General features: G+C 36.7%; 1 protein-coding gene across 2 annotated transcripts; it reads right to left on the bottom strand.

Moving 5' to 3' along the window:
- Positions 1-55,098: 55,098 nt before the first annotated feature.
- On the bottom strand, positions 55,099-234,706 carry SEMA3C (semaphorin 3C). Of its 2 annotated transcripts, XM_055283418.2 has the most exons (18): positions 234,386-234,706; positions 232,254-232,394; positions 142,731-142,891; positions 141,577-141,639; positions 132,465-132,584; positions 124,831-124,921; positions 119,859-119,978; positions 118,331-118,473; positions 116,885-116,999; positions 114,970-115,039; positions 112,328-112,472; positions 103,762-103,984; positions 78,263-78,351; positions 74,736-74,777; positions 71,456-71,613; positions 63,797-63,864; positions 61,470-61,600; positions 55,099-57,850 (listed from the first exon to the last, which is right to left on the bottom strand). In XM_055283418.2, the coding sequence occupies exons 2-18, from the start codon at positions 232,354-232,356 to the stop codon at positions 57,437-57,439; spliced, it is 2,256 nt and encodes a 751-aa protein (XP_055139393.1). In that variant the 5' UTR covers positions 232,357-232,394; positions 234,386-234,706; the 3' UTR covers positions 55,099-57,436. The 2 variants fall into 2 exon arrangements, with proteins under 2 accessions (XP_055139393.1, XP_055139394.1); XM_055283419.1 differs by lacking the exon at positions 234,386-234,706 and having other exon boundaries at positions 232,254-232,401.
- Positions 234,707-269,736: the final 35,030 nt, after the last annotated feature.

The following is a 269,736-nucleotide window of genomic DNA, read 5'->3' as shown; positions in this document are numbered from 1 at the left end:
GGCCAGGTGTACTTTCCCCTGTGTCTCTCCAATATAACAAGAATTAATTTTGACACCAGTCTCCTTCTGTATTTTGGACTCCCTTGCTTATAATACAAATCTGGTTTTAGTAACCTCACCATTAAAAGAGAAAGTTGATGCAACAGAGAGACAGAACATATGAATATTGTGTACTTCAGGATTCATATATAGTGGGACTTCTACCCTCCTTGGTACTCTGTCCTAAACTTGTAAATCTATGTTTTCTCTTTGCCCTAGCTTCTCACTGTGTATTTGAAGTTGATCAATAAATTGTGATATTTAATAATCTTGAGTTGTTCTACAGTTTTATTGTTCCTTTAGGACAGAGCTCTCAGATAGTGCCTGGTAGCGTACTTGGAGGCTAACATTCCCTCTAAGTAATTAATTTACAATGCAACACGATGGTTTTCATGTTGGGTTTAAATACAAAAAGTTTGTTTATAATAATTCAGCATGCAAAATATGAAGTTCAGCAGGCTTGCTAATTAAATAATGAATTATACATATCATATGCAGTCTAAGGCCTGAGTGGCAAATACATTTCTTTTACCAATCATTTGATAATTGCTTGAAATCATTTAGTTGAAAAAGTCTTGAATTGGTTAAGAATTATGCATAGACAGGTCTAAGATCTGTGTGGACAAAAGGCCAAAAGAGTTAGCAAGGTCTATCTTGGGAAATGTAATAGAGAAAATCTGTAGTCCTTACGGGAAGGGAAGTCTCTAAAGGTAATTATGAAATGGGCGAGTTGATGTGAGGGTTTAAACATTGATACCATTAAATGAGTTAAACTTTTATAGTCAACTATTATAATTCATTGCCAGACTGTAGAACTATCTACTAACAAAAACTCTCTAAGTTCAGTATGTATTAATAGTAGGGTTCCAAGATTGCGCCACTGCACTCCAGCCTGGATGACAGAGCAAGACTCCATCTCAAAAAAATAAAAATAAAAATAAAAAATAAAAAATAAAAAAATAATAGTAGGGTTCACTTCTAAACATTAAAGCTACATTTGACTCAGTTTAATATACATGTTGAATAAAATATTTATCTGATAAAATTGTAACTAAGCAAGAAAACAGCTATTGGCAAATTTTCCGTAAAGGACCAAATAGAAAATATTTTAGGCTGTATAGGCCATACAGGCTCTGTGACAACTACTTGGCACTGTCGTTGTAGCACAAAAAAAATAGCCACGGACAATATGTAACAAATGGTCATGGCTGTGTTCCAATAAATCTTTATATATATATGTGTGTGTGTGTGTGTGTGTGTGTGTGTGTATATATATGTGTGTATATATATGTATACATATATATACACATATATGTGTATACATACACACATATATATATGATAAGCTGTATTTGGCACACAAGCCACAGTTTGTTGGTTCCTAGACCAGAAAGTGCTGGAACTTTGTAGATTTTGATACGATGGATAATTATTTGAGTGACTTGATTAGTCTGAAAGTTTCCTATTGTATTAGCCAATCATAGCTATATAAAGGATATGCCATGCAGAATTGGGGTTACTAAAAAACAGATGTTCTTTAGTTGATTGAATTTCCTTGCCATGCCAGAAATGGAACTCTTCACTTTTGGGGATTAAAGCCCAGGTTACCATCCAAATGAAGCTATTCTGCTTAATATTATCTCAATGATTAAGAACTGTTTAAGTCATGAAGCCCTTGCCCATGCCTATGTCCTGAATGGAATTGCCAAGCTTTTCTTCTGGGGTTTTTATGGTTTTAGGTCTAATATTTAAGTCTTTAATCCATCTTGAATTAATTTTTGTACAAGGTGTAAGGAAGGGATCCTTTCAGCTTTCTACATAAGCCTAGCCAGTTTTCCCAGCACCATTTATTAAATAGGGAATCCTTTCCCCATTTCTTGTTTTCGTCAGGTTTGTCAAAGATCAGATGGTTGTAGATGTGTGGTATTATTTCTGAGGGTTCTGTTCTGTTCCATTGGTCTATATATCTGTTTTGGTACCAGTACCACACTGTTTTGGTTACTGTAGACTTGTAGTATAGTTTGAAGTCAGGTAGCGTGATGCCTCCAGCTTTGTTCTCTTGGCTTAGGATTGTCTTGGCAATGTGGGCTCTTTTTTGGTTCCATATGAAATTTAAAGTAGTTTTTTCCAATTCTGTGAAGAAAGTCATTGGTAGCTTGATGGGGATGGCATTGAATCTATAAATTACCCTGGGCAGTATTGTCATTTTCACGATATTGATTCTTCCTATTCATGAGCATGGAATGTTATTCCATTTGTTTGTGTCCTCTTTTATTTCGTTGAGCAGTGGTTTGTAGTTCTCCTTGAAGAGGTCCTTCACATCCCTTGTAAGTTGGATTCCTAGATATTTTATTCTCTTTGAAGCAATTGTGAATGGGAAGTCCCTCATGATTTGGCTCTTTGTCTGTTATTGGTGTACAGAAATGCTTGTGATTTTTGCACATTGATTTTGTATCCTGAGACATTGCTGAAGTTGTTTATCAGCTTAAGGAGAGTTTGGGCTGAGACGATGCAGTTTTCTAAGTATACAATAATGTCATCTGCAAACAGGGACAACTTGACTTCCTCTTTTCCTAATTGAATACCCTTTATTTCCTTCTCCTGCCTGATTGCTCTGGTCAGAACTTCCAACACTATGTTGAATAGGAGTGGTGAGAGAGGGCATCCCTGTCTTGTACCAGTTTTCAAGGGGAATGCTTCCAGTTTTTGCCCATTCAGTATGATATTGGTTGTGGGCTTGTCATAAATAGCTCTTACTATTTTGAAGTACATCCCATCAATATCTAGTTTATTGAGAGTTTTTAGCATGCAGGGCTGAAGAATTAAAACACCAAAAGTGGTGGCAACAAAAGCCAAAATAGAAACATGAGATCTAATTAAACTAAAGAGCTTCTGCACAGCAAAAGAAACTACCATCAGAGTGAAGAGGCAACCTACAGAATGGGAGAAAATTTTTGCAATCTACCCATCTGACAAAGGGCTAATATCCAGAATCTACAAAGAACTTAAACAAATTTACAAGAAAAAATCAAACAACCCCACCAAAAAGTGGGCAGAGGATATGAACAGACACTTCTCAAAAGAAGATATTTATGTAGCCAATAGACACATGAAAAAATGCTCATCATCACTGGTCATCAGAGAAATGCAAATCAAAACCACAATGAGATACCATCTCACACCAGTTAGAATGGAGATCATTAAAAAGTCAGGAAACAACAGGTGCTGGAGAGGATGTGGAGAAATAGGAACACTTTTACACTGTTGGTGGGACTGTAAACTAGTTCAACCATTGTGGAATAGAGTGTGGCGGATCCTCAAGGATCTAGAACTAGAAATACCATTTGACCCAGCCATCCCATTACTGGGTATATACTCAAAGGATTATAAATCATGCTGCTATAAAGATACATCCACACGTATGTTTATTATGGCACTATTCACAATAGCAAAGACCTGGAACCAACCCAAATGTCCATCAATTATAGACTGGATTAAGAAAATGTGGCACATGTACACCATGGAATACTATGCAGCCATAAAAAAGGATGAGTTCATGTCCTTTGTAGGGACATGGATGAAACTGGAAACCATTATTCTAAGCAAACTATTGCAAGGACAGAAAACCAAACACCGCATGTTCTCACTCATAGGTGGGAATTGAATAATGAGAACACTTGGACACAGTGTAGGGAACATCACACAGTGGGACCTGTCATGGGGTGGGGAGATGGGGGAGGGATAACATTAGGAGAAATACCTAATGTAAATGATGAGTTAATGGGTGCAGCACACCAACATGGCACATGGATACATATGTAACAAACATGCACACTGTGCACATGTACCCCAGAACTGAAAGTATAATAGTAATAATAATAAAAAGCACTGTTTAAATCTTGAATTGGCAGGGCACTGCCCTCTCCTCAGATATTCTTTATACTTGTTGGACACTTAAAATTTTGATTTACTTTTTATAGGAAGACATTTGCAAATTTAGGTTTTTGTATTTTAAAAAATATTTCCTCAATTAGGTCTTTTATTATTACATCTATTATAATTGTTCTGGTTTCTACATTGACTAAATATAAAATCCCTAGGTTGCATTTCTTTTTTCTTAGTGTGATGGATACAAATATATTTCTTGTGGCTGGGCTTGAATTCCAGGCCCACACCTCACTATGTACTTTTGAGAAAGTTAACCCCTCTGGTGTCTTAGTTTCTTCCTCTGTAAAATGAAGATACTAGCACATTCATTACAGAGTGGCTTTGAGGATTAAATTAGTTAATGCATTTAAAGTGCTTCTAACAGTGAATGAAATAGAGTAAGCACTCAAATGTTAAGACCATGCAACTCTGATGAACCATAGCGACTATGAATTGATTGCTTAGTAACTCACATTTCTCCTTTCCCCAAATCAGTAGCCCTAGAAAAATTGCTCAAGGTGCTCAATCTTCAGGAAAGTGCTGAATGTTGAATACCACCATGTTGTGATGACAATGGATGTCCTGCATTTGAATTTACCCTACTAATAAGTTAGTCTGTACTATGTCATGGATGTTAGCAGAATACACATGATAATCCCGGGACAAAAACGGAAGACTTTGTTATTTACAGCACAGTGAAAACATGAGCATCAGTGTCTTTTCCATCAGTTGCCCCCATTTTAAGTCTTACAGGGGCCACGCAACAGGGCCCAGGTGGATGCTCCACACCTTGTGGGTTTGTATCACAGCTGAGGAACACTGAGGTTCCAAAATCCATCACTTTGAGAAAAAGCAGTAAGCTTTTGTTTAAGAGTAGGGCAAAGACATTGCTTCATCCCTCCTAGTTTGTCACTAGAAACATATACCTAAGAATAGGCCCACGCAAGGAGAAATTAGGACCTTCCTTTCTGGGCATACCCAGCAAGACATGTAGGAAAATAAGCCCAAGGACAACTGTCTTCTCCAACAGTATTCCAGGCGTAATATTTCATTAAAGGTTAATTATTTTGCCCTTTCTAGCTTTATGAAAAAAGTTTGGTAAATTCAGTTAACAACATTAAATTGATGTCTTCTTAGAAGGCTTCTCAGAGCCTTTACTGTACTATAAATATCTAAGAGGAAAAGTTAGTGTTCAGTGTTTAGTAAAGTTTTATGTCCATGGATTCCTTTTCCTTAAGAATAATTGCTTAGGAAGTCAGGGTACATTTTTTAAAAGAACGGTCTTGGCTGTTACTATTTGGCTTGCTTCTCATTTATTTCCTGACTTCTCTTTTTAATCACTGTAAGATAGCCATACATTTATTCAATGCATGATTATAAAGTACCTATGCCAATAAGGGTACATATAAAATACCCAATATTTGAAATGCTGATGGTGTTCCCTATTCTATGGCTTTCACTGACATGCTTACCTTAATCATCTGACCATAGTATTGAATGCATTGTTTTATCTTTGTGTACCACATGATACATTTCTGGACTACACAGATACTCTTTGTAAACAGAACACCAAACATTCCTTTAATTGTCTGCTGTACTATTCTAACATTCTTCTCTCACTCTTACATGTCAGATGTCTTACAATTTAACCTTTCTTTATATTCAATACTTCATTCTCTGGCAAATTTTATTCAACATCTTAAAATGTTGGTGTTAATCTATCATTACTTACAGGAGTCATCTGTTAATGCCATGAAAACTTTGCTCATAAAGAGAATTTAAGTAGCACTGTTAGCTGTTGCAGAGACAGCGGTGGTCCTTAAACATCTTTTCTGCCCCCTGCATATTTCAGACCCCGACAATTAAAAGGAATAATGCAATAAATTCTGGCCAGTTGTCTGTGGATGGAAGTATCAGGCAATGAACATCAGGAGCATTGAAGAGCTTTCACATCTTTGTCAACTGTTGCAATAACTGACAGTACAGAAGAGATCGCAGATGGCCATCAGCTTGGCTTCTTGAGTGACTGTGTAGAGGGCACCGCCAGGTCACAAATTTGAGACATCAGATACGAGAAGAAAGATTTTCTTCAGTTACGTTATTGCAGAAAGTGTATTGGTTTTACCATATTTTAAATAATAAAAGATCCTCCCCCAAACTGAAAGGTTTTCAGATTGTCTTTGGAGCTACTAATAACCTTTGTAAAACCTGTGTTAATAAATTTTGAAACTTTGTGTATCCTGATATTTGAGAATTTAAAATATGCTCTAGCAATGTTTACTAAATGGTATCCTTTAGAACACTAATTTTGGGATATGATAACAGACACTTTATGGAAAATTTGGTCCACTAGTGAAATATTTGGGTAGGTTGCTACATATATAAACCTGATAAATGTTCCAATACATCATTATTCTTTTACGCCAATGCTTCTAAACTTAAGGATAGAACATATATTTTTTCTATTAGATCTTTGAAGGGTTGACTTACAGGATTTGGGAAATGCCAAAATAGAGAAAAGTTTACTACTTCTCAGAAGAGTTGCCATGTGATAGAAGGATTCTGCATATTCCATATAGGTTAAGAATTCTAGGAAATATGGGTACAATACAAAGAAGATAAACCTGAACCTTAAATTCTGAATCATGGCAAAAAATTCTGTTACACATAAAATTTTGAAGCAGCAAAAGGGAGAGAAATACAAAACACATTATATATACATGCACATATATACATTCACATGCATACATATGTACACACATATACATATATATGCTCATGTATCTGGAGATGAAAGTCTTACTCTACAGAAGCCACTCTTGAAAGTCTGGAAGAGATGACTGCACCACCAAATGTGCAGACATTAATAAAAAGACACACAAAAATGAAAAAAGCAGGAAACATGACACCACCTAAGGAACACATTAATTCTTCAGTAACTGACCCAAAAGAAATGGAAATTTATGAATTGCCTGAGAAGGCATTCAAAACAATAATCTTAAGGAAATTCAGCAAGATGTAAGACAATATATAGTCAAGGAAATCAGAAAACAATTCATGATCTAAATGAGAAATTCAACAAAAAGATAGATGACATAAAAAGGAAGCAAACAGAAATATTGGAGATGAAGAATTCAATCAATGGAAGAGAGACAATTAATAGCTTCAACAGCAGACTGGATCAATCCTTAAAAAAAGAATCTGAATTTGAAGATACACCTTTTGAAGTGAGTCAGAAAAAAGGAAAAAATGAAAAAGAGTAAAGACATCTTTGGGAATTACAGAACACCATTAAGCAAACACATATTCATATTACAGGATTTCAAGAAGCAGAATAGTTAAAGAAAGGGACAGTCAGATTATTTAATGAAATAATTGCTGAAAACTTTCCATCTTAGGAGAGATAGAGCAACCAGATCCATGAAACTCAAAGGTGCTTGAATAGATTCAACACAAAGCTGTCCTGAGACGCATTATAATCAAACTGTCAACAGTGAATTACAAAGAGAATTCTAAAAGCAGCAATAGAAAAGTATCAAATCGGGCACTTTGGCAAGATAGCTGAGTAGGAACAGCTCTGGTCCGCGGCTCTCAGAGAGATCAATGCAGAAGGTGAGTAATTTCTGCATTCCAACTGAGGTAACTGGCTAATCTCATTGGGACTGGTTAGACAGTGGGTGCAGCCCACAGAAGGTGAACCAAAGCAGGGGGGGCATTGTCTCATCCAGGAAGCACAAGGGGTCAGGGAACTCCCTCCCCTAGCCAAAGGAAGTCATGAGGGACTGTGCCATGAGGAACGGTGCACTCCAGCCCAATACTATGCTTTTCCCATGGCCTTCATAACCCAAAAACCAGGAGATTCCTTCAGGTGCCTACACCACCAGGGCCCTGGGTTTCAAGCACAAAACTGGGCGGCCATTTGGGCAGACACTGAGCTAGCTGCAGGAGTCTTTTTTCATACCCCAGTGGTGCCTGGAACACCAGCAAGACAGAACTGTTCACTCCACTGGAAAGGGGGCTGAAACCAGGGAGCCAAGTGGTCTAGCTGGGCAGATCCTATCCCCATGAATCTCAGCAAGCTAAGATCCACTGGCTTGAAATTCTTGCTGCCAGCATAGCAATCTGAAGTCGACCTGGGATGCTGGTACTTGGTGGGAGGAGGGGTGTCCGCCATTATTGAGGCTTCAATAGGCGGTTTTCCCCTTACAGTATAAACAAAGATGCCTGGAAGTTCAAATGGGGTGGAGCCCACCACAGCTTGGCAAAGCCACTGTAGCCAGAGTGCCTCTCCAGATTCCTCCTCTCTGGGCAGGGCATCTTTGAAAAAAAGGCAGCAGCCCCACTCAGGAGCTTATAGATCTCCCTGGAACAGAGCACCTGGGGAAAGGGGCAGCTATGGGCACAGCTTCAGCAGACTTAAATGTCCCTGTGTGCCAGCACTGAAGAGAGCAGCAGATCTCCCAGCACAGCATTCAAGCTCTGCTAAGGGACAGACTGCCTCCTCAAGTGGTTCCCTGACCCCTGTGTATCCTGACTGGGAGACGGCTCCCAGCAGGGGTCGACAGACATCTCAAAAAGGAGAGCTCCGGCTGGCATCTGGAGGGTGCCCCTCTGGGATGAAGCTTCCAGAGGAAGGAACAAGCAGCAATCTTTGCTATTCTGCAGCCTCTGCTGGTGACACCCAGGCAAACAGGGTCTGGAGTGGGCCTCCAGCAAACTCCAGCAGACCTGCAGCAGAAGGGCCTGTTACATGGAAAACTAACAAACAGAAAGGAGTAGCATCAACATCAACAAAAAGGATACCCACTCAGAAACCCAATTCGAAGGTCACCAACATCAAAGACCAAAGGTAGATAAATCCACAAAGATGAGGAAAAACCAGCACAAAAAGGCAAAAATTCCAAAAACCAGAATGCCTCTTCTCCTCCAAAGGATCACATCTCCTCATCAGCAAGGGAACAAAACTGGACGAAGAATGAGTTTAATGAAGGGACAGAAGTAGGCTTCAGAAGGTGGTTAATAACAAACTCCTCTGAGCTAAAGGAGCATGTTCTAACCCAATGCAAGGATGCTAAGAACCATGAAAACAGGTTAGAGGAATTGCTAACTAGAATAACCAGTTTAGAGAAGAACATAAATGACCTGATGGAGCTGAAAAACACAGCACAAGAACATCGTGAAGCATACAGAAGTATCAATAGCCAAATCAATCAAGTGGAAGAAAGATATCAGAGATGGAAGACCAACTTAATGAAATAAAGTGTGAAGACAAGATTAGAGAAAAAAGAATGAAAAGGAATGAACAAAGCCTCCAAGAAACGTGGGACTATGTGAAAAGACCAAACCTATGTTTGATTGGTGTACCTGAAAGTGACAGGGAGAATGGAATCAAGTTGGAAAACACTCTTCAGGGTATTATCCAGGAGAACTTCCCCAACCTACCAAGACAGGCCAACATTCAAATTCAGGAAATACAGAGAATACCACAAAGATACTCCTCGAGAAAAGCAACCCCAAGACACATAATCATCAGATTCACCAAGGTTGAAATGAAGGAGAAAATGTTAAAGGCAGCAAGAGAGAAAGGTTGGGTTACCCACAAAGGGAAGCCCATGAGACTAACAGTGGATCTCTCTGCAGAAACCCTACAAGCCAGAAGAGAGTGGGGGCCAATATTCTACATTCTTAAAGAATTTTCAACCCAGAATTTCATATACAGCCAAATTAAGTTTCATAAGTGAAGGTGAAATAAAATCCTTGACAGATAAACAAATACTGAGAGATCTTGTCACCACCAGGCCTGCCTTACAAAAGCTCCTGAAGGAAGCAGTAAACATGGAAAGGAAAAACCGGTACCAGCCACTGCAAAAACATGCCAAATTGTAAATACCATCAACACTATGAAGAAACTGCATCAACTAATGGACAAAATAACCAGCTAGCATCATAATGACAGGATCAAATTCACACATAACAATATTAACCTTAAAGGTAAATGGTATAAATGCCCCAATTAAGACACAGACTGGCAAACTGGATAAACAGTCAAGACCCATCAGTGTGCTGTATTCAGGAGACCCATCTTATGTGCAAAGACACATGTAGGGTCAAAATAAAAGGATGGAGGAATATTTACCAAGCAAATGGAAAGCAAAGAAAAAGCAGGGGTTGCAATCCTAGTCTCTGATAAAACAGACTGTAAGCCAACAAAGATCAAAAGAGACAAAGAAGGCCATTACATAATGGTAAAGGGAACAATGCAACAAGAAGAGCTAACTATACTAAATATATATGCACCCAATACAGGAGCACCCAGAATCACAAATCAAGTTCTTAGAGACCTACATTAGACTCCCACACAATAATAGGGAGACTTTAACACCCTACTGTCAATATTAGACAGATCAACAAGACAGAAAATTGACAAGGATATTCAGGACTTGAACTCAGCTCTGGACCAAGAGGACCTGATAGACATCTACGAAACTCTCCACCCAAAATCAACAGAATATACATTCTCCTCAGCACCACATTCCATTTATTCTAAAATTGACCACATAATTGGAAGTAAAACACTCCTCAGCAAATGCAAAAGAACAGAAATCATAACAGTCTCTCAGACCACAGTGCAATCAAATTAGAACTCAGGATTTAAAAAGTCACTCAAAAATCGCACAACTACATGGAACCTGAACAACCTACTCCTTAATGACTACTGGGTAAATAACAAAATTAAGGCAGATATAGATAAGTTCTTTGAAACCAATGAGAACAAAGACACAACTTACCAGAATCTCTGGGACACAGCTAAAGCAGTGTTTGGAGGGAAATTTATAGCACTAAATGCCCACAGGAGAAAGTGGGAAAGATCTAAAATTGACACCCTAATATCACAATTAAAAGAACTAGAGAAGCAAGAGCAAACAAATTCAAAAGCTAGCAGAAGACAAGAAATAACTAAGATCAGAGCAGAACTGAAGGAGATAGAGACACGAAAAGTGCTTTTAAAAAAAGCAGTGAATCTAGAAGCTAGTTTTTTTAAAAGATTAACAAATAGATAGACTGCTAGCCAGACTAACGAAGAAAAGAGAGAAGAATCAAATAGGCACAGTAAAAAAATGACAAAGGGGGTATCACCACTGATCCCACAGAAATACAAACTACCATCAGAGAATACTATAACCACCTCTATGCAAATAAACTAGAAAATCTAGAAGAAATGGATAAATTCCTGAACACATACACCCTCCGAAGTCTAAACCAGGAAGAAGTTGAATCCCTAAATAGAACAATAACAAGTTCGGAAATTGAGGCAATAATTAATAGCCTACCAACCAAAAAAAGTCCAGAACCAGATGGATTCACAGCCAAATTCTACTAGAGCTACAAAGAGGAGCTGGTACCATTCCTTCTAAAACCATTCCAAACAATAGAAAAAGAGGGGCTCCTCCCCAGCTCATTTTATGAGGCCAGCATCATCCTGATACCAAAACCTGGCAGAGACACAACAAAAAAAATAAAATTTCAGGCCAATATCCCTGATGAACATTGCTGTGAAAATCCTCAATAAAATACTAGCAAACCAAATCCAGCAGAACATCAAAAAGCTTATCCACCATGTTCAAGTCAGCTTCATCCCTGGGATGCAAGGCTGGTTCAACATATGCAAATAAATAAATGTAATCCATCACATAAACAGAATCAATGACAAAAACCACATGATTATCTCAATAGATGCAGAAAAGGCCTTCAACAAAATTCAACACCCCTTCATGCTAAAAACTCTCAATAAACTAGGTATTGATGAAATGTATCTCAAAATAATAAGAGCTATTTATGACAAACCCACAGCCAATATCATACTGAATGGGCAAAAACTGGAAGCATTCCCTTTGAAAACTGGCACAAGACAGGGATGCCCTCTCTCACCACTCCTATTCAACATAGTGTTGGAAGTTCTGGCCAGAGCCAGGCAAGAGAAATAAAGGGCCTTCAAATAGGAAAACAGGAAGTCAGATTGTCTCTGTTTGCAGATGACATGATTGTATATTTAGAAAACCCCATCATCTCAGCCCAAAATCTCCTTAAGCTGATAAGCAATTTCAGCAAAGTCGCAGGATACAAAATCAATGTGCAAAAATCACAAGCATTCCTATACACCAATAATAGACAGAGCGCCAAATCATGAGTGAACTCCCATTCAAAATTGCTACAAAGAGAATAAAATACCTAGGAATAAAACTTACAGGGGATGTGAAGGACCTCTTCAAGGAGAACTACAAACCGCTGCACAAGGAAATAAGAGAGGACACAAACAAATGGTAAAACATTCCATGCTCATGGATAGGAAGGATCAATATCATGAAAATGGCCATACTGCCCAAAGTAATTTATAGATTCAATGATATCCCCATCAAGCTACCACTGACTTCCTTCACAGAATTAGAAAAAACTACTTTAAATTTCATATGAAACCAAGAAAGAGCCAGTATAGCCAAGGTAATCCTAAGCAAAATGAACAAAGCTGGAGGCATCACACTACCTCACTTCAAACTAGACTACAAGGCTACAGTAACCAAAACAGCATGGTACTGGTACCAAAACAGTTATATAGACAGATGGAACAGAAGAGAGGCTTCAGAAATAACACCACACATCTACAACGATCTGATCTTTGACAAACCTGACAAAAACAAGCAATGGGGAAAGGATTCCCTATTTAATAAATGGTGTTGGGAAATCTGGCTAGCCACATGCAGAAAACTGAAACTGTACCCCTTCCTTACAACTTATACAAAAATTAACTCAAGATGAAATCAAGACTTAAACGTAAGACCTAAAACCATAGAAACCCTAGAAGAAAGCCTAGACAATACCATTCAGGACATAGGCATGTCCAAAGACTTCATGACTAAAACACCAAAAGCAATGGCAACAAAAGCCAACATTGACAAATGGGATCTAATTAAACTAAAGAGCTTCTACACAGCTAAAGAAACTATTATCAGAGTGAACAGGCAACCTACAGAATGGGAAAAAATTTCTGCAATCTACTCATCTGACAAAGGGCTAATATGCAGAATCTACAAAGAACTTAAATTTACAATAAAAAATCCCATCAAAAGGTGGGCAAAGGATATGAACAGACACTTCTCAAAAGAAGACATTTATGCAGCCAACAAACACATGAATAAACACTCATCATCACTGGTAATTAGAGAAATGCAAATCAAAACCACAACGAGATACCATCTCATGCCAGTTAGAATGGTGATCATTAAAAAGTCAGGAAACAACAGATGCTGGAGAGGATGTAGAGAAATAGGAACACTTTTACACTGTTAGTTGGAGTGTAAATTAGTTCAGCCATTGTGGAAGATAGTGTGGCGATTCCACAAGGATCTAGAACCAGAAATACCATTTGCCCCAGCAATCCTATTACTGGGTATATACCCAAAGGATTATAAATCATTCTACTATAAAGACTTATGAACATGTCTGTTTATTGCAGCACTGTTCACAATACCAAAGACTTGGAACCAACCCAAATGCCCATCAATGATAAACTGGATAAAGAAAATGTGGCACATATACACCATGGAACACTCTGCAGCCATAAAAAAGGATGAGTTCATGTCCTTTGCAGGGACATGGATGAAGCTGGAAACCATCACTCTCGGCAAACTAACACAAGAACAGAAAACCAAACACCACATTTCTCATTCATAAGTGGGAGTTGAACAATTAGAACAATGGACTCAGGGTGGGAAACATCACCCACCGGGACCTGTCAGGGGGTGGTGGGGTAGGGGATGGATAGCATTAGGAGAAATACCTAATGTAGATGCTGGGTTGAGGGGTGGGGTAAACCACCATGGCACGTGTATACCTATGTAACAAACCTGCACATTCTGCACATGTATCCCAGAACTTAAATTAAAAAAAGGTATCAAATCAAATATAATGAAGTCTGCATTAGACTATCAGTAAATTTCTCAGCAGAAACCTTGCAGACCAGGAGAAAGTTGGATGACATATTCAAAGTTATAAAAGAAAAAAAAACCTTTCACCTAAGAATACTATACTCAACACAGCTGTTAGTAGATGAGAACAAACCGAAGGACTCATTACCAGTAGAACTACTTTACAAGAAATGCTTAAGGGAGTTCTTAAAGTGAAAACAAAAGGACAATAATTACTGTAACGAATACATATGAAAGTATAAAGCTCACTGGTAGAGGTAAATACATAATCGAATCAAGAATATTTCAATACCAGAATGGTGTATAAATTACACATTTCTGTAATATAAAGATGAAAAGTCAAAGTGGTCAAAAATAACTAAGACTATCATAAGTTGTTATTAAATACACAATGTAAAAAGATGTAAATTTTGACGTTAAAAACAAATTGTGGTGATGGGAGGGACAAAAGCCTAGAGCTTTTATGCTCAACAGAAATTAAGATGTTATCTGCTTTAAAAAGTAGATTATGAGGACGGGCATTGTGGCTCACACCTGTAATCTGAGCACTTTGGGAGGCTGACACAGGCAGATCACCTGAGGTCAGGAGTTCAAGACCAGCCTGCCCAACATGGTAAAACCCCATCTCTACTAAAAATAAAGTTAGCTGGGTGTCGTGGCATGCACCTGTAATCCCAGCTACTTGGGAGGCTGAGGCACAAGAATCACTTGAACCCTGAAGGCGGAGGTTGCAGTAAGCCGAGATCATGCCATTGCACTCCAGCCTGGGTAACAAGAGCGAGACTCAGTCTCAAAAAAAAAAAAAAAGCAGATTATAACTACAAGATTTTATACATAAGCCTACTGGTATCCATAAAACAAAACCAAAAAAAGATAGCAGATATACAAATGATAACTAGAAAAATCAAAGCTTAACACTTCAGAAAATAATCAAATCAGAAATCACGAGAAAGGAACAAAAAAATCTATAAAACCAAATCAAATTTTAAAATGTCAGTAAGCCTTTACCTATTAATAATAACATTGACTGTAAATGGATTAAATTCTCTAATCAATAGAGTGGATAAATAAATTTTAAAATGATCCAATTATATGTTGTCTACAAGATATCCACTTAAGATTTAAGAACACACATAGCCTGAAAGTAAAAGGATGGAAGAAAATATTTCGTGAACATGATAATCAAAAGAAAGCAAGTGTGGCTGTATTTACATCTGAGAAAAAAAAACTTCAAGTAAAACACTTTTGCAAGAGACAAAGATGGTTATGATTTAATGATAAAGGGTCAATTCATCTAGAAGACACTCTCAGTGTACGTACACGCCACATTTAAGCACCTACAGACATAAAGCCAGTATTAATGGACATGAAGGTAGAAACAGATAGCAATACCATAATAGTGGGGGAATTTATTATCTCACTTTCATCAATGGATATATAAACAAGACAGAAACTTAAAGAAATACTGGACTTAAACTGTACTTTTGATTAAATAGACCTCACAGGCATACAGAGCTTTCCATCCAACAGCAGCAGAATATCCACTTTTCTCCAGTGCACATGGATCATCCTCCAGTCCAGATCACACAGCCCACAAGACAAGTCTTAACAAATTTAAGAAGATTTAAATTATATCTAGCATCATTTCAGACCACAATGGTAAGGAACTAAAAATCAGTAACATGAAGAATCTTGGAAAACTCAAAAATATGTAGAAATTAAACAACATACTCCTGAACAATCAATGGATCAAAGAAGAAATCGAAAAGGAAATTTATAAATATCTTGAGACAAACAATAGAAATACAATATACAAAAATCGATGGGATACTAGCAAAAGTAGTTTTAAAAGGGAAGTTTATAGTAATATATGCTTACATTAAAAAAAATTCCAAATAAATAGCCTAGCCTTACACTTCAAGGAACTAGAAAAATAACTAAACCCCAAATTTGCAGAATAAAGAAAATTTTTAAAATCAGAATAAAAATAAATAGAGAATGGAAAAACCATAGAAAGAATTGATAAAACTAGAAGTTTATTTTTTGAAAACAAATTGACAACCATTAGCTAGTGGAGAAAAAAATAGAGAGAGAGACAGAAAACAAAACGGTGGTTACTTCCACTGCAAGGGGTGAATAAAAAGAAGGAAATAAGGAGATGTAGGTTAGCAGATACAAAGTAGCAGATACTTAGGATGAACAAATCTGGAGAACTAATGGACAACATGAAGACAACAGGAAATAAAGTTGTACTGTGTTTAAGGGATTCATGCTAAATGAGATTTTTATCATTCTTGCCAAAAAACAAAAACGGGTAACTGTGAAACGAAGAATGTTAATTTACTTTACTGTAATAACACTTTTACTATGTATATGTATCCCATAAGATCATGTTATATAACTTAAATATATAAAATAAACTTTACTTTAAAAAATAGCAGAAGGGGACATCAGAGAGGAAGTGAGAACATTTTATGCTTGGTTAACTAAGGTAAAGAGTTAAAATGATTCCTTTATGACAGTACCTGTCATTTATTATGAGAATGTGCTGAGAATCTCCATGAAGGAGCTATGTTATGCAATATTTTTCAAACATTTTTGCAGAGCAACTTGCAGGACTGGCGTTCTGCAGGGCAGACTTTGGGAAATGGTAATCCAGACAAATTATAGTCTATATGCCACATGTAAGGGGGGAAGTGCTATTAAAGAGCACAAGACCAACAGACAGGAGCTTCAAATTTAGTCCTAACTGTCGATAATTTTCTTATTGGACTTTATTGCTTCATCTATAAATTGAAGGAACTGAGCTAAACAAAGTGTTTTGATCTTGAAAATTCTTAAATATTTTTAAAAGCTTGGGCTAGTTATAATATACTGTCATAGAAAGTTTTCCTTAAACAAAGAAAACTGTATTGTTGCTCTGGAAACGCACTGATTATATTTTCAAGTCTGAAATTATTCAAGACATTTTAAAATTTCGCATATAAGATTTATTTTGAAATTTGTCCTCTCACTTGAGATGTTTTGCCCTATTTAAGCTTTTGTTCAGATTAAAATTGAAACTCTCCTCCAATATTACATGACTGGCTTTTGATATCCTGGGCTCTACCGATGCTTCTCAAACTTTAATGGACATCATATCACCTGCGTATGTGGGCAGAATGCAGATTCTGATTCCGTAGGTCTAGAATACGGTCAGATTCTGCACTGGCCACAAACTCCCAGGTTATCATGCTGCTGCGGGTCTGCAGGCAGTAACACCATAACATCAACCTGAGTTTTAATTCATTTTCTACAACTGCTTGTCACTGTGAGATTGATCAAGTCAATAAATATTTCTGTGCCTGTGTTTACTTATTGTCAAATAGTGATAGCACACTTGCTTTAATGGCCTCACAGAGCTATTGTGAAGAGAAATGAGATTTTATGTGATGATCTACTAAAATTTATAAACATATCCACATTGTTCTTTTTTTTTAACACAAATTCAATGGTTCACTCAATGGGCATTGTCAAATCTTCTTTCTCATGACATATGTGATATATGTCATCATTTTCTGATTTTTTAACATAATTATGTCACCCTAATAACTCACTAATCCATAGGAATGCTCTAATTAGGGGTTTGGAATAGTTAGGTGTCGGGAATAAAGGGAAAATATAGATGTTTAAAAATCATAGTAATTTTTACTGTATTAAATACTATATTTTACTATACTATAAATACTTTACTATAATAAAGGTAGAGTCAAAAATTTCATTGCTGAAAGTGACTTCATTTGTGCTATCCCATATTTAAATGACCAGTGTGTGACAGAGAAAACAAAGTTTTTAAAAGATAATTTTCCTAGGAAAGATAATTGTCCTAGGTCACACAGCATGTTAGTCAAGAACAAGGTTGTACCAAAATTCAGGATGACAGAAAACTTACTAATTTTTGAGAAAAGAAAACATCTGCCACATATACATGCTTAAATAAGGTGAAGATGAAGGCTTTGATTATATTTCAGAAACATTGGACAACCTGATGCAGGGAATACGATTTTAATATGTAATTTGTGAAAATTCCACTAGATGGCAGATGAAATCCAATGTTAAATATAGGAGCGTGACAATAAGGAAAAATGGAAACAGGCAATTTCTTTATTGAAAGACTGGGCTCTGACTTTGGCACATTTATTCAGTGTATTAATATAGTGCCTATCACTGATTTAACATATAGAGATATGCTTCATATAAAACATTTCCTACACATTTTTTAAATTGAACTAATGGCATGGCTACATACGCATGTTACTAAATGGGAAATTATTCAATATAGTGAGAAAGCATGAAAAAAGACTTGAGTCCTGGTCATAGTTTTGACACTAAATAAAGAAGTGACCTTGAGTAAGTTATCTCACTTGTCTGAATCTCATCTTCTCACCCATAAAATGTAGACAATAAATAATAATGCACTACTAATTTGTAGGGCAGTTGAGGTTGAATGGAAATTGGCTTTATAAACTACAAAGCACAACACAAGTGTTGGTTACTGTTATTTCAAAGCCCCTTTTCCCTTTCTTGACTGAGGTGGTGGGACTGTGAGCCTCAAATCAGGTAAGCCCTCCTTCACCAACCTTCCACTCTACTAAGCCCTCTCAGTGCCCTCAAGCTCCGGGAATCAACATCTTTCATTCTGGCTAGTGTTTATTTTGGCTCCTATATGCCTTTGGACTTCTGCAAGTTTCTCTGCTCTGGTTAAAACAGTCTGCTGTTCTATTACTGTGTGTCACAAGGACTTTTGTTCCCTCTGTGGGTTAAAGTGTCACTTGGTGCTCATGGGAGAAAAATTAGGAAACTTCTTCATTTTGCTGTAGTCACTTTATCTTCAAATCTATGTGACAGAAGCCACATAGTGTCCTACTTGTTCCGTCACACTTCCTCTGCCCTTCTATGATTTTTAACAGCACGTTTATGCCTCTCTGCTGGTACAGTCTAAATTCCAGTAATTCAAAGACTCAGCAACAGTCCAAACTCTTTATATCTCCATGAATAACATTGCAAACCACATCCCAGCAATAACGTTTAGTTTAAGATTCAAATTAATGACTACAGTCTGAGACTACATAGAATATCTATTGCAGGCAACACTTGAAGAAAATTTGTACTATCCCATATTTAAGAGGGGATAGCATGTGACTTGTCAGATCTGTAGCTGCTTAGCAGAATCGCTGTAGAATATTTCCCAACGAAGGTTGTATCCAAGCCTTATTATTGGGGGAGAATTGGTCACATCCATTAATCAGAGGTTGATCTAGAAACATCATGCATGCAGAAATAGTGGGAGTCTTGGATGATCTATGTAAAAACATATCTGCCACTTACAGGCTGTTAGAAAGTTGTGTTCTATTGTGGAAACTTTTCCCCCGTCCTTTTGCTAAGAATTGTTCACAATGCAACTTAAGATCCTCAACTGTGAACATTATTATAAACACATACTTGCCCCCATTTTTGAGGTGGTGAAGTTGATTCACTGTGATTTCTCTCTGGTAGCGTGCCATTCCCAATTTTCCAGGACTGACCCTGTATTTGAGCTTTCCACTTTTTCCTGGCCATCAAATTCTATCTCCTGAACTTGAATTTACACTGAAGCATAAATACCTGATAATTTCAGAGTGAATTAATTACTTCTACCAAAGCTTTTCACATTTCAAAGCAATCAGAACAGGAAAAGGCAGGAAGAAAGGTAGAGATTTTAACTGGCCTATAAGGCCCCTAAAATTCCTGCTGCCCTCCCTCCCTCCTTCCCCAGTCCTGCCCCACCACACACAGAAGACTGAGGTTTCCTAGCATCTTCTAGTCATCTATATAAATACATTAAATTTATTTTTGTTACTAAATGGTGACAAATAATTAGACAGAGTTGCAAAAAACCAAACAATTATGTTTGGAATGATTCAATCTGAAACATAGGCCATGCATGTACACTTAACTTTAATGGCTTCAGGAACACATCAAGGATATAAGTAGCCAGCCTTCAGAGCAGAGGCAATTGGGCTACAAATAAAGGCCCATATGATTTTCAGCTGCACACAGTGCTCCATAAAAGTTAGGACAGTGCGGCCGGGCGCGGTGGCTCACGCCTGTAATCCCAGCACTTTGGGAGGCCGAGGTGGGCGGATCACAAGGTCAGGAGAACAAGGCCATCCTGGCTGACAAGGTGAAACCCTGTCTCTACTAAAAATGCAAAATATTAGCCGGCATGGTGGCGGGCGCCTGTAGTCCCAGCTACTCGGGAGGCTGAGGCAGGAAAATTGTTTGAACCCGGGAGGTGGAGGTTGCAGTGAGCAGAGATCGTGCCACTGCACTCCAGCCCGGGCAACAGTATGAGACTCCATCTCAACAAAAAAAAAAAAAAAAAAAAAGTTAGGGCACTCCATATAACAAACTGTGCTTTTAATTGAAAACTCTGAAGTTGAAAGTGGTAAGAACAGATCATCTAAAATGCAAGGGCTAATATGTTATTAAACAGCTTTTCACTTGAGCAACCCTAGAATGAATGGCAGCAGAATTATTTACATAGACTGAGCAGTAGAGAAGAGGCTAGGTCTTGAATATATGTGGTTATAGATTAATAACCTTGTCTATTACAATACTACTTTCAAGCTCAAGTTAGAGAAATACTTTGGGAATACTCGTAAGTTTAGCAGGGTCTAAAGCAATACAGAATGGGGCTTCTAATAAGTTGAGAGAGAACCTTGGCATATTCTGCTCACCCCTCTTAACCTCATTGGTTGGAGACTGAAGGACAGCTGTCATCCTGTCAGGACATACCCAAAGAGCCCACAAGTTTCACCCTCTAACTCACAGAGCAAACAGGCTACCCTGTCAGCAATTTATCAGATTGCTTTTCATCCACCAACAGGCTTATTTTCATGTATTGCCATCTAAATCTCTCCAATTTTGTGTCAGTGCAGAAAGTATTATCCTTTTTATCTAAGGTTAATTCTTCCACCTAAGCAAATGAGTGTGCTAAAATATTTTGTATCTTTAAACTAAAAGAAAAATCCCTCTGCTACTAGAATTCTAGGCAAGTGGCCATAACCACCATTATCATTCTTATGTGGAAAGGATGTTTCTATCTTGCCACCCTCCTCACCCCCTACACCACAGTCTATTCGCAACCCAGCAGTGAGTGTCCCTGTTAAAATATTGTTCCATGTCACTCCTCTGCCTAAAACCCTAACTCAGGGTATAAGCCAAAGTTCACAAAATGTCCTAAAAGATCACAGGTAATTGGTCCACCTTCCACCTTTAACTCTGATCTTACTTTCTATTCCTTTCGCTGTCCATCACTCACTTCCAGATTCCCTGATCAATTTGTCCAGTCTTGCATATGCCAGGCACACTCCCACTGTGTGGTCTTTGTGTTAGCTTTACCCCCTGCCCAAAGAGAAGATCTACATTCCTATATATACTCATGGCTTTCTTCTTCATCCTAGTCAACTTTTTGGCTTAAAACTAACCTTCCCAGACTGGACGCAGTGGCTCATGCCTGTAATCCCAACACTTCGGGAGGCTGAGGCGAGCGGATCACCTGAGGTCGGGAGTTTGAGACCAGCCTGACCAACATGGAGAAACCCTGTCTCTGTTAAAAATACAAAATTAGCCAGGCGTGGTGGTGCATGCCTGTAATCCCAGCTACTCGGGAGGCTGAGGTAGGAGAATCGCTTGAACCTGGGAGGTGAGTTTGCAGTGAGCTGAGATCTTGCCATTTCACTCCAGCCTGGGCAACAAGAGAAAAACTCTGTCTCAAAAATAAATAAATAAATAAATAAATAAATAAATAACCTTCCCACGAGGTCATCCCTAATCACTATTAAATTTGCATTCTACCTCAAGTCCACCCTTTCCACTTTTTTCTCCTGTGCTTATCTCCCAACAAGGTGTGTGCTCACACTCTCTCTCTCTCTCCCTCAATAGATACATAGATAGATAGATAGATAGATAGATAGATAGATAGATAGATAGAAGTTTGCATGCAATTAAGAATTGTGTTTATGTGCTTGCATATGCAGAAAGAGAGAGAGGAAGAACAAGAGAACAGACATTTTAGTCTATTTGTATATAAGATCCAGCTCCTATAACAGTGATAGGCTCATAGTAGGTACTCAGGAAATATGTGCTGAATGAAAGGAATAGTGCTATTGGCATAGAGTAAGAGAGCTGACATTGGAGATGGAGAGGACTGGATAGATTTGAGCAATATGAAGGAGACAGAAATGTCAGGATTTGTTGAGTAACTGGCTATGGTATGTTAGAGGGTGATGAGCTGGAAAGGAGACTGAGAGGAGACAGAAAACCCGGGAGAGGAGTGATGTAGTGGGAGTCAAAGGATGGACTCCTCCTGGGGTTTACGGTAATGGTTAGTAGTAATAGTATCAAAGTGAGATAAGGACTGAAAAAGCATTTCATTGGATCTGGTGGCTTGAATAACACTGTGAGAATAAGTTTGATATAACTCAAATGTTCTATGATCACTCTCCCACCATGCTGCTTCTTACCTAGTAAGCCTCCTTTTTCCTCCTCTCTCTGACCAGCACCCATATAAATGCAGGCAGATACTTCTATTAGTATGCGGCAGAAGTGATGTTGCATGACTGCCTAGCCAGGTCATAAAAGGTGATGCAGCTTCTGCCTGGCTTTGTCTTTCTATTCAGACTATCCCTTTGGAGCACTGGCCATCATGTAATCAGCCCGGCTATCTTGAAACCACCATGCTAGACAGGCCATATAGAGGTAGAGAAATGCCTGCAGAACCCTGTGTCTGGTCTCCAACTATATGAATCTTCTCAACCCACTTCAACATGTGAGTGAGGAAGCTTTTGAGTTGACTTCATCTGCAATCACCATCCCATTATAACAACAAACACCTGTGCTAGTCAGCTCAGCTTCCATAACAAAATATTATAGACTGGGTGGCTTCAACAATATATTTATTTTCACAGAGTTCTGGAGGCTGAAAGTCTAACATCAGGGCACCACCATGATTGGGCTCTGCGGAGGGCTCTCTTCCTGGCTTGCAGACAGCTGCCTTCTCCCTGTGTCCTCACATGGTAGAGTGAGACAGCTAGCCCTGGTGTCTCTTCTTATAGACAGTACTAATCCCGTTGGACCAGGGTCTCACCCGTATAACTTCATCTAACCCTAATTACCTCCGAGAGGCCCCATCTCCAAATACCTTACATTTGGGGGGTAGAGTTTCAATTATGAATTTGGGGGTGAGGGATGGACACAAATATTCAGTTCTTAAAGAGAAACTCCCATCTGGAATACCTGAGTCCAGTCCACACCAGAACCATGAGAGATAATAATGTCATAAAGGATCATTGTGGTTTTATGCACTAAATTGAGGATGCTTTGATATACAGTAGGAAACCAGAACTCTGGCCAGGCACGGCAGCTCACACCTGTAATCCCAGCACTTTGGGAGGCCAAAAGGAGAGTACTGCCTGAGCCCGGGAGCTCAAGACCAGCCTGGCCAACATGGTGAAACCCCATCTCTACAAAAATACAAAAATTAGCAAGGCGAGGTGGCACATGCTTGTAATCCCAGCGACTTGGGAGGCTGAGGTGGGAGGATTACTTGAATCCAGAAGGCAGTGAGTCAAGATCATACCACTGCACTCCACTGTCTCAAAAAAGAAAAAAGAAAAAGAAAAACCAGAACTCTCATTCATCTTTCAGACTTCTGCCAGCTATTTCTGCAGAGAAGAACTTTCTGCCCTTCCCCACTTCTTTCACCCAGGTATAAGGTAACTATACATCCTTTGTGTTCCCCCAAACATTTTATTTTGCTTTAAGATGGAGGTTTCACAAATGAGAACAATTGTCTGTATTTCCTACAAGAATTGCTGGAGGCAGAAGATATAGAAGTCATAAAAAATGTTGAAAAGATAAATAAGCATTTAAAACCTACACACATCATGTCTGAAGAATAGACTTGTGGGTCTATTGCATCAGATGTGGAAGGGGCAACAGGGGCAATATTTTTTACCTAAAGAAAATCTACATCAGTTTTACCCTTCACCTTCAGCCAGCCCATTAAGTGTGTATGAGAGAGAGAGAGCGTGCACGTGCATGTGTGTACAGGGTTGCCCCACCTAAGAGAGAGAGAGAGAGAAAAAGAGAGAGTGTCTTTACAGGGTTGCCCCACCAGAGAGAGAGAGAGAGAGAGAGAGTGTGTGTGTGTGTGTGTGTGTGTGTGTGTGTGTGTGTGTGTGTGTACAGGGTTGCCCCACCTAAACTGACCGACAAGTCTAGGTGAATTTTAATGAGGCACAGACCTAAAGGAGAGCATCATCAGAGTAGTGTGCTTGCTTTTCATATTATATAATGATTTAATGGAACCACAGATGGTGATTAACACCGCAAACATTAAACAGAAGAAAGATTCCAAATGTATTAACTTAATCAAAGCATATTTATTGAATATCTGCTATGTGTCTGGAACTATCCTATTTGTTTTAGGAGAAATGAGAGATGTATAAATAAGGAAGTCTTCAAGGAAGTAATTTTCTAGTTAGTGAGATAAGACAAACACGAAAGAAACTTAATAGAGGAGATAAATGGCTTGCTTGAGCATATTAAGATATAATACAACCCAGCAGGAAATAATACATGTAAATAGTTTCCAAGGCTACGTTCAGAAATATTTTCTCAATGTAATTACCAGGGGTGGGGGAAGGCAGGGGTAGGCAATGGGGAGATGTAAGTTAGAGGATACAGAGTAGCAGACATTAGGGTGAACAAGTCTAGCAATCTAATGCAGATGACGTTTAGAGTTAATATATTGGCCAGGTGCACTGGCTCACACCTGTAACCCCAGCACTTTGGGAGGCCAAGGCAGGCAGATCACCTGAGGTCAGGAGTTCGAGACCAGCCTAGCCAACATGGTGAAACCCCATCTTTACCCAAAACACAAAAATTAGCTAGGCATAGTGGCGCACGCCTGTGCTGGAGGCTGAGGCAGGAGAATCGCTTGAACCCAGGAGGCAGAGGTTGCAGTGAGCTGACATTGGGCCACTACACTCCAGCCTGGGTGACAGAGTGAGACTCCATCTCAAATAATAGTAATAGTAATAGTAGTAATAATATATTGTATTCAGAAATTGTGCTAAATAAGTAGATGTTAGCTGCACTTCCCACACACACTGAAAAAAGGCTAACTATGTGAGATGATGGATATGTTAATTTGCTTCACTCTAGTAACCATTTCACTATCTCTATGTATCCCATATCATGTTATGTACCTTAAATATAGACAATAAAATTTATTAAAACATTTTTTTCAAACTTGGGCATTTAAGACTTAGTAATATGAGTGATACCAAGCTGAAACACAAAAGGGATTGCTGTATTTACACATTTTTAAAATATCACAATTACAAAAACAAAGATATTCCAAAATAAGAACTGTCTTGAATTTTCTAATTTAGAGAAACAGCAGTGTTCTCCTATGGGCTCTAACAACACATCTGCATACTGATTTTCCTTTTTCAGCTTTTTTATTTAAAGGACATGTATCGGCTTCTCCTTGGTGTTTTTAAGGCCCCAACACTTTCAAAAGTTGTATGTGATCTATGGGGAAATATGATTGATATCAAATTTTATTCAGGCCATCAAGTAAAATCTCAACATTTCTTACTGTTCCTTCTGAAATTCATAATTCCTATTCCAAACAGTTATTCTTTTTTAGGCTTTGAGGCCCAACTTAATAACTTCACTCAATAAAAACTGTGCTGTTTTTAGTTTTCCATAAAAAGTTAATATAAAAGTAGAAGCATAAAAAATATGCTGGAAGTATAATGGAGTATAGAAATGTGTAAAATGAATTACCTTTCTTTATCCTGTTCTTTTTATTCTTTATATTAGTGGATGGCTCCTTCCCTTACCCAGCTGTCAATAAGATCAACTTAAGTTGCTTTCAATTTAGATACAAACAAGCAAGTAGGAAATTGTGATACATAGTTACAATCAGGGAAGGGCAAGAAGCCTGCGGAAATATCAGACTGAGAAAATCGAAAAAAAAAACAGGAAACATCAGAAAAATTAGTTGTTAATGAAACCAAAGCAGAGGGAATTCTAAGCAGAATTAACATCGTATGAAAAGACCTAGAGAGGAGTGAGATTCACTGGAGGAGCAAAAACAAGTTTCATATGGCTGTTAGGGACTGGCAAGTTAGGGACTGGCAAGAATGGAGCTGAGAAGATGAACAGTGGGGAGAACAAGGAAGGATTCTGTAAATCAGGCTAAAAATCACTGAACTTGTTGAGGGTAAGGTGTAAACATTGGGGGTTTTAGGTAGGAGGATGACACAACCAGATAATATTTAGAAGATCATTCTGGCTAGTGTGTAACACATTTACTGAAGGATGTTATAACAAGTTCCATAAAATATATTAGTGATCGTAATTAAGGTAGTAGAAGTTCACAGTGAAAGTGGACAGTAATCAAGAAACATTGAGGGAGTTGAACTGACAGGACTTGTTGATCGATTTGTGGGATATAAGAGGATTTTTATTTAGATAGATTAGATATTTAGATAGATTAGATAGTTGGGTAACTTGACATAGGCAACAAAGAAGTAGACATGGTTTTGGCTGGGTGAAGTGATGTGTTCAGCTTTAGAAGTACTGCTAGGTGCATATAGAATGTAGAAGTATAACTCAAGAGAGAAAGACAGAACTGGATAAAGACATAACTGAAGCCATGGACATGAATGAAATCTCGCAGGGGAAGAATATAGAGTTAAAAATAAATAAATAAAAAATAAAACAGTCTAAACAAAGTCCCAAGGAGCATTAACTTTAAAGATGGGGCTGGAAGAAGTAGCATTTCCAAAGGACTTAGAAAGAATGCCAGGAAGAGGAAGAGGAGAACAGCCACAAAAGGTAAGAGAAGAGTGTGCTTTAGGGAGAAGCACTGGTGACAAGCAGCCCCCATCCGTGTGAGAGACTGTGGAGGGAAGCAATTGCAGTAGAGTCATGGTCAAGGAAACCAGATTGCTAAAGAGTGAGTCAAGTGTTAAGTATTTAAAACATATATGAAACTCTTTCAAGAGGTATGGCCACAAAAGGGAAGTCATCAACTAATTTTCATCATATATGTAAATTAAAACACTAAAAGATGGTATCCAGGATATTGTGACATGGAGAAAGTCTCCTAACTGTTCCTCTTTAAGGGCAACCTAAGTGAGCACACTTTATCTTAGCTGCCAGCAGACTATCTTGATGAGCATTAGAAAGCCTAAAAACCCAACTTAGCACTAACATACAGGGGTATGCTCCCACACTGTGTCCGTCTCACCCTTACCCAAGTGAAGTTGCCCTTTCTAATCCCTTTGTTTTTCCTTTCCATTCATAATCAATGTAAAATTGGATCCTCCATTGTGACTGGGGTGAGGTAGTATGTAAAAAGAGATCACCCAACCTGGGGGTTGGTAAGAGTCCCTCCTTTTCTTTCTTGTGGCACCAGATAGGAGGAATTTGGACTTGAAGAACTTCTAGAGATCTCAGGGCAGTCACCAGAAATAGACAACGTGGCCAGTGCTTCATGGCATTTCAGTATTTTGAAAGCTGCAGTCAAGAAGAGCGGTGATCTCTTGATGAATTTCAAGGTTCATTTGCTGATTAGGTTGAGTAGTCTCTTTTATGGACACAACTATATCTATTCCAGTAGCTTCCTCAATTGAGTGTCCTACCTATATTTTCTTCTGGATGTTATGAAGGTGATATGATTAGGTTTTTGTCCCCATCCAAATCTTATCTTGAATTGTCTCCATAATCCCCATGCGTCATAGGAGAGACCTGGTGGGAGATGACTGGATCGTGGAGGCAGTGTCCCCATGCTGTTCTCGTGATACTGAGTTCTCACGAGACCTGATGGTTTTATAAGTGTCTGACAGTTCTTCCTATACACACTATCTCTCCTGCCACCATGCGAAGAAGGTCTTTGCTTCCTCTTCACCTTCCTCCGTGATTGCAAGTTTCGTGAAGCCTCCCAAGCCATGTGGAACTGTGAGTCAATTAAACTGCTTTCCTTTATAAATTACCCAGTCTTGGGTGTTTCTTTATAGCAGTGTAAGAATGGACTAAAACAGAAGGCAAAGCTACTTTGAAATCATAATGGATTCTGATACTATAATCACTCAGGATAAACTATCACTGAGACAAACGTGTGCAGTGACCCCGTCTTTTCTGAGATGAGTTCACCTTAATCATTTTGATTGAAATGACTAACTACAGTGGCATTTTACCAGGTGGGAAAAAAAACTATTCAGTATTGTTAATCTCCTTACAGATAACAGAAGTTTGATATCTCAAGGACATAGAAAATGAGCCTAATTTGAGGTTCAATCACAATATCTCAATTTATTTAAAAACCAGTCAAGTTTCAGTTCTTTTGTGATAAACACTCTGTGTGATCTGATATACTGCTATGCTTGTGTGAATGTCCCTTCTCAACTTAAAAGCTTTTCTGGCCTGGCATAGGTCACCAAAATAGATGAATTTACCAGAATTAGCATCTTTTTCATATCTTTGACCAACATCAGAATATTTCTATTGAGAACATACAGTCATTATTGAATCTTTATCTTATAACATACACACACACACACACACACAATCAACTCGAAATGGATTGAAGACTCAAACATCAGACATGAAACCATAAAAATCCTAGAAGAAAACATAGGCTAAAAGCTTCTTGACCTTGGTCTGGGCAATGATATTTGGGATATCCTACGAAAAGCTCAGGGCACAAAAGTAACAATAAAGTGGGACTCCACCAAACTAAAAATCTTCTACACAAAAAGGAAACAAGTACCAAAATGGAAAGACAGTCAAGAGATTGAAAGAAAATATTGCAAGCCATGTATCTGATAAAGATTTAACATCCCCAACATATAAAAAGCCTACACAATTCAGTAGCCAAAAAAAAAAAAAAAAAAAGAAAAGCAATCTAATTAAAAAGTAGAAAATGAACAAAGGACCTGAATAGACATTTTTTCACAGGAGATAAAAATGGCCAACAAGTGTATGTAAAGGTTCTCAACATCACTAATCATGGGGGCAATGCACAGCAAAACCACAGTGAGCTATCACCTCACACCTGTTAGGATGGCTGTTAACAAAAAGATAACAGATAACAAGTGCTGGCAAGGGTGTGGAGAAAAGGGAACTTTAGCATGCTCTTATGGGAATACAACTATGGGAAAAAGAATGTAGATTCATCAAACATAAAAAATTAACAATTAATAGGACTACCATATGATCCAGCAAGCCCCCATCTGGGCATATACCAGAGGAAATGAACTCAGTACCTCAGAGTGATATTCTGCACTCCCATGTTCATTGTGGTATTATTCATAATAGGCAAAACAAGAAAACAACCTAAGTTTTGTAGACAGGTGAATGGATGACAAAATTACAGTATGTAATGAATATATATAAAACTTATATAAGTTTAAGGCTACATAATACCTCATCGTGTGTGTGTGTGTATATATATATATATATATATAAAACAGATTATATATAACTTATATATAACATATGTAACTTATATAACATACACACACACACACACACAAAATGAGGTATTATGCAGCCTTAAGAAAGGAAATTCTGCTACTTACAACAACACAGATGAACCTGGAGGACATTATGCAAAATTAATAAACCAGACACATGGACATTTTCTAAGAGAACATTTCAGGTGCTCTCATGACAACAACAATAAAGTAAGTGAGGAAATGAATATGTTAATTTGCTTATTTTATTCCATATATGTATCAAAACATCATGTTGTACATATTAAATATGTGGTTTTTACAAAAAATAAATATGTGTTGAGCAAAGTGAATTATTTCAGAACCTCAATTGGCTTACATCATAATCGAATTGCACTACATTGAGGATAAACTCCTGGAGGGCAGAGTTCTTTCCACATGGTTATCTCCCGTTTATTGTCTGGCATGTTTGCTTGTACACAGTAATTTCTCAATAAAGTTTTATGGATTTCAAATTGCTCCATAAGAACAAATGCCTAGAAAATATTGGAGAATTAGAACAACGGAATTTTCTAGCTGTGTGCCAAAGAAGATAATATTGTCTTCTTAATATCTTAATATTATCTTATTATTATTAATATGAGAGGTATCACAAGAATACAACTTTAATAACTGTACCATATAATTCTGATAATTTCTGGTCAGAGCTGTACTTTTCATGTTAACAGCAAGCATTTTCAAATGCTGAAAGTATAATAAGTGCTGCAGTCTTGTCTGTTGTAAATGCATGTTTGTTATTACCAAGCAGCTCTAGTATACAAATGAATTCTTACAGTGATCTAACTTCTTATATGCACAATTAACTCTGCTTGGCTCCTCAAAATCCCTGGGGCACCCGTTGGCTCTCTGCTCACACTTGGTCCTCCTGTGGTGTAGTCATCACATCACACACCTCATTGTCAGGCACACCCACCTGAACCCTTTCTTCCCCTGAATCACATGCAATACTGCCAACCTCTGTGTCATCTTCTTGAGTCGCTACTCCCTAGTGGTCTTGCATCTGGCAGAGGAACTTGGAGAATCAGGAGTCAGGCCCAGAATCCCTGGATATCTCTTGTTGCCAACTGGGATTCACATTTGGGTTGGACTAATCATGTTTTTGCCATCCCTGAACTAAGTGCAGTGGACCTAAGTGTATCCTGCCAACTAAATCTTAAATCCCCAAGCCTCCTGCCGTACACAGCCAAAATTTACAATTCCTAATTTTTATTCCTTATTCCATTGTACTAGGTCACTCCCATTTTCTTTATTTTAACCATTATTCAATAGGGATAATAATACTAAATGTAACTCAAAGAGCTTTATCTTGTCAGAGGATTGAAAAGTCAGGTAAAAGAATTTTAAGGCAATAAAGAAGCTTTATTTTTTATTTTTATTATTATACTTTAAGTTATAGGGTACATGTGCACAACATGCAGGTTTGTTACATATGTATACATGTGCCATGTTGGTGTGCTGCACCCATTAAATCGTCATTTAAGTTAGGTATATCTCCTAATGCTGTCCCTGCCCCCTCCTCCCACCCCACAACAGGCCCTGGTGTGTGATGTTCCCCACCCTGTGTCCAAGTGTTCTCATTGTTCACTTCCCACCTATGAGTGAGAACATTCGGTGTTTGGTTTTCTATCCTTGCAATAGTTTGCTGAGAATGATGGTTTCCAGCTTCATCCATGTCCCTACAAAGGACATGAAGAATTCATCCTTTTTAATGGCTGCATAGTATTCCATGGTGTATATGTGCCACATTTTCTTAATCCAGTCTATTGTTTTTGGACATTTGGGTTGGTTCCAGGTCTTTGCTATTGTGAATAGTGCCACAATAAACATATGTGTGCATGTGTCTTTATAGCAGCATGATTTATAATCTTTTGGGTATATACCCAGTAATAGGATGGCTGGGTCAAATGGTATTTCTAGTTCTAGACCCTTGAAGAATCGCCACACTGTCTTCCACAATGGTTGAACTAGTTTACAGTCCCACCAACAGTGTAAAAGTGTTCCTATTTCTCCACATCCTCTCTAGCACCTGTTGTTTCCTGATTTTAATGATCTCCATTCTAACTGGTGTGAGACGGTATCTCACTGTGGTTTTGATTTGCATTTCTCTGATGACCAGTGACGATGAGCATTTTTTCATGTGTCTGTTGGCTATATAAATGTCTTCTTTTGAGAAGTGTCTGTTCATATCCTTTGCCCACTTTTTGATGGGGCTGTTGGCTTTTTTTCTTCCTTTCTAACTTTGCAAGGCCAATTTTACTTTGGATGTGACTGAATTTTAAATTGTCAAAAGCAGTTAAATTGTCAAAAGCAGTCAACACATGATCTTGGAATATAATTTTCAAAGCATGTTAATAGTATTTACTCAAAGAAATTAAAAATTTCAACAAGGAGCTAAGTGGGCTGTGAGAATAACTGAGCAAAGCTGGATGGAATACACAAAATTAAATCAGTTGCTTTACTGCAGAATTCTGTAGCCATTAGTAAACAACAACACAACGTGCATACTTAAGAAGACAGGAATGCGATGTGCAGCATTTCTTGCCTGAGCTTAGTGGGGTGAGATGGGGGTTAGTGTTTCACAGAACATGGTTAGAAGAAATATCTTTCTGAGGGCATCACTACTGACAGGCTCACGTAAGTCATGCATATACATGAGCTATCCAGTTGCTGATCATTTTAATTTGCTTTAGCTCCAAGACTGGGGAAGACTATCATATGCATTATTCTCTGGTGCCTTTATGGACTCTAGTACAATAGAATACTAAGTAGTTAATTGGCTAAAATAGGTCTTGGGTCAATCAGTTAACATGTTAAGATCAATGTCAATTGGCAAGTTCTATCCAGATTGAAATGTAAAGCATTTCTATGGCGGGTTAACTAATAATCTTTTTGGTTCTACCTAGCACTTTAGCTAGTTAGCATTATCATTCAAGTAATCCATGTAAATAGGAAACAATAAGGAATATGTATCTATATGCCTAAGCAAGTGTAATTTTCTTTAAAAATTAAAAGGTTTGTTTGTTTGTTGTTGTTGTTTTTGAGACAGAGTCTGGCTCTGTCACCCAGGCTGCAGTGCAGTGGTGCGATTTTGGCTCACTGCAACCTCCGCCTCTGGGGTTCAAGCAATTCTCCTGCCTCAGCCTCCGGGGTGGGATTACAGGCATGTGCCACCATGCCTGGCTAATTTTCTTGTAATTTTAGTACAAAAGGGGTTTCACCACATGGGCCAGGCTGGTCTCAAACTCCTGGCCTAAAGCGATCCACCTGCCTCGACCTCACAAGGTGCTGTGATTACAGGCTGGGATTACAGGCATAAGCCACCACACCCAGACTAAAAATTAAAAGTTTATACTGTATTGTACACATTGTGGTGCAACTTTCCATATGTATTTCCAGAATCAACTATGTATCAAGGAATGTTGAAAGCATAAAATGAGATCATGGTGAATTCTCTCCCATTGTCATTCTTGTGGTAAGGGAATGAATGGTGGGGAGACAAGCTAAGAGGAGAATTTGCTCTGTCTCAGTGTTGTATTGCCTCCTGAAACAGAATATCAAGTTTTCTTATCTACATGTGAAAAGGCTTTCAATACTTATGAATAAGGGTATCACGCTAGTTCTAAAAGATGATTTTGAGTGTTCTGCTCATCTCCCATGTTTGAGGAACAGCATTATCTCTGGTTCTGTGAGCACTACTAATTCAGGACCAAGTGTCCTGGTACTAATGAGTTGCCACACTCTGAGCAGTGGTGATATTTAACAGAGTGTGCCTTAAAACAGCATCTATGTCTACAAATTGATGAGGGCATCAATCATTCCTGAAAGCCTAGTAAGCAAGGAGTCCAATTTTCTCCTTCCAAATTTAGGGAGTATAATATCAAAGATATGGGAAGTGAAAACTTTCAGACTCAGCAATCACTGAGGATGGTTTCATCTAGACAATTCGTTGAAGCCAGAAAGTGAGGACTAGGAGTTGTAGTATTATGTAAAATATTTACCGATTTTGACAGAAGTCTTATATAATATATCTATATCGTACATTTATAACTTACAAAATTCTAGTGTACTCCTTATAATATTTATAATAGAAAATATTAAATATGTACTTAGAAGAAAAGTAAATTGTAAACATAACTTTGGATACAAATTTTAGAAAATAAAGTTAGTTAACATAAGGTTAATATAACATGGACCTTTAATGAATCATAAATAATGAAAATAAAATACTATTTGATCATTGTGAAGTTCAACCTCATATATGTATATAAATTATCCATAAAACTAAAAAGTAGAAACAACTCAAATGTCCATCAACTGATAAGTGGATAAACTTAAGGTGACACATCCATATAATAGAAAATTAGGCAATTACAAAAATGAAATACTCATATGTGCTACAACATGTATGAACATTGAAAACATTATGCTAAGTGAAAGCAACTAGTCACAAGTGACTATATATTGTGTAATTCCATATATCTGAAATGTCTAGAATGAGAAAACCCACAATGACAGAACATAAGCTAGTGGCTGCCTGGAGTGGAAGAAGGGGAAGAGGATTAAAACTGACTGCTACACAGTACAGGATTTCTTTTTGAGGTGATAAAAATATACTAGATTATGGTGGTAGTTGCACAATTTACATACATCTAAATGGGTGAATTGAATGGTATATAAATTATATCTCAAAAAACTATATATATACACCCAACTAGTGTGCCTTTGAGTCATAATATTTTTATGCAATTTTTAATATGCTAATTAAAAGCAATTTATGCCTTTATACCAGTTGAAAGAAGAATGCTGAGGTATTTTAAACTAACTCCAACTATTTCCTTCTACATTTTTATTCTTCAAATAATCCCAACTCTCCTTTGATAACTTCGGATAGACAATTTTTTTTAAACAAGGATAACAATTTTCTATTGGCAAGAGTTGTATTCTGTTTCAAAGTACACTTTCCAGTTTGTTTTCGTCTTTCTTGGTTCATGCACAGTCAGATGCAAAAGTACCAAAAACAGTTTGTCATGTTGAAATGCTGTTGATTTGGAAAATCTAATGTCTAAATTAGAGAACTTTTCTTTCTTTCCTTACACTGCAAGTTACTCAATGTGACGGTACGGTATGACTCATAGAAGCACAGATCTGCCTACGACTGCAGGCTGTGGGTGGATTGGAGTCAAGGAAGAAAAAAATGGAGTAAGAGATTCATATGCTTTGAATTCAAGGCATAAGGCTGAGATTTCCAAATGTCAAAATAACCTGGCATCACAACAAAATTGTATGTAGTTTGCGATATAAAAATGTTTTAAAATAATTTTAAAATAATTTAACAAGGACAATTTTCAGAATACCAGCCTGGCAGTCATCACTGTTACTGCAACTGCACAGGAATCTGGGTGCTACTCTGGTCAGGTTCACTGTGGATGACCTTGTTTTCTAAGCCAGGAGGATTCTTCAAATAAGCCTCTTCTGTCAATCACATGTCTAGTACAGCCAGGGTCTTTGACTGTCTCAAAGCCCCATCACCTTCTTAATGTCTGCTCCTCACTGAGAAGCCAGAGAGATTCCCCGCTGCTCTAGGACCAGAAGACTTTCTTCCTTTCCTAGCCTCTAAGAGTCTCCTCCCTCTTTCTTCCTCCCAGTTATTGCTCTCTTCAGATTCCCCAGCATGGTCCCCTCAAATAATTCAGGCACTAGAAAACTAAAGCCCAGAGGCAATTTTTTCAAAGCAATTTAATTTTTAATCAAGCTATGCAAAAATCTCAAGGGGCAAGGGAGTACTATGGCCTGGGAGGAGAGAAAACAGAGTGAGAGCAAAGTAAATTATCTCTAATTTAACCTGCCATACTAGGACTTAATCTCTAACAGTTCACTCCAAATACTTCTTAGTTATATAGAATAAACCGTGTCATCCAATTTGCTGCTGAATGACCTTTCACCATCCTGGGCTGATATTAGTCAGAAGTGGTGATTGCTTAAGGCTCAGCTAAAGGAGCTCAGTTTGCTCCTTTGCTGTGTCTTTCAGTCATTCCATCAGCATGAGCCACTGCACTTTGTGCCAGTGTACTCTGTGCCCCTTCCCACTGGGCTCTGCATTACGCTTTCATCTCTTCCCAACCACTGGGGCTTCTGTTAGTCAAACTTGCATTCCACATGACACATTTCCCCATCTGTGTCTTACTGTGAATATTTTCTGCTGCTCTCTCATAAAATCTTTCACTATCCTGGATTACTCTCATCTCCTTCATTTGTGGACTCCATTACGGTTAATGATTAGGATTATAATACATTTCTGTAATGTTAACATGGTATCTCCAACAATCATTGTTTTGTGGCTACAATAACACATTCTGGATATATAAGACTGAAGATTAATTCACTTTTATTTAAATAGGCTTATTTCTTTTGGACATTTGCAGTCCAGCTGTAGAGTATGAGTATGTGTATATGTGTGTGTGTGTAATGATAACAAATAATGGGGGAAATATTTGAGTCAATTGCTCACTTGGGAAGGGAAGTTAAATCCACAATTGTCAGATAGATTCCTTAAAACCTTAAAAAGCTCAAATACCTGGATTAGTTCACCTTGGTGTAAAATGGGACATTCAAATTCCTGTCTCATTCAAGCCACATCAGTTACATCTGCATTTTAGAGGTGTTGTTTTCTCTTCCTGAGCTAGTTGTAAGTAATCCTTTAATCAACTGAACACACTTTTTTTTTTTTTTTTTTGAGACAGAGTCTCATCCTGTTGCCCAGGCTGGAGTGCAGTATCCAGATCTCAACTCACTGCCACCTCCGCCTCCCGGGTTCAAGCGGTTCTCTTGTCTCAGCCTCCCGAGTAGCTGGGATTGCAGGCATGCCACCACACCCAGCTAATTTTTTGTATTTTTAGTAGAGATGAGGTTTCACCATGTTGCCCAGGCTGGTCTCAAACTCCTGACCTCATGATTTACCCATCTCAGCCTCCCAAAGTGCTGGGATTACAGGCATGAGCCACCATGCTTGGCCGAGAGATGTTTTTAAAAAGAGTAATGGCAAAAAAAGAGTAGGAGAACAGGAGTAAATGCAGGAAACAGGAAGGGAATGAAGCAGAACTGAAAGGGAGAGAATAAATGCAATGAAGCAAGAGAGAACCTCACCAATAAGTATCATGCTGTGAAGTTACACCTGTGCCACATAGCCCTGGTTACCCTCTGGAATGAGAAGGAACATGGCAGCTTGGATGGAAATCCAGTTTATTTGAGTGCATCACTTAACTTAGTTTCATTTTGCTTTTCTGTAAAGAAACGGACAGAATGACCCCAAGGTTCACCAAGATTTCTTTTTGATTTAAAATTTGAGAATTCTATGAAAGGTCACTCTGTAAGCCAGGTAGCAGCTGGGCAATTCAGTCAGGCATGTGTTTACATTCCAAACATATTCCAGAAGCACCCTGTAGAGTTTGAAAAGGCCTCTGAATTTGTCCTTAAAAAAAAAAAAAAAAAATCTTCAACATGAGCTGCTCTTTGGACTTTGTTAAAGTGTTCTTTTCTTCTTTTGTAAGAGACCTCTGTCTGCAAAATCCATCTGGGAAATATTCACCACAAGTTTTCTTGTAGGATGGAAACACTGCTGCACGCTAGCTGCCTAGAATGAGTACAAATCTATCCAATGGTCACTAACTGCCCTCAAAGCCCTAAATCACTTTCAGCTTTGAGGAGACATATGTGTTGGGATGGGTCCCATTCAATTAGTCTTTTCCAGTCAAACTCCAGAGTGAATCAGGGTTTTAGCCAACTCTTAATAAATATACCAGATTTTAGCATCTGGAAGGAAGCCGATCCAAAACAAATTATATGATCCACATAGTATGTAGTTCTGGTGTAGTCATTTGATTCCTGAGTGGTGACCATACCCTGGATGTGTAGGACGAACTTTTAACCCAACAAATGACAATTTAGCAAACAACAGCTGCATAGCCCTTTCACCAGTGGAATGCTAGAAACTCGTATTAAATGAGTTGTATTTACAGTGATATTAGCACTTCAGAAATGGCTTTTTGGTCAGCGAAAACATAAGAAGGCCTACAGCAATTACAGGACTAAGCTCCTCTACAGGATATAAGTCATGCCCCAGAAAGGCAGATAAAATTAATGTCTCTTCTTCTGCTCAGTTGAATATTTGCTTTTGTTTTTACCTCTATTTCGAATCTTTGCTAAGGAACGGAAGACTTTGTCTTGGATGGTTTAGTTAACAACATGGCTTATGTTATGTTTTATGACTAATTAAAATGGAACTGAAACTTGCAGGATGGTGTTACAAATTAGCATGCTCCCATTTGGACCTCTCGTCTTAACTCAGCAGGTTGTGTCTTAATCCTGGAGCTCTAGGCACTTTCAGGTGGTTATTGATTGAATCCACAGATTCAGTTTCATACAGCAAATGACACTAAGTAGTCAGCCTCTTAATTACTTAATGCAGTATCTGTGTGTCATGACAATATGCACATTAAAACAAGTAGTGTAAATATAGCTGAAATGAGCCTGGCTGAGGCAATTTTTATAAAAGCTACTCTATGTGAATGGAAGGTGTCTCAAATTCAGTTAGGCAAAGTGTTTCAGTGAAAACGATGCATTATCTTAAAAGCCATTTGGATGATGTAATCTCTTATGACAAAGAGATTACAAATGACAAAATGAAAAAATAACTAATCCATAAATTGTAGGTTGGGGTCTGTATGAGCAAGACAGTACTTTGCTTTGCAGCAAGTCTCCTTTTTAAACTAGAATGGGAATAATCATGATGTCTAATTACTAAGCAGAGTTTAGTGGGTTCTTATTAAGAACTCTCAACATGTCCTAAACATTGAAGCACATCTAAATGCTAGATAAAGAAAATGAGCAGAATAACCCACAATGTAGGAAACCAACTACGTAATCTGTCAGTTTCCTGTGATAGATTTAATCTTTCATTATTCTATAAAATAATTCACTTTTTAAAATTCATTTTGATTGGAGCTGATTGACTAATTTTTAACCTTTTCCCTTTCCTCCTTTCATCTACTTTTCTCCTTCCTCCTTTCCTCTTTTCCTTCTGTTCTGTCCAAAAACATTTTAAGGAGCCAAGGGTGAAGATTTTTGAAAAACTCCTAAGCTCAGGCAGTCAATGGGTGGGAGTGGTCTTCAGTTCTTAGGATTCTAAGATTTTTAAAGCATTCCATGAGTAATTGAAAGTTGTGCATATTTTCTTTTTGATTGATCATTTTATACATATGTTACTATTAGAACTTACATGTATTTTCATTAGGGCTTTTGTCAACTAATGGGTCTTAATTTTTTTTGAACTATTAAGAATTAAAACACAGTGCTATGTCTTTCAATATCCTACCCATTCCTAGTTTTTATGTAAAAAAAGTACGAAACTGCAAAAAAAATCCAGATTGTTTTATTAAAGGTTAGTTATTCCCAGAATATATAATTGCTTTTATAGTCTCATTAATCCAGCACTTGAAAGTATAATACACTCTTTTGTCATAGTTCTATTTCACATTGATTCAATGGTATGTGACAGAGGTAAAAGAAAGGGATGTGTCTACCAGCAAGAGTAAGGTAATTACCTCTGCAGGAAACTAACCCAGTTCGTAAGAATGAAAAAAATATACTAAAGGAACTAGTTTTTGATAAGGAATTTATTCATGGTACAGACATAGCTCGCATGACTTTTCAGGCTTGACTTTTGAGTCAAAGACAAGTTTTGAAATGCCTACTCTGTTGCTAAAGTCTAGCAGCTATGCTCTCTTTGCCATGTATTCAGCAGTCGCATGAACTCTGAGATCATGAGACTATAACATTTCTTTAAAAATAAGGGAACTTAAAGAATTCTCTTGTGGCATATGCAAATAATTCTCTTGTGGCATGTACAACTCCTGTGCCAGTTGAATTATACTGTTGACTAGTTTCATCTTCAATAGCAGTGACGGACAAGTTCCTCTTCACTGACCCCCCTGCCATCTGTCATCCTGGATTCCACCTACAGTGCATTGTATGAGCTACACTGAACAGGTTTCACCCTGGTCAAGGTCACTGCCCAGCCAATCAGAATTGATGGGGTCACTGCAAATATCCAAATTACTTCCAAATGGAGGTGCTGACAGACACTGTTAATGAGTACTGTTTTGTCAGACTTGTTGATGACCTTTGACAACATCCTTCTTCCAGACTGCCGAGATTAGTCTTTTTTTCCCTCCTTCTGACATTTAGGTGGTATCCGATACTTAAATGCACATTTGAGGGTAATCTGAATCTCTGTCAGAAGATGAATTTGCAGAAGTGATAAAACTGATGGTGTTATCAATCCATTAAGGAAATATTTTATTTGCTTATCTTAAGAAAGATCTAAGCCTGCACCTTTGGGTAACTGCTATGGAGAACCGGATGTGAGATGCACAAATCTGTATTATCATACAATTGCGATAGCAGAGCAAATGATCCTACTTCTAAATAGTATCAGGTACCTTACTTTTCCACTTGTGTCCCATGCTGGCCAATGAGGTGCAGAATATGAAAGAGAACAGATCACTCATAGTTGTACATTGTCATTCTAAAATAATAATATCTGCTTACACTGGTTGGGTATTAGGACAAAATTATCAGGTATATTATCAGAGAGACTCTTGAGATCATTGTCTTGCTTTTTTATATTTCTGGTTGTCCTCTGTGATGAATCAACCAAATCCCAACACCCTCAAGAAGCTACTTAAAATGATGAGGTATTAGTGTGTGTGGGGGACTGTGAAGGTAGAAACCCTATGAACAGGTAGCCCAATGAGAAGTCTATAGTTCAATAAGGGTAGAAAAGTTTAATACATCACTTTGTTCTTTAAAAATTCTTCTATCCAGCAGCTATTTCTGTTCTATATTTTCAGGTACTAGCACCCAAGGGTGTTTTTGTTAAATGCTACTTTGTTCAGCACTTCTCCGTTACAGCAACTGGATTCTTTAATTGTTCACAAACTTAAATTATGTGAAGAGAAATCCTATCCCTTTAGCTCTATTTCCTTAGCCCCTAAGGAAATTTTTGTGATATTCGTTTTCTCTGCTTCATGGATTAGATTTAATTTCCGTTCGTAAGCAGACCCTTACTATCTGTGGTCTCCCTCAGGATTCTATTGTTCACCTTTCTTCCAACCTAAATCTCGAAGGCTGCCTTACAACTAATTTACAACTTCCAGTAAAAGTACTTTAGAAATACAGGAATTTGCTCAGAATATCCGTAAGTTACAAAACATTGCCTTTATTAAAAAAACTACAGGTGGTCATCATAGAGATTTACTCTATTAGTATTCTTATTTTTAATTAACAAGACACACATATGCTGTCTTTTTTCCTTCAAGAATCATTTTAATGGAGTCAATCTTTATGCTCCCCTCCATTTGCAATTCAACACCTATTTAAAATATTTTACTGCAAATAAAAAGGATCAAAGATATTTAGAACAGTCTTATAATCTAATGTCTGGGAAACAAGTCCGAAATTAAGTATGAGACAAAGATAAATGAAATAGGAGCCTTAATATATATTCAGTGTTCTAGAAGATGATAGAATCCTCAACATACTTTCTCTGTAATTTTTCTTGGATTATGTCATCTTTCATGTAGTTTCAACTATCTCTTGTGGAGAGTCTCTCAGTGGTTCGTCTGAAGGCCAATTGTGTGAATCTTTTCCTAGTTTTGTATTCAGTGACCTCTTGTTGGGTAACTTGAACTTGGCCATGATGGTACTTTTGTATTTATACCATAAAAATGGGCAGATGCTACACATCAAGGCTTCTTTGCCCTTCACCCTTCTCCCGGAAAGCCAGTGGTTAAAGTATTACCAATTCACCACCAGTCTTGACCCTATCCTAATTCAATTCAGGTTAAATCTCACTAAAAATAATTTTATTTTGTTTTCCCTTTGTCTTTAAAATAAGCATACCAAAAAAAGTCATTTTAATTTAGTGAGTAATTGCTATTAAAAGCAAACAAAATTAGGTCTCCTGGATAATTCCTGTCCATATATCACTCTACAAAAGATATGTAATTGTACACCAAGGCAAATTATATATTCTTAGAGTTTGCCTCACCTGTCCCAGTTGAAGAGTGTTTCTGTTTGCACAGAAAGGAAATACTCGTTTCACTGTGAAGGATGAGGAGAAAAGAAGAAAGAAATTATTTCTCTCTTCTCTCTCCCCAAAATCTACCTTCATCCTCTCTATCATAAATTATACAAGTAAAATAGAGACTTGTCACTCAAAATGTGGCCTGAAGACCAGCAGTCTGGGCATCTCCTAAGAGACTGTTAAAAAATGCAGATCTCCAAATCAACCTCAGACCTCCGGAATGAGAATCTACCTTTTAACAAGGCTCACAGATGATTCAAGGACACATGCAAGTTTGAGAAGCTCTGGATTCGAGGAGAAAAAGGCAAGGGGCGACTAGGAGAAAGAAGGGATTTGGGAGGAGAGTAGAAGATGTTGGGTTAGGGCAGAGGTACATCCATTCAGTTATCAGGCCCCAATACGCTTGCTTCTCTACAAAGAAGAGGCGCAACGGAGGACACACTTCACCCCTTTAAATGAGTTTTATATGACTTTTCTATCCTTTTCACCTGTGGCTGGTTGTCTCCTAGCACCTGTTACAAAAGACGTTGATACTGACATGATAATTCTAAACTACTGCTAAGAAATTTGGAGAAAATTATCATTATGATCCTGAGGATGAAGCTCTTCATTTCTTTACCAAGTTGAAAATGTGGCTTGAGGAAAAATATTTCTGCTTTCACTTTGGCCTTGTTTGCCCTGAGGCCATGTGTAGCTGAGCACAGCCAAATGAGACTGACCGAAAAAAATCTGGTATAGACAATGCAGTTGAACAACAGCCAGGCCATGAAATGGAGTCCCAGAAATTCAAGCTCTTACTTAGTTGATGCTGACAGCTGAAAAGAATAGTTTTTTTGGTCTCGCATGCACTTTTCTGCACTATATAAACCATATCTTTAGGTCACTTCTGTTGACCTGGCTTTGTTACAAAATGCGTGACCTCTTTAAGTGTCTCAGTTTTGTTGGTAAAATGGTGGTGTATGACAGCTCTTGGGACCACCCTGGTCTTTCCACCTGTCCTCACACCTTTCACCCCAGAATATTCTGCCCTGTAAGAGCTATCTAATTAAAACACTTTGTTCTCTGCCTCCAGCTGTTTCAGAGAATCCTGGCAATATGCTGCACTCATTTTTCTGAACTCTTAAGTCCTACACTTATTAAATTTGTCAGAATGATTTTCTCAACTCTGTGCAGACATAGTGAATGTGTGTACACATGGGTGGTATTTTTAACCTAGTCTTAACCACTAATTTTTCTTGTGATAAAAGTGATGTCCTGAGACATTTCAATTGTTGTAGTATCATGCTATTTAATAAATACTCGGATATCATACGACAAAATTATAGTATCTGCAATGGCAAACATCTATAGATAGCAAGATGATGCTGGAAGTCCTCATTTACACGTTATGCTAATATTTTCTACCAAAAATTATCACTGACATTAAAGATCACTTGAATCTCAGAGCATTTATGGATGGCACTTCATAATTTCAGCATCATAACTTAGAATACTCTATTCTTTAATTAATTTCAAATTTCTTAATATTATTCATCAGTTTCATCATCTGTAAAAGGCAGATAATAATAGTACCTATTCCTAGGTTTGAACATGAAATTTAAATTAAACAAGGTAATGCATAAAATCACAGTTCCTGGCAATTAGTAAGCATCCCATTAATGTTAGCTTTATTGTCATGATATTTTTACTTATTCTTTTATAAAGTCTTCAAACCACAATGTTGACAATGTTCAAATGCATTCAATAATTGTTAACATCTAAACATCAGTGAAGTTGCTTCTATGTGTTTTAACACATACAGCCTAGTCTCAGCATGACAGCTGAATTACTAAGAAAAGATAAACTCTCTTTATTGTTGTGATTTCTATTGTTATAGCTTATTTCTAACTTGGTCTTGAGGCCTCTCTCTTAAAAGTGGCCATAACCAAGATAACTACTCTTTAGGAAAGCTCTGACTAGAGAAGAGTTAGGCTCAGATTGAGATGTGTTGGTCAGGCAAGACAGAATGAGAAAGTAAAACCAAATGCATGGAACATAAGAAATGTATTACTTACAGGTCTCAGGGAGGTTGGGGTGCCAACGGGAGGCTGACGGAAGTCTGGAGGTGGTAGGGAACTCAACCAACGAGCGAGGAGTTAGAGGGTGAGAAAGAGCCAGGGAAAGGATCCGTGGAACTGTGAGTTTGTAAGGTCCACGGGCACAATCCTTTAGGCTTTCCTGCGGAGGTTGTGGATTGGCTAGTTTAAAAACAAATGTTTGCAAAGGGGGATCTTATTTACATGATTCTGGTGTTAACCATTAGGTTCTATCATGGGCAGCAGCTGTAGGGTATGTTTTTTTTTTTTTTTTTTTTTCAGTGATTAAAATGAGGAACAAGTGGCTATTTGCAAGCACTCACACAGGGAGAGGATTTTTTTACCACACTGAAGGTGATAGGGTACAGTTGCATTTCAAACAACTTAAGTCAGGCCTAAAAATGGATGTCAAGGCAGAAATTACATTAAACAATTTTATGACAATTATTGTTCCACTGCTTTAACCTTATTGACCCCTAATTGTATTTCTCACTTCAGATTCCTTTGGGAAGCAGCCAGGGCATCAATCAACTAATCAATCAAGTAAATACTTGCTTCTAGTCTCCTTCTTCTTAAATATATCTAAATTCTCAAGACATCTACATTGACCAACTCATCTCAAGAACTAATAGCAGGTGTTTATTTCATTATTTACTGCACTCATATCTGCCTCGATCTCTGCTATTCCCAAACTTCAACTCTTGGAATCAATCTGTGGATTCTTTTTTGGATATTATTCATATGTTTCCACCCCCAAACCTATAGAAAAGTCCTTCTTCTACCACACTAACCTTTCAGAATTCTATACTACACAGTCCATTCTAGGCTTCTTCTAGAGCAGAAGCCTCCCCTGATTACTACACTGAAGTCTCCATTCTCTAAAGTTCTGACGACTTAGGTAGCATAGGACAAAAAGCAGACGTGTTTTTTCTTCAGTCCTAAACAAGCTTCTTGCTAGCTGCAGAAACTCTGAGCTTATTTTCCCATCTGTAAAATTCATAGCAAAGTCTACCAAATATCACTGTGGGAAATAGATGTGATAATGAATGAATAGGACTGAAATAGCATCTTAATAGAACAAGGTAGATTTTTCATCATGTTCTCTTGTGGCCATTGTGATACAGACCAAATTTTTAAACTGTTGTTGAAGTGTCATCTTGTATTATTAAGTATTTTATATTTGCCTTAGCTTCCTTTTGGAGAGTACATATGATGTTATTCATTTCTTATATGGGAGTACATGGTATAATTTTATTTGCTTGCCTGATAAATTTTAGTGAGTGTTCTACTTAATGGAAATTCTATAGGTATTCAAAGCAATAAGTGTGCATTTTCTAAAATCTGTATTAGAGTATTTAACAGATGATGCCCTATTCATTAGATATTAGTGTCTGTAAAGATTCATTAGATACTATCAAAAAGGGAAGGCCCCAAACCAATTCCACACAGGCTTATTAAGCAATTAAGCACCTGTTTGGGGGCTGGCACTGTTCTAGATATAAGGCATAAAAAAGCTATTCAGATAAGAAGTTTACACTCTACCTGTGCTTTTTTTTCTTTTTTAATGAAAATATTTCAAGGCAGCCCAAAAAGGGCTTTTATGGTTTCTTTGGCTGATTGAAAATGAAAAACAAGTGCTGACAATCTCAGAACCCATTAAGCACGCCCCCTGCTGTTCATTGGCTACAAATATTTTTGTCTCCACCCACCATAGCCACCATCATGTTTTTGGTGGTGGCTATGGTAGCGACAGTGGAGTTTAACACTCTTTAATAAGGAGAGGTAAAGACATCAATCATCCCTTTCCTCGTTTTTCCTCTTCATCAAATTCATCTTCCATAGGTATTTTTATCCAAAAATATCCATACTTACTCCATTCCTGAGAAGGAAACTCAATGTGCCACCATTTTCAAAGCCTCAATGCCAGCTTTTGATGAAGCCATCTCAGGAGAGTTCAGAAATCCCCTTTGTAGTAAAAGTCTTCCTTATTTTACCTGGCAGAGGAAAGCAGTTATCTGCGGTGTAGGGGATTCCATCGTGAGGAGCTGGAACAGCCCTGGAATCACTGCTTTAATGCTGACCCCATTGCCACAGTTAAAGATTAAGTTCCCACATAAACTGAATCTTGATTTTCACTCTTCTGAAAAAGGATATTTTACCACAAACTCCATTCTGTAAGCTTTCCTCATTCACTTAGACAGCTTGTTTCTAAATGCAGGATAAAAGTGCCATCATTTCTGCAATAAATAAAATCAGGATTAAGTAATAGAGTCATTAAGGCAGCTGGTCTTTGCAAATTGTTGGTCTTAATCAGGTGGCATTGTATCTTTAGTAAGGTTATTTACTGTGGACTCTCATCCATAAAAGCAGTTTGCATCCTCAGTTGTTTAGAGTCGCTGTCCTTATGACCCAGCCTGACTTAATCTAAAGCATCCATGCTGCAGGGTCTTTAATCACTCTTTGATTTTCATCCATGATTGTTTTAGTTCTCAATATTGAAACCTATGCTATTTCTTCTTCTGGACATTACTGGGTAATAAATCCCTTGTTCTGAGTTTCTGCATATTGTATCATAGCTCCAGCACCACCTCTAATGCTCTCTTCCAGCCTCTATTTGACCTCATTTAGTGTTCTTTTTTCCTTCTGGACCATACTACTCCCCCAATCCGTTCTTGCCATAAGGGGATGAATACTGCCTTATAACAATCCTTCCCCTTATTTCAGAAATGCACTCCAGGAGGGAGCTCTTGCTTATATTTCTGTGTGAATGAAAGTCAATACTGAAGTCTACTAGACTTTAAGTCTAAAAGAAAGTCTACACTTTTAAAAAAATATGTTTTGGACTGCTAGTTGATCTTCCTATTTTCTTTATTTCCATTCTTCCTCTCGAAAGGCCTCTAAAATACAGACAGAAATATGTTATGTTGAATGCAAATCGCTCATGTCACATCATTGGCCTCCAGTAGTTTTTATAACCCTTAGAATCAAATCTGAACTTCTCAACACGGTCATCAGGGGCCAAGGGACTTGGTTTCTCCACCTTCTGAATCCCATCTCCTCTGTCCTTTGCATTCTCACTTAGATCCAGCCACACATGTTTTCTTTTCTTTTCTTTTCCTCACATCTGCCAGAATTGTTTTTACCCTGGAGCCTTTTACTGGCTTGTCCCTCTGTCTGGAATTCTCTCTTTCCTAATTTTTGCATGATTCCCTTACCTTTCTTTAATTTTCTTCATAGCACTTTTCTGAACCTAACCGATTACATAATTATTTATTTGATTCGGTTAACTTAAAGAAAAAATACAATTTATAACTTTAGGTAAGCAGAAGGGGATACTTTATTTCTCACCAAGGGTTGCAGCCTGCAGGTGTCCATTCTGAAAGGGTGGGAAACATAGCCTCCAGCCAGAAGCCAGATTCAGATACTTCCATGGAGGGGCAGAGGGAACAGGAGTTTATGCCAAGTAGCTAATTTAAGAAGACTGGCTACTGGACCCTTACTTTTTACCACATACAAAAATGAACTCAAGATGGATTAAAGACTTCAATGTAAAACCTAAAACTACAAAGATCCTGGGAGAAAATCTAGGAAATAACATTCTGGACATTGGCTCAGGCAAGACTTCATGATGAAGACTCTAAAAGCAACTGCAACAAAAACAAAAATTGACAAGTGGAACTTAATTAAACTAAAGAGCTTCTGCACAGCAAAAGAAACTACCAGCACTGTAAACAGACAATCTACAGAATGGGAGAAAATATTTGCAAACTATGCATCTAACATAGGTCTAATATCCATAATCTATAAAGAACCCAAACAATTCAACAAGCAAATACCAAACAACCCCATTTAAAAATGGGCAAAGGACATGAACAGACACTTCTCCAAAGAAGACATACATGTGGCCAAGAAGGATATACAAAAAATGCTCAATATCACTAATCATTAGGGAAATGCTAATCAAAACCACAATGAGATACCATCTCATACCAGTCAGAATGGCTATTATTAAAAATTCAAAAAAAAAAACAGATGCTGGGGAGGTTATGGAGAAAAGGGAATGCTTATACACTGTTGGTGGAAATGTAACTTAGTTCACCCCTTGTGAAAGCAGTTTGGAGATATTGGGAATAATGCTCAAAATCCTAAGGAAATTGAACACTCAAACAAAGGATTCTTAGCACAGCAATTATACTTCTACGCAGAGGGGTGCTTCTCCTTGGCCAGTTGCCATGAGGGCACACCTGAACCAAGGGGCATGAGAGCCTTTATTCCTGACGCAAGTCCTGCCCCAGTACCCTTTCCCCATTGGCCGGGGTCGGGCCGTACAATCTAAACTAATTCCGGTTGGCTAAACATTTGAACTTTTTTTTAGATAAGGTGGGCACGTAAGGGAGAGAGGGGAAAAGGGGACGGGGTGTCTACAATGAGCTAGAGAGCTAGTCTTCTTTCCAAATAAGGAAAGGAATGTGAGCCAGTATTGATAATACCTGGTACTGTGGCATGTCTGGGCATGTAGCAGAGGCAGAAGGGAAGAAGAAGGAGAAAAAGGAAAAAGGGGTTGGGGGTAGTATGAATTAAAGAATAAAGGATTGACCAGGCTATTTGAAGAGAAACCTCATCATATCCCACAGGAGATTTCTCAAAGAACCTACAACAGAACTACCGTTTGACCCAGCAATCCCTTACTGGTTTTATACCCAAAGGAAAATAAACCATTCGACCAAAAAGACACATGCACTTATATATGTTCATCGCAGCTCTATTCACAATAGCAAAGAAATGGAATCAACCTAGATACTTATCAATGGTGGACTGGATAAAGAAAATGTGTTACATAACACCACAGAATACAATGCAGCTGTAGAAAAAGAGATCATGGCTTTTGTAGCAACATGGATGGAGCTGGAGGTCATTATCCTAAGCGAATTAACGCGGGAACAGAAAATCGAATCATGTTATCACTTATAAGTGGGAGCTAAACACTGAGTAAACATAGACACAAATAAGGGAACAATAGACACTGGGGTCTATTTGAGAGTGGAAGGTGGAATGAGGGTGAGGATTGAAAAACGACCTATAGAGTACTATGCTGATTACTTGGGTATCAAAATTATCTGTACACCAAATCTCCACAGCACACAATTTAGCCACGTAGCAAACCAGCACATGTACCCCTTGAACATACATGAAAGTTGGAAAGACAAAAAGAAATTTATGCCAAGTAAGGTGGCCAAATATACATATTCAATAAGCTATGGAAGGAGTCACGAATACATGAAAGGAGAAAGGTGCACATGTGCAGTTGAGCTTCCTGCTTCTCCATGTTCATAAATTGGTGACGTAAGGGTGGAATTTTCGACCCTCTCACATCCAAAGATGAAGCAGAGGACACAAAATCCCTTACTGTGCAAGCTCTGTTGACTCACCAGAACCACTCCATGACTGTGGTCTCTTAATCAGGCAAAACAAAAGAGAGGCAGCATCAGGTAGCTGGTTGATATCAATGGTGGAGTCACTTAAAAGGGTTGGTTCCTGTTTAGCCCTTAGGGAAGAAAGGCTAATCGTAGTGAGTGAGGGAGGGGCCTAACACCCTCATCCCATCAAGACTGAGAATTTCATTTTCAAGGTTACTCTGGGGTCCCCTTGGTTAAGAGATCGTCTGTTTAGTCAGTTGTAGGGTTTAGGATTTTATCTTTATTTCTCATTTCTTTATTTTCTTCTCTTCTAGAAAGGAGGCTTTACAACAGCAGGGACTTCACTTTGTTCCCTGTTGTGACCTCAGTGACTGAAATACTGCCAGGCGCATAGGAAATGCTAAATGACTATTTGATGAAATCATGAATAAATGATATTTCCAAAATCAGAGGCATGGTAATAAAAACAGCCAACATTTATCTGATACTCATATTATGTCAGATAAGTTCTAAGCACTTTAGATGGATTATCTCAGTTAATCTTGACAGTAGTCCCATGAGATTGATATTATGATAATGATCTCAGACGTGCAAAACTAGGAAGTACTAAGAAAGCAAGCTAAAGCAAGGTGTTCTGACTTCACAGCCTGAGCTACATGCTACCTAGAGTCCTAGAAATCCTATTTGAAAGGCTGCTGTATATAGAATCTGTCCAAATGATCTGGCTTTCCTAATAGATGTTCCTGAGGAGGACTCTTGATAATGAAGTGTAGAAGATGCATAAAATTTGTAGCCAGACTCGTTGTTTTTCACATTTTTTGGCCTGTAGGAAGTTATTAAACTCAGGCAAAGTCTCCAAATGCTTCCAACCCTCATTTGTAACATAGATTAATGGCATGTACTTCAGAAGATCCTGTGAAAGAAGATATTATGTATAGTAATGCTCACTAAATAGCTATCTTTATGAGGAGGATGATGGTGGAATTTGTGGTGGTGCCATGACTGCTGCACATGAGAGGTGCATAGCACAGTGGTTAGCATCTCTGCCAGATTGACTTCGACATGCTTGACCGTGCCTGAGGACTGGCCAGGATAGAACTGACAGGAGGCTATGGTATGGGGTATCGAGGAGTCTTAGGAAAAGCCAAGCTCCTCATGTGGAGGATAACAGCTGACATCCAGGATGAATAAATCTAAGCTCCAGGGAAGTCACCTCAAGGTTTCTGGGCAGATGGAGAAGGAATTCAGCTTGAGGAAGGAGTCAAGAGCCTTATCTTGGTTTGGAAAAAAAAAACAAAAAAAAACAAGTAAGACCCACAAGGTTCATGTCCTGATAATGATTATCAGATCATCTGCCTGCCAGGACCAGGGGGATAAGGAAATAGGAGCAATAATAAAGATAGCAAAACAGTCAGTGGAACTTCTGGATGAGCTGAGGGGCTTTGTAAAGCATGTAATAATAGCACCAGTTAAACTAATAATATCTTAATCATGTGGCAGGAATGTGATTTTATCCTCACAACGACCATATGAAGGGAATAATATTATTATCCCAATTTTTCAGATGAGGACCCCAACAGGCACAGAGAAGTTAAGTAACTTTCCCAACATAACTCAGTTAGCAAATGGCTGCTGGGAGTCTGTCTAAGTAGAAGAAACAGAGGATTATCCTGGGAAAACCAAGGAGATGGCCTCATTGCCCCAGAGAGCCCAACAAAGGCACAAATGAAAATATTGGTGCAAGTATTGAGAAGAATGATGATTTTCAAATCTTTCCTTTGAATACAATTGTAAGAGAAACGAATCACATTGTCAGCTCATTAATTAAAATAACATTTGATGATAATGCTGTGAGATACAGCCTTCAAAAGATACTTAAGTATTTGGACAACAGCTTTATAATGAAACTCCCATCTCCATTTAATTATGTAAGTACAGTTGCTTACTGTTTTCATATCTACAAAAACTAGAAATAGCATTTTCATTGAATTTAGTTTCATTCTCTCAAGTAAACTTCATCCACAAATAATTTAATTAACAGACAAAGAAAGAAGCTCCATTTATCTTATTAAATAAATGTATTTTCATTTGAGATTTTTACTTTTTAATGATTTTCAAAATTTGGAATATATTTATGTCCTTTGGTCAAATTGTGATGATTTATAATTTTAATTCAAAAAAAATATTAATACTTAGAGGTTTTTTTTTCTTTATTCTTTTTTTTTTTTGAGAACAAGTCTCACTCTGTTGCCCAGGTTGGAATGAAGTGATGCAATCTCGGCTCACTGTAATCTCTGCTTCCCAGGTTCAAGTGATTCTCCTGCCTCAGCCTCCCGAGTAGCTGGGACTACAGGCATGGACCACTACACCTGCCTAATTTTTGTATTTTTAGTAGAGACAGGGATTCACCGTGTTGGCCAGACTGGTCTTGAACTCCTGACCTCCGGTGATCCACTTGCCTCAGCCTCCCAAAGTGCTGGGAGTACAGGCCTGAGCCACTGTGCCTGGCCTACATTCTTAAATAAGAATTAAATATATGTATTTTTGTTGTACATATGTGTGATAGTAATCAATAAAAGACCTTAAAATATAAGACTTGCTGTATCAGGATTAAAAATTTTTGAAGCAAGTAGAATAGAAATGTGAATAAGAATAATGAGAAACAATATAAAATTTCTGCCTGTTAAAAAATTGTTAAAATTGGATTTTTTTTATTATTTTAAAATATGATATTGAGTACCAAATTCCTATATTTTGATTTCATTGTGGTCATTTAAAAAGAGATGTAACTATGTTATTTTAAAAGTTTGAAATTGATATTTTACTGAAAGTTATATTCTTTGCAACTACTGACACATATAATAAGACAGTTTTTAACTTAAAAATGATTTAGTGGCTATATAACTTTTCAAAATTCTCTTTGAAGTACTTGAATGACAAAGGTTGAAATCTTCTCAAGCTCATGAGTGATATTCAATGGATAATCCTTGCTCCAGAGAACCAAGGCAATGAAGAGTGAGTTGGTGGAGGTGGATGGTAAACATATAGGGATTTGTGGGTTCTTTTTCTACCTCACTTCTGGGTTTGTGTCCTGGGAAGGTACAAGATCTCCGACGGGCAAACAACACAGACGTATCTTGGTGGTTTTAGGCCGGAGAGGCTCAAATTGTCTCCCAGAATGGTGCAGGAATAGCAGAAAAATTCCTATTCCTCTAAAGCGTGTTTGGACATAGTGGAAAGCTCACTTGCTCTGAACAGGCTTTGCATTAGGAACAAGAGACAGCAGAAGACCTTCATGAACTGGTGACAAAGTTAAATAGAAAAACTGATGTCATCATAGATGCCAATATGAATAAATGACATGAAATATCAACTGAACTATGTAGATGCAATCGGGTGAAAAAGAGAAAAATGCTCAAATGAAAAAATGATTTTGCCCTCCTGATTGAAAAATAATAGCATATGCTGGAAGAACTCCATATATATTATTTTATTCTCACAACACAACTACTACGTGGGATAGATACTATTATATTTCCAATTTTAGAGAAAGTGACAATTCATCAAGAGAGATTAAATAACTTTTCCAGTTTATATCATTTATAAGTAGAGAAGCTGGAATGGGAACCTGAAGCAGAAATTGGGGCTCATTTTGGAATAATGAATATACTGAATATAACTGGTTTGTGAATTTGCGGGTATGTAATCTGTATATACACATACACATACATATGTGTACATAAAAACATCACTGGGATTCCGCTGAATGTGCCAGGCTGGTGTGGCTTGGGTAGCAGCTCCTTCATTTTATTGTTTTCTGTGGTCTGCTTTTCCTATACATGAGACAAGCTGCCAGTACAGAACCACAGCTTACAACACTTCCAGTTCACATCAACTCAAAAGAAGGTAATTTATAGGTCTAATTTCTCTGTTTGACTATTCATGATTTGACAGAGAGGTAAAGATGATTAACCCCAGAATCAGTAATAAAGGAAAAAATTAAAACATATAACTTCTTTTTCTTCAGAAAGTGAGAAATTCCTTTTATCTCATGAGCCAAAGATAATTTGTATATTGAAAAATACCCAGAGAAACAATAGGAATGACCTTTTTCATAATTCTATCATATATTCATTTTGCCCTGCAGAAATAATTTTGTGATCTCATAAAATCTTTGGGTGACTTTCTTTTCTGTGCATAATTCAGAGGAAAAAAAAAAAAACACTGAAGGAATAGAAAACTTCACCCTGCTTTTGTACTTGGTGGTTGAGAGGTAACCTCACATAGTTTTAATGTGTTTGTTATAATGTCATTCTTTAATAGCACTTTATGTAAGTAACACTCACTCATGGCAACATAATAGCCCTGAGAAATACACAATTTAAACTATGTTGAAAGTAGTATTTTATGAGGTGAATAGACAAATACATTAGAGTCACTAGAGTGAAGACGGCATTTTTTTTTTTTTTTTTAATCCTGGAGCTAGTTCTTCCAACTCTCAATACCTGTGTACTATGAAGGTAACACTGTTATGAAACCATAAAAATTAAAATGTATACCAGAGGTCCCTTAAGAAAATCAACTTATTGACAATGAATTTCACTACTGGCATGCATGCCAGTAGAATTTGTTGTGGTTTTAATTTTGCAGAGGGGCCTGCATTCCTGTGCAAAAGGTGCTTGGCTAAAAGGATACTAGGATAAACTCTTAAGAAAAAAAAATTCCACAGTAATCTGCAGCTTTGTCATCACACATGGAATTCAATAAAATTCTCAATGTCTCTGGTTAAATAAACATTTTTTCTTACTTAGTCTGATTATTTTTTTGTCTAGACTAAAGCTTTTTAACAGGCTGCAAAACAAGCTGAATGTTTCTCTTGACTTTAGCTAGCAGAATACGTGTAGGAAACTGTTACCATTTTCTTAAAAAATTTTTCACTTAGGTAAGACATAAATCAGCAGTACATTAAAATTATAAGAAACACATCAAATATTTTAAAACTCAGGTTAAGGTGAAATATAAGCAAAGGAGACACTGAGAAATAATGAAGCAATTAGGGAGTAGTGCAGAATTGTTAAGTTGGAAGACCTGTTAAGACAACTTTTAATTTTTGTGGTTTCTTTTTTCTTCACTGACATTATTAAATATTGAAAGCCCAGAGGTAGCAGAAAGCTGTAATAGGTCTGCCATTCAAATGTGTTAACTGAATTTTGAATTAATCTGTGGTTTCTTTCCTCTAATTTATTAAAGGCTCATTTTACATAAGGTGTTACCTGACCCAATGACTGCAGTTTCCCCACCTAGATCATTGGCATTTAACTTGCCATAGAACACAACTGAAACATTCCTTCTTGTTCTAGCAAAATGATGCCTTCTAAGTAAGGCAATGTTAAGACATTTATTGAATACTTACCATGTAAAATGTTCTGTCCTAATGCTTTACTGGTATGAACTTGTATAGGAAAGGAGGGCAGAGAGAATTGTAAAACTTTCCCAGAATGAGTTAGCTTGGATTCAAATTCAAGCAATCTGGCTCCAAAGACCATGCATTCCTAAACTGTGTATTTTTTCCAATGTAGACACAACATACTCTGAATAAGTGTCTATAGATGTGAATGGATGTACAATATTAGGGAGAAAACAAATACGTATTTGTTTGGAAGTATACACAGAAAACGGATGACATGGATGTCTTTTCGGTTGGGACTCAAATGAGGGCTATTGGTACTGGGAGAGCTTTATGTGTGCATTTTTCTGCAATTTAAATTTTGAAATAGTAGATGTATTACCTTCACAAAAATGGATAAAGGAATCTTTAAAAATCATATGAATTCAGTAGATTCTATCATGCTAACAAGTAAGTTAACCCTATGTTAAAAATAAAAGCTAGAAACATAATTGGGGAATTCAACGTGTTTTATTTTGCCAGGCCAATGATTTCACCAATATCCAATTAAATTTTAGTGTGACAACTACATTTAGTTTGTTTTCTTACACAGATTGAACATTAACCATTATGACAGTTTCATCATGCTAAAATCTATTCACAAACTTACACTTTGGAAAAAAGTGTATTTCTAGAAAATTTTATGTACAATACAAATGGAATAGATATTAAGTCACTGAATTGTCAAGCTACACAAAATAAAACCAATCAATCACCAGTAGTATACATTAACAGCATTTTTGAAAAAAAAATTTCTTTTACATTCAGCAGTTACGTTCACGAAGAATTTCTACATTTTTAAAAGTAATGAAAGTATACACAATTTAATAATTGTGAAAATAGAAAGAATTAAATAGCACAAATATAGTATAAAACTAAACACCGTTACTGTCTATCAGTTTGGGCTTATGTGAAACAAAGGGAACTGTGACTCTAAAACAATTTTACTTTTAACTTTGAGAATAGATTGGCCATAAACACAGAAGATGGTTTTGGCTTTACACATAGAAATGTGTCAATGTAGAAGAGAAAAGAAGTTTAATTACACCTTTTAAGCAGGCAAACCATTATAATAAACTGCTTTAGAAATCACACACATTTGGAACAACAGGTTCTTCAAAAAATGAAGTTTGGTGTTATGTCATGCATTTTAACTATTTTTGCTATACCGAGGCCTCCTCATATATTATCATAATTTATCATAACTTAAATAATCATATTCTGATATTCTGATTAGTAATCATATTCATTTTGACAATGATTTTAGTTTTTGAAGCTTTAGACTGCAATACTTAAAAAGGCCATAATTACTTTAATTACCTTCATCATAGATTATTAACTGTAAATAAAATGTTTATACGATATTTGGATTAGGTACATGGTACAATATCTGTTTCTACCTGGAAGCATGAAAATGTCTTAAAAAGTAAATAAAAAAGCAAAAGTAGTGTTTTTAAAATATATATGAGAACATGAATGATTTTTTTCACATTTTTCCATCTAATTTTTATTTGGAGAAAATAATTTCAGTATGAAATTATTCTAATAAAATTATTCAAACATACAAGTAGGAGATAATTATTTTATTCATCACAAAACTTACTACATTTACACTTAGAGACCAGTGAACATACGTACCATTACCTTTTGAAAGAAAGAATGTCTCCTCATATTGTTTTCTTACTTTCTAGACATAACAAACACCTTGCCATCACACTGAAAAGATCATAAAATACATAGTGTTAACTTAAAAATCAGTATGATATCTGAGACTGGTTTTAATAAAAGGGAGAGTCATTGAATTTGAGTACTGAAGTTGAAAACTAGCCACATTTGTTATAAATTCCTCTTAAAAAATTAGTAGTTTCTACTTTGATTTTTCTTTTTGATGATTTCACCCCTTATTTAGAAGTCTAATACTTCAAATTTTTTTCCTTCTTATATTATTTACTTTGCCATACAGACTAGGAAAGAAGAGAACAAACAGTAATAACTGAATAGTGCAAGATTATGTTCTTTGAGTCTAAAATAAATTAAATAACTTCCAAAAAAAGTAAGTGCTTTTGTTTGGAAGGTGATAACATGAGAATATAAACCGAACTGCTTCACTGATACAACTCCCACCAAATATCTTCATGGGGTAGGTTACTGATTTTTATCTTCCTGAATAAGGAAACAAAGGTCAGTGACAGATACCAGTAACTGATTATTTTTACAATCTTAAAAAAAACCAACATATTTCATTGGAACCATAAAAACTCATCATTTTCTCTTTATGAATAACTCATGTTTTTATACAACTTTAAATGCCTTCTTCCTTTTCTATTTCTTTTGATAACCATTCTGTCATATGAATTTATGACTTTTACTATGTAAGAGCAGTGGATTTGGAACTTGTTTTCATATATAAAATCACTGACAATTAGAATTCTAAAGCTCCAAAGCAGGAAAGGAATACCACAGGGATATGGCCCTCATTCAATTGAGGGATGCAACAATTCTAGTTTTGTAGCCACCATATCGAGTTTGAAGAAAAGGTGAATAAAGATATAAATAAAATCTGGGTTAAGTTAAATATTTATATGCACCATGAGGACCATGACATGTCTAGTGCTAGTCACTATCGTACAAGAAAATGCATGCTCACTTCAGTTCGTGTGAAACTCACTTTAGGAGTCATCACCTTTTTCAGTAATTCCCCTTGGTAAAGCACAAGTTTCTTTGCTCAAAATTCGATGATTGAAGACAGAGCATTTGTTAATGGAAGCATAAGACCCACATAAGAAAATATTATGACTCTGGCAACTGATTCCTCCTGTTTCTACTTTTCCGGCTATTGATGAGGGCCTTTAACTTGCCATAGTCCCCTCTCATTTTCTGTGATTCATCTCCTTGCTGATGTTGCTGCCGAGTGTCTTTGCAGTATTGGTTAATCATCTGCATTTCTGAGTGGCTGAATGCCCCCATGATGTCCTTCGGGTGGAAGGGTAAAGCCCTCACAGAGCTGGCCCAGGTCCATGGGGACCATTTGTCTGTCACAACAGCCACCATTTCTGAATCTAAAACTTTGAAGTTGATCTTGGCTATGGTCTGCTTGAAACTATTCTCTGTAGCAATGCAGTGATAAAGTCCTTGGTCAGAACCCTGAACAGAGCGGATCAGGAGTCCTTGTGAAGTGGCTATGATTCGTTCATTCAGCTTAACCTAAAAGAGAGACACATTAAAGTTACTGAAACTGAACATTATATTTCCTTAGATTATGACCAACATATACAGAATAGTTTCAACTTTCACAGATTTGAGAAAAAAGTATTGAGTACTACTTAGCATCCTTCTCAGTGGACATGAAATTTTGGTCAGTTCCATTGCCTTTTTCTTTTTTTTTAAACATGGGAGATCTTGTCACACTGTCACAGGGGTATTGAGTCTAATAGAGGGTGAAGATATTATCCATATCGGCAAAAATAGCTTAAAGTGCTTTCCCCTGGATAGAAGTTTCTCCATATATAAGCACAAAATTGTGGTTGCCTTTGAAATTGGAATCACAGTCAATATATGTAAATGAAACTCATAGATACTTTAAAATATCTATTCCATCCTGGTGTTCTAGTCTTTTATATTTATACAAAATACTCGCTAGTGAAAACATGAAGCCACAATTAAAGGGTGAATTTTATCATTTTGTTTCAATGAATGAATGTTCTCCTAAATAAAAAATACATAAGCAGAGGCAGAACTTTGAACATTATCAAGGGCCTTTTTCAATTATCCCCAAATAAACAATGTCTAAAAATTAGCTGGAATGTCATCATCTTCTAAGTCCTCTAAGTGGTTTTACTTTACAAGGAAAGGTAATAAAAAGCTATGAATTAATATGTAATTACTTTATAGGTTTTACTGGAAAAAATGATTGTTTACTGGGTATCAGTAAATGCTTGAAACCTTCCTTACAGTTCCACCTGTAGTATTGCCAATGAATAGATAAAAACCTAAGTGGTAAGAGGTTCTTTGACATGTATACTCTAGAATACTCTTTCATTGAAGAAAAAAGAAATTTGACCAAAATCAAAATTAGATAATGCATGTTAAATGTTTTCCTAAATGGTAAAGTTCTGTGCAAATGGACAAGATATTACTAATAATATCTAAATCAAAGATCAATTGGTTTGTGCACCAAAAAAGCACAAAAAGGCAAGTATAGTATTAAAAGATAATAGAACAGAACTAGAAAAGAGAGAATCGCTTGGAGGAAGAAAACAAAATTTTGACATTAATTAATTTTACTAAGTTTAAATGTTCCTCAAAAACAAATTGTGTATAAACACATTCAGAAATTAAAGAAAAAAGAAATTTTATCCTATTTGTGCAAAATTGGGAAAATATTTTGAGTCCAACATGGTAAATCCATTAAACATGTATATAATATTTGGCACAATTACATTTTAGGAATTTATCTAGAATATATACTCTCACATGTGTGCAGGTATTTTCGGTAAGAGGAAAACAAGAAATTGCCTAACCAATAGATGGCTTTGAAAAAGAAACTTAAGGTATATTCATAAGATGGAGTATTATGCAGCCAGGAAATATGAGCTGGAATCACATGTACTGATATTGAAGTGGGGGGTGTGTGTGTGTGTGTGTGTGTGGAGGGGAGGAAAGCTATAGAACATATTTAGAGAAATATATAACTCTTGGGAACCTTACTCTGGGCAGTGGGAATAAAAACTGAGTACGCATTATTCCATAAGTATTAGTATTATTCAATAAGTATTCGTATTATTCAATAGATATTAAATGTGAGAATAAGTATTGAAGTGGAGGAGGGCTTTCAGTCTTCACTTTATGCTACTTAGTATGAACTATTTGCCTTTGATCTGTGAGCTTTTATCATTTGTCTTACTTAAAAAAATGATTAATGTTTACACAGTAATATGAGTGAGAAGCACGTTTTCTTAAAATAGAAAGGATCAGAATAAGTTGAGTAAAATATTAATAGTTTAAAAATAAGTAAAATTGTGCTCTGCTTAAATTCTGAACAAAACAGACTTTCATACTTGTGTTAGAGCTAATGTTATTGCAATATTAAATTATTACATTCTTATGTTTTTGAGATTGGAAAAAAAGTCAAAATAGTAATATTTGAGTCTCCATATTCCTGAGCATTCTGAAACAGAACTTTGGAAATATTATTAGAGAGAATAAATCCTTAACACATTCCATTTTAAACTTTACTATTAATTTATATGGCAGATATTCAAACATATATATATTTATTTTAAATCATAGATGTTATATTCACTTATATATTATTCTATTGAACTTTCTACTGAATAAAAGAAAATTACTTTTTAGTTGATCCTTGTTTGAGTATTACTTACCCAATTCACATATATACATATAGGCTTCTTCTGGAAGAATTGTTCATGTCCTTGTGTTCCTGCCCTGGCCTAACAACTCACTTGTGTATAGTAATCATCATCACACATTATGTCTTCTAACCCAGGTTACTCTGCAAGGTAATTATTATAATCCATATCCATTCAAAATAATTGAAAATTAATTTGACTCTAGAAATGTCAAGACTTCTTTGATAACAGATTTTACAGCAAAGAAAAGAGATCTCAAATAAATAATAAATTTCATTATTAAAATCTTTCTAAAAGTATTGTTAGCATCTTAGGTTTTAGAAGAATGATGGGGCTCTGATGTCCATCTAGCTCATCTTTCCTCCAAATAATTCAATTTCCTCCTGCAAGTAGTCATCTGCTTATGGTTTAATATTCCAGTAATGAGGGACACACAATTTCCTAAACAGCTCCTAAGATCTTTGGGTAGACAAGTCTGAGAGTCGGAAAGTATTTTTGCATATGAAACCAACATTTGTTTCAGTAACGCTGATGCAGTATCTGTGTTCTACAGCTTAGGGTGGTACTCAGTCTACACACGCTTAATTAACTTAATATGTAGTAAACAAATTGCCCACAACAGAAGAATACACATAAATGCGGAAGGCTCCACTTCCCCCTTGGCTCCATCAGACTTTCTGCTGCACAAATGGTGGGACATTTTAGACTTCCCTAAGGCTTTATATATACATATATATTTTTATCTTCTCATGTGTCAGGACAACATGACATCAATATTATGAAATTCATTATTTACAATATATCACCCTATGTCATTTTACAATGTCTCCCTTATTTCAAAAAACCCAGCTCTTTCTAATCCAAGAAAGTTTCAGTAAGTGTCTTTTTATTTGAAAATCTAAAGACTTTTTCCACATCACTAAATAAAGACAATGGTCCCATAAACAATGATTCCATATATTACCTAACCAAAGCACAAGAGTTATGAATAATAAAGCAATGGAAACAGATTACCACACAGCGGAAAAACGCTCTTTGTCGTGAAGGTTATAGTTCAGTGTAATTTCTTGCTGAGGAAAATTGAACTTTTTTTAAAAGCCTCCTTTTATCTTGTGAATCACACAAAGGTGCTGTTGTGTGAAAACTTGGCTTCTGGATTTGCACACATCTTGTTTCTTTTACGAACGTTTCCTCACATCAATACCACCGTCTTAGCGCCCAAGCTCTTGTTTCAATCACCATGTTACGGAGGTGAGCAGGCAGAGAGAATTTCTAATTAATCCATCAATTCTTAAGGACAAAGGATTTTAAGAAAAGTGGCACTTGTCATCCCAAAGACATAAAAGATGATCATATGCCTTTCCTTTTTCCTTTGATCTGAGCCTCACAGAGGGATGGTGATTTAATGTTCTCTCCGAAGCCCTGATGGATTGCTGCTGTGCTGCTTTACTCACCTCTTTCCTCCTGTCTTTGTCTTTCTGTAACAGCCACTTGATAGATGCCTGCGGAGACTTGGGAGCACACTCCAGAAAAGTGGTGTTATTTTTTACTCCATACTGGACAATTTCAGCTGCATTTCTGTATGCTAGCAGGCAAAAATAAAAGGCGAGAAAGAGAGAAAGAAAGAACACAACTGAATTTAGAGCACATTCTCCTGTAAAGATGCTATATACATGTTTATTTTTATACAAAATTGTGAACAACTATCGCAGCCAGCAAAAAGCAGTGGTAATCACTTAACAAGCAAAATAGGATACGTTGTTTACCCGTTTTGTTTGTGTAAAGGGAAGGAAAGACTGTGAATTAAGGCAATGTTGATAAGAAAATCATGTTTATTCAAGAATTACTCTACACCAACGATTGTTCTTAATATTACTTTGTTAACTTAATTATTACAATACTCCTGCCACATTTTCTCAGCTTTTCACAGCTGAGCAAACTGAGGCTGTGAGTTATGAGGAAATACACTTTAGTGAATGTGTCAGGCAATACCGAAGCCAAGTTTATCCCATTCCTAAAGTCCATACTCAATGTTATATAGAGGAAATAGCTAAGCACTGGGAAAGGGCAGAAAGTAAGCTGTGGCCTTGGTGGAATGTAGTGGTTGAGAACACTGTCCTTGGAATCAAAGGAACGTAGGGCAAAATCCTGACCTTACCACTACTGGCTGTGTAACCTTAGACAAGTTACTTGATGTCTCTGTGCTTCAGTTTTACTCATCTCTAAAACATGGATTATAGCATTTTTACATAGGTTTCTCAATGAAAGTATTAAATTAGGCAAAACATGTAGTATTGCCAGGTAGTAGCGTGGACATGGACAGAATCCTCACTAATAAAGCAGGAATAATAAGACTCTAGTATGGTTTCTTGAGCATTGAGTGAAATAATCATAAAAAAGCACTTAGCTCAGGTTCTGACACACAGTCAGCATCAATATTTCTTTGATGTTACCTCCACTGCCATTATTCTTACCACTATGACAACTACTACTATTAATGGGAACTGATACACTTTTATAAAATAGCAAATGGAGAAATGGTAACTTGAATTTATTCCCTCAACTAGATGTATGGAACAAGTAAGCAAAATCTGTCTTAATTTGCTCTTTGCAGTTAGAATAGTTAGTAAAAAGAATGCCATTTTTTACTAAAGGAAAGCGCAGACTCAAAAGGATTAGAAATAGGAGTCTCACTGTTAATTTTTGAAACAGCACATCTGTAGCACCTTGGTGAGCCACAAGGAAGGTCTGCTTGGAAATACTTTTACTTGGTGGGACTGCGGCAGGAAAAGTATTGTAACATGGTAACTCCATGTCAGAATGGGAAGGAAGGAATTAGTTTAATTGAAGGACACAAGGCAGGATTGTCAACTGGCACCATAGCACACCCATGTTCATAGCAGGATTCTCACTATATCCAAAAGATGGAAGCAAACCAAGTGTCCAGTGATGGATGAATGGATAAACAAATGTGGCTTACCTACATACATACGTACATATATATACACACACACACACACACACAATTATATATATGCACACATGACAAAATATAATTCAGCCTTAAACATGAAGAAAACTGTAATATATTTTACAATATAAATGGACCTTGAAGACTTTAGGCTAAGGGAAATGAGCCAGTCACAAAAGGACAAATATTGTATAATTCCACCCATATGAGGCATCTAGAGTAGTTGAATTCATAAGAAATTCATAAAGAAGTAGAATGGTGGTTTCTAAGGGCTGGAGGGAAGAGGTAATGGTTAGGTGGTATTTAATGGGTCTAGTTTCAGTTGGGGAAGATGAAGAATATCCAGATGTGGCTGGCAGTATGTTGCACAACAATGTAAATATGCTTAATGCCACAGAAAACTTTAAAATGGTTAAAATAGTAAATTTTATGTTATGTATATTTACTGCAGTTAAAAAAAAAAAAAACGCTGTTCTAAGGTTCTTCAGTAGTAAATCTTAAAATGGAAAATAGGTTTTCTTCAGAAAGAAAACAGTAGCTAAGAAAATCTGTAATTACAATCTGCGTGAAAGACCTACCGGCTAACATACTTGAAGTATATGTGTTCCCGGATATTTGTTTTACATGATTCTCAGTATACATACAAAAAGCCTTTAAGTTTTAATTACCCTATATAAATACCCAGAAATGTTATAATAAATATTTTTGAAAGTGAAATGCCTGAATCTATGACAATGTTTCCCCTTACTGAAATGTGATACAAAGCATTGCTACTGTTCACTGAGATTGGCCATTGCTCATTTTTAATACCTTTTAGATTAAATCCTCTGCATTGAGTCAGTGGGTTTCCATGTCTCACATCTTGTCTTCGGCTCCTCCTGTAAGTGCAGAAATACATAAAAGTGACTGAGAATTATCACTGCCAATTACACCACTCTTAAAACACTGTAATTTTAAACTTTGCATCCTTTTAACTGCTAAGCTTTCATAAAACTTTTTTTAAAAGAGTTCTGATTGATCTAGCTATCTCACATTTCTTATACAATTTATCAATAATGGGGGGTACTTCTCTTTGCTTTTCAATCTGAGTAAGTTTTCCCATCTACCATTCATGATGGAATGGCTATGAATCTCCTGCTGCATGCATATCCTGAGTAAATGCTACCTTCTCTAATTAATAGTGTAAATTTTTAGTTTAGAGCAATTCAGTCTCAATTTTCTAAAACAATAACATCCAAAGTATAAACTCCCTGGCATTTTCCTTTTTATAATAGTTTGTCTTAAATGAACATACTTGATTCTTACAAAAGTCAATGTTTTCTGTTTCTAGATATATTAAAACTTTTCTGAAACAAGCAACAGAGATAAAAATAGGGACATTTAATAAAAAGTTAATTTCATTTACTAGAATAAGCATGTTGTCTCCAACTTTTTATTTTGAAAATTTCAGGTCTACAGAAAAGTAGAGAGATGAGTAAAATGAATACTGGTATACCTAGATTCACAAATTGTTATATTTTGCCGAATTAATTTCTTTCTCTCTCACATGCAAGTGTGTATCATGTATATACTGTGGATCCACACCTATGAAAGCCTTTAGAAGATAAGTTACAGATACAATAATGCTTCACCCGTAAGTGCTTTAGCATGTATTTTTCAACGACAAGTAATCTTTCAACATAACAATATAATTATCTAAATATATTGATATTTAACAACATAATCTAATGCAAATTCTACATTAAAATTTCTCTAGTTGTTCCCAAAATATCTCTTATGGATTTCTTTTAAGTTAACCAGCTTCCAGTCAAGGTTCATCCTTTGCGTTTAGTTGTTATGTATTACTAGCTTAAGTATTTCAAAAATTTAGTTACATTGGGCCAGGTGTGGTGGCTCACGCCTCTAATCCCAGCACTTTGGGAGGCTGAAGTGGGCAGATCATGAGGTCAGGAGTTTGAGATCAGCCTGGCCAACACAGTGAAACCCCGTCTCTACTAAAAATACAAAAATTAGCCGGGCGTGGTGGTGCGTGCCTGTAGTCCCAGCCACTTGGGATGCTGAGACAGGAGAATCGCTTGAACCCAGGAGGTGGAGGTTGTGGTGAGCTGAGATCATGCCACTGCACTCCAGCCCGGGCCACAGGGAGAGACTCCATCTCAAAAAAAACCAAAAAACAAAAAACAAAAAACAAAACCATATTTGCAAACTGGTCATTATTTAAATATGTTCTAAGTTGTATTCAAATTATTTAATTTGGTGAGTCTTAGATTCACTAAGTAACTCACTTTCAGTGGTATTATGTAGTCTAAGAGTCGAAGTAGAGCAGCTGCAATCCCCTGAGCATGGCATCACACATTGTTAAAAGTCAGAAGAAGGTGACTCTTTAAATATTGCGAATACCAGCCTAAATTGATTGCTTACTATCAACACCAAAAAGTATACATGAGTGAGCATATCACTTAATTGGGTTAAATGCTGTCTTTCTTCATAATTTAAAGATAAATAAAAATATTCAGCGAGAACAGAAATATTAAAAGCACACAGTGGTTATTAAACTTACAAAGAAAAATTAATCGCAAAGTCATTGATAGTGAAAAAAAGCTCATTTTCTAGCTAAAGAAAACACTACTTCATGTACACAATGGACTGTATAAATCTACTTATGGTAGAATAGGTGTAAAATTTTGTACCACCTAAATATTCCTTTTCCAAAGTCACATGACCCTTACCGATTGTGTATTTCTGTACACACACAAACACAAAACAGTGAAAGTGTTAGCCACTTTTATCTCAGGAAATATGATTAATATGGTACTGTATTCTAGAATAGCTCCCATATCAAGTTTTTACTGCATAACATATGCTATAGTTTGAAGTCCAGCATTATTTTACTACAGCCAACTTCTGAGTATATATTAAATGAGCATCATGAGAGCGTTTTCAGCAATCTAGGCAAGCAATATCATTCACAATGGCTAAATTTATTGTCCTGTGATCAACACTATGTAATGGTTTACTCGTGTATACAAACTCTCAAGCTGGGCAATCTCAATTTACAGTATCACATAGCTTCTAGACATTCAAATACAGAAAAAAACATTGTTATGGCTTGGCTTAAATCATGAGATCAGCAAGGCAGCCATCTGAGCATTTTTATGTGTAGATTCCCTCCACGGCACTCACATAGCATCAAAAAAACATGCTGGTAGGCAGAGTAATATTGTATTGCATGTAGGATTTGGAATTGGTTCAAGTTTCCCATGTTTCATCCACAACAGTAAATTCTTTTGGATAAACAATGAAATCTTTTTTTATAGAAAAGATATTTATTTGAAAATTGGTCTGATTATCTTGTCTTAAAATAAAGTTTCTAACTACTTGTCTGAATCCAGAACAAATAATGTTAGAGACTATACTGCAATATTTGATACAAATCCACAAATATTTAAGATACTTGAGAGTGAAAACGGAAAAAAATATGCTTTTATTGTTTACTATAGTTTTTGTTGTTGTTGTTTTTTGTTTTTTTGGGACAGAGTTTCACTCTTATTGCCCAGGCTGGAGTGCAGTGGTGCTATCTCGGCTCGCCGAACCTCCGCCTCCGGGGTTCAAGCAACTCTCCTGCCTCAGCCTCCTGAGTAGTTGGGATTACAGGCATGCACCACCACGCCCAGCTAATTTTGTATTTCTAGTAGAGATGGGGTTTCATCATGTTGGTCAGGCTGCTCTCCAACTCCTGACTTCAGGCAATCCGTCTGCCTCCGCCTCCCAAAGTGCTGGGATTACAGGTGTGGGCCACCACGCCCAGCATGCTTACTATAGTTTTTTAAAGAAGGGAGACTATTGAGCCAATGATATTTAACAACTTCATTACGTCAAAGTATGGATTCCACCAATTTCCAAGTATAACTGTATTTCTCTGTTTGTATACAAAGAAAATAGTTTATTATTATTATTATACTTTAAGTTTTAGGGTACATGTGCACAATACGCAGGTTTGTTACATATGTATCCATGTGCCATGTTGGTGTGCTGCACGCATTAACTCGTCATTTAGCATTAGGTATATCTCCTAATGCTGTCCCTCCCCCCTCCCCCCACCCCCACCACAGTCCCCGGAGTGTGATGTTCCCCTTCCTGTATCCATGAGTTCTCATTGTTCAGTTCCCACCTATGAGTGAGAACATGCGGTGTTTGGTTTTTTGTCCTTGCGATAGTTTACTGAGAATGATGGTTTCCAGTTTCATCCATGTCCCTACAAAGGACATGAACTCATCATTTTTTATGGCTGCATAGTATTCCATGGTGTATATGTGCCACGTTTTCTTAATCCAGTCTATCGTTGTTGGACATTTGGGTTGGTTCCAAGTCTTTGCTATTGTGAATAGTGCCACAATAAACATACGTGTGCATGTGTCTTTATAGCAGCATGATTTATAGTCCTTTGGGTATACACCCAGTAATGGGATGGCTGGGTCAAATGGTATTTCTAGTTCTAGATGAAATCCTCTAAGTGATCTTTGTGTTTTGCTTAGAGAGTGGCATCAGCACAAAACTAGGTAAATTAACACTATTAAAGAAAATAAATGTGGAAAAATCCTCTAAATCCATTATCTTCAAAGGAAAATGAAAAATTCATATAGGAATTTACGAAATAGTTAATTCACTCACCCACATGTTTTGTATTTACTATAAGTACCTGCTTAACTAAGTTAGGACATAATTTGGAAAATGTAAATACTGTAGATATTTTTAGTGAAACTTCCAATATGCTAGTCAAAGATAAATACAGGTAGGCTCAGGCATATGTTTTATATATGTAGCATTTTCTGGCTTTTCATGATAGAATTAAGGCACTGCTGGAGATAATCAAGATAGTTGTTTTTTTTGTTTTTTTTTTTTTTTTTTTTTTTAGACGGAGTCTCACTCTGTCATCCCAGGCTGGAGTGCAGTGGTGCAATCTCAGCTCACTGCAATCTCCGCCTCCCAGGTTCAAGTGATTCTCCTGCCTCAGCCTCCCAAGTATCTGGGATTACAGATGCCTGCCACCATGCCCGGCTAATTATTTTTTTTATTTTTATTTTTTGTATTTTTAGTAGAGATGGGGTTTTGCCATGTTGGCTAGGCTGGTCTCGAACTCCTGACCTCAAGTGATCTGCCTGCCTTGGCCTCTCAAAGTGCTGGGACTATAGGCATGAGCCACTGCACCCAGCCAAGATAACTCTTCAAATAGCTACTACTTTCCTTCTCAACCCATTCATTACTCATAGTTTAATGTCAGGCATGATATTGTAAATGCAAAGAACTGCATGATAGACTCATTTCTTTGTTTATTAAAAAAGTATGATTAAAATTATAATTTGCGGTGGTAGAATGACAATGTAGAATCTATATTTAAGCACACATCTTAGAAAGGATACCTGGGGTTGTAATAGGTGGGAAAATATGCAAACAAATGAGCTAGCCCATATTGAGCAGAAACTTCTAAAATGTAAAAAAGTGTATCTAGTATGCAATGACAGTCTATATACAGTACGGAATTTTACTTGAGAAATATTATTTGTTACATAAAAATGCTTGTTGGTCAAAACCAGTCTTTACAGAGAAGGAGTACTGATGTCCACTTCCCTTACATTATATAATAACTGGTATAGCTATACAACTATGGTAAAAGTCCATTTATAGTCCCCATATCCCTTTCTTCCTTGGAAGGTATAGTGCTTCAGCTTCCTTCAGCACTAAATCTGCTTAATAGATTGAAGATTATATTGCAGGTGTCAGAGAGGCAAATTTTTACAGCATCTTACCAAGTACATAGTATCGCCTTACTAAGAGCTATGGTAATTTAACATCGCTACTATCATATTTGGCAGTGAAAACCAAATATGGTTGAAAAATACCAACAGTGGCCACAAAAATCACTTCTTACGTGAGATTACATTTGACATTTGCCTCCCTCACACTGCCTGTCCAGGTTAGGCCTCCAGCCTCAAATTAACAAGATAGATCACAGAGTAATGATGTCTAGAAATTCTAGACAGACATCAAAAGAAGTCAGGGACCTCCTCACTAGCACCTAAATTAACATTGGAGGAACACAGAGTCTTGGAACGCATCTACGAGACTCCCGGTTTAAAGAGTGGGAGTTCTCTTCCTATCTCATGCCATTAAGACTCTCAAATGATCCAGCCCAGGCCACTCCTCTCTACTGCAGATTCGTATTTCTAACTGCCTACTCAATATCCCTGTGTGAACATCTTATAGATACCATTAATGTAACATCCTCTTTTTCCTCACAAACCTGCTCCTTTCACAGTCTCTTCTTTCTCAGGAAGTGACATCTACATAAATCCTCATGCTCAGTTCTGAGAACTTGGATCATTTTTGACTCCTCTATTTCTCTAACCTCCCACATCCAAATACATCAATAGATTCTGTGAGCTCTGTCAAGCATCAGACCATTTTTTTTTTTGCCACCTCTACCTTTATTATCCCTCTACAAGCCACCATTATATCTCACCTGGATGACAACGGTAGCCTCCTGTCATGCAGCTTCTGCCACCCCTTCCCCTCCGCCTCCAACCTCTTGCTACCCTAGGGCTTCAAATCCAACCAGTGATCTTTTGAAACCAAAGCCAAACAGTATCATTCACACATTCAAAACTCCTCAGCTGTTTTCCATTTCACTTTAAATAAAAGCTTTTCAATTACTTACAAAGTCTGACATCATGTGGCATTCTGACCTCATTTCTTCCTATCGTTCCTTTTCTCATTTCAGGGAAGCCTCACTAGCTTTAGAGCTGTTTCTTGAACAATCCTGACATACTCCAGTATTAGAGATTTCTGGTCCCTCTTCATGGAATGTTATTCTCCTAGATAACATCTTGGTGCCATTCCACACCAAGTCCTTGCTCACACAGTATGTCCGCAGTAATGCCCTTTTTGACACCCATTTAACATCACAACCTCCTGCTTACCATATATTGTACCTACCTTCTCTGCCCTTTTTAAATTCACAGATCGCGTTATTATTTGATATACCAGAGGTTTTCCTTATTTATTATCGATCTTTTCTCTTTAGAATGCATTATTCCTGAAGACAGAGATTTTTGTCTTTTTTCCTGTTATATGCCTAGCTTCTAAAACAATGCCTGGAAAATTTCCAGTGAAAATGTTTGTTGAACTAACGAATAAGAGGATCAGAATACTTTTAATACACAAAAGCACTAGGGTTGTTACAATCTGTCAAGGTCCTCAAAGGAATGTAGAAAATAAAAACCATAAAGCACCATCACCCCAGTGCTTTACTGGAAAGATCACTGGTGCTCATGGCTGCTATTTGCTTCCTCTGCTAACCCTAATTTTCAAAGGTCTTAGCCTTGTCACCATCATGACCCATGTCACTGTATGACTGAAAATAGTTATGACCTTGGTTGACTCTGAATTCTGCATATTCCTTTTCAATTTCTCTACTCATGGTTCCTTCCAACTTGGTACAAGTTGATGCAGTTTCCCACCTAGATTTCTACTTGGATAAAAAGTACCCTGCCTCAGACTGATTTTCTTTCTTAACCTAACCAGTAATCACGTACTCACCACTCCAAGGATAAAGCATGGTCATGAAGGTTTTGAAAGCAAATCAAGGTATCCATGCTGAAATAATACTCTTGTAGCTTGAACTAGAACCAGCATTACAAGATAATTATATTGTATCCTTGTTTACAAGATAATTAAGCAATGTAGAGAAATCCTTGGAAGGTGGGTTTTAAGGCTACACTAAAGCATATAAAATAACAAAGACGGCCGGGAGCAGTGGCTCACACCTGTAATCCCAGCACTTTGGGAGGCCAAGGCTGGTGGATTACAAGGTCAGGAGTTCAAGGCCAGCCTGGCCAAGATGGTGAAACACCGTCTCTACTAAAAATACAAAAATTAGCTGGGCATGGTGGTGGGCACCTGTAATCCCAGCTACTCGGGAGGCTGAGGCAGAGAACTGCTTTAACCCAAATGCTTGGTTGCAGTGAGCCAAGATCACACCATTCCACTCCAGCCTGGGTGACAGAGCGAGACCCCATCTCAAAAATAAATAAATAAATAAATAAATAAATAAATAAATAAATAAACAATAAAATTAAAAAGGCATAAATTAGGTGATGCAAGAAATGAAAAAAGCTAAATGCTACTTGAAATATTTGACGAGTCCTAGGGGAGTAGGTGTTACAGAGGAGCTTTGAAGGGAGAAAGGACTTTTTCCAAAGTACTGTACTCTGGATTTACTGCATCTGTGAGAATCTCAAGTTATAACACATTACCATTTTCTTCATTCAAAGACTGTGTGGTGCTAAACATAGCTTCTACTTTTAATGTCATTTAAAGAAACAGCAATAGAACTAATTCTAAAGATGTGAAACACTTCTGTATTGTCTGGTGTCCTATATTTGGATGTTGAGCTGAGTGTTTAGTGCTCACCGTTTCCCAGTTGGGTAGAATCTGGAACAGGAATGGCCATCCCAGGCGCAATACGGGTCCCGCGCCAGGCAGCAGTCAGCACAGGCTGTACCATAGATGTGGCAGCGGTGCAGAGACACTTGGGAAATCCCTTCATTGGAACTCACATACAACTGTTGCTATTAAAGGAATGATGATGATTTATTTCAGATGTGGAAGTTAAAAGAAGACTTTCAGCAGGAACACATTATAATATATGCCCACAAACCCTTGGATTCATTTTGGAACCGACCAAAAACGTGAAGCAAAGCACAGAAGGGTATAAAGCCAAAATAAATAGAATTTTCCTACGTTAATCTGCCTATAACATTACCACTTTCCTGTTAAAAAAGAAAAGCTCAAAGCACCATATAGAATTGTAATGTGTTTTAGACATTGGGATTCATTGTTCTCTCAGATTTGAGCTAATATATTACAGATTTAAGTTATGATTTTTTTTTCTTTGAATGCTATATCTTGGCAAAGCACAAGGAAGCATTCTTATTTTTCAAGTGTGGAAACACATTACTTTGTAAATTTGAGAAAATCTGGTTTAAAATAAAGGGCATTTTAAGTTTAGAAGGAAAAAATGGTAAATAGTAAGTACTGGATGAAATAAAAAAGAACATTTTGGTCACATGCCTTTGAAAGTTGCATGTTACTCATTAAAACTACTTAAAAATAATTATTTAGAATAATATCGGTATTTATATTTAAACATGCCTTAAAATTCTGCTTGATCCAGTGATCTTCATCGTCCTAAAAACCTCATGAATGAAGATTTCATCCTCCTTCAATTATAGGATGTCTACTGCTTCTAAGATAATGGTTTGATTCCTTTAGCTGTGCATAATATGGTTCTCAGGAGTTGAAGGAATGAGTCTCTAATTGACACTCCTTACTTTCCAAAGGACTGATATAACTCAAGTTAGCACAGAATCCGTAAGCTGAAACTTGAATAGATGCAGATGTATGGGTGTGTGTGTACTCCTCCACGTACACATACATAAACATGCACATACATATACATTTAAAAATTAAATCTCTGGAGACACCATGGGTCCGCCAGGCTCTGAAGCTCTGGAACCAGACTTCCTAGATTCAAATCTCAGCTCAGCTACAAATTTGCTATGTAACTTTTCTAAATCACAGCCTCCTCACTAGTAAAATTAGGATAACATAGCACTTACCATATGGAGTTTTTGTAAGAAATAAATGTTGTAAGGGTTTCCTCCACATAAAATGCTTGGAATAGTTTCTGGCTCATAAGTTGCTCAATGAATGTTAATTAACGATAAAAAGTATAGTAAAATATCAGTTAAACTATCAATATATGTTTTCAATTCTAATCAGTTATTTGAATCACATCTCACTCTACAATAATTTTATTCACATCAATTGACCTTTCAGAAATTGTGCTGAAATTGACTGATCTCCAGTTGAAACATTCAAACTACAAGAAAACAACTGCATGTTTCGACAATAACCATTTGTCCAGGCACATTTGAAATAAATGTTTATCAAGTAAATTGTTAAGTAATACAGCAAATTTATCAGCTTCATTAAAATACTTTAAGGATACTAGTATACTTGAGTGTAGGACACAGGTAGTTTCATTCTAGATAATATTTTTATTAATTGTACTATTTTCTGTTATATGGAGTAAAAGAACAAATTAAAAAATGAGAGCATAAAATGGATAATAAAATGGGAAACACTGAGAAAGATATTTAAATACACATAAGATGTCACTAACAATTTGTAGTCCTCTTGCACTGAAAAAATGATGCAGTATGTAGTTGTACAAATGATTTCCAAAAAGTCAAATAATTATCTTTGCCTTGAATCTCACTGTTTTAATGAGACATTTTAAATTACCTACAATTTAAGATGTTGAAGACAGATGTAATACATAACTAAATAGAGTTAAAACTTGCATACAGGATTACTATGCCACACAAATGGCTTTGTGTCCATTTTGAATCCTGCTCTGCTACTTTCTCTTTCCATTAACTACTGTAAACAAAGGGCTTCCCTGCTGACTTCAAAGACAATTCTGACTTGAGATCCGCTCCCTAGGACATTAGACCAAAATGACGAATGGCTTCTCGTTACTTGGGAAAATGTTTGTTATGCACCATACAAACATTTTTACAGATGAGATCGTTAGCTCCATTGTACCTTATTTATTTTCCCTCATAAAACTCAGTGATGTCAAAAGAGTGTAAGACTGACTATAAAATACTACTTCATCTGTAACAAACCAAATATGGTGAAGAGCTCCAGAATCATGTAATGGGGTTGTGCTAACACATAAAACCTTTATTGTGTATTCCAAGAAAAATAGGTCTCAGGCTTTTACAGACAGCATTTACTGAGGATCCACTTTATTCTAGGTAATTTATATAAATTAACTTGTTTGTGAGAAAAGCATTACCTTACAAATGTAGAAACTTAGGTCAGTGAAGTTACATGATTTGTTCGTACATTATGGTCAGATTGGGATGCAAATGCATGCCAAGCCTATTTGGAAGCCTACTCCATTCTCACTATATTACTCTGTACCTTAAAAATTTTTTTTTAAATAATACCTTTTGGGAATGGAGAGATACATGGTTTGCTCATGTATATATTGGAATTGTACTTTTTATTTCAATGATCATTGTATATTTACATGTGTAGGGACAGATCAGACAATTAATTTGAGGATTTCAATTACAGTCAAATACTTCTTTTCCAATTCCTGAACCCTTAAATTTGAGACTTTCCTTTTTTTTTTTGACATGTTTAAATCCTAGGAAATAATATCTCCTTAAAAATAAGCATAAAAGAATGCACTGCGCATTTCAAATATGTGACAACAGCAGGAACTTAGGATTGATTACTCATTCCAAGCCTCTAACAATGTTGTGATGTTATAGAGTAGCCCAAACTTTAGGCTACATTCTTCCCAGAAAGATTATTTTTATTTCAGTTGGCTTCACACACCGTAATATTTGAGAAAATCAGATACACAAAATGTTGGAATATCTTGCTGTATATATGTTCTGCTCTGACAAACTTTTATATAAAAATAAACCTATTCGGTCTTTCACTAATAGCTTGTAAGATCTACATCAAAATTAAAGGTGACTTTGTGGTATACTTTAAGCAGTATTCTTTATTTTGTTAGTACGAGAACTAATTATTCAGAAGTTATAAAATTTAATTTTTCATAATAACAAAACATTTCAATAAGCAAAGGACATAAAATAGTTTTTACCTTTTTAGATGAAATTTTCATTGTTGTTATAGGAGCATGATTCTAAAGTATTAGAAAACAACATGTTAGTTGCTCAAATATTCCTTAAAAGGATTTTACATTCAGATTTTTTTTCTATTAAACCTCAAGAAGAAATCATTTTTCTTTATATATACATCTACTTTAAAATTACTTGTCATATAAAATACATTTGCATATACTTGTCTATAAAGTACACTTCCTCTTTGGAAACTAAGGATAGAGTTGTTACATAGATATATACCTAAAGTTTGAGACCAGCCTGGCCAACATGGTGAAACCCCAGCTCTACTAAAAATACAAAAATTAGCCGGGCATGGTGGTAGGCACCTGTAATCCCAGCTACTCAGGAGGCTGAGGCAGGAGAATTGCTTGAACCTGGGAGGCGGAGGTTGCAGTGAGCCAAGATTGCGCCATTGCACTCCAACCTGGGCAACAAGAGCAAAACTCTGTCTCAAAAAAAAAAAAGAAAAAGAGTGGTAATTAAAACACACGTATCAATATAGGCATTAGAACAAAAAATGAAAATCTGAGAAGGAAATTTTTGGAATATTCAATCCAACAAATAATTCAGAATTGGATCCATGGACTCAGGTGGAGGAAGATGTGGAATGGTACACCATCTAATTCCTCCACAACATAAGCACTCTGCATAAGACACTATTGTTCACCTGCTAGTGCTGTTTTGGAAAGACATATATTAGGCTGAACCATACTAGTTAATACTCATTGTTGCAAACAAAAAATATTGTTAAAAAAGGTTATCTTTTGATAAAATGTGAATGAATGAAAGAACCCAAGAATTTTCTGGAATAGTAATATGCTTGCAAATTATTCATAACTTCACTTCTTAAAAATTATTAGTTACTTTTAATGATTAAAAATTAGACTTCTTAGCAGTGGCTCACGCCTGTAATCCCAGCACTTTGGGAGGCTGAGGCGGGCAGATCACCTGAGGTCAGGAGTTCGAGACCAGCCTGGCCAAAATAGTGAAACCTTGTCTCTACTACAAAATTAGCTGAGCGTGGTGGCACATGCCTGTAATCCCACCTACTTAGGAGGCTAAGGCAGCAGAATTGCTTGAAGCCGGGAGGCGGAGGTTGCAGTGAGCCAAGACTGTGCCACGGCACTCCAGCCTGGGTAACAAGAGTAAAACCCATTTCAAAAAAAAAAAAATTAGACTTCTGGTAAAGTGATTAAGATCCATGAGCTTTATTTGAATAACTCCAGTGGGAACAAGCTCTCAAAATCAAATGTACCTCAGTTATTTTGCTTTCTGGAGCTGCACGTATTTACCAACATTTTAAAAGGGAAAACAGTGATATCTTTAATTCTCCATTGCAACAATTTTTGATCATCCCTTATAAATATGCACACACACATGCACACACACATACAAATGCCGCAACCTATAATCAGTTAGGCAGCTACTAGTAGTTATACTTCTAATTCTAGTTAAACTCAGAGGAACTAGACTTATTGTCAGAAAATGTGGAACAGAGGACTAAAAGAAGAGATTATGGTCCTGCACTGTATAAAAACAAAGCTCCTGGTTATTCAAAGTCACATTGAATTTTCTGCAGTACATCAGTGTGACACTTAGCTAAGAAAACTTTTCAATTTAAATGCATTATTTCCTCACATGCTCATCACAGTGTGTCATACACACCCAATTATTTTTACCTCAACTCAGAAATGTGACACAAACACCATGCTGAAGACAGTAACTGTATTCAGTAACTGTGTCTCCTGACTTGGCCATATCAATCACTGGCACACACATCAGTAAGAAAACTCAGACTCTTTTTGGTGTCTCTTGGGCTGATGTCCCCCACATGCATTCTGACTGACTCTATTTTTCCACTGAGAGTTTATTATTCAAGATGATAACACCAGCATAACTCATACGACAGACCATAAGTAGTTAGCACGTGATCAGAATAACTCATGTTTCTTTCCATAACATGTATGTTTAGGTTTATGTCATGCTCACTTAATTAACATTTCCTGATAATCAAAAGGAGATATTTCAGTATTAAAAATGAAGTGCTGTTATATGACATTTTTGCTATCTTCAAGAATACTCCAGAATAAGGCACTTCATATTATTTTAGCAAGCCAAGTTCTCCCTACTGAGTTGAATGAGAAAAAAAATATGTTCTATGTAATGTGATTCTGGTTAATCTAGTGAAATAATCAATTTCTTTATAAAACAAGGCATGAAAAAGCACTTGTCTGAATATCATTAACGTCATTTTATGAGCCCGATTTTAACACACCAATCACAAAGAACCTGTGCCAAAGTTAGTCTAGCATTAAAAATTAAAAATTTAATAATGTAGTAGGAAACTTGCCAGAGTTCCTCAATTTTTTTATTTGATTCTATTTTAAATTTCTTTACACTTAAAATGTATTACCTAAATCTAACAGCACTGCACCCTACCCACTTATGTGCTTATAAAGTCAGTATTTTTGGTGACCGTGGGAATGCCTACTAATGAGTGAATACATTCTAAGTCTACACAACTAAGCAAAGCAACTTGCTGGACTAGCAAGAGTCTGCTACTGGGAGTTCTCGAGTGCTACTTTTACTCAGTCATAGGCTGACTCTGGTCTTTTGTTGTGTCTGGGCCATTGTTTCTTAATTGGTTTAGTTGGAAATAGTGTTGTGCAGCAGGACTGATTCCATGCCAAACTTCCTTTGCAATTCTAATAGCTCCTCTGCTGCGCTTTACCTATCTTTCCAAATGCAGATAAAAAGCACCACTTGAACTACAGTGACTAACACTGTGAGCAGAGAAGGGCACGGCAGGACACCACAAATCCCCTCTCCTGGCTCACAGATACATAAAGAACAGGCACTCTGCCCTGACCAGGTGAGATCTTACAGTACTGAACTTCCCTTGTGTATGGGTTTTTTTTTTTTTTTCTGTCCTTTTTCTTTTTTTATCCCAAATTCAAGGACAAGGAGAATAATACAATGAAATCTCAAGTTCTGAGTGGTAAAGAGACAACATTTGTTTTATTTAACTGAAGTGACATTTGAATTAAAGGCAATAAAATGAGAGAAAACAAAGTCGTTTTTCTTGAAATCACTGGCTAAAAAAATATGAGAAAGCTTATCTAACAATCAATAATGTGAAAGTATTTGGGTTTCAGTGGCTTGTGAAGCAAATGATAAAAGCCCTTTCATGGCAAAATCTTCCAGACCTTGACAACTAGAACTCATTTTTTAAAAATAATGATGACCACAATTCTTCAAGTTGTGATGATAGCTTAAAAACAGAAAGAATCCTTTTATGTTAAGATAACTTGAAATGTAGGAAAATACTTTGCAAAAATATTTGTTCTGTATTTCTTATTTTATCTGGTGTTTTCCTACCCTCAAAAATTCATAACATTCATTTATTTGATCTTTTATCAAATATAGTTTCCTCCCAAGTGTCTGTAAGATTAAAGAATTCCACTCATCATGCATGTTCTGAGATTAATAGAAGAGATGTTCAAACCTTAAAGACTTCCAGCTCCTCCAGAATGAGCTCGCCACTGACAGAGCTGTTAGTAGGAAGAACAACCACTTTTTGCACAGTACCCCGATCTAAATTTAAAAAAGAAGCAATGAGATGTTACAATGCTTTTTAAAAGAAAGCTATTTAGACATAGGACTACTGACTTGGAACATTATTTATATAAGTATTTAGTAATCAAAAAACATTGTATATATTAAGGCATTGCCATGTGCTGAATGTATTCCAAATCTCATAAAAATTGAAACACATGCAATTCAAGGGGAACTAATATGATTATCTTATATTTTGCACATATTGGGTGTAGCTACAACTATGAGAGAAGGAAAGAATGTTAAGTCAAAAGTTCGGAACCAAATGTGTATTCTTATAATACAATACCTAAGTTTTTTTTGTTTGTTTTTGTGTTTTGTTTTTTTGAGACAGTGTCTTGCTCTCTGGCCCAGGCTGGAGTACAGTGGCGTGATCTTGGCTCACTGCAACCTCCACCCTTCGGGTTCAAGCGATTCTTCTGCTGCAGCCTCCCAGGTATTTGAGATTACAGGTGCCCCACCACTACGCCTGGCTAATTTTTTGCATTTTTAGTAGAGACGGGGTTTCACCATGTTAGCTAGGATGGTCTCGATCTCCTGATCTCATGATCCACCCGCCTTGGCCTCCCAAAGTGCTGGGATTACAGGCGTGGTGAGCCAATGTAACCAGCCAATACATGAGTTTAAGTCTGATCATGAATATTACTTCCTCCTCCATACCAACATTATAAAGTGACAATCTCATTTTGTTAACATTAAAATGATGATTTCATTATCTGAAGAAAGATGACTACAAATGAATTTTTATAATAACTGTGTAAGTCACTAGGATTGGAAAATTCACATTTTGGTCTGTAACTATAATGGACTTTCGACATGGTAAAATGTTTCACTCACCATTCAAAATCATCTTCAAAAAAGAAACACAATTGATTTTATTTCAGGTGTGGACACCTATTCATAGAAAAGTTCTACTATTTATACAATTTTATTTGTCAGTTTGTTACAGTACATAGCTAGTCAGACATGAATAGGTGAGCAGAATCCCCCACTCCCAAACAGTAATGTCAGGCGACCAACAGGTGATGGTCAGGCAGTTATCACATGTCATGTCTCTCTAAAATAATAACTGGTTGCAGCTGGTGCTGAGGCCGGAAAACAGGGTATGGAGGTAGGGAACATAAAGCCGATTCAAACTTCAGCTTTGACAGGAAATATCCTCTCTGCAGGGCATACGCCGGGTAAATGACTTTGTAACTTCTCTTCATCCTCTTCCTTTACATAGGGTATACCCCAAATAGAGGGTATTTAAACTCCAAAAAATTCTGTAACGGGGTCTTTGAGACCCTATGCTCAGGCCTGCTCCCACACTGTGGAGTGTACTTTCATTTTCAATAAAACCCTTCATTCCTTCCTTGCTTTGTTTGTGTGTTTTGTCCAATTCTTTGCTCAAGACGCCAAGAACCTGGACACCCTCCACCGTTAACAGTGCCAGGGAAACACAGTCTCCCAGTAGATGGAAACACCTGAAACTGGTGATCAGCAGCTTCCCAGTAAGATCTCAGGAGCTGGGTGAGTGAGCTCAAGCATGTGCATTAACAGGCAAAATGGGAGAGTTTTACTGGTATATGACCTTCCTTTAGACTGGTAAGGGAAAAACGCCTCAAGTGAGCATGGGCACAACTCCAGTAAACACACTGCGCATGCTCTCCTCCCACGTGCTGGCAGGCCACCATGCCTGCGGACAGCCCACCCCAAGGCGGGAATCAGGAGAGAAGCAGCCCAAGACCCCAGAAGTATGAGAACCTGTAACACCCTGAGTCAAGGGTCAAAACTGCAAACTTGATCTCTCAAGTCGCACAATTGTATTTTTCTTCCTTTAATTCCTGCTCTAAAGCTTTTTAATAAGCTTTTACTCCTGCTCTAAAACTTCCGTTGGTCTCTCACTCTGCCTTAGGCCCCTTAGTCAAGTTCTTTCCTCTGAGGAGGCAGGAACTTAGGTTGCTGCAGACCCACACAGATTTGCTGCCAGTAACAAGTTGGCAACATGTTTCTTTGGATATCTCAAAATGTAGAGGAAATTTTGAATTAGATGATCCAAATAAGCTAAATCAAATCAGAAATTTACTCATATGTCCCAATTACAGATAGCCAAAAATTGAGATGCCACAATACATATAACAATACAGGAAATCATATTTATGTCAAGATTTATAAATGGTTTCACAAGTCATGTAAACATTATGCATATAATCATGCCACTCTACCAATCACATAAATTTTAGGTTTAAAAGACACTAGTTTAGATTTAGCAATGTGGGGGTTAAAGCAAATTTGTGAGTAATCTGGCAAAGTAAAAATATATTTACTTAAAATGTTTCTATTAACTAGTGAGTTGGATCATAACAATCAAGTTATTCCTCTTTTAAATTATACCTGTAAATTTATAATTTGTAAATATGCATTATCATCAACATAATGCACATTTTTAAATTCTATTGAAAATGTCATAAGAAGAATTAACTTGAACTGAATTGTACAGGACTTTACAACCAGAAATCATTTAGTGAGTAATACTATAAATTTCAAATCTCACATCTCAAGTTGGCTTCTATTCCACAGGCACGAGTTACTCTGACATAAAAGATTTTATCTCACGTTTATAGTTTGTGTTTTATGAATCCAATTGAAAGAGTCAAAGTAACTCTTAATAAAAAATAAACTCAACTTTAAAACACTGCAAACTAAAAAACAAAAATCCACTAAATTAAAAATAATGTTTATACAAAAGAGCAAGACAGAGTTTGCCAGAATAATGCCTGAAATCTGTAAGGATACGAAGTATAAGCACATAATCTTAGAAGTTGCAAAGCATACTCTGTAATTTAAAATTCACTTCTTAAGCCACACTCAAAACAAGTGAAAATAATAATAATCCCAAAGATTTGCAGGCTCTAGTTTTAATTAAAAAGCTCTGAAATATCTGTTTTGCAGCTGCTTCCTTAGAATTACCCCTGATAGCTGGGTTCGGTGGCTCATGCCTGTAATCCCAGCACTTTGGGAGGCCGAGGCGGGCAGATCACGAGGTCAGGAGATCGAGACCATCCTGGCTAACACAGTGAAACCCCGTATCTACTAAAAAATACAAAAAATTAGCCAGGCGTGGTGGCGGGCGCCTGTAGTCCTAGCTATGCGGGAGGCTAAGGCAGGGGAATGGTGTGAACCCGGGAGGCGGAGCTTGCAGTGAGCCGAGATAGCACCACTGCACTCCAGCCTGGGCGACAGAGCAAGACTCCGTCTCAAAAAAAAAAAAAAAAAAAAAAAAAAAAAAAGAGAATTACCCCTGATAACAACTTAGATGATTTTCTTGGAAGATAAATAATACAAGTAAAAATTAGAAGTGAAAAAACATTTGGGGATGGGGATGCTGTGCAGAGACCTGTCACAACTGAAAATGGATGCATGTGGTTGGAGGTGTTCCTTAATTTCTATTAACAACCTATTAGAATTAGCAGTGGAAACTTCTAGGGAAATACAACATACCAAAACACTTGATCTGAAAGCCATGAAACTGTGATAGCTAGGGCAAGATTTGTGTGTGTGCGTGTGTAAATGACCACAGGCATGTGTGTGCATATACGTTCCTGTTGAATATTTGTTGAATTAATTTGTAGGCATGAAGGATGAGAGAAAACTCAGAAGAATTCAGATGTAAAATCTTTGTTATATGAGCATGTTATCATAAAAAGCATGGTTTTTTTTTTTTTAACAAGTCTTAACAGTTTTATGGTTCCCTGCTGCAGTCTGTAAGAATCACTACCATTCTATGTGACAGCATAATCTACATTCTTCTTTGTTCACAGCTCTTTAAATTTTTTTATCTTTAATCATTATGGATATATAATAGTTGTACTATTTATGAGGTACATGTGGTATTTTGATATAGATATACAACGTGTAATGATCAAATCAAGGTAACTGGGGTACTCATTATCTTAGGCATTTATCATTTCTTTGTGTTAGTTAACATTCCAATTCCACTCTTTTAGTTATTTTTTTTTTTTATTTTTTTTTATTATACTTTAGGGTTTTAGGGTACATGTGCACAATGTGCAGGTTTGTTACATATGTATCCATGTGCCATGTTGATTTCCTGCACCCATTAACTCGTCATTTAGCATTAGGTGTATCTCCTAATGCTGTCCCTCCCCCCTCCCCCCACCCCACAACAGTCCCCGGAGTGTGATGTTCCCCTTCCTGTGTCCATGAGTTCTCATTGTTCAATTCCCACCTATGAGTGAGAACATGCGGTGTTTGGTTTTTTGTCCTTGCGATAGTTTACTGAGAATGATGTTTTCCAGTTTCATCCATGTCCCTACAAAGGACACGAACTCATCATTTTTTATGGCTGCATAGTATTCCATGGTGTATATGTGCCACATTTTCTTAATCCAGTCTATCGTTGTTGGACATTTGGGTTGGTTCCAACTCTTTGCTATTGTGAATAGTGCCGCAATAAACATACGTGTGCATGTGTCTTTATATCAGCATGATTTATAGTCCTTTGGGTATATACCCAGTAATGGGATGGCTGGGTCAAATGGTATTTCTAGTTCTAGATCCCTGAGGAATCGCCACACTGACTTCCACAGTGGCTGAACTAGTTTACAGTCCCACCAACAGTGTAAAAGTGTTCCTATTTCTCCACATCCTCTCCAGCACCTGTTGTTTCCAGATTTTTTAATGATGGCCATTCTAACTGGTGTGAGATGGTATCTCACTGTGGTTTTGATTTGCATTTCTCTGATGGCCAGTGATGATGAGCATTTCTCAGTTATTTTAAAATATACAATAAATTACTCTTAACTACAGTTGCCTTATGAAAAGAGACTGAGTAGAGGCTGTGTATAACACAGCTCCAAAGAAAACCGCATAACAACAGGTTTTGGTTAGAAACGTTCTGATAGATAAAACTATCAGCTCTGAAAAGAATTAAGTACTCTCAAATGAGACAACTGACTCCATATTCTCCAGTGTTTTCACTTACTATGAGAGCAAAATTTTACAGAAATCCCCATTTTCTTCTGACAAGGCCCACAACAAACATACTTTATGCATACCATTTTAAAAATATTACACAAAGAAGGGCTATAAAGCGAGCCAATAAAAAGATAATGCAGGCCGGGCACAGTGGCTCACGCCTGTAATCCCGGCACTTTGGGGGGCCAAGGTAGGCAGATCACCTGAGGTCAGGAGTTAGAGACTGGCCCGGCCAACATGGCGAAACCCAGTCTCTACTAAAAATACAAAAAATTAGCTGAGCATGGGGGCAGGCGCCTGTAAATCCAGCTACTGAGGAGGCGGAGGCATGAGAATCGCTTGAACCTGGGAGGCGGAGGTTTCAGTAAGCTGAGATAGTGTCACTGCACTCCAGCCTGGGGGATAGATCAAGACTCTATCTCCAAAAAAAAAATCCATAATGCAAAACCTGCTTTTTATCCACTTGCAATAGAGGTTACAATACCACTTTTAGTCATTTCTCTTTTCTTTTGTTATTTTTGGTCTTGATGGTAATGAGTTCCCTGTATGAGGAATACTTCTGAGGTATCCTTGGGCTGTATCAGTTACTAATAAGTAAGTAGTCTTAAGTTGCGTTCTATCCATTTTCACTCATTGATTCAGCAAGAAAGTACTGAGTGAGTTGGGCAGTATGGATGCAAACATACATAGGCATAGGACTCAAGAGTTCAGAATCTAGAATTTATGGTTTTCTGAGCAGTAAGTGTGTTCCCATTAAAATGTTAGTCATTGAGAGATAGGCATTCCAGAATGGCCATAAAACTCCCAATTACTTATGTCCACATAAAGCCATCTCCGTGCTCTTTCGTTTGAAGATGATAATATACTTATCAAATGTCTTCCTTCTGGGGGTGGTGAGAATGGTATTCCCTGAATGTATTCACAACTATAAATCCTTTTTAGTGTTCTGCAGAATTGGATTATTGCTTTTATATCCTTGGGGAAAGCACCATGTCTATGACAGTTACAGCGAAGCTGTCACTTCTTTTTTTCTTTAAACCTAACTTTGCTATTGTGTAAAACGTAAATGATAACCATGCTTTTCATAATGGCTATCTAAAAATCCATTAAGCTAAGGCTAAAGCCTAGCCAGAATCACTTCCCTTCTTTTGGCACTAACACCCTGACACATCTTTCGGAAACACCGCCTACCTCATTTTCAGTCTACCTGGTTAAGGAATGGTTTACCTCTCTTCCAGCTCCAGGGCGGCCCACATGATGTAGGCCTGGCCAATAAGAGCATACTCTTGCCCCTGTGATTCACACAGCAACTGGTCTAGAAAAGAGTGAGGGCCCTGCCCTTCCTGGGAATGAGGTAAGTGAGCTGCTTCTTCTTTCTGAAATCAGGAGCATTAAAGCTTGTAAATCTGGAGGTGCTGGAGCCATTCTTGCTACCACATGCAGACTTCATTTGAGAACAAGCAAAGCAGAGGAAAGTAGAACTGAAAGGTTATGAAGTAAGTTCCTGACCACATCATCTTAGCACAAATTCAGCTATGTTTGAGGCTGTGTTCTCGATTTCTCAGTTAAACAAAGAAAACAGTTATTTTGTTTTAAGTAGTGTGAGTAAGGTGTGTGGTCACTTTCAGTTGAAAGAGCTCTAATAAAAATTAAACAAGTAAGACATGGAAATTGCTTAGCATGGTGTCCGGCACATCAATAACGTTCTCAGTAAGTGGAAGTTATGTTTTAATTTTAGCTCCATCACTGAGTACACTTTTGACACAATTGTAGTCACTTTCTTTGACTGGACCTTAATTTTCTCTTCTGTGAGGTATAGATAATAGAGATACTCTAAATACATTAAAGCATTGTGGGAATAAGCAAGACAAATCTGCAAAGTGATTTGCATAATGCAACTCTATGCACAAAGATAACACAGCAGACTCATCAATCCATATGAGGTATTTTTATTTTCTTTTGTTTTATTAAATCATTAAAGAAAATTTCCTAGACAAGCTTCCTTCCTGCCTTATTTTATACTATCTATTTTTTTTCTAATATAAGGGAGCACAGCACTTATCCTTAAACCTTTCCACTGTCTCTAGCCAAGAAATCGGCTTGCATTTGTAAGTACAGTAAGTGTTGGCTGTCTCAGGCAAGTGATCAAACACAGCTCACTACTAAGCAGGTCATTGGAATAGTCATTTGTATATCTATCTCCTGAGTCTTATGTAAACAGTCCTAAGGGGGTTTCCCTGGAAACTCATGTGCCAAACTGTCTGCTTTCCCCTGCGCTTCTGGTTGCCTAGGGATTTGGGGGAACACTGCCTCCTTAATGAGATCTGGCCAGTCCCTTCCTCCTGGTTGCTAACCTATAAATGTATTCTAGTCAGGGCCAGCTTCATGGGTGTGTCACCCACAGTCACACAAGTTCCTGTGCTCTTCGTGCTCCTAGGTGTCAGCCTAGGCAGCCCTGTACATGATATTAGGGGTAAATTATTGCAAAATGGTTAGTTCTAGTATTAATTTAAAGTAGTATTATAAAAGATAAAACCACCATATTTACTAAAAGGCATCTCTTCCTTTTTAATAATTTTCTGAGACAACTTGCTTATTAAAATAAGGAAACATACTTTGAAAGCCCAAAAAAGAACTGCAAAATCTTCGCTTGGCAAATGAATGCTTAATAGAGATGAGGGAGGTATGAATAGACACGTCAATTATTAATTTCTATAATTATGTACTGATAATTGGCTGCCTTATTTTATGTTAAAATACCCATTCCTAATACATTTATTTTCCTGTTAGGTAATCAAACTGCTGCTACAATCTTTTAATAGTGAGTTTTAACATTTCAGAATAAAACTGAATCATGAGTTTATAAAATCTTTATTAGTTCACTGAATCTACTTTTAAAAGGTAGCATTCTGTGCATGTGTATGCCTTGTTACAGAAAATATAAAGTATTTCTAAACTGAGTTATTTAGCACAATTTCTCACATTTAGCAGGGTTTCTCACATGGTAAGCTTTGAATTGGTAATTGGAAAGCTGTAATGTTGACACCTTCAGCCTCAGCCCTGGGGCTATTAGAGCCCCAGTAGGTCATCAAGGGCATCTCAAGTGTCTGTATTTGAGGGCAGGCCTTTAGAAAGGCTGTCTCAACAAAAGCCATCTAATCATCTTCCCTAGTGTGTTGATGCTAAAGAGTTTATAGGGTCATATAAATTTGGAAGTACTGGGTTAAACTAGGTTAAACATGTTTTTTTTCTTTGTTTTACTTTTTTTCCTGCAGAGCCTTTCAGAAAAGTTAAAATACTTTGTTGTATTATGAGGAAAATAGTGTACTCAGTGCCTTTCAAGTTTATTTGCTGATACCATTAATTTCACTTGGCTCCTTAGCACCTAGAGTCATGTTCAATTATACAAACAGTTTCTCAAAGTCTGGCTTTCAGATTACCTCACTCAAAGTCACCTTGGGAGTTTACTAAAAATACAGATGCTGGTTCCCACATCACACCATAGACATAATTATTGGAGGTGCTGTATATTAAGTAAGATTTAGAGAAGAAACATGTGTTTGCTCAAACATTAAAGAATCATGAGAGACATACAGTATAATTTTTAAACCTATTTCATTTCTTGGTAGTTGTCTGCATTTAATCAAAGAGAAAGCTACCAGATTAGTTTTTAAAATATAAATATGTTACAATTTTTTTTCTATTTTTAGCTAAAATAACACATCTTCTACCACTATATTAAATTATGGACTTATTTGCAATATATTAAAATATTCGAGGGAAGTCTTCAAGCAGAATTATAATAAAGAATTTTCATATGTTTTGAAAATTAAAGTATATATATGATTTATGAAATTGTAAAAACAATGATCTTCAATAAAATGAATGATAAAGCCTAGAGTTGGCATAGAAATAAGGAAATAGAAATTTTCAAATGCTTTTGGTAGACATGTAATCAGGAAAATCTTTCTGGAGGGCAATATGACCATTAACCATGATGGAGTAATTGATACTAGAGTACTTTCCTGCAGTAAGCAAATAAAAAAAGTGGACAAAATGTATGAGGCCATTCTTTTTAGGTAACAGATAACAGGCAGTGCAAGACTAGAAGAAAGGATACTCACAAGCTAATCTTCATGATCATCCCCCACTTTCTGTCTGGGAACAATCCCGAAAGAGGTTCAGAGAGCTTGTCAAGCAGAGCATGGTGGTCCCACTAAGATGAGGAGGCAGACATGAAAATGTGGGGCAGCAGAAAGAAATCAATTCTGTGGTACAGAGTGTCAGAGAGAGGGAGGTGTCCAGAAAGTGGGTTTCAGAAACCCACATGGAAACACTGTGAGTCTGTGGTTGAGTCCTGGGCTACATATGCAGGATGAGAGCACCAGAGGTTTACCAGATTGCAGTTGCTACTTGAGAAAACTGTTCAGATAAATTACAGGTTTGGCAATTCTGGAAGAGAAAAGCTGGATGAAGTTGTTCTTGCCTCAGTCAGATCTCATTAACACCTTGTTAAAAACCCTGACATCCAGCTGACACAAGAAAGGCTGAGATTTTAAAAGTGTCATATTCTAGAGGAAGACCTAATTTAGGCCTGCCCTAACAAAACCCATAACCTAATCTGGTAAGACGTGGAAGGGAGAGATTTTGGAGTTTGAGTCCTGTGAAATTGGAGTGACATGCTTTAAGCATATGCATTCGAACAAAGAGTAGTACAAGTCCAAACAAGTGCAAAGTGATCAGCTAATAATAAAGTGCTTGCTATAATAAGAATGAACACCATTCAGAGGAAGAAAACAGAACTCAAGCTCAGGGCATTATCCATAATTTCCAGGATTCAACAACATAATTCATTATGTATAAAAAAGAGAGAAAACAGGACCAAGAGTCAAGAAGAACAAAGCTGAGATAAACCAGATGCTGGACTTAGCAAATAACAGCTTTAAAGCAGTTATTATAATTAGTATAAAAACATTCAAATAATAAAACAAATATATTCAAAAACTAAAGGAAGACATGGTTTCAACAAATTAACAGACAGGAAAATTCATTAAAGAAATAAAGACTATCAGCCAAACAAAATGGAAATTTTAGAACTAAAAGTATAATAACAGAAATAAAATATTAACTCCATGGGTTTAATAGCAGATTAAAGTATTGGAGTTGAAAGAGAAAACAGTCAATGAACTTGAAGACAGATCATAGAATTTATGCAATTGGAAGAACAGAGGGAAAAAAGATTGAAGAAGGTGAACAGATCCTCTTGGCCTGTGTGTTATCAAATGGTCCAACATATATGTGACTAGAGTTTCACAAGAAGAATAGAGAGTTTGGGGAAGAAAAATACTCGAAAAAATAATGGCCATACACTTCCCAAATTTGATGAAAAACATTACATTAGATATAAGGATTCATTAATAACCAAGTTGAAGAAATGTTTTGTTTGTTTTTTTTTTTTGAGATGGAGTCTCGCTCTTTGTTTTTTGAGACGGGCGCGATCTCGGCTCACTGCAAGCTCCACCTCCTGGGTTCACGCCATTCTCCTGCCTCAGCCTCTCCGAGTAGCTGGGACTACAGGTGCCCGCCACCACGCCCGGCTAATTTTTTTTGTATTTTTAGTAGAGACGGGGTTTCACCGTGGTCTCGATCTCCTGACCTCGTGATCCGCCCGCCTCGGCCTCCCAAAGTGCTGGGATTACAAGCGTGAGCCACCGCGCCCGGCCGAAGAAATGTTAAAGGAGTCAAACCCTGCCATATTTTATGTAAACTGCTGAAAACAAACCACAGAGAAAAATCCCTGAAAGGAACGAGAGAAAAAATACATTGTCATGGGAACAAGGAACATAATTATTGGTAAGTTTTTATGAGAAACAAGGGAAGCCAAGAAGATAATGGAATGGCATTTTTTAAATACTGAAAGAAAAGACAAAGTGAATCCACAATTCTATATCCACAAAAATACTCTTCTAAAAAAAGTGAAAACAATCAATAAAAGCGTGGAAAGTTTGTTGCCTGCAGACCTCCTGCATTTGGAGAAATTCTAAAGGATGCCTTTTAGTCTGAAGGGAATTGGTACAAAATGGAAACTCCAAAAGGAATGAGAATCCGATATGATTCTCTTTTTGTTAGTGCTAACTGGTTTGCAGGTAGAAGTTTTGGAACTGCTACAGATATTTGAGAACATGATAAAAGCTGAAATAAGAACAAAGCTGACCCATTTCTGAAAATCTTAGTGACAGAAAAATAAAACTATTTACTCTAAAAAATAAATAAAAAAGCCAAACAGACCTATATGTGGTATCTAACAGAGTATTAAAAAATCAGTATTGATAGTCTAATCCCTGTATTAAGCAGGGAATTATATTCTATTTTTAATGCAGGCCCATTATCTTTTATCTTCAAATCTAAAACTCTCAAGTTTGTTTTCTTTTTTCTTAAATTTCTTTGGTGGCAAAATCTGTCCTGACTTGAACTAATTTGGTCATAAAACCTGACCTGCACTGACTCAGGCTATTTATGGTGGTGGTTTTTTTTTTACACAGGGTTTGAAGATTTCTGTTTCACTGCGGAAATAGTACTGTGCATTATTATAGGGTGTGGTCCAAGGTTCTGCAAGTCATTTTACCTAATATATATGAATACATTACCTTTTCCTATTCAAATACTTCTGAATTCTGAGGCACATTTGGTTTCAAATAAGTGAATATAAACTGTAATTGCTTTTCTTCCTTTTTTTAAAAAAATTATTTTCTAGATTCTTTTTACAGTGAGACAGAGTTAAGTGAAGCTATAGACTGAAATGTATGTTCCTGTTTTTACTAAAATGATGGAGTGTACATCCTCAAAAGCAGATCTACAGAAGATTACTTTACTAAATCAGGATACCACTTTGATGTCTGCCCAACAGCAGTTATGTTAGAAGGAATACAACTAACTTGTATTGTTCCCTCACATGCTGAACACCGTATATGTACAAGACCGTGCTCTACGAAGGTTCTCTTTTTGCAGTTATTAATAGCCCTCGGGAGTAGATAACAATTGCTCATTAACAGACCAGTTAATGGCAGTCCCTACAATACTGCCAAGTAAATTACAAAAAAAAAAAAAAAAAAAAAAAGAAAAGAAAATACACCACCTTCTCTAGAATCTGCAATAATGTCCTCTATTTCTATTTTATTCATTCTCATTTCTCGTTTTGCACTTGCAAACAGTATAAACTAGAGTAAAACCTGCCAGCTGTAATCCTTTTTGTTTCTTTATAAAATGTGAATATAGTATTTGCCCTACACACCTGACAAGGCTGTTCAAGATCAAAGAAAAGAGCCTACGTGAACCTTTCTTGTAAATTCTACAGATTATAACTAATTTTACTCCCTGTAGTCTGAAACTGCCTTTCCTCTTATTTGTCTCTTCACCTGTTACATACATTATTTATACACTTTTGTTATACACCAGTGCTTTACTTTTATCTACAAATTCCAAACGAAAGAAATGCCACCAACATATTATCAACGGATTCATCTATGATGTTACTGAAGTTTTAAAAATATATTTTCTTTTTTTTGCTTTCAGCTTTTCCTAATATGGTGGGTACTCAAATGTAGGTGATGCTGGAAAATAATTGCATGCATATTATTCATTACCATTTGTATTGCTTACAAGTATCTGAGCTCTGTGAAAGGAGATGCTTTTTTTGTTTTGTTTTGTTCACTGCTTATTTCTAGTGAATAGAACAGTATTGGACACGTGACAAACATTCCAAATACTTATTAAATGCATAGCTATATACTAATATATATGATATATATCATAGATATGTGTGATTGATTTCAATAACAGATATTATATAGGTACATGTGTGTATGTCTCTATTGAATGCTTACTAATTGCTAGGTTGTACACTCAGGCTTATACATATTTTATCTCATTTGGTCTTTAAAGTAAATCTATAAAGTCTACTTTAAAGTTCTCCTATAAGAAAACTGGGCTTAGAGATGTTATATAATTTCCTCAACATAATACAACTGATAAGTGATAGATGGCAGGATTTAAACTTGAATGTTAAAATATATTCCCTAATCTTTCATCCAGGAATGACGTTAAAAACCATTCTAATAAATTATTTTTTACTTGGGTTTGTTGTTTTTTTTTTGTTTTTTTTTGTTTTTTAGACGGAGTCTGGCTCTGTCACCCAGGCTGGAGTACAGTGGCACAATCTCGGCTCACTGCAACCTCCACCGCCCGGGTTCAAGCAATTCCCCTGTGTCAGCCTCCCGAGTAGCTGGGATTACAGGTGCGCGCCACCACGCCTGGCTAATTTTTGTATTTTTAGTAGAGACGGGCTTTTGCCATGTTGGCCAGGCTGGTCTCAAACTTCTGACCTCAGGTGATCCACCCGCCTCGGCCTCCCAAAGTGCTGGGAGTACAGGCATGAGCCACTGCACCCAACCTTGTATTTGGTTTTATACAAGGTTTTGGAGAAGTCACAACCAAAATTAGAAATGGTGACTATGGGAACATCTCTTGATCTACATACCACACTGCCATATGTTGATATAGAATTTTACAGGTGCACACACATGCTTGCATCCATCATGGCTGTAGAAAGTTTCAGAGTTAAACCTTTAGGCAGGTTAATTGAAAAACAGACTTCTGGGACAAAGCTGAAAGAGAAATCTTAAGGCCAGTGGTTTTACTAAACTAGAAATTATATAATGAGTGACTAAGTTATGTTTTGATTTAACTGAAGCATACCAAAATATCAGAAAACAACAAAATGTTCCCTTTTAAGATTTGACTTCATACTTTATTTATTCAACTAAGGTGTCTGTCCTCATAAAAATATCTGCTATATCTAATGTGTCAAAAAGTGTTTAATATTAAAGTTTGTATATTCTGGTTCTAGAAGCAAATTTTCTCTGTGAGGGTAAAAAAAACCCCATAATACAGTATTGGCTCAAGTGATAATCCATCAAAAAATGAATTACTACCATTATTTCCTGTGATATAGCTAAAGAATATTCACATAGGGCCTCAGCAATCACTAAAATTAATATTTTAGGACTTTGTAAATTACTAAAAATTACATATCACATTTTAGTATTCCCGTTTCATTACATTAAGAATTGTTTCTATGTATATTTTAATTTCAGATAAACTGATACACCTTCAATAATGCAGGTTTATTATGTAAGTTTTTACTGATCCTACAAAGGATGCAACAATTACATTTCCAAAGATGTAAATTCGGGGCTAACCTTCTCTATTTAATCCTTTATTGTTTGGGGAGAAGAATTACTCACCTGGGATTCATGAATTGTATGGTCACTCAACCTGTTTTCTTGCACCACTTTTTATCATAAGATAGGTTCTTCTGTGTTAGTTTTCAAAGTTTAAACCACATACATAAACTGGCCTTGAATATCTATCTGCATTTCTAGGTGGCTGGGTAAGGAAAACATCTTTCCTCTCAGAATGTGGTCATCAAACAACCCATTTACTTGCATTGTTAATCTCTTCCTACTTCTTTCTGTTCATGTCTCAGGTCTTTCCATCTGGAATGGTTATTCTCCTGGCAAATGTTACTAGTGTGTAAGAAGATAGGATGAGGAAAATAACCTACTACCAGGGCACTCAGCTATAACTGTGCCACGTCTGATGATCTTGACCACCGCATCTTCCTTCCTTTTAGTGTTTGTTCTCAAGGCCACCACAATATCACATTCTTTTATTCTCCTGTTACTTGTATGATCACTCTCCATTTTCTCAGTAAATATTCTTTATCTTCCCACCCCTTAAATGAGCTCCAAGAGTTAAATTCCTTATCTGCATAGTCTCCTAGGGTGACTTTAAGCATTTTCGTGGATTCAGCAATCACCCACATTGCTAATGACTCCCAGATCTCCAGCTCCAGCACAGTGCTCTCTATAACACCTTCTTTGACTTATCTGTCTGAATAGTCCACCAGATCTTCAACTTGATGTGAGACGGAACTGAGCTTGAATTTAATTACTGTTTCTACTGCTTTGCCATCCTAAGCAAGCATTTAATGCCTCAAAGCCTCAGTTTACACCACTGTAAAATGGGGATAATGATTCTCATTGGGTTGCTGTGTGGTTTTAATGAAATAATGTATTTTAAGTGATCAATTTAGACTCATGCATAGTATGTCAAAAGAGGAGATAAGTGTGCCGTTTATTTAAAAGAAAGGAACTCGTTACTCTCCAAATCTGATTGCTGATTCTCTCCTACCTTGATCAGTCAATGGTATTTCTTTCCACCATTTGCCAAGTCATAAATCTATGAGTCAAGCCACAAATCAATTTTTATCATCAGGTCCTTTCTTTCTCCCAAATACCTTTTTAGATCGGATAATGTCATTTCTAACCCCTGTCTTAATTTATAGGCTCTCATCATTTCTTACCTATAACAGAAAAAAAGTCTTATTTTCTTTTCTCTGTCTTTAATGTATCCTCTACATCATCGTGAAAATGATCTACCTAAAAATGTATATGGGTCATGGCTGACACACTCTTAGGTGACCCTTAATGAGTCATGCTCTTGTATAACTCCTCCTCTTGAGTGCAGGTGGAACATGTGGCTTGCTTTTAAGCAACAGAAAAATATAAAAGTGATGGTATGTCAATACCAAGATTATGATTATATGAGACCCCATCTCAGCAGATTGAAGTGAGAGACTCTGCTAGCCTTGAAGAAGCAAACAACCACATTTTAAAGAGTCAATGAGGAGATCTATGTGCAAAAACCTGTGGGTGGCCTCCAGGAGCTAAGGACCTTACTTCTGCAAAAGCAAGGAACTGAATTTTGCCAAAAACCAGGTGGGTTTGGATGAGGACCTTGAACTTTAAAAAACAATGCAGCCTGGCTAAATTTTGATTACAACCTTGTGAGACCCTGATCAGAGAGCCTAGCTAAGCAATCATCCTTGGGAGCTGTAAGATAATAAATGTATGTAGTCTTAAGCCACAAATTTTGTGGCAATTTGTTATACAGCAATAGAAAACTATCTCAAATGTGTATCAGGCAGCCACTCCCATGCGAAATAAATATTCATTGAATTGCATTAAATTGTAATTGTAAATTGTAATTAAATTGTAATTGTAAATTGTAAAATAAATTGTAAAATAAATTGTAAATAAATTGTAAATTGTAAAAAAATTGTAAATAAATTGTAAAATAAATTGTAAATTGTAAAGTAAATTGTAAAATATTCATTGAATTGCATTAAATTGACCCAATTCCATTGGGTCAAGAGATTCTTAAAGGAAAGTGATGTTGCCATTTTTCTTTATATATCGTAAGTCCTGGAGTGCAATAAGCTCAATAAATTCTAATGACTGAATAAATGACATCTTTGTGATATATTACTATGTTATTCTATACTGGTTGAGAAAGAGCTCTAGAACATAACATGTTACCTTTTTGCATAAATCAGTAAGGACATTTCCAGAGTTTTAAACATCAGAATTGATTGATCTTTGTTTTAAACATTATTAAAAGAAGCATAGATTAAGCTATAACTCAAAAGCTAGTTGTATTAAGTTTCTATTGCTGTCATGAACAAATTATTACCAATTTAGTGTCTTAAAAACACACATTAAAGGCCAGGTGCAGTGGCTCATGCCTATAATCCTAGCACTTTGGGAGGCTGAGGTGGGCAGATGGCTTGAGCCCAGGAGTTCAAGATCAGCCTGGGCAACATGGAGAAACCCCATCTCTACTAAAAATAGAAAAATTAGCCAGGCGCGGTGGTGTGCGCCTGTAGTACCAGATACTCGGGAGGTTGAGATGGGAGGATCACCTGAGCCCAGGATGCAGAGATTGCAGTGAGCTGAGATCACACCACTGCACTCTGGCCTGGGCCACAAAGCAAGACCCCGTCTCAATAAACAACACAAATTCATTATCTTAGAGTTCTGTAAACTAGAACTCCATCACAGGTCTCACTGCACTAAAAAAAGATTTTGAGAGCGTTCCTTTCTGGATGCTTTAGGGAGAATGAATATACATCCTTGCATTTTCCAGCTTCTAGAGACCACCTGCTTTCCTTGGCATATGGTCTCATTCCTCCATCTCCAAAGCCAGCTAAGTCACATTTCTCTGACACTTCTTCCACTATCACATCTCTAACGAAGGCCAGGAAAGCTCTGCTTTTTAAGAACTCATGTGATTAGACTGGGCACACCCAAGCAATTCAGGAAAATCTCCCCATCTCAAAGTCTGTAACATTAAACATATCTGCAAGTTCCTTTTCACAAGTAAGATAACATGTCCCCAGTTCCAGAGATTAGGACATAGAGATCTTTTGGGACAGAGGCATTATTCTGCCCACCCCATTAGTGGAAGAGAAGAATAAGAATGCAACTCATTGTAACACATACGACTCTAATACCACAGACTTCCTCAGAAACTCCGTTTTCAGATCTTTTCATTCCAACTTAAACTATATTTCGCATTCTATAATGAAACATTTCCTTCTATTTTCTAGAATTTGAACTTTCCCAAGTTCAATAAAAAATGTTAAAAGCCAGCTTTCTGCAAAAACCGCCACCACAACTGGCAACTATAGCCTTCCTATGGATACTCACATAGGGAAGGCCTGGCCTGGCTGAGCAGCAGGCTGTGAATTCTTCTCCTCGGGACAAAGCCTGCCAAGTCTGCCTCAGGGAAACTTGGCAGCACATCAAGAACAAAAACTTAGTGTGGCTGTTTATTCTTGACACACAGACAATAGACTGCATCATTTAATGTCTTCAGGCTAGAAAACTTTTCTTACAGTCCTATCACTACAGGATTAAATAGGGGCAACACCCAGGGATGAGGTCTGACTGTAATTGTTTTCAAGTCATCTAGAGAAACATCAGGGATTCAGTAGTAAATGCGCCAGTGGTGCAAAGTGAATCATTGCCCCCTATCCTCCTGCTGAGAGCCACTAGGCCCTTGCATGATATTCCAAACTCTCCAAATATATGCAGAATCCATTTTAATTAAGAAAAAAAAAACATGCCAAAGAGTTTGATGGGTGTTTTGGTGAGCGTGCAAGGCATTTTGAATATAGATATGAGTCCCATTTTAAAACAAATTTTAAATGGGCAAAAATTTAGTGATACATCAAAAATGAAGGTAAAGTTCTACTCCCTTTCCACATCTTCCCCTCTCGCCCCCAATTTTTATCTCCTTTCTTCCTAGGCATAATGTAACTGACATAAAGATATCAAATTCACAGGTTAAATTCAAGCCCGTAAGTTAATTCACACACAAAAATTCAGTCTGTTCCAAGGTGCAGTTCGTCCAAGTCTTCTCTGTCACCTTGTAAGATGAATCTTGTTCACATATAAGACTTGGTAGTAACATATGGATGGGTAAAAATGAGTGCTATCACTCAAACAAAGCAATGCCAATGCTAATGTTGAATGTCAACACATCAGGGATATCATCATGATATATGTGGATGAAACATTTAATTCACAGTAAAATGAGAAACTATAAATGAAATGAACTTCATTTACGGAAAAAATGTAAAGTAGTTATGGTAAATGAGGTAAAAATGTGAAGAGAATAAATGCTCAATATATGAACTCCAGACAGCATGGATTTATATTCTGGTTGTATTATATATTAACTGCTATCTCTATGATCTTATCTGTGATTCTGCCCGAAAACAATGACAAATAATAAATGCAACTTATTCATTCAAATAATATCTATTGAGTGGCTACTCTGAGTGATGCACTAGTCTAGGTACTAAGGATACAGTAATAAATCAATCAAACCCATATCCCTGCCCTCCATAGCACCTACATTCTTACAGTTCTTCATATGATATTTATAAGGGTTGGATGAGATAATTTATTTAGCATTCCTAGAAAAAGATAAGCACTGCAGATAAATTTAATTAGCATCATTATAATAGTAATAAAATATTTTAGAAATCTGTAAATATATATTTATTTGCCTAAGCCAGAATACTACATAGTAAATGGGTAATTTGAGCAGACTAGAACCAATTATCATACATGTTAACATATATATAACACATTATATGTCTATATTCTTTATACAATCATTACATGAGATTTTACGCTGTCCTTAAAATAACAGGTCTCTGAAGAGCAGCTTAAAGAAAAATAATGCTGCTTTTTGAAACAAATTTTTTCAGCAACGAGCCATATTTTTATTTTTAATAAGTTCTCTTTTTAAAGTAAAATGTAAATGACAACATTTGCCTCTAGATTTGCATTCACTCAGGGCTATGTTCCTTTCTTTCCCTCTCTCTTCACATACCCCTTGGCTACTCTTCTACATGATCAAGTAGTCATGACACCGTGACTATCATCTATCTCCCATCAATTCAGCCATCGTTCCACTCTGTTCCACTAGTATTTCCTGCTGTGAAAATCCCTTTAGAATCTATGGTAAACTCTCAGAAGTTTCCACATTCTGCTTTGGAAAGCAGTGACCCACAATGTTATTAAAAATCAGTAACTTACAAAGGGTATTTTCCTTATGCCAAAGGAAAGGAGATGTCTAGACATCCTCAGAGTGACGTTCACACACAACTTCCAGCTGACAGTCATCGTTTCTGAACTCACATGCACTGCTCCAGCTATCAAATTTTACATGGGGTACTTTAAGGAGTTCTTTAAAAATCAAAATTCCTGGCTCTGCAGTTCATTACGTGTGCCATTCCAAGAGATGCAACTGCCAGAACTGGTTAGTTACTATGAAGGCAGTTATCCTCTAATGCTACAAGGCAAGCATTTTAAAGCTTTATTCACATATGTGACACACACTTCAAAACTGCACACTTTCAGCGGACTTCCTGGAACCAATGTTCCAACTTAGTACTCCTCCAGTTAAACGGAAGCTAATAAGAGGCATGAAACAGTATACACTATATAAGAATGTTAGCAGAACACCACATGTATTGACCCTACATTAAAAAATCATAATAGCATTAAATCATCCTAAACCTCTAACACCCATTCATAAGAATACTCTCACTCTTTCATAAAAACCGCATGTCATTCTGATTCATGTATGGTGCTAAAAATATAAATTTTATAGAATGTCTCTGAACCTGACCCAGACACTTAAATATTTTCATAACTCCAGAAGCAAAAGGAAAACCGGCAAAAATCTCTTGACTGTGTAACACAGTCTGCTTTGAACAAACAACCTGGATGTAAGCAGTAGGTGGCAAAGTTAAAATAGAAATGTTAATCCTATGAGAACCCTTGCCTGCTGTTTTATAGCCCTTCCTCAAGATTTAAAAAAAAAAAGGAGAGAGAGAAAGAACATAAAAACACCTACAGCCCTAATACTACAGAATAAAACAAAGTGCTGATTTTAAAATACATTTTTTCAACCTGTGATTTTTTTTTTTATAGACAGTACTATCAGGAATGGGTGGGAAAATAAATAAATGTAGTTTCCAGCTTAAATTTTAACAAAGTAGCAGCATTTTTTTACTCAACATAAAAGAAGAAATATTAATTTTGGACAATATTATGAATTACTGTATTATATCTACATATTAGAGAATAGCTTCTTGAAGAAGTATTAATTTTTAAAAAAATTTCCAATTATCAACCAAAACAGTGACAAGCAAACTTTTTCTGTAAAAGGCCAAAATATATATATTTCTGGCTTGGCTGGCTAAAAGGTCTCTGTGGCAACTAATGAACTCTGCTGCTGTAGTACAAAGGCAGCCACAGATGACATGTAAATGAATGGGTGTGGCTATATTTCAATAAAACTTTCTCTATGGACACTGAAATCTAAAAATCATATAATCTACACTGCTCATGAGACATTCTGCTTTTTATTTTTTCAACCATTTAAAAATGCAAAACATTATGAGTGTATGTACCATACAGAACATAGAGTGGGCTAGATTTGGGCCATAGGTTATATTATTAGTTTGCCAACCCATAGACTAGATACCAATAATGAAAACCATAAGAAATAAAAGGTCAGAGGACAACACTCACTTTTCCTTCCTTACTTCCTCTTTCCCTTCCTCCCTCCATTTTTCCCTTTTCTTTTTAAATTAATTAATAATTAATTTTGCTTGATATCTGGCAACACAAAAAATAATCTGATGCAGTTTGATGGGAGTAGAAGGTCAGTATCTCAAATTCAGCCAGAGTTGTACACGATAATGGTATTGGGCTAACTGTAACAGTTACCAGGCATGGAGCCCACACAACTACCATGCAGATTCTGTAAGCTACAAAATCATTCATAATATTCAAAGTGAGTATCATTAAATGAAATCCTATTTGCATTCCAATGAACTGTCACATAAGTTTCCCCTATGTCATCTTCTTTGACAAATAATATCTTCATTGAGTTCCCCTGAATTTTCCATGATGATACAGAAGAAAAGCCAAAAGAGAAACTTGCTTCATTGTGCCAATAACTGGAACATCATCATTCGTTTATAACAGCTGAAGGGCTGTCTGACAGTAGGGGACCTGGAAACACCCAAGAAATGTTCTCTCCTTCCCAAGACAGTTAGATGTATAACGCTAGGAAATCCTGGGACAATGACCTGTGATTATCCCCTAAAAAGGCTATTTTGCCCCTTTTAGTAACAAACAGGAAGAGAAAACTCTCTTACGGAGAAATTTCGCCAGCAAACCAAGAACTACTTGAGCAGTAGTTTTGGTTTTTTTTTGTTTTGTTTTTGTTTTTGTTTTTTAAGACAGAGTTTCACTCTTGTTGCCCAGGCTGGAGTGCAATGGCACAATCTTTGCTCACCACAACCTCCACCTCTCGGGTTCAAGCCTCAGCCTCCCGAGTAGCTGGGATTACAGGCATGCGCCACCATGCTGGGATAATTTTGTATTTTTAGTAGAGATGGGGTTTCTCCATGCTGGTCAGGCTGGTCTCGAACTCCCGACCTCAGGTGATCTGCTGGCCTTGGCCTCCCAAAGTGCTGGGATTACAGGCGTGAGCCACTGTGCCCAGCTGCAGTAAATATTTTATTCCAATATACTGGTTGTTAGAGACTCAGGTAAATTGAAATCATTGTTTAAAAATTATAATGCAGCCTGTTATGACAATAAGGTCCAGTGGCTAAGCGCGTTACCATCTCTTCAGTAAGATGCTGTTGGCAGGGGCATTGTCACAGCACACACTTTCCTATTAGGATGGGATCCTCAAGAGACTCCTGTGGCTTTGTAAGCAATCATCAGTGCAGCTTCCACTACAATTAGAAACATATGCCTAAATATTGTTTTTGAAAATGACACAAGTGTTTAAATACCAAAATAAAAATTCTATGAAATGGTGCCAGAAACTTATGTGGTAAGAAAAGCCAAAGAATTTGTGCAAAAGTATGCTTCTTACTGTCTTCTATGAATAAATACTGCTGAACAGTTCATAATAGCTTAAAATTCCACTCATGAACTCTACATCTTTTATGGAGAAAATACACATATTTCATGTAGATTTTCATGAAAAAAAAAAAAAAAAAAAAACAACCAACTTGGCTGTGGCATCAAAGTCCACCTTTAAGACAGGCTTCACAAGAAAAAAAGAGAAAACAGTCATCTTTTCTGGGTAATAGGAGACATTGTGGAGGGGTAATATTCTAAATTAACACATAGCCTCAGGAAAAAGAAAACTGTTTCTCTAACACAAACTCTAAGTTGAATGATCTGAGCTAAGGCTAAAAGCAGATCTTTGTAGTCACTTACATGGAGGCTGTATCTGTAGAGAACAAAGCTTATACGCAAATGAAGATTAGCTTTTACAGTCACATTTATGAATTTATATTACATGAGTAACAATGGACATAGTTACGATTTTCAATTTATCTTGACAAATATTTATTGAGCTTATCAGGTACTGTGATATGCCTAGAGAGAAATTATATAGCAAAGAGAGATAGAACTTTGAGAGAAATGTGCAGTAACGAATACAAATATGGGAGATTTGATTAACTGCTGGGTGGAGAGTTTTCAAAGAGGATAAACTGAGTTTGAAGCATGATGTTTGAAATGTTAATGGGTTATACAATGTGTGTTATCCAACAGTCAACTGTACATGAAAACACTGAGCATAGGAAATGGTAAGGAATAACAATATACACTTGGGGTTTGTTTGCACAGAATGGATAATTAAAACCAAGTGAATGAATGAGATGGACATGGAGTATCTTAAAAAAGGGGACCATAAGGCCAGGCGCGGTGGTTCAGGCCTGTAATCCCAGCACTTTGGGAGGCCAAGGTGGGTGGATCACGAGGTCAAGAGATGGAGACCATCCTGGCCAACATGGTGAAACCCCGTCTCTATTAAAAATACAAAAATTAGCTGGGCATGGTGGCACGAGCTTGTAATCCCAGCAACTTGGGAGGCTGAGGCAGGAGAATATCTTGAACCCGGGAGGCAGAGGTTGCAGTGAGCCGAGATCGCACCACTGCACTCCAGACTGGGTGATAGAGCAAGACTCCGTTTTGCAAAAAAAAAAAAAAAAAAAAAAAAAAGGCGGGGGGACCATAGACAGAACCTCAGGGAACACCCACATTCATGGGCAGGAGGAAGACAGCTAGGAGGGAACCACTAGGAAGAGAGGAGAATCCTCTGACACATGACTGAAGCAATAGGTGAAGTGAGATTCTCCAACGCCAACTGATGCAAATAGGAGAGAGAGGTATTTCAGTGGTTAAAAGCCTATATTTTTATCATGAGACCATGCAAGACCTTGACAAAATCTGCAATACAGCAGAGGTGGCAGTGGGTGAAGACGGATATTTAGTTTCATAACCTGGCAAGGCTTCTAGTTTGAGGATTCAGTGGAGGATGAAATGGAAGAATCAAGTGAGTAAGAATATAATTGATAACAAAAGTCCTGGCGATGGTAGGATGAGATACAAATTGAGAGCAGAGTGAGGAACAGTTATTCTGGGAAGGAAGGATTATTCCTCAGATGTCAGGCAAGCAAAGAGAGGACTAGTGAAAACTCAGATATGTCCAGCTGTGGGAAAGGATGCCAACCTAGGATGCCAAAAAGGATAACAAATGTAGTAGCATATTTTAGAAGATTCTCAGTCTCAGACCATAAAGCTGAAATTATATGAAAATGAAACATTCAGATATGGGGTTTTTAAGAATAAAAAAAGGATAAAATAAAAACCTTATCTTGGCACACTTTGGAAATTTTATTTAGCCAAGAAAAAGTACCCACATCTTAAACTGATTGAAGTACGAGTGCAATTTATCCCTTAATCCAGAACACATATTCCACCACTGCTATATCTTATAATGACTTCTACAGATGTGTTGTCTCTTTCCTAATAAACTACCTAATTAAATAAAGTATTTCTAAGATTACAACAAGACGTTATTGTAAAGAGTGTTATTGTAAGTGAAGAGATTTCATCAGTTCCTATAAGGTAGTTAGGGATGTTTGAAAATATATTTTAAATTACTGCCCGACCGACAAGCCAGGGTGTGAAAGATGTGAGTAGTGGTTCCTAACTTTAGTGTGCATCAGAATTACTTAGAGGGCTTGCGAAAACACAGATGAGTCGGTTTCATCCCTAGAATTTTGGAAGAAGCACCTCAGAATTTGTATTTCCAACAAGTTCTCAGTAATACTGATATTGCTGGTCCAGGGACCACACTTTGAGAACCACTGCTCTATAACATACAATGCTAGTTATTCCGTATCATGTGGGTCTATAAACAAGTACATTTTCATTCAACTTCTATCAAAGTAAACTGATAGAATTTGTAGATGTATTAAAAGAGTGCCATCAATATTTTCAAAAAACCTGTCTATATTTGAGTCACATTCACTTCCAAATGTTATATTATGTTATCTGTCATTATCATTATCCTTAGAAAATGGCTTCATGTATTGATTAAGAAGTCAGAGTCTGTTTCAGTTGAAAGGAACACTTACCTACATGGCTTATTAAATAAGGGCTAAACCAGCTTCGGTTATATCTGGATGCAATTCTAGTACTTAATCATTGCTTTTTTCTTTTTCCACTGAGACAAGTAGAAGTTTTTCACAAAGCTGGTTCATTTCCAGTTTGGATGGAAAGTGCAGCAGAAAAATCATACAAATATCTTGTAATGACAAATTGCCAAGAAAATCACATAGCCCTACCTACATATATTTTATAATATATATATTATATAATGTATATATCTCTATATATATTCCTCACAAGAACTCTATAATTTACTTTATTAGCTTCATTTTACAGATATAAAAACTGAGGCAAAAAGAGATTAAATATCTCACTAAGGACTAGACAGAAGTAATTATTGGAGTTTTTCTAGTTTCAATATCATGGCCCTTACCTACTACCTATATTTCATACATTCGTTTACTACACATTAAAGCATATCTTGGGCTCAAATATTTACCTGTTCCGAGAAACAGGACGTGGTATCTCCCATCAGCAGCGTTCACTCGATCCACAGCTATCTTTGTATACTTGTAGTCAGTACCAATACGAACAATCAAAGGCCTTTTGTGGATTGGGTAGATGGAATTGTACATGAGAGGATGGTTCCGAATGAAAGTGACAACATCATCTGGGAACTCCTTGGTGGTTCGCATGTTGGGTGTAAATGCTCCTCCTGGACACTAGAAAGAAAGTTTTAAAGAACCAAGTTAATAAAATAGTTGCCTTGTTCTAGGAATAATCAAAAACTCTCTACTTTTGAAATCACTTAGAAGCTCCAGTTGTTTTAAGTATATCCGCTACCTATGGAGGTGAAAAGAAATAGCAATGATTATGCTTTACTATCTGTAGGTGATTAATACAGTGTGTACTAATTTTGAATTAGGCTAAGTCTTTGAATGTTATTCTGTTTTCAGAGAAGAGCTGATGCCATCTTGTATATGAGATAACTCTTCACCCTTCTCACTCACCACTTTTCTATTTCTTATTTTGTCCCAGACACCATTTTGTTAGGAAAACAAAAACTAGTGGACACAATCTAATGCTGCTACTTGTTAAAACAAATTATATTATTATCATTAAATTCAGTCAGACTCTGACATGTAAAAGTTTTATTTCATCTGATCTGCCCTCCCAAAAGACAGAGCTTGGAAATTGTAGCTTAGGGGCTTAGGTGGCTCATGCCTGTAATCCTAGCACTTTGGGAGGCCGAGATGAGAGGATGTTGAAGCCAGGGGTTCAAGACCAGCCTGGGCAACATAGCAAAATTCCATCTCTGGGAAAAAAGTTAAAAATTAGCTAGGTGTGGTTGTGCATGCCTGTGATCCCAACTCCTTGGGAAACTGAGGCAGGAGGATCTCTTGAGCCCAGGAATTTGAGGCTGCTGTGAACTGTGATGAAACCACTGCATTCTATCCTGGGCAACAGAGTGAAACCCCATCTCTATAAAAAAAGGAAGAAGAAGAAAAAAAAGAAGGAGTAGGAGGACGAGGAGGAGGAAAGGAGGAGGAGGAGAAGGGGAGGAGAGAAGAGGATAGCTTAGATTGGATGTGGTAAATTAAATCTGGTAATTCCTCTCTATCAAAGATCCCATTCATTATCCTTAGAATAAAATACCAACAGCTTAGAATGGTGTACAAGACTCTGCATGATCTGGCCTGAGCCTGCCCCTCCTACTGTAGGTCTTGCTGCTCCTGAGCCTCAAGCATACTTCCCCTCCAGGATCTTGGCACCTGCTGTTCCCCGTCCAGCATACTCCTCTCCAGAACACCCCATGCCTTTTTCTGTTACCTCATTCAGTTCTCAGTTCAAAAGTTGCTTCTTGAAAGTGATGACATATAAAAGTAGCTCCCCTTCTCCGTCTCTACTTTCTGTCTCCTTGGCCTGCTATTTTTCTTCACAGCCCTATTTACCTAACAGTATATTATGTATCAGTTGCTTGCGTCCTTATTGCCTGTTTCTCCCTCTAGAGTGTAAGCTTGTGCTGACTGTAACTGGATCTATTTTGTTATTGTTTTGCCATCAGACTTATAACAGAGCTGGTTAGTAGATAATCACCAAAGAGTAGTTGAATGAATGCATTAGATCATTCATTGTATCTGGCCTGCAATTTTGGTGCCGGGTCTGTACGAAACAGGGGCCTCAATTCTGGCCAGGAGGGAAAAGTTTCAGAACATTAAGTCCAAAGGGGCAGGCAGAAAACAAGAATGAGATCTGGAGAAAGGACTGCTGAACAGCGTCAGCAGTTCTGGAAAGGGAACCTGACAAGGGCTTCTGAGGAGAAGATTCCATTCATAGGGCACCTAAGGCCAAACTTAAGGGTAGGCTGGGAACTGCTGAAGCCAGAACTCAAACTCACTCACTAATTGGATCTGAGTGTTAAGTTATATGAGAAAAACCATTGGGTATAATATTTTAATACATACAAACATTATTACTATTAATAATGTTATAAAATACCTTTCAATATTAAATTCCTGTCGATATCTCTACTTCCAGAAACAAAAACACTATATTTTTCTTGAAACACACAGCACTATTGTGTTGATTTTCATTTATCCTCTTTAGAGAGGTATGTGGTAAAAGGAAAGTAACAAAGCAAGCTGCCTGTTTCATAGCAATAGGCACAGCATCGGTCATAAATAGCAGGATGCAATGGGGACTGTGACAAACTGGGGAGTTATGTGTTATCCAAAGATGGCAATGAACACTTATCCAGCTGACTGCTTCTAAGCAGGAATAAAACCCTCATGCTTCCAGACCTCAGCAGAAGATAGAATGTGGAATTTTATGTAAAATCTGCCAAGTGTTTAATGTTGACTCAGTAAAAAAAGAACAGCAATGTGGGGGGCCAAACAAAATATGACAATCTCCAGGTTAAATCCCTGCAACAGCTGTCCAACAGTATTAGTGCCTTTGGGCCAACGTTGTCAGGCAGGCCTCCACGTGCGGCTAGATCTCAGCAGATTACTAATATCACCTCACTCATTTAGGCTGCATCATCATGAGTGCAGTATTTAGACTTACTTTGACCACTTAACATTACCAGACTACAACTTTTTACAGATCTGATAAATATAGTTCCCTTTTTGTAAAAAGGCACAAGGAGCAATTAAATGACTTAAAAGAGTAGCAGTAATGAGACAAGTAATAAAACGAAACCTCTCATTCTTTATTCCATTAACTAGACTTTCATCTGGAGTTCATATGTTTTTATTTTTTAAAAAGTATTATATTTAAATACACGTTTATAAAGTGCTCACAACGAAGACGAAAATGAGGACAAGAAATTTAATTTGAGGTTGTTCTAAGCTGATGAACGTGTTCCATACTTCTGCAAAATATAGAATTATGGGTGTTTTCTAGCCTCAATCTTCACACAAAGTGGAAAAAGGGAAATACATTGCTCACTGCATGAAAACACGGAAAGAGCAATGCATGGGTAATTTAAGTAGTTCCAGAACTTCATAAAACACCACTAATGATGGCTTGCTAAACTGAAATGTCTCCTTAAGTATTTGCAAGCATTCTCGTTTCTAAGTTCTGGAAAAATCAAAGTTAGCATATACTACTAAACAATTTACATAATTTCCAGTTAGTACAGTTTGAAGTGAGATAAGCTTATTGAATGATCAGTGCCTAGTCTCTGGCTTTTACTTAATGGTAAATGAAATCCAGGTTAACAATTATGTCAAGATTGCTCAAAACCATAGTTATTAAATAGGTAATCTGAACAAATCAAATCAAATAAGTTACTTTGCATTCATTAAAATATTCTCCACAAGACTTTTTTTTAATACTCCCATGAATTTATCACCTAGAAACAAGTGTCTCCTAGTATATGTTCAAACTTACCAAATAATTCTTTTTGATAATAATTATTCTGTTGATTCATGGCATCAACTCTGCTGATAAGACAGACAATGAGTGCTAATAATGTAACACAAACAAAAATTGATTGCCTTTTGTAGACTCTATCTGCAGTACTGAGTTTGCTCAATGTCATACTGCCAAGAATAAATCAGATGTGATTAACTTTTCTCTCACCTTGCAATATAATAAAGCATGTTTATCGAAACTTCAAGATAACATCTATGTGCTAACGTAAAATATTTGTCCACTAACTAGGCTAGTGTTTCATTCTTTGGAATGTTAATTTTACTCTGCAAATAGTCATTAAGCAATTTTGGTTAAACTTCTCTTTTAAGTGTTTTTCCTCAGTTCTTCTAGCTATTTGTTTATCAAGCAGTGATAAGCCCTCCTTTTATGAGTAAAGACATTTCAAGTGCTCTGATTACTAAAGTGTGATATGAAATGCTAGGAACAACAAGAATGCCATGTTAGGAAAGTAACAGCAATTGTCCTTACCAAACTTCTTTCCTATACTCAGGTATTCATAAATATCTGCTGCCTTCCGAAGTTTCTAAATGTTCCCTTCATCTTCATGTCTATTGGGTCAGTTTTCAGAATATACTTATATATTAATATACATATCCATTACTTGGACATATTTTATCCAAAAAGCACTTTGATGTGCCCAGTAGGGGACATAATAATAAAAAATTACTGTTATCTTCTAGACACAGGTATTCTAGTAAGAAAGATAGACATATTCAAACCAAAATAACAATATTATGACAAAAAGTAATAATTTGAAACAAACGTAAGATAAACAATCAATTTTGGTTTAGGATCAATTTCCCTACATACTCAAGAGCCAATATTTTTAAACCAAGTTTATAACAGTAGAGAACTTACAGCTGCCAAGGTCAGTGAAGAGGTTTAGAGATGAGAAAACAAAATTTAGAGTATTTAGAGAACTGTAATTCCTAGAGCATGGCTGGATCATGGAGCCCAAAGTGAAGGAAAGAGGTAGGAGGTGAGGCTGAAGACAGATGGCAGAAAATAAATGCAAAACTTGGCAGAGAAAGAGTGACTAGCATGGTCGAGGGGATCTTAACCTAACACGTGGGGGATAAGTGGTACATAGATAAATAAAGGGTCTTGGTGGCACTCTAGAATCTATGCTTATTTCTAGTACTGGTCTATGAAATTTGTATACTGAAAAAAACTCATTTTATGTTTCAACCTTGGGAATCCAAGCCCTTTGTTTGAAGCCCAAAAAATTACATAGTTGAAGACTTGTACTTACATATTAGCTGACCCTCATCTTCCTTATATTTGCCCTCCCCTACATATAAAAGCCCACCGTTCCAGTCCTACTAACCCACACAGAGCTTTGAAAACTCACTTATTCATTTCCATCTGTGTCTTGTAGTGTATGCTGTATCCTTCATCTGAAAACCCCTTCCTTCCTTACTCAATTTATCCACATCCAATCACCCTAGGGCAAGCTCAATCTCACATTTTTTTAGTCCCTTTTCAAATCAGGCTGTTTTACTACAATCTCTCTCTCCTCTAAACTTTAATAATATTTATTTTTAAAATTTTATTCACATGTTTTTAATAATGATGTGAGACGATGTAATTAATTTTTCATGTCTATATGTCTTATGCATTCAATTTTCTTAGAAACATTCCCAACTGAATGTTTCCAAACATCTAAGAGAAATAGAAATACTCTAATGTAAGCACAACCAGAAGACGTATGTAATCAACAAAACTGCCAGCAATGAACTTCTCGTATCCTTGCCACTACTGACTATGTGGCTCATCAATTTTCTGTGATCCTTTGCATGTACCCGAGCTGTCCAAAGCATGATGATGGAAGCACATGATTCTGTTATACTTATAAAGATATGTTAAAGTTGAACACTTTCATTAAGTTCTGCTTTAACAGGATATACAACATATACAAACAATCTCCTGCAGAAGCTTTATACACGTTGCAGCAGAATAATGTAATGTTTGCTCGGCCACAGAGTTTTATTCTTTGGCTGCCCTTTGCAACATACCAAAAGTGTCTTGTTTCTTCCACAAACTTGAATTACTTATGGAAAAATATTATGACACAATTGGCAGGCTTCTTCCTACTGACTTGGGCTTGCTGGTGGGGTCGTTTGCTAACAGAGCTACCAACTGTGCTTTAAAAGAAGCACCTACAGGGAACATTAGAACGAGGGTATGAGATTTCTGCCAGTTCCATTTCTTTAAGAACACAGCCATATATTTATGGGGTTGACTGGGCAACCATACTACTGTATGGGGAAATAAAGTAGGACAATCACAGCTGATCCTTCATTGCGAGGACTTCAGAAGCAACATTCTTAACCTTAGAGAAGAGAGAATACTTTGGATTACTTGGCCGCAGGTCGTTTGGCTACATGAGACAATATTAAACCCTGGAAGTGCAAGGAAGAGACAGACACTGCCACTCTGAGTCAGAGAGCTGACTTCATGGTGTTTTGCTGGTTGAAGGGTGGAGGGACAGAATCTTCAGGGAGGTACGCTTTTCCAGGAGGAGTTCCAGAGGTCACTCCTCTACCCTGCCTCTTTTATTCTCTAAGGATCACTCATCTGACAATTTTTTGATTTAAAGGAGCTGCTCTGGTCTCAACACCAGATGTAAGAAACCACATTATAGAAATATTTCTCAAATCCTGACTACTCCCTTTTTTCACGGAGTCTGCTGCAGATGTGTGTTGTTAACCCTGGCTTACTCTACACTGCTTTGGAACAGGAAACAAATGGTCATTCTTGAGAGCTAAAAAACAGTGAAAAGTGGGACTGTTAGCAGAATTTTCTAATTTAGCATTGGTTTATTCTGTTTTACTAAAAAGGGTTTAGTATTCCTACATTTTATGTAGAACAATTGCTGCCTGACATGAATGGTTTTATCACAGTGATGCTCTGAGTTCTATACACCTGTTAAGGTGCCTTTTAAGTTGTCATGTGGGTGAAGAGCCTGATGAGAGGTAAGGTCAGAGGTCACTTTTCTTGAGGAAAAAAAAAAAACCTCCCTGATTTGTAGCAGTTGCCAGTTTCCATGGTGTAGATAGTTCCATGATGGCTGATTTCAAGTTACCACTCTAATGTTCTTAATTGAGAAGAGGTGCACATTATCTGCTCTTGTAAGCTGGGTCCATGCTGGCTCCAGCACAGACTGCATGAGGCTCTGAGGCTTCAAACCCTGATTCAAGCAGCATGGATCTCTTTTATCTTTTTAATATCTTTATTTGAAGGGTTTCTCTTAAGTTTTTTTTGGGGGGGGAACAGAATTGTTGAGTTTGCAAATCAACTGCTCCTGTACTAACCCCATTTATATGCTGTTCAAAAGAATCACTGATGAAAGCACATGTAATCACAACCACCTCTTAATTTTCCATATTAAGATGAGTCTATGACTAGGTCAATTTCAAATAGCAAGTCACTCTCAAAAGTATATTTTTCTCTGAAAATGCATAAATATGTTGAGTAAAATAGTAACAGCCTTTGATATATAACGGAATTTGAAAGTTGTTCAGCCTCCCCTTCCTTTTCTCTTAAATAATCTCTGCTTCTTATCCAGCACTCCCCAATCTTAAAATGGCTGTATCTGCTGATGCTTTTCCCTGTTTCATACAAAATTAATGTGTTGTCCATCTTCTTTAGAGCTGTGAACACCAAAGAGAGATCATCTTAAAGGATAATATAAATTCTGTAACAGGACTTTGTTGTCACTTATAATTAAGTATGACGTAAAAATTTAATCTTTTTATGAATAAGTAGCAATTCTCGTATTTTTCCAAAGTTAATTAAAGATCAATTGTTCTACACAAAATACATATAAATGATTAAACTTTGAGCTTCTTAGCCAGGAATGAAACCTAAGTTTTAAAAATTTTGGAATAAAATATGCTCTTTAAAGGCTTAGCAAACTATATCTTCAATTTTCAGAAAACTAACATTGGTATAACTTAAGAAGAAAATAAAGGAGCAAATGATATTGCAAATAAACTCTAATAACAAAAATAAAATGAATCAACAATTAGTAAAAATTACATGGGATAATTATTTGGAAGAATATTAGCAAAGATAATTTCAAATTCAAGAAAAAAGGAACACCTTGTTTACATAAATGTTAGTCTATCTTTTGATTTTTAAAATGAATTCATTGTTCATATTTATCCATTTTATAATTATAGCCCTATTTTATTAAATACAGAGATATAAGATTATATTTATCTTAATGTTCAATTATATAACATCTCTCAGTGTACTGTCTGACATTTTAGAAACAAAAACTAATCAACATTCTAGAAGGCAGCATTATTATAGGACAGATGAGAAAGACAGAGTAGGACTGTTATCAGTGGACCCTTAGAAAAATTCCGGTTCTAATATTCCAGTGCACTGTCTGTATTTCAGCTGGAAAACTGAGTTTTCAATGTATCCCTAATACTACTAATATTGCACGATATGGATATATCTACCTGCTTTAATAACAGTACTTCTAGTTCAGACCATTCCTAATTAGAAAGCTGCCTGTAGTTAAATAGTTCTAATCTGTGTTACTTTATAGTTATAAATACTTTATTTGAAAAATTACATCTCATTTGTTGTAATTATTTGCTTACACATACATTTTCTTTCTTTGAGATATAGGTAACACAATTTCAATCTAAATAGATTCCTAGAAATGGAACTATCTCTATATGAAGTACCTCTAAATTATTTCTCACATGGTTATTCCTTAAGTAAAACAGATATTCAGGCCGGGAGCGGTGGCTCACGCCTGTCAAATCCCAGCACTTTGGGAGGCCAAGGCGGGCAGATCACAAGGTCAGGAGTTCGAGACCAGCCTGAGCAACATGGTGAAACCCTGTCTCTACTAAAAACACAAAAATTAGCCAGGCATGGTGGTGCGTGCTTGTAATCCCAGCTACTTAGGAGGCTGAGGCAGGAGAATCGCTTGAACCCGGGAGGAAGAGGGTGAGGTGAGCCGAGATTGCACCACTACGTTCCACCCTGGGTAACAGAGTGAGACTCCGTCCCAAAAAAAACCCAAAAAACCCCACAGATATTCATTACTTATTAAATGAATTTTTATAAAGCATCATAACAAAGAATTTTTCCTGGATACTTACAGTTCCAGGGCGAGGATATGGAATTCTGCCCTGATAGGAAATCAGCTGATGATTGGGCCCTTCTTTGTGGGCAAAAGGCCCATTAAACACAGTCTGTATATCAGATAAATGATACACACACACTGCTGATCCTTTGAAAACTGAGCTAAAAAAGAAAACAGAAAAAGGAATTTTCAAATTTTTAAAATTAAAATACAATTTTAAAATATATGGTAAAATTTAAGATAAAGTTAATATAATTCACCATAGAAAAGTTAAATGTTATCGAACACATGTGAAAAGTTTAAAAACTTTGAAAAAAGGTATCGATACATAAAGCATTACAATATTCAATTCATCCATGGAGTTAGTAGACAATTAACTCACAGTAAAGTCCTTTTCAATGTTTCCAAAATATAGGGCAACTCAAAAAAGTTTCTAACTAGTTTATCTTAGCAGCAAGAAAGTATACTGATGATTTTATTTAAAAATATGAATTTGAATTCCAAATCACCATCAATATAACCTATCACAACTTAACTCAAAGAACTTGAATCTCATTAATAATTGAACACCGTTATCTTTTTGTGTTATGATTATTTTAATATGAGAGTGTTCTCACATGGTATCCTCAGTACTAGTTGGAGAAGTCTATGTTGTCATGGTTTAGGTACTTCCCCTGTTGGTCACAGAATAAAAAATAGGGGCCCAAAAAAGATTCATTAAACCATCTTTAGTCAATGACACCTCATAAAATTTGTTTGAATCTTTAGTAAGAAATATTTCCATTGTCCTATGGCAGGTTGGCTGAAATCAGAATTTCTCTGACTCACATATTTATTTCAAATTAGATGTCTAATGAAAAAAGGTGCATTCTCATAAAAATAAGATACATTGTTAATCATTAGCATTAATAGGCAGAATGATGATTTTGAATTTTTTGATATTAATTACAGGTATTGGAAAAAACAAAACGAGAAAAATAGTTTTATTGAAAACAACATTTTCTTAAGAATTTGATTTTTTTTCTTTGTTCAATTCTTTGTGAGTTAAATCAAGACTACTTTGAACAGGAGTTAAACACATCCTTAAAGACATCTTTTTAGACATCTTGTGGGGCAACCGCAAATATTTAAAAACAGCTTCCTTGTAAATTTCTTTTACTTTGAATAGCTCATTGCAGTTTACAATTATACTATGTTTTTTCCCATTAAAGAAAAAAACAGCTAAAACCTTTAGATTTTTGCTTTGTAGTTGATTGTCTAATCAAAGGGACTAATCTTCTACACTGGCTGAGTTACAGCTTAACTCTAAGGAATATGCCTAGTATAAAATTAATAAAGAAAAATATGAGCAGGAAAATATGAAAATATGATTTTTTATCTTGAAATATATACTTTAATTAGCTTGGGCATCCCAGAGAAGTGAGAAAAAATTAAACTAATTTTCAAATACATAAAATAATCTCATATAGAATAAGAAAACTGGCCAGGCACAGTAGCTTATGCCTGTAATCCCAGCACTTTGGGAGGCCCAAATCAGGCGGATCATGAGATCAGGAGTTTGAGACCAGCCTGACCAACATGGTGAAACCCTGTCTCTACTAAAAATAAATAAATAAATACAAAAATTAGCTGGGTCTGGTGGCATATGCCTGTAATCCCAGCTACTTAGGAGACCGAGGCAGAAGAACTGTTTGAATCCAGGAGGTGGAGGTTGCAGTGAGCTGAGATCATGCCAATGCACTCCAGCCTGGGCAGCAGAGTGAGACCCCGTCTTAAACAAAAAAATGGTTGGGTGCAGTGGCTCACACCTGTAATCCTAACACTTTGGGAGGCTGAGGTGGGCAGATCACGAGGTCAGGAGATCAAGACAATCCTGCCTTGAACATGGTGTAACCCCACCTCTACTAAAAATACAAAAAATTAGCCAGGTGTGGTGGCGGGTGCCTGTAGTCCCAGCTACTTGGGAGGCTGAGGCAGGAGAATGGCATGAACCCCAGAGGCGGAGCTTGCAGTGAGCCGAGATCGCACCACTGCACTCCAGGCTGGATGACAGAGTAAGACTCTGTCTCAAAAAAAAACAGAAAAAGAAAATTGGTTCAGTGTTTTGTCAGGTTCTAAATAGTCATCACTTTACTTCAGAAGTAAAAAGTATTTTTATAGAAATGCCTAGTTGTTTCCAGCTTTCCTAAGGTATAACTGGTATACAAAAATACAGTATACAACTAATTAATATAAACAATGTGGTAAGTTTAGACATATGTATACACTTGTGTTACTATCACTACAATCCAGGTGATAAACATTTATTACCTCTGATAACAGCAACCAAAAAATGCCAAAAGTTTTATTTACTTACGACTGCTCAAATTATTTTACTGAAAAAATCATGCATTTTTTCCTACATTATAATTAATATTTTGATTTGCTTGATAAAAATATCATGCAATCATTACAAATACTCTCTACAAAAGTATTTGGAAAGCATTAGTTTAGCTCCAATATATTTTGGTAATCAGGCAAAAGTAAATAAAATGGAAGGGTTACATCCCAAATGACATGTAAAATTAAAAGTTGCAGAGAAGAATGCTTTTATAATAATTACTGTTACTCCATGAAGTCTATTGTTTAACTCATAAAATGTAACTGTTGAATAATTACCTTGATGTTGTAAAAATGCCATACACTAGTGTTGTCCTCGGGTTATCAGTTTCCAGCAGAAACACATCCTCTATAAAAAGGAAAATATTCTTTTAAAGTTTCTAAATATTAACTTCTTTGTTTTGAAAAATTTACCCTAAGAAAATAATTTAAACTATGAAAAGTACTCTGCAAAAAGATATTCCTGTACTATTATGGTAATTTGGAAACAAGTAATGATAGAAACACTAAATTAAATTAAATTAATACAGATACTAATGGAATTTATGAAAATTTTGTATCCTTGTGAAAACCATGCTAGTAAAATAATATTATGGGGAAAAAGTACAATGATATATTATATAATATGGACTAGAACCATATTAACCTTAAAAATATCCATCAGAATATAAGAAAAAGATTAACAGTGAGTGTTACAAGAGGCAAGGCTGTAGAAATTTTCTGGTGCTTCTTTCTAAATATCCTTTAATGTTAATATATTACTGTTTTAATTTTAAAAAATTACAAATCTCAATTTCTTTTTGATCTAATCTTAGGAGTTGGAAGATGGAATAAAACTTTTTCACAGTAACTTATCTTACTATCAAATAGAAATTTTTGTGGCATATGGTCAAAATTGCTAGTGATACTTTTATTTAATGATAGCTCCTCTAACAAAAAGATGTTTAAAGTATATTAAGGCAAAGACAAAAGTATGCACAGTGAAGTGATAAATAACAGAATATGAAAGTAGATTTCTGATAGAAAACACCAATTAATAATCAATTGCCATGATTATATGAAAGGCCCAGACATAGTGACAATCTTGCTAAGAGAATTATTACTGAGAAACACAAAGAAATATGTATTTATTTTAAATTAACGATGAATTTAAATGACCTCATAAGAAATAAATTTATAACCACTCAAACAACAAATTAACAACCACTAGTCCTTCCATATGTGAATAAAGGCTGACAATGTCTACCTCTCCCTAAAAAAAAGAAAGACTGAAACATAAAATAAATTCCCAAATATTCAGGGGAATAGAATGAGCAAGTAGCCTATTTCACAAAATGATACTTAGAACTTTTCTCTAGAAAAGCTTATCTAGAAACTTTTGTTCCATAATCAACATAATGGTTTTTGAGCAGAAGAACGATATAGTTCATAACTATTAGAAATGGTAAATTTTTTCCATATGGTAATACAGATTTATAACTTATATTATCACCTGTCTCAAAATCTGAGAATGACCATTATTTTACATTCTAATGAATTAAGGTGAAAGAAAAGTCATTTATAAATGACATTTAGTAAATATGATGTGCCCTGGGATATTCAGATTAAAAAAATAAAAAAAAAACTGTTCCTTGGCAGAGGGAATTAGACTGTCAGTCCTTATTTGACCTGGAAAGTATAAGCCTCCTCATGTCACATTGAGAATATTTAATCTCAGAGTCACCAAGCAGAACTAAGAAGGGAACACGAGTCTCCAAATTTCTACTCTGACACTTTTTTCCATCCAAACTCTATCCTGTCCGTTAGCTACAATAGTAAAAATATATAGCTGTATTTTCACACAAAATCAGAATATTAGATATTCTAATACACATGAAATCAATATTCATTTATAAAAACACAAACATATCATTACCTATACACAAATTATACAAGTTACACCCCCAAACACATACATTCATTCATATATTATGGTGAATTCAATGAGCTAAATGTTTCAGCAGTGCACTCATGGGCGTAACAGATTAAAAAATACTTAAGAAAATTTATGAACAGCATCTAGATAATTATTTTAAATTAGCATATTATTTATGTTGAAAATATGGAAAGTACATCTTCTTCTGAGACCTTATTTAAATATATAAACTTTACAAGCCTTCTTTCAGAAGCATTTTTCAATCTCATACGTATGTACCTAATTCATCAAAGTGTGTTTCTGGTCCGTCTTCATCTGTTACCGAGCACACCAGCCTCGCCTTTAAGAAAGTGGTCCACTTGTTGACAAGGCTACGCAGTCCACCAGTGTCATTCTAAAACCATTTTGTAAACATAATTCAGATTGTTTAAGTAAATATTGAAGCACATTAAAAATTCGACTTGTACTCTAGTTGCTTGGAGGATGAAAATCTGAAGAATGGATATGTTAACCCCTTCTGCACATCAATAGTTAAAGAAGAATATTTATGACATAGCATTTTATACAACAGTTATACTATTATTCTCTTATCGCATGATGTCAGCTGAAAATACATTTATTTGATAAATATATGACATAATTATTTCTAATTTTAACAATGTATAATGGAAGTATTTATATAATGTTATAGAAAATAGATCATTTAATCTGCCTTTCCTTGATAACTTACTGTTTTCTATTTGAACATAAATTATTATACACAGTGAGTCTTGCAGATTGTGGTCAGGAGAGTGATTATATCTTTACACCAAATGGTCCCCAACAGTTTTACATTCACTCCTTCATTTATCCAAATTATCACATAATTTTCAGTATTTCTAATCTGATGCCTAATTATACATTATAAGGAGAAATGGCATTTGGATCATTCACAAATAGTCTCCACTGAAGACATTTTTTTCCTCTGTGTCCAAAGGCCTTTTACCCCTTCTGCTGACTTTGCTGCCTTGTTGCAAATGACTGAGAAACAGTTGAGCTCCATGATCAGTGGAATATTATAATATATAAACTATTTTAAACACTAAGTACTTTAAGACACATTTTTTCACAAAGGATGCTAATCATAAATAAGTCAGGATAAGTCTGTAAAACTCTATTATAAATAAGACATCACAAATTTTCTTGTGTTGCTATGTATACCTACTGTTTCTTCACAAGAACATTTTGGTTACTGTTTTTAATTAGAATTTTATTTTATTAAAGCTTTTCTTGATTTTCACTATTTATAAATGGTTCCTTAATAATCATCTCTTACTGAGGTATTTACTGTATTTTATTGACAAAAATCAGTTTCTTTAGGTAATATGCAATTTGGCAATTTGTTTGAATACCAATGCATTAAATGGATATGCGAAAATTTGTCAAAAGTGTTTATTTGTTCAAGAACACAAACAAAATATTTTCTTGAATTAAAATTTTTACTAAAATAGGGTATGTTTATCTCATATAACTTATTGAGGGTTAGAATTTGGGTTGGGGTTATTAACACTATTTTCAATATAAAATGATGAATATTAAATATAATAATGATGATGAATAAATGTTACATTAAATGCTTCCCTCAATATTTTATTTATTTGTAATAGTTGATAATAAAAGCATGGAGATAAACCATAATTTGAATTTCTTGGTCTTTCTTCAAATCGGAACAGCACTAATACTTACAGGACATATTCGAGCAATCATGGAATGAATCTGTTTTGTGCTCCTGTTATTGTCAGTCAGTTTTTCTTTGAAGAAGAAGTACACCTTAGCATCATTTGGATCAGTACCATCTGGGATGACATGTGCATCTACAAACATAGGTTCTAGAAAAATATATAAAAGACTAGGTATATATTCATGATGAAAATCCATGTTCTGTCATCCAAGTAGACCACAGGCAGATGCCTTCCCCATCTTTGGTAGAAAAAAACAATTCAATGTTTACAGGCACATTTCTAAAAGCAGTAATTGCATTCACTCACCATGCCACATTTGGAACGTCAAGTACCACAGGAAGTGCAGGAAATGTGAAAATTATTTGTGCACCCATGAGTTTCAAAAAATTGAAAAACTTTTCTACCAGTTATTTCCTAAGGAATCTGATGTCTGTTTTATTGAAAAAAAAATTTATTTTTCAAAGTGTGTTTTTCAACCTAGCGCATATAAACTCAAATTCGTTGAAGCAGATGAGGAGTTGGAAGTCCAAGCTCTGAAAAACATGATTTTTCTTAAAATGCAACATACGAAATGAAGGGGAAACTTTTCAAGGAAAAACAGAGTCATTAGTCATTTGGGGACATACAGGGTTTCCTTATTTCAAGAACAAACAACTTTTAGAATATTCAATTTCCAGATGTACTGGAGGAATAATCTGAAGAAGTAAATGAACAATCAATGCTTTCTTGTGCTGGCCTATCAGCGAAATAGGATGCTTCACTGTGGTGATTCACACTTAACTCCGCAATGTTAAATGAATTGCCACATTTGGGGTCAGCTAAAAATTTTCTCCAGGGTGAAATGACAAGAATCTTCATTTTTTGTTTTTTGTTTTTTTTTTATTGCTCTAAACAACAGCAGTTGATTGGAATAATACGGTAAAACCAAATGAGCACCTTTTTTGATGTGAATTCCATATGACTCCAAGAGCTGGAGGCAACTGAATGTGGATAATCATAGTTATCATTCCTATGATTTCTACTGAATATTAGTCCATTTATGAGAAAATACATACCAGTTTCGTAATTTTAGAATCTAAGTTTAAAACAAAAAAAGAGGAGGCCCCGGCTATACTCTATTCATTGCATCTAAATGTCATACATTTGGGATAATATTTAGATTTGGTATTGTTAAAACATACAAGCAGATTAAATGAAGTAAAAAGCATATTTAATTGCAATATGTTACAATTAAACAACTGGAGAAGATGCTTGGGTACTGAAATATAAATTGTCACTGTCACTTTTATTTATTCATATTCATATGATAACTGTAGGATGATTAATAGAAATAAAGAATTGAAATATGGACTAGGAGATAGTCAATTGTTTATTTTCCCCGAATATTTTAAATCATAGAGTACAGAATTACCATTATTCATGTAATAGCCTGATATTTTAGTTTTTAACCATTTTCCCTAGTTGTTAAGATAGAATTAAATAAGTTAGTTTAACATGATACCAAAAAATAAATGCATCAAATGCTTTCTTACCACTTAGCCATTTGGAATTATGTTGATCAGTTCTCACTGCATTCCTCTTGGTTAAACTTCGAAAAATAGCAGCATCTGTCCCCATGAAATCTATATACATTCCAGAGAAAAGCTCCTCATCTGTGAAAAAGAAAATATCAATGAAATGTAAATCTTTAAAGCTATTTTGAAATTCTAGGTGAGTTTATTTATTAGATCACCACAGGTATTACAGTGTTATGATAATTGGTTATAACCAAATATTAATTGGTTTGCATTGTCCAGCAAATCAATAAATTTTATAAATTTTAATCTTTTCTCATTATTGTCTGAATGATAATTACTATGTTTTTTAAAAAATCAAACCTCAAAACAACTTTATTCTATGTCAAAGTGAAAGTTCCTCTACCTGCACTTAATTAGATTATATATTAATTTTTATATAGAGTCTATCAGAAATGGCAGACATATAATAGATAACAAAATAGCTTAACTGTTTACCTATAATACATTTAAAAGAAAAACACTGTAAGAGTCAGAAAATATGGTTTCTAACTTTGATAATCCCTCACAAGCTGGGAATTAGTGCTAAGCTATTGAACATCTGGAGTCTCAACCTTCTAATCTATAATGTATGGGAATTAGATTATGATCTTAAAAGTTCTTAACACATATTAAAATTTCTAATATCTTCCTAAATGGATTGAATATAATAGTTTTAAAAATTATTATTATGACATGACAAGGAGGCCACACTATAACTGTCAAAACATTATCAGTGATTAAAAAATGTAATCACTAAAAGTATATATTTTGATCTTTAGTGCTAGAAGGTTCCTGGTAAGGTAAACAAAGTGCTACTTTTTCAACTGCAACTCAGCCATAAAAATAGAATACGATAAGAAAGAAAAGATATTTAAAATTAAATAAATTTTCACTATTAACAGAATCAGATGTATTTATATATACATAACATTCAACATTTACTTTATTGTTTGAAGATCCATATTACTTTTCATCTTGTAAGGAGCAGTAAGCATTGAATTGGTAACAAATGTGACCCCTGAGTATAAAACAGTAACTAAACATCTATTATAAAAAGCATGAAATTTATCAGCCTGGCCCACTGAACTGCCATGCAGCTGCGTTCCTTGACTGTTGTTCTAGGATTACTCCCTGGGCTACCTTCAGACTGGTCATTTTGGCAGGATTGGAACGTTTCAAAGTACTCTAAGCTCACTGTTTAGTAATAAGCAGTACCAGTCGGCCCAGCATTGAATGGAGAATGGAATGTATCTAATATGTGCTCGCCAGGTTATGAACTGGACCCCTACCAGTTAGCAAGCTGGTGTGGCGGGCATTTTGTTGCTCAGCTCTGCTTCCTAGTAGGGGTTCTAGGCCCATGGAAACAGATTATAGGGAGATAACAAAAATGTGCATGAAGGCTTTTTTTTTTCTTTACCATTTTAGCTTCTTTAAAATTCTAAGAACATTTGTGAGGCTTATATACACACACATCTAGCTAATAAATTGTGGCAACTTTGTAAATAACTATTTCACATTTTTGTATATTCGATTAACCACTAAACTGTGGATTATACATTCCTGCTGTTCAACAGATTGATTGGCACAGCTATCAACTGTCATATCTGTTTTTAAGCAGAAAAAGAAAAAAGATACTGAGAAGTTTGTGTACGGCAGAGAGGGCTAATTCTAATCCTACTTCATCCACCTTACTAGTTATGTCTCAAACATTACATAAGCCTGCACATCTAATTGGCTTCATTTCCTATCTTAAATTCGCAGTAATTTTAACAGCAAGTTAGAACTTTCTGCTTCATTTTATATCAGTAAGAAATTTTTGATTAATGTCACTTTGGTAACAATCTTGAGAGGACTTTTTGCATGACTTTATGCAGAAATAAACGTGTGCCTTTTAACTTTATTTCAAAACCATTTTGCTTTCCAATTGTATTTCTACTGACTAAAAAAACTTCATAAAGTTTATGTAGGCTCTTTAAAAGATAACATCTGACTTCGTTGTTGCCTACAGCAGTGACTGAAAATAGCAAAAGCACACTGAAATTGCACAACTATATTATGAAATTTGGAATTCTAATTCTTCAGGTTTCTGGTCATTTAATAGATATAAATATCTTAACCAATCTGTGCTTTTATTAGCACACTGCGCTTGAATGGAAATGATAAAGTACTATTACATAGTTAAGGGAGATGATCACACAAATCACAGGAGATAATTTGAGAGGGATAATCAATTGGATGAATAAAATGATAACTACAATCTTATAAAGCTTTTTGTTCTTTTTACTGTCAGTTTTTAAGGTAAGCAAACTGTTTAGTGACTTTCATTTGATTACAAAATGTAAAGTTACTCCAATGTTAAAAGTAGTATAGGAACATGAGCATAGGAATTCAACTCTCAGGTCCTTGAAAAACAAAGAAGGCCAATGCCTAACTCCTATTTTGGAAACAAATCCAATTCTCTAAGGGCAAGACTACTAAATGACTTAAGACAATTTAGCAAGAAAATTTATAATGCCTTGTTCTAATCCTTATCATTCTAAAGAATATTCAATGAGATAAAACTCCAGTAGCAGCTATGTGAACAGATCCTTGAGGTTTATTTTTGTAGCATTTAAAAGGAAACAAATGAAAACTATATATATATATATTTACTTACTATCAAACACACCACATGGTTTCTGAAGGTGAATAAAATTTCCTTCCTAATGGAGAAAAGAATTTCCAAAACACTGCTTCTATTAATTAATATTTGGAAACATGCCTTGCATAGGTCATAATTGGATAACTTTGTAGTTTCAAAGCTAACTTTATGTCCTAAATGATATACTTTTGGCTCCTCCCTGTCTGACTTGAATGCCGATATTCAAGCAATTCACTGAATAACTTCCAAGGTTTACCTGTCTTAACGTAATTTCCAGATATGAGAAAGAAAGATGAGTTATCTATTTAAATGAATCAAAGCAAGCATTTTGAACACAATAATTATTTTTTACCTGTTCTATGGTTGAAAGATGAAATTTTAATGCTGGCAATACATTAAAAAAAGCAAAGAGGAAAAGACATCTACTATATGTATGACATACTAAAATCCAACATTTGTTACTTGGTCAACACATGACAACTCAGAGACAGAGTTTCACTCTTGTTGCCCAGGCTGGAGTGTAATGTCGCAATCTCGGCTCACCACAACCTCTGCCTCCCAGGTTCAAGTGATTCTCCTGCCTCAGCCTCCCGAGTAGCTGGGATTACAGGTGCACGCCACCACGCCCGGCTAATTTTTTGTACTTTTAGTAGAGACAGAGTTTCTCCATGTTGGTCAGGCTGGTCTCGAACTTCCAACCTTAGGTGATTCACCCACCTCGGCCTCCCAAAGTGCTGGGATTACAGGCATGAACCACTGTGACCGGCAACTCAGACATATTTTTAAAGTGTCTCAATCAAAAGAGAATGTCTTTTAAGTGAGTCACGGAAAGGTATTCAATGACTGAGGTTTAAAAATTGACTTGGCAATGTGTAGCCCATTAAGCAATTAGGACTGTTGCTTAACTGATATTTTGTGTAAAGTGAAAAAATGAAAAAATAGCTTTATTACCATCTCCTTTTTGGCATAGCAATTTTTAGACAATCCACAGAGAATGTACTTGGCTAACACGTGCACTTTGTTCATCTTTCCTTTGAAAAAACACCCCTTTAACCATTTCTAAAAGATTACTAAAACACAGGAGTGCAGACATCTCTTTGACATATTGGTTTCAATTCCTTTGGATACATACCCAGAGAGGAAATGCTGGATCATATGGTGATTCTATTTTTAGTTTTTGGGGGAATGTTCATACCATTTCCCAAAATGGCTGTACTAATTTACATTCCCACCAACAATGTACATAATTTCCTCTTCTCCGTATCCTTCCCAACACTTGTTATCATTTGTATTTTTGATAATAGCCATTCAAACAGGTGTGAGGTGATATTTCATTGTCTATACTCCCATGTTCATTTCAGCATTATTCACAAAAGCTAAGACATGGAAGCAACCTAAGTGTTCATCAACATATGAATGGATTTTTAAAAATGTGGTACATATATACATGATGGAATACTATACAGCCTTAAAAATGAATGAAATTTTGTCACTTATGACAACATGGATGGAACTGGAGGACATTACACTAAAGGAAATAAGCCAGGCACAGAAAGACAAATAATGTATGATCTCACTTATATGTGGAATCTAAAAAAGTTGACTATGTCATAGAAACAGAGGGTAGAAAGGTAATCAAGGGCTGGAGGACAGAGGGAGGGGCAAAAAAAAGATGTTTATCCAAGGAATAAGTTTTAGTGATCTACTATACTGCACAGTGACCATGGTGACAGTAAATAAAATTTATTGCATATTTCCAAATTGCTTAAAAATAGATTTTTAACATTCTCACCACAAAAAAATACGTTGGTGAGGTAATGGATATGTCAATTGGCTTGACTGAATTTTTCCATTATGTATACATAGATCAAAACACCATATTGTATCCTATAAATATATACAATTATTGTCAACTAAAAACAAATAAAAAATAATGAAAGGTAACGAAAAAAATACTAAAACATGAGAAAAAGTGGGTGTAGTTAATACTACAAACAATTACAGAAAATATTGAAAACTACTTTATGATAATCTATAAGTATACATATACACACTTTTAAAAAATGCTTGGCCTACTCTGGGAATGACAAAACTGTCATTTATAGATGAAAAGTTACATGCTTATTATTTAATCATAAACATTCTTACAAATGAGAAACTGAACTCTCTTTCTCAGCTCATAACTTTCTTTGTATTATTTTACTCATATCCTATCATCCATACAACCATCAAGAACAGGCATGCCATGTCAAGCTAATTTTCCATGTTATTTTATGTTGAATCCTCCCTCTTTCATTGTCTACTTACTGATCATAACAGACACCGTGTTCACGTTGGGGTTGAAAGAGCAGCGTCCTTTTCCAGATTCACACTTGGAGTCAATCATGAAAACTTGGTCCTTAATTGTAGATAAAATTTAAAATGTGGCAACGATAACTTATTTAGTGAAGACAATTTTCATTAGTAAAACAAAGCATCGTTAAAATCAATATGCTTTCTAGTTGGTTGCTTATTATGCCTTCCAATTTACTGTATTAAGATTTACTCAAACTATGAGAAGAATCAATCTGTAATTACAAGGTAACCTCAGCAGGGCTAGCTCTCATTCTATTACACTCCCCAGAGAGCTGATCCATGAAGTCGTTCTCCTCAGATCAACATCAGCAAAAATCACTTGAAAACCAAATATTATTATAAATCTCAACTAGATGTGTTGAACATCAGCCAAAAGAAGAAAACTGTCCACAGAGGAACAATCTATGTAAGGACTACAATATTTTCAAAATAATTAAGATTTTTTTAAAAATAGAATTTTATATTACTGTTTAATTTTATCATATAAAGCATTATACAAGATTTAACAAAATAATTCATAATTCATATTTAAAATGTGTCATTTACTCGTGACTTTATTTAACAAAAATTTACCGAGCATCTGCCATGTACCAGAAACTGACTAAACACTGGGGATATTGTAAACAAAATACACTAAAATCTTTGTCATCAAGTAATTTATAACCTAGTGAGAAAGATAATAAATAATTAAAATATGGAATATGTTAGATAGTGCTTGCTACTGAGAAGGAAAGTTAAGCAGGAAAAGGGAAGAGAGAAGACTATAGATTGGGGGCAATAGATTCAATGGTTTTAGCCTCACCAAGAAGGAATATCTTGTCAGTATAAATATGTACCCTTTCCTTATATAAAGTTAGTACAAGCCCCCTACTAAAATTCAAAGTAAAAAAAAAAAATGACCTTTTTAATAGGTCAAACAAGATGACAAGAAATCTTAATTATCAAGCTAAGGTTTTTGAAAGTTATCCTGAAAGAAATATGAACTCAATAATATTTTTGAGTGTGGAAATGGAAAGATCAAAACCTTGCTCTAGAAAGTTGGACTTTATCTTGAGCTTTAGGAAGATTAGAAATGAAATGTATAAAAACAGACACTGCATTCAGGAAAATTGGTTAATTTCCTATTACAAGAGTCCAGGAATTAGGAGGTAATAATCTGACATGGCATGTTTTCACTGGTCAAGGTAAGAGCAGCACAGATGTAAGAAAATTGATACAGTAGCAATCAACAGAGGTTGGCATCAGTTATAATTTGGTGGTTCTAATTTCATTGTACTTGTTGTCCTTTTCACATTGCCTCCACACCCTGAAAGGATACATCTATTACATTCTCCATACATGCCTCCAAACTACTGTTTTGTAAAAGGTAACCTAAAAAGGTAAATCCAAACAACTATAGATTTGTGACAATCAATCACAACCAATTTCTAATTGATCATATTCAGGAAAACAAAGATGATTCTAAAGTTTTGACTCCTTGAAAAAATAAAGCTAGTACATAGTTGTTTGAGTTTCTATACTACTGCAGGACCTCCCTAAACATAATAGAGAATAATGGAGCCTAAAAAGAATCACAGTCCTCTAGCCTAAAAAGGTTCTTTCTGAGCATCCTAAGATCTTCATCAATGAAGTCACTCTACAGGTGACGAAAAAATATGACTTGTCCAGAAGACCATGTAGCTAAAGGATGATAATAGCACAGTTTGAATTCAGTCTCCTGACTCCTAGTGAATCCGATTTCCAAAGGATCTTCATTCATGTAACAACTAAACTAAATAATCATAAACCAGAAGAAAAACAAACAACAAAAAAATAGTAAGCCTTGTTGCAGTTCTAGAGCTGGAGACTGATTTGACCAAATAAGTGAGAGTTCGTCTTGCAGGAATTGATGAGGTTGTTTAGGTACCATTTGCTCTCAACTGACCTACTCCTACATTGCACAGCACTCTAGATCTAGATGTTGTCACCACCAGGAGCAGATGTGGTCTACCCTAATAACTATCTCAAGTACCCTGAAGTAATTCTTAAAACTTGTCTCCTAAGAACTCTTCTCTACTTCTCCCCAGTTTGTTAGGCTTTTCTCTTTTTGACTTTGTTAGCAGGTTAGATTCCATGTCTTTTTTGTTGTTGTTGTTTGTTTGTTTTTTAAAGACAGGGTCTAGCTCTATCACCTGGGCTGAAGTGCAGTGGTGCAATCTCGGCTTACGGCAACCTCCACATCCCAGGTTCAAGCGATTCTCATGCCTCAGGCTCTGGAGTAGCTAGGGCTACAGGGAAGCACCACCACGCCTGGCTATTTTTTTGTTTTTTTGTTTGTTTTTTTTTTGTTTTTTTTTATAGAGACGGGGCTTTCGCCATGTTCCCTGGGCTGGTCTAAAACTCCTGGGCTCAAGTGATCTGCCTGCCTTGGCCTCCCAAAGTGCTGGGATTACAGACATAAGCCACTGTGCCTGGCCAGATTCCATTTTTAATTTCAATAAGTTTTTTAATTTCAATAAATTTTGACACAACATTCGATTCCTTGAATGCATAACTGTTTTCATTGCATCCACACCCTAAAGGAATACATCTATCTACATTCTCCATACTTGCCTCCAAACTACTAAACATTTTGTAGAAGGCAACCTAAAAAAGTAAATTAAATACATTACAGATTTGTGATCACCAACCACAAGTGGATCCCCTACAATGTACAGTGGCCTTTCAAAGATTCTGTTATCACAACTGGTTCTGTGATCAAAAATTTCAAGCCTTTGCCACTATAGTCAAATCCTGATTTTTCTGATCCCCTAACTTATTCCCAACTCATATTATTGCTACTTTGCAGAGAAAGCAAAGCCCTTAAATGACATATCTTCAACTCCTCACTACTAAACACACAAATATCATATTATATTTAGTAATGTAATATTATATTGATATATCCACTAATACATGAGACTAGTTCTCTTACTTTGAGGCCAATTCTTTGGATTTCATTGCTTTGGATTTCATCTTATCTCGTTTTTTAGGCACCTTATATTTCCATTATTCCTTGTGTTTCTTTGATACATACTTTCATCTTATTAATTGGAGCCTTTATGCCATTATTTAAACAACCCCTTCAGCTTCCATACACCACTCTCCTTATAAACCACACTTCTCAGGGAATTACATACATCCTCATCACCATTTTCTGACTTGTCATTTTATTTTCAATCCACTTTAATTCAGCGTCTAACGTCAATTATTGCATTGAAACACTTATTGATAAGATCTTTAACGACAATCATGGTACACAACTCAATGCTTATTTTTTAGATCTCATCTTACTTGGATTCTCAATGGCACTTGGAATTGTTGAAAACTTTTATGTTTTTACAACGACTTATTTTTATTTCCCAGAACCAACATACTCTTTTTTTTCCCACCCCCCTTTCTCTGTCTGTTCCTTTTTTTTTTTTTCTTTAAGACAGAGTCTCTCTCTGTCACCCAGGCTGGAGTGCCGTGGCTGCAATCTTGGCTCACTGCAAGCTCCATCTCCCGGGTTCACGCCATTCTCCTGCCTCAGCCTCCCAAGTAGCTGGGACTACAGGTGCTTGCCACCTCGCCTGGCTAATTTTTTGTATTTTTAGTAGAGATGGGGTTTCACCGGGTTAGCCAGAATGGTCTCGATCTCCTGACCTCGTGATCCATCCGCCTCAGCCTCCCCGAGTGCTGCAATTACAGGCGTGAGCCACCGTGCCCAGCCCTGTCTGTTCTTTTTAGGCTTGTTTGTAAGTTCATTTCCCTCCAATTGGCCATTAAAGTTAGGAGAGCCTCAAGTCTCAATTATAGTCATTCTTTTCTTTTTACTCTATACTTTATCTCCCTCTCTGCACAATTAAATCCACACTTTTCTTGGGCTCCAGTTACTCTTATAAAACAATGACTCACACATGTATATACTCAGTCTTATATTTGACGGCCTACTTGATATCACTAGTTGGATCTTTCCATGGGATTTCTCATTCAACAGACCAAACTCAGGCTTATAATCTTTACCCTATACATGGTCTCTTCATTTTCATCTCAGTTCATGGCAACTACACAATTAAAGAGGCTGAAAATAACAAACAAACAAGAAAAGTGTCAACATTTATATCATTTCCTTTTCCTTATCCAAATCCATCAACATCATCTATACTATTTTATACTTTATGCCATTTTATACTCTCTGTCACCATCGCTATCACCTGAGTACAACAATCTCTTTTGTGGTCTTCTATGTCAACTCTCAAACTAATCTCCTACAACTTTTCCACCCCCCACTCCCCATGCCACAAATCATCTGTTACCTAACACACAAGTGACAACACAATTCTGTTCCTGCCATTTTCTGCTGAAGATTGTTCCAATTTACTTCTCTGTTGATATATATAAGTAGCCTTTAAAGCTTTTAACGTCTTTAAAGCTTTAAAGTAGCTTCAACATGATTTTGATTCTGCTTTTTTTCTCATTAAATGAGTATTTCTGGATTGAACAATGGGAGAAAATAATAGAGAGTAGCTGGTGAAAAATTAAAAAGTAGGCATAGCAAAGTGTCCTATGGTCACAGATGTCAATAAAGGCAATGAAAAATACAGAGCATGAATGGCGGAATTTAATGTCACAGATCGTTCTAGGAGAAGGGATACAAATTGAGGGAGCCAATTTGGTCACTGAGGAATCTGCCATTAATCAAACAGTTTTAGTTAATGTGTAGGAGTGAAATATTAGAAAGGATAAATAAATACACGGAGAATAGGAGCATAAAGGCTGGAAATTCAGCCTCCTACTCTGAAAAGCTTAGTAATGAAGTAAAAGGGAAAGCAGAAAATTAGAAAAAAGAAGTCACAGAACCAAAAAAAGGATTTTAAGGGAAAGAAACCCAATCCTTTCTTTAAATGCGTAAAAAAAATGTAAATGTAGAGGAAAGGGAATGAAGATATAAAACAGAGTGATAAAGGTTATTTATCAAAGAACTTAATACAGAAAATGTATAATTTTTCTTCTGAAACAGAAAAAATCCTACAAAAAGATACTGAAACAGACTAGATTGGTGTCAAATTTCATTCAAAAAGCATAGAGGATAATTTGGATACCTATGACATTCTTGGTCACCTGTGATATTCTTGGTCAGTCTAAGGTAAAGTTACCTGCTTGATAAGGGTCAGGGTCAGGGGAGCTTAATTGGTATTCCGGTGTTGAAACAGATGTTATGAAAACATCTGATGAAATCAAAGATAAGATGTGGTAATATTCCAAGAATTTGCTGCAAAATTAACCAATCACCATTTTTGCTTGATGTTTTATTCATTCATTTAAAGTCATGAGTCACTTGTATTGCTTTATCTTTTTCCAGGAACAGAAGACAAGGAGTAAAGATAGTAGACACAGGAGAAGAACTGTGGTTAAGTCTTCATGTAGCAAGGATTCTAGGCTCTTTAGGTGGGTACTGTTGAAATCTCAGAAAGCTCTTAATCAGTCTTGCAAATAATAGAAGAGAAATGGGGTATAACAAAAGCATGTGATGCTCCAAACACGAAGTAGGCTCATCAAATATTCCCCTAGAACCAATGAATATCTATGAAGACAGACCAATGAAAGATGGTAGGTAATGTCCCAGATATAAAACTGAATAATTAAAGTAACTCTGCCAACCTAACTAGGTTCACCTTCAAATTAGGTTTGAATAGATGAAAAATGTCATCTCTTAATAATAATACAAGAGGGTCAGCAGTAAGTATCACCCTTGGTCATTACAAAATACAATCTTAGTGATAGAGAAGAATTCTCTCAAAATAAAACTTTCTGCATCACGTGGTCATTTTATGCTAGATCTTTTATCCTAAACTAAAAGAAAACAAATCCATTGTAAGTTTGATTAAACTGTGTAGTTCTATATTTACAATATGGCTTTCATACTACAACTATATAAAAGTGATGTTATGGTGAAACTCTCCAACTAGAGTGAACTATCAAGGACTACATTTTATAAAGCTTAAAAATCATAACGCTGTTCATACCTAAATTGGCTCTTAAGATGTTCATGTATTATTTCAGAGATTCATTAATGAAACTGCTTCTCCTTTGAAACGTATCTTTTGAAGTGAGACTAAAGTAGTTCATATTTAGCAAAGTGATTAAAATGTATTCCATGCTGGTTTTCCAAAGGAGATTATTTTTTTGGACAGAATTTCCAATTAAGCTTTGAAGTGCATAGTGGGCAATTCGTACGTGGGAAAATAATTTTATTTGAAATCTGTGCTCTGAAAATGGCTATGCTATTGTTGGCCTGTACAGTGACTGCGCAGACTTCAGGGAAGTGTCTGACAGATTGCAGCTGTCTGAGGCAGTAGTTTATTTAATCAATTGATCACAGGCATGTGGTTTTAATGACAAGCTCAATGCAGCCAACTGTATTCTTCCAAAAAGCGTAACTTTACTTTTCCTGTAAGAATTTTAATATTTCATAGCATCTTGAACCACATGAAAAAAATGTCTCATTTTGGGGTCAAATTATAATTAGTTATTTTTAAATGACTTTTTATTCATTAAAAGATACTTATGTATCGATTACATGTCTGAAAAACAACTTAAAAAAATCATTGTTCAGTCATATTAGTACTAAAATAGATTAATCCTTGTTAAAGGAAAATAAGCTTTAGATCAGTAGACATATTTATTTTTTCGAAATTCTAATCTCTAAAATCGAATTAAAATATTATTTAAAAACTGGACTTTCTATATTTAAGTTGCATAATAAGGCCAAACCAAGTTTGAAAATTCAGTTTTTAAAATAATTATGCTAAGTAAAACAACATGTTTGACTAAAAGAATGAGTAGCAACTCTCTTGGTGTAATGTACTTTCCTTAGTCAACAGCTGTGTACTGGGATAACAAAGACAGGCTTAAGTAGCACAGGTGAAGTTCAACCAGCCTCATATTTGACTATACATTAGCTATATATTTGGCTAGTGTTTAGCAAACATCATACCATAATGCCCCATATCACTTTAACTAATTTAAGAATAAGGCTGGAATAGCCTAATGTAGGATGATGTTGGTCTAAGATAAAAGTGTGATTTGTTAATTACATCAAGTCCTTTTCAGCAGACACTTGGCATCCCACTGTATACATCTTTTACAGATATACGTTTATAAAATTTTATTGAGTTTCAAAGACAAGAAATTACACTAGATTTGAGAAGGTTAAGTTTATGCTACAATATTTCTATAATTTGGAGCAAATATTATTACTGTATTACATTCAAGTAATCTTGAAATTATAACATTTTTCTTTCATCTTTTACAGCTTTACAAATAAAATACAAATATACTAAAAATATATACATATACACTAAAACTATATAGTTGCCTCCAAATATATATACATTTTTAGCTGAAGGCAAAAGGTGATACTTCAAGTAACTTGGCAGACAGGAAAAAATGTAATATACTTTGTGTTTAAAGGGCATAAAAATATTTTATGAATATTGATATGTCCCAGTTTTTACTCTACAATACAGTTTCAAAAATCCTTGACACTAATATCCAAACTAAGAATGTTAAATAGTTATACTTACCTCTGACCTCCTCCCTCTGTTCAAGTAAGTACAGACAGGACTGAAAGCGCCACTCCCACAGACATACAAATGTGTGCGATTGAAAGTCTGAATGACACGGACAAAGTTCCCACAGCCGTGCTAAAAGAATCAGTAAATAAGCAGTTAGTAACTCAATGACTTTCATTGTTATTTCAGTTAGCTATGTTAACCTGAGATCTTGTATGATAAGTAACAATGAGGTGACATTAACTTTTGAAGTATTAGTCCAGAGGTGTTCAATCTTTTGGCTTCCCTAGACCACACTGGAAGAAGAATTGTCTTGGGCCACACATAAAATACGCTCACACTAACAATAGCTGATGAGCTAAAAAAAAAAAAAAAAAAAAAAAAAAAATCATGTTTTTAAAAAGTTTACAAATTTGTGCTGGGCCACATTCAAAGCTGTCCTGGGTCGAATGAGGCCCTTGGGCAACAGGTTGGACAAGTTTGTATTAGGCCATTATCTTTGGGGAACTATTAATATATTTGCACCTCTTAAAGGTAATTTGAGAATACTTATCTAACTTGTAGAAGTACCAAATCAAACATTAAGATTTGGTGCAACTGCAGAAAAACAGTGGCTCAGGAATAGTCAAAACACTATTACAGAAACAGTCACTCAACAAACATTTACTGATTACCTACTATTTGTCAGGGTATAGACAAATTCTCCGGGCATCCTTACTGAGAAAAACACAAAACTCTCTACCCTTGTAGAATGCAATTGAACAGAGTTGTCATACACGCCCTGCTTTTTGTATTTCTGTTTTAATCTGGACTAATTCTAATACTTCGTTTGAAAATGCTCTCAAATTTATACATATCAATGCAAATATTATTTGGCAATACTTTGCTATACATTTTCCTTTCTGCTCCATTTTTTTATTGTTAAAAGATGTGTTTCCGGAAATATTAAAATAACAACATGGCTTATTCCACTGATTTATTTCAAGAGAAATATAGTCCACCGCAGATAGTAAGTAAAATGCTGTATTTCGTTATTCTCGTATTACAACACTGTCTAAATTTTTACCTCCTGAAACTTTAAAAACGTATTCTTTACCTGAGAACGTTTACAAATTAACACACAGAAGTTATTTTTTCTTAAGTTTTCCTTAAAACATTAAACACACACACATTATACAAACATGTTCTGAATGCACCTGTGCCTATACAAGTTCCATATTACCATTAGTACACAATGGCAAGCACTATTCACCTTAAGAATTGGCAAATAAAACTAATCTCCAACAAAATGCCAGCATAATGATTGCCTTCTATGAGGAATGACATAATCATTCTCTTTGCCCTGGATCCCCTAAAATATTCCCTTCTTCTCTTGTAGAAACTCCTTGCTCACTTGCTCCCAGTTCAAGTAAAGGCAAGGCTGTCATTTATTCACCCAATGAAGCAAAATAATTATTGTAATTCTCAATTGACTGTGACCTTGCAGGAGCACAGAAACACAGTCAGCCCTAGATGCAGATCTGTGTGACCAAATTAACCACTGAATGTTCCACTATCCTTTGCTGACTATAATTCAATCAAGCCTGAGATTGAATGACTTCATGAAGTCATTCTCTCAAAGAACATTAATCAAATGATTGTATATTAGAGACAGTATTTTTATAAAAAACTATAAAGAAACATATCAAAAGTTAACAGTAATTTTTCCCTGGGTGGTCAGAAAATATATGTTGCTTTTCCCCCTGCTAGGTACCATGTATGCTCCTTTTTTTTTTTTTTTTTTTTAAGAGACAGAGTCTTGCTCTGTTGCCCAGGCTGGAGTGCAGTGGCGTGATCTCAGCTCACTGCAACCTCTGCCTCCTGGGTTCAAGGGATTCTCCTGCCTCAGCCTCCCAAGTAGCTGGGATTATAGGCACGTGCCACCATGCCCAGCTAATTTTTTTTTTGTATTTTTAGTAGAGACAGGGTTTCACTGTGTTAGCCAGGATGGTCTTGATCTCCTGACCTCATGAACCACCCGCCTCGGCCTCCCAAAGTGCTGGGATTACAGGTGTGAGCCACCATGCCTGGCCTCTCCTATTTTTTATAAACCATATCTATTATTTATGTTATTTAAAAACTAAAACAAAATAAATGTTGCTAAAATAGAAGTTAAAATTAAAGTCAATATTATTTTACATTTTCCATCATTTTTTCCTTTTATATTCATTATTACTTGCCAGCAAATATATACTTTTTTTCTTATGCAGTAATTTTATACAGATGTTTCTATGATAGATTTTTTTATTATTAAATAATCAATCATTAACTCTAGTCAAAGAAATTAACCCTTATAGACCAGACCATACACTTTATTTTTAAGACATTAAGGATTTTTGTTAAATACACAGTGTCATTTTATCTTGACACCTGTTTATAGAGGTACCTGGAAATTTATTACATAACTACAGATGATAACATGTTTCTGAAGAAAACGCAGATGAGATATGGTGTGTTTATAATATGTCTATGTAAAGGGAATCTATGAGGAATGAGACACATGCGTATTTTTTTCACATTCAAGTTTAGTCATTCTGGGATTCTGTATACAATATTTCCCCATAAGATATAAATAATTCAATCCAATTCCTTTAATAACAGGTTATGTCTCTCTCATCTTGGGGCTTATGGATGTCAATGTACTTTCGTGAATTACTGGTATTGGTAAAATGAAAGAAGTCAATGACATCTCTTTTATATTTCAAATGCCAACTATACTCATTTCATGTATATATCTATCTGCTTATTATGACTAATATTTATTTAGGGTTTATTACATCCTAGACTGTGAAATAATCATATTGTATATTTTACCTTTTATTTTTACCTCCAGAAAGTTTGATTTTTACCTTTATAGCTGACATTTATTTAACACTTACTGTATGCTACTTAGGCACTTTACACATATTCATTCAGGCTTTTACCATAACTCAGTCCCTTTTAGAAAATTAAACTTTAGAGTTTTTTTAAAAAATAACCTGTTTGAGATCATACAGGTAGTAACTAAAGCAGATTTACAAACACATACGTCTCTAACATTGAATCCTGTACTTTTAGCTGCTTTATAATTTGTCATTGGATGAGAAGTCCACAGTTGTTTTTTTTTGGGGGGGTGGGAGACGGAGTGTCGCTCTGCGGCCCAGGCTGGAGTGCAGTGGTGCGATCTCGGCTCACTGCAACCTCTGCTTCCTGGGTTCAAGCAATTCTCCTGCCTCAGCCTCCCGAGTAGCTGGGACTACAGGCATGTGCCACCACGCCTGGCTAATTTTTTGTATTTTTAGTAGAGACGGGGTTTCATCGTGTTAGCCAGGATGCATAGTTGTTTTTATAAGTTAATACTGATATAACTTTTTAGTTTTTGTAACATTTATTAATATTCAGAGCTCTTAATCCTTTGATGTCGATTGTTTAATTCTCATAACAATGCTCCAATTTATTAATACTCCATTTTAGTGATGAGGAAATTGAGTCCCAGAGAGGTTAAATAAAGAGTTCTAGTTTTAATAAGTCACTAAACTGGGACTTGAACCACGGCCACTCTCCACTGTGCAGCTTTTCTATAGGATTCTGATTAGCAATGAGCAGATTCCCACACTATCTGTTGCTCAATGTGCTCCCTGCCCCTCCCCACACACAAGACCACAAAAGGAAAAACAATTCAGTTGAGTTAACTATTGAAAATGATTATCTAGTTCCTTTCCATTTCCATTGTGCTGCCTTCGTTTCTGACCTAGACTACTGCAATAGTGTCAATTCCATCCTGCAAATATGTGCTGAAGTCATTCTGTGCAAGGCACTGTATATGGTACTAGCAACAGTGGAATGAATAGACTCAATCAATGCCTGCTTTTAAAGAAAGGAGAGCATAATGTATCAGACTGTGGTAGATACTGCAATAGGACTGTATTTTTAAATGTACCGTAGAAAGAAAGAAAGCCATTAAGTAATGCTGATCTAGGGGTAAAGATTTGAGTAGAGGTGACATTTGAGCTGAGTCTTGCAGAATAATTTAGAGATTTTCACAGGCAAAAGCATAAGGAAAGAACATCTCAGCAAAAAAAAAAACAAAATAAAAAACAAAACCAGCATGAACAGAAAACACAGACATGAGAGTGCAAGATTTACTTGGGGACTAGTGCCTAGAAGGGTTAGAGGATAACTGTGTGATGAAATCAGAGAGGTAATTACAGTTGGTCTGCCATCCCACTATAGTCTTCAGATAGGCAATATAGAATATTGCAGAGAAGACAGAGTAGATTTAAGTATGCAGATCTCAGAGCCAGATGACCTAGGTTTAAACCTTGGCTTCATCTTTTACTAGCTTTCAGAACTGAACACAGTTACTTGGCCCCTGGATGCTTCAATCTTTGTATTTCTAAAATGGCAATGGTAATACTTGTGGACAATATATTAATAAAGCAGTAGAAATCATATCTGGAAAATAATAAACACATCCAACTGTCTAATATTAGATTAATTTTATTTGCATTTTAAAATGTACATTGTCTATAAACCCGGTGAAATGGTCAGGGCATCTGTCCTGCATAGAGCTTAGCGCAGGTCCTGACCACAGTAAAAATCCACAAAAGTTTGGAGTATGAATGAAGCCTTAGAGACTTCAGTGGAAATAAATATCATGGATGCTTTCTTTTCATTGTTTAATTCTCTTTCAAAATGATTTCCTGGCACAATGTTAGTGAAATATAAAGCTGCTAACATTATACAGCATATAATAAAATTCTATTTTTATACACATGTATGTCTATATAACAAAATCCTGGAAGAATATACCCTAAATTGTTAAGAGTGATTAGGTTTCAGTAGTGCAATTTACTTTCTTTAACAGCGATATAGCATTAACTGTGTACTATGCACTGCTCTAAGCTCTCTGCAAATATTAACTCATCAATCCTCTTAACAACCCAGTAAGGTTAAGTGTTACAGATTAGCACATTTCACAGATAAGAAAACCAAGACGCACATAAAGTTTAAGTCTCCAAGGTCGAAGAGCTAATAAGAGATGGTTTATTTTCTGTTGCTTTCTATGTACTTTTCTAGGTCTTCAAAGATTGTTGTATTGAAAATATATTACTTTTATAATATAAAAATAGATGTTTAAAAAATATACCCTGGAGCACAGGTGAATAGGCCTTTAAAAATATTGACTCATCATGGTCCGTAATCTGCAATGACACAAAAGTACTTCATACTTTCTTCTTCTTGGTCTATACCTCCTTGGTCTAGGGAAATTAATCAAGGTATTTTGAAAAAGAAAATATATTTTTTAGGAGCTTAGGATTGTATGGTCACAGAAATAGGGAAACTGATATTCTACAATTAATAAATCAAGTTTGACACCATGTGCACGTAATGTATATACATCTAAATATATATAATCCTACTTAATTTTTCACCCGTCTCCTATAGTATTTACATAGTACATTCATTAAGCCCTATCTCACGGATATGTTTGACAGCATGTGCTATTGTTTAAGCTCAATTTATTTAGAGTATGAATAAAATATTAACATTTAGAAATAAATGGAGCATGTAGGAATGTGAGGACATAGGGGCAGAGAGAGAAATGGGAAGTAGGTTATATTCTTTTTAGCCAAGGCAGAAAATTAGCTATATTCCCACCATGAAAATTTATTTTCTTTAAAAACGTTAGTTTATTACAGAATTATGCTATATTACTACCTAAGACCAAATTTTAAATCACATCAAATTTTCTTCTTATAATTATTATCTTGTTACAATGTCAATTAAAATTTGATACAACCAAAAAATCTGAAGGATTAAGGGATGCTTAACTCTGTTTTATTTTTGCTTTCAGTTATTATAGCAGTATGGATTTTAATTGCTACCACTTTATGTTTTGCTTAGATGATTAACAGAGCTAAAAGCAGAAAGTTTTAGCTTAATGAAAATATAATTCTAAAATATATGCATAATAAATGTGCTACAAATGTAATTAATCTAAAAGCATTAATAAACTCATCATCTACTGTGTCCTACCCACAAGCCCTGACAATCAGTTGGAATGAGTTCCCATGCCTGTATGCACTGTGACCTGAAGGGGTGAGTAGATGTTTCCCAGGCTGAACACATGGGAAGATAACTGAAGGAAAAGAGAATCAATTGCATGTAGCACACACCAAAGGCTGGAAGAGAGACAGGGTACAACTTGTTCGAATTTCAGTATCATTGAAATAAAAGGTTAACAGAAGTTCTAATATGATTACCACAAAATCTATCAAACCTTTCTTAAATAACCCAGCTGTGCTTTGTGTGTATCCCTTAGCATTTATCACTTTCTCTCTGGAGGGGTAGCATGTTTTAGTGGCTAAGGGTACAGAATCCAGAGCTGTATGTGACTTAATCAGACAAAGACCATCCCACTTCACAGCAGCACAGCTTAAGTTTCTCACTTTCTTAGTAAAACAGTTATTTTATCTTAAAAATACAGGTGGTGACAATAATGTCCACCTTGCAGTATTGTTATGAGGATTAAAATAAAGCACTTAGAACAGGACCTGGCCTGTTCCATTAAATGTTGGGTATTTTTTCGAATATCAGTGTATATATGTCTCATCATATCTAGTACATTGTAAAGACTTAAATGTAAGGACTCCATCTAATTCACCTCCAGTTTCTTCACAACAACTAAATAATTTGTGCAAATTAAAATAATTCCTATATTTTAAAAATATTAGGTTATTAAATAATAGTTATTCCAAGTTTTAAGAGGTTCTTAAGTATGTGGTTTCATTGAGAAATGTAAGAAGGATAGGTTGTTCTGTACAACTTCCAAAGATCTATTTCACATTATTTTTCTGCCACAGGCCTTTTTTTCCCCACAGCCTAAGTAAAGGACACTTCTGTAAGTACTTCACATGTATGAAATGGGATGGATTTGTCAGACATTCTTTTCTTGCATAGACCAAACATGTATTTTTTGATTAGTATTTCCCAGCACTCGACAATGCTGTATGGACAAACAAAACCTGTCCAGCCGAGTCCTAAAAATACCTAGGAAAGGGCACTCCATTAGATATTTCCCTTGTGTATAACAACTGGCCATATAGTAGAATTTAAAATATCAACAAATTACAGCACGACAAAACTATGGGAAAATGTCAGCATGTATTGAAGATTTTTATCTAATAACTTTTAATTGTCAGAAAGCAAAACAAAAACCCCAGAGGGTTTCTACTTTGACCAAGGAAGCAAGAAACAAAATGACTTGTCTAAGATTCTTCAGAAACTCACTGCAATTTTTGGAAATAGAATGTACAAAGGTACCTAAATTCTGCACATTCTGCCTGTGGCAGTTCATATGAATGAGAAATGCAAATCCTTTTGAACAAAGGACAATGCAATTCAGTATAGCCACGGGATATTACTGTGGCAAAAGGCAAGGCATGATCAGACACACATCAATGGGAACAAATCTCATCAGAGAATAAAAGAAAATAGTTTAATTCATCCACAATTATTAAAATAATAGCCTCGGGACAAAACATCATTATCTGCAACATTATACTTCATTCTACCATTGGTTTCCTGGAACGTCATTGTAATGTATTTAAGTGTTTCTTCTACATTTTTCTGGATTTTTCCCCCAAGATTGTGGTCTAACAGATCCCTTGGATAGCAAATATGCCCCTGTAAATTTCTCCTGCCCACTTTTAAATTTTTCTTATTGGATAAATCACTCCAAGAACCCTCTAGTAAGGCCAGAGATCCTACCCTCCAGAGTCTTCCATGGCCCTGCCTTGAGCCAAAAACTTTTGCAACTTTACACCTGGGGCTGTTAGGAGTCAATGAAAATAAACGTTTCATTTCCTCAATCCCATATTTCTACTTTCCACAGGATTAGTATTTTTCCCATGTTTGGTCTTGTCTGATCCATCTCTACTTCCAAGACTCAGGGCATAGTCTTCACTCCTGAAATTAGCATCTCTTGACCCTACCACAAAATAAATGCTTAGACAACATTTTTTAACACTAAGGTGGTCTATTATTTGTTACGACCTGAGACCTGATTGTATGTGTACATATTGACTCGTCTGTCCATCCAATTACCATATTTCCAGCTTATTTCTAAATCAGTTAGTATTTCCATGCTCATTTGATTATGGCAGACTTTTCTAACACGATAATAAAGTTGACTGGAGTCAGAACTGTTTCTGTCTTTGCACCAATTATGTCTTTGGCAACTAGCTCTATGCTAGATATATAACAGGTACTGAATCAGTATTTATTGAGCAAATAATGGAAGGAATGAATGAAGAAAGGAAACTCTTTACTGAACTATTTTTGAAAGAGAGGGTGATTTTGATGCTTGGCTCTATTACATTTTCATTATTTGAGGCAAAATGGTGAGATGACATATATGCTCCATTATAAACATTAAATGATGTGTACACATTAAATATCTGCTCCACGTATTTGTTTTAGAATATTCAAGAATGACAATGTATTACTTTTAGCAAGTCATTTCTAGAAATCAATATAGATTTCTTCCTTTATTATTTTGAATCTCACCTAGAGGAATACAATTTGCACAGGTATTGTATACTGAACATATATTGATACTTATATCTGCCTCTATTGCTGTTTCTGTGGCTATTTTTAATTAACAAAGGTACCATTTATCACTGGTGATTTGTATTTATGGAATCTGCTGGCTAACCACTACCCTTTCGCCAAGAATCTTTGTTTGGAAAAGCCCACAGGGTATCTGGGAGCTGCTCCAGACACTTGCATTATCATCGTTTCAGGAGCCTGCTGAGAATTCTGCAGGTTGGATCCACTAGGAACAGTGGTTATTACTGAAATCCATCATGAAATGTACCTGAATGAAATAATGAAAGCAAGGCAAGCAATTTTTACCCAGTTAGGAATTCTGAAGTTACAGAGAGCCCAAGAGTTCCAGTCTCCTCAATGTTTAGGTTTTTAGCCTGTGTCCAGCAAAAATTTAAAACACCACCATCCTCTGTCTCATTTTTGGCTTCCCTCAAAGTACATGGATTCGAAAACCAAATATTTAAGTTAGTGTTTTTTTTTTTTAAACACTTACTGTGGGATCTTTGCCAGCCATTTTGCATTCCTCAACTTTGATTGTAGATGCTGGCCAGAAAACCTGCTCAGAAAGAAAAATAAAGGTTGCATAATCTCACTTGGACATACGACAGCTCAGTACTCTTCATTTACTTTTTGTTAACAGATTTATTTAAGGTGATCCTATACTAAGACTTTAAAATTCTTTCTTTTTTATCGATTAATTAATAAAGATTTTATTATTTTAACAATTACAATTACTTTTTATTTCTTCCAACAGTGTTTCCTTTCACAAATGCTTTTCAATAACATATGTTCATTTACTGATTGTATATTAAAATAAGATCATTATTAACATAAATGTGAACAATATAATTTTTTACTCCCTTTGACATAGTACACTTTTCCCAACTGCTTATATGACAATAAATTTACACTTACATATCTTTCTCAGTTAGTATTATTTTTGGTAAATCACACAACCAGGCTAGTAGATTTACATAAGATGGGCCCCCGGGTACTTCAATAGCCAAAATAACTTGGATGAAATCCAAGAGATTCCCTCTCGCTGAAATACTGTGCTAGTACTCTAAGTTGTTGCAGCCTTGGGTCCAGTCTGGCAATAATCATTCATTTTTTTAGTTGTCAGTCCATTGCCTGTGTTAACACTTCTGCAAATGCAGTAGTCTCCTTGTTGTAATAAATTTATAATTAATCTAGATGTATTTCTTTACTCCAGTGAAGCTCAATTTTATTTCCTTGTGAAATGGAATGATAAATATAGGCCATACTGGATCAAGTAACAGCGTATTTAATAGCTGTTTTCCCTTCAGGCCCTTCACTGGTTACACAGAGATGACAAAGTAGATCTTCCTTTTCTCTGACCATTTCCTTCATGCACTACCCTACACTCCCTTTTCTCTTTATATATTTATACACAGGTAGTATTTTTTCAGTTAGCTCCAGGTTTTGAATTGTTAAAAACCATGGAACTAGACGAGGAGAACTGAACTTAATATCTTTTCAGTCCATGAAATAAGTACTAACTTTCACAGTAACATGGGACCAGTATTTTCTATTGTTCTAATAAAATGCATATTTTTTTTACTTTTATTTTTTTAAAAAGAGACACTCAAAAGGTGGACACTGTCCTCGTGAAAATGATAAACTTACACTCAAAGGTTCTTGACTTATATTGTTAATATTCAGGGAAAGAATGTGATCTTTGCTTCCCACATATATCCGGTCCTGATCTTCATCCATTAATAAAATCCTGTAGTCTAAAGGATGGTGGGAAAGGCTGAAGTATTCAGAGGTCTTGGTTTCTCGAAGTTCTGAAAGAGTGAACAGCACAAGTGTAGATACAGTATCCTGGTTCTATAATTCTATTATTTTAATAAAAACTATTACGCAAATATTCCAAAAAATGTCAAGGTACGTTTCCTTCTACAGTAAGAAATTAATTTTAAAATAGAGTTATGGGCTAGTTCCCTGTAATCTGAGCACTTTGGGAGGCAAAGGTATGATGCTCACCTGAAGCCAGGGGTTCAAGGCCAGCCTGAGCAACATAGTGAGACCTTGTCTCAACAAAAATTGTTTTAAAAAATTAACTGGGCATGGTGTGTGCCTTTAGTCCCAGATACTTTTGGAGGCTGAGGTGGGAGGATCTCTTGAGCCTAGGAAATTGAGGTTACAGTGAGCTATGATCATGCTACTGCATGCCAGCTCTGGCAACAGAACGAGACCCTGCCTCAAAAAAAAAAAGTTATATTAATGGGCATTTTAATTTATATTTATGCTGAAGTAAAACATAAATCACTAAGTGCAATGTTAAAGTTTATGGTAATAGTATGTGATTACAAAATCAGTCATGTTTGCAATAATCTCAACTCTGTTTTATTACTGGACATCACCAGCTCAAAACAAGTTAAAATAAATAAACCAAAAAAAAAAAATACAGTGAGCAGATTGAACAGAAAACAAAACCAATAGCAGTGTGATTGTCTTCTTATCCTCTATTAATGTTTTATTTTTGGACCCTATTTATTCATCATTTTAGGATTGTTATTTCCTACTACAAATATTTGCCTTGCTTCCCAACATAATTCTAATTAGTCCAACTTATTTTTCTATAAATTACTTGAAAGTAGATGTACTTTCAGGAGGCAATGTTATTTTTAGCAGCATAACTATGCATATATCTAAGGAAAATATATGAATTTTCAGGTATCTAAATGTTCATATTTTCAGGATCCTCAGAGGTTAGTGACTCACGCTCATTTAACTTCTTTCACATTGCCTAAGTGCCTGTATGGCTGGCCTTTGAAGACAATCAATGTATCGTGATATTCATGATACATTCCCTGGTCAAAATGCTCCTCTCAAGGAGCATAACTTCAGACTTTTCTATTCAAATGGCTCAGGATTTCTTTGTTCCTTTGATTATAATCTGAAGAATGGCAATCTCTAAGAAACAGACTGCTTTCTGGGATGACTGCTTCCATGATGAACTGTTTCTAGATTTTTAGGCATTGAATCAAAAACACATTTCTAAAAATTCTGATAGAGCTGTAGTTTGACTTAAACCGAAATCAAAATGATACAAATTCTTATAGGAAGTCATGGACTATATTCCATGTATACTTGGGCCATAGCCCATAAGATACAGAAGTCACAAATTTAACCTATTTTCTGGGCACATTTGTTCAGAATGTCTGCCATAATATCCTGCAAGTAGTTTCAGCCAATAATCTGAAAATGCCCTGGAAGAAGCAGAGTGATAATGAAACCAGGTTCTGTTGCCAAACTTCCCGTGAAACTGAACAAGTTACTTAACCTCTCTGTGCTTTAATTTCCTCATTTGTTAAATGCAACAATAATAGTAACTTCTGCCAAGAGTTCCCATGGAAATCAATTTAATTGACACATATAAACACGTGAAATGAGTGACAAGAGACAGTATTCAATAAATTCTAATTACTGTTATTAAGTTTGGATCATGATTTTTAAGAAAAACATGAATTTAGATAAAATAGATGTATGTTTTCCTACTTTTTAAAATTTAGGGAGCTAAATCCCTAAAATTATTAAGACATAATCTTATAGTCTCAAATTTACTGTTCATACAACAATAGTAAAATACAGGATTTTTTTATCTTGGAAAAAACAATCAAGAGGTTAGAAAAGTATTTCAGAAGAATCTTAAAATGTAAGATCATGACAGCATACAGGAACAAAAGACAGGTCATTAATAACAAGGGCCTGGGTGAAAGGTCTTTGGAAACAGGGGGCTTGGGTGCTGAGCATGGTGCAGCCTGATTACCTTCCAGTTACTGGGCTCCCTAGGAATCACAGACAGAGAGGTGACACGGCTGGCAGATGGTGCCACAGCCCAAAAACTGAAACAGCTTCCTTCATGAGGAGAGCAAGTAAGGGCAGAGGGAAGTCCTTCAGGAAAAAATCAGCCCATGCCAGACTAGAGGTTAGGGCTAACAGAAAAAAATCCAAGAGCTGAGAACATGGGAGAGAATACAGAATCAAAGCAAGTATCACTCAGAGGTTGGAGAGGACACAGACTGCCTTGATTCTGTCTAAAATCCAGGTGTTTTATAACGCTTACTTTTATCTCAGGGCTATGATTCATGGTTGTGTAAGTCTTTTGTAAAACACCAGGGGTAAGATATTGCTTGGGCTGCTGGAATACACATTCAACGAATACCTCTTAATAAATAATTGTGGAGTGACATACACAGACTAACGCAGTAAAATATAACTGAGTTCATGGCCTCTGGGGCTCAACCACTGCAGTCTGGATTCTGGCTCTACCATTTCTAGATGTACTTGGCAAGGGCCTTTATGTCTCTGAACTCCAGTGTCCTTATCTGTAAAATCAGGATAATAATATTATCTACATCATTGGGTTGTTGTGAAGTTTAAACTGTTGTCAAGTTTAATATACATAAAGTTTTTAAAAGAGTCCCTGAGCTATACTGATGCTGTTTACATGGGTTACCTACTATTATAACTTGGGGTAAGACGTCAATCTTCAGCAAGCAAAGTCAGAACAATTTCTTATGCAGGGAGGAAAAAAATGACTAGAATGCCTGATTTAGAGTTAATATTAATATATTCAATTTTTTGCAAGTAGAATCTACTCAAATTAATCAGGAGAACACAATAATAAAATAAGGCATTTTTAAGGAAAGTAATTTGAGTATGCAGGGTAATTTTTAAAGTATATAAGCTGAAAAGACTAAAAGACATTGTTCTAGTAGTTGAGATATTATATTGATGAACACCTGATATGCTCAAATGGAAAAGAAAAATTGATGTGAGGAATGCCTAAAACAAAGAATTTAGAATGATTTTATGTAAGTTTTGGCTAGGGGTAGAGGAAAGATCGGGGTAAATTCCCCTTAACATTGTAAGCTAAGTATAGGAGAAACGAATATGCCCTTACTACTTTTGGGAGATCTGAAAAGGAGATATATTTGGTAGAGGAAGTACCTAGGTATGGACAGATTAAATTACACTCAAATCAAAGCAGAAATGTTCCACAAGAATGTAGAATCAGATAATTAATTTAATTTTGTCATTAGAAATAGCAAATCTTCAAGTAGAGATGTTCAGTTATTCTCATGGATGATTATATGGAATTCTGAGAGTAGATACACTCTCTGGGGAACAGTATATCTAAAAAGCAAAGCAAAGCATAGAGATGACTTGATTGTTAGATACAAAAAGGGAGCCGGAAGGTCATTCAAGATGTATAGGAAACAGTTTGACATTGTGAAGAGAGTACTCAATTGGTATCACAGTTCTGAGTTGAATTTCAGTTTCATCACTTACTAAGTATATTATTTTGGGAAAACTAGCTCATTTCTGTTTTAATTTCCTCATCTATACATTGGCAATAATAATACCGAACTCAAAGTATGTTCCACCAGCCCACAGTAGAGGATCAATATATGCTCCTTTCATCAGGAGACACTGTAGATTATCTATCTAATAGATACTATTCTTTTCTTCCACCTTGACAGGGCTGTTCAATGACAACCATACTGGCCCCATTCTTCTAGCCAGTGAGTGTTTTAAATACGGCCATGTGAACAACTTTAGCCAGTGAACTCTGGAGGGAGGCCTTCTGCACGGCTACTGAAAAAGGCTTATTGAGTCTTAAAAACTGGCACACACAAAAGAAGAGGTGATCTCTTTTTCCGCCTCTGGACATTGGTATGTGAGCACATGATGCTTGCAGCAATTGCATCTACCAAGAAAGTCGCTTGCTGAGAATGGCAAGCAAAATGTAGAAAAAAATTTGGATCTTTTAAGAAATCATTGAGTCACTGAATTAACCAGAACTCCATTATTACTGGAATATTCTGTTATATTAAATAAAAAGAAATCCTTGCAGTTTTTAGGCACTTTGAATTGAGGTTTTCTTTTTCTGTTGCAGAAATAAACACTAACTGATATATCTTTTGAGGGTCCACAATCCCCCACCACCACTTTCTCACACTTTCTATCATGCAGAAAGTTTAGTTTTGATGTTTTTTCTAAAACATTATTTTTTCTTTTCCCCTTCTTTTTCTAATCTGTACTGAAATAAAACCAAGAGTGTGATCTTGGCTGGGAAAATAGGCTCAACTAAATTTTATTTGCAAGTAACAAGCAAACAATTGCAGTTCTCCTTTTTGCCTGTTTCATTAGAAAACTGTCAATCCAGGCCGGGCACGGTGGCTCACGCCTGTAATCCCAGCACTTTGGGAGGCCGAGGCGGGCGGATCACGAGGTCAGGAGATTGAGAGACTACACTGACCAACATGGTGAAACCCTGTCTGTACTAAAAACACAAAAATTAGCCGGGCATGGTGGCAGACGCATGTAATCCCAGCTACTCAGGAGGCTGAGGCAGGACAGCCTCAATTCTCCTGCTGAGGCAAGAGAATCACTTGAACCTGGGAGCCGGAGGTTGCAGTGAGCCGAGATCACACCACTGCACTCCAGCCTGGGGTGACAGAGTGAGACTCCGTCTAAAAAAAAGAAAAAAGAAAAAAAAGAAAAGAAAATCGTCAACCTAGCGCATTAATTCAAATACCGCAGGGAGCAATAGCTACATCAACTTAAGACCTTTCTGGTCCAGGGATTTTTATCTAGTTTTCCGAGCCATAAAGCATCTTCAAATTTAATTATCTATAGCTTACTGATAGTTGACAGCTGTTAAGCAGGGAGATTTACTTCAGAAGTGCCCTTGTTGTAATAAAAGCCTAAGCTATTTTGTTAAAATGCTATTTAAATTGCTGTTATATATGACTTGGGGAGAGAAACAACTTTTTTTTTTTTTTTTAGAACATAGAGATGAGCTCAAAGCAATGAGAATTTTATTTATAAAAAGAATGACCCAAGAATCTATCATTTGGTTTCACATAGATCCAATTTAAGTAAATGAATGATCCAGTGAATTGGCCACAGTTATAGAAAGTGACTGATGTAATGATTTGGCTACAGTGAGAGAAAAACATTACAATTACTAGTCCATCATCTAAACAAGGCAAAGAATGGCATTGTCATTCCTTTAACCTCATAATGATGTCATCCTTTTTGAAGCATACGAGGTACAGCTATTTGTGTTGTTTCTCAGGACATGCTCAATTAATGAATAAGGGACTCTGGCTGAGAGTATGTAGTATCAGAAAACGCAGTGGCTCCACAAAGGGCAGCATAGGTCTCCTGGCCCCTGGGAAAATCTCCCAGGAAACAGCATTAAAAAAAAAAAAAAAAATTATGCATGTTTGTTTCCTGTAATCTACATTATTGTAGAGCTCCATGATGGAAAATTACTGTAATGTCTTCTACGCCAGTGTTCCCTGGGGTAAAATTTGCTGCACAATATGCTTACCTAAAATTCATGTATCTACATGAACTTTTCTTTATAATAGAAACGACTGTGAAGCTTGAGAATTTAACCAAAGCTGGAAGAAAAATAGGTTTCCCCAAAATCTAAGCCCTGGCAACAGAAGCTTCTGGAGCTACCTAAGTATAGTCAATATATTGTTACAGCAATTATAACATAGTTCAAAATACAGTAATACATTATGTCCGTCAATAACACTCTATTACTATTCATATAAGAACAAACGTTTGTTCTCTGTCAAGCCAGTCAGTGATCTTAATATTTTTGAGTTAACTAAGTCATGAAGAATCTCAATCATGCACTCAAAAATGTGAACTTGATAAAGGAAGGTAGAGAGTTTAGGGTTTTATTTTATGATTTATTTTATAGTTGTCCCTTGGCATCTGTGGAAGACTGGTTCCAGGATACCCTACAGCTAGCAAAATCCAGGATGCTCCAATCTCTGCTTCAAAAGGGCAGAGTATTTGCATATAACCTACCCACATCCTCCCTATACTTTAAATCATCTCCAGATTACATAAAATACCCAATACAATGTTAATGCTATGTAAATAGTTGTTATACTGTATTTGCTTTTAAAATGTGTATTATTTTTATTGTAGTATTGTTATTTTTTTTTCTGAGTATTTCTGATCAGTGGTTGGCTGAATCCACGGATGTGATACCTACAATTCAGAGTGCCAATTGTATACCTGTCAAACTACACAGTAGGGTAACTTATTCACTCAGAATACTACATTGTCATCAGCCTTTTATAAAATTCAAAAATAGGTAAAAGATTCCTTGATTGAAAATCAATTCCCAGGAGTCCCTGGATTAGAAACATATGCAGTAACTACTCATTAATTTAAAATTCATGATGTGTTATTAATTTGTTCAATATATATTTATTGAGCCTTTATCCCAGCAGGCTAGACACTGCTGAAATAAGAGGATAGAAATAATGAAGATACCATGTCCTAATGACTATATCATTGCTTACCTAACATTCTGTTATTCTGTTTGGCTAGTCCATCAAAACATTCTTCTCATCATAAACCTCAGATCTGCCTAACGCAGAATGCACATCTACAGATTTCAAAGTAAATCCTTAGGATGTCTTTTACTTCAGAGATATTGCTACTGACAGGATAATTTCCTCTTTTGAATGTCTTATCTCAGAAGAATTTTAAGTAGAGTGGCCTCAAGTGACCCATCCTCTCCCTGAGCCTTACTGTTTTGAAACTGGGTTAGAAAGTGAACTTCACCTGTTTAGAAAAAAAAATAAAGACAAGAGCAGTGAAACTTCAGAGGACTGAAACTACAGCTACTAATTCCTAATGTGAACAAAGACAACAGAGACCAGAGGGCATGTTGTTAAAACCATATTTGCTCAAAAATAATAGCCCCAAATAGCAGCCACCTGTCGGCTTACCAGTAGCAGCAAGTGTTCTAGGTGCTTTATAAACTTAGTTCACACAATTTCCATTTGAAGTCGTTGCATTCGGTCCTAATATTACTCTAGTCCCATACACAAAGGAATTAAAATTGAGCAAATTTGAGCAATCTACCCAAGATCACACAGTAAAGACTAAAACAGGCAAGATTTCAGGATTCAAAGCAAGGCCAGTCCTTAATCTGTGAACTCAATCAGATGACCTCTTGCTTTTCTAATCAGACTGACAACTTTGACAGTTATTATTTGGGTTTCTTTCATTTTCTTCCTCTGGACATGGGTCTGCATAGTATCAAATGTAGTATAAGAAATGCCTCAGCTTCCCAAATTCTCTTTGCCAGTCAGGGACGAGTAGATACCATACTCTAAACAACTCAAGAACTATCAACATCTCAGTGATGCTCTTCTTGCTAAAGCATTAAAGGAGGTGTGAGAGGCAGCATGAAAACGGGATCAGACATAGCTTCATCACGGGAACAGACATAGCTTCATGCAGAAGACAGCAGGTTCCCCTTTTCTTTGCTTTTTGACAGGCATGATGGGATAAATGGAAGCAAATCGCCAAACGGATGAAAGAAGGAATGAGGAAACAACTATACGCAGGGAACCCAGCTAAAGAATGACAGCAGTGCTGGGTGTGGTGGCTCACGCCTGTAATCCCAGCACTTTGGGAGGCCGAGACAGGTGGATCACCTGAGGTCAGGAGTTTGAGACAAGCCTGGCCAACATGGTGAAACCCCATCTCTACTAAAAATACAAAAATTAGCCGGGCATGGTGGCAGGTGTCTGTAATCCCAGCTACTCAGGAGGCTGAGGCAGGAGAATCGCTTGAACCCGTGAGGCGGAGATGGCAGAGGGCAGAGATCACGCCACTGCATTCCAACCTGAGCGACAGAGGGAGACTCCGTATCAAAAAAAAAAACAAACAAACAAACAAACAAACAAACAAACAAAAAAAACAGACAGCAGTGAACACAGAATGTATCTCCCAGGCATTGCATCAGAGGGAAGATTTGCAAATGCACAGGTGCCTTGAAACAATCACCCTGGTTTGCCCCAGACAGCCCCAGATTATGCCCATTTCCCCAGCATAATTATCACTAGTGCCCTCTTTCATTCTCAAAAGATTCATGTTTTGGATGTTAAATTATATGGCTGCTATGCTTTTAAAGCAACCTCTTAGTTATCTTGAATGGTTTTCTATTAGTTTTAGTAAAAATTTCAAAATTTTAACCCTTTCCCATTTAGAAGAAAAAGTGGAGCATGCTGTCAGTGCTCATTTAATTTTACATGAACGCGCTGTTTGAGGCTGAAGCAAATCTGACTGATTTTCACTGTGAAATAAAAAACTGTTCTTGCAGTTATTTCTAAACAGAACTAGCATCAGAATCATCTGAATCTTCAGAATCATCTGAATCTTCAGAATCATCTATTTCGCAAACGCTGGATTAATCAAATGGATCTTCAGCCAACAACTGTTCAAGAAGATGTTAACATCACACATAGGAATGCTACGTTTTCTGGGATTTGACATTTTCAGGAATCGAGAATTACCATATTTTGTGAATTGAAATACCACTACTAAAAACAGAATACTATAAATAGAATAAGTCTTTTGTTTCCTAAGTCGATATACTAGAGTGACGCGAAAATAATAATAAAAGCGAGATATTTTGTGGCAAAGTTACCTTGGGGTAAATGCTGCAGCTGCAAGTATTCTCGGGGCAAACGGGAAAGGGTTAACATGGCCCTCCAGGCCTCCTATGATCTAGTTCCAGATTACCTCACCAGAAATCTTAATCATCACTGTTGGCCTATTCTTTGTTCTTGCTCTGCTGGCCTTCTTTTTACATCTTCAAACTTGCCTTGCTCCTTTTTTGCCTCAGGACCTTTGTACATGTTGTTCCTGTTGCTTATAAAATTCTTCCTGCCTTTTAATTCCTACTTATAATGTGACGAATAGTTTTGATGTAATTTAAACAGGGCTGTTCATAAAAGCTTTCTCGATCCTTTAGACAAAGTCAGGTCTCAGGTTCGCTGATAAATTTGCTCCTTTCCCTCCTTGGTTTTCTTTTCTCTTGAAGGCTGCCTGGAAGGTCATCTGAAATGGTCTACAATGTCCTGGATTGCGGGGAGGGGAACTACACTATGACTTGCTGAAACCTACCTTGTTTCTGTACAGTTTTCAAGTGGAAATTGACTCTAAACATGAAACAGAGGTCTTTGTTCATTCACATTCTACCTTTTGTTTGCTATATTGATTTTTATTATTTTTAATCATGGTGAATTAAAAATACGAGCATAAACCAATCAAATGGAAAAAATGCCATCAAATTTCAGAAAATCATGGTTTGTATGAAATATTAATACTTTATCACTATTAAAATGTAGGGTGTGTATGGCTGGGGAAGGTGAAAGGCTTGGCTTTGAATATAGTTGACCAAGGCTAAAGTTTTAGTTTCACCTTTTGCTGGTACAGGGTTTCCCCCAACACCACCCTCCAGAGCACTCCCCTTAGGTCCTGCATCTACAATATAAAAAAAGAATGAGAATATTTTGGAACCAGAATAATCTCTCATGTTCTGTATAGCAACAAAATGTCTATAAAAATAATTCCTTTTTCACTGTTTGCACATATTATCTATTGTTGTGGGATATCTGTAAAGCTAATGTAATCCTTCATATTACTATACATCCTGCAGGAAAAAGGGGTCTATGTAAAACCAATCTTAGAAGTATAGCCACAGTAATACAACTGTGTATTTTCTAGAAAAATGAAGCTAAACCAAAAGCAAGGCTATCTTGTTCCCCTACTATATTAGTCCATTTTCACACTGCTACAAAGATACTACTTGAGACTGGGCAATTCATATACAAAAGAGGTTTAATTGTCTCACAGTTTCACATGGCTGTGGAGGCCTCAGGAAACTTACAATCATGGTGAATGGCAAAGGGAAAGCAAAGCTCCTCTTATATGGTGGCAAGAGAAAAAGTAAGAAAGTGCAACACTTAAAACCATCAGCTTTCCTGAGAACTCCCTCACTGAGAATAGCATGAGCAAAACCGCCCCCATGATCCAATTACCTTGCACCAGGTCTCTCCCTTGACACGTGATGATTACAACTGAGATGAGACTTCAGTGGAGATACACAGCCAAACCTTATCACCTACCAAAAACATATTTCACTTGTGTTGTGTAATCCAGTTAAATAAAGAATTCTAAACTCTGACTTCCCTTTCTCTAAGCTCACTTGGAAGACATGGCCAATCTTTTGTTCCTTGTATGGTAAGTACTGTCTGGATTCTATCTCAGGGTAGGAAGAATACACAATTAGGGAATATCTCAGATGTCTTGAGAGACTGTCAACTGGCAGTAACTTACTTCTAAAAAGTAGAATAAAATCTGAACCTATCACTAATCTATATAAGGACAACACAGATGAGCTATCAGTATCAATGATATTTATACCGCTAGTAAGGCCTCAGTTTCACAGTGTCCACTTGAGATATAAACAAGGCAGATAAACTTGTAGAGGGGGAAACACTTCATCTGACACCTGCTTTCTAGACCTCTTGGCACTTCTGAAAAAGCTTTACTTTGAGGCAAGAACAGTGGTTCCAGGATGGTTAACAAAACAAAAGCAGATACCTAACAACAGACAGAGAAAAAAGTGAGCACAGAAGAGAAATGTGGTATCAGCTGGAGCTCGGTGTAAATAAGTGTACCTCTGCTAAATAAACTATTACACTGTCATTACAAATTTTTTTGTGTAAAAACGTTAAGATACGGAAAACATTTTCTCATGTGCTAAAGTCATAAAAGCAGGCTATATTCAATATGAAAACAAGTGTTAAAGGTCATTCACAAAAAATAAGACTTGTAGGGATATATTTTAAAACATTTACAGCAAAGTCCTTGGATGGTGGGACAGAAATGTAAGGACAGTCAATATTTCAGACCAATGTGTGTGCACTGGGGAAGGATGATGAGCTGACATGGTGTATCATGTCAGCAAAACCCCAGAACACCGAGAATCTAATGGACTCCATTCCCCAGGCACATCCCTTAAGTGACCACACTGGAACCACATATGGAAAGAGTCTTACAGCAACATTTAACACTTGTCTTTCACAAAATTTATACTATTTGCTGGATTTGTACGCTTTCAATAAAACTCCCTTGACCATATTGTGGGCTTCCAGTGGGTACTTTTAGTCAGCACACTTAATTATAGCAAGAATAGGAGATTCTATGTGCTAAGTGAAGTCTCTTGTCCCTCTCACCCTCATAAAGTTCTGAACACAGCCCACAGCTCTCTATAACACAATGCTTGTGTTTATACATAACACAGCCCACAGCTCTCTATGACATACTGCTTGTGTTTATACATAACACGGCAGGCTGTACACAAAATAGAAATAGTCTTTGAGACATATATTTATTCATTCATTCAATAGATGGTAAAAAGGCCAGGTGTGGTAGCTCATGCTTGTAATCCGAACATTAGGGGAGGCAACAGCGGGTGAATCACTTGACCCCAGGAATTTGAGACTAGCCTGGGCAACATGGCAAGACCATGTCTCTACAAAAAATACAAAAATCTGCAGACTTGGTGGCATGCACCTGTAGTCCCAGCTACTCAGGAGACTGAGGTAGGAGGATCACTTGAGCATCGGAGATAAAGGCTGCAGCAAGCTGTGATTGCACCACTGCACTCCAGCCTAGGTGATAGAGCACCTGTCTCCAGGAAAAAAGAGAGAGAGAGAGAGAGAGACAGAGAGAGAGAGAGAGATGGTAAATGCCAGGAGCTAGGTAAAAATATGAAAAAATTTGGACTGTCTCTCAAACAGGATAGTCTAAAGTGGAGGTACACAAGCAACTGCAGTATAAAAAGATGACTCCAGAAATTGAGGAGCATTAAAGAATGACGAATTAAGTCTTCCTGGAAATAACAGAAAAATATTAGACAGAAGGAAGTACTTGATCTTGTTTCTCCATTCAATAAATATTAACTAAGTCACTCAATATTATACTAAAATCACAGTAATAAATGCACAAAGTATAGTAAAAGGGAGAGTAGTGTTTAAGACAAGGGCTTTACATTGTGGCTGTGGAAACGTCATGTAAACTTTGACCTGAAGGATAAAGTTGAGCTAATAAAGAAATGAGCATTTTCCAGGGAGTAGAAAAAGTTTGCATAGAAACCCTCAGGTGGGAGATTCAAAGGATGATCAGAAGTCTGGAGGTTGATCAAGAAGAGGACTGGAGTGGGGTTTTCTCAGCAGAAACAAGGAGCCAACCAACACAGAAAGATCTAAACTTCTTGACTGTCAGACCACAGGGGTTGAATTTTTCCCAAGTCACTTCAGATGCCAATGAAACAAATCTGAGCAAGTACCCGCCATGATCACATACAAGTTTGCTAGAAAGATAATTCTGCTTAATGAAGAGTTGAGAGCAAGACTGCTTCATGATACAATATTAAGTGAGTAAAGCAGAATAAAAATATTTTGTATTCTTAAACTACTGTGTTCCTGCATAGTAATAAATAAATGTTGAAAAAATCTTGACAAAAATGCAGCTTATAAATATTCTCATAATCCTGGGGGCTCATTTCAATGCCCTGTCAGTTAAAAGGACTGTAATTACTCTTTGATCAAGAATCAGGCTATGCAAACTTTCCTTACACACCACACTGTAATTTACATATATTCTTATACAGGAGTCTAGTTGCACGGCACCTAATAAAATGCTGAACTAGGCAATGACAGAAACATCAGTATCTAACTGGAAAACAGCTATATGTTGGCAAAAAATCCCCATCTCTAGATTCCTTCAGAATTATGGAGGACCACCCACAGCTTTCAGTAAGACAAACCGTTTGAAATTTAAAAACTCAGCTCCCCCCATCAGCAGAAATTCTTGAACTATGCTTTCACTTGATGCATTCTTAAACTCATTTTCTTTTGAACACAGGAAAAATATTATAAACTATATACCATAAAACCTCAAATTTAAAGACCCAGACTTTATGAACAAAGAGACGGAGAGACGTTTTCCTAAAAAGCTACTTTATCTAAATATTATTTATTTCAATGTGACTCATTGTTTAGCCAAGTTACTACATTTGGCTTCAAAACAAAAAACAAGTCTGCAGAACTGCAGAGGACAGTGGAGACATGTTCATTTAACTTTAAACACATTTGTCAGTCATTCTACGCAGAAGCTCCCTTTTTTCCTTTTTTCTTGTCTCTCTCCCCCCTGACACTGTCTAAAATACAAGGTCAGTGACTCTGCAGTGCTCAGCGACTGGAGCAGAGATTTAAACAGTCCTTGGGAGTGGGCTTCTACATAGTAATAGAGCCACCCTTTAATTCTTTTCAAGAGAAGCACAAAGGATGCAACCATGTTTCCTGCAGCTTTGAAAGCCCAAGACTCATCATATACACAATGGCTTTTCAATGTATATCCAAGACATTTCTTTTTCCTTTGTGCTAAGACTGGGAAACCATTTGTTTCCAAATTTCACGTGATGGTATTTTGAGATGGCATCACTCAAGCTTTCAAAAGAGATCAGTGTTGCACTTTGCTGTTTTTGCTCTGGAAACATAATATTTATCATTCTTGCATGTACTTCAAGAAGAATAGCAGAATATGAGACTCAAAGTTTATTTATTTTACGAAATGCTGCCACCCCATTGAGACAAACATTAGCCATGACTTTCTTTTTAATTTTCAGTAAAATCTTCTGGTGGAAATAAGGTGCACTTAAAAGAGGAAATGACAAACCATGAGAAATCCAGTCTGACCTAAGTATTAACAGCTCATGGTCACCTTTTTAATGCAGAGGGAAGTTTCACTTCACTGACTTACAGACATTTTTATACCTGAATCTCAAAAAGCAACACATTTTACTAGGCAAAATGACAGTTATAGATAGCTGGGGTGTGTTATTTGAGGGACTGAACATTAAACAATTTAAATAACTTTACAAGATTAAGTCAAACAAGCCACATTATGCCATACAATCAGAAGAGCAAATAAACAGGGTTCTAGTGCAGTAACTGTCTTTTGTTTCTTTTCATCACAGACATATAAATCGTATTCCCTAATTTTAAAACTTTGCAAGCTTTGTTACTTCATCGACAATGAATATGAAAAGGACAAAATTATCTTTTCACATCCAGGTGTAAAATTAATTCAAGTTAGTACATTTCCAGTCCAAAAATCAATTTAGCCTAAAACATAAAATTAGAGGCTGGGAGGGGTTTGTGGGTGGGGGTGCGGATAAAGAGAAGTTGGTTAATGGATACAAACATAGAGTTAGATAGAAGTAATAAGTTCTAATGCTCTATAGAAGAGTAGGATGACTATAGTTAACAACAATGTATTACATATTTCACAGTAGCTAGAAGAGAGGACCTGAATTGTTTCCAACACATAGAAATAAGTACTCAAGATGACGGATATTCCAAATAACCTGACTTTATCATTACACATTCTATGCATGTGACAAAATATCACATGTACTCTATATATTACCTATCAATTAAAACACAAATTAAAAATTAAAATGATACTCTTTTTGTGTTTTTTTTTTTTAGCTTAATGCATTTTCCTGGAACAAAGTCTGGCTTTTGAAGACAAATCTATTCTCGGATCTTGGCACTGCATATGACTAGCTGTGTGGCTTTAGGCAACTTACTTAAATTATTCGTGCCTAAGTGTTCCCACCTGCATGAAGAAAAAAATACCTATCTCATGGGACCATTGTGCTTATTGAATGAGAAAGTAAGTGTGAAACACCTGGAGCATAATAGCTATCACTCACAACTGGTAGTCTAGCCATGCAAAGATAAGTGTTTCAATTTTAAACAGGATAATTGTACACTAGCTTCAGGGCATTACTCCAGAGTTGTTTTCTAAGTTAATCCTGCTAAATAAAAATCTATTGAATTAATATTAATTTGTATTGAAATGTAATGAGTGCACCAATAAAAACCATTATGATATCTCAAGATTCTAAGAAAAATAATTTTGATTACAACACAAAAGTAAATGAGAGGAAAAGTTTTCTTACTCTGTACCCAGTCTGCCTAATTTAAGTTACCACACACACTACCTAATTCCTACTGAGAACATACAAAGTACCTATAAAGTGTCTAAGAAGAGTTTACAAGCACGACCTCATTTACTCTCTACAAAAATGTTATCAACTAAGTTTTATTATTTTCTCCATTAAATATATAAGAATACTGCAGATGAATCATGGGTACCTTTCCCACATTTTGAATGTAAGTGCCGGTGCCCACACTCTCCTGTCCCCATGGAGGATGAGAATATGCTCAGCTGAGGCACTTGGTCTCCATCACTTTTCATGAGTATAGCTGTAGTCTTCAAATTTTAATGCACATACGAAATATGTAAGTTGCTCATTAAAAATAAACATATTGGACAGTGCCAGTTTTATGCTATAAACTGAGATCCAACAGTTCTCCCAGCAAAACCTATCTGACCAATTGTCATATTAATATTACTAATGATTATATTGAATCAAATATTTGTCCAATAATATTTTCTAAGATTTTACATAAATTAACATTTATCCTCATTACAATCCTACCTGGTATACAGTGGTTCACGGTGTGGGCCCTGAGCTTGACACTCACTTGTTTCATCATCTGGCAAAGTTACTTAATTCCTTGGAACCTCAGTTTACTTACTTGTAAAATGGGGGTAATGATATTATCTATCTCATGGGTTCCTAATTAAGATAAAGTAAATTAATAAATTAAAGCAGAGCAGTTCCAGGTACATTACATTGCTCAGAAAATATTGACTGTGATCATTATTCTCATATTTAAGGACTAATAATAATATTCCTCAGAGAGGTCAGATCTATCTTTCTCAAGGTCACACAATTAAAAATGGCCGGTGGGAGAAAATTAAAATGATGTGTTTCTGGCTCTAGAACTACTGCCCTTTCCAACACAACACATCACCTTTCTACTCTGTCAGTGCAAACTCGACCATCAATGAACCACGTCTTTTTGAGCAAATGCAAGAAATGTGCTAAGGAGTTAGCACCTTGCTGCAGTAGTTTTCAAGGTGTGTAACACAAGCACCATGAAAGTGTCCTTCTAAATCTTTGTATCTTCGTGAAACGTCTTTCCTTTGTCAGAGGGTTCACGATCTTGCTGCTTGAGGAGAATTTTCCAAATGAAAGCAGAATCCAGAAGTGTGAACTAATCAGTGAGAAACCACTCTTGTCGAATCTCCAGCAGGGCCTCCCCAACCCTGTTGGTACAACCTCTCCCCCACCACTGTTTACAAAGGGTAGCCACATGGCTCAGCTTTTTACTCAGTCTAAGAAAAGTTCCCAGAACCCTACTGTTCCCTCATGTAGACTGAAAACTATTGTGAGGCTAAAACTGACAGGAAATTTGGAAATGGGAGACAAAAGGTAAACATTTCTGTTGGTACTGGGAAGTTGACCACACCCTCTGTGTCATCATTCACTTTTTTGAAACCTGCATTTCCTGAGTACTTCTTAAGTGGACATCAGTAAGCCAGCTGCTATGGAGGGTATTAACACTTTTTAAAAATAAAACCATCTTCAAAGAGAGAGATAGCATACTCACAACACTAGAATACAAGGCAGTATATGATAAATGCCTGTAAAGACAAGCAGTGAATGGCACCAGCATCCATATTCAACCGACAAACAATAAAATCATGCTCCATTCCTCCCTCCCAGCCTATCAATCAGCTGCTGAGCCTTGCTGATTTTACCTCTAAAATGTCTCTCATAACTGTCATTTTCTCTCCATTTCTATTATCACTCAATTCTAGACACATATCAATTCTAGTCATCTCTGATGGAAAATGGCATGAGCCTTCTACTTGCTCTTCCTGTCTTTAGTTTCCTTCTTTGTTCAAATATTTATTGAATGGTGGAAAACCATGGGCACTAGAGGCAGTCTGTGTGCTGGTAATACAATGACTAGGACCCTACCCTACAAGGCATGTGGAATTCTCACATCAGCTTCGTGCTTCTATCTGAATTAATTTACCACCCAAACACTAAACATGACCATGCTTTCACACATTTTCACTCTGTCCCATTTGAAATCTATTCAATGACTTCTTGTTTTTTAACCAATAGTTCTGAGAAGTCATGCCTACCTTAAGAAAGTAGCAAATGCAATGGCCTTTTTCTCAAAAATTTCATATAGGTCATAGTCATAAAATATTTCATGCAAATTCAAGGTGTCACTGATACTCTGAAATTCATTCAAGTATCCCATAAGGGTAGTCTATGTGCCTAGGAGATAAATGTCTCATCTAAAGGGAAAATTTCATGCCTACAAATATGTTAAACAAGGCCCTTCATGACCTGACCCTTGCTACCTCCTCAGCCTAATGCCTGGTATTTCCTCCTTGATCTTTATGCATCTACAATAGAGCTATCTGTATTGTTTGGAAAACATCATGCTATCTCATGCTTCTCAGCCATATTCATACTAGTCTGCTGTGCCTTTTTTGCTTTACTAACTTTTCGTTGTTTGTGTGTTTGTTTGTTTTTGAGACAAGGTCTCACTCTGTCACCCAGGCTGGAATGCAGTCGCACAATCATAGTTCACTGTAACCTCTAACTCCTGGGCTCAGGGGATCATCCCGCCTCAGCCTTCTGAGTACCTACGACTACAGGCACACAACACCGTGCCCGGCTAATTTTTGTTTATTTGCTCAGCTGGTCTAGAGCTCTTGGCCTCAAGTAATCCTTCCATCTCAGGCTCCCAAAGTGAGAGATTACAGGTGTGAACCACGGTGCCCAGCCCCTTTTCCATGTTTTTAAGGCTTAATTTGTACTACTATCTGTATAAAGACTTTCCTGATTCTCCTGTGAGAAATGATGAAAATGGCTCACCTTTATTTAATAATACACTATTTTACTGGTGCCAAGATAACTAATTGTAATTACATACATTTAAACTTTGCAACAGCACTATGATGTGCATACACTGTATTTCATATCTTATACATAAGGAAACTACACTTAAGAGGAGTTAAGTATGTGTTGATCAATTATAGCTGAAGAGCAGCAGAGCCAGGATTAGAACTCCAGAAAGCTGAACTCTAAAGTTCTTTCCATTGTAACACCTCCCTCTAGTACTCCTTTTGTATACTGAGTACATGTCCATTCTTACACACTTTAGATACAACCTCAGACTAATTTACCCCACAAGTCTAAGTGTGCCAGACAAGTTTTATTATTTATTTCAGGAAACTTCAGAATAGTTTAGAGAGACTGGAAGCCTGTGCCTGTTCAAAGAAAACTGTTTCGGTTGACCTGGCTAAGACCTTCAATTTTCTACCTGGTTTGGATGAGGGAGACAGAAACAAGGAGAGAAAGGATTATTCATCTCAGCATTTAGTGCTGCCATATTTTGGGTATTTGTCATTCACCACAGAGCAAATTTGATGAAACAATGGTATAGATCACTCTCGAATGCTCAGTGGTGAAGAAGGGTTTCTGTGTCTTTGTTTTGTTTCTGTAGTATACAATAAGAGTAAATTTCTAGGTAAAATAAACATTAATTCAGCCATGCAAATACAAGCCCAAATTTCTTAACATTAGATTTGGTAGATACTACTTTGTCAAACTGCTATACATGTCCTAAAGATACACTATCATTTTCCACATTTATTGTATTATGGATTGGTAATAACTGTTGGCACTCTCTGCCAGCTACAGAGGAACATACTTAAACAACGTTGGCATTGAGTAGGATTTTTTTTTTCCCTTTCCAAAAGTAACAAACTCGCTTGGCATCCTCATTTTGCTTTTGAAGTATTTAGGACAGACAATGAATCCACAATATAATTTGTCAGCAAATCTTCCAGTAATAAGAAATCTATATAGGGCTGACTGTGGCAACTGGCGTTAAGAGCCACTGGGGCTACAAACAAGCACGGTGTCATTGTATAAAGCATACACTAGACAGAGAGGGGGCACAACAACAACTTTGTTCATACAATCAGCTTTTTACTCTGAGGCAGATCATCTCATTCAGCCTCAAATTTAGCATCTGTAAATGAAGGGGTTGAACTAAATAATCAGTAAGATCGTTACCAGCATTGGTCTTTTCTGATTTCAAGATTTTCTAAAACTACCTCTAACGCCTACCCCAACATAAACTTTGAATGCTTTCAGATTTTATGTATAATATGCTGCTCCTTCTTTCCTGATATTTCCTTTGCTATACATGCAACTAATTCTAGTGTCTCAGAGGTAGTTACACAATTTCTGAATAATGGTTAAACATGGAAACTTAACTACATCTGAATTTGAGTATGTCTAGTTTGCTATAATTAGATATTCAGAATAAAAATCAGCACCAATAACTAAAGTTCAGGACAATAAAGAGAAAACTATTCCAAGTGATGTCTCCCTTGAGATTGTGACTGGGACTATGCTCCCTCCTTTTAGTCTCATAACTGAACTGCAAGCTCTAATTTTTGACCTTAGGAAAGTCACATACTCTCTTGATTATAGTCCTCCACCTACAAAAATAGTGCAATAGTAAATAATTGCCTCCTCTATCTAGTACACAATAGTGAATAAAATCTGGCAATGGAAAAAATACTATTTACTAGATGATAACTTGACCACCTTCATGCCTACATATGCTGGACATTGAATAACACTGAAGGTCACGTCATGGTGCACCATGTTCCACCCTGCTAAACATTTCTTCTCCTAGCAACATTTGAAAAAATAAAGTTAGCTTTCTTTTTAAAAGGATAAAACAATTCTTAGTCCCATCCCTCTTACAGTTTTTGATGTTTTTATTCTTCAAAGGATTTATACTCTCTGTTTCTCCAGCAAGTATTTTTAGAAAACACAAGCAAAATAGTCCAGTCCAAAATTTTCTTGAGAGCATTCTTTCTCTCCATTCTTTTATCTCATTTTAATTTAGTGTTTCTTTCCTATATATTATTTATGCAAACTATGTATTTTATAGAAGCTAGTCTTCTCAGTCTATGTTTTCATTTTATTTTTCGATTTACAGTGGTTCTATTCATGGTGATTTTGTTATAAAATTTAGATAGAAAAATTCTTTTTCTCACTTTGGATGCCCTCTTTCAAATCAAATGCAGTCTCTAACATGGAGAGATGATAAGATCTCCTATAAACCCACTTCAACACCCTTTCCCTCTTCGTGTTTCACAGCAACACGTTTCTTAACGCAAGAGATTTTACTGCCTTTTAATCCAGCTTTTGAATGTCATACAAAACATCATTTTGCAGCTAAGTTTCTAAAATTAGCCTTAAGTATGTCTACCTAATTCTACCATGAGTGGATAATTGCTTAATCTTCTACAGTAATCTTCTTTACTGTTCTACATAAAAAGAATACAAGAATATATAATTTGACTTCAGTTTATATAATTTACACACAGCTTTCCACCTACAATTTCAAACCAATAAGTAGCAACACTAAGTTTTAGCAACAGTGGCCATTAGTAAACTCCAATGCTTTTGCTGAGTAGACAGCTACATAAAAAGAAAATCACCATTGCTGACAAAATACTTTTCGTTAATTGTAAATCCTTAATATTTTGTTTTTAAACTGATGAACTATAAGTTTCTTTTATCATTATCTCTATTTCACGCATACAAATGCATATGCATAAAAATACATGTTCTTAAAGACGGGCATTAATGAATATATTAGATAATGATGTACCTTTTCATAACTGAAGGATCAAAGAGAAAGAAAATAAACACTATAAGTGAGGGTACAGAGTAACAGATATTCTCAGTTGGTGCAAATATAAATTGGCATATTGTTTCTGGAAGGCAAGTCTATCAGAAGTTTAAGTATAAAGTTATACAGCAAAACTCTTGGAGAATTAAATAGGAGACAATCTTTGTGGTCTTGTGATAGCCAAATGTTTCTTAAATAGGGCAAAGAAGCATAAATCATAAAGAAAAGAATGATTTGTTAGAATACATTACAATTTAGAATTTTCATTTATATAACACTACCATTATGTGTTGAAAAAGTAATGCAAATAATGGGAAAAGATTTCTAAGCACATATAATCTATAAAGGGCTCATACCAAGAATGTGTAACAAACTCCTAGAAACCAATTAAAAAAAATACAAACTAAAATAAAATGGGCAATGACTTCAAATAAATGTCTTACAAGATATTTAAATGACTAACAAACTGAAAACTGCTCAAATGTAATCCAGAGAATATAAACGAAAACTATAATGATACACTACTCTATAGTTACCTGACTGGCTGAAACTTTGTTTTTAAATAATGGTAAAAAAGAAAGCTGTTTATTTCCAAGATTTATCAAACACACAGAATAACTAGAATTATCATATACTTTTGGAAGGAATATAAATTTCTATAACCATTTTGGAAAATGGTTTGGCTTTACCTACTCCATTTGAATGTATATATACCTGCGACCCCACAATTCAATTTCTAGTTATATACCAAAATATGTGTGTAAAATGTTCATAGCAGTCTTATTCATGATAGTTCTAAAACGGAAATGGTATGAATGTCCATCAACAGGGGACTGGGTAAATAAATTGTTGCATTTTTCTTACAATGCAATAAAAAAGAATTAATTATTTCTACATATAAAAATGCCAGTGAATCTCTGAAGACATTAAGCAAAATAAGTCATACACAAAATAAAACATACTATGCAATTCCATTTACATAAAGTTCAAAAAAAGGCAAAAGTAATCTGTGGTCATAGAAGTAATCCTGGTGGTTATATTCAGGGAGAAGGGAGGCGATAGTCATTGGAGTGACAAAAGGGGTCTAGATATAGTTTTCAACCTGCATGGTAGTTAGATAAGTATGGTATCTTTTGCTAACTAGTGTGGTATGTCATATATACTGAAGATTTTTGTACTTTTTCTGTATCTATGCTCGATTTGTTGATAATTGTATTTTCTAAAAGAAAGAGTATTAAATCGATACATGCATAATCTCTGAATCAGTGTATATTAGTTTTCTGTGGTTGTTGTAACTAATTACTACAAGCATGGTGACTTAAAACACAAAATTTTTTCTCTCACACTTCTAGAGACCAGGAGTATAAAAATCAGTTAACACTGAAGTTGAAGTGGGCTGCAGTCCCCCTGGAGGCTTTGGGGATCTGTTTCTTGCCTCTTCCAGCTTCTATTGATTTCTTGGCTTGAGGCCACCTCCCTCCGATCTCTCCCTCTGTGGTCATGTTGTCTTTTCCTCCTCTTCTGTGTCGGTTTCTCAGCCTGTCTCTTGATAAGTACACTTGTGATTCCATTTAGGGCTCACCCAGATAATCCAGGATAATTCTCCCATCTCAAGAGCTTAAATTTATTCACATCTGCAAAGTTAATTTTGCCACGTAAGATGACATTCGGCCGGGCACAGTGTCTCATGCCTGTAAACTCAGCACTTTGGGAGGCCGTGGTGGGTGGATCACAAGGTCAGGAGACTGAGACCAGCCTGACCAACATGGTGAAACCCGATCTCTACTAAAAATATGAAAAATTAGCCAGGCGTGGTGGCAGGCACCTATAATCCCAGCTACTCAGGAGGCTGAGGAAGAATTGCTTGAACCCGGGAAGCGGAGGTTGCAGTGAGCTGAGGTCATGCCACTGCACTCCAGCCTGGGTGACAGAGCAAGACACTAGTTTAAAAAAAAAAAAAAAAAAGACATTCACAGGTTCTAAAGATTAGGATGAGCACATCATTCATGGGGCCATTACTTAGCCTACCACAGAGTATGACTGACAATACAAACTATGGTTTCAAAGGAGCAAGACCTAACTGAGTGCCAGAATCAGCTGAGAGGGCATCATTAAGCAAGAGGGGAAAAACTGCTTTTATGGATAATGGTATCATAACACGTAGACAGCGACAGGCAGTCACAGCACAAAATGGCCACAAATGACGTCAAGTGATAAAGAAAAAAAAAGTTGAATATAATCCACTGTTAGTAAAAACAAATTGACATATATCTGCCTAAAATGTGGTACATTTTCGTGAAAGAAGACAATGTTAATTTTAGTTGTATTTACATTAGAAACTATAACAGTAAAGATATTAATTTTAATATGATAAAATATGATGGAAGGAGAATATCATGAACAACGTTTGTTTTGGTTTGTTTTTCCACACTTCTGAAACCCTTGATCCTCTCGAAATGCCTGAGCTTGTTACTCTTATATAGAGTTACTCAGGCTGCTGATGCAAACACAATGACACAGTGTTGCCATAGATGAGGCATTTCATCACCACTCTGGATCTAGAAGACTCTTGGACACATTTGGTTGGAAGCAGACGAACCCCTTTATTATATCCCCTCAGTAGGTATCTGAGAGAAGTCCCTATGGAGAGTCAGGGCACTCTCTCATACACTGCTTTTCACATTACTGCTACTCGTGGCAGCTTCAACGCTGACCTTACTCATGTTACTAGTTTGATGCATGTTTATCCCCTTGATACAGTAGCCGGTGTCACTTGTTATTCACTTGTCTCTTCAAAAGAAAAGAGTCAAACTATGAAACTACTAAAATAAAACATTAGGGAAACTCTCCAGGACACTGGTCTGGGCAAGGATTTTTTGAACAGTACCCCACAAGCACTAAGCAAAAACGGGATCATCTCAAGTTGAAAAGTTTCTGCACACAAAGGAAACAATCAACAAAGTGAAGAGAAAACCCACAGAATGGGAGACAATAGTTGCAGACTATACACATGATAAAGGATTCATTACCAGAATATATAAGGAGCTCAAACAACTCAATAGGAAAATACCTAATAATCCAATTTTAAAACGAGCAAAGCTGAAGAGACATTTTTCTTTTCTTTTCTTTTCTTTTCTTTTTTTTTGAGACGGAGTCTTACACTGTTGCCCAGGCTGGAGTGCAGTGGTGCAATCTTGGCTCACTGCAAGCTCTGCCTCCTGGGTTCACGCCATTCTCCTGCCTCAACCTCCTGAGTAGCTGGGACTACAGGCGCCCACCACCATGCCTGGCTAATTTTTTGTACTTTTAGTAGAGACGGGGTTTCACCATGTTAGCCAGGATGGTCTCGATCTCCTGACCTCATGATCCGCCCACCTCGGCCTCCCAAAGTGCTGAGATCACAGGCGTGAGCCACGGTGCCCGGCCTGAATAGACATTTTTCAAAAGAAGACAAACAAATGGTAAACAGATATACATAAAGGTGTTCAACATCACTGACCATCAAAACTACAATAAGGTATTATCTCACCCCAGTTAAAATGGCTTTTATCCAAAAAACAGACACTAAATAATGCTGGCGAGGATGTGGAGAAGGAATCTTTCCGTACTATTGATGGGAATGTAAATTAGTACAGCCACTATGGAGAACAGTTTGGAGGCTCCTCAAAAAATTGCAATAGAAGTACTGTAAGATTCAGCAATCCCATTGCTGGGTATATATGCAAAAGAAAGGAAATCAGTATGTTAAAGAGACGTCTGCACTCCCATGTATACAGGAGCATTATTCACATAAGCCAAGATTTGAAAGGAATCCAAGTGTCCATCCACAGACAAACAGATAAAGAAAATGTGGTACATATACACAATGGAGAACTATTCAGCCATTAAAAAGAATGTGATCCTGTCATTTGCACAACATGGTTGAAACTGGAGGATATTATGTCAACTTAAATTAACCAGGCACAGAAACACAAACTTATGTGTTCTCACTCATTTATGGGAGCTAAAAATAAAAGCAATTGAACTCAGGGAGCTAGACAATAGAATGATGGTCACCAGAAGCTGGGAGGGTAGTGGCAGGAGGGGTGGGAGAGGAAGTGGAGATGGTTGATGTGCAGAAAAATACCGTTAGAATAAATAGGATGGAGTATAGCACAACAGGCTAACTACAGTCAACAATAATTTATTGTACATTTAAAAATAACTAAAAGAGACTAATTGGACAATTAACAAAAAGGATTAATCCTTGAGATAATGGATACCCCATTTATCCTGATGTGATTACTACACATTGTATACCTGTATCAAAATATCTTATGTACCATATATATATATATATACACACACACACACATATATACGTGTGTGTATATATATATACATCTGCTATGTACCCACGAATATTAAAAATAAAACAATTTAAAAATGAGATTCATTTTGGACATCATTTCACAGAAAAAAATGAAATAAAGTTATCGTTATAAGCTCCATAAATAAAACTCAGGTCATTGAGAAATGTAAAAATTATTTTGCTCTAATTAATATAGTATGTTTATAAGTGAGACATCACAATGACCCCGAAAAATACATTCTGTGTTTTAGGTAAGGTTATTGATAAAAATACTCTCATAAATCTGGAAGACTCTATGTACCCCAACAAGATGCTCTCAAAGAAAATGACAAAAAGCATTTTCAAGGATCTCCATTTGTCCTTCTTTGGCCAAGGAGACATTCAGATCAGACTCCATATGAACTTGCACTAAATGGCAGCTCATGAAGGTACAGGGAAAGGGGAGGCTCGCTGTTCCTTTAACTGAGCATGCTTTGGAAAGCAACAATTCCTCCTTGCCATCCAAGTGGAGGTTGTTAACAGCATAAGTAAACAGCATAGGGATACCTCCCATTAGAAAGATGACAGTCTTAAACTAGAATGCAGTTCTGGGGCCTCGCTACTGGGCCAGAAATGAACTTCTTAGTTGTTAGATACTGGGTGAGACCAAGGTTCTTGGGTAGGGCTGAGGTAATTGTGGTGAGGAAGAGTCACCTGGGGTTTTCCAATATTTTAATATTAGTACAGGTATACCGGTGCCTATCAGTTGGGTACAAGACCTGCATCCATTATATTAATGAGTGGCCATCTGTGCTCTTTAACATCTTTATGGAGAGGGTATTTATCCAACAATGAAATCCAGTTAGCTTATGACTTATACCTAACTTACTGTTCACCTAAAATATTTGCCTGAAAGACCAAGAATAACTTTTATACCTATTTCTACCAATAACATTGTTTTCTATGTTTGCATTTCATTACTGTAGTGGTTTGAAACTTTTGGAATGTGGATCCACTAATGGAACAACATTGTTTCTGTATTTAGATATTAGATAAGATGTAACCAGATTTTTTGCCAACAGACATTTTGAAGCTATCTTGGAAGGCCACACTATTTAAAGCATGCATGCTCTTTGGATTTTCCTTGTCAATTCTTTTATTGATATTAGAATAATATACAAGCAATATAATAATCTTATATTCATAAGCAATACTTCTCTAAGCCCCTTCCATGATTATGGATCATCTCATTTAACATTCACAATAGCTATATAAATGAAAAGACTGTAAGTTATTATCCAAAATGGAACATTTTTTAATGTGAAAGGAGAAAGCTAGCAGTAATTACTTCAGGACAATTGGCATAAACAGGGACTGTTCTTGCGAAACTATAATGGATGGTCATTCCACATATGAAAAGTATTATTATTGTCATTTTATTACTATTGAGACAGTGTCTCATTCTGCTTCCCATGCTGGAGTGCAGTGACATGATCATAGCTCACTGCAGTCTTGAACTCCCAATTCAGCCTCTGGAGTAGCTAGGACTACAGGTGAACACCACCATTCCTGGGTAATTTTTAAATTTTTCATAGAGATGGGTCTCGCTATGTTGCCCAGGCTGGTCTAGAACTCTTGAATTCAAGCAATCCTCCTGCCTTGGCCTCCCATAGCATTGGGATTACAAGGTAAACCACTACGTCTGGCCCCATGAAAATTATTTTATCCTAATCTGAGGAAACTGGGGCAGAAATGTTTCAATAATGTGCCCACATTCACGGCAGAATCAGGGCTGGCTCCCTGGCAGTCTGACTTCAGAATCTCTCCTCTGAATCTCAAGGCTGGATGACTCTAGTGGAGTCAACATGATGCAAAACGCAACGCAACTAATAGTGACAATAAAAGGAGATGACAATTTTAATAATTTGCCTTCTTTGAAATATTCACTCCTAACACTAGTTTGAGCTGGGGAGTTAACTTTTTTTGCTTGTGTTTAGATTTCACTTCAACACGAAGCTCTTTAAAAAAATAACCTCCCTCAATCATTCATGTTACGTTTTAACTAGACTCGGCAACGAGTTAGCAGTCTCAGAATCATGAATTTATGAAAAAGACGAGCTTTTGTGAATTTATTTCTTGCTTCCTAAAAAAAGGTCGCATCTATTAAATATAAGGAGATAACATCATTTTTAATAGTATTTCACACATTAGCAAAGGAATTTTTTATTAAACATAGTTATCAAATTTTTTGGAGTATTTTAAAATTTTTATTATTTTTTTGAAGGGCTCACCATAAATATGCAGGTAAAAATTCACTGTTCTTCCAATTCTGTAAAGATATCAGGATAACGATGGATTTGACAAATTATCTGAATTTTTTTTAAATGACCCCTTTGAGGATACATTTTAGAACATTTGATGTTTTCTGTTCATTCTCTTCTACATATAGCAGGCAAACCATGTCCACTTCTTATATATAATAATACATCCACATTTGAACAAAAAAGCAACATGAATATGAAATAACTGTGAACTAACAAAATGATAACCTGGTAGGAATGAAGATTAGCACAAGCAGAGAGGCTGGCACTGCCATGCTGCACAGCATTCAATATCATGGTGACAGCCCAGCCAGAGATTTTCAAAGTGTACACAATTCTGCATTGGTTAAGAAAAAAAAAAAACTAGGTTGGAATAGGAATTTATGCTGAAAAAAAAAATTCTTACACCTCAGGCTTGGAGTTTAAAGGATTAATAAACAAATAAGCATTGCAAATATAAAATCTTTTCTAGAAAAAAATGTTATAAACATTATTTCATTATCTTACCAAACTTCTGCTCCTAGATAAAACTCATCCACTATAAACATCTCTGCTGCTGATGAGCTAGACTGAAAAGAAACTGGACCTAATCCTAAATCTGGGCCTAAAGGTCCTGACTTGGGAGAACAAGGGGAGATTCTGCCCCCTGTGCCACCAAGTATGGCTGAAATTCAAGGTGCTATCATCCTAAATGGACATTCCATTTGCCTCCCCCATGATTTGGAATGAAAATTACAGTTCTCAGGATTAACCTTGAAGTGAAAATCAACATTATCCCCATCCTCCCCTTCCTCCCTTCTTCCTCCCTCTTATTTCATTCTAACAACCACATGCCACTGCATAATGGGAGGACCAGTCACTATGGTCCTAACCTCACAAATTTCATCATCAGTATCTATTTTTTCAAAGTGTCTCATGACCTCCACCTTTGCCTTTCATTAATTCCCGAATTAAATGTGTTTTATTTGCCTTGTTATATGTGTGTATGTGTTCCTTAATAGGGTCAAATTCTTGATTTGCACAATTTTCCGAAGAAGAGCACATAAACACTCTCATGCAGGTTTTGGCATCAGTGACACAGGCCCTTTAATAAAGGAAATTTGAATTTTCAGGATGTGCTCATGTGCCACATATTCTTAAACCTCCCCAAATTAATACTGCATATTTAGCAGTTAAAATAAAGTTTTAAAAAGGCAAGAAATTACGAAAACAAGAGAAAAAACAAAATCCAGTGTATAAATTATATGATTCATTGCTAATTCAGCCAGGACATCTCAGAATTGCTTATCATTAGACAAAATATTTGCTTCATATATGTTAATTTTTGAAAATTGCTTATCAGGATTTTGTTTTAATTAGTAGCTATAAACTGCTACAAAGGGTTCTCTCCCCATTCAAAAATACTTTGTAAAAAATTAATAGAGTATCTTTATAAGCATTTAAATCGATCAAAACTTATTTTCTAGGTAGCACAGTCAGCTATTTCATTTCTCTAGACCCCTGATAAACGGACAGTAATATTGAGGAAAATAGTTTGATCATATTAGTTTACAAGTTAGAATTGGTATGAAGAATTTGTAAAAGAGCTAAATATTCTTTGCTAACTAAACAAACCAAGAATTTTTACTGGCTCAAAATTTTGCTAAAAAGACTTACAGTGTCTTAGTTGCATGTCATGCTTGTTAATGTTTTGTTATTGTACGTGATGTTTCTAAATATAGGCAAATATACTCTATGTTCATAAAGTGGAAAACTCATTCAAATAGACCTTTTTTTTCCATACCAAAACTTCTATAATATTCAGATATCAGATTATACTATGGGGAATCCTGTTATGTTATGATATGGCTTAAAATTTACCTTAATATTTTTATGTGTCTAAAAGACTCAATCACACTTCTAGCATTGACATATTGAAAATAAATATTAGGTATTTGCTATCCAAGATGGCTTATACTCCTAGTTATTTGTATAAGGAGGAAGGCTTTCAGGTGAGTCTTACAAGGACAGGTACTCTGTAAACTACTAGATCACAGTTTCTTTGGGTGCGGCTCAAAATGCATACTTTAAAAAATCTTCCGTATGATACTGAGGTTCAAGCAGGTTTGAGAAGCACTGATATACATCATGATAGACCAAATACGTTTGCCTGTACGGCTTCCATTTGGTTTAACTGATGACCAGATACCAGATCCCAGAGGAAAATGTTTAGTCATACAGCTGTCCAGATATATTCCAAACTGAAAAAAACTGTGAATAATTTACCACAAGCTAGAGTACTGCTCTTGAGATAGTTTGAGATTAGAGTTTTAGGTTGTAAATTTGTAAAACCACAGACATTTTGAGGAGGAATTCCAGTTCCTATTTTTAAAGATGAAGAAATTATTAAATTAATAGGCATTAGTTTTGTCTGTTTACAAATCACACATGCTCAAATGAGAGCGCACAAAATGAAAAGGCTATTTTCAAAATACCTAAGATAAACAGAAACAAAAAGCTTGAGTTATACCAGGTTGAGTCATTCAGATTCATGCATATTAGAGGCCATACTTTTCACGTCCTCCTTTGTGACCTTGGAGTGTTTAATTACAGCAAATGTACTTCAGCCCAGACTAGTTCCCACTTTAAATAGAGCAAGTATGAATTCGAGGTAATTCTCCATATGAATAACTGAACCCAAGATGTGTAGAACAGAATGGTATCTTAAAAAGGATAAAGTTTGGGCCCCTCGGTTAGAAGTGCATCATCTGTCCTCTTTATTATAACACTCAGACTTTACAAGAGTTTTCAACTTTTCAGGCTTTTCTTTTTCTTTCCTTGATCTTTTCCTATCATTTGAAACCTTTGAAACTCCCTTGTGAAACAGGCATTCATCATACCTTAGTTCTTAGACCATAAATCCAAGAAAAATAAAGCAGTGAAAACTCAAGAAAAAAAAGAACAGTGTGTGTGTGTATGTGTATGTATGTGTGTGTGTGTGTGTAGGTGCAAAGAAGTATATTTATTTTTCCTATAGAGATGAGCCATTGTAATGGTTTATCCTAGTTATATGTTTATACATACATACATATTTATATAACTTTTTGTTTTCCTTAATGCCTTTAGATTTAGAAATCATTTCCTTCTGTTTAGAACAAGTATATTACCAAGTTTTGTTATGCCTGTCTTACAGTTTGTGGTTGTATTGAAAAAGTACCCAGATGGCTCCCTAGAGAGGATACCTGTTCTGCTCTATCATTTTCAAGTTCATCAGGTGATCCAGTAAGCTCACAAATGCTCAGAACAGCCTCTCTAAGTCAGGACAGCAACTAGTTCTCTTAATCACTTTGAGACAACTGCATGAACTGAATTCCATATGCTGAAAACAAAAAGAAAAGATTTAAGTCAAACGCAAAGCTTAGCTGATTTCTGTATGTGTATTCTGTATTAACAATAGTTTGGGGGCACACATTTTCAAACTTAGCACCCTCCTGTTGCCACAGTCTGCTGACAGCCTCCATTTAGCTGTCTTTTGAGTCCACTGCATGGTAAGCTCCTCTCTGAGGCAAGCCACGAGGCCTTATTTGGTGATGACAGCTCAGTGGCTGGCTGGCTGGCTGGCACAGAAAATGTTTCTGAACTGAACTGAAATTTAGCAATCTCTAACACCTTTCACGTGTGTTTTGGCTTAGGAGTCCCTTTGTAAGTCTGCTAGACACTATTTGTTTTTTTTAAATAATCGGGTTTCAAAAATGTCTCATCTGTGGGCTATAAACTCATTTAAACTTGGGAAACAATATTCTAATTAATAATAGGCATAAAATATAAAAGACTATAGAACAACCACTTAGCTTTTATTCAAATATCTTAATTCTTCTAAAATAATCCTTTTAGTAATAATATGTATGCTTAGCAAATATGTATAGACTAGTGTTTTTATCCTACTTATTCAGCAATAATACTATTTCCAAGAATAAATGAACTATTGGTTAGTTTTTATGATTAAACTATGACGATGACTATAAGTAAACTATGACCATGGTTTAGTGGTATAAATTTATAATCATAAAAATATTTTTAATAAAAGATTATAAACCACCTCCTAATGGCCAACTTTTTGAATTTCTGCCTTAAAATTTTGATGAACACTTTAATTTCTTCCTCAAGACACATTACCATGTCTATTATGTCTCCTTTCAGAGTGCAGCACCATCATATTTCTGTTAACATGTGGCTCTGGACATACAATAGATCCAACTGCACCCCTTAAAACACAGCTACAATGTGGTAGAGAAAACTGACTTAACATAGTAAAAACTATAGCCTGAGCTCTGCTCACCAAGCTGAGTATTACAGAGACATTATCCTGTTTCCATTTGATAGAGTTAAAGTTATCTCAATCAGAGAGCAAGATCTAAGCTTAATGGTAAAAATGCAGAGTTGAGGTTTGAGATCCCAAACTGCCGAGGTCAAGGGCCCATGGTCATTACTCTTCTAGCAGTGACAGAAACAGAACGGGTAAGTGCATTCAATCAAAAGGTATGAACAGCGAAGACGAGGCCACCCACACAAACATCTGTTTGCTTACGAGGTCCTTTTCATAGGATACCATAAAGACAGGTGTGGGGTTTGAAAAATTCTGTTTGGGGAGACCTACTGCTAGATGAGTGCTTTTCTTCTGTAGTTACCTTCGAAGCATACTTTCAACAATTCTTCTTTAACTCATGTTTGTTTATGGAGTGTCAGTAATGTTGACATAGTTTATGTGTGACTTTAAATCAAAAGCATACTGAAAGAAAAAATATGGATTTTCACTTAATTAACAAAGGCCTTTATCCAGTTGACCAAACATGAGAAAATGAGAACACACCAATATGAACATTCCTTTGCCATCCTGTTCCCTCACAACAGAACCACAGGGCAGATTTTGAGTATAAAACACATGAAAAAAATGTTGCTTTCTCCCCTGTTCAGAAAAACTTTTGATTATTAATCCATCAATTATTCCTAAAGCATCAGTTTATCTATTATTGAAAAGAAATATATATTTTTTATACATATAAAGTATTTTCACAGGGCAACAGCTTCTAGATCAATTAGTTCTGAAAACTTTATATATTAGAAAATGATTCAGTTATTTATAAAACATAATATGTTTCAGTTAAATTTGCCACTTAATAGCATGATATTACATATTTGCTTGCAATGATTTTCAATATTCTAGACCTTCCTTTAAATAGTCTATAAAATGTCCAAATTTTAGAAGTTACTTCATTGTCTATCTAAATCACATCTAATAAGAGGTTATTTGTGGCAATATGTCAAGTCAAACATATAACAAGGTAGATTAAAACAAAACCAAGCACTGTTCACACAAATTAAACAGCTATGAATTTAAACATTTAAAGCCTTTAGAACACTGATCTCAAAGGTTATAGAATGCAACTATTATTTAAATTGCAACATTTGTTATTTCAAAGAATATTTTTGAGTAAGTATTCTTCACCAACCATTGTACTAGGCCCTAAGAATACAATGTTGAATTAAACAATGTATCTCAGATGATTTAACACACGCAAGTCTGGTTTAACATATGCAAGTCAATAAATGTGATACATCACATAAACAGATTTTAAAACCAAAATCACATGATCATCTCAACAGATGCAGAAAAACATTTGACAAAATCCAGCATCCCTTTATGATTATAACTCTCAGCAAAATCGACATACAAGGTATCTACCTCAATATAATAAAAGTCATTTATGACAAACCCACAGCCAACATAACACTGAATGCGGAAAAGTTGAAAGGATTCCATCCGAGAAATGGAAAGAGACAAGAATGCACACTCTCACCACTCCTCTTCAACACAGTACTGGAAGTCCTAGCCAGAGCAATCAGACAAGAGAAAGAAATAAAGGGCACCAAAGTCGGTAAAGAGGAAGTCAAACTGTCACTGTTTGCTGATGATAGGACCATTTACCTTGAAAACCCTAAAGACTCCAGAAAGCTCCTAGAACTGATAAAAGAATTCAGCAAAGTTTCCAGATACAAGACTAAGATACACAAGTCAGTAGTAGCTTGTGTACCAACAGCGACCATGCAGAGAATCAAATCAAGAACTCAACCACTTTTACAATAGCTGCAAAAAAATTTAAAATACTTAGGAATATACCTAACCAAGGAGTCAAAAGACCTCTACAAGGAAAACTACAAATCACTGCTCAAAGAAATCACAGACGACACCAACAAATGGAAACACATCCCATGCTCATGGATGGGTAGAATCAATATTGTGAAAATGACCATACTGCGAAAAACAATCTACAAATTCAGTGCATTCCCCATCAAAATACCACCATCATTCTTCACATAATTAGAAAAAACACAATTCTAAAATTCACATGGAATAAAAAAAGAGCCCACATAGCCAAAGCAAGACTAAGCAAAAAGAACAAATCTTGAGGCATCACACTACCTGATTTCAAACTATACTATCAGGCCATAGTCACCAAAACAGCATGGTACTGGTATAAAAATAGGCACACAGACCAAAGGAACAGAATAGAGAACCCAGAAATAAACCCATATACTTACAGCCAACTGATCTTCAACAAAGCAAACTAAAACATAAAGTGGGGAAAGGACATCCTTTTCAACAAATGGTGCTGGGATAATTGGCTAGCCACATGGAGGAGAATGAAACTGGATCCTCATCTCTCTTCTTATACAAAAATCTACTCAAGATGGATTAATGACTTAAACCTAAGACCTGAAACTATAAAAATTCTAAAAGAGAACATTGGAAAACCCTTCTAGACATTGGCTAAGGCAAGAATTTCATGACCCAGAACCCAAAAAGCAAATTCAGTAAAAATAAAGATAAATAGTTGGGACTTAATTAAGCTATAAAGGGTTTTGCACAGCAAAAGGAACAGCTGAGGCTGGAGAATCGCTTGAACCTGGGAGGCAGAGGTTGCAGTAAGCCAAGATCGTGCCACTGCACTCCAGCCTGGCGACAGAGTGAAACTCCGTCTTAAAAAAAAAAAAATAGCTCAACATCATTAATGACCAGGGAAATGCAAATCAAAACCACAATGCGATAGCACCTTACTCCTGCAAGAATGGCCATAATCAAAATATTTAAAAACAAACAGTAGATGTTGGCGTGGATGTGGTAAACAGGCAACACTTCTACACTACTGGTAAGAATGCAAACTACTACAGCTGCTGTGGAAAACAGTGTAGAGATTCCTTAAAGAACTGAAAGTAGGACTACCATCTGATCCAGCAATCCCACTACAGGGTATCTATTCAGAGGAAAATAAGTCATTATACGAAAAAGGTACTTGCACATGCATGCTTATAGCAGCACAATTCGCAATAGCAAAATTGGGTAACCAACCCAAATGCCCATCAATCAACGAGTAGATAAAGAAACTGTGATGTGTGTGTGTGTGTGTGTGTGTGTGTGTATACACACAGCACATATATATGACCATATATATACCACATATATATGACATATATATACCACATATATGACATATATATACCACATATATATATCATATATACCACATATATATACCATATATATACCATATATACACCATATATATACCATATATATACACCATATATATATATATATGCCACACATATATATATATATGACGGAATACTACTCAGCCATAAAAACGAATGAATTAACAGCATTGGCAGCAACCTGGATGAGACTGGAGACTATTATTCTAAGTGAAGTAACTTAGGAATGGAAAACCAAACTTCATATGTTCTTAGTGATAAGTGGGAGCTAAGCTATAAGGACGCAAAGGCATAAGAATGAGACAATGGACTTTGGGGACTTGGGGGGAAGAGTGAGAGGGGGCCAGGGATAAAAGACTGCAAGTATGGTGCAGTGTACAGTGCTCAGGTGATGGGTGCACCAGAATCTCGCAAATCACCACTAATGAACTTACTCACATAACTAAATATCACCTGTACCGCAATAACTTATGAAAAAAATAAAAAATATAAAAAATTTAAATAAACAAAGAAATAAGATAAAAACAATGTATCTCTTTCCTTAGAGTTTTTATTCAATGTTTAACTTAATAACACAAGGGTTATTATGTTGTTACTAAAGTAATCTTAAATTAGCTAGTAATAGGGAAAATATATTAAGAAAAATAGGACACAATGTAGAAGAAAAAATAAAGAAAAACAAAAGCCCCTCACCAACACCTTACAAGAAAGGTATTGTAAGGAGGCTCTTACAAGAGCTTCCAAAATATGACAATTAGATAAAACTCAATTTATTCCCGGCTGGGCGCGGTGGCTCACGCTTGTAATCCCAGCACTTTGGGAGGCCGAGGCAGGCGGATCACGAGGTCAGGAGATCGAGACCACAGTGAAACCCCGTCATCTCTCCTAAAAATACAAAAAAATTAGCCGGGCGTGGTGGTGGGCGCCTGTAGTCCCAGCTACTCGGAGAGGCTGAGGCAGGAGAATGGTGTCAACCCAGGAGGCGGAGCTTGCAGTGAGCCGAGATCGCGCCACTGCACTCCAGCCTGGGCGCCAGAGCGTCAAAAAAAAAAAAAAAAAAAAAAAAACTTAACTTATTCCCATAGATTCACATAGATGCAGATGGTTCCTAATATATCACTCTAGATTCTATATCTCTCCTGAGCTATGAAATTCTCATTTTCCCAAATGCCTACTCAATACCTCTTGTTGATTTTTCAAAGTTTCACTCCAACTTTGCATATGTTGACCAGAACTTACTAACTAAACTTCAGATCAGCTCTTTGCCTTGTCTGCCTTCTCCTGCGGAAGGTACCTTAATTTTCCCAGACACCCGGTCAACATCTTTCACTTCCTCTCATTATTTTTCCAGCTCTCCTCACATCTTTTTTGTTGCCATTTCTTATTACCCTACATCACATATTAAATGGTTCGTTTTATCACTTGAAATGATCTCTTAAATGTTTTTACTAACCATTCTTAATCATTTGAAGCATTTACATACACTCTGGTGCAGTACTAATTTTTCTAAAATGAGTTTCTTTAAATCCTCCTTTATAGTTAGCTTTGTGGTCTTAAAAAGGTCACTTAAAGCTCTGAGAAATAAATGTATGGAAGTAAAATGGTATCTAAAATCTCCTTGTTCTTTAAAACTCAATGATTCCGTCCTTGTCAGAAATACAGAAACTTTTTTTAAAGCTTTACTCCTATGTATATTAAATATACAATTAGACTTAATAATACTTAGCTAACATCTGTAGCCATATCCTCCATGACACCTCTAAATGGTACTGGCCTATTAAACTACTTACTATTCTACTAATATATTCCAATCATTCTATCCTTATGTCTGTTTTTACTGTCTCATTTATCTGAATATCCTTTCTCAATCATCTTTCCATCTTGAAGAATGCATATCAAGTCCGGGCGCGGTGGCTCACGCCTGTAATCCCAGCCCTTTGGGAGGCCGAGGCAGGTGGATCACTTGAGGTCAGGAGTTCAAAAGCAGCCTGGCCAACATGGCAAAACCCCGTCTCTACTAAAAATGCAAGAAAAAAAATTAGCCGGGTGTGGTAGTGGGCACCTGTAGTATCAGCTATTCGGTAGGCTGAGACAGGAGAATCGCCTGAACCCAGGAGGGGGAGGTTGCAGTGAGCAGAGATAGCGCCATTGCACTCCAGTCTAGACGAAAGGGCGAGACTCCATCTCAGAAAAAAATAAAATAAGAAAGAATGGATATCAAATACCAGCATTCTAATGAAAGCATTCTTGGTCTCTTTCTTCAATGACCAGAATATTTTGTTTATATTTATTTTGTGGCATTTGATCTTTCAGAAGATAGCTCCTTACATTATAGTTAACAACAGTAAATGTATTAAGAGGATGTACCATAGTTTTCTTTTTTTTATTTTTATTTTTAATTATTATACTTTAGGTTTTAGGGTACATGTGCACAATGTGCAGGTTTGTTACATATGTATCCATGTGCCATGTTGTTTTGCTGCACTCATTAACTCGTCATTTGGCATTAGGTATATCTTCTAATGCTGCCCCTCCCCCCGCCACCCCACAACAGTCCCCGGAGTGTGATGTTCCCCTTCCTGTGTCCATGAGTTCTCATTGTTCAATTCCCACCTATGAGTGAGAACATGTGGTGTTTGGCTTTTTGTCCTTGCGATAGTTTACTGAGAATGATGTTTTCCAGTTTCATCCATGTCCCTACAAAGGACATGAACTCATCATTTTTTATGGCTGCATAGTTTTCTTCTTTTGTCTATCACTTGTAGTGCCTAATTCAATGTTTTGCATAAAGTATTAAATAAGCATCGTTTAAATAACATTTATGTAAACATTGGAATGATATGACTTGTCCTATTAGAGCAGGATAAAGATCCAAAAGTGTTTTCAGATATGTCTTTTCAATTAATTTGCATAAAACTGCATTATATAAATCATAGATTTAATTTGCATATAAGGAAACTGATTCTCAGGGAAGTTAAGTAATTTGTCAAGATTATATCCCTAGATGTTACCACTTAGGCCCGGGACTAAAAGACAAACTATCTTCCGAGGGGTCCAGTGTCTTCTATAATATTATTGTAAAAATTCAAATTAAAAAAATATTTACACAACAAAAACCATACTGTAAGAAGTTTCCTAGTTTAATGAAAAAGCTAGAATCAAATCTTTTAACATACTAATTTTTACTTTTAATTATCACATTTTTATTTTCTTAAGAAGTAGCTCAGCACCATAAGACAGGGCAAAAAATAAATAAAAATAAAAAATAAAAAAAGAAGTAATGTGTCACTTGGTTAAAGCATGATTTCTCAATGAAATCTATGATGATGGCTATGCGTAATTATAATCTGCACTCCAGATAGGTGCCACAATAGCTGGAGAAGGTGTTTGTTTTGACTGAAAGCTATCTATGCATTCCAGAGAAGCAAACAGTAACTTGGTGTTGAGAGAGCTCATTCCTAGAGCTTCTTACAACTTAATAGTAATTTTTAAAAAATCATTCAACATAAGGGGCATTTAAAATATATAGAACATTTCATTTGCATTTACAGGCACTGCCATTTTGCCAGAAGATTTTTCTGATGAAAAAGTTAAGAATATAAGCTTCCCATAAAAGGTAAGTTGTTGAGCCTATATAGCTTAAAAACGGACATATTTTCCAACTACATGTGCGTACACAAAATACAGAGAGCAATATGAGGCTGAAATTGTGGAAACAATGGAGCTTGTGAGTCAAGAAAGTTGAGCAGGTTTTAGGTAGAGAAAAGTGAGAGAGAATTCTAGGGAAGAGTTCCAATTGCACTGCCTATTGGGATAATCCCTATTTGGAGCGCATTTGTTTAAAATATACAAAATACACAACAAAATTACCAATTGAACATGCAATTATGGGTATTCATACTATGTTCTGATTAATGGTTGTAGGAAAAGACTTTATAATAATCAAAACATACCTTTTTAAAACAAACAGAAAATATGTTGAAGTATACATAAAACAGATTTCTTTCTTTTCTTCTATTTTTTCTTTTTAACTTTTTTTTAGAGACAGGATCTTGCTATACTGCCCAGACTGGTCTAGAACTCCTGACCTAAAGCTATCCTCCTACCTCAGCCTCCTAAACTAGTGGGATTACAGGCATGAGCCACCACTCTCGGCCTAACAAATTTCTTTATATTGGGCCCCACGTACTGAGCAAAGTGCCAATATTTCAAAATATTACAGTGTGGAAATCCCTAATAAGTAGTGACGTTGTAAAGTTAACTTTGTCCTCACTTTTTTCTACAATGTTGAGTCCTTTGACCTCACCGTGTTTCCCTGTCTTGTCCTAGGTGCTCAGTGAAATTTTGGGAACCCCTAGTACAGGCAGGGTGCATGCCATAGTACTGAAGTCAGGGAGGAACAGCAGGGTACAGAGTGGTATCATATAATGCTGGGTGAAAGTTTATCATTTCTTTCTCTATCTATATGTAAAAATCACACACACACACACACGCACGTTAACCTCTCTGTGTGGAAAAAGTCATGAGAAGGAAACACTCAAAATCTTTAGAGACAAAATATGTAATGCAAATGAGTCAAGCAAGCCAGGAGGTACTACAAATTGATGATCAATTGGAACTGAGTCTTGGTCTCAACGTCAGGGAAACGATAGGGCACGACAAAGACAGTTTAAACCAGAAAGCATATGCTCTGTCTAAAGAGAATGGCCATTTTTAGCTATTGTAGTATCTTGTGCTGCTAGATTTTCTTTTTTTTTTTTTTTTGGAGACGGAGTCTTGCTCTTTCGCCCAGGCCGGACTACAGTGGCGCTATCTCGGCTCAGTGCAAGCTCTGCCTCCAGGGTTCACACCATTCTCCTGCCTCAGCCTCCTGAGTAGCTGGGATTACAGGCGCCCGCCACTGTGCCTGGCTAGTTTTTTGTATTTTTAGTAGAGACGGGGTTTCACTGTGTTAGCCAAGATGGTCTCTATCACCTGACCTCGTGATCCGCCCGCCTCGGCCTCCCAAAGTGCTGGGATTACAGGCGTGAGCCACCGCGCCCGGCCAGTGTGCTGCTAGATTTTCTAATTTTTAAAAGAGAACCAGACCATTTAATTGTATTATGAAATCTTGCAATTTAAAAGTATTGACAACAAATTCCTTGTTTTTAACAATGTAGATCAAGCTACACATGTCAGTGGGCCAGTATGTCTGTAAGCAGGGATTGCTGACTTCTGGAATAGAGGATGGTGCACGTCTCTCTCCCAGGAAGACAAAAATAATGGCAGACTTGAGAAAGCACAAAGAATATTTTCCTTTCCTTCATATACCCTTCCCTTATACTTTATTTCACTTTATTTTTATTCATTATTTTTTTCTGAGACAAGATTTTACTCTGTCACCCTGGCTGGAGTGCAGCAGTGCAGTCTCAGCTCACTGCAACCTCCACCTCCCAGGTTCAAGTGATTCTTGTGTCTCAGCCTCCCGAGTAGTTGGGACTGCAGGCATGAGCCACCACACCTGACTAATTTTTGTATTTTTTGGTAGAAATGGAGTTTCACCTTGTTGGCCAGGCTGGTCTCGAACTCCTGACCTCAAGTGATCCACCTGCCTCGGCCTCCCAAAGCCTTGGGATTACGGGTGTTAGCCACTGCACCCGGCCCCTCCCTTATCTTCCAAAATACAATGCTGATTATTAATATATTATTTAATCATGTTTATAACCAGCTGATGACCATATACTTTCCTTTCTCTATAAGCAAAAATATTCATGAAATTCATACCAAAATTTGTTGTTTGGGGTAGGGGGAAGAGGGGGATTGTAGTCTGGAGAAATTCCACAAGTAGCAGATTGCAGGAAACCACAGCTGATTACTGTGTGGTTATACAGCCCATTACTGAGGATATACCAGGTGTCATAAAAGGAACTGGGGCAAACAACCAAAAACATTTTAGAAAACAATTTATCTGTAAATTAGGTCTTGCTCACATTAAATGCATAACGAGGTTTTCTTGTCAAAGGAAATGCTGCATTATGATACCAAAATGCATACTTAAAGTTAGACATATTAGCAAAGATTATTTACTAGTCCTAAAACCTAAATTAGGTATATATTTAGGAGCATAGTATGCCTTACATATTGTAATGGAATAAATTACGGGTAACTACAATTTTTAACTACACTGAGGATTATGGAGATTTATTTAAAATCCTGGTGTTCCAAATCAGCACAATTTTTAGTCACTGGAATGAATGAACTAGAATACTTCCCTCCTGTTCTTCCACACACACAGATTTGGCAATGCTTGTAAGTGATCACTTATGAATTTAATGTTCGTAATTAGCTGTAATTAGCTAGAAATATGTTAATGAAAACGTGTTTGTTAGCAGCAAAGAAAATCAGCATCTCATTACAAGACAAGCAGGGATTGCTTGGTGTGTATATCTATTTGCTCGTAGATTAGTTCTTAAATGTTAAAAATACAAATTTGCTGTGTGCCCTTTAATATTTATAGCCCATAACAACTCTCAAAGAAGAAGTAAAAATGTGTAGTAGGTGATGTTTGTCTACCCAACCCCATTTCCGTTTCTTACATTCTTCTTTGCTTTTCCAGAACTCACAACAGAGCCATTCAGGGTTAATGGGAAAGGAATTCGTATTTATTGATATTCTCCATGCCAGGCACTGTGGCAGGAGTAAAGTGAATCAGAAGAGCCATGGGCACCTAAAATAGCTTTTTGATTAACATGTTTTCCTCCTGTCAGTGTTTAGAATTATAAAATTGTACTGCTAGATTTTTCTACTGTTCCTGAGAGCATTATTTGTTTAACAGCATTTTTCTAGTTTCTGGGGTTCAGACCTCAGTATCACCCTCAACCCTTACTCCCTCATTCCTCAAACCAAAAAGGGCCGGGTGTTTTATGGAAATCTCTTACTCATTCTGGAATCTTCCTGACTTTAACTCCAACTTCAGGTACTTCTACTTCCTGGCTACTTTTCCAGACATTACTTTCTCTGCTCACCAATTCTTCCTTTGCCTTATTACCAAAGTTTATCTTCTTATGGAACAGATGATCAAAAACTTCATGCTCAAAAATGTTCAGTCTCTTTTTCTCACTGTCTCTTTCTCAAAGTCCTGCCTATAATTGGTCCACTGTCCTCCATACTCTGTCTGAACTTCTCTCATCTTATGTTTCCACTGCACGGCTTCTTACTGTGTGCTAGATGAGCACTCCTAGTCATTATGCAAACAGATTACCCAGTGCCTTCTTTCCTCTACCTGCAACTACCTTGCCCCACCTGAGTGGCAAGACAACACCCTTCTCATGTGTCCAAAGTCCATCTGAAAAGTTCCTTTCTCTTCCATGCCTTGTCTGATGCCACCAATGAATCATATTAACCATACTGACTTTTTTAAAAAGTCATCATTTATATTCAGCACATCCATTTGTTAAACAGATTTTCTCCCTTTTAATTTATTTAAAGCAAGATTTTGCTTCTCTTTTTAAACAAATAAATCAAAGCTTGGGCATGCTAAATGACTTAATCGGGGTCTCACTGCCATTTAGCTGCAAAGCGAATCCTCCTTGAAACTAGCCTCCTATGCTACCATAAGGACAAACACTAACACAGACAGGGCGTACCACATATCAGAGATGTTCTAAGTATTTTTACGTGTGTTACTCAATTCTCACATCAAATCTGGAGGAATACCACCTATTTTACAAATGCTTAAACTGACGCATAGAGACATTCAGTTGGTTGCTCAAGGTCATGCAGCTTATATAACATTGAACCAAAATGAAGCGGGGGGGGGGCGGTTAGCACTAGAGCTCACATTCTTAACGTTTTGCTCTGAGATTTGTATTTTAAATGAGCACAGCAGAAAGAGACACTTTAAAGAAAGTCTCTCTAATGGTAGAGTTTAGACGCTTGTGCCTTCTGGCTAGGAGACAGAAAGAACTCCCCTGAGTCCTTCAAATCGCTCCAGAGATGCCACACCTCCCTGCTTTATATGAAAGGACTGCCTTAAAGGAATATGTGTATTTTTGCCTGACTGAGTTTAGACCTTAATACTGGCCCTCTGAACAAGATTTGGCCACTTTTAATTTATGTTCCTCTATAAAAGTCAACAGAGTTTCTGGCTATAAATTTGTCATGTCTTACTAATGAGCTAAATTGTGTTTTCTGTCAGTGTTCCATTTAAATTGATGTGACCTCATTCATTAGCACATATGTATTTATAGTTGTAAGAAATGCACGAACGTTTCAAAACCTTCTGCCCAATAAAAAAGTCAAGAGGGGAGCGAGTAGGAGAGTTGGTAAAAATATGCAGGAAAAGAAAGAAAAACTAACTTTATCTCCTCTAACCTTCAGTACAAAATAATCTTTCTAATACACAATTTTAATCCTGTTACTTCCTTGTCTAGAGACCTTTAATTTTTCTGCATTGACTGCATGATCCGTTTCATATTCATGGCTTTGTATGTAAAGCTTCCTATAAAGCTAGCTCAACCCTATCCTTCTAAATACAACTCCCATTCAAACATTATGCTAATTTATTGATTTGCTTATTCTAAAATGTTTACTGAGTACCTACTGTGCTTCAGACACTGCTCTAGGTGCTGAAGGGTATTAACACATTTATGCCAGAGACTGCAAATTTTTGAATTTTTCCTATCAGACCTTGGCGATCACCTTGAGCAATAGGATATAAATAACTCCCACCTACTTATCATTCCAATAATGGAACACTGGGCATAAATGCTTAAGGTGGAAGTCTCTGCCCTCATGGTACTTATATTTTAGTAAACAATAGGTGAGATCATTTTAGTGTTTGATATGTATTTATAAAAGCAACAGTTCTCAAAAATTTTGGTCTAAAGACCTATTTGCATTATTAAAAATTGAGTACCTCAAAGAACTATTTTTTGGTCTATGTTTATTATTTATCATAATAGAAATTAAAATTGAGGGAAACCTTAAATATGTATTAATTTATTAAAAATAACCATAAAACGCATTACATAGTAATATAAATACAAAAATTTCCTTTTTCACTACAAAATAATCTAATACACCATTTTAATCCTATTACTTCCCTGTCTAAAGACCTTTAATTTTTCTGCATGATAATTTGACTGCATGATCAGTTTCATATTCACGGCCTTGTATGCAATGTTATAAAAATAAGGGTATTTTTACAAAATTAGTGAGAAGAGTGGTGATATTTTACGTTTTTCTCAGAATCTCCTTTTGTTGCTGTTGTTTTCAGACAGAGCCTCGCTCTGTCACCCAAGCTGGAGTACAGCGGTGCAATCTCGGCTCACTGCAACCTCTGCCTCCCTGGTTCAAGCGATTCTCCAGCCTCAGCCTCCCAAGTAGCTGGGACTACAGGCACGCACCACCGTGTCCAGCCAGGTTTTTCGTATTTTTAGTAGAGACAAGTTTTCACCATGTTGGCCAGGCTGGTCTCAAACTCCTGACTTCAGGTGAACCATCCGCCTCAGCCTCCCAAAGTGCTGAGATTACAGGTGTAATCCCAAGAGGGGAGTGAGTAGAAGTTATATTTGGAAGGATTACATCTCTTTAATGTCTGTTTTAATAGAAGATTGCTGAATTCTCGGCCGGGCGTGGTGGCTTACGCCTGTAATCCCAGCACTTTGGGAGGCCGAGGGGGGCGGATCACGAGGTCAGGAGATCCAGACCATCCTGGCCAATATGGTGAAACCCCATCTCTACTAAAATAGAAAAATTAGCTCCGCATGGTGGTGCGTGCCTGTAGTCCCAGCTACTTGAGAAGCTGAGACAGGAGAATAGCTTGAACTCGGGAGGCGGAAATTGCAGTGAGCCAAGATCGCACCACTGCACTCCAGCCTGGCAACTGAGCGAGACTCTGTCTCAAAAAAAAAAAAAAAGATTGCTGAATTCTCATATTGCTTCTGTGTTCAGTATGTTGCAATTTCACCTGTCACATAGCTTTTGGAAAACCCCACTATACATTCATGAGAATGAGAGTGAAAAAAAAAAAAAAAGAAAGCCACATCTTACTTTTGTCATGAAACTAGTTTTGACCTTGTGGACCCCCTGAAAGATCCCGGGGGCTTCAGGGACCCCCAGACCATGCTTTGAGAACTACTGGTAGAAAGGAACGAAGGGCAGGTGAAGGGTCAAAGCTAAGTAAAAGCTAAGCTGAGTTCAGAAGAGTTAGAAGGACCAAAAACAACTCTAGGCAAAAAAGCAAAAAGCATACAGGGCCCAAAGTAGGCACCAGCTTGAAAAATGGAGAACCTGAAGAGAGCCACTGTGGTGAGACTGTGGTGAGCAGGGGAAAGTATGGTATAAACTGTGGTTGCAGAGCAGGCACAGCCAGACTGTGCAGGGCAAAGGTCATAAACTAGTGGCCTGTGGTTCTAATCTGGACATCTGTCTTGCAGATGTTTCCAGTTTGCTTGCACAGTGCTTTATTACTATCTTTATGACGATGATGATGACGATGATGATGATGAGATACTTGAGTCAATTTTTAAGTGGAGACTTTGCTTAAAAATCTGGATTTCTGGAGTCTCTTAAATGAATCAAATCATCAGGCAATACTAGGCCCATTTCTATGTGGGGCAAGGAGAACTGAGTAACATCTAGTGCATTAGAGGAAGCCATAGTCTCCACCATCCCTATTGCATCTTCAGAGTTGAAGCTCTCTTCATTGTCATTCTTCTTGGCCTAAGTCACTTATTAAAGTCACTATCCTCACTGCACAAACTTGTCGTATGTGTCAGACCTCTAGGAGGGCCTTTTGTAGTGTTTCGTTTTTGATTTTAAGTGAAATGAGAAAATCTTTGAATTGTGGTATGCAAGGGAGTGATACTCTCATTTCCATTTTTAGAAGACTTCCAGTTGTTGCATGGAAAACAGTTTGTGCACGGGGGCAAGGGTAGAAGCTCTAGTTAGGATGTTCACTGTGCTCTGGCCTCTCCTGGCCTTATTTGCACCATCAGGAGTTACGCTGTTGTTCCTGTTTTTCCCATGCTGAAAGCTCTTCCTCCCACTTGCAACGTAACTTACCTTCTCCTCTTTCAAGATCACCTCAAAGCCCTTTTTTTGGAGTGAAGACAAAGGTGTAAGGTGTCCCAAAACTGCAAGTGTTCCTGGCCTGAAGCATTTACTGTACTCCTTGTTTATACTGACAACTTATAATCAATGGTTTTGGAGCTTTTCACAGTAAGTTATCTCATCCATTAGACTGTAAATTCCTTGAGGGCCTGAACTCAACTGCTCTTATCTCCTAGAATTGACTGCTCCTAACAACCCTAACAAGATACATCATAACAATTAGCAGTGGTGTTTACAGCATTCCAATTCCTTAGGTGCTTTTCTCACATGGTCTAGGCTTTCAAAGTCCTTTGCATATGGGTTGACTGTTAGGCAGGGTTTTGAGAAATTATCAGAATTATATCCATGTGATAAGTAATTGTTTTTACAGCAAGGGTACTACCTTGTTCTATGTTCTACGCATTATTTAAAAGACCATAGCAAGTTATTTATTTATTTATTTATTTACTTATGAGACGGAGTTTCACTCTTGTTCCCCAGGCTGGAGTGCAATGGCGCCATCTTAGCTCACTGCAACCTCCGCCTCCCAGGGTCAAGTGATTCTCCTGCCTCAGCCTCCCAAGTAGCTGGGATTACAGGTGTCCACCACCACACCTGGCTAATTTTTGTGTGTTTTTAGTAGACACAGGGTTTCACCAGGTTGACCAGGTTGGTCTTGAATTCCTGACCTCAGTTAATCCACCCACCTCGGCCTCCCAAAGTACAGGGATTACAGGCATGAGCCAGCGCGTCAGGCCCATAGCAAGTTATTTACTCTTCTCTCTTAGTTTCTTCATCTGTAAAATGGTGTTTTTAAAAAATAACACTTTGGAGGCTGAGGCAGGTGGATCACGTGAGGTCAGGAGTTTGAGACCAGCCTGACCAACAAGATGAAACCCCAACTCTAGTAAAAATACAAAAATTAGCTGCCAGGTGTGGTGGCAGGCGCCTGTAGTCCCAGCTACTCGGGAGGCTGAGACAGGAGAATTGCTTGAACCTGGGAGGCAGAGCTTGCAGTGAGCAGAGATCATGTCACTGCACTCCAGCCTGGGCGACAGAGCAAGACTCCATCTCAGGAAACAAAACAAAACAAAAAAAACATCTTCCTCATAGGCTGTTGTGAGGAATAAATTAGATTGTACACACTAAGTGTTCAAATCTTTTAAACTGGATGGTTGTGTGATAAATACCAGCTATCATCAGCAACATGATTTTTAGATGCTTGTCCTTGCATACAAAAGAAATAATGACTATGTCTGCATTATTCAAAATCAGAAAAAAAACCTGTGACATTTTCAAAGTTCTCCCTACTAAAGGGCATCTAGAAGCATAATTCCATTTTCTATATTAATTTTTTAGTACCAAAACTATTTTCAGTACACTCAGTATATATATTACTTAAAGACACCTTTCTGGGAGAAATTTATGATTAACCAACTAACGTGGAGTAGTCCCTGCTTGTTGGTAGTTTGGCTTTCCAAGGTTTCGGTTGCCCTTAGTCAAGCACAATCTGAAAATACTAAACGGAAAATTCCAAAAATAAACAATTTACAAGTTTTAAATTATGTGCTGCTGAGTAAGGTCATAAAATCCCCCTCAATCCAACTCCATCACACTAGGGAAACATGCCTTTGTGGAGCGTATCCACTACCCGCCTATTACTCATTTAGCAGCCTTCTGGGTGATCAGACTGACTGCAGAAGTATCTCAGTGTTTGTGATCCAGTAATCCGTATTTTACTTAATAATGGCCCCAAAGTGCAAGAGTAGTGATGTAGGCAATGCGGATATGCCAAAAAGGAGCTGTAAGTGCTTCTTATACGTGAAAAGGTGAAACTTCACAATAAGAAAAGAAAAAAAATTATATGCTGAGATTGCTAAGACCTACAGTAAGAACACATCTTCTATCAGTGAAACCGGGAAGGAAGTTTAAAAAAAAAATTGTGCTAGTTTTGCTGTCACACCTCAAACTGCAAAACTGATGGCCACAGTGCATGATAACTACTTAGCACGAAGAAGGTATTAAATTTGTGGGTGGAAGATGTGAACAGAAAAATATTCTTATTGATGGAAATCCAGTTTGCTACCATGCTCAGGCATCTGCTGGGGGTCTTTGGAACACATCCCCCCATAGATAAAAAGGGACTACTGGATTAATAATTCCTCTAATCTATTTTTAGTAACTTTAGAATTTTAGATACTCTTACATTATCTGGTTTAGTATCAAGCTCCATAATATTTAAGTATATATTTATTTAAGTATATATTTATTTAAGTATATTATTTGCATACTTAAGCACTTCAGTATGGTGCCACTGTTCTATACAGGCAGGTTGAGTGTTTTAAAGAGGTATATAAGATGGCACAGGGAAAAGTACAATGATTAAGAACAGAGACTCTGGCACCAGATAGCTTGGTTCAAGCCCTGGATGATCTACCATTTGTTTTGTGTCACAGCTAACTTCTCTGTGCCTCATTCGCCCCATCTATCAATTGGAACTAATAACAATATCTAATTTACTGAGTTGTTTTAGAGATTAAACAAGTTGTAGTAAAAAATTTGCAAAGTGTGTTCCAAAATGAGAATATTACCAAGTTATTTAACAATTAAAATATAAATTATACTGCTTTCTCATCATTAAAATATTTTTCAAAATTAGTTAAATCATTAAATAGTTGCTTCTGCATTATAAAATAAAACCCTTTGATAATATTTAAATTAGGCCACAATGAAAGTCCCATGAATTCTTCAATTTGTCAATTTGATTTGTCACATGCAAAATACGTATTCTTAAGCAGCGTGAAAACACTTGTCAGTAAATTGAAAATGCTGCTGGTCTCCCAAACCTCTCCTTTCTCTGCTCTTTCCATCACTGCACTGCTCCCAGCAGTTCTCAGGGAATTGCTTTCAGGGTCACGCCAAACTGGACCCAAGAGATTGCAATAATTACATCCCAGTGGTGTTGACATTCAGCTTTGTCCCACAAGCTGCTGAAGACAGGCAGGGCACCATCTGTCATGTTAGATGGTCACTAGTTAATGATAAGTGGTGGAGATTACTTTTCTGACATCCTACAGTTTGCTTCTGAGTCAACCTTGTAAAGTCTGGAGCAATTAAGAGTTATCTTGGGAAAAGATCATAGCAAGATTATGGGTACATATTGATAATATAGAATTACAAAATTTAAAGCACAGTATCACACGAAACATGCATACATCACTACTGATTACACTTTTTCTACAGTGGCAACCACATACCTTTAACAAATGCCCTAATTTATTATGTATTCTGAGAAGCAACATTTGTTAGTCATGCCTACTGAATTCTTCAAATTTGGAATGTTTTGCCTCGTTCTCCTTTAACTGCCAAGCTCTTTGTAACCTGCAGATCTCTAACTTCAGCAGAAACACTTTTCTTTATACTGAAAAAAAAATTAATCTCTGTAAAGACTAATCTAAAGTGTGATTTAAATTACCATACTCCCTCATGTAGTCTCATCTTAATGTTTTCATGCCATTTGGCAATAATGGTCACTATACTTCACACAGTATTTTATCAACATTTCTCTTAAATATACTTATCAGTTGAAAGATGGAAAAAAAGAAAATACATTCAGCTGGTTTTCCCCCTTTCTTGTCCATGTGGACACAGTTGTAGTGACTATATAATTCAATATTCTTCTCATATATTCTTTCATTATGCAGTGGTAGGAAAATTGATTGTAACAAGGATTTTATATTTTTAATTTTTTTCAGAGTATAACTTTTGAAATGGAAGAGATAATTTCTGACATGTGAGAATGGATGCACTAGAGCTGGAAGCAATATGACTGAAGAAGGCGAAACTCCTCCCAGCAGATTCCACATCATGAATTCCCACTCAAGGTGAGCTTATTTATTACTTCACCTCAACTCACACCTTCAGTTAAAGTTTTGTATTGACAACTTAAAATTTATCTCTTTCATTTAAATTTAATTACATTTTGTAAGTTGAGCCTCTTCCATTTACATGAATTTCTTACTTGTTTCAAGTCCTATAGAATAAAAAAATGAGGCCGGGCACGGTGCCTCACGCCTGTAATCCTAGCACTTTGGGAGGCCGAGGTGGGCGGATCACCTGAGGTCGGGAGTTTGAGATCAGCCTGACCCACTCGGAGAAACTCCATCTCTACTAAAAATACAAAATTAGCTGGGCTTGGTGGCGCATGCCTATAATCCCAGCTACTTGGGAAGGCTGAGGCAGGAGAGTCGCTTGAACCTGGGAGGCAGAGGTTGCGGTGAGCCGAGATTGCGCCATTGCACTCCAGCCTGGGCAATAAGAGCAAAACTCCGTCTCAAAACCAAACAAACAAACAAAAAAATTAAATTAAAAAATGAATACAATTTCACAAAGATTGACATTGGGACACTCAGGTAATCTGGAAAGTTTTATATTATAAGCTATAAAGGACAAAGTAATTGAAAGTATGGGGGTGGTAAGAGAGGAAGCTAGCTTGGGTATTGGGGATACAGGACTGTCATTTACTGGATACAAAACAAGAGAAAGGAGTTTGGTGAAAGGAGTGAGTGGGGATCCAAGTTAGATATCTTAAGTTTGAGGGTGCCTATGGCTTGTGGGTGTTCAATTAGGTGTCCAGTACACCTAATACAATATTTTTATTGCATATAAAAATATTGGTTCAGGAGGGAATGAGGGACTAGAAATACACCTGGAAAAGATCACAGCATATAGTGATGGAAGCCTTGGCAGTGATGAGATTGCCCAGAATGTGGAGTGTGATCCTAGAGACATTGATATTTAAGAAGATACACAAAGATGAATTCAAAAACATTAGAAAAAAAAGTTGTTATAGAGGTAGGAAATGATGTGAAAGAATACTGTAATTAAAGCTAAAGAAAAGAGTATTTTCAAGAACAGTGGCCCATGTCAAATGTTACAAAGTAATCAAATCAGATAAGGGGTGAAAGTATTCTAATGTGGCAATGAAGATGCAGAGGTCCCTTCATTGAGGTAGTGGTGAAGAACCCCAATTGTAGAGTCCTGGAAACTAATGAAGAGGAGAGGGTGTGCAAATACCAGATACAGAAATGCAGCCAAAGTGCTTGCTACCGAACAGGAGAAGGCAGCAACTGCTAGAAAATTGAATCTACTAAGGATTATTAAAAAAAGAAAAATAAAGAAAAACAATGGGAGACGTCTGAGCATACATTAGTGGAAAATGGAAATGGGCATCTGAGCAGGATTTCCTGGAGGCAGACAAGAGGGACAAATAAGTGATGGAACAAAGTTCTTTTAGAGACAAAGGATGAAGAATTCCAGAACGTGAGGAATGAGATAACCTTTACAAAAGGGGCATGTGATTCTTTTCAGTCAGCAGGGTAAGGGGCAAGAGAGATGTGGGTGTAGTAAGGTTGCAGGCACCTGATTGTCCTCTCAAGATGCTTTACAAGAATTGGGAGGGGAAGGAACACAGATTCTAACCTACAACACTCTGTGAAACCCTCCCTTCAGTCCATGCATTCAGTTATTCATGGAATTTAGCTACTCATTTCCCTGAGTTATGCTAATATCGTCTATGTTACAGCCTTCAGCTATATATTATATTTAGCATCTTATATTTAGCTTATTAAGCTTTAGCTTAATAGCTTTTATATTATATTCAATGTCTTATATTTAGCGATATATTAGCTTTGTTGAGGTAATATATAACCAAAGTTATAGTGTAAAACACCAACACAGAATAAGCATAACAGGAGGCAAACCACAGAGGTCAGTTGGTATTTAAAATTAGTTTGAACACGTGGGCAAACCTCTTCAGGGTGACATGGAGCAAATAATCTTACAAGGCTTCTCTGTGAAGTTTATAGAATTTCCAGTTCTCCTCTTTATAGGAGACCCACCATGGTACCGACAAAGTAAGATGTGCCTTTCAACCCAATTCCTTTTTTACTTCAGCTCCTACTACGCATTCTCTCACTCACTCTGCTGGCCTTCTTCCCAGAATATGCTAGAAATTCTCCATCACACCTTTGGGCCTTTGCTCTGGCTTTTTGCTCTGTCTGGAATGCTCTTCCCACAGATATCCCCTTGGTTAAGTCCCTTATTCCATGCAAATCTTTGCTCAAATCTCAACATCTCCAGGAGGCAAACCCTGACTACCATTTAATACCACAGTCTGCCCTTTCCCCATCCTTGCAGAACACCATTAATCCACTCTGTGTTTTCTTGTCCACAGTACCTATCATTGCTTAAGATACTGAATAATTTATTCATCATGCTTAGTGTTTTTTATCTGTCTCCTTCCACAAGAATATAAGATTCACTACAGTAGAAGTACTTGTTCTGTTCAAAGATGTATTCTGAGTCTCTAACTCAGTATCTGGCACATAGTGCTAAATAAGTATTTGTTAAATGAATGAATGGATTTGATGCTGTGGTGATTCTCACTATGTTTAAAAATCATAGTGGTTGCTTATCTTAGAAATACATGTTGGATAATTTACAGGAATTTTTCAAAATATCTATGCCCAGGGGGAAATGTAACTGAAATGTGTTCACTTTTACTTCCCTCCATGTATACGCCATAATCTTATCCAAAAGCAAATCATAGGCTGGGAGTGGTGGCTCATGCCTGTAATCCCAGCACTTTGGGAGCCCAAGGCAGGCGGATCACTTGAGTTCAGGAGTTCGAGATCAGCCTGGCCACCATGGTGAAACCCCATCTCTACTAAAAACACAAAAATTAGCCGGGCGTGCTGACAGGTGCCTGTAGTCCCAGTTACTCAGGAGGCTGAGACAGGCAAATTGCTTAAACCCTGGAGGTGAAGGCTGCAGCGAGCTGAGATCACATCATTGCATTCTAGCCTGGGTGATAGAGGGAGACTCTGTCTCAAAAAACAAAAACAAAAGTAAATCAGATTGCAGTAAGAAATACCTCATCATATCCTTTAGGGGAGTCTCCTACATTGTAAATATTCTATCACAATTATTCTTATAAAATTACAATTCTGATGATAATCTACTGAAGTTAATTTAATTGCAAGGATGTACGATGTTGTTTCTGATAAAGAATGATCTTCTACCAAAAAAATTCATGCCTGAGTGTTATTTTTGTTGCCTGAAGACACACACACACACACACACACACTCATGTAAAGTTTTTCAATCATGTTAACCAAGAAGTCAATAAGACCATAAGATTATTCTTCCAAATGAATCTCAAATATTGTTCTACTTATAGTCTCTTAGCTGGTCTTTTGTCATTTTCATATACCTGAAAATAACCTGAAAGTTATAAGGAAATTTGAAATGTGTTTTAAGGTGAAGTCATTTTGTTTTTTATCATTAACATAGCAGCACTAGGCCGGGCGCGGTGGCTCACGATTGTAATCCCAGCACTTTGGGAGGCCGAGGCGGGCGGATCACGAGGTCAGGAGATCGAGACCACGGTGAAACCCCGTCTCTACTAAAAATACAAAAAAATTAGCCGGGCGTGGTGGCGGGCGCCTGTAGTCCCAGCTACTCGGAGAGGCTGAGGCAGGAGAATGGTGTGAACCCGGGAGGCGGAGCTTGCAGTGAGCCGAGATTGCGCCACTGCACTCCAGCCTGGGTGACAGAGCGAGACTCCGTCTCAAAAAACAAAACAAACAAACAAAAAAACATAGCAGCACTAGTTTCCAAGAAAACAGAATTGATACTTCCTCTGAGTGCACTCTGAGTTTTATACAATACTTACAAGAAATAATGAACAATTTCTGGCATCACTGGAGGGGTTTTACATGTGTAAGTGATTAGGAAACTGAATGCTGAATTCTCCCAGAGCTTATCTTTTGTAATACGGAAAATCAAACCTCTCCTACATGTGGTATTTGTCTTAGTAATCATGGGAACAATTAACTATGCTTACAACTGGCTTCATAGCAGCAGCAGCAATGAATTGAAATAAGGTTAGACAATTAGATTCGTATTGTTCCTTATGGAGATAACCCATTAGTAGGGCTAAAAACCTCTAAACAGGCAATGCATTAATATGAAGACAGTGTGAGGGGGAAAATATCAAGGCATACGAAATTTGTTGTGACAGAGAAAGCTTGCTGAGTGTCATAAAATGCTGAGGAGGTTTATCCACATATGGATACAAGTATCATCTATTGGGGCACAAAACACAAAATAAACTACTCATGCAATGTTGTTGATTTAATATAATAATAAATATTTTGAATGTATTATATTTAAATAAAACATAAATATCTCAAGTGAAGAAAAGATGTTGCATATAGAAGTATTTAGGCACACAAGAAGTGGCCACGTTCCTTCACTGTCCATGCATGAAGTATAAATTTTACCATGAGCATATAAAAGAACTACAATCACAGATTAGTCATTATAAATGTAGCACAAATCACTACACCTCATTCTCAAAATGCCATTGACTCAATACTGTGTGGATCAGACCACTAAAATGCCTCCACACAAAATCTCAAATAACCTCAATTAATAAAATGAGATGTTAATAATGTCTATTTTATTGGCCTGAAATGTGACACATCTTCTGGCATTTTTACTTTCTTGGAGACTGAACCGTAGAAAGAATTTTGTGATCACTGTATAGCGCTGAGTGAAACCTCAAAATACATTCTGGAATTTGTAAGGGATGAATTATTTTTGTATTTTCTCTGTCAATTATGCCTCGTATTATTTGTTTGCTAAAATATGATTGTATGAAAAAAAGCTACCTCATAGAGCTCATGACACATAATAGGTATTCACTGAGCATTTGGTGATTTGTTAAGCACTCACATCAATAAAATATTTCGGCTCAACAGGCACACTAGGGGCCAGATGAGCACTGGCTTTCCCCATTGAGGAGTCTCGATTACCTCATGTCTCACTTCAAACAATTTATTTTCCTTGTATGCATAGCTGGGTTCAAGAGTTCTTTCTTGTTTTAATTGGATATATTCTTTTTCTTTTCTTTTTGTAAGTCCTAAAGACATCAAATAGAACCCTTTTAGAGTTATGTGGAAAACTTTTATATATAAATATTTAATTTGGACAATTTTCACATAAAAAGACATATGAAAATTTAAAAAGAAAAGGTCCTGATGAGGAGGCTCCTATCAGAAAGTGACATTCACCTAAACCCACTCATATAACAACAACAACAAAAAAAAAAAAACTAAAGGTAAATACACCTGAAAGATACAAATGAGGATGCCATGAGATACACCTGAATCTCTGAGGAAACACGTTCTCTCTCTTCCATTAGGTAAATTGCTTTGAATGACTTCTTTCATGTTTTACTGTTATATACCTTTATATTTTATCTCTCAAGCATTTGTTAATATGCCACAAGCTTTCCTATATGTGCTTCTTTTCATACTTAGCAATGAACACAAAATGCATTCATTAACAAACAATTATATCAAATCAACAGCCTCCTTCTAAAATTAAAGGAAAGGGGTCTGAAAATGTTGGTTGTGACTAAGCAGGTTACATCACACATGGAATTTAGATTCTGTTCCAAATCTGAGGACAGAAGCACACACCTTAGCAGGACCCCTCATTCCAATCACAGAAAGCAGAACCAGTCCCAGGAGTGTCTGTGTTTGAACTGTGCTTGATCTGGGATACTTTCAAACTGAATCAGAGGTAACTCATCTGAATTATCAAACAAAAGTAATTATATAATCATAATCTCCTGAGATAAAAATATGGGTTTTCCCTTAATACATGAACTTTTAAGATCAGGCCTCTTACTTCCCCAGTTGGATTTTTGCATACTCAGACATAAGGTCACCACCCTGTCTTTGGAATGACATTTTGTGTTTTTGTCCTATGACTCACCCATGCTTCTTGCTGTTCCTTCCATTCTGGACACAAATGAAGGCTCACAATTTGCCCTAAGGCATGTTTCAAAAGCAGCTTTACAGTGATTCACTGCCCTTTGGTCCTTCAGAGTATCAAAGCACATCTTTAAATCATGAGCAAAAGACCCGAGACTTCAACAAAATCCAGTCATACCATTAATTAACTCATAATTCACAAGAATCATTGCTCAACTTTCATTTTTACTTAGCAGTCATTACTTCCCACAAGAAATGTTTTTAGAGTCTGAACTAAGTGTGAGGCACTGTGATAAATCTAAGGGGTCGTTTCCTAACATCTAGGGTTTAAGTCACTGTCATGGCCACTTTGTGAGCAGAAATTCCATTTTGGCAAAAATACTTGTCAACATGGTACATTTTCTTTGAATTGCATTAGTTTTGAATTTTAATTCTAATCTATTAATAAGCTCATTTTCATTTTATTGTTATAAAAAAGTGAAAGCCCAAGAAATTTACCCGATTTTATATGCAGACAGATGTAAGTGAAATTTCATACAATCAACTTGTTTCTCTTAAAAGATATGAAATAGTTAAGACATAACTATCCATTTGAATTTCCACGTTTTATAGGTAACAAAATTGAGATTAGTCCAAAATCATAAGTCTCTTAGTGAAAGCATCAAGAACAAGTTTCTGGACTCCACCATAGAGGACTTTTAACTACATTGTCTCTTCCTAACTGCTACAAAAATGTGAGACCCTAATAACTAACTTATCGAACATTAGATACTCTGTAAGTATACCTGATTTTTTTAAAAGACTACTATGATTCAAAAGGATGAATAACTTAATGAAACTTTTTACAGACTTCTGTATTGACAATTCTGTAGTGAAGATAAGCAGCAAATACTTTCCATCAGTCTAAACAGAAGAGGCAAGCAGATGGAAAGGAAACTTCAGCTTTTGAGGGAAAGTGTTGATGCGAGAACATAAGCAGTTCACCCTCATACAAACAGCGGCTTTGTCTGCCATCGAAGCTAGTGTAAGGTAACCAAGATGTAAACTCTAAACACATGTTCAGCAGAAATAGTAAAGTGACTGTTTCTTTGTAGAAGAATTTCTTTATGTGTTTATTACTGCTTTGATGTATACCATAAATTTCTGCTTAAAGGTCACAAGATTGTGATGACAAATCAAAAACCAGGTTGTGATAATATGTTGACCGTATAGGAACACTGTGTAAAGAACTGGAGAATAATAAACATTAAGGCCAGCACCGGCATTTTAAAAATACAGATTAGATGCTCTTAAAAAATCTTCTAAAAAACACTTGGTTCCCACAAAGTACAAGCAAAATATTTTACTGTTGAGTAGAATTCATTCTTTTTATGAAATCCTTGTACTTGAAAGCTTTCATAAGATTATAGTTTTGTGATGACATTTCTCCTTAGAATGAGACAAGAAAGACAATTCTTGTAATTAAATGTGTTAACTGGTTTAATAGTTTCGCAACTCAGGATTTTTCCCAATATATTGTTTCTGAAGCAGAATATCACCTGATGTCTGAAATCTAACATCTTTTTTTTGTTTGTTTTCAGACATTCGGAAGATAGCTCTTCTCCACATTTTCCCCTCTTTTATCCCTAGGTAAACCGTGTAAGGAATAGTTTTTGCCTTCTTAAAAAACCTGGATGACTGGACTTGGTGGCTTACACCTGTAATCCTAGCACTTTGGGAGGCCGAGGTGGGTGGACTGCTTGAGCTCAGGAGTTCGAGACCTCCCTAATCAACATGACAAACCCCATCTCTACAAAGAAATGAAAAAATTAGCCAGGCACGGTGGTGCATGCCCATAGTCCCAGCTACTTGGGAGGCTGAGGTGTGAGGATCCTTTGAGCCCACGAAGTAGAGACTGCAGTGAGCTGAGATCGCGCCACTGCACTCCAGCGTGAGCAATACAGTAAGACCCTATCTCAAAAAACAAAGAAACAAATATCCTGTATGTTGGTTGTTGGTGAGTTCACATGAAAATACAATTGTTTAAGGTAAAAGCTTTAACAGCTCTTTCATAATATAAGTTTTAAACACGTGAGTCAAAGTGATTGCTACATCCATGTAAATTTATATTTAAAATCGGTTTTCAAAACAATATCCAGCATAGGCACCTATAAACTGTGTACATTCCACCACTCCAAAAATACTGCATGTATATATTTGCAACCTCTGCTGCTCCAGGCCAGTGACTGTGCCTGTGCAGTCCTTTAACTGTCTTGTCATTGCACAGTATGTCATTAGTTTATACAAACCTGCTGTGCTAAGCATCTACTATAACAAACCTGCTGATGATATATTGATTTTTTAGTTTCAGTTGTCCCCTTTGAGACCTTAGGACAGCTGTGTTTTTTGTAAGATTCCACTGAGTCTAAAATATACTCACAGTATCCATTCAAACTAACTCAAATAGAGGGATTGTTAATTACCAGTGAATGCATCTACTGTTGAAGATTCTATCTAATAGGAAAGACCAATCAGCAAATTAATTAATTACATTATTGCACATATCAAGTCTACCTTTTTTTTTACTTTTAATTTCTAAGATCTGCTATTGTGGTTATGACATGGTATTGGTATAATAAATGTATATCACATATGCAGTATGTATTCATATATCTGTGCATTTATGAAACAGGCTCAGCTGGATGTTGTACAACTGGAAATTAAACTTTTTCTTTTTTTTTTTTGGAGACAAGAGTCTTGTTCTATTGCCCAGGCTGGAGTGCAGTGGCGCGATCTCAGCTCACTGCAACCTCCGCCTCCTGGGTTCAAGCAACTATCCTGTCTCAGCCTTCTGAGTAGCTGGGATTACAGGCATGCACCACCACACCCAGCTAATTTTTGTATTTTTAGTACAGATGGGGTTTCACCATGTTGGTCAGGCTGGTCTCGAACTACTGACCTCACGATCTGCCCGCCTCAGCCTCCCAAAGTGCTGGGATTACAGGCGTGAGCCACCTTGCCCAGCCAGTTAAACTTCTTAAAAGTGACTTGCATTCTCAAGCTCTCCCATGACATATCATCTTAGAAGTTGCTTGGTTAGCAAAAATTCAGTTATCTAAGGAGTTAGTTAAACGTTGCATCATAAAATTATTAAACCAACCTTGTGCTAAAATGTCACCAGCATTTATTCTAACCTTAAATTATGAATATGATGGAATTATGAATAATATGAATAATATGATCGAATATATGTAGTTAATAATCTCGCCAAGTCTATTTTTTTAAATAATGAGACCAGTAAGAAAAGAATTAGGGTATTGCTAGGTAACAAATATTGATCAATTTTTCTTTCATTTCAACGCTAACCACTAAAGTCTTGAAATGCGTGCATGTTTGTATAAAATCATTAATATGTTACATAAATTAACTAAAATTTCAGCCTCTCAGTTTTTGACATACACATATAGTTACCAGGGAGTGAAATAAAATATTCCCTTAAAAGATTTCTATTTTAATGTATCAATGTCATTTTACAAAGCAGATCCAAAATTTAAGGCATAATACATCAAGCACATTTAAATTTTCTCACATGAAATATTTTAAATGTCTGCAAAGTTTTAACAGTTATTAAATATCTAAACAGATTATGCTCACCAATTTTAGACAGTATTCAAAACAATTAATTCACTTTAGTATAACAGAAATAGTACGAGGAAACAAGTCACTAAACAGAAAAGCACGATTCATTGAAACTTTATGTGAGTTTCTCCATAAGTTTCTCTCATGAGTTTCTCTCATAACGAGAGTGAATGCCTCTCACTATGGTTCTATCTTCAGTAAATATATTAAATTTAGAGTAAAGCAGAAAGATTAAATCAATGATTCAAATTCCTGACACAAGATTAAATGGATGAATCGAATCTCCAAATCAAAGCATTGGTAGTATGTCTAACAAATTACAGTATTAAACAATACAGTAGCCTTCAGGCAAAGGTTAAAGACTATTACCGTCAATCTGTCAAACCAGTTATTCAGATGATGGTTACAGGCTTTACATTTCTTAGACTTAATTACATCTCAGATTTTTTAAATGAATTGAAAGAGCTGCTTATCCTGAGTAAAAAGCATAACTAAGACTGGATACATACTGACAATTACCTGTCATGGGAAAAAATCTTAAAAGACTCCAAATACGTTCAACTCTTTAAAAAAGCAATATTCTGGTGTTAGACATAGTCTAATATAGAGGCTTTTTAAATACTGATTTTTATATTATCTTAGACATCTATGATTGTAATTTTGATTTCAATTTATCAACAGTAAATAGTCTATGTAAAGAATATAGCTGGAAGGACAGAAATATAGATTAAGGCTACTTGTCTGAAAAGGTATCTTATTATATGTTTTAAAGATTTAGTGATTTTTACATTAAAAAATAAAATGTTTTAGAAAGAAGTCTCTGGCAATTTTCCCCCTTAAACTATGAAGTCAGAAATGATTCCTGAGCCTCTAGGCAACTTAAAAAGAAATAATTGGCCAGATGTGGTGGCTCATGCCTGTAAATCCCAGCACTTTGAGAGGCCAAGGCAGGAAGATCCCTTGAGCTCAGGAGTGGGAGACTATCCTGGGCAACATGGCAAAACCCCATCTCTACAAATAATGCAAAAAAACTAGCCGGGCATGGTGGAGTGTGCCTGTAGTCCCAGTTACTTGGGAGGCCAAGGCAGGAGGATTATCTGAGTCCAGGAAAATGAACCACTTGGGAGGCTGAGGCAGGAGGATCACCCGAGCCCAGGGAGGTGGAGGCTGCAGTGAGCTGAGATGGCATCACTGCACCCCAGTCTGGGTGATGGGAGTGACACCCTGTCTAAAAATACATAAATAAATAAATAAATAATTACATGGTTCTTACAAGGTTGCTGACGTGAACATTAAGTCCAATAATAATGTAGCAAAGAAACATCTAGGAGACATACATAAAATATCTATCTACATTGTAATTAGCAAAGGACAAGGAAGACATTTCTACTATCATTCTCAAGTGTGTGAATTTTCATCTGTCATTACTTCTGTTTGTGTCAAAAGTATGAAGATTTTTATATCAAGATTTTATATACAGTTTTCCTTATAGACATTATAGACATTTAAAATATTATAACCGCAATAACAAAAAATATTGAGTCCAACTAAGAAGATGGTATATTTTATCCCATAATTTAATGTTAAAATGTACCTTGATTTTATCTTATACTTGAAATGCGTTTTAATTTTTTTTTTTTTTTTGAGTTGGAGTCTCACTCGGGAGCCCTTGCTGGGGTGCAAGGGCGTGATCTCTGCTCACTGCAACCTCTGCCTCCCGGGTTCAAGTGATTCTCCTGCCTCAGCCTCCCGAGTAGCTGGGATTAGAGACGTGTGCCACCACGCCCAGCTAATTTTTGTGTTTTAGTAGAGATGGGGTTTCACCATGTTGGCCAGGCTGGTCTCCAACTCCCCACCTCAGGTGATCCACCTACTTCAGCCTCCCAAAGTGCCGGGACTACAGGCGTAAGCCACCACGCTCGGCCGTGTTTTGAATTTTATATTACAAATATGAATGTCTTTTTTGTTTCATTTGACTTCATAATAATCTTATTTGAGAAAGGGCAGTTATTATTGTATTCTTTTAGGTAGAATAAATGTAAAGATTGTGAAGTTTACAGGAATAAGATGTAGTAAAATTAAAACTAGAATAGAGGTCTCTGTATTCCTAATCTTACATACAAACTTTGTTACATATAATCATCTTTTTGTGTTATGAATAAATCTTCAAATAATTACTTATTAAACATAATTTACTATGTCATTATCCTCTTTGTTGTATTACAACACATTCCTGTGAAAGACTTAAGATACCTGTAATATAGGTTCTAAATTATAATTTAATCTTTAAAATATATCGTCCTCAAAGAGGTAGGGTTACAGATGTATTATGCATTATTGGTAAAAGTATAGATTATTTTGGGTAACATAAATACAAATCAAAGTAATTATATACTTTTCTAAAGTGTGATGTTTTCAAGGCAGAGATGTGGTTATTACAAACATAAATATGACAAAATAAATGATGACACATCCTATACTGTAAAAAGAAAAAAATGATTTCTTTATAGCATCCTCCCAAATAATGCCTAATGATATAAATTTGTTTCATCCATGATAATTTTTAGTAACAGAATCACAAATAACTAAGTCAAGTCAGGCAGATGGAGTTAGATGTGGACGATCAATCATTCAGATTATACCTTTGGTATCTTTAAGCAAATTAGTCAAACTATTGTTTTTGTGTGTTTGCTTGTTTGACATGCAGTCTATTATTCCTATAATTGGAAAACTAATTAAAATGTATAGAAGTAAATCAGATTAGATGTGCATTAAGAGAAACCATTTGTTTTCAGAAGTCCAACATACTGAAGGGACTGATGTTGTGGCTAAAAGGTCTATTGATTTTGAAAATCTGGGCACTTGCATAAGTTAATCTATCACATTTTCAGTACATAAACCTTTGACATCTGTTGCTATCATTTTTTTTGATAAAATATTACTATGGGTCAATCAAGGACAAGAAAAAAGGAAAGCTTGTTTTTGTGATCTCCTCAATGACATATACAGGCAAATATTTTCTGAAGGAAGCTGAGGGTCTTCCAATGCTGCAAGCATTCCCAAAGACTTCTCCCTTTGGTTGTAGCCCCCTTTCAAACATAGGCCTTAAAACTCAATGAAAAGACTAATGTCTAAGTTAAGAGTGTATAAAGAAAAATAAAAATATATTCAAAAAACTTAAATCTTGAAGGGGTACTTAGTAAAATAAACTTTAGAAACCACCTCTAAACCACCAAATCTAAAGGCTCAAAAATGAAAGTTGCTTTTTACTTGAGGTTTGGCTGAGTTATTTCATTATATATACTTTCTACTTTTTAAATCTATTGGTCTGGAAACTGAAATACACATGTTCGGTGGTGGCTGAACTTTCCCTAACTGGCTTGACACACGATAAACTACAAAGTTCATGGAGCTCCAAAAATATCTAAGAAGAACAAAGATCTCATGTCAGAGAAATAGTGCTACAAAGGAAGTTTAGATTCTGGCAAGATTTTTAAAATAATGTCCTAGGTGATATGATATTATTTGCATATTATCACTTTCTGCAAAATCTCCAACAGTCAAATGTGCTGTGCATTAAACTGATGCATCATCTGGCTACAAAGCCAGTAATTTATTATCTTTGTAGTGTTGTATTTTAGCTTGTTTCTTTGAGAAGCATATGCACATGTTATCTGCATGTCATCTGACCTCTCTGTACTAATAAGATTTAATGAATATTGGTTCAGATCTCAATTCCAGGGCCTAGCACAATTAAAAGCCTCCCAGGAATTCCATGTCTAATTCCCCTGTACTTTTCTCTGTTTCACTTCTTGATTTATAGCAGTCTGCTTGCTTCTGCCCCATGTAATAGAGGACTTGCTTCTGCTCCATGTAATAGAGGTCTACCCTTTTACTGGTTTCCATATAAATTTCAGACACACTCAGCATTTTGTGATATTTGGTTAATTTACTGATTGTCCATAAGTGAAACAGAAGGAAACTCATCAGACATTGAAGCCCTTCTGCCATCTTCCGTCTATATCCCGTCTTGTGTCCAAACTCCTGACATGTGTCCGTCCTCACTTTGCAAAATCTGTTACTGAGTGAGTTCAATTCCACTCACTCCTTATCCCTCCCTCCCCCATAATACTTCTACTGCTTCCCTAGTAGTAACAGCCTAGAGGAAGAGCTTATCTTCTCCATCCCCCTTAAATTCTGAGAAATGAATTTTATCCATCATAAAATTCTTCAAACAATTTGAAATACACATGGAGGGATAGGAATCAGAATGATAACAAAAAAAAAAAAGTAAGGAAAAGCAAGAAGACATACATGTCCTTTCTTTGCATACCTATCTTTGTTTTAAATGATTAAAAACACGGGAAAGATCAATTAATTAATAAATATTTTCAAATGTTTTTAAAAAAGAAAAATGCAAATTATTTTATTGAGTCCTGGGGGAAAATAGTCTAACCCTTCCTGCTGAATTTAATAGTTAAAACCAAACTAAAAGTTACAAAACTATGAGGACTAGTGATTTCACTCTCTTAACTAAAATTCATTCTCCAGATTATATAAAGTATCTTAATTTCCCTAAATGAAGATTGTTTTTCCATGCTAAGCAGAAAAGTCATACTATAAAATTTACTTTGTAAAGTAAAAAGCATTAGCAATAGTTTTATGATTCAAACAGGAACAATCAACCAGAAATATTTATTTTCTTTCCCATTATTTTATAAGATACCTACCCATACGCTTAGGATACTATCTTCCCAAAAAAATCTGAAACAGTAGAAATAGGAAATATCTTACAAACCATAAAATCTTTCATTCATTCTTATATTAGTTATAGGCCAGTTCATTCAGAGACACAGCTGTGCAATAACTCTTTGCATAATGGTAGAATCGTAGGATCACAGACAAAAATCACTGGCTTCTGTACAGTCTCTTTACAGGAGGCAATAAACTACTACTTGCCAAATTGACTAGGATCATTTTGACATTTATCCTGCAGTTCTCTATAATGTTTTATAATTAAAAGTTAAATGCACATTAATATTTTCATGGGAGACCTAGCATAGATTATTAAAATGTATTTACAGACAGATCATTATTTACTTTAACAGTCAGTAGGAATTTCTTTGTTTTTTTCTAAAAGCAAGGTGATCTGTGATATTTTCTTCCTTTTGTATGATTCTCTACTTCCTATTCAAGACTTGTGATTAAGTTGTGTGTATATTGTCTGTAAAATGAAACAAAAGTAGGTCCTAAACATTGTAAGAATATGGTATACTAAAAAGCTTTGAAACCAAAAGAAAATAAAAAAAAAACAAGGTAGAGTACCTCATACCTAACAGACACTATAGACAAGCTGATATTTTTTTAGTTGAAGTTAAGACATTAGATCATTTTTCACAAAAATAGATTCCTTAAATAAGACACGTTATCCAACAGGTATTTACAAGGCATGTCTAGAAATTCAGGCATAAGTATTTTCCTCTTTGTCTACTCAAGTTTCTAACTAAACTCCCACTCTGAGCAAAAAATTCCTCTTTTAAAGGTTGGAACACGTGGTTGTATTTGATGTTTTATTCCTTCATTTTTCATGGCTCTAACAAGAGTAATCTTTCCTGGAAAACAAAAGACTGTGTTTCATGTGATTTTATTCTAAGGGAATACAGGGTATTGATTATTCTTAGATTATTTTCTTATTCTTCATTGATAAAGAGAAGCTGGGGATTGTGTTACACTGAGCAACCTAAAGTTGTGCTTCAACTTCATAAAACCTCTTGTCCTTAAGCTTCTTCATTAGCAGAAGACTAAAAGATGAAAGGTGGAAAATGTGAAGCCCAGAGTTATTTATTTAAAGTCATATTTATCCCTTTTCATTAGCTTATTTATATTGCTTTCCTTATCTAGCCCTCCTTTTCTTCTAATGCACCTTGAATTCCAAACAACTGCCCTGTCAGGGCAACTTGTCTCATCGTTTGGACAATTCATGAGCCAGGTTAGGTTTCTCCAGCCCCATTTGTCTGAGTCTCCACCATCAACATTGTTCAAATGCATTACATGGTGTCTTAGACTTAAGGCAGAACAAATTGAGAAATTAATGTCTACACCATTGTTCTATCAGATACACTCTCGGCCTTCTTTCCTGACCATATGTTCTTAAACTGTACTCTTTCCAGGTACAACTAAGATTTTACACCCCTTTTCCTTTATCACTCTAGCCTTCAACACTAATTGCTAATAATATCATCTGTTATATAGTTATTACTCTCATCGTCTCCTTATGGGATTGTAAGTTCATGGCAAGCAAGAGATTTACCAATTACTGATGTCTGTTCAATACAAAAGACAATGCCTCAAATACAGTAGGTGCTCAAGAAGAATTTTAAATTATTTTATTTAAGGGAAATATATTGCAAGGCTTAGATGGAGGGGTCATATTGATATGTGCTAATGTGTATTTGGTGTTAGATGTCATCTTAGATTTACTAGACTCTGAGGTTACATAAATAATTCAGAGAATACATTAAGGACACTTCCAAGGTATATAAATAATTCCTGGAAAAGAAAAGAAAAACCAACCTATAAAAACTTCAGTTAAATTACACTTCAGCCATTTTGAAACAGACAAGCATTTTAAAAATGTAAACAACGTTACAATGTTACGAGACTTTTCATGCTGTATCATGAATGAAAGGTAACTGAAGACATTCCTCTACTTTAATTACCATTTCTACAACTCACTTGAATTTTAACCCTTGACACACATGAATGCTGTGAAAACTAGTTCTATTTCCCAAGGATAAACAATCTACTTTGCCATCGTTAAAAAATAAATATCCAATTTATTACACAACCAAATGCTTTCTTTTGTAGATAATATTGTCTACATACTACTGCCAATTCGTCCATGAATACTGTAATTACAATTTTAATTGCAGCAGGTGCATAAGAAAGTATAATAGAGTATACCATTTTTCTTATTTAAATGTAGAGAACTGGATTTTTAACGAATATAAAGAAAACAGTAAGTTAAATCTGTATATTTGTAATTTGAAAATAAAATATTTGTACCTCCCTAATAACTGAATTATAAATAGTTCTTGATGTGTTATATAATGGTTTCACTTTGTCATGTCAACAGAATGTCAACTGGAATTAAAATTTACATGATCTAGTTTTTCAATGATTATGAGAATTTTTTAATGTAGCACTCATAGACATATGTTTCTACAAAAAAAATTTTTAAATCACACATTACTCCAAAGAAGCTGTTTCCAAGGTAAAGGGATTTGAACCCAGTCTGATGCATTAGCACTGGGGGTTTGAAGGCAAATGACTGACTGTGACTATACATTATTACTTTTTCTTCTTTTCTTTGGATGCTAACAGCCAACAGTGGATATTTTAATAAATCAACTAATTTTTGCTTGTTTTAGGTCCCCAAACTCTTGCAACTGATAGATTCCAATTTACCTTTCATAACTATTTTTTTAAATGTCTGATTGGACCTACTCTTAACCTACTTTTATCATCCTTCACACTGCATTATCGCTATTCCTCCATTTACTTCTTAAGTGGGTAGGTAGAGAAGAGAGTGATGACGGGGGAACGCCACGGACGCACAAGTAATAAGTATATCCAAGTTCTAGTTACGCTGCCTAGTAGCCAAGATTCTTCATCTCTTTGGGCCTCCCACAGCTGTAACACTAAGGGCCAGATTAGATGATTCTAATTTTTCTTTTAAACTGTGAGAAATAACACTGTAACATAAAACATGTCCCAGTCACTAATGGCATCCAACTATCACCACCTGATTTCTTCCTTACTGATTTATCCCCACATACACGTGAGCACGCACACACATGTACACACACACTCCATAAATCCACCTTCTCTTTGAAAGTGCCATTTATTTTACCTAAAACTGTTCCTAAACTAATCTTACTAATGGCACTTAATCTCCATGTGGCTTAAAGTAACAAACCAAGGAGTATGTGTGTGGTGAACGTGTGGTCATGAATAAGAGGAAATTTGAATGTAAAGGGCAGAAAGCAATGGAAAATGGAAGCCAGCCGACTACCGCTGTTTTTCCAGCTGTTTGTTTCACTGGTCAAAAATTCTAGTAAAACAGATAGTATTTCTTTACAGTCTCATTAGTTTCCCCTACGTAAACTGACAGTGCAAGGCAACGTTCACTGCATCTAATGTTCAGATACAGTAATCTTTTAATTTTTAAACATTATTTCTTGACTCTAGACTTAACAAAATGACTTTCATAAAGGTGATAAAAATCTGCAAAAAAGTCTAATCCTTGAAAAATAAAACAAATTCAGTCCTTATATACACATCAAACTACACATGTGCATGGAATGATTAGAAAATTGAAGAGATTATTAAATTTAAACATAAAAGGGTCTCAGGAATACATGTAATCTATTAATTATCTAGGTGGAAAGAATTATGAGCTTTATAATGAGGAGAATGCCTTAAAAAATCTTGTTAAAGACACAAACAGCTACTTATTTTCTAAAGTATCTCTGTGATCTGGAAAAATTAAGGTGATGATTCAATTTAGGGCTGTCTAAAGCAAAATTTATTCTATAGCAATTAATTACCTTTATTGCATCCATTTTAAAAGTTTTCTTCTATAATCCTTTAACATCTGACAGATATTTAGGCCTGTGAATAAAATTTGTAGTTGCTCCTTAATTTGTTTCACAATATTTTCTGAAATATTGTGAAATAAAAAGAAAATACAGATAATACAGTAATGTGAATATGAGATTTGTGTTATCTTATCACCTGTACTTAGTAATATCCCCATAGTAGTCTAAGCATATTTATATTATAATTCATATTACAATATGAATTTTTAAAATTGCTTTTTCAGTTTCCCCAAAATAATCAATGATTGTCTTTTAAAATAGCCCTACAACTGTAAACATGGAATTCATTCATTAATTTACAATAACTGATTCCATTGTATAGAAACTGAAAATGCTTCAAACCTCCGTAAAATCAGGAAAATAATGGTGATATAACCATTTGTGTTAAATCACAGTTATGTAAAAAGTTGTGTTGTCTGCCCTCTAGTTGCTCCAATTCTAGGAGTCCTTTCTCATTTCTCTATTACTGTATGCTGTTATTTAGCTAAGACTTAGTCATAAACCTGCTATCAAGAAAAGTTATGTCTCAGATTACCTTTAAAGAGAATGCATTAAATATATGCAGGATAAAATACATGCAATATACAATTATTTGAGATAATTAAATACATGAGATAAGGTAGAAAGGGAAACAGAAAAGTTGTCTTAGCCTCCTAAATCAGCCTCATGCTTAACTGGAACCTCAGGTGGAATAGGCTGTTTAGCTCTGATAGTTAACAGAATCTCTTGTGACCCTCCATCAGTCCTGGTTGTTGTTTCTTCACAACTGGCTGTCTCAGAATTGTCTGTTGGGCCCTATTCTGGTCCTTGCCATGCTATGAACCAGCTAGCCTACATCCTAACTTCTCTTCTTTCTGAGACAACTTTTCTAGAAGCCCCTTGAATGGGGCTTCTCCTTTCCTTAAGGCTTCTGCCCTTACCCAGCTTCCAATGTCTGCTTTCTCCCTGTGTATCTTAATTTCTTCACCCTCTCCTGACGCTCTGTCTTCTGTTCGGATCTCAAAAAGGAAACCGGCCAGGCGCGGTGGCTCACGCTTGTAATCCCAGCACTTTGGGAGGCCGAGGCAGGCGGATCACGAGGTCAGGAGATCGAGACCACGGTGAAACCCCGTCTCTACTAAAAATACAAAAAAATTAGCCGGGCGCGGTGGCGGGCGCCTGTAGTCCCAGCTACTCGGAGAGGCTGAGGCAGGAGAATGGCGTGAACCCGGGAGGCGGAGCTTGCAGTGAGCCGAGATCGCGCCACTGCACAGAGCGAGACTCCGTCTCAAAAAAAAAAAAAAAAAAAAGAAAGGAAACCTGGTGAGAGTGTGTGGCAGGGTAGCAGGGCTTTGTGTGGCAGGAGAGTGGGGGGCAGGTAGGCCCTTGAGGGCATGAGCTGTGGGATGGGCCAGCAAGTTTCATGGCCTGACTCAACCACTGACACACACTTTGGAATGTTAGCAATTCTACTCACTTCTTCTCCCTCTAATTTCCCTTTTAGTAATTATTAGAAAAATAAAGATCTACAATGAACTAGAGGTAGGCAAAACTATTCATTTTTGCTGTCTGAGTTATGAGGCAGCATGTGGAAACATTATATTTGGGAATTCCCATCAAAAACATAAAAACATAAAACAACTAAGAAAAAAGCCATAAAAACATTAAAATATCAACATCCTTTCCTTGTTCCTCGAATAACAAGTGGATCTCCAGAGGGAAGTAATGCCTTCTTTTGGGGGCTGGGAACTACAGGAGAGATTCAGTAGTAAAAGAGCTGCTTTAAGTAAGCTTTAGTCAACAGACCACACTTGCCTACATGCCCTAGCCAATTGTGACCTCCCTTCTTGAACACCAGAGAAGAAAAGCAAAGGATAAGTAAAAATGAGAGGAGATGTTCATGATAGGAAACATAGAAAATGGTGCCCAGATACGAAGAGGGATAGTAGAAATAAGAATTAGAAAAACTGAAGAGAAGAAAGATAACCCAGATGAGGAAAACATGCTTAAAAAAAAGTTAGAGGCTGTTTAATTGACTGCAAGGTTTGATACTGGCGTAAGCAAACAAGTGAATAGAAATTCAGAAGGCTTCATTTACCATTTAAAAGATTAAAGCTACTGTTCTGCTTTGCTTAGTCATAAATTTTATTGTTTACTTTGTTGTGAAGTGTCTTTATTGACACTACAGTCAGACAATATAGAACAATGGATCCTAAATACATTGGAATAAATACATAATAAAGCTATTTTTCTAAATTGTTTATAAACTTAAAAATATAGGGTTGTTTTTGTAGTTAGAGCCTGGCACGCCTTATTAAAACTCTTGCCAATTGTCCTAAAGGATAACGAGATAATTTAGGTGCTGTTTATATTGATCAATTCCAGATTCTTTTTTCTAAAATATATCGTAGATTAAAAAACAGAAAAATAGGTCAGGCACGGTGGCTCACCCCTGTAATCCTAGCACTTTGGGAGGCTGAGGTGGGCAGATCACCTGAGGTCAGGAGTTTGAGACTAGCCTGGCCAACATGCTGAACCCCCCCGTGTCAACCAAAAACACAAAAATTAGCCAGGCATGGTGGCACATGCCTGTCGTCCCAGCTACTCAGGAGGCTAGGGTAGGACAATCGCTTGAACCCAGGAGATAGAGGTTGCAGTGAGCCGAGATCACACCACCGCACTCCAGCCTGGGCGACAGAGCGAGACTTCTCTCAAAACAAACAAACAAACAAAAAACAGAAAAATATAAATCCAAGTACTAAAATGTGAAATAATTCTTATTGAAGATGAGTAACACTGAACTCCATATATAATAATAATAGAAACAAAGATGAATATGTAGCAGAGTAATTGTATTAATAAGAATTATTGTATGTATAAAAATATGTATGTGTCAAGCAATGTTTTTTGTGTCAATATTTAGCAAAGTATAGGCAGAACCAAATCATACTAGTCCTGCTGCTCACAGGACATGGGAATCAGGCTTCCATAATCACTCTGTATTGAGAATCAGGACATGCAGGTAGGGAATCTCTTTCCTTAAATATACCTGCATGAAGGTAGGATAGGTTTTCACTGAAATTACAGAATAATTTTTTCATAATAATTATGCAAAATATTAGCCCACATTGTCTTATCAGTAGCCACAGCCTGTCCATAATTTTTGTGAGATCAAGAAAAAAAAAAAATGAGAACTGTTGGTCATAGTAGTGCCTTGATGAATTCTATTCCAAAGTCTTTCAACATAGCCTAAATTGGTTTATAGGTGATTTGTAGCTTCATACAAACCTCAACATACACACCTATGTACATGCATGGATAAAAATGAAGTAATGCTATTGTTGAATCCCTTCACTAAATAAACATTCTTATGTGCCCTACTTTATCAACATTTTTTTTTTTTGAGACAGAGTCTCGCTCTGTTGGCCAGGCTAGAGTGCAGTGGCATGATCTCGGCTCACTGCAACCTCCGCCTCCTGGGCTCAAGCAATTCTCCTGCCTCAGCCTCCTGAGTAGCTGGGATTACAGGCGTGTGCCACCACGCCCGGCTAATTTTTGTATTTTTAGTAGAGACAGGGTTTTACCATGTTGGCCAGGCTGGTCTCGAACTCCTGACCTCAGGTAATCTGCCCATCTTGGCCTCCGAAAGTGCTGGGATTACAGTTGTGAGCCACCGTGCTCGGCCTCAACTTATTTTTTCATAACAAATATGTTCATAGACGAAGACAAAAGTAAATGCATTATTTTATTCAATTTTAAAATGATAAATGATTTTTAGAAAGACATGATATACACCTTGTTTTATGACTTTAACTTTTTTCTAACTGTATTTTCATTGAAATAAACAGTTCTACTTTTTTCTTCTCTGCCTTGATCAATACCACCCTGGAGACAGCATTCTTACAAGAACTTTGCTTTACATAGAAATTAATTTTTTATCTGTCACTGTGCTCTACTCTAGACCAAGAGTAGAAAACTCCATGTTGTTGACGTCAGGCAAGTAACATAAATTAGTAAAAGAAACCAGGCTAGAAGAAGAGCTCTTCTCAGCCCCCATCAGTCCTTGCCAGATCCTCTGACATTTCAAGAAAAAATGAGAAATAAAGACTGTCAACTGAAGTCTAATTCTTAAATGTTAGCAGCTGATTCATTTTTAAATATTATATGAACCAAGACCATCCTTTTCTAGGCCAGTGACAAGTTTTCTACTTCTATATTAATATTTCTTAATGTATCTAGACAATACATTTCTTCAGGGCAGGGAGTTTATTCTAGTTATCTTTTAAAATCTGTGTAAATTTAATGGATATAGGTGCAGTTTTGTTACATAGACTGCACAGTGGTGAAGTCTGGGATTTTCACGTAACTATCACTCATATGGTGTACATTATACCCATTAATTCCTAGTCATCTTTTAATTTCCTCACTTTATATAATCTTACATTTAGTATGTTTTATTTTTTCTTTGAGACGGAGTCTCGCTCTGTTGCCCAGGCTGGAGTGCAGTGGCACCATCTCGGCTCACTGCAAGCTCCGCCTCCCGGTTTCATGCCATTCTCCCGCCTCAGCCTGCCGGGTAGCTGGGACTACAGGTGCCCGCCACCACGCCCAGCTAATTTTTTGTATTTTTAGTAGAGACGGGGTTTCAACATGTTAGCCAGAATGGTCTCGATCTCCTGACCTCGTGATCCACCCGCCTTGGTCTCCCAAAGTGCTGGGATTACAGGTGTGCGCCACCACGCCCAGCTACATTTAGCATGTTTTTACTGTGTGTCACATCTTGATAAGTGTTTTACACATATTACCTAATTTAATATTCACAATGATATTATCAGGTAGCAACTAATATTATCCTAATTGTATAGCCTAGTAAACAGTTGAGGAAGTTGAGGCAACTGCCATGAGTTACATGGCTAGTAAGTGGTAAAGCAAGATTTCACACTCATGCAGTCAGCTCCTGAGCCTGACCTAGGCTTTGTACATTTGCCTCAGCTAGCAGAGGGTGTGCAGAACAGAATCGATTGTTTCCATTTTGGTTTGAACAAGGCAAAGATAAAGGTTGGGAGGGCCCATTCACTACTGGCCTATAAATCGTGCACAGACTAAAAAGTAACTCTATATAACAAATGAATCACTTTCGTGACTAGTTTATTGTACAACACTATAAATACCCCATCACCTTTTCTTCCCGTGTACTGCTGAGATAACAAAGAGAAAAGAATGAAGTATGGAAAATACGTAATTTGTGTTTTAACGTGTGCTCCCTGGAATAGAAGATGTTGGATATATTGCCTGAATGGCTTAAAAATAAATTGGGAAATATTGTGCCGTAACACCTCATTTTGTACACTGCACTAAACAGTTCTGGCATAACTAGATGGAGGAAATGAGTCACAGTTTTGCCTGTTGTACAGGGTGGTACAACGAATTACTGCATCTAATTTTGGTGGATGAATTGAGAACGTAAAGATTATAACAAAGTCGAACAATTTTTCCAGTTGTCAAATTAGTTAGAATCAATAATTTTGGTTTTATCAACAATACTCTAAGACAAAAAATTAAGTAAATATCCTGTGAAAAATAAAAACTATCCTTGACAACGTGATTCAACGATTTACTGATGTGGCTATTTTAGTGTTCTCCAGAAGTAATTTCCATTAGGCAAAACAATTTTTCCTTGTTCCATCCAGGGAAGCACCACAGCTGTGAAATTCCCATTTTGACACACAGAGAGTTGTAGTCTTACAGTTTCCTAAATCAGATATTGATATTTTATACCTGGAACTATATCCTAAGCATTTCTTAATTGTCAGTTACTTCACTGTGTCTATATACTTTGCAAAACTTATCACCAAGTGCTAAGTAATAGAAGCACACTACGTTTAATCACTTCTTTCGAAGGAAAAATATATCTCTTTCCATTAAAAATCAATCAGTAAAGTTATAGGTAGAAGCTTGGAATCAGTATCTTTGTTCTCTGTGACTACAATTTTAAAAATACACAATGTCCTAGAATATCATCTGCTGTTTCATTTCATAAAATAGTTGTCTAATTTTCTTATCTTGACTAAAGTGCATCCAATGAACAACATGTGTGTCTCTGACTTTGCCCATATTAGGTATATTGTACATTACAAGGTATTAAATTTATGCCTCCCACAAAAAAGTTATTTTTCCTTTTTTCTATAATGAAAGACATTATATTGATGCACTAAAACAAAGAATGTTATAAGCTGTTAATAAAGGCCATGTAAAGTTTTTCAATTCATGTTGTTTGGGTTTTTTTGTTGTTTTTGAGACTGTCTCGCTGTCACCCAGGCTGGAGTGCAGTGGCGCTATCACAGCTCACTGCACTCTTGGCCTCACAGGCTCAAGTGATCCTACCTCAGCTTCCTGAGTAGTTGGGACTACAGGCGTGCACCAACGCACTCAACTAGTTTCTGTATGTTTTGTAGAGAAAGGGTTTTACCATGTTACCTAGGCTGGTCTTGGACTCCTGGGCTCAAGCTATCTGCCCACCTTGGCCTCTCAAAAGGTTGGGATTACAGGTGTGAGTCACTGCACCCGGCCTTCACGTTGTTTTAATAAGAACAAGTAAAGATGACATATCCTTTCTAGCCAACACTGACAATTTTCATAGGACCTAAGTACTCAATTTGTGTTCTGTTCATTACTGACCTGTCTGTCCATAAGACTTATTTCTACCTCATATCAGTTACACAGTTTTTTCCTACAAATTTTTTCAATTGTAAATATGTAGCTATGATTATAAGCAAATGAAAGTATCTAACTGTGCATATTAAAACAAAGTTAATCTCTCATATAATTAAAGAAAAATTATGTTCCTGAAAAAGCACAAATATTAAATTGATCACATAAACAACTATAAATTTCCATGGTCCAATTTTTCAACTATCCATGTATTCAAGACTAACATCATTGATTCATTTAAAACCAAAACACATGTAATCATGATATCACCACATCACACTAAAATAATATATGATTTGTAACTCGTAACAGCAGGGGCAGTCTTGTTCCCATTTCCAGGCTCCAGTGAAGTCTCCAATATTCCTCAATGAAATCCCAGGTTTATTTCTAGAGGCCCACGGGTATTTACACTTTTCCTTGTGTATTGTTGAGTATACCAAAACAGAGCTGTCAGCCATTTAGCCCATGGCTTTTCTGCCTACGTGAAAACAGCAGGATTATAGTACAAAGGGCAGAGACCTAAGCCAAGATTATGTGCTAAGAAGAACGGTAAGAGCATAAGCCCTCTGAATTACTGGCACCTTATGATCCTGGAACTGAGAGCCCTGACAGGGTTTGATCCACTATTTTGGTTCTTTCTGCTCTACCTCTGCCCATCCCTCCTAATGCAGATAAAATTCATTCATTCTTTCACTTTCAAGTATTTGCAGTCACGCATCCCTTAACAATGAAGGTATGTTCTGAGCAGTGCCTCATTAGGCAATTTCGTCAGTGTGCAAATATCATGTATTGAACTTACACCAACCTAGGTGGTATCTCTTACTACACACCTAGGCTATATGCTATAGCCTACTGCTCCTCGCTATAAACCTGTACAGCACGTTACTGTATAATACTGTAGGTAACTGTAACACAATGGCATCCAAACATATCTAAACATAGAAAAGGTAGAGTAAAAATACAGTATAATAATCTTATGGGGCCAGGCACAGTGGCTCACGCCTGTAATCCCAGCACTTTGGGAGGCTGAGACAGGCAGATCACCTGAGGTCAGGAGTTCAAGACCAGCCTGGCCAACACAGTGAAACCGCTGTCTCTACTAAAAATACAAACACTAGCCAGGCGTGGTGGCACATGCCTATATTTCCAGCTACTCAGGAGGCTGAGACAGGAGAATCACTTGAACCCAGGAGGCAGAGGTTGCAGTGAGCTGAGATCATGCCACCGTACTCCAGTCTGGGCGACAGAGCAAGACTCTGTCTCAAAAAAATTAAAAATAAATCTTATGGGACTACCATAATACATGTGGTCCTTCTCAATGGAAACATCATTATGCAATATATTAGTGTGTTAAGTATCTACTACGTATCACACATCATTTAAAAGGCTAAAAAAAATGATATACAAGGAAACAAATGTAAAGAGCCAGAACCTGTTCCCATTTCCACAAGTGACATATTTTTGTGACAGGAAGTCTTCCCTATCTGCTACTTCCACTCCCCCATCCCTACCACCACTATAGCTTCTTCATCTTTTAGAAAGTCTGCTATCCCCCCATTAGACACAGAAGGCATCTATTGCACAAACCTGTATTTAATCCCCTATATGTTAGGCCTGATTATGTAACCTAAAGGCCTATTTAATTTTATTTTATTTGAGACAGTCGTGCTCTGTTGCCCAGGCTAGAGTGCAGTGGCAAGATCTCGGCTCACTGCAACCTCCACCTCCTAGGTTCAAGTGATTCTTGTGCCTCAGCCTCTGCAGTAGCTGGGACTACAGCCGTGCACCACCATGCCTGGCTAATTTTTGTAATTTTAGTAGACACTAGGTTTCACCATGTTGGCCAGGCTGGTCTCGAACTCCTGGCCTCAAGTGATCCACCCACCTCAGCTCTCCAAAGTGCTGGGATTACAGGCATGAGCCATCACACCTGGCCTAAATACCTTTTCAGGTTGTTGAGATTCTTACTGATATGTCATTATGTTTCAAAATATAAAGGATATAGAAAATAGAACATAATTTTCTAAATCATGGCTTTGAAATGGATCTTCACATTCCACACAGAGTAAGTGAAGGGTATTTGTTCACTCTTAATGGGTTGTAGACGCTCAAACTGCATTACCACTACACTGATGATGATTTATCTGGCTTTGAGAATCTCAACTGTTGAGTAAAGGGGCTAAACTTTAATTTTTAGTAATGACTGCAGCCTGAAAACTGCTAGGACACTAGATTGAATAGTGTTCTCTTTTATTGTTAAAAGGAGTTCCCTGACACTTTCATGTTGTGTAACAGAAACTGCATTGTAGGGATTGGGGGAAGTGGTTTCTAAATACGGCAGTAGGTTAAAGTCACCTGGACAGTTCTACAACACTAGCGTCATCCCTAGAGATACTGACTGAATTGGTCTGGGGTGTGGCCTTGGCATCAGCATTTTTTAAAGCTTCTAGGTAACGTACAGCCAAGGTTGAGAATCACTGCTCTAGGGTCTCAGGTTTAACCTTACCAGTCATTCCAAAAATTCAGAATTACAGTTCCTTTTTCCTGAATTTTCTGAATCTTAGTGCTAATTTTCTAACTTCAAGCCTTGTGGCCCTGTAATAGGGTGGCAAACTGCTGATGAAAATGAAAGCACAGAGAAAAAAGAACTTTTGAACTCTGTGTATGAAATCTGTCAAGTAGGACATTTCTTGAGGTAATGTTGTTTTGAACTCCTGATATTTAAAATAGCCTCCTTCATGCCTTTGCTGCAACCCTCAATTATGGCTAATTTTTTTTGAGCAGGTGGGAAGAGGGAGGAAGGGAGAGAGAGGGGGAGAGAGGGGGAGATGGGGAGATGGGGAGAGAGAGGGAGACAGGCAGAGAGAGGGGGAGAGAGAGGGAGAGAGAGGGAGAGAGAGGGAGAGAGAGGGAGAGAGAGGGAGAGAGAGAGAGAGAAAGATAGACCAAGACCCCTATCACCACCACAGACAGTTTAGGATTTTAAATGCTCTAGGCAGTTGGATTTAATTTGACAATTAGAAGTCAGCCTGTTTGTCAGTTATCAGTCAGGCAGTCATAATGACTCTGCACAGTTACAGGCACTGTTGGGAATTTGGAGGTAAAGAAAACAAAATCAGCAAAATCATTTTGCCCCAAAGGCTGGGAGACTCCTGCAATAAGTGTAAGTGCAATAAGCTCATCCCGGGCATTCCAACTTAATTCCCATCTCCATCCAGTTTATAACTATGATAAAGCTAATCCCTGCTAGCAAAATGATTAATGCCTACAATGGGTTTAAAGCTGATACTCTAAACTAGATTAAGATAATTTTTGTTTTTCAAATGTCACCTTCTGTGAGGTGTCTATGCTTCTTTTATGGTATGCAGCAGGGTTTGCCTGATGTAATATTCACATCGTTGGCTTATACCGCTTACTAGAGTAGGTGGCTGCTGAGGACCAAATTCACGCCACACTTCTTTTTGTACCCACAGATGTAGCACACAGCATTGTACAAGGTAGGCTCTGGAAAAGAGTCATGGAATTGAATGTAATTTTGGGTTTTTTTTTAATTGAATAATAAAACCTCTTTGTAACGAAGCTGGGTGAGTAGAGAGCAAAAGAAGGAGACAGATGGACATAACAATCTTTATAAAAGGGCCTAAAAGCTTTTTTTCTCTTATCGATCCATAATTCACCAACAATCCATTCTAACTAGATTTTCCTTCCTCCACTGGAAGATGAACAAAATTTCTACTGTTGGAACTTCATACAGATACGTATATATCTTGAAAAACGTCTATGCTATTAATGGACCTCAGCAAATTTATCTTTAGTTATTAAAAATCTAATATTCTTTTTACCCAGAAGCAATATTAGAAAAGGTTGCAACTATGCCTTACTATCAAATATTATAAACTTTGGAAACTGAAGATGGTTATTGCAGAGGTAATTTCATCTAAGTACTCATGGCACTGAATTTCATCTCCATAGCACAAATAAATGACAAATCTTAACTCTTGGCCACCTTTACATTCCTGCTACACATTCCATCAGCACCTGGGCTCTGAAGCTTTTACCATTTCATGAATAATTCCAGGCTAAGCTTGATCATCTTTTTCTCATGTCAGTAAAAAATAAGCGAAAAAAGAAAGGGAAGAAAGGAAAACAAATGCAAGAGATCAATTGCTAGATAGTATATTTTATAAGTCTCTAGTGTAGTATCTGAAATGTCTACATATAATTATGCATATTAAAAGTATTGAATACATTATCAGAAGTAGAAGATAGATGTAAGAAGAAATATACCAGTGTAGATCATTATAAAATATTCTATGCAGACAAGCTGTTGAAAATAAAAACATTGGCTGGGCGCAGTGGCTCACACTTGTAATCCCAGCACTTTGGGAGGCCGAGGAGGGCGGATTACGAGGTCAGGAGATCGAGACCACGGTGAAACCCCGTCTCTACTAAAAATACAAAAAATTAGCCGGGCGTGGTGGCGGGCACCTGTAGTCCCAGCTACTCGGAGAGGCTGAGGCAGGAGAATGGCGTGAACCTGGGAGGCGGAGCTTGCAGTGAGCCGAGATTGTGCCACTGCACTCCAGCCTGGGCGACAGAGCGAGACTCCATCTCAAAATAAATAAATAAATAAAAACATTATAGAAGAGACAGGAATACTATAGATATTAAGGGGAGAGGCAAGCATTTCCTTTCACCTAAAACCAGAGTATTTCATTATTCTGTAGCCAAGCAGTACAGGCTGCTTTTTCTTCCACAAAGTAAAGCTTACTGAATGTTTTTTCTTCTATAATAGAAAATTGATTACACCACTGTTGTCAATATAATACTAGCATATAGAACCCTTTGCTTACTGTACTTTAGTTATCAAAATAGAAAATACAGCTGCATAGATCATATTCATTATCAGTTTCCTCTGAAAAAAAGTTACATAATTAGATTTTTACATAGAAGTTTTAAAACTCCAGTCACATCAGCAGGTGTTGACTACTAATGGAAAATGGAATTGATGCAATTATGTTAAACAGTGGCAGGAAGCATGGCTTTTAAAAGAATCAGCTTAAAGAAAAAAAATTCCAGTTGCATGTGCATTAAAGCTGTCAAAACTCTAAGCTAAAGATCCGCTCTCTGTGCCAGCTAAACCCCTGCCCGACTCCGGAAAGTAACTTTCTGAAGCCATGCCAAGCCCTTTGCTTGAAAATAACATCTTAATTGGTTTCTTCTAATAAAATTCAAAATGCTCTTTTGGTGATGATAATACACTCATTGTTTTATTCCTGCTTAATGTTCTGGTCTCTTGGAATGTTTCGAGCATTACTGTTCAAGAGAAAGGAAAAAGCCCTTGAGCCTGAATTTATGGAGCAACAATCTGGCTGGATGGACCAACAAAGTTGGAGGCTTTTGATGCCAGAAAGATTGTTTCTATAAAAGGCGGTTCTATTTAATGTCAGACTCCTATATAATGGCAATGAGACTCCAATCTCTTCCTATTAACTGCATCATTAGTATGTAATAATGTTTAGTTGTGAATACAGAACTAGATTGTTTAGAGAATACTTAGGGCTCTGACTGGCAACTGACACGAAGTAAATTATCCGATAATTCTTTTCAAATCAAGGGGTAATTTAAGTCATAAGGTTTTTCTTTTGCTTGAGTTATGATAACTAGTGTACATCTATCTTACAAGGGCAGACATGTTATTTAAAAGGCTCCAACCTGTCCACCATACCATATCTAAACTTCTGCATGCCTTATGATCCTGTTAAGTTTCTTTATTAAAATTTATTCAATTCAGGCTATTGAATAGTTTGTATACACATGGACTCTAATTATGTAACAAAATTCAATAGAAAAATATCATTTGTATATTTATACAAGCCAATTTTATAACCACTTTGCTACTACTCACTAATTCCATTAAACAAGAGATCCCTGTGTTAAGAATTATAGTTGCACTGGAATTGTCTTTTCACATGTAATAGTCTCTATCATTTAAAATAAACTGTGATCACATATATTACTTCTACTTGACTCAATTACAAGGAAGGCCAAGCAAGAATACTAGGGTGTTCAACTTCCCTTACTCTCAGTTTCTAATTTTGTTACTGCTGTCTTAAAATCTTCAGACCCGTTGTGTTCATTATCAAATTTCAGTGATGAATGAAGTGCCAGCTTGGTGTACTTCACACAGTTTGTACAAAGTTATGTCTATTTACAAAAGAGAAAAGGTCTTTTCTAACTTAACTTTTGTGAAATGAGGATTTTGGAAAACTGAAGCACATAATTAAAAACTACATTTCATATGCTATAATTGAGATTCTGCTCGCTCTTTGGCAACTGATGCTAACTATAGTAACACTAGCAACTTGGGTTGCAAGACTTCGCTGGCTGGAAAAAAGAAAAGCAGGCGTAGAGAGCAAATTTAGGTATTTATCTTACTGATGCTTTACATATTATGTGCCCCATTCACTCCCTTTACATCCCTGTTATCTGTGCTAGGGATGGATTACTTCCTTTTTGCGGGTTGCTATTCAACAACTCATTTTGTTCTCACTATCACCAGCTGTCAGAAAATTGGGAGGGAGACAGGGCTCAAATTCATAAGTCACCAGAGTTTCTTGTCCTGGTCCTCAGCTTGCTTGCACTAAAAGCTGTCACCATATAACTGTTACAATAATGTTTTAAGTAATAAAGTGTTCACAGAACTAATGATCCAATTATATGATTATAAATCTGTGGTTATTCATAAATGTAAAAATAAGAAAACATATAAATAATGCATTTAAAATGATACCAGGAATACAACAGCTTTTTTCTGACTTAACAGTTTTTGTTATATGAATATACAAGAGAATATACACTTAGGAAAGACTAAAACGGTATTCAAATATAATGTAATTTTACTCATAGACGATGTGAGTGTGTGCATGTGTCTGTGAGAGGGAGTTCTGCATTTATTTTTACTCAGATATATATCCTCTCTCCGTAATTAATTCTATCTGTAGAAAGTCAAAATCTATAAGGAAATAAGTTTTTCCTAAAATAATTTAGAAGCTGCTTCTTTAGAGCTATTAATTCTACATGGTGTTAAGGTTTTCTTTTTGCTGGATCAACAGTCTGTCTCCCTTCTCTGAGGAACAGAAATCTGTAAAATTACATTGCTGTAACTCCTGGAGTTTATCTATTCCATATAGACTAGAGACTTTACATTAGCCATTATATTACAAATAAGATTGAATATAAGAGCAATCTTGTATTCAAAATTCAAAGTCTGGTACCTGATCATTTTTATCAGAAAATAGTTTTACTAAGGTAGTAATTTAGAAATTAATTAGGTAGAATATTTTATACTTTTATTATCAAGAATCTTAAATGCTAGCAAGTGTTAAAGTTGAGTAAGGCAAAAATATTTAGCATTTTCAGTGGCATCAGTTCAAACCAGAACATAAGATTATTTTAATGGGTTTTTCACTCTAAGGCAATACATAAATGAGCAGAGTGGAATATTCTAGGGATTGACTAAGGGGAATATGGAATCCTGATGTACATAGCACATCAAACGAGCTCTTGATTACAAGAGCAGTAACTTGGGGAAGGAAAGACAAGACTAGTATGTTCATTAATTTGCATGAATTAGAGATAAATGAAAATATAAATTATTCTTATTTATGTATTGCATCAATCTTTGCAAAGAGAATTGAGAGGCACTTAAAATACGGTGTTGAACAGATTTAAAATCTGATATATAATGATCCTCAAATTATTGCTGAAAATCAGCAGTTAATTAAAAATGTAAGGTATGTTAAAGCTACAGTGTTGTACATACTTGGAGAAGAAATATCATGAAGCAAGTTTGTTAATACTCATGTTAATAGCCTTGCATTTCTGCAGATTTTGTAATATACATTTGCAGAGTGTCTCTGATTCTATACAAGCACTGCTCATAATTAATTTTTCTCTTCTTATACCATTTTGTCTTCTAGTCTTGTCAATGCCACCATCAAGCTGTAGAACCTTAACCAAGAGCGTTAGCCTCCATGCCAATCTACTTCATAGGCATTCTATAATAAATTAAATAATAAGGTAATTATTTGAAAAGTAAAAAGGACTTTGCAGAAGTAACATATCCCTATTGAGAGCTTAAAGACAGCTCATTCTCACTGGATAAGGAGGATGGGTTGAAATGATTGTTTCTGAAAAGCCTGCAATTTAAAATGTGGAACATACTTGCCATCTTTTACAGCTCAGCAAATTGTTTCACGGCTAGTGCTACCCTAAAATAGCACATGGCTCAGCACTTAGTCCTGCCTTCCACGTGCCCTTCTTGCCAACTCATACTCTGAGCTAGAGAACATCTTACCTTTCTGTTCCTTGCTTTTAAATGTGTTCTCCTTAACAACAGAGGTCTTCAGTAATATATAAATGAAAATGGAGAAGGCAAAAAAGTGCTGGAATTTGCCCAAAGCTCACAGCTCTATTTCCCAATGCTTGTTTTTTTTTTTTTTTTTTTTTAACAGTAATGGAACTAAAACCAAAATGATAGTTTTTTATTATAGCAAAGTGATAGTTTTTTTATTTAAAATAACAGTTTTTTTACAACTTTGTTATATAAAAGATGTTTATAAAATGAAAAAATTGAGTGTGTGTCAGTGCTATTTTTTTAATGCAATGAATGATATCCATGAAAAAGAACATCTGAATCTTTTGTTTTAAAAGACAGTGCAAGGTATAGTGAATTTATGGAGATACATCCTGATAAATTTGCATAATGAAATCAGGAGAGTGTATAATAATTTTTTCCTACAGTTATCCATCTAAGCATTGACTTGCTCGCACAGGCACAAAGGGAGATCTCAGTTACAGCAATGAAATAAACATGTTCCAGAGAGGTAATTCCCCTCATCTTCACCTTGATGAATCATAAATTAAAGGGGGAATTTGGGATGATATAGGGAATGAATTTTATTTCATTTTCAGGCAGTTCTGATGTTCTAAGAGTAATGTAAAATTCTAGCATGATATAGTTAACATGATATGTTTACAGAATACCTTACTGAGAAAAATTATTTTCCTTTTTCCTTTCATTGTGATCTTTGTGGATCTTAAAACTAATTCTCATGGCAGCTAGAGAAATGGCTGCCACAAAGTCAGTATTAATGTTAGTGTTTAATTACCAAAACTATTTTAGAAACAAAGAAGACAAAAGGTATAGTATACCCTTAGGAAGAATGCGAAAATGTATAACTTCGGTTCTAGATATATTTTCTGAATCAAAATTGCAAATAAAGGCTATGTAACATAGTTTTATCAATATATGTGAACAACATATCAACATATATGATCAACATGTGAACAAATTTAAAATAAGCTATCTAGGATCACTTGCACCATCTTCATTTGATAAAGAGTTCAATTTAGTAAACATGTTTAGGCATGTCTATGGTTAATCCATAGAATAGGACTTTTTTTTTTTTTTTGAAATGGAGTCTCGCTCTCTTGCTCAGGCTGGAGTACAATGGCACGATCTCGACTCACTGCAAGCTCCGCCTCCTGGGTTCACGCCATTCTCCTGCCTCAGCCTCCCGAGTAGCTGGGACTACAGGTGCCCACCACCAGGCCTGGCTAATTTTTTGTATTTTTAGTAGAGATGGGGTATCACCGCATTAGCCAGCATGGTCTTGATCTCCTGACCTCGTGATCCACCTGCCTCGGCCTCCCAAAGTGCTGGGATTACAGGCATGAGCCATCGCGCTCGACCACATTTTTTTTTTAATGGAACCACTTTGTTCGTATGACCGATTAACGTAACACTCAAGCTCACTCTTCTAATTTCAGAACACTAAAGCATTCCTTCTTTGCTCCCAATTGTAGGAACCTTGTACCTCTGAATGGCTTAACACAGAATATCATTTATTGGCAACAGAATCAAGCTTATTATAATCTGATGAAACTCACCTGGAACAGTAATTACTTTTTTAAAAACAGGAAAATATAGGCTTACACATTTTTCTAAATTTTTTTCTAGGAGAAATTCACAGCATATCAATGTAACACATTTTATCCTAAAATTTTCAAGAGATATTCTTTGCAATACCTGAAATAAAATTTCCTCCCTCCAATTCAAGTCTACTAGAAATTTTTATTTTGATTACCAGAGCCCTGTATCAATACATATTACAGGGGAAAATAGACATTTGAGGCTACATTTCTTAGCAATTCTTCTCATATTCCATTGCAATTGTATCTTATAACAGTTTTTACCTTGCAGCTTTACAAATTTAGTGTTACTCTATTCTAGACTCTTATGTTTCAGGTAATGTCCAACTCACACATGAATTCATCAATCCTTTGCTGAGTTCAATTAAACTCTCACAAGGGGGAGAGTAGAGGGAACTTTTTATTCACAGAGCACCCCTTGAGTTTGGGTTTACTAAAACACTTATGCGTGCTTCAAGATATTTCAGTGACATTTAATAAAAACCATCATAAGGAGACTTAAAAGAAAATGCCATAACACACACCTGACAACTAAATACTTCTCGGTAACACAAACCTGAGAAGATTCAATACAGCCAGGGTAAGCATCTTTCAAGATTAACGGAGAAATCAAGAACAATCGCTTTTATTTTCATTTCTTGGGCAACCACAACACAAACTATTTCAACAAATGTGCCTTGTAATGCTAATGCTACCAGAGCTCATAAAGAGGCAATTTATTATTTTGAGTTTATTGTCCAGTAACAATTCATCAGCTTTGGGGGTTACTTCATTAGTTCACAGGGGTTCTTTTATTTGTTGAGAGTGATTTTAAAAGATGTTTTATAAAATTCCATAGTCTTTCATTTATATACTATCAAAGACCTGGAGACTTTGGCAGCTTTATTACTAAAAATTCAGCACAGACAAAAGGGGAAATGAATCACAAAGTAAATAAATAAATAAAAAAAAAACAGGGCCAGGCGCAGTGGCTCACGCCTGTAATCCCAACACTTTGAGAGGCTGAGACAGGCAGATCACCTGAGGTCAGGAGTTCGAGACCAGCCGGGCCAACGTGGTGAAACCGTCTCTACTAAAAGTACAAAAATTAGCTGGGCATGGTGTCGCACACCTGTAATCCCAGCTACTCGGGAGGCTGAGGCAGAAGAATTGCTCGAACCCAGGAGGTGGAGGTTGCAGTGAGCCAAGATCTCACCATTGCACTCCAGCCTAGGAGACAGAGCAAGACTCCATCTCGAAAAGAAAAAACAGGTAATCCTATGCAAGTCTAGTGCTTAGTCATAAAATACCTATTTCCAGTTCAAAACTCACACTCAGTTTTCTGTTTTTAAACTACTATCATGCATATGCAAATGTAAATTCAGCCATGGGCTGGAAGATTGGCCAATATTAACTAAGGAAAAACTTACACTAAAAGCATTTGTGTGAACCTTATATTCACCTGCAAAGCTATTTGGTGTAAGATAAGAGTTTGACAAATTACAAAAGAAAATATTAGAAGTCACAGGTCTCAACATAGAAGATTTAAGTAGCACAAATGTAACTAATTAATAACATCTGAAGTACATTCTCCCACAGGACTGATGACCATCTGGTTGACCTTGCCTTAGATCAACAGGGAAGGCAAATCTGTAAATCACTGTTTTACAAATGTTATCACTCCATTATTTCACCACAAGAAAAAGGGATGGAACATGAATGGGAGAAGAGACTCACTGTTCTATACACCTTGAAATTGCCTATGATGCTTATTGCACCTGAAGTAACAGAAGACTGAGTGGTTTCTTCTCAAGTTCCACCCAGAGAGAGACAGGCAGAGGACCAAGTTACAGTGATGGAGAAGAATTCAAGACAAAAGAACCAGTAGGTAAAGTAATTACAAGAGAATCTAAAGGTACTTAGAGATATAAAACAAGTACTGCAAATGACCTCTGTCTGATACAACTTGAAAGTATCTGAACTTCTGCAAAACACCTTTCAGCTGCTGATTTTTTATTAGAAAACAGTAATAGAACTTTAGAAATATGAAGTAAAAGTATATGTCATATGTATTTAAATATATACTCTTAAATACATTAACCCCATACAAAGCTCTGTATTTTGATGTTGAGAATAAAGTACTTTGGAGGAAACTTAAAAACCTACTTGGTACAATAGTCAGATGAGTCATCATTTGACTAATGAGAAACTTTAAATAATAATAAATTTGGAACAGGCATTTCAAGTAGGTACACTGTGAAATCTCCTAAGAAAACTGTATTGAACCAAGGTTTAAAATTTGTACATTTTGACAACTGTTTTCACCTGATACTTTCCCTATAACTTGCCTATATAGTTCATTGTAGGAATGTTTAAAATTATTGAGTTACAAATTGTGGAATTTTATTAGATATATTCTCACTGTTGATACATCTCTTTTAAACAGTATTCAAAACAAGTGATTTTCTATCTCTCTGATTATTTGCTCTGTTTTTCTCTCACTTCCTAAGAGTACCAGTAATACACTTGAGAAGAACAAAATATCAGGAATTATAGAACTTTGAGATCAACAACTCATGTCATATTATACATAAGTTACAAATCAAGGCAAGTCTGATTCTGCAAGAATCTTTTTTGAGTTTGAGAGCATTTAAAATATTAGGCATATATTATTTTAAATCCCATCATCACTTCTAGTCACTGTATAGCAGAGCTGTCACTGTCTTACATAGTTCTGAAGTTGGGTTCTAAAAGATTATACTATGTAATTTCCTTCTGTAAAATATGAATTGCAATTGCCTTTTCAAATACAGAATTGGTTCATTATCTCTAGCGACATACTTTTTGTTAATATTTACATTAGTTTGGATTAATTTTCATGTAATGGAAAAGAAAGCAGGTAGAGACATCTAATCTATTAGATCACTCCATCTCTATATATACTAGGAAAAATAAAGAAAATAGAGGGGAAATGGCACTACATCTTAATGCCCTTTCTCTTTTATTTGAAAAGGTATTTCATAGTTCTAACTTGGGAGGAAAAGTGTGGGTAGTCTATAAGATGCTTTAGTAATTAAGGGGCTAAAAAGGATACTTCAAAGGGTCTGTTTTTCCATTTTTCACAACTTAACTGCATAACTATGGGTTTTAAGGGGAAATGCCTTGCATGGAGGCTAAAGAAGCAACTAGAAGCTCACACATTCTAAGTTCCAAATACGGCTCCTTCGGTGCTTATGACAACCTTGGGGAAAGCACTGGTGACTTAAAAACAAAAAAAAAGCCATTTGACTGGCAAGTGTCAGTCATTCTGCTACTTGAAATTTGAGGCCGGGCATGGTGGCTCACCTCAGGAGGCCGAGGCGGGCAGATGACAAGGTCAGGAGATCGAGACCATCCTGGCCAACATGGTGAAACCCCGTCTCTACTAAAAACACAAAAATTAGCTCAGTGTGGTGGCACGCGCCTGTAATCCCAGCTACTGGATAGGCTGAGGAAGGAGAATGGCTTAAACCTGGGAGGTGGAGATTGCAGTGAGCCAAGATCGTGTCACTGCACCCCAACCTGGTGACAGAGTGAGACTCTGTCTCAAAAAAAAAAAAAAAAAGAATTTGAGACAAAGTTTCAGAGACACTCTGCTATAGGAAGGTCTGAAAATATATTATTTATCAAATGAAAGAAAAAGTATTTGCAATGACACTAAAGTTTATGCAGACAGAGTTGAAAGAAGTAATAAAATTATAAATGACCTTGATTGGCAGGATGGTGTTCCTCATCCATGTCTTGCTCCATCTGTCCAATTAGTATGGGTTACTTGACTAACCAAATTCATTCATCTGTAAGTCCTTTGAACTATATACATTAAAGCTCATGCAAACCATTCCCTCAGAAGACCTTGAACCTTTTATGTATGTGAAAATCTGAAATCACACCCATTTCCCTAAGCTTCTGAGGACATTTGTATACAACAACAATCAAAAGCATATTTCCAATTATTCTTTAAGGTCCTTTTCAATTAATTAGGGGACTATGCCAATCTCAGGAAATCCTTGTGGAAAAAGAAGAAACACCATTAGAACAACACACGGAGTAACCAGTTTTGAGACTAATGCCCAAAAAATTAATTGGGAGAATTTTTTAGTAATTGAACCTGCATAGCTCTTTCTGCTGCTGAGGATTAGCACAAAGGGGCAATTTCTTCACATTACCAGGTGAATAGTAAGATCAAAGATGCTAGGCTTTGAGCTCGTGCCCATCTCCCCTATGAGTACACAGGCAAGCGCAGAATAATTATTTTACAAAAAGCAGCATATACTATAAGCATTTTCATAAATATTGCCTCAAATCCAACAGAGGGTCTTTGTCTATTAACCAATTATTTAAAATAGCTATTGTCCTCCACAAAGTAGCCCAGTAAATATTTTTAAAATTAATATCCGGTAATATTTTATACTCTTAATTTTTGAATCTGGATAAGGAAGAAAACAAAACTTAAAATAACATTTTTCCCAGAGTGTTTATCAACTCTCTTACCATCAAATGTCAAATAAACTCTTGCTTGGGGCTGGGAAGATCCTTTTACACAGATAGAACAAATAAATACTCCAACCAACAGGCAAATTGTCCGGAATGCCATTTCTTCAGATATGCAAGTTAATATCCAAGGGAAAATACCTTTAAGAGAGAGATAACAAGTTTGTTATATCTCATTTCACATTTTAGGAGTAGGAAAAACAGCAATCTAGACAAAACACCCTATTCACAAAAGAACCATCTGAACTTTTACAGTAATGCAAACAGTAGGAGGTGCTGTGTCTTTGCTTCTCAGACGTGAAAATGTGGATTTGATTCATTTGTGTCTGGAAGCCTTTGCAACAAGAGAAACTTTCATCTTCCAGCAAATTGATGCTACCATCAAAACAGAATAAAGCAGTGAGGAAAAACACTGATACCCAAAGGAAAGCCCAATATTTTAACGGATCTTCTTTCTAGAAATCCATTACATTAAAAAGACCTGAATAGAATTGTGCTAAAAGACTATTACTGGATGAGAACTCTTTCCCCCCCACTAACGCAACAGCAGTAGCAAAATCTCACATGAGCATTCACGTGTACCTACTCACTTCTAGTCATTAGCTCTTTTGGAGTAATTGTCTCTGGAAATGGTGTTTCCTTACATAAATCTATGTGTGCTCAATCCTGGATCACTAAAGGCAGTGGAATCAGTTATCTGCCATTTTATCCAGATGACCAACAGGCATTTGTTAAATGATGCAGATGAGGCAACCACGGACTAGTGCCAAATTCAAACCAATGACCTAGTGGTGAGCAATCCAGTGAGCCATGTATCCACCAATGCGTATTTTAAATAAATCAACCAGAATGTGGGCTGTCAAAATTCCCAAAGATAAATCAAAGAGACAGGTGTCACTGCTTGAAACTATAGATATAAAATTAGTACATGCTATTAACTAATATCTGAATCCCAAGGAAGACCAGATACTGTGTTACCATAAACCTACAGGAGCTCTAGTAGCTACATCATGTAAAATAAACTCAGGACCATTAAAGAAACACAATCATTTTGCTTCTACCATAATTATACAATAAAATGACCCAAGAGTCCAATAAAGAAATTTATTTTTACAGGTTACAATGCTGATCTTCATTATTTGGCTTTTCAAATTGAAATTTCAGTCAAAATTATTAATTTCTTTGTAGGAACCACTAACAACTGAGAAAGACAGCTTCATTAATACAGAATAAAAAGAAATGGAACATGCAATTTTAAAGAAAAATTGTAAGTAGATTTCCTAGGTGGTGCATATGAGAGTTAGAAATGAAATTGTTAAGCTTCTTTTACCACACAGATGGAGAAAACTAGAGATGTTTGTGTTGGTAATTTTCAAAAGAAACACTTTCTTCCTGCTTCCACAACCTCTTCACCCTGTCATCCCTAAATTAACTTAGAAGGAAACTGATTTTATGGGTGACTTTCCTTTAGTAATTTGCCCCTTGGTTCTGTTGACTTCATAGTTAAAGCCAAAAGAAAAAAACTATTAATATGCCTAAGCTTTGTTATGTTTACTGAGCAAGTTGATATTATTTACACTTTTTTTTTTTTGCATATTGGTATCTTACCTTATATGTTTCTCTCAAAGGTACATATACAACCAATTGCGAAGAATACTGGGGATACAATGGCAGGTGAAACGAATAGTCCACAGGGCAATTTGATTTACATCCTACCTAGTGATGAGGAGTGAGAGACTGAAAGCCAAGTGTCTTAAATACGCCCCCGCCTCCCCAACAGTATCTTACAACTTCTTCCCTTTAACTCAGACACAGACGTTCCTCTTGGTGTTTTCACTTCTGCTGATCGCAAACTAATAACACACAAGAAAAGAATTATCTTATCTCCTCTGGAGCAATTTTGCCTTTGAAGGCACTGTAATACTCAACTTGAAACTCTCCGCAGGTGTCACCGCCTAAAGAAACAACTCGAGCAGGGCTCTCAGCAAGGGGAAAGCTTCCCTGACAAACCGCGTGTGCTCTTAAGAAAATGTCCAGGCTTGAGCATACCAATGTATGAAAAATCAATATACAGGCCAAAAAAGTTATACTTTGCTAAATCTGTAATGCGGAAAATGACCAATTTAGCTTACCGAGGTTGGAAGAAATCAGCACGGAAAAGTCATCAGTTTGCTACCGGGGTTGGATCCGCTTGTGTCTCCAGTCCTTTTCCCAGACGACCTTATTTTCTAGCACGTCGCAAAGGTGAAATTCTTTCTTCCCGGTCCTCTGAGTTTCTTTGTAAAGGAATCTCAGCGCTGCGGTGCCGCGGCACCCGGAGCTCTTCTCTGCGTCGCTCAATCAAGCACCTCGGAGTGAATGGAAAGTGGCCGGACGCCGGGGGCGAGCGCTCTTGGTGTCCGATTACAGCGCCGCGGCGCGCGGCTCCGGCTGCCCCGGCGCGCCGCCCAGCAGGCTCGCATCACCGCCGCGCAGCCCCGGTCGCATCTCCGCCAGCCGCGAGGCCCCACCGCGAGCGCGCCCGCGAGAGCCTGGCAGGGAGCCGCGGGGGCGGGCCGGGCGGGGCTGACCCTTAGAGCCCGCGGCTGGCCAGACGCAGGAATGCGCGGCCGCAGGCTGGAGCTCTAGCTCCGCAACTCTGCTCCTTTCGCAGTCCGCGGCGGAGTGAGCAACTCGCTGGGTGCGCTCCACGATTTTTGTTGCCGGCGGCTCTTGAAGACTTACACAGGCTTTGCCTGGCCATAAATATCAAAGTGCAAAACAGTTGTGGCTTTTTCTTTTCTTTTTTTTTTTTTTTTTGCCAGGGAAGGATCACTGCCTTTTAAGGCAAAGAGATGCGTTTTTGAAAGGACATGAGTTTTGTCCTTATTCTGCTGCGTTTTTTTTTTTTTTTTTTTTTTTTTTTTTTTTTTTTTTTTTGGAGACGGAGTCTCACTCTGTCGCCAGGCTGGAGTGCAGTGGTGTGATCATGGCTCACTGCAACCTCCGCCTCCCGGGTTCAAGCGATTCTCCTGCCTCAGCCTCCCGAATAGCTGGGACTACAGGCTCCCACCACCACGCCCAGCTAATTTTTGTATTTTTAGTAGAGACGGGATTTCACGAGGTTGGCCAGGATGGTCTGGATCTCTTGACCTAATGGTCCGCCCGCCTCAGCCACCCAAAGTGCTGGGATTACAGGCGTGAGCCACCGCGCCGGGCCTCTGCTGCATATTTTCTAAAACAGGTCAAGATAAACGACAATCTCGTTGCACAAGTGTATCCTTTTAATGGGTATTGTTTCCTACTGAGTTTCCTTAATGCCCTGAAGGCAGTAATTTTGTTGACCCCTCCACGCTGATTCATATCCAGTACGTTCCCCCCCACCATACTCCCAAACATAATTATACGAAGAAATTATTTGACAATTCTATGTTGAGAGGCTGTTCTGAGTTATGCCAACAGATTGCCATAACCACACATCTACAGAAATACATCAGAGGTATATTTCCAGCATTACTTTCAGGTGCACTCGTTAAACTCTGGAACTGACTTTGATGTTTAAGTGAAAATTGCTTCTCGGGACCACAATAAACTAGATGTTGAAACATCGGGAGAAATGAGCTTTGATCCCCATAAAACAAGCAGGCACTTGCTTAAAATCACTGTGGGCCACAGCCCAGCAGATGTCACTCTACAGAAGGAACGTGGAGTGTAATATCTCCACCTTATACCTGACAATTCACATAATGAAACAGAATCATTAAATTCTTATAAACTGTATCATAGAAAACACCTCTGGGGGTGCAAAATCATTGCTCAGTGGGAAAGTTGAATGAAATCTCAGGTAGGAGGAAGAAGTGAGTGAGACACATCTTTCGTGTGTCTGGGGCCCACCTCTTGTGTTCAGTAAACACACACATGTCTCAGATTCACGCTGCATAGTCAAGAAACGAAAGATCAAGTCAAATAATGCAAATTTAAGAGTTCAAAAATACTATTCCAGGGCTAATATTATCTCCAAACGTCAAAAAATTAATATAGTAACAACAGTTAAAATTATTTTTTGTGATGATGTGTGAGAAGATCTTTGACATAAATTTGTAATAAGGAATTTAACCCCCAAAATACTGACAGTATTAAAATCCAGATGTCAATGTGAATAAGCACTATGCGTGCTTCTCCGAAATACTTCTGAAACTGAGTAAGATCCAGGTTATATACTCTCCACTATTATCCTCCTACTGATACCTCATTCCGCATTTATATATTAAGCAGGGAGAAGAATAAATCATTAGACAGATGAGTGTGGGGATTAAACTAATTTAGAAATTGGAGCTATTAGAAATTGATCAACAAATTCACCTAAGATGGAATTTGTTTATACATTTTAAGTTTGAGAAAACCACGATAAAGAGTTGCAAGATGAAATGCATCTCAAACGGTGTATTTACAAAGGAGCTTAATTCCAAACTCAATTTACAAACACTAATGAATTAGCTCAATCTGTTACACATTCAGGGGTTTGGAGGCCTTGACAAATAGCTTAGATTTAATCACAGCCCATGAAATTTGTGCCGAAATTCCCTCAATATTGCCCAAATAAACCTCTTTTCAATGTGCTCCTGGGATTTAATGGTATTTGCTTAGCTCTGAGACGTTTACAGTTGGCCACACCTCAAAATGAATCATAAAAATACTGATAGGCTTTAGCCAAGATAGATTCAAGCACAAGGACACAGTGCTCATGCTTGCCAGAGACTTAGGCCACAGAGTGGAATTTTAACAGTGGCACTAGAAGCCCCTAAGATTAATCTCTGCCCACATTTCCCCACATTGCTTAAAACACCTTGACAAAACAAGACTTGCCTAAGAAACATTTCTGGGCACTACCACTTTTTTAAGACTTCAGCTTTGACTGTCCTTACAAGTGGAAAACAACAGCTAATTAAGAATGCTGTTTTCAGTAAGGGGGACACTAAATGGATCTACAGGAGTAATGGCACAACTAAATTTAGAGAGCACTAATTACAATGTTTGCACCCAGCAAAACGTTTTAGACGAACGGCCAAACTAATATACTTAGGATCACTTTTATTAAGACGTTTTAGAAATGGTACAGTATCTTACACACTGAAGTGTCTCTGCCTGCCAAGGTGTAGTGGGCATATTTTTCATATTTTATGTTTTTGATGGTCCTGAGGAATGCTATTTAACTTAAAACTCTAGCACCAATTTTGAGTTACATACTTTTCTCCAGGAGTTTCTGCAGCTATACATTATATTATTTCATATTTAAAGAAAACAGATTTTTCCCTATTATTCAGATGAGTCATGTAAATAAACTCTACCCTAACCAGAGAATATTAATCATTCAGAGGTTAAAAATTGTCTTACTATTTAGTCATAACTGATATTTGTAATAGAAAATAGATCGTGTATTTTCCAGGTACTTTGCTTATTATCTGCAAAGCATTCTTTAATGAAGTTACAATTTTCCATGAGAGAACGTTGAAGGTTTGCCCAAAGTCAAATGGGTAGTAAATATTAGAATAGGAAGAGAAACTCAAGCATGATTGCCTTAATGTCTCATGTTTTTCAATAAGTTTCAGTAGCTTCCTATTACCTTTTTTGCTTAACATTCTTCTCCTCTTTTCTACTTCCCTCTCTTTCTCCTTCACTCAACTTCCATATGCCATCCTTTTAAGTTTCCTGAACTGTATCTTTGGAAAGTCTGAACTTCCAATGGTTACTTACTTTATTTACATCAGCCTTATGTCTCCTTGGGTTACATTAGCAGCTCTGAGACCAAGCCGGTCAAACAGGTCTGGTCTAGAAATCTGTGTGTGAAACTGCTACCTGCACAGCAAATAAGCTTTAATATTTCCTCTATCAAATCATTTCTAATTTTTCAATAAGATGAGTGTATCTGTATTTTCATTCTTAGTCTATTGCTAATCTAGATTGCTGACTGTTTTTTTCTCTGTTGCTATGTAGTACTCTATGCTTCTCAAATTGTAGGGTTCTTGACATTAAACAAAATAAACTGGCAACAGTGGTTTGCACTGGAGAGGAAAGTTGGCTAGAAAGGTTTCATGGTTCACTCTGTCTTACATTTATAATTTTAAACGAGGTGAGTGTATAAGCTATTACAAAGTTCAAAGTTTAAGTCCTCAATATTTATTTAAACACCTTTAAACATATCAAATATGTTAAGTGCAATATTTCCCAACTCAACCAAAATAAAAGCATATTGCCTCTAATGTTTATATATTACAATATTTCATGGAAAAGTAGAATAGTAAAGAATAGTACAGAATTTCAGTATTAAGAATCCCTTAGTGAATTTACTTCTTTAGTACAAAAATGTCATGTGTGCATGACAAAGTTTGTAAAAGAGTTATTGTGATCATTCACATTTTCATCACAAGGACAAAATGTAAACTTTCTATTTGTCTTGTCCTTCTTGGAATATTTCATGTGAATCCTCAGTGAGGACAGAGTATATGTATTTGAGATTATATACAACTGCGGTTGCAGAGAATCCCACAGTTACTTAATAAATAATGTTTGCTAGTTGAATATATGCACACACATCCAGTCATGTCTTGAGAAAAGCCAACAGCTTTTATGAATCATATTGGATCTCAAGCTCTCTGTCTCTACACCTGGAAGACCAAAACCACTTCCCATATCTGTTCTCACAGGAGAGCCATGAGAGGCCTGCATAAGTGCCTCTGATTGTCAGATGCATGTAATGAGGCTCAAAAATAATAGCCAGCTGGAGCAATGAATGCAGGACTGTTAGTTACGGCTAATTGACTCCCATCTACAGCCCTTCGAAATGGGCAAGGGCCCTTCCATGTAATCTTCAGATTTTACTATTGTTATCCTCTTCTTGGACTTTAAATGGTTGACTAGAAAGTGGAGTATTAAATTGTACAAAGAACTTTCATATCCTAGCAGATGCATTCTCATAATGAAAGTCACATGAGGAATCCTGCTGTCTTCTCTAACAGTGATTTCCAGGAGGCAGAGTGGGCTTTGTAGGAAATTTGCAAAGAATCAACCACTTATTCAGTTTATTTGTTTTATTTTTAGTCATGAGGCTTTGAAATTCTTTTCACTTTTAATTTCAGGGGTACATGTGCAGGTGTGTTATATAGGTAAATTAATGTTAGGGGTGTTTGTCGTACAGGTTATTTCATCACCCAAGTATTAAGCTTAGTATCCATTAGTTGTTTTTCCTGATCCTCTCCCTCCCCGCATCCTCCACTCTCTGATAGGCCCCAGTGTCTGTTGTTCCCCTCTATGTGTCCATGGGTTCTCATCATTTGTGGCATTTAATAACTTTAAAGAAGGATATACAATTTTCATTATTCAACAAATATGACATAATTTAGGATATAAAGCTCTTGGAATATATTTCAATTAAATATTTTTCCTTGATCAATTTTGTTCACTGCAATGGACTCACTGAACTTTAGACCAGAGGTGTACTAGAAGGAGCAACATGATTTAAAGGGCATGCATTATTAATAGACATTTGAGGAAGTGTATTTCTTTCGATCTCCATAACAGCCCTAAAAAAGATATAGGTACCTCCATCATGGAAACAAGAATGCCAGTCAGAAATTTAAGGTGCTTTCCCCTACTTTGGTCCCTAGGCAATAAATTCAGGTCTGCCTGTCCCACAGTCCATGTGTTTCCTGCTTTCTACCACCTCTTGGCAAACACATCTAATAAAAAGCTCAGTAAATAAGAAATGGGAGTGGAGACTTTTACTTTCCTCCTAGGCTCTTTAGGTCCTGAAGAAGGTTTTCTGTTTTAGCTGGATGTTTATCACATTACATTTCAGATTTGAATGATAAATACAGACATTGTATCTTCACTCAAATTATAGACAGCTTGAGAGCAGAAACAGTGTCTAATTCTCCTTGGTATCCTTTAGAATACCAAGAACCAAGATGATTAATGAACAGCTTTGGCAGATAAATGGAGAAGGGGTTCAAGGAATATGGGTAGAAGCAAAGAGGGAATCAACAGCAAATTGACCACATAAATGATTACACATCATAAAACAGAAAATCATACAAATTATTTTATTACCCATCCAAGTACATTTATAGTAATATAAATTAAATCTATTCTCTTTAAATATCTAGCTTGTTACTCATGTAAATACAGTAAATTAAAACCCAGAAACAAATTTGCACAGTGGATTCAAGCCTAAGTAACAGGAAGTTCATCAAGTGTAATTTTAAAATTAAAAGTCGCAGGTTCCCTGTTTGCAAATTGTCACCAGGGTTACTGAAGTCTTTTGTTCATGTACTGAAGGATAAAGTTGCAGCTTATTTCCATGGCTCATACAATCTCTTTCCACTTCTTGGGTCAAGGTTAATTCTTCACCCCTTCTTGCTCATTCCTTCCCCTGGCACCTTAAATTCTGTGTGTATCTGATGTCCTACCTGACCGCTATTTGACTACACTATTCTTCCTCATACTTCCGTGGCTTTGCAAATGCTCCTCTATCTTTAATACATCCTCTCTATGGTATAATCCTTTTCTTTAATCCTAAACAAAATTAATCAAGTCCTAGATGTCATATAGAGTTGTAACTGTATCAATTTTGATGTCAAATAAATTTACATGCAAATCACCAGTTCCTAAATAACTGTATATGTTGGGTATTGTTTGATTTCCACTTCTAGTGTTGTTATTTGTAAAATGAGAAAGCAACTACCTTTAGGTTTATTGGTTAAAAACTATAATGTGTTAGTTAAATACTACAATGTGTGTGAACACCTCTCTCACTTTGTATTCTCTTTTTTCGGGTATATCATTTAACGTTACAATTATCTGAAAATTTTCTTCATTGACTCCCAACAGCTCCAGAGTAGGACATAGGAATCTTAGACATTGTAGCCAGCTAAAGCCAAGTCTTGGCACGTGGTGACAGCTGAATAAATGGTTGATCAATTAATTAAACTGACCTTTTCTTTTAATGATGATTTGAGGACCTTGAAGACCCAAATATCTTATTGTCACTGAGACTGTGGTATTTCAACACGTGATTTCTTATAGGATTCTTAAGTAATCACTTTCCAAGGTTCATAATTTTACTCCAAAGGTAATTATGTTTGTATTATCCCATTTAGACCATATTTAAATTTTATCTTGAGTCTGTAAAAACTTTGGGAACATTTGAACTGGTTTGATTCTTGATAATCAGCTGCTACAGGAACAGGTGCTTTGGATTAATTCTTTTTTTTTTTTTTTTTTTTTTTTGAGACAGGGTCTCACCTAGGCTGGAGGACACTGATGTGATCATAGCTAACTTACGTGCAGCCGCAACCTCCAGGGCTCAAGCAATTCTCCCACCTTAGCCTCCTGAGTAGCTAGGACTACAGGCGTGCACCACCATGCCCGGCTATTTTTTGTGAGACAGTGTCTCCTCATGTTGCTCAGGCTGGTGTCCAACTCCTGCTGGGCTCAAGCGATCCTCTTGCCCATCCCTTACAAAGTTCTGAGATTACAGGCACCAGCCACCATGCCCAGCCTTAAATTCTCTTTTAAGTTTTAAAAATTAAGATTCAGAAATTACGTTTTTAATTTTCTGTTAACAGATTAGAATAAGATTCTCTCAAAATCATATCACAGTAAAAATAAAAAGAAAATATGATTACAAAGAAACTAGTAGCAATTCCTGGCATAGGAAGGAAAAAAGTTTTCTAGTACATAAATTCAATATAAATTTATTTTTTCTCATGTTGCATTGTGGATTTCATCTACTAAAGTCTCAATTTAAGGCAACAAAAACATAATTCTTTAAAACCTAAATTATCTACTAATTGTATTTTTATATTTTTATCTATTCTGTAAGTTTCCATCTCAAGTGTTTTCTTTATTTTTAAGGTAGACATCATTTAAAATAATCCATATATAAGAATCTGGAGACCTAATGCATTTATAATAACATTGTGTCCAGAATTGGTTCTTTCCAGTGGGTTCTTGGTCTCACTGACTTCAAGAATGAAGCCGCGCGGACCCTCGCAGTGAGTGTTACAGTTCTTTTTTTTTTTTTTTGAGACGGAGTCTCGCTCTGTCGCCCAGGCTGGAGTGCAGTGGCACAATCTCGGCTCGTTGCAAGCTCCGCCTCCCGGGTTCATGCCATTCTCCTGCCTCAGCCTCTCCGAGTAGCTGGGACTACAGGCGCCTGCCACCACGCCCGGCTATTTTTTTTTTTTTTTTGTATTTTTAGTAGAGATGGGGTTTCACCGTAGTCTCGATCTCCTGACCTCGTGATCCACCTGCCTCGGCCTCCCAAAGTGCTGGGATTACAAGCGTGAGCCACCGCGCCCGGCGAGTGTTACAGTTCTTAAAGATGGTGTGTCCGGAGTTTGTTCCTTCACACGTTCAGATGTGTCCAGAGTTTCTTCCTTCTAGTGTGTTTGTGGTCTTGCTGACTTTAGGAGTGAAGCTGCAGACCTTCGCAGTGAGTGTTACAGCTCTAAAAGGTGGTGCATCCAGAGTTATTTGTTCCTCCTGGTGGGTTCGTGGTCTCACTGACTTAAGGAGTGAAGCTGCAGATCTTCACAGTGAGTGAAGATCTTTGCAGCTCTTAAAGGTACTATGGACTCAAAGAGTGAGCAGCAGCAAGATTTATTGCAAAGAGCGAAAGAGCAAAGAACAATGCTTCCACAGCATGGAAGGGGACCTGAGCCAGTTGCCGCTGCTGGCTTGGGTGGCCTGCTTTTATTCTCTTATTTGCCACCCCCATCCTGCTGATTGGTCCATTTTACAAAGCACTGATTGGCCCATTTTTACAGAGTGCTGATTGGTGAGTTTACAAACCTTTAGCTAGACACAGAGCACAGATTGGTGCATTTTTACAGAATGCTGATTGGTGCATTTACAAATCTTTAGCTAGACACAGAGCGCTGATTGGTGTGTTTTTACAGAGTGCTGATTGGTGCATTTACAAATCTTTAGCTAGACACACAGTGCTGATTGGTGCATTTACAATCCTTTAGCTAGAAAGAAAAGTTCTCCAAGTCTCCACCCAACCCAGAAGTCCAGCCAGCTTCACCTCTCAGCATGACTTTTAAAACTTGCTTTACAAAAGGATTCTTCATCTGAAAGATTCCTTTAATGAGCAACTTCCCCTAATACACTCAAATTTTAAAAATCATATCTAGATTTTCAGAAAATGTCTATGGTTTAAATGAGAAAAGAACTAAAAAAGTTAATACCAGTTAATCAGTTTTAAAATGATATGATGAATAGACCAATTTAACATGTTTATAATTATTAACATATTGGTTTAAGAATATATGGTATATTGTACATATTTATTTACAGATAACACATATCAACTAGGAAAAAAGAACTGTGACCATAGAAAATATAAGTTCTGCAAAAGTAAACCTTGTTGGGAGGTATTGCACTGTCAACATAGAGTCGAGTCGAGTACTATTATTGGCTATTTTTATCACTGGTCTGTTAGAAAGTATAAATGCGTGCCTATAACTTCAGGAAAATCTTCTTTATGGTTACTACAAAGATAATATTTTATTTAGAGAACTTCCCCATTCAAAATGAGCTGTTACTCTTCCTGGCTTTTTAAATCCCGCCTCTCACATGCCCATATACACACCTCTATTTTTGAAGAAGTGTCTTCTTAATTTTTTTTTAAAAAGATTCTTACTCTGATACTATAAAGTTTAATTAAAAATGTTAAAATAAATTGCAATCGTATTGCAACCTAGGCACACTGAAGTCAGGACCTTGATTTTGACAGTATACATCAGATTTGTGTATCCATTTATTGATGTTGTTGTCTGTCTCTCTGTGTATTATGGATCACATTGGAAAGCGCTGCCAAGTACAACAGACTTTCTTCAATATTTTATTGAGAAATATTTCATTATTTGACTTGCATTTAATTTGTCTCTTAAATATGGATAAGCTCTTTGGTCACAATGTATTGCCTCTCTGTAGGATTTATGTCCTTTAACATTATATGATAAATGTACTTAAGTACTTTATCATTATATGATAAAGTCTATAAAGTATCCTTCAGCATTACATGAAATAAGTACATTACATTAAATAAGTACAATTATCATGTAATGTTAAAGGATACTTTATAGACTTTATCATATGATACTTAAGTACATTTATCATATAATGTTAAAGGATACTTTATATACCTCATCATATAATGATACTTTATATACTTTATCCTTTATGTAGTTTATCATTATATGATGTGTGTATACACACACACACACCCCCACACTCACACATACACCGGGGCATAGGTGGTTTAGGCATATGACACATTTATAAAAAATATATATATTTAACTCTTTTAGTCTCCCAATTTCATGTAAGGCTCTTTTTTTTTTCTTTTTTTTATTAATTTTTTTTGCACACAAAACAATAAACATTTTCTAAAAATACATACAAACAAAAAGATGCATATCAAACATATTAGGAAGGTTGCACATGGGAAGACGGGGAATAGAAATGGGGGGTGGAAATTAAAGAAAATAAATGAGAGAGGGACTTTGTATGGATCAATGATAATAACTCAATCCTCTATTTGACAAAGAAGAAGGAGAAGGAAGAGGAAGAAAAAGAAAGTGGGATAAAGGATCAGAAAGGGAGGAAAATAGAAAAAATTCGAGTATGACTCCAGGGTAGACCTGTTTTGTTGTCGCTGCGTTGGTTGGTTGGTTTGTCTGTTGTATTTTTCATGTTTCACCATGTTGGCCAGGCTGGTCTCGAACTCCTAGCCTCAAGTGATCAACCCGCCTCGGCCTCCCAGAGTGCGGGGACTACAGGCGTGAGCCACCACGTCCAGCCCCCACATTGCTTCTGGCCTCCGTGGTAGACCTCCCAGACGGGGTGGCCAGGCAGAGGAGCTCCTCACATCCCAAACGATGGGTGGCCAGGCAGAGGCGCTCCTCACTTCTTCCCAGACGGGGCGGCCGGGCAGAGGCGCTCCTCACCTCCCAGAAGATGCGCGGCTGGGCAGAGGCGCTCATCACATCCCAGATGATGGGTGGCCAGGCAGAGAAGCTCCCTGACGAGGCGGCGGCCGGACAGAGGCTGCAATCCCAGCACCCTGGGAGGCCAAGGCAGGCGGCTGGGAGGCGGAGGCTGCAGCGAGCCAAGACCACGCCACCGCACTCCAGCCCGGGCAACACCGAGCACCCAGTGAGCGAGACTCCGTCTGCAGTCCCAGCACCTCAGGAGGCCGAGGCGGGCAGACCACTCGAGGTAAGGAGCTGGAAACCAGCCTGGCCAACATGGTGAAACCACGCCTCCAGCCAAAGGAGAAAAACCAGGGAGGGGTGGTGGCACGCGGCCGCAATCCCAGGCAGGCCGCAGGCCGAGGCAGGAGAATCATGGGAGCCGGAGGCAGGGAGTCTGAAGCGAACCGAGTATACTCCAGCCTGGGCAACAGAGGGAAGGAAAGGAGAGGAGGGGAGGGGAGGGGAGGGGAGGGGAGGGAGGAAGGAAGGCTGGCTCTTTAATCCCATAGCCATCTGTTGTTTTTATTCTTTTAGCACTTCCTTCCTTTGTCAGTCTTTTTTTCAAATTGTGGGTAACTATTTGATAAAACCAAAATACTATAAGAGTATCTGCAAATTCATTTCTTGTAATGAAGAAAGTAGTCTTTGGCAACACTTTAAACAATTACTGGCTAAATACTGCACTGGTTAACAATTTGAAGATTTGAATATTGCATTTTTTTAATCTTCTAAGATTGCTGTATATTTTGATGGACAAAACAAATTTCTTCTTTTAAAGCTTAACATTTCCCCCTTATTTAGACTTCAAAATAAATTTCTTCACCACTTTCATTTTAAAATAATTGTATATATACATAAAAATGATAAAAATATATATACAAAGTGGATATATATATAAAGGGGATATATATAAAAGGGACATATATATATAAAGGAGATATATATAAAAGGGATATATATATAGGGGATATGTATATAAAGGGAATATATTTATATAAAAGGGATATATATAAATAAAGGTATATATATACATTATATGTATATATATGTTATATATGTATGTGTATATATATGTGTATATGTATGTATATATATATGTGTATATATATGTATATATAAAGGGGAGTTTATTAAGTATTAACTCATACAATCATAAGGTCTCACAATAGTTCATCTGCAGGCCAAGGAGCAAGGAGAGCCAGTCCGAGTTCCAAAACTGAAGAACTTGGAGTCTGATGTTCAAGGGCAGGAAGCATCCAGCAAGGGAGAAAGATGTAGCCTGGGAGGCTAGGCCAGTCTCTTTTCACATTTTTTGGCCTGCTTATATTCTAGCTGTGCTGGCAGGTGATTAGATTGTGCCCACCCAGATTAAGGGTGGGTCTGCCTTTCCCAGCCCACTTACTCAAATATTAATCTCCTTTGACAACACCCTCACAGACACACCCAGGATCAATACTTTGTATCCTTCAATCCAATTAAGTTGCCACTCAGTATTAACCATCACACTAAGGAAACACATCTGAATGAAACATAGGGAAGACAGAAAGCTGTACTAAGCCTCTCAACTCCACTTCACTCTTTTCACACAGCTACGTGTAAGGACTCTGGCTTGGGGAATTAGTAACAGGTTGTCATCATCTAGCCCTGCCACATCCTCTGGGATGTTCTCCCTCCAGGCAGGCCATGGCCATGTCTCAATAATAGTTTCAGTGGCTCTGAATGATGTCAGCGCCACTTAGGAGGGATTATAGGACAAGTTGTGTCCCTCCAAAAGATATGTTGAAGTCCTAACCCCCTTGTACCTATGAATGTGACCTTATTTGGAAATAGGGTCTTTGCAGATGTAATCCATTTAAAATGGGGTCATTAGGTTGGTTGTTAATCCAATATGACTGGTACTTTTAAAAGAAGAAGGCAATGTGAAGACAGACGCAGAGATCAGACTCATGCTGCCATAAACCAAGGAATACCCGTGGTTACCAGAAGCTCAAAGAGACAACAGAGGATCTTCCTCCAGAGCCCCCAGCCCCTTGACTGCAGACCGATTGAGGTCCCAAGCTCAACCGCCTGAGCTTGCCTCCTCTCAGATCAGGGGCAGCATTCGATTTTCACAGGAGCGGGAACCATACTGTGAACTGAGCTTTTGAGGGATCCAGGTCGTGCTCTCCTTATGAGAATCTAACCAATGCCTGATGATCTGAGGTAGAACAGTTTCATCTCGAAACCATCCCCCACCACCCTCCCCCCCGCCCCCCTTTCATGGAAAAATTGTTGTCCTCAAAACCATTCCTGGTGCCAAAAAGATTGGGGATCACTGCTCTAGAGGGTTTGCAGGGGGCGTGGCCCTACTAACATCTTGTTTTGAGACCTCTGACCTCAGATCTTTGAGAGAATGCATTTCTGTTGTTTTAAGTCACTCAGATTGTGGTACTTTGTTAGGATAGCCCTAAGAATTTAATAAATGTTAATTTTCTGCCCCCACTCCCTGTATTATAATATCATCTTTCCCCTCGATCATAATACTTACTATAAATTAACACTGTTCTCACAGAGTGGAAAAATTCTCTTTCTTCTGAGCTTCAGACTCCCGACTTGTCAAATGTTATCAATAATATTTTCCTTTCATAATTGTGTGGCTTAAGCCAAATAAGAAACATGAAATATCTCACATATAATAGGAGTCAATGATTCTTTAACTCCCTACTTCAATAATTTTAACGTTTTCTGATTAAATATCACCTTAAATTTCTTAATTTCATATTTATTAGTAAAATTCCTTCAAGATATGTACTGTCTTCAAATATTTTATTTAAAACTGACGACTTACACATATCTATTAGACATCAGTATGAACTTATGCTTATCTTAACACATAAATATATATGGTTATATAAATATATTTGGATAAATATAGTTACATATATATATTTGTGATGTTTAATTTTATGTCTTAACTTGGCTGGGCCCCATGTCCCAGCAATTTGAATAAACAGTATTCTAGGTGTTTCTGTGAGGGATTTTGCGTGAGATCAAAGTCAGTAGATTTAAGTTGGTGGCCTTTGAGTAAAGCAGATTTTCCACTATAATGTGGTTAGGTGTGAGTCAGTCCTTTGAAGGCCAGTATAGAACAAAAAGACTGACCTGTTCTGAACGAGAAGGAATTCCGCAGCAGACTTGAAATGTAATGTGTGATCCTCTCTGGGTTTCCAACCTACCAGCCCATCCTGAAGATTTTGGATTTGTCAAGCCTCCATAAGTGCCTGAGCCAATTCCTTAAAATAAATCTCTTTACACGGCCAGGCATGGTGGCTCACTCCCGTAATCCCAGCACTTTGGGAGGCCGAGGCGGGCAGATCACGAGGTCAAGAGGTCAAGACCATCCTGGCCAACATGGTGAAACCCCGTCTCTACTAAAAGTACATAAATTAGCTGGGCGTGATGGCAGGCGCCTGTAGTCCCAGCTAATCGAGAGGCTGAGGCAGGAGAATTGCTTGAACCCGGGAGGCAGAGGTTGCCATGAACGGAGATCACGCCACTGCACTCCAGCCTGGCAACAGAGCGAGATTCCATCAAAAAAACAAAAAACCTCTTTACACAACCACACACACATACACTTTTGACAAACCCTTACACAGTATGTATACATGGCTTAGTATGCATATATATATATGTATATATCCTAGCTCCATTGCGAATCCCTAGAAGCAATGACACCACAGTAGTAACAAGCACACTCAACACCCAGACCCTGGTGTCTAAATACTGTTCTCCAGTAAAAACTAATGAGGGTTCATTGAGAAAATGGCTAACTTTAGTATCATGAGCAGAAAAATAAAAGATGGGTCTAGAACATCTTGTAGTTTCAAAAAGTAAAGTAGTCAAAAACAAAAGAATGTGACCACTTAAAAAGGGCATAAATAGGCCGGGCGCAGTGGCTCACACCTGTAATCCCAGCACTTTGGGAGGCCGAGGCGGGTGGATCACAAGGTCAGGAGATAGAGACCATCCCAGCTGACATGGTGAAACCCCGTCTTTACTCAAAATACAAAAAATTAGCCGGGCGTGGTGGCGGGCGCCTGTAGTCCCAGCTACTCTGGAGGCTGAAGCAGGAGAATGGCGTGAGCCCAGGAGGCAGAGTTTGCAGTGAGCCAAGATCACGCCACTGCAGTCTAGCCTGGGCAACAGACCGAGACTCCGTCTCAAAAAAAAAAAAAAAAAAAAAAAGGACATAAATAACCTGAAATAACCTGAAAGGGCCCTCAATGGCCAAAGCTACAATTTGAGGCACAAATACATAATATAATATAGTACTAGATTATAACCTAAAGTATAAAGTAAGTATACATGAATACATGCTGATATAAAACAAATAACTGAATGTTTCTTTCAGAAGAATTCCAAATAATATGTGTAGATAATCCCCAGTATAGGAGGTGGAGCTTAATTCCTATCCCCAACTCCAATGACTCACTTCCAAAGAACAGAGCAGGAGAAAGAATAACAGTAACTGCATAATGGAGAAACCTGGAAAACACCACTTTAACCTAATAATCAGGGATAACCTCATGAGTGGTATAATCTGGATACCATGCACTTCCATTATGATATGAAGAAAAGGAGACTTCCACTCTGTTGTAATCTTTCCAAAACCTATAACCACATATTCATGAAAAATACAGACAAACCCAGATTAGAAGACATTGTGCGGAATACCTGTCCGGCACTCCTCAAGATTATCAAGGTCATGCAAAGAAAGAAAAGAAAGAGAAACGCCTACAGACCAGAAGAGATGGGGAAGACATGAAGACTAAATGCGGTGTGGTACCCTGGGTTTGATCTGGCACATAAAGAGAACATTAATAAAACACCTGGTGAAAGCCATAAAGCCTGGAGTTCAATTAATTATAATGGAGGGTGTCCGTTCCTTAGTTCTGATAAATTTATCATGGCAATGTCAAATGTTAACAATGAGGGTAATTGCATGAATGTTTTGAGAACTGTCTGTAATATGTCACATTTCTATAAATCTAACATAATTACAAATTAGGGTTGTTTTGGAAGGTAGCATCAATCTAAAAAATGTAAATAGTAGAGATGGGCTTACAATGAAAAATAATATTTTCTGGCCATTGGATCTTTTCCTCTAGTCCTGTTCTCCACTTTTAAACATTTATAATGGTCTATATTAATATTTCTTAATTTTAGAGATTATCTTTGATGTTCATGGAATTATAGGTGGAAGTAGAGACCTCATATAACATTTGCTGTTGATCGTCTCTCCCTGTGAGAGATTATTATTTGTTTATTTTACGTTATAAATAATATTCTTACACTTTTATTTCATCAACAATAAACAAAATTTCTTGAATACACATTTTATAGGATGTGTATATTATTACTACCCACAACTTCTTCAGCTCTTCTCAAACTTCCTCTCATTAGTAGCTAGAATATTTTATCATGTGTTGTCAAAATTAGTTACATTTTTTCATTTTGTAGCCAAACTTAACCCTTCTGTTGTTTTCTATAGCTTAGTTTATAAAATTGAAAAGCAATAAGAAGTATTCTTTTTTTTTTTTTGAGACGGAGTCTCGCTCTGTCGCCCAGGCTGGAGTGCAGTGGTGCGATCTCGGCTCACTGCAAGCTCCACCTCCTAGGTTCACGCCATTCTCCTGCCTCAGCCTCTCCGAGTAGCTGGGACTACAGGCGCCCGCCACCACGCCCGGCTAGTTTTTTGTATTTTTAGTAGAGACAGGGTTTCACCATGGTCTCGATCTCCTGACCTCGTGATCCGCCCGCCTTGGCCTCCCAAAGTGCTGGGATCACAAGCGTGAGCCACCGCGCCCGGCCAGAAGTATTCTTACGTCAGTCTAAGTGATGTCTATGTGGAACCAAGGGGTATGCTGTGCTAACATTTTCTTTCCTATCTAGTGCTATTCATTTCATCAATTTACTTTTTTCCTTTTTTTCTGCAATATAAAGGTGACTATCTTTTTTTTCCTTGTAGCTGATATCACGTTTCATGTTTTTCAGAATTCTCAAAAATAACAAACCTGTGATATCCCTCTTTTTTTCCCCTCCTGAAATGATTCTTTTCTCTAACATTCATTCTTCGGCTTTGATCTGGGCTGATTATTCTATAAACCAAGTGATACAATTCTACATAACTATTGAAGGTTAGATTCTCCATTTTCCATATTCAATATGTCTATCTTCCTCTTTTTGTGTATTTGTATACTCCGTGTTTTCTTCTGGAATGCATATTTCAAGAGCTTCCTAAGAAAGGCTGTGTGGAAAGTAATATTAAAATATCTTAATTTTGTGCCAGTGACTACTTAGTCCACCATTCTCTCCACACAGTCCAAGATGAAGATTGGTTAACTTTGAAGACATTGTAGCATTTTATTCTAGAATCCGATTTTGTTGTTAGGTAGTCTGATTCCAGCTTGATTACTATTCTTTTCTAGTTGACCAGTTCACCCTGTCCTTTAGGAATTCCTCTTTGTCATTGTGGTATTGAAGTTTCATAATACTTTGCTAAATGCATACCTTAAAAAAAAAAACAGGAAGGAAAGCAAATTTTATTATGAGCTCACATGTGCACGGGAGTAATACAAAATATAAAAACTCAAAGAAATGGCCAGATGCTTTTATACCCTATTGAGGTTACAGTAAGAATAGGAGCTGAGAGCATGCAAAACAGGTTATGGTGGCGAAAAAGGTTATGGGAGGAGGAGGAGGAGAAGGGGAATAGTAAATGTGTATCTCTGCAAATACTGTGTTGAGAACCGAATTAGACCTTTTTATCTCTAAACTTGTGCCTGTATCTCTCAGAAGTGATTCTCTATAAATTCCTTTTGAATTATTTTCCTTGTATTTTCTCTCTTCCAGCTTTCCAGAACTTTTTTTTTTTTTTTTTTGATACGGAGTCTTGATCTGTCACCCAGGCTGGAGTGCAGTGGCGCGATCTCGGCTCACTGCAAGCTCCGCCTCCCGGGTTCACGCCATTCTCCTGCCTCGGCCTCCCGAGTAGCTGGGACTACAGGCGCCCGCCACCACGCCCGGCTAATTTTTTGTATTTTTAGTAGAGACGGGGTTTCACCGTGGTCTCAATCTCCTGACCTCATGATCTGCTCACCTTGGCCTCCCAAAGTGCTGGGATTACAGGTGTGAGCCACCGTGCCCAGCCTCCAGAACTCTTTAATTCGTTTAATGTTAAGTCCCCAGAATTGATCTTCTATGTATTTTATTTATTTTTTAAAAAATTATCGGCCGGGCACGGTGGCTCACACCTGTAATCCCAGCACTTTGGGAGGCCAAGGCAGGCGGATCACCTGAGGTCAGGAGTTCGAGACCAGTCTGGTTAACATGGTGAAATCCTGTCTGTACTAAAAATACAAAAATTAGCCAGGCATGGTGGCAGGCGCCTGTAATCCCAGCGACTGGGGAGGTTGAGGCAGGAGAATTGCTTGAACCCGGGAGGTGGAGGTTGCAGTGAGCGGAGATTGCGCCATTGCACTCCAGCCTTGGGGACAAGAGCGAGACTTTGTCAAAAAAAAAAAAATTTTTAAACTTCTAAATTTCTTAATGAATTATTTGAGGAACAATTAATTATTAATTTTTAAGAGATACTTTTTGAATCATATTCTTATGTATACTTTATATTCTTCTTAAAAACTCTAATGACCCCAACTATATTTGTGAATGTTTCCCGGGGGTCATTTATTTGTTTCATCTGACTTTTTCATGTTTCAGACTTCTCTCAGCTGTCCTGTGAACTTCGTTTATGCATTTATGTGGGTTCATGACTCGAAGTTTCTGAAGTGTGAGGCATGGGATTGCCAGACTTATGATTCGGTCAGAGGGCCAGGTTGCTAAACATTTCGCTCCCTAAATATCAGTATATTGATGGTCTTATTTGTGGGTGGCTATTTCTACACACTCAACTACCCTTAAAAGATTAATTTTTGGCCGGGCGCAGTGGCTCACACCTGTAATCCCAGCACTATGGGAGGCCAAGGTGGGCAGATCACAAGGTCAGCAGATCGAGTCCATCCTGGCTAACACCGTCAAACCCCCGTCTCTACTAAAAATACAAAAAATTAGCCAGGCATGGTGGCGGGCGCCTGTAGTCCCAGCTACTTGGGAAGCTGAGGCAGGAGAATGGCATGAACCCGGGAGGCAGAGCTTGAAGTGAGCTGAGATCGTGCCACTGCACTCCAGCCTGGGCAACAGAGCCAGACTCTGTCTCAAAAAAAAATAAAAATAAAAAAAGATTAATTTTTGACTATTGAGTAAAAAGGCTGTCTTCCAAGTGTTCTGTATTCAGTCCTGAGAAACGGAGTAGGCCGCTTCTTCCCTCTACCTGCTTTAAATGCATTTCCCACCTTTTATAGTGGCTGGTGCTTCCAGGCCTGGACCTTGCTGTGGTTTTGCAGCACATATTGACTCTCTTCTCACCAGCTGCTGCCTTCTCTTCATGTCCTCTAGGCCACAGATTTTCCTATCCTGTTGCAACAGTACCACTTTACCATCTGCTTTCTGCCTTCTAGAAACGTTAAAAGCTTGGGAATAGCCCCATTCTACTGACTTCGTTGTTGCAAATTCATACTCTTTACAAAACTCTTTAATATTGCTTTAATATACAGTTAAGTAGATAAAGATATAAATTCAAACGTTCCATCTACTATTTTGAACAAAGCCTTCCCTTCTCCCCTTCAATTAGCACTTGATTCCCACTGCCCTCCTCCCTACTGTATTTTGTTTGAAATTACTGTTGCTCCATCCCATCTCAACATTGGTAAACATTTTGTTTTGCATTGGGAAGATTTGCTCACCAGGAAAAACATAATGCTCATATAATTGCTCCTCAAAGATCACACTTTTTAGACTCTGGCTGGGCTAAGAGTTCACTACATGTGAGAAACTAGACAATTCTAAAAATGAAATACATTATGTGTGATATGGAAAAGACTGGCTAGCTTCCCTCATTTAACTTCTGGCCTCAATTTCTCATCTGTAGAATTAAAGAAAAAAAATTATACATAAACCATGTGTTAAAGTTTGTCTTTCAATTTTTTTTTTTTTTTTTTTTTTTTTTTTTTTTTTTTTGTGAGATAGAGTCTCACTCGGTCGCCCAGGCTGGAGTGCAGTGGCGAGATCTCGGCTCACTGCAACCTCTGCCTGCCAGGTTCAAGCAATTCTCCTGCCGCAGCCTCTCGAGCAGCTGGGACCACAGGCATGCACCACCATGCCTGGCTAATTTTTTGTATTTTTAATACAGACGGGGTTTCACCATGCTGATCAGGCTGGTCTTGAACTCCTGACCTTGTGATCTGCCTGCCTCAGCTTCCCAATGTGCTGGGATTATAGGCATAAGCCACCACATCTGGCCATTGTCTTTCAGAATTTTAAATAGCCTCTCAGTAGTATAATCAGATAACAATATTACATATCTTATATTTTTAGATATTTTATAGCGGGTATTTTCAAGGCATTCTATAAAATATTTGCAGAAATGGTTTTGGTCTAGGGATGAAAAGAACATTTTGGAATTTGCCTTCGTAATTTTTCCCATTTAATGCCACTTATGGGCTTTATTATATATTATATCTTTTTACTTAATAATATATAATAATATACATATTAAACATTTTCATATAAAATTGTATGCATTCAGGAGTCTTGAACAGTATGAGTCTTTATCCTCTTGTAAGTCACTACATCTTGTAAGGATTGTTTTTATCAACAGAGAGTATAATTACCTTTTCATGTGGAGTGGATCGTTGACTTCAATGACATTTTAATGGATCTTAAGTGGATCCTCGCCCTGACCTTATTTGTATGTGACTTTCCATAAACCATTAGGCTTATGTTCTTTATTCACTTAAGTTGTGTGAAACAAACCTGGTACATTACTCCCTTACCTTTTATTCCTTTTGTTATTTGATAAAACAATATTTGTAAATCACTCTAACTCATGTATTAATAACATGATTAGGTAGTTATTTTTAATTATAGACTAAAAAATTGGGTAAGCTAATTTTGGATCAGTGCTTTTGAGCTTAACACTCAAAATGATGCCATTTGCAATGTCAGGAATGGCCTCTGTCTAATGTATGGTCATTTCAGTGATGTCTAGGATACCCTGTCTTTCTCCACTGGAGGTATTTATGGAATTTCCTTATAGGACTAACTGGTCTGTTGGAACTACTTATTGTAAAAACCTAGCCATCTTTATTTCTGCATGTAACATAAAAAATTACAAGCAAATACATTAAAGAAGATAATTTGTAATCATTGTATTTGGGTTATAATTAATGTAATTTTATACAAATTATAAATAGATACTTTCCTTAAACCAAAAGATTTCTTTAATTTTTCTTCTAAGAGAAACCAGTATTATCTTCTAAAAAACAGTTTTATACTTGATTAAACTAAAATCTGGTCAAACCACCTTTTATCTCTAAATAATCTGCAATATTTAGAATTCTAGAATTAGAAAGAGTCTTTAAAGGCTGAGGCAAGAGAATTGCTTTAACCTGGGAGGCGGAGGTTGCAGTGAGCCGAGATCGCACCATTGCACTCCAGCCTGGGCAACAAGAGTGAAACTCCGTCTCAAAAAAAAAAAAAAAGAAAAAAGAAAAAAGAAAGAATCTTTAAGATGATTTTGTCTAATTTATTCATTATACCTATAGAAACTGAGGCTCAGAATAGTTAATAGGCAGCAGAATCTCACAGAGAACCAATACCTGTTGGTCACCAGACCGGGGCCCTTTCAGTTGTTACTTTATGTCCACCACACTTCTATACCTTAGAGAATCAGATTGCCATTCTTCATTGGTTCAGAGAACTGATATGAATGAGTAGATGTAGCAAAAGCTATTGTCATTTATCACTGTACAGGAATTTGTGAAGTCCTGGCATTATAGAATGAGAAGCATCTAGGAGGCTAGCTAATCTAATCCGTCTGTACCCTAATACTGTGTATGTTATGTATATTACATAGGCTTAATGTAGACACACACATCTATCTTTATATGACTTTTTTATTCCTGTTTGTATACCACATATATTTTTAAATCTTGACTTTTTCATTGAATTCAAACTACAGCGTCCTTATCATGTAAAAGATGCTTGGCACTTTACATATATTACCTAATTTCATTTTCACAATAATGCTGAGAAGTTTTCTTATGCCCAATTATACGCCGTGAAACAATGTTAAGAAAAAGTCTCTGAAAGAGTGAACATTTCACTTCATATATCACAGAGCGAGGATTCAAATTCAAGTCTGTCTTTCTCCACAATAGCTTGTATTGTTAACCATAATTTTCTCTGGCTTTTCACACTTCTGTTCTTCAAAACTGCCATGCTTGTTCTCACTTTAGGGTCTTCAACCTAATGAGTCTATCTAGGAATGCTCTCCCTTCCATCCTGCCATGATTCACACCTTCTACAAATTGAGATCGCAGCTGACATATCAGTTCTTCAGAGAGTTGTTTCTTTTTCATTTGTTTATTCGTCATCTATCTACATTACCTATTATCTATCTATCTGTCTATCTATCTATCTGTCTGTCTATCTGTCTGTCTATCTTCTACTGTCCTTTCTCTCTACTAGAATGCAAATTTCATAAATGTGTTTCCTTTACCACTATAATATCCATTAGTCCAATACCTGGCATGGATTAGCTCTTGAAAAGTATGACTCGACTTAATTAATTAATTAACACAATTTACAGACTGTCCAGCATTTTCTACTTTGTTGTCATCTTATCATCAGTTTCAACAATTTTTTTTAAAAAATAATTTTTTCAGTTATAGCATATTATTTAGTTCAGGGGATGCATTATAATTTATTTAATCTTGCTCTATTTCTCAATTTTTAAAATATTTGCTTTCAACTTTTTGTTACTCTACATTAAAGTTTCTTAACTGTGCACTACTGACATGTTGGTCCAAAACTTTTTTGTCGTTGGAGGGGGGTGTGAGACTATTCTGTGCACTGTGGGTTGTATAGCAACATTTCTAGTCTTTATGCACTAGCTGCTAGTAACTTCCCATCCCTGAGCTGTGAAAACAAAAATGTCTTTAGATATGGCCAAATGTCCATTAGGGAACAAAATCACCCCCAACTGGGGACCACATCTCTAAATTATACTGCAATAAATACCTTTAGGTGTAAGATTCTTTCCATATTTAAAGGTATTTCTAAGGGTTAAAATCTCAGACTCATTTTATAGATGGAAAATCAGAGGCTTCAAGAGTAAATTACTTTGCCTAAGGTTATACACTTGTGAGGTAGAAAAGTTGGAATTTTATCCTCAGTTAGTATGAAGTCATGGCCTTGTGTTTCAGCACTACGTTTCAGGACCCCTAAATAAAGATCCCATATACTACTGTGCTAGACAATAGTATCTCAATTCTTGGTTCCTCCTTCAGCCTATTTCTCCTCCTTTCTTGAAGGATTTCTTTGCTCCATCCTGCCTTCCAGTAACCTTTTATTTTTATCTCACTCTTGGAGATTCATCTTTTCCCTGTCTCCTCCTTTTTACTCACTCCTCCCTTTGTCGTAGGTTTAGTACAAGCTGACTCTGAGCCAAGGATGTATGTGTAACCAATTTATTAAGGAAATTCCTCTAGGGCATGCAGGTTAGGGAGTTGGAGATAGCAGAAGAAGGAAGGGAAGTAAGCCAAGCGATAGTGCAGGTGCAGACGCATGCATCCTGTAGAGGAGAACTTTCACCTGATTTTGCAGGGAGCTCTGGAGTATGCGTTACACCTTAGAGTTGCCCCAACTAGAGGCAAGAGAGCTATTTTCATAGCATCAGATACTCGTGTCATTGTTATAGGACAGGAGAGAGAATATACACGAAACATTTAACCTCCCTCCCTCCCTCCACACACAGAAATAGCAAAAAAGGATAATAAGGAATTTGTGAAGAGCTCCTATATCGTTCACCACATACTTAGGTATTGTGTTATCGCCACTATGAAATTTGCCATCTGCTGTTTTCTATTGCTGTAACCGCTCTGCTAGGTCCCAGCTAATAAATTAGGAACACTGAAGCTGAATAGAAATAATGGTTCTGGGAACCAAAGTTCTGAGACAGTCTCCTTATAGACCTCTTCGGTTTTTATCCCAAAAGGAAAAAAATGGAGGCTGCTCATGTGTGTGGAAATTCATTAACACTTTAAGAGATCTCTGGATCAAAAGTGCACATTCCACTCTTAGGGAATGTGCATTTCAAGGCCCTGTCTTACCCCAAACTGGAATTTTTGGCCCGAGGAAAATAGCAAATTATCTCACTTAGGGACAGCTGGTGTCCTCATGGAGGTTTAAATTTAACTTAGCAGCTAGAAGCTAGTCATCTTTAGATTCAGAAATATGAATTCATTACAATAAGGAGTTCACCAAGGGCAGGCAGAAAGGACAAAGCAAAGACAAGTACGTCTTATTTCAGTGCCATAAAGGAATTGTCATATGAGCCTTGACACACAAATTCCACAACTGAAGATCATGCAACTATTGCCCAATAAATTTAAACAGAGTGATTGCACTTGGCCTTAATTGTCCAGTTTCTATTTTTGAAAAAAGGCAATGAGTAACACAATGATGCATAACCAAGAAAGAAGTTTTTGAATTTCTTTATATCAGAGATAGTGAACACAATCTAAAAATAAATATTAAATAATCAAAATCCCCATGCAAAATATATATCTATCTGTATATATTATCACATGGAGGAAAAATTTGCACCACTAATATAAATGCTATTTATTAGGCATTGCTTTTCAATAGATTTTCATCCACTCTTTCATTCTTCTGCTCTATTCCTTGGTCACCTTCCTTCCATCACTTTTCTTTCCCCTTTTCTCCATCTTCAATTTAGTGTTTATTTCTTAAGAAACAAGTTTACATATTTCTTAGTTCTCTGTTTGTCAACAGAACCTTTCTCACTTTTCAACTGCAAAAATCAAGGTATTTTTCTAAAGAATCCATCAAAATAGGAGTTCTAATGTCCACTGATTAAATAATAATTCTTCACAAGGTGCTTCAAATGCATTGACATATTTGAGAAAGTTATTGCAGACAGATAGCTAATTTATTCCCCTCTTAATATGTTAGTACTAACAAACAACTCAAGTCAGTTTGTACAATCAGATTGCTATTTAGAAGTTTCAATTCTAAATAAAAGGCTGTTTTTCATCTTTACCAAACACTGGCTAGTCAGCAACTCCTGCCAGCATTCTCATAGCTGCCCCAGACAGCCAGTTGCAGAAACTCTGGCTGAGTCATGTCTCCGCTCAGCTACTCAGTAATGAAATATCCCTAGGGACATTCCTAAGACGTGCCAGAGATGTGTTTCTAGTCTCCACCTATTTCTTTGTCATGCCCCAAGCTGTGCCCACATTAGTGGAATTTCCAGTGCATTGCCATGCTCAGTAGGACAAAGAGAAAAGTCTGCAAAACTGCTACTTAATATTACTTAAGAAATCAGTAACAGAAGCAATGAATGGAATGGAATGCAAAATTCTTGGCTCTTAGCCTTAGATAGAACCACTTCCTTCCTATGAGCAAATAGTGGTTCATAGGTTAGCTTGGGGAGGGCTACTTCAAAGGGATAGTGTCTAAGTAGTCAATTTTGCTTGAATAAATATGGAAAATACATTTTTCAAGAGGAGAGGCTATGCTACTTTTTTCCCTTTTGGAATACTGGGTATATCCTAGGTAATAGACAGTCAGTGGACAAATCTTTGCTGATGCTAATAGTTAAACAAAATGATTCAAATAGTTACTGAGCAAACATTTGCTGATTAAATAACATAATGATTCATATACGAAATGTGTTAGTTAGGTTCTACATATACTATATCATTTCCTTTCAACCAGTATTCTCTATTTGTCCCAGAATAGCCTCCAAAAGAAAATTGCTGCTGGCAATTTAAAAAGACAGCCATTTAAAAAAAAGTAGCAAGTTGACCGGGCGCGGTGGCTCACGCCTGTAATCCCAGCACTTTGAGAGGCTGAGGCGGGCAGTCACGAGGTCAGGAGATCAAGACCATCCTGGCTAACACGGTAAAACTCCGTCTCTACTAAAAAAATACAAAAAATTAGCCAGAGCGAGACTCTGTCTCAAAAAAAAAAAGTAACAAGTTAATAAAATATAATAAACAGATGGTAGAGGCAGTCAAACGTAGAGAATGCAGAAGCAACTCCTCTTTTAGTCCCTATTTTGTTAATAGCCCTTTCTGGACCAAAACAAAAGAACAGTAATGGACAAATTTTCTTGCAGATTCGAGAAAACTGCTTCATATCACTATTTTCTAATTATCTTCATCAAGTTGCCACACTACTGTTCTAAAATGCCTCTTTGATCCAAGCACTCCATGCGCTCCCCACTGTCAATGTCCCAATGCTACAGAAACTGCTTCCTTCCAACCTTTTACCTGCTACCCACTGGGTTGATGCTGCTGGACTCATGACCAGATCTTATCTTCACATATGGCACACATCGCTGTTGGATAAACACTTTCTGCAGAGATTTCCTTTTGAGACATGTATCTAGGTAGCCATGGGTTGCAAGAATTGGTGAAAAAGTTAAAATCTATTTGCTCTACTAACTTTGGTCAATTGCTGATGTAATAAATAACATAATGATTCATATATGAAATGTGTTAATTAGGTTCTACAAATACCGTATCATATCCTTTCAAAGAATATTCTTTTTTAGTCCCAGGATAGCCTCCAAAAGAAAATTGCTGCTGGCAGTTTGAAATAACAGCCATCTTAAAAAGATAACAAGTTAATAAATGTAATAAAGAGATGGTAGAGGCAGTCAATGTAGAGAATGCAGAAGCAACTCTCCTTTTAGTCCCTATTTTATTAATAGTCCCTTCTGGACCAAAACAACAGTAATGGACAAATTTTCTTGCAGATTCAAGAAAAGTTAATTAATCCTTAATCCTTAATTTAGTTCATGCTTCAAAACACCGACAATGTATCTTTAAAAAAAAAAAAAAAATCTGAGTATTCCACTTCCCTATTTAAATCTTGCATGGTTCCCTATTTTACAGAGGATAAAAGGTAAACTCCTTACCATGGTAAAATGGCTTCCCAATGGGACCTTAACCAGTCCCTTCGTTTGCCTGTCTCATTATGGGATCCAGTCTCTGTAGGCTCTAAATCGCTCATTGTTCTCAACACGTGGCTCCCTCTCAAGCACCCAGGTCTTTGCATTTGCTCTTCCCTTTACCCAGTATAACTTTCTCTCACGCACTGCCACCTTTTCTCAGTTGCAGGATTTGTTTGAATGGAGACTATGAAGATATTTTTATTTTACTTTATATTTTACTTGTTTTGTATAGTCCACTGAACTCTGAGCTCTTTGAAGACAAAAATCATAATTTATTTATTTTGTTAACATTGAATGTAAAGTGTAAGCAAAAGTCATTGAGGACCGTAAGCAAATTGGCATCGAGGAGGAAACAGAATGGACACTTAAGAAAGAGCATTACAGGACCTTACAACTGCTTGTTAAGTATTGGCTAGAGTATTAAAGAGAAACATGTCCTGCTACCCCAGCTTTCCAAATGGGCATCACTTTTTCAATCTGCTGAGATGCAATGACAGTCGCAGACCCACCTGGGGATGTCTTGGCTATTAATTATACTTAGTACACTGTTCAAAAAGGACTCAGAACCATCAGGTGATTAAAGGATGTAGATTATGGATATAATTTTAGAAGAAAACTAAGCCACTGGAGTCATTCCCCTACTAAAGCAAATTCTGTTAGAAGGGGTAACACACTAAGCAGCATGTTGGTATGTACGTGTATATGTATGTATGTATGTATTTATTTATTTATTTTGAGATGGAGTCTCGCTCTGTAACCCAGGCTGGAGTGCAGTGGCGCAATCTTGGCTCATTGCAAGCTCCGCCTCCCGGGTTCACGCCATTCTCCTGCCTCAGCGTCCCGAGCAGCTGGGACTACAGGTGCCCGCCACCGCACCCGGCTAATTTTTTGTGTTTTTAGTAGAGATGGGGTTTCACCGTGTTAGCCAGGATGGTCTCGATCTCCTGACCTCGTGATCCGCCCGCCTCGGCCTCCTAAAGTGCTGGGATTACAGGCGTGAGCCACCGCACCCGGCCTATTTATTATTTCTTTAACAAATGTTTATTTATGACCTTCTCTGTGTAAAATATTGTACTAGGTAGAGGCGACAACATAGATATAATCTCTTACGGAGCTTACATTCTGAAGACAAAAAAAAAATAAATAACAAACATGCAATAACATAAATTACAAATAATAGGTTGATTATTTAATTATAATCCAAGACTTGGGGTGAAGAAATCATAGAATGGAGAAATATAATCTAAACTTTGGGGTCAGGCAAATTCCTATGGGGAATTGATATTTAAGGTATGATATGAGGATGGAAGGTGTTACTAAGGTGAAGAGGGGATGGTAGAGAATTCCCGGGGTTTAGGGTATAACCTGTGCAAATGCCCCATGGTTGCGTGGTGTAGAACACATTCAAGGAAGAATTTTGAAAACGTTTAATTCATTAGATTTTCTGGCTACAGAATTATAGCTTGGATATGAATAATGCTGATGTGAGGAGTCCGGTTAGCATGTAAGAAGTGAAAATATTTGGCCGGGCGCGGTGGCTCAAGCTTGTAATCCCAGCACTTTGGGAGGCCGAGGCGGGCGAATCACGAGGTCAGGAGATCGAGACCACGGTGAAACCCCGTCTCTACTAAAAACACAAAAAAATTAGCCAGGCGTGGTGGCGGGCGCCTGTAGTCCCAGCTACTTGGAGAGGCTGAGGCAGGAGAATGGCGTGAACCCGGGAGGCGGAGCTTGCAGTGAGCCGAGATTGCGCCACTGCACTCCAGCCTGGACGACAGAGCAAGACTCCGTCTCAAAAAAATAAAAAAAAAAATAAATAAATAAAATAAAATAAATAAATAAATAAAATAAGAAGTGAAAATATTTGAAATACATTGGCATAAAATTAACAGGACCTGACGCTAGATTGGGTATCAAGTTTAAATGAGAACTAGGGAGATGTTGAAGCCCCTCTCTGCCAATGGAACACAGGAGAGGGCAGTGAGAATATCATACTTTCAGTTCTAGAGACACTAAATGTGATGTAGCTATGGGATGTCTGGGTAGAGCTGTCAAATGGGCAGGTGGTTATCAGTGTGGAGCTCAGATGACAGTTAGAGGACTGAGGCTTCTATTTTAGAGTCTTCTATATATACAGGGTAAATGAAATCATTGGAGAAGACAATAAAGCCCAGGTAAAATATGTGGAGTGGTAAGGAAAGAAGGCCTAGGAGAGAGTCCTGAGGAATTCCAACATTTAAAAGTTTAATAAAGCAGAAGTGTCAGCTAGTCAGACTGAAAGTGAGTGTGAAGTCATTTGCCAGCTGGAACAGTTAGCAAGCTAGAGATTTTAAAAGATAAAGTACTTTTGCAAAGAGAAAATTATCCAAGCAAAAGGATTGGATAATTTCTTGGCAATGAAAGTTTTCAAAGGTCCAGCAAGTCTTTTTTTCACATTCAAGTAATGTAAGTAAAGTTTAGAAAAAATTATTAGTAGATATCTAATAGTTGTAAAAATGAGATTGGTTCAAATGCCACAAAATCTAATATGGATGGATATTGTATGTTTTTTTTTTTCTGACTAGAAGTAAAAACATTTGCCTAGTGAATTGTTCATATGAATAACATTGTATTATTGGAAAAGTAATGTAAAAATAAGTGCCTAAGATCATCTGATAGATTTAAAAACTAGAAAGTGAGCCTTGGGAAAAAAAAAAGCAATTTATCCCTAAGATAAAATCTCTCGGCTAAAAATCAAATATCTATGCGAAACATCAACATTTTGACACTCTCCATTGTCTTTAATTTTGTTGTAGCAAATATCTAAAATCATCTCATTTACCTAAAAATGAGTTGGCATTTAAATTTGCCTTCCTATAATGTTCTTCTGAGAGCATCGTGATGTGTGGTCTTGGAACTCCCTGCAAGAGCAGTGAGCTGACGTTGATAAGCATGTGTAAGACAAATTTTATTTTATACAAAATTAACATGTGACGAAGCACAGGCCAGAATTTTCAAAAATATTTTTATATCAGAATTTAATTATGTATTTTAGAAAGTAGCTCTAAAATCCAATTTTCAACCCAGTGAATTACTTTACAATAAAAAAAATACTCTTAGAGAATTAAATTTTCCTTTGTGGAAACAAGTCAAATGGCCTGGAGGTGAGGCATTGTCATTACTGTCTATTAGTACCATAGGAAAAGAGATTTAGACTGGAAAGTAAACTTGGCATTCATAAATCACTCTACAGCAAAACCAAATATCTTGGACTTCTGGAAAGCATTTGCAGTAATTCTTGAAACAGAGCACAATACAAGATCAGGGCAGACAGCACAAATGAATTTTCCCCCAGTCAAGAGTTAAGAGGGCTTCTGAAATATTCAAGCAGTAGGAAAAGACAACACTTGCTCTCAGAATCATGATTATATTATTGTTAAACCTTTCGGCCAGGCACAGTGGCTCACACCTGTAATCCCAGCACTTTGGGAGGCTGAGGCGGGCAGATCACAAGGTCAGAAGTTTGAGATCAGCCTGGCCAACATGGTGAAACCCCGTCTCCACTAAAAATACAAAGAATGAGCCGAACATGGTGGCACGCGCCTGTAATCCCAGCTACTCGGAAGGCTGAGGCAGAATTGCTTGAACCCTGGGGGCGGAGGTTGCAGTGAGCCGAGATCATGCCATTGCACTCTAGCCTGGCAACAGAGTGAGTCTCCAAAAAAAAAAACAAAACAAACAAACAAACAAACCTTTCATATTACAGTACGTGGTTTGAATACTGGAAAGCCAGGGTGTTCCAGAAATTGACTTCTCTTCTAGAAGAATTAGCATGTGAGGTATATTTAGAAGAATGGGGATTTCTATAGCCAGAGAATGACAGTAGGGCTGTACTGTCTGAGAAAAGACATAAAGAGTCATATAAAAATGAATGTGGGCTGGAGGAAGCAGTTAGTATTGTGGTCTGCCTAGAGCATTGGGTACCTAAAAGGAACTGTCAAGTAGGTAGGGTGAAATAGCAGCACAGGAGACATCTGCTGTTTGGCTTGTCTAACATTTACAATGTCTAACATTTCCCTTCCTTCTGAGAAAAGCCATTTCTTCTTTCAATGGACTGCTTCCCATTTCACTCCAAATACATGGTTTTATTTGGGGCTGCCAAATTTGATATGTTGCCTAACCCTCAATCCTATCCATCCTTACCGTGAGAATGGGCAGGTGGCCCTTGCTCGGCTAATAGGAATTCTTCTCTAGGACTTTTGTTTTTAAATTGAAACGAAGGGCAGCCACTTGTCTTTTCTGCAGTTTGGTCATTGTAATAGAATAGTCTCCTCTTCCCTGCAACACAAATTCATCCATATCTTAATCCATGAAATCTGTGAATATGTTAGGTTACATGGCAAGGGAAAAATAAGGTAGTAGATGTGATTAAGTTTGCTACTCTGCTCACTTTAAAACAAGGAGATTATCCTGAATTATTTATTTACAGGGCCTTTAAATGTGGATGAGGGAGACAGAAGAGGAGGTCAGAGTAATGAGATGTTAAAACAATTCAACCTACTTTTGCTGACTTTGGAGATGGAGGAAGAGGATCATGAGTCAAGAGATGAGGGCCTCCAGAAGGAGCGTAGCCCTGTTTATACCTTGATTTTAACCCAATGTATTAGTCTTCCTAGGTTGTCACAAGAAAATACCACAGGCTAGGTGGCTTCAACAACAGGAATTTATTTTTCTTTTAGTTCTGGATGCAGGAAGTTCAAGATCAAGGTACCATTAGAGTTGACATCTCATGAGGCCTCTCTTCCTGCTTTGCAAATGACTGCCTTCTTATATAACCTCAAATGGCCTTTCTTCTGTTCACATGAAGAAAGAAAAAGATCTCTAGTGTCCTTTTGTCATAGTGTAAAGACAACAGTTATATCAGATTAAGGCTCTACACTATGCCCAAATTTAACCTTTAATATCTCTTTATAGGCGCTATCTTTAAATACAGTTAAATTAGAGTTAGGGCTTCAGCATTCAAATTTGGTGGACACACAATTCAGTCCATAGCATGCAGTAAAACGTGTTTTGGGCTTCAGACCTAGAGAACTGTAAGCTAATACGTTTGTGTTGCTTTAAGCCACTAGGTGTGTGGTATTTGTTACAGAAGCAATAGAAAACTCATGCTATTATATTAGCAAAAAAACAAAAAACTTCTGACTTAATCTCAGTGATTTTCTGATCCTTTCAAACAAAAGTCTTGATGTGGAGCCAGGCCATGTGCAAAGAATTAGGACCATAATACATAAGGCTTTTGGTAAAAACAGGGATATGATATAATTTGTATTTAGGGCAACTATTACGGATTGTGGATTGGAGAGGCAAGAATTTCAATCCTATTGATCGTTGCAGTAACATAATTATTTAAAATTTACTGAAACATAAAAATGAAAAGTGGGCCAGGCGCAGTGGCTCACACCTGTAATCCCAGCACTTTCGGAGGCTGAGGGAGGTGGATCACGAGGTCAGGAGTTCAAGACCAGCCTGGTCAAGATGGTGAAACCCTGTCTCTACTAAAAATGCGAAAATTAGCTGAGCATGGTGGTGGGCACCTGTAATCCCAGCTATTTGGGAGGCTGAGGCAGAGAACTGCTTGAACCTGGGAGGTGGAGGTTGCAGTGAACTGAGATCGCGCCATTGCACTCCAGCCTGGCGACAGAGCGAGACTCCATCTCAAAAAAAAAAAAGAAAGAAAAGAAAAAAAGAAAAAAAAAGCAAAGTGTTACCTTATCCCATATTATCAAATGACTATTTGTACTCTAGAGGTTGTGCCATTTTTCTAGACAACCATCAGCTTTAAGACCCAACACAAAGGGCCTATCAGACACTTGTGCACAATTACACAGTATAAATTAATTCCATCAAAAAGAAACACAAGCACATACACACACAGACCCACACATGCATGGAGAGAGAGAAGAAGGAAGAAAGAATGGAAGAAAGAATGGAAGAAGGGAAGAAGAAAGGAAGAGAGGGAGGGAGGAGAGAAGAAAGTTTCTGTGGTAGATTCCTACTTAGGACCAAAGACAGTCACTTTGATTATTCTTTCCAATACAATCCAATTTTACAATTAAGTTTGTTTTTTAAATTATTAATTCTGAATTAACATTCAACAATGATGATTATTCTGTTACTCTCTACTACTGTTATAAAGTTGGCTATATTCAGGCTGTTGTAATTGTTTTAATCCACCAATCTAACTGCAAACATTTTCCAAATAGATTAATTCACTCTCTTAACTTTTACATGTCTGCAGAAGTCTAATAAAATATATACAGTATTCTGTAAGTTGATTTCTTTTTTTAAAAAAGGCATGAATTTGATCTTGTACTACTACTTTCCTGCTGCTCTCTTTGCTTTTCAAGCTTCTACTAACGGTGCTATTATCTGACTTTCTTTTGTAGATAAATTAATCCAATCATAAAATGTATTCAAATTATGATCCTTGAGAAAATTGCTTTCAACCCATCCAGCTTCTAGGGCCTTACACATTTGAGAAATTAGGAGGATTTATTAGAGCTCTTCTGCTTTATGGGTAGACGTGGAATTACTATAATACCTTTTCCTGTATTTTGGCTGACTTTTCACTCACAGCCGTGTGTGTGTGTGTGTGTATGTGTGTGTGTGTGTGTGTGTGTGTTAAGAGACACAAAGACAGAGGCAGAGAAGGACAGAGAGCGATTAAATGGAGAATATCCTTTCTTTCATACTAAAGCAGTTGTTTCATATTCTTAATTTTAGAGTAACATGGCCGACGCTTACATTATCCACTTGGGTAGGAACCTCAAACCTGCATATATACCTGCAGAATCTGAAGCAATCTAATGACTTCCACAGTGATTTCTGGGAATGTCCTCACTTATACGGTTCTAGCACCCCCTCCCTTTATGTGCAACAGGCACAGCAAATGGTAATTTAGAGAATACGTTACTTAAGAAGATAAATTGCCTCTCAATCTGAAAGATACCATTTAAGCAACACAATGAAGGAGTAACTCAGTGAGTGCTGCTCATTTTCTGATTGGCTGTAGGCTCTCAGATCTATATAGGCAAGGTTCCTCAAGAATAACCTACAATTTAGCCTTCTCCTCTAATAATAAACAGTTCAGTCTCCCTATATCTCTACTTTCTAAAAACATTCTTCTACCCAAACCATGCATAAAGCTCATGTAATGGCAGTGTCAAAACCTTAGACCATTGAACTCAGGAACCTTGAGAAACTATATGGTCTTCCAGTAATTTAGAATTGTAGTTTCCCATTCTCCTCCACATCTTGTGCTTCCTTGCTCAGATTTTCTTCCTTTGGTTTCCTTGTTAATACAAGGATCAATATACCGTGTTTTCTTAGTCCTGAGACATAAGCTTTATATTTTTAAATATTTATTAATTTGGGATGCATAGCATAATCCATATGACATTTACATAGTACATACTTTTCCTTGAATACTGTTCTCAAGTCAAGGGTGTCTCTACAATGGAGAATATCTTAGAATTGAGGAAATGTGTTCATTAATGTCTAGCTGTTACAAGGATTAAATGAGTTAGTCTATGTAAAGACCTTAGAATACTACTTAGCACATTAGAGTCACTCAGGTAATCTCAGGCATTATTATCATAAACATCATCATCATTACCTTAGGCAGAATAGTACATTTGTCAGGAGCATAGTTTCTGAAGCTAGACAGACCTGAGTTCAAATTTCACTCTGCTATTTATTACCTTGGGGGGTCCTGGCACGTTATATGAGTTCTCTAAGCCTTGGCTTTCTCTTATTAAAAATGAAGATATAAGACTTACATTTGAAAAAGTAGTAAGACTGAATGAGAACAGCAATTTTTACAAGCTTAGCATAGTACTTGGATCAGAGCAAAATCTTAGTTGAGGAACTATCAATTGCTTCCAATTAGCTGTAGCCAATTATTAGAGCATTTAGCTTTCTGAATCCTAGGCTATGCTCACAGGACTGGCTTTTGCCAGCAGGTATTTTCAGGAATGAAGAAACAAGAACGAGCTGAATGTATCTGGATGTGTCTGGTCCTGGCTTGCAGCCCTTTTCCTAAATCCAGTATCACTACTTGTGGTTTTAAACTTGATGACATCTCTGGGCCTAAAATGATAGATGATCACAACTTTATTGCTGCCGTGGTTTATAGAAAGGGATAAAAACTGTTATGGGACATCCTGATGGTGATCTTGGGCGCAAGTTTTAGCAGAGTCATACAGTGACCCTTCGGTGTCCCTCTGTGCAGAGGTCTCGGTTTGGTGTGTGATTCCAAGTGTTTCTACTAGTGTCACATAATTGGCAG

The sequence above is a fragment of the Symphalangus syndactylus genome, chromosome 6, assembly GCF_028878055.3.
Source record: "Symphalangus syndactylus isolate Jambi chromosome 6, NHGRI_mSymSyn1-v2.1_pri, whole genome shotgun sequence".
Taxonomy (NCBI): domain Eukaryota; kingdom Metazoa; phylum Chordata; class Mammalia; order Primates; family Hylobatidae; genus Symphalangus; species Symphalangus syndactylus.
This window is presented reverse-complemented; position numbering and strand designations above follow the sequence as displayed.

Bases quoted from the DNA above. Each gene is read 5' to 3' on its own strand.
- SEMA3C (XM_055283418.2), bottom strand. From the start codon at position 232,356: ATGGCATTCCGGACAATTTGCCTGTTGGTTGGAGTATTTATTTGTTCT. The intron at 74,778-78,262 runs GTTTGAACATCT...CTAATACTTTAG, and splicing joins AGGAGCTGGAAGTCTTTAAG to AATCATGCTCCTATAACAAC. The intron at 57,851-61,469 runs GTGAGTAAAGCA...TCTCTCTTTTAG, and splicing joins ACAAAGACAGGAGGAAAGAG to GTTAAGCTGAATGAACGAAT.